This window comes from Leopardus geoffroyi, chromosome D2 (assembly GCF_018350155.1).
Source record: "Leopardus geoffroyi isolate Oge1 chromosome D2, O.geoffroyi_Oge1_pat1.0, whole genome shotgun sequence".
Lineage (NCBI taxonomy): Eukaryota > Metazoa > Chordata > Mammalia > Carnivora > Felidae > Leopardus > Leopardus geoffroyi.
The window spans coordinates 52028757-52285954 of record NC_059334.1 but is presented as its reverse complement, the minus strand read 5'-3'; the positions used below and the strand labels follow the sequence as shown (position 1 = coordinate 52285954).

The 257198-nt window shown below is 41.2% G+C and overlaps 1 protein-coding gene, 1 long non-coding RNA gene and 1 pseudogene across 8 annotated transcripts; 2 read left to right on the top strand and 1 right to left on the bottom strand.

The window, feature by feature from the left end:
• The first annotated feature begins 81819 nt into the window (after positions 1–81819).
• Positions 81820–82520, top strand: LOC123577518. The gene is made up of 2 exons (XR_006701892.1): positions 81820–82127; positions 82364–82520. It is a non-coding gene; the product is annotated as an uncharacterized LOC123577518 (long non-coding RNA).
• Positions 82521–109578: 27058 nt separating this feature from the next.
• On the bottom strand, positions 109579–235202 carry PCGF5 (polycomb group ring finger 5). 7 transcript variants are annotated; one of them, XM_045438185.1, is made up of 10 exons: positions 235098–235202; positions 179597–179890; positions 161717–161813; positions 153358–153413; positions 153184–153243; positions 150566–150714; positions 131449–131547; positions 128511–128600; positions 121160–121219; positions 109579–115319 (listed from the first exon to the last, which is right to left on the bottom strand). In XM_045438185.1, the coding sequence occupies exons 2-10, from the start codon at positions 179706–179708 to the stop codon at positions 115272–115274; spliced, it is 771 nt and encodes a 256-aa protein (XP_045294141.1). In that variant the 5' UTR covers positions 179709–179890; positions 235098–235202; the 3' UTR covers positions 109579–115271. The 7 variants fall into 7 exon arrangements, with proteins under 7 accessions (XP_045294141.1, XP_045294140.1, XP_045294143.1 ...); XM_045438184.1 differs by lacking the exon at positions 235098–235202 and adding an exon at positions 181924–182099; XM_045438181.1 differs by lacking the exon at positions 109579–115319 and adding an exon at positions 115793–120788.
• Positions 235203–243218: 8016 nt separating this feature from the next.
• LOC123576813 lies at positions 243219–244984 on the top strand (annotated as a pseudogene).
• Positions 244985–257198: the final 12214 nt, after the last annotated feature.

Below are 257198 nucleotides of genomic sequence, written 5' to 3'. Positions count from 1 at the left end.
AGATAAAGGGATACCCAGATCCAAGAACCAAAAATATATCTGAAACAAAGCCAAAGATGATGTTTGGGTTTTCTGTTGTTTTACATAATTCAGAATTAGTAGCATAACTAAGTACTAAAGTGCAGAAGTTGCATGTTTTTCAAACCCCGAATTTGTAGCAAGCAGATCTGAAGCAACCAATGTAATGAGTATAACAATTAGTATTCAATTAATTTCTAAATTACAAATTATGACTCATTTATAGAAAGGCTTTCTAGTTATTGTTGCCATTATCACCAATTTAAGTGTTAATTAGTAAAAGGTATGGGGCAAGTGTAATAGGAAAAAGTATTTCTGTGCAAATTAGCCTTGGGGGAAAATAATGTATACAGACATCACTTTGAAGCATTCTCCCTATTTTTCTTGAATTCTTTCTCAGGATTTTCTTTCCTTGTTAAACCTCTGAAATACCTTCCAGGGAGGAACATATAATCACATCCGACTTTTAGCAGGCCAGCTTGCCGATCTTTTGATATGGCAACAACTTAGCTGTTGTTTTGTAAAGGGAGGCCTTTAACTACAATTCAAGATGTTCTGAGCTGCCAAGCTAGGTTGGTAGAACACATACTAGAGGGGGAAAAGTATCCTTTCTTACTGTTTTCAACTAGATTTAGTAATTTGTGATAAAAATGCTTAGATGAGAAATCACTTGAGTTACATGCCTTATGCTTTCTCTTTTCATGTGTGAGACTAAATAAAAGTGTGTCTGTACATGCAGTCCCATTCAATAGAACAAAATGCCTAAATATTGGCAAAACCAGGCAAGTCAGAAATTTTCATTTCTGCTACTGCACCAACATAGATAATCCATTTCTAAACAAGTCCACTGATTAGCTCACCTGTGAGTTACATACCCCAAACCATAATTCATCGATGTTTTCTTTTACATCCTATTAAGTACATTGCTCTCCAGGCAAAACTCCTTCCCTTCTTGATGCACATGAACTCTAGGATGGGGGTTGGAGGCAGGGAAGGGGATGCTGGAAAGCTTCAGAGTGATGGCTCCCAGGGAACTAGTGGGCTTGAGGGGCTCATTCCCAATCACCACGAACATGCCTCTGAGGCCCAGGTGGGAGAGAGAGGGTTGTGGAGCAGGACGTGCTTTGGCAGTTCCATACAAAAGTATGAAGATGCTTTTTGGCTATGCAAGGGTCAGCCAGAAGTGCAACAGTGATGGCATCTAAGTATAAACTCATTAGCCTTGGAAAAACTGGGAGTGAAGCAGGAGAAACATTTCACCTTCCTAAATCCAGATAGAAAACCAAGCCCATTAATTATACCTATGGGGAATAGGAGTTTGAAGAGTGGAAAGGTTAGAGAACTGGTTATTTCCATGGAAGAAAAGGAAGGACCAAATTACAAGGTAATGGAAGGTCTAATTATAGATAACATTCTATTATAATTACACAGAACAATAGTAATCTAGTGAACAATAGAAAAGTAAATTCTGACGGGTCTTTCAAGAGTGATTTATAACTAATACCTTAATTATAGAAAGTATAGCCATGAAATAGTAAACTTGTTTTATTTTTTTAAGGTGTTTTTTTTTTTTTAAAGAAAACATCCTTTTCACATTTCAGCTGTTGTCCTAAAGTAGTAGTAAACTTGGTGAAAGAAACTATTTTAGCCATGTTGACGTCGTTAAAAACATTGTTAGAACTCTTCCCTAGGTTTAATGACTGTGGCTTTTAAAATTATTATGTAAAGGGGCGCCTGGGTGGCTCAGTCGGTTAAGCGTCCGACTTCAGCTCAGGTCCCGATCTCGCGGTCTGTGAGTTTGAGCCCCGCGTCAGGCTCTGGGCTGATGGCTCAGAGCCTGGAGCCTGCTTCCGATTCTGTGTCTCCCTCTCTCTCTGCCCCTCCCCCGTTCATGCTCTGTCTCTCTCTGTCTCAAAAATAAATAAAAACGTTTAAAAAAATTAAAAATAAATAAAAAATAAAATTATTATGTAAAAAATGGCTTTTCTTTATTACATAAACAACACATTGTCATTATAGAAAAAGAAAGTACAGATTAACAAAATGAAGAAAATAAACTCTGGATCCTACCCAACGACAGATAATTGCTAAGACCTTGGTCTGTATCTTTAGAAAATTTCTCCATCCATACACATGCACACACACACACACACACACACACACACACACACACACACACACACAGTTTCTTGATTTGTTTTTATAACAGAACATACTGAAATACGTTTTGAATCTGTGCAACTTATTCTTTAGAATACCCCCAAGATGGCTTTTTTTTTTAAGAATTGCACAAGTTTATGTAGAGGCAAAACTGAAGCTTTGAATTTTGAATCGGACCTCTGTTGAATGTGTTCTTTCTCTCTAGATACCATTGGCCATTGACCTAGTAAGGGCCCTCAACAACCTCTAACCCAAATTATTTCCATAGCTTGCCACTTGGTCTTGCCTTCAGTGTTTTACTTGCTCCAATTCCTACTGGAATGACCTTTTCAAAATACGTAACTTCTTGTCAGCACTTTGTTTCAAAATTTCAAAGCAAAACTTTGAAACCCCTCGCTCATGTAGCATTTACTTGAATTCTTTACAAAGAAGGCATTTTCTTAATGTCCTAATTAGAATCAATTGTCTCTCTCTCTCTGCTCCAAGAGCATATTGTACATACTTACATTTATACACCTATTACCTTACATCTTAGTTATTTATTCCCCCCAGTAGGTCATGGCACAGAGCAGAAGGGGCATGCCTAATTACTCCTTGCATCCCTATTCAAGGAGCGCTATCTGGAGTGTGCTGTTAAGGAGGCTCTTGATATGCTCAGAATAAATGAAATAGTGTGGTTTGTAAGAGCTTTGAAGACAGTTTTCGAAGAGGAATTAGAAAAATGCTCTGAGTGATGGGCTGTACTCATTCAGACAATTTGGTCTTGAATGCTTCTTGAAAGTCCAATACTGTCCAATGGAACTTCCTGCAATGGTGAGAGTGTTCTATATCTGTACTGCCCTGTGCGATAGCCACATGTGGGTATTGTGACTGAGGAACTGAATTGTAAATTTTAGTTAATTTATATTTGAGCAGCCACATGTGACTAATGGTCACCCTATTGCACAGCATAGCTCTGGAGTCACATCTCAACTTTTTAAAAGTTTGGCATCTTTATTAATGGGCTTTACTGCCTCTCAACTTCACTCTTTAGAATATCTGCAGGCAAACCTTCCCCGATAATGAGGGCAGATCTTAAAGAGTTCTGATAACAAGCCTAACACTCTCAATAATTTCTTCCTTTTTTAAGTTTTTTTTTTTACTTGGTTTTCATGGGAGTCGGCACTTGTGGATGAAACAAACATCTTGTCTTAGCCCAGTGCTACGTAGAAGAAAATGTGAATGGCAGTAAAATGGAGTGTTTCAAGTTGGTTTTGGATTCCATCTTTCGATATCTCCAAAGGAATAGTAGTATGTCAACACACACATACACACACATAGACACCCCTAGATACCTCAGTATAGGTAGGTAAATACTTTTTTAAATCTTTAACCCCAATTTTAGATTTGTTTTCTACTCGTGAGACAAAAAACAACAATAAAACAATGGCACAACAAAAACATCCCATGCATGATGCACCTATTTCAAATTTTCATGAATCTAAGTTAAACTATATGGAGGCACTTGGCTGGCTCAGAAGAGTGTGTGACTCTTGATCTCAGAGTCAAGTTTGAGCCCCACATGGGGTGTAAAGACTGCTTAAATAAAACTTAAAAAAATTGGGGCACCTGTGTGGCTCAGTGGGTTAAGTGTCCGACTTCAACTCAGGGCATGATCTCACAGTTCATGGGTTCGAGCCCTGCATCGGGCTCTCTGCTGTCAACACAGAGGCTGCTTCAGATCCTCTGTCCCCCCCTCTCTCTCTGCCCCTCCCCTGCTTACTCACATTCTTTCTCAAAAATAAACATTTAAAAAATAAAAGAAACTACGTGTTCTAAGGTTGCTGACGACATCAAAATAAGTCAAAGTGGCAGACGCTGCTATTCATTCTTCCCCTTTGTCTTGCTAACGGAACCCTGATTCAATTTGAGATGACAGTATGCCCAATCAAAAGAGGCTTTTTTTCTGGACTTCCTTGTAGCTACATGTGGCCATATGACAATTTAGGCCAATGAACTGTAAGCTGAGTGTTTTAGGCAAAGTTTTGCTCCCTTTTTCCCGCCTGAAATTAGTGTATGATGTGTGGATTTGGTGCTACAATCTTGTAACCATGAGGATGCAAGTATGAGGATGAATGCCAAAACACTGGCAGTGTAGTGGCAAGATGGAAGACATCTGGAACATTCCTGACATTGTGGAACTGATGCATCAGCTCGGACTACCTATATCTAAATTTCTTGTTTTATGAGACAAGTCCCTATCTTGCCTAAATTAGTATTAATTGCTTATTCTGTCATTTGCAGCTGAACACATTCCTGTTACACACAGTGTGTGTGTATACGCACTTGCACACGCGTGCATGTACACACACACACACACACACACACACACACACACGGTTTGTTTTGTTTTGTTTTCGTCTTAGTTGATCCCCAAACTAGTAAACTGTTTGAATTTCTACCAGTTTAACCTTTCTTTCAGTTATGAAAACACAATCTGCATCAAGTAAAATGTGTCGTCTTAATTCTAAGATGAATAGTTCGGAAATTGCAATCACGTCTGTACAAGTATGAACATTTCCCTTCAGAGTTAGAAAAGGTGCCTCTATATTTCAATGCAAGGTATTGGAAAGAGTAAAATTAGAATTTTGAACCGTGGATTTTCTGTTTCTTCCAATTTTTAACTAATTATGCGGCCTCGGCAAAATCACTCTGTCTTTGAGTTAGTTTCCTTATCCTTGCGTGGGTGTTGTGAGGCAAAATGAGAAAACATACGAAGTGCTTTGTGAATTGTGGTGCATTTTAATAAATCTAACAACGAGCACGTACTGGGTACCAGAGGCTGTGCTAAGCACTTTCCAAGGATTGGCTCATGTATTCTTCTCAGGAACCCACTTTTAATATTGCTGTAGAGTAGGGACTATTGACTTTAAAAGTAAAACAACCAGTTTACTTGGGAATAGCAGACGAATTGCAATCCAGGACATGCAATCCAGGACATGCAATCCAGGACATGGCAAAACATAGGCAAGTCTGGAGTTCAAAAGAGAGGAACTTCATAGAGAGAAGAAGGAAGTTGGGAGCAGCTGCTTTGAACTAACGTCCATTGGAGGAAATGGAGAGTTCAGGCTAATGACAGTTTCTCATTGGCCGAATTGTGGTATTTTCTTATTGGCTGAGCTAGTTGCTGGGCAAGGAGAAATTCTTTCTACCTCCTCCCGTGGGAGTAGTAAAGTAGGATTCTTCCAAGTTTGCATCCGTGATTGACTAAGTGGTAGAGTATGAGCGCTCCCCCCTTTGGCCTCCAGATTCAATTTTAAAGTTTGTTTATATATTTTGAGAGAGACCAAGACAGCGTGAGGGGAGGAGCAGAGAGAGAGAGAAGAGGAGAGAATGCCAAGCAGGTTCTACAGTGTCAGTGCAGAACCTGACACGGGGCTCAAACTCAGGAAACCATGAGATCATGACCTGAGCCTGGATCATGACCTGAGCTGAAACTAAGAGTTGGAGGCTTAACCAACTGAGCCACCCAGGTGCGTCCAGACTCTATTTTAAATAAGGTTTCCTTTATTCTGTTTCGTAGAACTCAAACCCATTGTACAGATGGGGAAATTAAACAATCATATCTAGTAAATTGTGCAGATTCATCTCTTTACTCTCCAAAAAGTGCAGAATAGTTGCTCAAAAAATGTTTGTGGCAGGAATAGAGGTGCATTTTATTCCTTTTGAGGAATTGCATACCATTTAGGATGTTGTAAACTCAGATTTGGCCACAATGAAATACTGCTACTGAAGGCCTATCCAGCACCTGCTTGTTGCCTAACATCTTAATAGAACATTTTCTACTAGAGATATTGAAATAATCAGCTCTTATTGAGGTGGTGATTCAAGTTAAGCATCTTTGGCTAATAATTTCTATTGCCTCTGGAAGTTTTTTGGAACAGATACAGAGAATCCCTTTTGCAACCTTCTGGCCCAGAGGCTCAACAAATATTATTAAACAGAAGAATGTTAAATACTTCACAGAGACTCTGCCTTTGTGGGCTTTGCCAACGTACTATGTTATAATCAGATTTTGGTCAAGAAAGCAACAAAGGACATTTTGGAAAGATTTGTAGTAAATCCTGTGTTATTGAAACACATCAGGTATTAGAGTTCATTATTAAAGGGCAGACAGATAAGGAATTGGGGCTCCCAGTATCACTATTTAGGCAGTCATTAGCACTCACCTGGTAAATTTCCTCTAAAAACAAAGAGGGTACATTAAACCTTCCTAGGTCCACTCTATTTCTACTGTATTTTTCTTCATAGGGAGCTGAAGTACTGACTCATTTCATCACCTACAAGGTAACAGTATCCTGTGACTTGAGGATCGCTAACATGAGGACATCTTCCAGAATTTCAAGGGGTTCCTGGCTTCAGGGTCTGTACTAATGCATTCTGATGCATTGTTTCTTTCTTTTGACCCTTCTTTTCACCATGCAGGAGCTTTGCTTAGTGACAAAATACTAAATGGCACTAGAACATCTTCTTGGGGAGGGGGGGGGGGGGAATGCTATCAACATAGAAGTAGTAATAAATTGGTAAAGAAGCTCATGGTGAAAGTCAAGAAGTCCCATGACTACCTTGATACTCATACACTTTTATCATCATGATTACAAACCTTTTTTGGAAAGCCATTTCTAAGGAGGAAGCTGCATTCTTAGTGATGGCCTTATTATGATTTTAGGCTCTTTTGTCCATTGTTGCTGATGAAACTCTAGTTTTAAAGGCCAGAAAGGCCAGGTTCGCTGCGGTCACAATGACAACAATTGTTATGCCTCTTACAGGGTGAAGTGGAGAAAATGAGTTTTATGTAGTGTTTAGTGTAGAGTTTACTCAGTGGAAAGTGACCTGTCACCTGTCAACCAGTCAACAGTCAGATCAGAACACTTAAACAAAACTAACAGTTCCTTTACTCTTCCAACTCCACAAAAGTAAAAAATGTTCTAGAACAGTGATCTGCACATTTATCGTCATCTTCCTCTCTCAGGTGCCAGCTCATCACATCTGTGCTCTGCCGATAAAAATAGCCAAATGCTAAAATTTAATGAGTGGCAGATGAAAATAGCCACTCATGAGAGAATTGTATTGTTTATTAACCCCTATCTTAGACCATTAGGCATAAAAAGACTTCTGTAAATGACACCTCATGAATATGAATATTCTTTTTACTTGAAGCTGCTTATTGTATCTGTGATTAACCTATTATCTCCCTAAAAAGGGAATGTTTTCTGAGGAAATGACATGAAGGAAAAGGGACCAAAACAATCTTAGAAAGGATTCTATAAAATTCCAACAGGCACTTTTAAAAGACGTCCATTTAATGAAATAAAATAATCTTATATGATTCTGAAAACCTTGTCTCTGGCGTGGGTGAAACCTTCCTGTCTGACAGCAAAGGTGCCCCCGTGACTGACTGCTTGAGGTGGAAATTCCATTGGTCAGTATGGAAGGCAGAATTTCTGAAATGATCCTCAAAGAGGTCCCGCGCTGATATCCAGCCCCCATGAATGTGATGAGATGCCACACTTGTGATTGTGCTATGTGGCACAGCTGACCTTAAATAGGGCGATTATGCAGCTGGCTCTCATCTAATCCCATGGGTCCTGAAAAATGGAGCGCTTTCTCTGGCTGGTGGCGGAAGTCAGAAAGATTCAAGTACGGGAAGGATTTCACGTGCCATCGTGGCCTTCCCCCACAAGAAGGAGTTTTAAGTGGCCTTCAGGAGCTGAGCAAGAGGACTCAGTGACTGCCAGCCAGGAAACAGAGACCTCAGCCCTACAACTGCAACTACCTGCATTCTAGCAACAGCTTGAATGAGCTCCTAAGGGGGTTCTTCCCAGGGCCTCCACGGGAGGGCCAGCTGGCCGACACCTTGACGTCAGCCTTGTGAGGCCCCAAGCAGAGAACTCACCCAAGGCCTGCCTAGACTTCTGACCTACAAAACTGTAAGATCAAAATGGGTATTGTCTTAAGCAGCTAAGTTTGTGGTAATTTTTTGCCTTGTCATAGAATTGATACGGCCGAGAAAAATGCCAGCATATTTAAGGTAGAAGGGACCACAGAATGCCTCTAGTGCACTGGTTACCTAGACAAAGAGGGTCTCTAGACACAGGAAGCATTTTGAAAGCCTATATTAAGCTGTAAGCTATTTCCAAATTTTAAAGCCTATATTAAGTCACCCATTTATTATTAAGTACTGCTACACAGGTTTACTTAATCTTGATAACCATCAAGTTTCTCCGTTTTCAGCCCCCCTAGAAGTTATTCCCGTTAGGCCCAATATTAAGAACAGAACCTGAGACAAATAAATGATTTGAGCTAGAATTATATCAAGTCTGTACTATAACCACAGTTATTCAACGCTTTGCCAATGATCTATGTTTTGAATACATTAGACAATAATAAACTTGTTTGTATTTCGAAATGCAGTTAGATTGGCTAAATCATTCAAACCACAGCTTTAATGGGCAGGAGACAGTAAGAAAAGGGACATTAGTTATTAACTTGTTTTTTTCTTTTTTTAAAAAAAGCTATTATTTTTGTCCACACCTCACCATTAAATATACAGATGAGGGAACTAGTTAGGCCAAATAAGTATGTAACTGTTAATTAAATCTTGGACCGGTTTTAAATGTTTGTGATAAAAAATTTTTCAATCAAACAAGCATCTATCCAAATTTAAATCTGACAGGTGCTGCCGCTAAGTCAGCTGTGTGAAAAGAAAGTGGAAATAGACTTAAAAAAATCAGGCTTTAAAAAAAATTAAATAATTAAAAAAAAATAGGTTCAGATTCATGGTTAGTGGAACACAAACTCATTTCCGTTTGGTTTAATGAAACAAAATGTACTGAACGCCTACTATATGTAAGGTATTAACAGACACTCTTTGGACTATGAGGATGAAGAAACCCGCCTTGGCCCTACAGGAGTAACAGTCTAGGAGGGGGGCAGACGCAGGTACCCGCGTAAATACAGTACAAGGTGGAGTGTGACGGGGGCTCTCACGGGGAGCAAACACTATGGGAGCTAAAAGGGTGGAGAGCTTCCCTGTGGTGGAAGAGACCTGGAAAGGGTTCCTGGAGGTATCTTCTGGCACCACGGCAATGGTCACTGAGTGGAGTTTCCTCCAAAGCATATTACATTTGACAGAGGAGATGTCTCATGAGAAACTTGCCCCTCGAATTCTTGTCCTGCCAAGGGCCTGAAATGAGAACAGGAGGAAAACCAGCTGTGGAATTGCTATGCCTCAGAACGGACATGTAGAAACTACTTAGACTGAAAGTTGCGCTCAATTTGTATCCCCTTAGCACGCACCCCATAAATGTAATTCCCTTATCCCTCAGATTTCCCTTAAACGCAGTGATGCTTAACTTCACCCTGGGGTTAATGTGGAGGATCAAGCATGTAAAAATGTGAAAAGAGGTAGCAGCAGTGTTTCAGATCGCCGCTTCACGTCTGAGAGGGCTAAGGAGCATCTCTAATCCCATTTGTAGCCGGTGGTTTCTTCTTGCCAGGCCAGGGACTTAATCCCTAGACTCCTCGGCACTCCAGCACTTAGCCTCTATTTCAAGTGTTCTTTTTACACTTGTGAAATGTTTGCTCACCCTGAAGTACAGAATTCATTAAAAGGCATGGCCAAAACAAAACAAAAACAAGAAACCAATCTATTCATCTGCAACTACAACAGTGGTGTTCAGTAATCTTGATTACATTGCCCTCTAGTGGTGCAAGAGGGTATAAAGTGCAGTAAACATTTCCTTTTAGGTCGTCTTTCTTAACATTTATTGAGCATCTACTGCATAGCACTCAGAGATCACCTCTGAGAACAGAGAGATGCTAAGACCTAGTCCTTACTCTTGTTGATTTCTTGGCCCAGCAGTAAGGACATTAACCATAGCACAGTGTGAAACGGAACTACAGCAGAAGTATGTACAAAGATGCATGAGCACGCAGAGGAGACAGTAGTAACTAATTCTCCCTAAGTATGTCTGGAAGGGCTTTTCAGACACATAATACTGGAGCAGCACCTCCAAAAATGCATAGGAGTTTTTGAGAAGTGTGTGTGTGTGTGTGTGTGTGTGTGTGTGTGTGTGTGTGTTCCTTCACCGCTGAAGGAGCAGCCTGAGTAAAGGAAGCTGGTCCTTTATTAGCTATTAGAATACACAGGATGTTCTGGTGATGGCTAGGTGCCTCCCATGTGAGGTTCAAACGTGCTTCAGCCTGATGTTAAAATAATCCTACCTCCCCATGTAATACCCACAAAACATTTCCCAAACTTACTGCAGATAGGCCTATATATCATAATCAAGATTTTGTTCTACCCTGATTATATCTATCATGATTATAATAATATATATAACATTATATATAATATAATACAATTAATATAATAATATGTAAGTGACTGTGTTCTTAATAATAATCCAGACTATTGTTATAACATGTGCTATGGTTCTCAACCTCCCCTTCTTGGATATATAATACTGACTTTGTTTTACCATCCCCCCCTTTTTTTAATATATGAAATTTATTGTCAAATTGGTTTCCATATAACACCCAGTGTTCATCCCAAAAGGTGCCCTCCTCAATACCCATCACCCACCCTCCCCTCCCTCCCACCCCCCATCAACCCTCAGTTTGTTCTCAGTTTTTAAGAGTCTCTTATGCTTTGGCTCTCTCCCACTCTAACCTCATTTTTTTTTTCCTTCCCCTCCCCCATGGGTTTCTGTTAAGTTTCTCAGGATCCACATAAGAGTGAAAACATATACCATCCCCTTTTTAAAAAATATTTTTTTAAATGCTTATTTTTGAGATGGGGGGGAGCAGATAGAGGATCTGAAGGATGCTCTGCACTGACAGCCCAGACCCCAGGACTTGAACTCACAAACCTTGAGATCATGGCCTGAAGTCGGATGTTTAACCAACTGAGCCACCCAGGCACACCTGTTTACCATCCCTTTTAGAATTTCTAAATTCTAAACCCTGGAGCGCCTGGCTGACTCAGTCAGTAGAGCATGTGATTCTTAACTTCAGGGTCTTAAATTCAAGCCCCATGTGGGGCTGGAGGCTACCTGAAAAATAAACAAACAAAAATTCCTATGTTCCTTAATTTGTGGGATAAAAACAGAGCTTGAAAAATACACTTATTTGACTATCAGACTCCAGTGGTTTGTGGATTTGCTGATTTACCCTATGGGTGCATACCTTTTCTTTTTGCTGTGCAAAAGATGCAGTACCTTCCTGGCTTCTGGGCATCAACACTTGTGCAGATTCCTGGGCCATCCCCATCTCAGACACCACTGGGTTGCATGCCTTAGGCAATTTCGCCCTTGGGTAATTTCTCCCCCCCCCCCCCCACACACACACAACCCCGCCTCCCACCACCTCTCCCCCTCCTTTTTTTCCAGATCTGTGGAATGGGGGATGGGTAGGATAGGAAAGAGCAAGGTAATTATGAATGGCCCAAGATTCTTTTCTCTGCAACAGCATCATCCTGCAGGAGAGCAAACGTGGGTTCTGAAGGCAGACAGATGGGGATCAAATCCTGGTTCTGCCACTTATTAGCTGTGTGATGTTGGCAAGTGTCTTAGTCTTTATAAGCTCCAATTTCCTCCTCTATAAAATGGGGATATTGATATCGCCTCCAGGATTGCTGAAGGGATTAATAAGAATATATGAAAAAGTGTGCGGCACAGAGAAAACGATGAGCAAAGATCCGTTCCCTTCCCAACTCCCTTTATTCATTGTAACAAGCGTAGGCTGTTCCAAACTTCCACTTAAACATGAGCACAACAGAACAACTTTTTTGTATATTCCATTTTGTCAAAACTATCTAACACTTAGAAAGGGCTTTGCCATTTGAAACTCAATCTCCTTTGCCTCACTTCATTGGATCTTCGGCCAGTCCTGTGAGGCACAGCATTTTAACATCTCTTGACCATCGTTTACTGAGAATCTACTCTGTGCCGAATAAAATGCTAGGATTAAAGCATCGATCACTGCCCTCCAGAAGCCCTCCAGTCAGGTGGGAGGAGGCAGATGAGAAAACCAGATACGATTCAGCTTAATAAGTGCTGATATAGGTGGGGGTGCTGAAGGAGCCCAGAAGGGCACCTAATTTAAGTTGGTCTTTGGGATGCAGTGGGCACGTAAAGTGAATCAGGAAGAAGTTTCCCCTGTGGGAAATGAAAGGAAGTATGCATGGGGGCTGGGGGTGGAGGGAAGGTGGAAGGTGAGGGAGGGGCCGGAGAGTGGTGAAGATGGAGAGAGGGGACTTTTCCAGAAAGAGGAAACACAGAGTATCAAGGCTAGAAGACAAAACCCGTATTTGTGATCAAATGAATCTTCTAAATCATCATATTTTGGTCATTTATTTATGTGCCTGGTGGATGTGATGTGAAATGAGTGGGTTTTGTAGCCCAGGTAACGGAAGCTTCTTAGAAAAACCATCACCTATACCTGAAACAGCTTAGCCACGGTCTCGTTAAAGCCAGATCAAAGTTATTAGCTAAACCACAGTGCCTCTAACCCTAATCAGAGTAGCGATAATTATTCATGAAATCGTGGTGCCAATACTATTTCATATACATGAATATTCCTGCGATGTAGTTTTCCTTAAAGAAAGTCATGCATTTTCTAGACTATGGCAACTGCCTTAAAAAGAAGAAAAAGTTTCTTAGCTAACAATATGATTTATTCACTGTGCATTCCATCCCTGCACCCCAGCTACTCACCAGATGTGGACATCTTGGATTCACTCCTCATTTTGCTTAGCTAAAGAATCAGAATGCCAAAGAGAGGTGAAGGAGCACACACAGCAGCATGACGAGCAGGCTTCCAAGCTGCGATGGTAACAGAGTTGTGCTTCGAGAGGCACAGCAGATATTTTTTTTCCCTCCCTAACTTGGGCAGGGATGAATTCACTTCTCCAGCCTTGCTTCCTGGCATGAACAACCCCAAATTAGCATTTTTAGAGTCCTTTTTTTTGGGTAACGTTTGGTGTGTAGAACTTTTCCTCCAAGGATAATTTTAGCACTGAAAATGCATCAAGTTATTTCAAATCCTGGCAAGTTTCAAAATATGAGTGGGTGACTTAGGAAGGATCTATTCTCAAGAAATAACAATGGTGTCAGCACAATCCAAGAGGCTTGGAAAATGATTTACACACACACACACACACACACACACACACACTCCTTCATTTCCCAGAAATTGAAATTGATTTAAACCATTGAAACTATGTTACTTGAGTGTTTCTTTTAAATGCCAAGGAATAAATTCATTTGATATTACAGACAAACATTTCTAACCCACGGAAAAGAGGGCAGAGAATTTGGGCTTCACAAGTATTACAGCACAATTATGATCACAAATGCAACCCCATCCCCAACATACCACCCCTCTGTCTTTCCTGAGGCTTTTCTTCCTGGAATACCAAAATCAATAAAGCAATTAAGGTAGAGATTCAGGGTATACACTACTCATCCTGTGTGGTTTCAGAATACACATTTGCAAGGGCAAATGAAACACCCCAAATGAATAAGTAACTACACATTTGCATATATAATTACTCCTATGTGCTTGCATTCCATATTTCTTTTCATTTCTCCTCCCACGTCCCAAGTTTCAAGAAAGAAATACAAGATGTATTTTTCTGTGTACAATATCCTCCCAGGTGGGCTGCTATTGTCCTTGGCAGCAGGTAAATAGACTTGAAGCGCCGGCTCTGTTTCTGTATATTTCCATGTGTTCCAAACCAATATAAGAGCTCAGTGTAATAGTTCTACGCACTTACATGAGGAAAGTTAACCTACTGATATATACCAGCTTAACTTGGAGAAGTTTTCTTTCTTTAATTTAAAAAAAAAAAGGTTACTTATTTTGAGAGAGGGTGGGTAGGGTCAGAGAGAGGGAGAGAGAGAATCCCAAGCAGGCTCTGTGCTGTCAGCGCAGAGCCCAATGGAGGGCTCCGTCCCTGTGAGATCATGACCTCAGCTGAAATCAAGAGTCAGACACTTAACCAACCGAACCACCCAGGTGCCCCAGGGGAAGTTTTCTTTCTAAAAGACAGGAGAAAGATGATCTTTTGACATTTGAGAATTCATACCTCTTTTCTTTGGCCTTGATTCCTGACATATATATGTAATAGTAAAATACAAGTTACCCATAATCCCACAGCACAAAGATAGTGATTGCTGACAGGTGCACAGGTCCCATGTGTGCGCACGTGTGTATATGTTGTGTGTGTAGAACATACGCCGTGTTCCATCAGGAGGGCCACCACAAGGTGGTCACCAGGCTAGGGGTGTGAATTTGTCAAGCCATTGTAGGTCTGGGCTCTTGGCTGGGGTGGAACGCCACGGACGTTCCACACTCCACAGCTCCGTAGGTTTTGCAGTGCGATCAGAAAGAAGCAGATGAAAGCATACTGGATGTAGGCAGAGAAGCCTCTTTCTCCTCGAGTCCCTCCAATGTCCTATGCTGATCATGTGTAACACCATGCTTGCTGCAATGGAAAAATGCTGAGAGGGCCCACCTGAATGATCACAGAGCAGGCAATGAAGCGTATGTTTGGAACTGAGAGGCAATAAGTTGATAACTTGCCCACTACACAAGCAGAGGGGAGGCAGGAAGCCTTTCTGGACATCCACTTTGGGTGATTTGAGGGAGGCCAACTTCAGACAGAAGCAGTGCCCCTTTGTCTGGTTTCCCAGGGAGGAGTGATGAGACCCTGTGAGCTCTCAGCCTCTCATCGTCTGTTCTGGGAAGTCTTGTTTGGCTGGAGTGTCTCCCCTATAACTCTCACCTGTTCGGTCGCTTGCCGAACTTGCCCCAGTCTCTCCACAGGCCAAAAAATGGCTCTCCAGCGGTTGTGATCCGGGAGGGGAAGGCCGTCTCCTTTTCACTGCGTGCAGCAGGAGCCTCTCCAGTTGCAGTGGAGACTCTTAGAGCCACTTGGCAATCCCTGCCTCTTGGTCAGATCCTGATCAAATCCCCCACAGCTATTCTTTTCCAGCTCACCTACTTCTGCAGTTCCCCATGATCTTCTCAGAGGCCCTGGTCTTGGCAGGTAACCATTTTAGCAAGATTTCGGGCCACCTGATTTGAACTCCTTAGAATACTTTTCTCTCTGCCTCACCCACTCTTTTTCTTCATGTCTCTGAGGGAAAAACCACTTCTGCCTGCCACAGCCCTGCTGAGAGGACTATGGGTAGGGTCTTGCCCTCTGGCCATAGTTGATTACAGTGGGACTCAAAGCCAGATCATTCATTGGCCAGGACTGGCCAATCTGGGTCTCCCAGCACCAAGATCGCAACAAATGCCTATATACAGACTTGGACCATAAACCATGGGCCAGGAGTGGGATCAGGGTTGGGACTGGGAGCCTGGGCCATGTACTGGGAAAGCAGAGTGGAAGGAGGAGACCCAGCAGGTGAGCAGAGAGAAGAAAAGGGAAGCCTGTGACCCCAAACTGAGCAAGCTGGAGGCAATGGCCTCCAAATCACTCTCCAGTTCCTACGAGGCTGTGCCTCCAAACCTGAGTTCTGGGAAGTTCCCCTGAATCCTGTCAAATGCCCTCCATTTTCCCTTGTGCTAGTTTTAGTGGGTGTCTGTCTCATGCTAACTTTCCATGTCGCCCTTTTCTAGGCCAAGATTTCTCAACCTTGGTGCTACTGACATTTCAGGCAAGATAATTCTTTGCTGTTGAGGGGCAGGGGGAAGGTGGGCAGGCTGTCCTGTGCATTGTAGTAGGTTTAACAGCATCTCTGGTCTCTATCCACTCGATGCCAATTGTTCACACTGTCATGTCATGACAATCAAAAATTTCTTCAGAAAGTGACAAATATCCCCTGCGGGGCAAAATCACCCCTCGTTGAGAGTGCCTGCTCCAGGCCAATCTCTGCTTAGGCTCTTTTTTTTTTTTTTAAATGATATTATTTTTTTAATGTTTATATTTGAGAGAGAGAGAGTGAGCGAGCAGGGGAGGGGCAGAGAGAGAGAGAGAGAGAAACAGAATCTGAAGCAGGCTCCAGGCTCTGAGCTGTCAGCACACAGCTGGATGCAGGGCTTGAACCCATGAACCTTGAGATCATGAACTGAGCTGAAGTCGGATGCCGAATGGACTGGGCCACTCGGGCACCCCACCGCTTAGGTTCTTAATGCTGGCACCTGTTGTCACCCTTAGGACGCACCACAGAGTGCCTTTCTTTTGATCTATAAACTTGCTCCAACATCCCCTTTGCTTCCTTAGGGCAGTTTTTCTCTACAGGGTCTTCTCTTTTCTTCTTTACCTTCTTCCTTTTAAGTGTGAAATGGGCTTGCTGCCCTTGGCTTACAACCCTTAACTGCAACGAGTCTGATTTTCCCTCTAGGAATCTCTAAGACCTAAACCGTTCTTCAGAAAGTCACTAATGGCCTCGTTCTACATTACATGCAGTGTGCTCGTGGGGCCTCACCTTTCTCCTGCAGCCTGTGGTCCACCATTCCTGTCTACTCACCTTTGCTCTCCGATTAGACCGAGGAAGGATGGCAAAGAGGCAAACGTTTGCATGTCTACACTCAGTGAATCTATGGCTTTCGTGGTATAGCAAAATGCACCCACAAAACAATGGCAAGTCCTGAAGGGAAAATATGACAGAATTCTAAATTGAATATCATCGAAGATCAAGTAGAGGAAAATAAGAGAACAAATTGATAAATATTACTTAAGCAATTATGACATGCTCAGCCCCATTTTTGATGGTATATGGAATAGAGAAAAAGCATAATTGCTTTCAAGAGGTTTACATTCTAATGAAAAATCCAATGCATATACATATGAAAAAATGATTGAATACAATAGAATGGACTGCTTTTGCAGCGTAGAGATAGCAAATTTTACACAAAGTTGACAGAGAACTAGCATCAGATTACCTCATGTGTATATACTGTTTTTAGCATTCCTAGAGGACAGCCACGTAAAAATGACCACTTATTAAGTGTATACCATGCCAGGCTCTGTGGAGAATTTGACATTATTTGTTTTGTTCTACATGGGATGAATACTGAAAGGGGCTTTTCCTCAGGTCTTGGACTTAAAAAAAAATTTTTTTTTTTTTTTTTTAGTTTATTTATTTTTTGAGAGAGAAAGAGAGAGAGCAGGGGAGGGGCAGAGAGAGAATCCCCCGGAGGCTCTGGACTGTCAGTGCAGAGCCCGATGTGGGGCTCGATCCTGTGAACCGTGAGATCATGACCTGAGCCGAAATCAAGAGTCGGACGCTTAATGGACTGAGCCACCCAGGCGCCCCTCAGGTCTTGGACTTCTAGATGAGGCCTCCAAATCTGAGAACGGTGGATAATAGTAGCCCCACATTTTTTTTTTCCTGGAGTCGTTAGCTACATCCCTGCGAAGACTCATGGACAGGCTGGTCTTTCATCTCTCGCTGTCATTACCCACCTTTTGTGGGAAAGATTGGAAGAGACAGATGATGGAGAATGTCATTGAGGCAGAGATTTGTTGACTCGTTGACCTACTGGCAAGCTCTGCGCTCCACCTTCCCCTAAGCGGGGCGAAGTGAGGTCCCAGAACGATTAGGGGAGACTGGCATCTCTTGCCTTAACTGACTGCTGGTTATGATGTGAAACAGCTGCTTCTTGCTTCAACATCCTGAAGGGAGAAGCTGGACTAGAGCTGCCCACCATGGCAGGGAAAGAGAGAGTGTGAGGAGGGGAGAGCCTGCATGACTGGTATTGAGAAGGCAAAAATACGCAAAGGTTTCCTGGGTCAATCAGACATTGGGGAAGATAACCGGGCTCCGTCCATCTTATTGGGACCCCACTAAAAGGGCCTTTTTGCCAAGAAGAGGCTACGTGCTGTGTGCTGCCGGGTATGGGATCAAGAGGCCAGGTGAAGAATGCATTGACTTCCTTTGGGAGCTGTGCAATGCAGAGCTCCGTCCTCAAGGGGCCACCCAAGAACCCAGGCATCTGCTACCACAAGACCCAGGCTTTCCTGTCATGAGAGAGGGCCTCCGTGGTGAAGACAGTGCCAGCTACATAAAAAGACGGCCACCTTTCTTCTGTTTCTGCCTCCCCTTGCTCTGACTCTGGAAGACCCAGAAGCAGGCGGAAGAGGGATGGAAAAGCAAGAAGGAATAAAAAGGGCAGGTGCCAGCTGGTCCCCGAGCCACCAGTGAAGCTGAATTGGTGGGAGGGGAAACGTGAGGGCAGGGGAGAAGCTTTTAGGTTTGCGTTTGGGTTGGACTGGACTTTTTAGTATTTGGAATTGAGATTTGTTCTTAAGACCCAAAGTTTCCAGAAACCTGTTGTTCAAGTTGATATAACCTGGTGGAAGGCAGGAAGCTGGAGCGAAATAACACCGTATCCTGTGTATCCCTCATCAAGTTCAGATTGTTAACAAACTGGTTCAAAGTACAAAACCCTGTGAAGTATGATTATCATCTAATAATGCTGCAGTTCAGAGACATTAAGTTACCTGCCCGTAGAGGCCTCTTTTAGGCAATAGGCTTGAGCAATGGAAACTTAAGCAAGGCCAAATGGCCCACAGTGACCACCAAGCTGAATATAAACAGGCTCATTAAGCGGCCCACGTGGAAACAGCCATAGGCCCTAACTGACCAATTACAACCAGCGCAGTTCCTAAGATTACCAAAAAGGGAAAATTCCATACATCCCCATACTCTCTCACTCCATTCTGTAACTGTGGCCCCTCACCACTGCCTTGTCGCAGTCATTCCCTTGCGATGTATTTAATAAACTCTTTTGTTCCGCCCTGGGTGAATTCTTTCACTGCCCATGCTGCTGGTCCCTATCCAATCGGGATGCCCCACATTTGGTGGATCCACATCCAATCCAGGCTGCCCATGCTCACAGGCTCAGAAAGTGGTCTCAAAGCTGGCAACCCAGGACCTGTGACACCACGCCCAGTGGCATCTCATCCTATCCCAGTGGCCCACTTGAAATCGCAAGGTTTGGGGCATTTGGGTGGCTCAGTCAGTTAAGCGGCAACTCCAGTCATGATCTCACAGTTTATGAGTTCGAGCCCTGCATCGGGCTCTGTGCTGACAGCTCGGAGCCTGGAGCCTGCTTCGGATTCTGTGTCTCCCTCTCTGCCCCTCCCCTATCACACTTTGTTTCTCTCTCTCTCTCTCTGTCTCAAAAATAAGCAAAATACATTAAAAAAAAAAAAAACGGAAATCACAAGGTTTGTAGTGGGCATTTTAAAAAGTGGTAGAATTTCAAAGAAAACACAGGTGAGGGCACTGCAAGCCGATATGAATGTGAAGTTTTGCACACTGGATCAGAGTGGGTTGGACTGCAAGCGGGGAACATGTGTGGGAGGAGGGGTCAGTTCAGGTGGAGCCAGGCTGTGGAGATCTGGGAAGGGGCAATGGCTCCACCTCCCGAGGAGGGCTCTGAGTCGCCGAGGGAGGGATGGTGAAAATGCTGAAGATCGCTTTTGTGTGTGTGTGTGGGGGGGGGGGGGGGCGGGGGGGGGGTAGGTCATCACAGAAGCCAGACCCTCTCCAGAGCCAGGATGTGAGGAAATGAGGATTAGAAGGACGGCGGCAGCAGAAATTGGCAGGGCATGATGACAAATTCGATAGAGGGGAATAAAGGAGAAGCTTAAATAACAGGTTACCAAAGGAAAGAAGCTGTGTGAGGCTGTCCCTAATCTATTGAGGTAAATAGCTTGGAGGGCAGCCTGTCAGTCATGGCCCCTATTAGGACACCGCCCCCCCTCCCCCCCCCCCCCCCCCCAACAGAACTGCCTGGGAAGGAAGATTGGTCTAATCTAGTGGAGCTTTTCTTCTGTTCTTTTCCTTGAATGGTGATGCAGTGTGAATGCTAATGCGCGCAGTTCAGGCAATTCACAGGGGAATCGCCCAGGAAAGCCAGCTGGCTGCCAAGACGGCACAGGGTGACATTCACTGTAGTGAGTTGAACACAGCCAAGGGGCTGGTTCAACCCTCTTGGTAGCTGAGTCTGCCCCTCCTCCCCTCCTCTGCCTGGGGCATGGCACACACCCAGCCCCGCTCTGGGGTCCGGCGTGCACCGGGGTCCTTGCACTAGGCGAGGCTGACAGAAAGAGGTCTTTTGTTGTGCCAGAACTGCCGCCACCAGCACGGGCTGGAAAGTAGCTGCGCGCTACAAAAAGCAGAGGGGAAAGCAATGGTTGACAAGGCAGACCAAGAGCCGAGGAGGGGAAGAGATGAGATCAGAGAGCCAGGAGCGGAGGGACTGAAAAGACAGGAGGTGGTAGGGAACTGGAAGAACTCGGTAAAGGGGGGAGGGGGCTCCCGGGGGCCCCGGGAGAGGAGCGACAGCGTGGGTGGCCCGGGAGTGGAGAACAAAGGCCGGGCGGGGGCGGAGCGCTGAGCGCGGTGGGAGCTGATGGAATTCGAGCAGATGGTTCCAGCAGGAAGTTAGTGTTCTGAACGTTCCTCTGGACCTGTCGGGGTGTGAGACTGATCAGCTCGCTCGCAGTTAAGGCTCACTTTCTGTAATGGCAGAAAATGGTTTGCGCCCGCACCGTGAGAGAAGCTCTACTTTTCAGGAGCGGCCTGTAGTAAACAAAACCACAGAAATGAACAAGGAGGCAAATGCCCATGTATTGATTTATAATGAGAAAGACGGCTGTGGACAGAGTATTCATGTGGGCAGATCTGTGGGTTATGTCCCCGTGGGCAAGCGACAAGGGAAGTCAAATTATGATGAGCCCACAACCAGAACAAGGGTAGTTTGCTACACAATTCACAACAGGGTTGCAGCTGACACAGAGTGTCTATCCCCAGGGCAGTGCTTAGATGACCCCAGCAACTTCAGATTTAACTTCAGGTTTAAATTCCCTGTTTTGTCATCTGGACAGGGTCCTGCATCCAAACTCACCGAGGAAAATAATATTCAGATACTCAGGTATCCGAGATTTTCAGAGCCAAAACTTCAAGGGAGGGGCCCCAGAATCTGCATTTTAGAAATTCTTCAAAGGATGTATAAAGCCTGAATGTAGTTTTAGGTTGACCATTCCCTCCCCCCCCTTTTCCTTGAGAGAGAGCATGAGCAGGGAAGAGGGACAGAGGGGGAGAGAGAGAGAGAGAATCTTAAAATAATTTTTTTAAAACGTTTATTCATTTTTGAGAGAGAGGCAGAGTGCCAGCAAAGAGAGACGGAGACAGAATCTGAAGCAGGCCCCAGGCTCCTAGTTGTCAGCACAGAGTCTGATGTGGGGCTTGAACCCACAAACTGTGAGATCATGACCTGAGCCAAAGTTGGATGCTTAACCGACTCAGGCACCCAGGTGCCCTGAGAGACACAGAGAGAGAGAGAGAGAGAGAGAATTTAAAGCAGGCTCTACACTGAGCATGGGAGCAACATGGGGCTCGATCCCAAGACCCTGGGATCATGACCTGAGCTGAAATCAAGAATCAGGTGCTCAATTGACTGATCCACCCAGGTACCCCAGACCATTCACTATCTTTTCAGTCTTTCTTCAAGTGAAGTGTTCTTGGTTGATTAGGTTTGCCCAGTTAAACTTATTGAGTGACATCTAGGAAGCCAGGAGCTCATCTCTCCTCCCCTCTGGGTTCTAATTCATTGAATAATCAATATAAGAAGTCAAATGGGGATCTAAGTGTTGCTTTTAGTTAGCACTCTCTGATCAGGCTTAGTTTGACAAGTGGGCTCGCTATTAGATCTTAGATTTGGGGGCTTTCAGAATCTGAAATGAAGAACGGCAGGGAGGCCCTGACTAGAAGGCCGTTGTGCACCAAGGGTGGGGCAGGGTCAGGTACAATTGGGTAGGTCCAGAGGAATCAAGAGACAAGAGGTTGGGCTATGCTGGAAAATGGTAACTCTGCCTGGTAGACAGAGGTGTGAACGAGAGTCCCTCATTCTAATCCTTACCGTCTCTGAGAGGGCAGGTGCTGACAGAAGACTTCCCTTCTAGAATCACACTATATTCTGCTTCCCTGAGCTACTCTCAGTTGGATTCCACCTGACTTCTCCATGAATTTCAGATTTCACCTATCAAGCCCAATTTCTGGTTTAGTTCTTTCTACTAGCTCAGTTTTTTCCCCGTTGTGTCTGGTGAGGACTTCCGCCTCTGGCCTGCCTTCAAGTAACCATTCCAGGTTCTGAGCCCTCAGCCAATTCTCTGGGCAGATCACTAGCAATGGGGGAAGCCACAGAGAAAGTCAAGTGCAGGTGGGACCTTGTTCTCAGTCATCTCTTCTTATGCCTCCTCCGAAGCCGCCTTCCCAGTGGAGGAGAGTTGTAGGGTGATTCTCAAGTCAAGGGAAGAGGCCCAGTAGCGCTTGCTTGCTAGATGCTCCGCAGAGATGTCAGGAGTCCTGCCATAGTGTTCATGGTGAGCCTAGAGCAAGATACGACCTAAGTCAGTCTGAGAAAGTCAGGATGGTTTCACAGAGGAGCTGTCTCTCCCTAGTGGAATAGGAACAGGGCTCTTGGGGTTATGTGGTTATGTGCAGGTTATGTGGCAGCCCATGGTAGGAGCTTGCTGGTCAGTAAATCCCTAAACTGCTGAAACAGAGAGCAGGATAGGGAACTACAAGGACATAGATATAGCCAGAGCAAGGGGGCCTGAGGCACGGGACAGGCTGAAACAGGGGCAGGGGCCACATTCTGATGGTCTTTCTGTTCTGCCAAGCCAAAAGATTTAAACTTTATCTTGCAGTCAGTGGTCTCCAAGATGGGCTCTGTCTGCTCATTGAGGATGTGTAAAGTGAGCTACTGGATATGAGAAGCAAATTTAGATATACCTATGCTCATTAAAAAATTAGCTTTATTAAAAAAATAAAAAATAAAATAAAAAAATAGCTTTATTGAGGTATCTTATATTTTTAATCTAAAAATTAAAAAATAAATATTTCTAAACTACAATGTATGCATTGGCCGTGGCCCCCTCACTTAATTCCTCTGTCCAAAGTGTCACATATAGAGCATGAAGTATCACAAGGACAGAGTGAGATGGCAGCTCTATAGTTCAAAGTCTATCACTTGGGCCTTTTAGCAGTATCACACATTTAAATGTATATTGCCTGGTTAAGTGGACTGATAGATTATATTACATTTTCACTAAACTGACTTTACAAAATGGACAGGCACACGGCTGAAGGTAGTCTTAAAAAGAAACCATCGCTTACGAAGAAGCTTTTTGCAAAATGGGCTGGAATATAGACGGCAAGTGGCTTTTAACCATGTTAAAGACGATCAGTCTAACTCATGGCAGTCAATGGAAGTGAAAACTGCCCAGGGATGTTATTTATCACCTATCAGATTTCTAAATATCCAAGTTTGACTCAATGCTCAGTTGGTGAAGCTATGGGGAAACCAGCACAGAAGCCTGAAATATCTTGTGAAGCCAAGTGGCAAGGAAGCCATCAAAGACTACTGGGGTCACGTCAAAAGACCACAAGCGTTCACTTAAATAGGCTCCCACTGGTGAGAAATGGAACGAATCAAGTATTGACAAGAATAATGAGTGCAATGGATTGATATACTTCAAATACATTTAAATCCATGAGTTCCTAATGATATAAAAAACTTTGGTTACATATGGAGCATCATAGGAAAACTATTATTGTTTAAAAAACTGGTACATGAAGGGAAAGGATTGAGCATATATTCTTTTCCCACACAATTCCTAACCCTTGGGAAAAGGAATAGTTGAAGTTAAGAAGTAGTAACTTTATAGAAGTATTCAATTTACTGAATGAAGAGGGCATGATAGAATTAGAATATAACCATGAAGAAAAGATTGCCTTTACACATTTATTCCAGCTAATAAATAAAGAAAGAATGATAAGATTAGACTAATACCATATCCCTAATGAATTAATGGATTTATGCAATGATTATCCAGGGCTGCTAGCATTACCAAATGTGCCTCCTGATAGAATCACACATCACTCATGAAGTATTCAAATAAATTGAACCCGAATTTGATAAAATCTCTACGTATCATTACAAATTTAAAAAACCTTTTTTAGTATTTATTTTTAGGAGACAGAGCATGAGTGGGGGAGGGACAGAGAGCGAGGGAGACACAGAATCTGAAGCAGGCTCCAGGCTCTGAGCTGTCAGCACAGAGTCGGAAGCGGGCCTTGAACCACTGAACTGCAAGATCATGACCTAAGCCAAAGTTGGACGCTAACTGACTGAGCCACCTAGGCACCCCTATAATTACCAGTGTTTAATTGGTACAGGGAACTGAAGAGTTTGTTAAATGACACCTGACATTCTACAGGACGAATGACTCTGTTTCTTTAACGTATAAATTGGAGGGGGCGGATAAAAAAGATGGAGCAGAGACTATAAATTAAAAGACACTTTAGAGATATATAACCAATCACCATGTATGAATGTCATTTGGATGTTGATTCAAATAAATAAACACACACAAAAAAACAAGAGGTCTAAAGTTATCAGCAAAGTTTGAGTCTGAATTATATATTCATGATATTAAAGAGTTATTGTGACATTTTTAGGAATGGTAATGGACCTGTGGTTTGCTTTTTAGATATACACACTGAAATAATTATAGACAACATGATGTGATACCTGGAATTCATTCCAGGATAATCCAGGGTTAGGAGGATGCTATGAGAAGTGTGTGGGAATATAGATGAGACAAGATTGGCTGTGAATTGATAATTGTTGAACCTGAGTGGAGGGAAGATCAGGGTTCATTATGCTATCCTCTTACCTTTGTATATGATTGAATTTTTCTGTCATAAATATGAAATAGATAAAAAATAACAGATTGAAGAGAATACAAATAATGCAAATACCAACAAGAAAATAGCAGAGCTGACATATTCTTCCTAGTATGAGCTTTTTATCAGCCATCTAATGATTAAGATAAAAACAATGATAATCTCATTAGAGCTGACATGAAGCTGGGGAAAATCTTCTAAGCTACCAAGACTATTTGAAATATGTTTAAAGATGAATCCTGACCTAACCACATATTGTGCCTTAGGTAGGACATTAACCACTATTTAAAGATGGAAGCCACTGTTTCCTATAACTCATCTGTTTTTAAAACCAGTTGACTAAAAATACAGCCAGAATATATGGTTTTCAGACATTGGGTGACAGGCAGTGCAAAAGAGTGATCCCTGAAAGGAGGAAAATGAATGAAGTGAGCCCTACAATTACCCCCAGTTTACTGCTCACAGAGAGTTTCCAGTCCAAAGCACAGGGAAGGAAATCCCAAACTGAGGCTGGCAGGGCCTTGTGTTTAGGACAGAATTGAGAATTTAGAGAAGTCAGAGTGGCTAGAATCCACCACGCAAAGTATTGCAGAGGAGAAGCATCACAGGGGTCCTCTCACCATTCAACTGAAAGACTGATCGGCATGTATGTATGAGGAATCTACCCGAGGACACCAGAGGGAAGTAGGGAAAAGAATGCTTGGACATCCCAAAGAACCTGAACTAGTTCACCTTTCCAACAGCCAGAACGGAGAAATCTCTTAATAAATGGGGCATCATGGGGCGCCTGGGTGGCGCAGTCGGTTAAGCGTCCGACTTCAGCCAGGTCACGATCTTGCGGTCTGTGAGTTTGAGCCCCGCATCGGGCTCTGGGCTGATGGCTCAGAGCCTGTTTCCGATTCTGTGTCTCCCTCTCTCTCTGCCCCTCCCCCATTCATGCTCTGTCTCTCTCTGTCCCCAAAATAAATAAACGTTGAAAAAAATAAATAAATAAATAAATAAATAAATAAATAAATAAATGGGGCATCACATAGAACATTCAGAAGGGTACTATTTCAGTAGTGGAGCCCCAATAGTCTAGACCATGGTTTCTTAATCTTGACACTATTGACATTTTAGGCCAAATAATTGGGGGTTGTCCTGTGTATCATAGAATGTTTATCAGGATCCCTAGCCTCTACCTACTAGATGACAGTAGCACATCCACTCCTCTAATTGTGACAACTGGAAGTGTCACACTGCCAAATGTGTTCTTCCCTTAGGGTCAAAATTGTCCCTGGTAGAGCAGTTGCTAAGATGAAAAGTGGCTCTGGTCCTGCCTAAGAGAGCTTAAAAGCAAGCTGCAAAAGGATGAAGTTGTTTCAAAACTCTGTTGCATTCTAGAACAAAATTTAGGAATATTGAAAACACAAATAATCTATCATGCCAACATATAAAATTCACTATTTCTGGCATCCAATCAATCCAGACATGCAAAGAAGCAGAAAAGATAACCCACAATGAGGAGGAAAATAATCAATTAGAAGCAGATTCAAAAATAGCACTGATGATAGAATTAAGAGAGAAGAATGCTAAAATAACTATGATTAATATATTCCATATGCTCAAACATGTATATGGAAACATGAGCAGCTTTAGGAGAGTTCTAGATGATATAAAAAAGACCCATATTGAACTTCTGAAGGTGAAAAATACAATGTCTGAGATGAAAAATACACCAAATGGAATTAACAGCAGATTAGATATTTCAGAAGAAAACAATGAGTGAACTTGAAAATAGCACGGAAATTGCTTCATTAAAACACTAAAGAATATTGAAGAGCTTCGGAACAACTTCGAGTGGCTTAATATGCACATAGCTGGAGTTTCAAAAGGAGAAGAAGGGCTGGGGGTGAAAATTTTTGAGAAAATAATGTTTGAAAAACTTCCAAATTTGATGAAAACTGCATATCTACAGATTCAAGAGACTCAATGAACTACAAGCAGATGAAAAATGAATACTACCTCAAGGCACTTTCTAATCAAATTGATTAAAATTAGTGATAAAGAGAAAAATCTTTTAAAGGAATCAGAGTAAAAACATAAGTTAAATACAGAGGAACAAAGTTAAGAATGACAGCAGACTTCTTGTTGAAAACAATGCAACTAAAAAAAATAACCAAAAAAAAAAAAAAAAAAAAAAAAGAGTGGAGCAACACCTTTTCAGGATTGGAAGAAAAACACCTCTGTCGACTTGGAATTCTATACCCAGCAAAGATATCTTTCAAAAATGAAAACAACACAAATGTTGTTTCCAGACATATAAAAGCTGAAGAAATTCACTGACAGCAGACCAATACTCCAAGAAATCTCAAAGGAAGTCCTTAATGTAGAAGGAAAATGGAACCAGATAGAAATCTGGATCTATACAAAGGAATGAAGGGCACCTGAAATTGTAAATATGTTGGCTAATACAGAAGACTCTTTTTTTCCTTATTTTAAAATCTCTTTTAAAAGTGCTAGGATATTATTTTAGTGAGAACAGAGTTGTTTTTTTTTTTTCTGAAATCAATAAATAACTTTTATTTCACCTTTATCTTACTCTTTGAACATTTCTGTTTTTATATTAGTGTAGTAGGCATGAATAATATTTACAAATGAAGAGATAATATTTCACTAATATATATTCTACACAAGAGTTGCATGCTCATTTTTTTTTCAGGTAAGGAAGAATGATTAAAATCTTGGAGATGATTGCTGTGGCTTATAAAGACCAGTTGGAGTGTTGCAAATGGTGATATAATATTATTTTATTATTTGATTCAGCTCATAGAAAAATTAACCAAAGGGTTAACAATATGGACAATTTCTTGAGGCAATGAAGTACCTGGAATGATATGAAATGGCTGAACATGATATCTCAAAATTTGAGGTCATTCAGATGATGTTAAGCTAGCTACACAATATGTGACTTTGGTGACTAAATTAAAGCAAAAAGACATTGTTGTTTTGACCTGTTTGCCAAAAAATACAAGGATTTGAACTATTAAACATTTTTTAGATGTGAAGCTAGTGGGGCACCTGGGTGACTCAGTCTGTTAAGTGTCTGACTCTTGATTTCTCAGGTCATGATCTCACTGTTTGTGAGATCAAGCCCCGCACCTGGCTCTGTGCTGGCAGTGTGGTGCCTGCTTGGGATTCTCTCTCTCCCTCTCTCTCTCTCCCTCCCCAGCTCACTCTCTCTTTCTCAAACACACACAAAAACAAAATAAATGAAGCTAGCATTTGCCTTACGTTTTATGTATTTGGAAACTGAGACCAACTGAGATGAAGTTACTTGCCTAAAATCAAACAACTGGTTAATTGGATTGTATTTGGTAGGCATTCACTTTATGGACTGGATATGAAAGGATATCAACCCACATCAATTTCAAGTAGCAGGATCACTTCTAGCTGTAATATCCTCAGGGCTCCTTGTCTGCTGCGTGGAATTTTGGTCACTAGATGGCATCCCAGACAACAGCACCAACTGATCCTGTGGTTTCTTCAGTTTTGATTACGCCTTAGGCAAGCTAATGCTATTGACTCTTTGTATCACAAAATAAAGAATTTCTTGAAAAGTTACCTGGCTGTAACAGAATTAAATAAACATAATATTCAGGGATTGATAACAAATAGGATGAAAAAAACCCTTATACACCTTTAGGAAGGATTATTGGTTTTTCTACTATATTAGCATCCCTTCCCCAATAAATTGAACAATTTAACATTTTAATGTACTCACCAGAAGTCACGTAGAAGCTTCGAATTTCTCTATTTAGCACAGTTACAATTGTTTACCTTGAAATAACCTGCTTACCACAGGGGAGTCATTCAGGTCAATTCTACCTCATAAACCTTTCATGAATCTCTGCTTCCTCACCATCTCCACTCTTCCCTGGCCCAAGTCAGACCATTGCTCTCTTGGACTCTTACAATATCCTCCTAATTTGACTTCCTGCTTTTGCTTCTAATGCATTTAAAACTCATTTCCCACAATATTTTCTGAGTAGTCTTTTAAAAATATGAATCTAGCCATGTTATTTCCTTGCTTAAAATATGCAATGGTAATTTCTGGATTATTTACCACTATTTTGGAAAACATAAAAAGTGATTTAGATAAATTAATAGCACTACAAATTTATCAACTAGTATTATTTGGAATGAAGCTCTGAGTCAGAAGCATGTGGCTACAACTCTTATGTCACAGACAGAAGATTGAACGAGAGAGAGAGAGAGAGAGAGAGAGAGAGGCTTTATATACAAGAGCTGCTTTCCAGGGTTGCTAGACTCATGTCCATTCCCGTTCTCCTCAATGCAGACCTACAGTTTCAGGTCATTTAAAATGCCCAGGAGCAGTTATATTTGGGTTGTGAATTTGGTAGTGGCAAGGGACTGAATGCAAAAGAATGGTTTCTGGAAGGGAATGAAACATAGACGGTTTCAGAGAATTCTGGAATAAGCTCCACTCCTTATGGAAAGGTAATCAAGCAAAAAGATCAAAAGATATTTTCTAACGATGCAAATTTATACCAAGTAAAAGGCACAAAAATCTGGAAAGTTGTCTAGAAATGACCTTCTAGATTATGAGGAAAGAGAAAGATTTTGATGGTGGCTAGGAGAATAGTAAAAAGAGACAAGGAGAAACTATACACTTTAAGGACAAATGCTGGGACTCTCCTCTTTTAGGGATGAGTACAGTTAAAATTACAGGAAACAAAACTGAATGTTTCTGTAGAGTGAAAAATGATAACATAACACTCAACTGTCTGAAAAAGAGTTTACTTTTGTTGAAGATTTACTTCAAGGATGGGAAGCCTGGGTGGCTCATTTGGTTGAGTGACCGACTCTTGATCTCGACTCAGATCATGATCTCACGGTTCGTGAGTTCAAGCTCTATCTATGTCAGGCTCTGTGCTGAGAGTGTGGAGCCTGCTTGGGATTTTCTCCCTCTCTATGCCCCTACCCAACTCATGCTCTCTCTCTCTCCCTCAAAATAAATAAGCTTTAAAAATAAAATTTAAAAGCATTAAAAACGATTTACTTCAAGGAACTAGTTAATTTTTAGAAATCATCTATATTGTACTCTTTAAAAATGTGAAAACTGTGGACTTCACAAAGCAAAAGATCAAAGATGAGAAGATAAAACATTAAAATGGAAAAGGAACTGACTAATAAGCAGAAAAGGCCTTGGATTAAAAAAATGTCCAAAGGAAGTAAAAATGTAAATTAAAAATACAAAATAGAATCAACACTAAAGAATTAACACTACAGAATATCAAATCCATGCTGTAGGCTAGAGAACCAATGTGAAACTCTTCCAGGATACAGAGGAAAAAGACTCAGAGAAGAACATGATAAAAAAAAAATAATGAATGTCAGGTGTGGAGGGTAAGGAAGACAGATCTGAAAATACAGACAAGAAAAAAAAAAAAGCTAGTGAATCTGAAGCAACAATTGCAAACATATATGACCTTAAGCTTAAGAACGACTAGAGTTTGAAAATGAAAGTGATTGATTCATAGCAGTATAAGGGAAATACTTATATAAAGTTACCAAGACCTGTATAAATCCTGGTGAATCTTTTTTAACTGAAATTTTTACAAAGAAAATTGTAAATTCATATGCAGTTGTAATAAATAAGACAGAGAGATTTCATATACCTTTTACCCAGCTCTCCTAATGGTAACAATTTGCAAAATTATAGTATGATATCATAACGAATATATTGACATACAATCTACCAATCTTATTCAGATTCTTCCGGTTTCACTGCACTCATTTGTATGAGTTTTGATCAATTTGTATGTGTGTGTATTTTGTACAGTGTTATCATGTGTGTGGTTTTGTACATCTATCACCATAGTAAAGATGCTGAATATTTCCATCACCTCAAGTATCCCTTGTATTACAACCATACCAGCATCCTTCCCATCCTCACACTCTGCCTTCTATAGGTAACTGCTGGAAACTGCAAATCCATTTTCCATGTCAATAGTTTCTTATTTCAAGAATGAAGTACAAATGGAATCATATAATATGTAACTTCTTGGGAGTGGCTTTATTCACTCAGCATAATTCCTTAGAGATTTGTCCAATTTGTTGTGTGTATCACCAGTTCCTTCCTTTTTGTTAGTGAGTAATATTCTCTGGTATGTATGGACCACAGTTTGCTTAAACATTCACCTGTTGAAGGCTGGTGATGTTTAAAAAATTTAAGTATAAAGAGTTAAGAAAAGATTATCCTCCAAGTGTTTCTATTGATTGGTGTTTTTTGTTTTGATGTTTCAAACCACTAGTTAAAAATTTCATATGGACTTAAATACCTGTGTTATTAAACACAGTGTCAATTGCTAGTAAAAGTTAAAAAATAAAGCACATCATATCTATCTTTCAGATTACAAGAGAAGTGGGGTGGGGGAAGAAGCAAAAATAAACCATAGAAACCATAAAAACATAGAAAACAAAGGAAATAGTAAGGAAGCATTCGAAAAAGACAGTGAAAGTGAGAGCAAGCATGCCAATCATGACAATAAGTATAAAAGAGTTAAATTCTCTAGTTAAATAGCAAACACTTTCAGATTTATTAAAATCTATATGTACATTTATTAGAGGTAGTTCTAAGACAAAACTTTATTTTTTTTTAAATTTTTTAAAGTTTTATTCATTTTTCAGAGACAGAGAGAGAGCGTGAGTGGGGGAGGAGCAGACAGAGAGGGAGACACAGAATCTGAAACAGGCTCCAGGCTCCAGGCTCTGAGCTGTCAGCACAGAGCGTGACGCGGGACCTGAACTCACAGACGGCAAGATCATGACCTGAGCTGAAGTTGGACGCTTAACCGACTGAGCCACCCAGGCGCCCCTAAAACAAAATTTAAAAAAGAAGTTAAAAGAAACATGGGGGTTTTATAACAATTCCTGTTTTTTTGTAATTAGGTCTAGCACCCACAGCTCCTCCCTCTAGTGGAAGAGTCCCACCAGTTAATGTGCTAGCCATCTCCTAACAAGACTTGCTGAGAAATTTTATTTCAGTAGAACTGACACTCCACCCTCCCTATCCCCTAGCCCCCTGACAAGAGGGCTATAGGGTGGAGGAGGGGTATTAGAAGGTTTACTTTTAGGAATGCCCAGTGTTTGTAAAGGTGGGGAGTACTTAACTAGGTCCTCTTCCCAAAGCCAAAGAAGAGAAGCCCAAGGTGGAATTATTTATAAAGCTTGAGATTTCTTTTTTTTTTTGCATGAAAGGGAGACATATCTTGCTGTCCAGTTGAAAGTCCAGAAAGCTACAGTGATTGCTGACCTGCCCTAGGTGATAAAAGAGCCTAACTAAGAGAGGACAAGACACTTCTGGGAGTCCTCCCCTTGAGTTCCTGAGAATCCAGAATATATAATCACTTATTCCCAGAGTTGGGGGTGAAGACTGCAGGGAGGCTGGGAGCTGCAGCTTGCTAGAGACTCCATAGCTTGTGTCAAAGAGGAACATGCCTCACAACAATGTCACATGCTATAAGGTCCCATCTTGGGGCCAGGGGAAAGTGCATTTGAATCTAGAAGGGCTCACTTGTGCCTAGGGGATGTTCTTGGGATTTAAACTGTCACCAGGGGGTACCCACCCATACCCACCAACTCAATAGTTAATGAGTTGGTTCAGCCAGGATGACAAAAAGTAGAGTCAGCTGCTTTGTCACCACTGACTGGTGATTGCTCACAAGAGAGAATAACATTTACAGCCAACAAATCAGAGGCCATCTACCTTGCCTTGAACAGTCACACAAGAGAAAACCTTTCTCCTTTTATCCGTTGTGGGACAGCCACCGGAATGAGGAAGAGGGCATGAGGGCATAAGTCCTATTTTGCAGACCCCCCTCCTTCCTCCACTTTCAGGGACTCTTCTCACCCAGCTACAGCAAGTACAGCTGTAGCCTGGGCCTGGAAGAAGGGGAGACATTAGTATTATGACTGGGGAACTTCAGTAATCTAATGCACCTGGAAAGCTATGAGATCAGCCTGAAATATCGTAAAGAGTCTATTCAGCTTAGCTGATAATGGGTTAATTTGTATAATAAAGCTGTTCCATGTTTATACCCTCAGTGAGTCAACAAGCCTTAATCAAGTGGTTAAGAAAAAGGAGCGATTGCAACGTTAATGTAGAACTCAAGAGAAAGTGCAATAAATGGTAAAAAAAAAAAAAAAAAAAAAAAAAAAGCCACTGAATACTTTTTCTTTGATCATGTATAATTTCCTCAATGAAGATGTAGTCATTGGTCTTTATGAACCAAATGACATTCAGTGAATATTTACAATAAAAATTTCAATGAATGTAAACAGAAATTTATAAAACCATTGTAGATCTAAGAGCCTTTACTATATGATGAAACAATTGAAACTTGGTGAGGGAATTTACTTGCCCAAGGTCACACAGCTGAGTCAAGTCTAGAACCCAGGTCTGGTGACCACTGGTCTGTGGTCTTTGAGCCCCAACCAACTGATTTCCTTCCCTGGGGTATATACTCTGTATACATATGCACAAAGTGAAACATCCCCCTGTGCAAAGCCGGACATTAGGGGGATGTTTTTTGTTAACTGAATATACAGGATGAGTCTCAAAAATTGTGAGAGAGAGAAAAGTTTCTTGGGACTATGTTTAGAGGTACTATTGTTTCAATAGCTAAGATAACTTTGGAAGCTTGAAATAATTTAATAATATTTGGCTTTCACAAAGCAGTTTTCAGTTCTCAAAGCAAGAGCATATAAATAGCCAAGCAGTAGACAAAGGTAAAGAGAATCTTACTGCAAGTGAAAGTGACTGGCTTATGACAACTTCATTCTCTCTTCCTTTCCTCCTTCTAAATAATTAAGGTAATACATGAAACTACAAAGGGAAAATTCTTTCACTTACTCGACTCTCCAAAAGCTTGGAATAACATTGTAGTCTGGCAGTCTGCTACAGATCACATGCTGATAGACACACTGTCTCTTCAGCTGTATCCAGAAAATGCCAAAAGAACAAACAGCTCTGGATGTAACAAAAAAAAAAAATGTTCACATTCGAACAAAGCTTTTTCATTGTAGCTCTTTTTGCTTCTATAGAATTAGCAATGAAAATCATATAAAAATGACATAAGTTTCAGTAAAAGAAAGGGAGGAAGATAAAAAAGGAAGGAAGGGAAGAAAGAAATGAAGGAAGGAAGAAAGAAAAAAGGAAGAAAGGAATTTCATCATTTAGTGTATAAGACACTGGAAAATATCAGAAATGATCATTGAAAACTAAATGGTATGAAGTGAAATGAAATATGAATCCCACAACCCCATTGTAATGTTATTGATAATGAATGATCATAGATTCAATTCCAGTTCATTCCATTTCTTTGATGTTTTATTTCCTGGGGGGGGGGGGGGGGGGAACAAGGAAGAAATTATAACCCCTGTGCTTTAACAGAAAGTTAAGAATTCCCAGACCCAAGTTCTGTTTTTTAATCCTACCATTCACCTACAATAATGTTGTGAGTCTATGTTTCTCATTATTTTGCCAGAACGGGGGTGGAATAGGACTGGATTTGCCTAGAGTGGAGAGGACTTAGAGCTGCCATCTATAATAGGGTGTTAATGCCTAGTCTTGTGAGTGTTCGTTACTTAGTCTTAGTAGTGAAGTTGATCTTATAGACCAGCAGCACATCCTTTTTACTGATAGGTCTGAAAACTCCCTGCCTGTAGACTGGGTTAAATTCAAACTTTCCCTGTTATACTACTACCGTATATATTGCTATATGCCAGTAGCTGGACTCAGCTCTATGGCTGCGTGGTGGAGCATTGCATGTCCTATAGATTAATATTAACAATAAAATAAAATAAGACACTCCGTCTATTTTAAGCACAGGTAAGTTATCAAGTCAAATATTTAAAGTGACTGAAGAGAAAGCACCCAAACATATAAACTAGAATCTACAAGGGCTCACCTGTGTCTGTGTATCTATCTATCTATCTATCTATCTATCTATCTATCTATCTATCATCAATAATGGCTTAAAGAAACTTGTAGTATATTTAGAAATTCACAAGAACAAAGCATTGAATCCCAGTTAAGTTTTCCAAACCTGTGATTCAAGATGCATGAATTACATGCTGTCTTATAGGTAGTCATTGGATAAGAAGCTTCGTCTTGATATATGATATGATTGGTTTTGATTCAAGAAGGTTAACTTTAGTAGCTTATTCCTAAAAATACCCTGTACTTTGGTTGTGTAAATCTGTCCCTGTTACCTTACAGGGGGCAAAAAGGGGTGTGTGACTCAGGCATGTGGGAATAGGAAAGAACAGTGACATCCTAGAAATGAGAAGTTGAAATAAAATCCTTTGAGTCAACGGGGAAGATGCCATAATTGTGTGCATGCACATACATGCAAATCTATATTTAGAGATATGATTCACAGTCAGAAAGAATAGAGATTTTATATTCATACCTTATAAAATGTCCCCTTTCCCAGCTCTTCATGGATCAATATGAAAGAACAGATGCTTTTGTTTCTTGTGATGCTGTACATTATGCATGCAATATTGCTCACAGTCTCTAATAGGTGGTAGAATTCCAAGATTTTGTCCAAATTATGTTGGAAAGGTAATACTGGATTTACTAACTCATCACATCTTAATGCAATGATGATGATGTGCACGATGTTAATCCTGTCTACGGTGGAAGTTATTGATCTTATTGTTTCTAAGATAACTTGCCCACATCCCAAAGATGATAATTTCACAAGAACCTTTGTAGCCTGTGTTATTCTGAGTCTATTTGGAATCTCTATGGAGTGAATTCAACCTGAGGAAGGTTAAAGAGGTCACACCCAGGCCACTGAAATTGGTCAGGCCACAACCAGAAGGTGGAGCAGGTTTAGAATCAATGAAGGACTTCAGAACCCATTGCAGGACTGAGGGAAGACATGGACTAAACTTAAGCCTGGACTCAGAAAGACTATGGACTCTGCTTTAGCCAGGCCTTCCCAGGTTCTTTTGGCCAAGGACCAACCAACCAAGGAGTGGCATGTATTTCCATGGAATGTCTAGATCAGCATATATCTTAGGGTAGCCCTATGGTTGCTGCCACACTGTCAGTCCCCAATATGCATCATCATGGAATTAGTGGAATTATTTTTTGAAGGAGAAACAATATAAGTTAAAGGAAAGAAATAAAAGGTAGGAATATGGGCACATAATGGAAGTCTAAATAATGGAATCCGGAGGGCTCAGAGCAGAATTAATTATTTCTCATGCTTAGGAACATTACTGGCAAAAAACATCTGTAGTGAAGCTTCAAAGTTTACAGGAGATATTAAGTTGTTTGAGGGAGTGAAGTGTCAACTAGCAAAGATAATCACAGAGCCCTCACAAGGAAATGAGCAGCTGAGTGTCAGTGAGGGCAAATGTAGAGTGTGAGAAAATATAATGGTTCAAATTTTGCTTATGCGGATGGACCCTGAACTATCAGATATGCTCAGAGAAGTAGAGCCTGGTTGGATATCTTCAGTGAGACTTCTGGAAGCAAACCAAAAGAATATAATCTCACCTGGTTTCAAAATTCTAGTTCAGCCATATGTAGAAAATAGGAAACATATAGGATCACGAAGACTCAAAAATTCCCAGCAGAGGTGAAGAAATTCCAAAAAAAGGCCATTAGAATGACTAAGCAGTTGGGGCAATGTCTACAAGCAGACAGTTTGGAGACAAAGTATACTTTTACTGGCAAATATAAAGGCCAAAAGGGGATATCATCTTTATCTATGCAACCATAATGGGACCATGAGCGGATAGTGATTTGTTTTCCAGTTTCTGAAGTACGAGGTTGGGAGACTCACTTGAAATACCAGTTAGTAACAACAAAGACAGATAACAGTGATGATGGTGATGACAATGACAATGATGGCAGCAATAATTTTGTGCTCAATGAAGAGTACATACTCAGTGAATGTTTGTTGAAAAAAATGGATCATTTTTTTTTGCTGTGGTTGTCTAATGTCTGAGAAGCTAAGCTTCCAGGACCTCCCTCAGGAAAAAAGGAAAACTTCTTTGGGCCCCTTTGGGTTAATTAATGTCATCGAGCCAAATTTCCCAGTTTCAGCCTAAATGGTACAGTAGGCAGCCATGTACAGCAGCCCAAGACATCCTACTCTTTTCATCTATGTAACAGTGTAGGATGTGGTTATCTTCATCTCGGACATTGAAGCTTCCCAGCTTGGTTATTGTAGTTTGGGGTCTCCAGGATGCAGACCTTGAGACGGAGATTGGCATGCAGATTTTTTAGGGTGTACTTTTGAATTCAACTCTTTTGAAAGACAAGGAAAGAAAATTGGACTGGGCAGAGGTTGAGCTATGATGCAGTCTTAACAGATGCCTCAACCAACCAAATGGAGAGTTGTGAAGATGGAATGAAACTGCAGAAGTGTCATGGGTAGGGCTTTTATCCCATTGCATTAATTGGTCATTGGATGTAGGATCCCTTGGGAAGGAGAGGTGATCTTGGTCAGGCAATTTCCTTCAGCCAAGGCAATTCCTGAATGGCCTAGGGTAGAGTCCCAGCCACTGGGAATAGTTGGGAGTCTTGGGAGGACATCCCAGCATCCCCCACATGCACCTCCATCTTGACCTATAGTTTCCATTTCTGATTTACGTGGTTGGACAGCAGGATGCTGCTCAGGTTCTGTTTAGTGAGATACTATGGCTTAGGTGCCAAGTACAAGATCATCCCTTGGGGAAACCAAAGAACTGACAGATTTGTCATCAGTGGTCCCAGCTTCTCTTCCTGGATTCTTTGCTCCCATTGCCAATGCCTCTTCCTCTCCCTGCTCCTCCCTTGCTGATGCTCTTCTGTTCACCTCATCTCACCTCTACCACACCCACCTTGCCAGTGGAAGTGATTGAGAAATTCATTCACCCAAACCTGTCAGTTACAGGGACTGGATTTGCATTTCAATGTAAAATAGAATCTTTGCCCCAAAGAGTGAAGCCCTCTGAAAATTTCAAGTTGTCTTGGTTGAGCAGAAACATTGTTTGGAGAAGAAAACACTTTTCTGAACTGTAGGAATGAAGTGGTTTTGGAAGTCATCGATCCCTGGAAGTTAAGCATGGTCCTGCAGAGATCCCACAAAAATTGATGTGGATGTGACCAGCTAGAGAGAGAAGAAAAATAAGCTTTTCATGGAGGCACTTGCTCGGTGCACATGATTGACAACTACTGATAAAAGCAAGAGCTGGCTCCCTCAGCGTGGGAACAGCTGCTGCCTAGCAACTCAGGCTAAAGAATCAAAGCAGAGGTTTTTCTACCCTGAACTAAGAATTCGTCCCTTGTCAATTCTGATGAGTCTGTTAAAGGAAACCCAAGTAGAGAACTGGAGAAGATAGACCTCTGTTAAAGACATGATGGTGAAGAAAGTTTGTACAGGACTGGAGGTAGTTTCTCAGCCCTCCTCCTCCTCAGTGGTCTCCACTTGTTCTAGCTGCCAGCATTTTGCTTTTTAGTAGTAAGAATCTCAAATAGCCTAAGAGAGGACTTTATTTATTTTAAAGATTTTATTTTTAAGTAATCTCTACACCAGATGTGAGGCTTGAACTTCCGTGGCAACGAGTTGCATGCTTTTCCAACGGAGCCAGCCAGGTGCCCCTAAAAGAGGACTTTAAAAAAGAAAGAATCTTAGAAGATTTTTTTAAAGGTGGGGCAACATTCTCAAGATTTTATGTGCTCTTGTATGCTGGAAAATCTGTGTATTTATAGCTCCACCAGATCCTATGTTATTATTTGGGAGGACTTCTCAATTCCTCTGATAGTCTGTAATTTCTACCAAAAGGTTGATGTTGTATTTTGAAACATTTCAGGTTACCTTCATTTTATATATAAGTGAGTTGTTTCTGGGAAGAAGTATGTGGGAAATAAATGAGTTACTGAGGAAAGAATAGATTTGAAAAAAAAATTCAACTGAATTCATTTATAATTCTGCTTTATATTGTTTCTCTTTATTTTCAAAGTAATTCTGTATCATCATCAATGCTTTCTTATATTCTACTAGAATGTAAATTCTATGAAAGTAGGGTGTTGTTTTTTTTTTGTTTTATTCATAGATAGACTCCTGTACTTCTAATGGTGCCTAACATAGTTAGGGAATTCGTTAAGTATTTGTAGAATAAAGTGAATATTTCTCATCACCATCTTGGGTTTCAAAAATTCTCAAGTTGCTCTTTTTTAGCTTCTCAGAATATCTTATTTTAGATTTCATCAAAATGTAACTGTCTTTGCCCCAATTTCTCTTTTTGCTGATAATGGCTTGGCCAGTAATCCTTTGTATTAATATATTGTAAGAGTTGATTAAGAGTAGTGATTACCAGAATTAGTCAAGAATTGACTAATAATTATTTGGGGAGCCTTGGGTAAGTCACTTAAATTTTCTGGATCTCCATTGGTTCATCTGTAAAAGGTGGTTTAATGATGCCTTTATCTTTCAGACTTTGGTTTGGATCTAATAGCATAGCAAAGAGTTTGATGGTTAAAAGCAAGAACTCTGAATCTAGACTCAAATCCTAACTTTTCTACTTTCTAATTGTATGACCTTAGGCAAGACATTTAATCTTTTTATACTTTAGTTTCTTCATATGCAAAATGGAGATATTTATAGTACCCTTCTTTTAGAATTATTATATAGATAAAAATAGTCAAAATATGCAAAACACTTAAAATAGTGCCTGCCATATACAGAGTACTCATAATAAATGTTAGGTTTTATTATTAAAGGTAAATCACATTTGGAAAATTGTGAATGGCTGTACAAATGCAAGGTAATTAGATCTCCATTTTAACACTGATGGTTCAAATTAAAATGAATGACTAGGGCGCCTGGGTGGCTAAGTTGGTTAAATACCCAACTTTGGCTTGAGTTTGAGCCCCACATTAGGCTCTGTGCTGACAGCTCAGAGCCTGGAGCCTGCTTTGGATTCTGTGTGTGTGTGTCTCTCTCTGTCCCTCCCCTGCTCATGCTCTGTCTCTGTCTCTCAAAAATGAATAAACATTAAAAAAATTTTAAATAAAATTTAAAAAAAAGAATGACTAATGCTGACATTTTAAGCTCTGTGATAAGTTAGGGGGTGAATGATTTGGCATTTCTTAAATTACAATTTATAGTTGGCTATGATTTCCATCCATTTGCAGGGCTGGCCTGAGGTACCTATGTATCAGGGCATAAGTTGCAAATTTATTCACAATGATTTTGCCTTTCTGAGTTCTGTCATCATCTACTGATGTGATTTTGGACAAGTCAATGAACTTATTTAACTCACAGTTTTCTCCTTTGTAAAATGGGAGTGATAACAGCTTATTGCCTTTTTCAGAGGTTACTGAGAGGTCCAATTGAGATATTCATTATTCAAATATGAGGTAGTATTATCCTTTTGTTTATTCTCCTTGAGATTTTGATAGACCATTAACTCTCCTATTCTACACAAATAGTAGGCTGTTGGAGGCTGTGCAACTTTAGGTGTATCCTTTTATAGACTCAGATATATTTGATTTTTCTATCTAGACTCCTCCATTATACAAAGTTAAAACAGACCCGATTAGCCATCCAATAAGCTAAGGTTCAAATTCAAATGTACTATATGAGCAATGGTGGTAGAGGAGGGCTTTTGACTAGTCAGTTATTCAGCCTTAACGGCCAATCTCAAAGCAGCTCAGTGTTTGCAAATGGTCAAGTTGGTTTAATTGGTTGTTCTCTAAGTTTAATATATTAAGCTTCTTAATGGATTAAAGAACTTATATTCACGTTATGGGCCATAAAAATGAATATTATAAAGTTGGAAAACTGGATGTAAAATATGCAAAGAAATTCAGAAAACATTTTCATTTTTGGTCTGGTTTAAGTCCTGGCTAGCTTTTGCTTTTAGCTATAAAGGAATGACTGGTATTGGATTATGCCTCCTGTGGTAAACAATCATAAAACTAGAAAAAATATATGCAACAACTATTGTTAAACATTGGAAAATGGGCATTGCAAAGGATGAGGTAAGCCTCACCTCGATGCAGTTTTTTCCCCGGGGATGTGTTCCCAAACATGGTATGAAAAGCTAGGATCTAAGAAGAGCACAGTCATAGTGTTGAGGAAACATAAATCTGAGTCTGGGGTATCTGAAGCAACTGGAATCTGCAAAGCAGGGCACCAGAGAGAAGCTGTACAGAGTAGGTAGGAGGTTTGGGAAGGAGTTCTCCCTGAATTCTTGGCCAAGTACTGCACTGTATATATGCAGGGCAAGACTACACAAGGCTCACCAGAGAATTGCTGCACAATTGCTGTTCCAATTATGGAGCAGAAATAATAAAGGTTGAACGGGACTGGGGGATGTTGGAGATCCTCCACAGAGTCGAGAGACACCATTAACATCTTGTTAATACCTCAAGCATCCAGCTTTGAGACAAGAAAGGCCACATCTTAGAAGTACCACACCTTAGAATAAAGCCTAGTTTCTCAACCTTATCTAAAAAACAAAACAAAACACCTAATACCAATCCTCCACAAGACCAAGTTGAGGGTTTTTTTCACAGATCCAATCCAGTACAGTGAAAAGCCAACCTACACAAGTTCAAGGTGATCAGCCAGTAACACTGCCTACTAGATCTGCCTCCTAGCACAAAAATAAACACGCTTTTAAGAAAGATAACAAAATCTAGAATCTCTATCATGAACAATACCCAATATACAGTAAAAAAAATTCCCAGATATGCAGGGAAACAGGAAAACATGGCCCATAGTTAAGAACAAAAGAACTTAATAATTACCAACTCCAAGATGACTCAGATGTGGGATTCACCAGACAAAACTTTAGAGCAGGTATTATAAATATCTTGAGAGAAAAAGTGAAAACTATGGAAAAGTTAAAGAAAATTATGTCTTAATGAGTAAATAGCTAGGGAATTACAGCAGAGAAAAGGGTATCTATCTATCTATCTATCTATCTATCTATCTGCCTATCATCTATCTATCTATCTACCTCCAAATAGAAATTCTAGAATTGAAAAGTACATAACTTCTCTAATCTGAAGCACAGAAAGACAAATTTATGTGAATAAAAAAGATCCTTAGGAAGGTGCCTGGGTGGCTTAGTTGGTTAAGCCTCTGACTCTTGATTTTGGCTCAGGTCATGATCTCATAGTTTGTGAGTTTGAGCCCCATATCTGGCTCTGTGCTGAGAGTGAGGAGCCTGCTTGGGATTCTCTCTCTCTCCCTCTCTCTCTCCTTCTCTCTCTGCCCCTCCTGCATGTACTCTCTCTCTGTCTCAAAATAAATAAATAAATTTGAAAAATAAAAGATCCTTAGGGAACTGTGGGACAAATGGTCTAATATACATGTAATAGAAATATCAGAAGAAGACATAAAGAAAGGCACAGAAAAATTTTTGAGTAAATAGTGACCAAAAATTCCTGAAACTTAATGACAATTACGGACTTAAAGATCTAGGAAAGAGGCAAACTTCCAGAAATGTAAATATAAGACAAATCACACTTAGACATATTGAACTGCTGAAAATCAAAGGTAAAACATCTTGAAAGCAACCAGAGACAAAAAGCATATTACATAAAATAGAATATAATAGAATGGCATGTTTAAACAAACAAAAAGGAAACAAAGAAAAAGCCTGTCAACCCACAATTCAATATCCAGTGAAAGTAGTTTGCAGTAAAAGAGGATGAAATAAAGACATTTTCAGATAAATAAAACCTTAGAGAATCTATCACCAGCAGACCTACTCTGTGAGAAATCCTAAGGGATGTTCTGTAGGCTAACAGGAAATTATATAGAAGGAAACTCAGATCTGAAGGAGGAAAAAAGAGCCCCAGGAATAGTAAATAAAAGGATGCATTTATTTTATTTTTTTAAGTTTATTTACTTATTTAGAGAGAAAGAGAGAAAGAGAGAGAGAGCACATATGTGTGAGCAGAAGAGGGACAAAAATAGAGGGAGAGAGAGAGAGAATCCCAAGCAGGTTCGGTGCTTGCAGCATGGACCCCAATGCAGGGCTTGAACTCACAAACCATGAGTTCATGACCTGAGCCGAAATCAAGAGGGAGATGCTTAACCAACTGAGCCACCCAGGCACCCCAATAAGACGATACATTTAAATGACAATATTATTTTTTTCCATAATCCTTAAAAGCAAAATTAATGTTGTAAGGGGATTTTATAGCATTTGTAGAAGCAAAAGATATGACAGCATTAGCACAAAGGACAAGGGTGGATGAATAAGTGGAATCATATCTGTGTACATTTGGGAAGTTTATGTAATGTTTATTACATTTGGGAAGTGAAAAGTGGGAAATGAAAGGTATCAGGTGTAAATTAGGAAAGATAAAGTAGGAAATGCAAAGGTCAGATATGAAGTGTGAAGTTTGAAGTACAGTATGGACTTTAAATAGACTGTTAAGGATGCACATTGTTAGCTTTGGAGCAACCACTAAAAATTCAAAATAAAAGAGATATAACTAAGAGGCCAATGGACAAAATACTAAAAATATTCAGTTAGTCCCAAAGAAGACAGAAAACAAGCAACAGAGGGACAAAAACCAGAAGGGGCCAGTGAAAAACAACTAGAAAGAAGATATGTTAAAATCTCATGGATCATTTCATTAAATGTAAATGAGCTAAACTCCAATTAAAAGGCAGAAATTTTCTTGTTGGATAAAAAAACACAACCCCAGTATATGGTATCTATAAGAGACATACTCTGAATATAATGATATGAATAGAACAGAAAGAAATAAACCATGTTAACAGTAAGCATAAAAAAACTGGCATTAATATATTAATACCGGATAAATTAGACTTCAAGACAAAAAGAGAAGAGAGAAAGAGGAGTAACTCATCAAAAAGTCAAATGTGTATGCATCTAATAATAACTTCAAAACTCATAAAGTAAAAACTGAAAAACCAAAAGACAAAAACCAAATACACAAACCCACAATCATAGTTGGTGATTATAATATCCCTCATTCAGTAATAGAATATAGATAAAAATTAGTAAGCGACACTATCAATCAAAGGTACTTAATTGACATTTACCAAGCACTACACCCCCAAATTACAAAATACTCATGCTTCTCAAGTGCATGTGGAACATTTACTAAAATACCCATCTAGTGACCCATAAAGTAAATCTTAAGAGAAATTTAGAAGAATTGAGATCATATACAGTGTCAAGCAACAGTGAAATTAGAGATGAATCATTATAAGCTACTAGAAAACTCCCAAATATTTGGATTTTGAAAAAGCACATTTATCAATAATTAATAGCTCAGTGAAAAAATCACAAGGGAAATTAGAAAATATTTTTAACTTAATGGTAATGAAAATATAATTTATCCCCTGCGTGAGCAGGGCAGGGGCATAGAGAGAGGGAGACACAGAATCTGAAGCAGGCTCCAGGCTCTGAGCTGTCAGCACAGGGCCAGATGAGGAGTTTGAACTCATGAACTGTGAGATCATGACCTGGGCTGAAGTCAGACGCTCAAGCAACTGAGCCACCTAGGTGCCCCAAACTCTATTTCTTAATAGATAATTGTTTACACTATCTTTGTGTTTTCTATTATGGTACAGCAGGATTTAACACACATAATTTACTTTGCCCCATGCTTCCTCTCCTCCTTCCAGTAGAAACGTGTCACAAGTTTTTTTTTTAAGAATATTGAGTATTTTTAGTGTTATGACTAAAATATTTCCTGCTGAAACATAATCAGAGTATACCATGGTTTTGTTTCTTTCTTTCACAACTTTTTATTAGCTCTGGCATTAATAATTGTCCAATTCTTATCATCTGTTTCATTTTCTCTGTATCTATTGCTAATGCTTCCCACTTGCTCCACCAGCCTCTCATAACAATTTTCTACATTGTAAACTTCTCCCCTGGAGCTTCTATTCATTTGCAACTCCTGCTTTTTAGAATGCTGCATTCACTACTGCATTCTGGGGTTTCTCTTTCCCATCATCCAGAGAATTCCTCTCCCCTGTCTTGTGCGTTGGATCCTAGGAAATTTTGAACCTCATATAACACTCTTCTTCAGTTGCTTTGTTGTTTTGCTGGTGAGGACATTAAAGAAGCTTCCTGAGAAAGAATGGATCATAAGTAATTTTGTTCGTGTTGCATATTTCTGTAAATTTTATTTCATCTTCTTGATTTATTGGTGAACAGGGTATAGAATTTTAGTTGGAAATCATTTTCATTTGGGCTTTTGATAGCATTTCTCTATTGTATTCTAGTCTCTAGCATTGCTGTGAAAAGTCCCAAACCCTTCTAATTTTCATCCTGTTTGTATCTTTGAGTTTTTTGAAATCTCCATTTTTTGCAATATCTATTTAAAAAAAACAGCTTTATTGAAGTATAATTGACATGCAATGAACTGTAAAAATTTAAAGTGTAGGAATTGATAAGTTATTCCTTATGTATGCTCATGACACTATGACCACAATCAAGAACATGTCCATCGATTTGGATACATCAGATTGGAACATTTGAAGTTTTCTTGGGTCCTTGTATCATCTCTCATTTTTGCCTCTTTGCTACCTCCCTTCCATGACTCATATCCAGAAAACCACTCACCTGCTTTCTATCAGTATAGATTCTTTTGCATTTTCTAGGATTTTATATGTAACGGATTCAAAGAGTATGTATTCTTTTTTGCTTGGTTTTTCTCACTCAGAATAATTATTTAGAATCACCCATGTTCTCACATGTATCAATATTTCATTCCTTTTTATTATTCAGAAGTTTTTTTTTTATTGTGCACAGCTAATTCTAGACTTTATATGGAAATGCAAGTGACCTGAAATAGTCCATTTGTTTTAGACAAAGAGCAATGTTGGAGGACTTATACTATTCAATTTCAAGACTTATTTAGAAAACTGCAGTGATCAAGAGAACATGGTATTGGCATAAAGGTAAACAATTTGATAAATGGAATAGAATCAAGATTCCAGAAACAGACCCACACATATATTGATTTTCAATAAAGGTAAGAAAAGAATATTCTTTCAACAAATGATACTGAAACAATTGGGATATTCATAGGGACAAAAACGAACCTCTACTGTCACTTCATACCACACACAAATATTTATTTTAAATGGGTCATTTATCTATATATAAAAGCTAATGTAACTTCTCACAGAAAACGGAGGAGACTATCTTCCTTATCAGGGTATAGGCAAAGATTTCTTAGATAGGATATGAAAAGAATAAATAGTAACATTAAAAAATCTTATACACACACACACACACACACACACACATATATATATATATATATTGGATTTCATCAAAAATTAAAAATTTTTCCCTTTGAAAGATTCCATTAAGATGACAAAAAGGCAAGTCACAGACTGGGAGAAAAAATTCATAATACATATATCTGATAAAGGATTATATCCAGAATATAGAAAGAACTCTTACAGGTCAATAAGAAGAAGACAACCCAATAAAAAATAAGCAAAAGATTTGGATACTTCACAAAAGAAGGTATACAAATAAGCCCATAAGCACATGGGAACTTGCTCAAAATCTTCCATCATGAGGGAAATGCAAAGCACAGCTACAGTGAGATCCTTTTACAAATGTACCAGCACGATTGTAATTAAGAAGACTGACAACAGCAACTGTTGGTGACGATCTAGAGCAACTGGAATTCTCATGCATTGCTGGTGAGACTCGAAAATGACACAACCTCCTTGGGAAACAGTTTGGAGGTTTCTCATAAAGTTATTCATCCACTTACCAGCAATTCCTCTTGTAGGTATTTACCCAACAGAACTGAAAGCCTATGTCCACATAGAGCTGTACACATTTGTTTTAGCAACTTTATTTAGAAGAGCCAAAACCTGGATATATAATTCATATGTCTATCAAGAGGTGAATGGATAAACAAATTATGGTGTATCCATATCATAGAATCCTTTGCAGCAATAAAAAAGAACAAGTATCGATACTTGGAAAAACATGGGTGGTCTCAAAAACTTAGGATGAGCTAAAGAAGCCAGGCACAAAAGATATATCCTGTAGAGTCCATCTATATGACATCGTAGAGGAGGCACATTTCATCTCTGCTGATGGATCAGTGTTTTCCTGGGGCCAGGGAAGGGAGAGGTGATTGCTAAGAGACATAAGACGACTTTTAGGGATGATGAAAATGTCCTGTATCTGTCTTGATCAGGGTGGAGATTACAGAAGTGTATACATTTATCAAATCTCATTGAGATGTGCCCTTAATATGAGAGCAGTTTACGTTATGTAAGTTACAGCTCAATAAAGTTGATTTAACAATTGACGTGATCACTGTATTGTGGGTTGCTGTCAGGTGGCATTTCTACTCTTGCATAATTTCTCTAGTTCATGTCACCCACAAATCCAGGCAAAGGGGAAGGGGAAGCAACATGACAAAGGAAAAAGAAAAAAAGAGAAACTAAAGTCCGTGGTTTCTAAATGCCCACTAGCTTAAAAATACAATACTATGTTTCGTAATTTTTGAAGGGTAGGAAACGGCCATTGAATGGTGATGAAGTTAGTTTATTCAAGTGAATGTAAGAAAACTCATTCTGGAAATGGAAAAACTAGCATCTGATCCTGGTTTGTACCATCACACAAAAAGCAAAAAATACGTGGACTGTCAATTTTCTGAAAATGAGAAGGCATCTAAATGCATTCAATGCTAAAAATCTGTTAATTAGAGTTGGCTCTTGATAGCTTACCAGGCTGTCCTCCCCTGGGCCATCATTTATACACATGGTTCTGGCAAAGAACTCAGAGATGAATATCAGAGGTTAACAAATTTCCTGTTTATAGAATGTGAAGTACGTGGGGATTTAAAGCAGTTGTGTTTTATTTACTTTTTATTTTTATTTTTTTTAATAGCAGTTAATTTCTTTAAAAAATTTTTTTAAATGTTTATTTATTTTTGAGAGAAACAGACAGAATGTGAGTGGGTTAGGGGCAGAGGGAGAGGGAGACACAGAATCCGAAGCAGGCTCCAGGCTCCGAGCTGTCAGCACAGAGCCCGACGAGGGGCTCAAACTCACAAACCGTGAGATCATGACCTGAGCCGAAGTCAGACACTCAACTGACTGAGCCACCCAGGCGCCCCAATTTCTTTTTTTTTTTTAATGTTTATTTTGTTTTTGAGAGAGAGAGAGAGAGAGAGAGAGAACATGAGCAGGGTAGAGGCAGAGAGAAAGGGAGACAGAGCATCCAAAGCAGGCTCTGTGCTGATAGCAGATAGTCTGATGCGGGGCTCAAATTCATGAGCAGTGAGATCACGACCTGAGTCGAAGTTGGATGCTTACCCCACTGAGCCACCCAGGTGCCCCAGTGCAGTCGTGTTTTAAAGGAGGCCTTTTAGAAGTATAAGGGAGTGAGTCTAATGAAGGAGATTTCAGAAATGATGGGGGACAGTGAGATGGGACCAGTTTTCTATCACCCTTGTCACCGTATCACCTGAAACAAGATTTCTCCCCTACGCAGGCCTGAAGCTATTTTTCCCAGCTGACATACAAGTTGAAACAAACAATGCATATTTTCTTGGGAAGATTCAGTTGTAAAGAGGTCTTAGATCTCACTTTGCTACACTAAAAAAAGGTGTGGGGTGGGGGGACTTACAAATGAAAAGAATTATCAGACAAATCAACCAATTAAAACGCATGACCCTAATTATTTGGACCTGATTAGAAAAAACAAAATGTAAAAACAAAAAATTATGGGACAGAGCAATTGTGGATAATTAGATAGTGAATGATATTAAGAAATCATTAAAGGGGTGTCTGGGTGGGTCATTTGGTGAAGCGTCCGACTTCGGCTCAGCTCATGATCTTGCGGTTCGTGAATTCAAACCCCATGTCAGGCTCTGTGCTGACAGCTCAGACCCTGGAGCCTGCTTCGGATTCTGTGCCTCCCTCTCTCTCTGTCCCTCCCCGACTCACGCTCTGTCTCTCTCTTTCTCAAAAATAAACATTAAAAAAATTTTTTTTAATAAAAAATAGAAATCATTAAAAACATTTTAAGCACAATGATGGAATCTGGTTTTGTGCTTAAATGCATCCTGACATATTAATAGATGAGAGGACAAGACATCAGTATTACAGCTTTTGGAGCGTGTCCTAAACAAGGCCACCAAAAGAGGATTAAGAGCCCCTACAGCTTTTTGCTCTTCAGTTTGGGAATTGCCTCATGTCCTGCTCCCTTATCCTTCCCTGCGTGATTTTCACAGCTTGGATCTTACTTGGCCTTCTACCTCATTCCCTCTTTGGTGCTGAATCCAGGTGGATTTGGTTAAACTCTGGTGCTTCCTTGGCATGTTGTTTCCAGTATGGACTCCTATGTGTCCATACGACCACAGGTAAGTGGCACTATGTCCCCCAATCTTGCTAAGCCTCATGGGTGTAACACTTTGAAAGGAGTGCCCAGAGACCCTGTGGGAGGGCGTAGAAAGAGTCTGATTTAATTATGCAGTTTTTACAGCTGATCATCGGAATCGGAAAAGTGAGAAATTACGGGCACATTAAATGCCACCAAAGCAATGGATGAGCAATATTACTGATCCCACAGAAAAAAAAAAAAAATCCTGAAAAATGCTAATTCAATTCACTTTCTAGTTACAGTTTGTATTTCAGCAGAATGCTATAAATTGTCATTCTTTAAACCACAGTTTAAGTAATACGATATTTTTAAGCTGCAGGTCATGTCCCTTTAATGTGTTGTGAAATTAGCTTAATGGGCAGAAAAATGCACTTATAATAGACTAGACCAGGTCTGAATGCAATACAATAGAATGAAAATATGAAAATGAATCACCTATAGTAAAAAGTGAATTTTTTTGTAGAACTTTTTTTTTTTTTGCGTATGTGTGTGCACACGTGTGTGTGTGTGTGTGTGTGTGTGTGTGTGCACATGTGTGTGTGCTGTGTCAACAATGTAAAAATCAGTTTCTTACTGTGGTCGTTGCTTAAAAAGTTTGAAAACCCCTAGGTCATGAAATTTGTACATAAAATATATAAATTAAAAAAAAAAACTCAAGGGGAGGAAAACAAGATAACTCAATGAAAATTTCTTTCCAACCAATTTCTGATAATCGGTCACCTGGATCAGGTAACTAAAGCTATACCAAGCCAGCCAGTCAGAAATCAGAAATAACCAGACAGAAGGAAGAGGATACTAGGTGTCACTTGATCTGTTGTTCTTCTTGTGTGGTTTTGCTTAGTATGCTTTTCTATGGATTTTTAAGGGCCCTATGCACTTTTGTTACTTGGTAACTGCCATTTCCAGCCTGGAATTTGTCTGTCTCTGGATGTAGCTATTGTGATACAGCCGAGTGGAAAGATGAATAAGGCCACACAACTTTGCAGTCGGTCCACCCAGGGCCCAAATGGAGAATTCCGTCCCCCCTCTTACCCTCCCCCACCCAACAGTTTAGGTCATGATGTGAACAAGGTGAGAGGACATTAGTCACTCAATCACACACGGAAGCTGCAACAACCAAGGCTCCTACAAGGCTGGCTTATGTGGCAAGGCCATATTTGGCCAAAGAATGTGTGCCCTTTGAAATCCCAGCAGGCACATACCTACAGATTCTCAGCTGATGAAAGGTTTGTCTATTCCTGCAGCCCCAGGATGGAGCAAACAATCTTCTCCTTGCCAAATTTTTCAAATATAAAGCTTCTAGTAAGAGCTACAAGATTTCATAATGCCTACACACCTAGAATTTTTTAAAATTTTTAATGTTTATTCATTTTTGAGAGAGAGAGAGTGCGGGAGCAGGAAAGGGGCAGAGAGAGAGGGAGACACGGAATCCTAAGCAGGCTCCAGGCTCTGAGCTGTCAGCAAAGAGCCTGATGCGGGGCTTGAACCCACGAACCGTGACATCATGACCTGAGCTGAAGTTGGCCACTTAACCTACTGAGCCACCCAGGCGCCCCATACACACCTGGAATTTCTTAATTCAAATACTCTAAAGGTTTGTGGTACTAGCAGCCTCTCACTCTTGTCTGAGAGCCGCTGCAGGCTGGATTTGCATGTTTCCATCCCAGAAGAAGTAAGTCTTATTATAATAAGGAGCCCCACTGATACAGGGGTGACTTCCCCAATGGAAAGGCATGTTGAGAGGGCATAATTAAGTCAGAGACTCTCTCTAAGGATGAGATGATCCTTTGGGAAATGAAATGTTCACACTTTGACTGAGGGGGTCAGGAGGAAATAAGCCCAAAAGTCTAAAAGGGGTTTGGGGTGGGGACCACATTCAGATAGAAATGATAAGAAATCTAAAATGTATTTATAAGATGTTTCACAATGGGATCTAACCGGTGGTGCATTCCTGGGCATGGAAGAAGCCAGGCCTACCATACTGAAAGCGGAATGAAGGGGAGCTTGGCATGGCTCTCTGAGCAGTCACCAGTGATTCATCTGGAAGCACAGGTGGGGCCCAGAGCAGAAGGCAGAGGATGCAGTCCGTGTGAGTACCGTGGGTTCCCAAGACCACAGGTAGCCCCAGCTCCAACCCAACTCTGATACACACTGGGACTTTGCCAAGCTATCTTTTCTCAGAGAACAGAGTCTGCTCAGGTTTATGTTCTTACCTCATTGCAAATTTCAGATGAGGTGACAAGAGTGGTGTCTGGAGCTCTTCCTGGCAGAGAGAGTATTTCTCCCCTCCACTCTCCCAGACCTTGTTTTCCCTTTTTACCTCTCTCTGCTCCTGTTTCCCAGGGTAGGAGCCTGGCAATGGGGAGAGACTGAACTATGTTCCAATCCAGCCTCCCTATTTGCTTGCTAGGTAGCAAATCATTGAACTTCTCAAAGCCTCAGTTTCCTCAGCAATAAAATGGAGAGATAATACCCCTTTACCTTATAGGGTTGTGTGAGGATTGAGATAGTGTACGTAAAATGCCTTGCAAACATTCAACACTCAAGGTCAGGGGTTCTCAATCTCAGCACTTTTGACACTTTGGCCAGATAAGTGTTTGTTGTGGGGGGCTCTCTTGTGCATTTTAGGATGTTTAGCAGCACCCCTTGTATCTGCAAATGAGATGTCAGTAGTACTCCACCCCCTTGGTTGACTTCCATCCTGTTCTCCTTTCTCTCTGTCTCTCACTTCCTCTCCTCTTCCTTCCTTTACTCCCCCATCCCTCCATTTTGGGAAAGTAAACTTCCCCATTAGGAATAGCCCAGATGGCATGGAACTAATGTCTCCAGCAAATAGCCAGAGAGAACCTGAGGCCAGCCTGAAGCCAAGTGAGTGAACTTGGAAGAGGAAACTGTTGCCCTAGGCAATACCTTGATCACAGCTTTGTGAGTCATCCTGAGTCAGAGGCACCCCGCTAAGCCATGGCCAGATTTCTGCTCCACGGAAACCCAAGGTACTAAATGTGATTCTTTGAAGCTGCTACATGTTGTGATAATTTGTTAGGCAGTGATAGATCACTAATACAAGGACCAACAGTGTATCAAGTAATATACTGGTTGCTGCATTGGGAGCAGATGAATGAGATGGAGTCTCTGCTCACCCAGAGGTGGCTCCACAGGGCAGGCGTCCATGGCATCATTTCATTGCATTGCGTTGCATTGCATCTTTCTTCTCCTCTCCTCTCCTCTCCTCTCCTCCCTTCTCTTCTCTTTTCCACATATACATCCATTGCATTAGGTCCATTCAATATGTATTGCTTGTTTGTCCTGAACACATTCAGTGCTCTTTCTATATATGATCTTAGAATTCACAATCTCTTTACCTTTTTGTAGGGCTGAGGTTTACCTTTTAAAATGTGTGTTAGGGAGGCACCTGGGTGGCTCAGTGGGTTAAGCATCTGACTTTTGATTTTGGCTCAGGTCTTGATCTCACGGCTGTGAGATCAAGTCCCACATTGGGCTCTATCCTGGGTGTGGAGCCTGCTTAATATTCTCTCTCTCTCTCTCTCTCTCTCTCTCTCTGTGTGTGTGTGTGTGTGTGTGTGTCTCTCTGTCTCCCTCTGCCTCTCCCCAACTTGCACTCTCTCAAAAAAAAATTCAAGCAACTCTCCACAGAAGGGGGGGCAAAGAGAATGTTAAGCTAAATGTCCGTTGTTCTAAATTTATCTCCCAATTTTATTCAATATATATTTGTACATTTTTCTTGGTTATCATCAGTGCTATACTATTTTGTGTTCTCCTTTTCCTTAATGTGTTTTATTGCAAAAGTAACAAATAATTGATATAAAGAAATTAAAATAATGCAAGAAGGCATAAAGAAAAAGTATGCCATTTACCAGAATTAATGACTGTTAACAATTTTACATGTATCTTTCTAGACAGTTTCCATGGAATATAATATACCACACAAATAGATACATTTTTTTTATTGCTGAAATTCTTTGGTTTCAAAGGATAAGAACAAAAGCAAAAGGAGAGACCTAATTGGGTCAGAAACCCCAAATTTTGGAAGGATAGGAGTAGAATTGGCCTTCATAATGATTGAAATCAGGACTAGAACATCATCAGGAATCATTTTTTTGTCTTTCATCTCTGTGTCTTTTTGCATGTTAGCTTCAATGTCCTACCTTGAGTTCTCCATGAGTCAGGAGATAGGACCATCAGTAGCTCCCAGTTCTGAGCCTTAAAACTTTGTGACCAAAGAGGAAAGAACATTGTTCTTTTGACTTGAAAAATCCCAGGGCATGTTTCTACCTGGTTCACTCTGTTGATTAATCTATCACTCTAGATAGGGACATGAGATATCACCAGTGGCTCAGCTGGAGTCACATGCCCAACCCATTGCTGAGGAAAGTGTCTGTTACTAGAAAAGGCAAGGGAAGGATGCTCAGCAGCCAAGAACAATAGATATTCATCCCATTTTTTTAATCCAAGTAGGATCATAACATGAATATTATTCTCGTATGTGTTTTAGTCAGTAAATGATGTATCATGTGTCTCTTTCCAAACCAACATATGTTATGATAAACTTATCAAGCAAGATATATTCAATAGAACAGAATTATGAAACTGCTTTGGTTTTCTCTCCAATCATGTCTTTCCATCATATTGCATGAAATCTCTCTGACATTTCTGACCCTCAATGATATCTTGAGCAGATCTTATAGCTTTCTGACCATTTTCTATTACTAAAATGTCTAGAGTAGTCTAAAACTAAATTTCACATCCAATTTTTAAAAAATTAAAAATAATTTTTTTTCTCATCCCATATAATGTTTGTTTTCTTCCTCAAACCCACCAGGTACAGGGCAGACGTCAGGGAGAGGATGTGAAGTAGAGTGTGGGTCACCTTTCACTTTATCTGCCCTCCTATTTGTTTCATTGGGATGAGAAGGAGGGAGAATCAGAGAGACAAGTGTCTCTTATTTATAGGATTGTTACAGGCTGAATTGTGTCCCTTTTCAAATCATTTGTTGAAGTCCTAACTTCAGAATGTGACTGTATTTGGGAACAAGGCCGTGAAAGAGATGATTAGGTTAAAATGAGGACATTAGGGTGGGCCCTAATCTAGTCTCACTGGTATCCTTATAAGAAGAGGAAATTTGGGGCGCCTGAGTGGTTCAGTCAGTTGAACGTCTGACTTTGGCTCAGGTCATGATCTCATGGTTTGTGAGTTCAAGCCCCACATCGAGCTCTCTGCTGTCAGCATGAACCTGCTTCAAATCCTCTGTGTCCCCCTTTCTGTGCACCTCCCCCCCTCATGCTCTCTCTCTCAAAAATAAATAAACATTAAAAAAAAGAGAGAAGAGAAAATTTGGACACACAGAGACACCAGTGGCTCACGTGCATAGAGGGATGATGATGTAAAGTCAAGGAGAGAGGCCTCAGAGAAACCAATCCTATAGGCTCCTTGATCTTGGACTTCCCGCCTCCAGAACTATGAGAATATAAATTTCTGTTGTTTAAGCCACTTGGTCTGTGGTATTTTGCTATGGCAGCCCAAGCAGAGGAATACAGTGATGATTGTTGGGGTGTTCAGATGCTACTCATTGTATTCTAAAGGCTGCCTTGTTCATAGGTCACATATGTGGCTTCTTCAGTGGGCTCCCAGAAAGTTCTCCTCAGGGCACAGTTCTTTGGTATAGAAAATATTCTGGAGTTCAACTTTTTGCAATTCCCTTTCAGTTCCCACCCAGGATAGTTCATGCTGCAGTCTCATGTTTGAAGAGGGGGAAAGGGGAGGTGGGGGGAGAGCAGTTCTCTCCTGGTGACCAAGCCTCTTGTAAAGGGTACCCGGTAAGGTGTCTGGAGTCCAGCTACATTCCAAAGATCGTTTCACTCTCAGGAAGCCCACATGTCCTTGTCACACCCGAGAGTGGACAGGCAGACTGCTCCATAGCTGTGGATTCCTTGCCCAGCTCAGTTTCCTTTTATTTCCTGCTCAGATAGACACAGAGGACAAATGAGCAGTTCTACTGAATAAGCAGCTATGCAAACAGAAAGTAAAGTGTGATGACCCCTGTCTTGCCTGCACCTCTAATCTCTATGTGTTTCCCCTTACTTAATTCTTTTGAGGGACATTCCCCTCACGAGGAAAGAAAGAGAAACCATAGCACTTCCCACAAGCCTGACATCTGAAGACTGAAAATTCTCCTTGAATTTGTTTCTCAAAGTGGTTTGCATATATATGTATAGGTTAGAGGCAATTATGTGCCAACAGTTGAATAGCTGAGCCAATCTAGCTGTTTCTTATCTGCTCTGAAGAGGTACTTGACCTCTAATTACTTCAGACACCCTTTAGACAGCCCAATCTCTAGCCAATTCTGAAACAACAGCCTATTACTTGTCAGTTTCCTTTAAGTTTATTTTAATGACTTGCATGCATGAAAACATAATTTATTTAACTCATCCTCTGCTGATAAACATTTGGGTAGGGTCCAGATTCTTGCTATTGCTTCAGTGAGTATACTCATTATTTTTGTGAACATGTGAATGTGGGTATGGATATGTTTCATGGGCTAAATTCCTAGAGTTAAAACTGTTGGATGAAAATAGATGAGCACAATTTTTTTTCCATACATTATACACTAAGCTCTTACATTATTGTAAAGTAAAATTGACGTTTTTATTTTGGCATACAGTTCTATGAATTTTAACACATGAAGAGATTCATGTAGCCACTGCTATAATCAGGATTAAGGACTTGAACTCCCAAACCATGAAATCATGACCTGAGCTGAAAACAGGAGTCAGACTCTGAACCCACTGAGCCACCCAGGTGCCCCCCATGTTTTTTATTAAACAGTTATGAACTAAATCATATAGTGGAATAATGTGTAAGCACAGTGCAAATAAGAATAATAAAACCTATACCCTTATATCTGTTCCCCAATTTAAGGTCTAGAATAGTATATGCCCTTGATACCTTGTGTTCTCATCTCTTAATGATATCCCCTCTTCCTAGGCTTGAGGGTGCCTCTTCAAACCAAAATTCTTTAAATGTTGTTTAATATTGATTTGGGAGAGGGATAGAATTGTTTCTCTGTACTGAAAACTGAATTACTCAGTGGTGCACAGAATAATGGCCCCCCCAGAGACATTCTAACCTCTAGGATTTGTGACAAGAGGAATTTTGTAGATGTGATTAAGGACCTGAGATGGAGAAATTATCCTGGACTATCTGGATAGGGTGGGGGGCTCAATGTAATCACAAAAGGTTTTTAGGAGAAGGAAACAGCACCAGTGTCGGGAAAGGAGACATGATGATGAAAACAGAGGATGGGATCATGTGGAATGATGTGGAATGCAGGCAGCCTCTAGAAGCCAGACAGGCCTGTCATTTACTAATGATAAACTAGTGTTGTTTCAAGCCACTAAGTTTGTGGTACTTTGTTACAATAGGAAAATAATAGGAAAGCAATACACTATCTATCTTTTTAAAAATGTTTGTTTGTTTGTTTGTTTGTTTGTTTAGAGAGCATGCATGTAGTGTGTGTGTGTGTGTGGGGGGGGAGGTAAGGGGACGGGAAGGGGCAGAGAAAGCGGGAGAGAGAAAGAGAATCCCAAGCAGTTTCTGCGCTGACAGCCTACAGGGGTCTGATCCCAGGAACTATGAGATCATGATCTGACCCAGAATCAAGAGCCAGACTCCTAACCCAGATGACCCACTTTATCTATGTTTTTAAAAAGATTTATTAAATTCTCTAAATATGACATTTAAACATTTTAATTTTAATACAATTTCAAGTTTACACAGGAGTCAAAAGAATAGTGTAGGAAACACCTTTATTCCCTTTACCTAGATTCACCAATTATTAATATTTTGCTCCATTTGTTTATTATTTGCTCTCATTCTTTCCCTCTCTAATTTTTTTAAAAAATTTTGAAAATACTTTACAGACATTATGATTCTCTATCCATAAGTTCTTTTCTGTGTATTTCCTAAAAGCAGGAACTTCTCTTCTGTAACCACAACACAATGATCAAAATCATAAACTGTAGCTTTGATGTAATACTATAACCTAAAATTCCTATCTATATTTGCTCCCAGGGCCCCAGTACTGTTTCTATAGTGATTACTTTCCTTGACCAAGGATCCAATCCAGGAGCACGTGTTGCATTTAGCTGTCATGTCTCTTTGGTCTCTTGTAATCTGGAATCGTTTCTTCATCTTCCCTTATCTTTCATGTTTTTGACAATTGTGAAGAGGACAAGCTAGTTATTTATAGGAGATTTTTCTATTTTACTTTGTCTGATGTTTCCTTGAGATTCAATTTGGGTTATGCATTTTTTGGCAGAAACCCCACAAATGTGATATTGTGTCCTCCTCTGTGCATCACCTCAGGAGGCACGCAGTCAGCTTGTCCCATTATCGATGATGTTAATCCTCTGTACAGTTACTGTTTCCCCCTGTGTAATTAATAAGTAACCTGTAAGGGGATACTGTGAGTGAGATTACCTTCTCAACCTTATGAACCACCATATTGATTCTAGCCTTCCTTATTTCCATTTTTTAACTCCCTTCTTTAAACATTGAGAATTCTGGATTCCATGGGCTAATATGATATTTTAACCTGTTTGAAATGGTCTCTCATCTCACTATTTTCCCATTACAACTCAGGGTCATAAGTTATTCATAGTCCTTATGAAAGGACATAATTTATGCACATGCAGTCACAGATCCTGTTCAAATTATGTTTAAAGTTTCTTTTTTGGACTTTTGTGTTGCCAAAAATTTTTCCATTTTTCTATAATGTTACTTTCACTTTCACTTTTTTATTTTTTGGGGGCAACTTATTGAATTAGAAAAGGTTTATATTGTATATAAAAGGTTTATAATTTAAGTAATAAAATAAACCACCCTTTAGTTTAAGAATTTCAGCTGACCTACAGTCATTATTACCTGGCAGGTCCCATGGTTGGTGGCACAACTGATTATTCAAGTTCCAGAGAATATCTCAAACATAACCAATACAGGTAAGTCTCTGTGTGGTAAATCTTTTTCTTTTTTCCACATGAGGGCACTTTGACTTCAGTGGCAAACATGACACAGACTTCTGATTGATTCTAAAGATGTCTTAATGACTATTAGTGATTGCTCTCGGGAAACTGACTGGCCTGCACTTCTCCCTAATTCGGGTTCAGGTTGGGTCAGCCTTGGGCAGAACTGAGTTTTCTAAAGGATCATCTAAACTGATCGGTAGTTTTGCATTTTCTGGAGATGATCAATTTAAGATCAGAGTCCACTATTTAGTATTCTAGCTTGACATGATCAAGGACAGAAGGGTCAGGGAAGACAGTGGTCATGAAGATTAATGAAGAGTCTCTCAACTATGGGAAGAGCTATTTTGATAAGAACGTTCTGTGGAGGAGAGGATAGCCAAGGAGAAATATCAATGTACCATGAACCCAAGAAACATCAGAAAAAGTTCATAAAAGTATCTGACATGCATTCCCAGAAAAAGCAGAGTGGTTATACAGATGGGGTTGGCCCCAGACAGACTTTGGTTTGAGTCCTGGTTTATTGAATGACTTTCAGTGATTTGTTTATCAAATGACTGGCTAAGCTGCTTAACCTTTTTTAAGATTTAGTTTCCTTCTCTATAAAATTGGGATAATAAAGGTGCTTATATTACATGATTATTGTGAGGATTTATTAATATGTGTGCCAAGCTCAGTAAATGTCAGCTGGCTATAACTGTACAGAGTCTATCCAATAAAGTGTTTAATTTTTCAATTCTTAGTTTTTTGAGTATCAAGAGAAAGGGTCAAAAGTGATTGCTCTTTAAATGGCAAGGTAGTCTTCAAAACAACAGGATCATGACTAGCAACCATGTGGGTAGAGAGAATATATGAACATCCTAGTGGTGATGGTGGTAGAGCTGAAGAAATTTTGTCACCTCAGTATAGCACAATGGACTTACTATGATGTCGTATATTGTGTGGACATATCCCAGAACACAGTGAGCAATACCCATTATGGCATAATTAGGTGAATATTAATCACAGGTCTTTTTTTTTTTTTTTTTGCAATAGTTGGTGGAACTATGATGTTTCCAATATGTAATTACATAGGAAAATGATTAGGAAATGATGGTAAAAGGGAAAAATCAGGATCCTATGGCTGACACCCTTAATCACTATCAGTAAGTAGAAGGCACATAAATTCAGGTCAGAGACCCTGCCTACATCCCAATAAAGTACAACCCATGGGCACTGAGCCTGTAGACCTGGTGTCTGTCCAGTACTTTAAATCTGGGACTGTTCTTGTCTTTGGCCACGTTTTGGCCATGTTTCCTCCCAGCTTAGTCCCTGAGCTTGGTCTCTGCCATATATTCTCAACACTGACTTCTCTAGTGTCTACAGGTGGCATCCACCATTGGTCTCTGAAGCCAGATGCTCCATGCTTTAGGTCTAGGACATCAGACATGTTGAAAGGGTGGCATTTGTAACTTCTCCAGGGGATATCGAGAAAGGATGGCTTGTGGAGGGAGACTTCTGGATCAACAGGATCACCTCAGGCCTTGCCCAAGATGCAAAATGGGTCCAGATCACTGGACTGAGGGATGGCCATACTCTAGGACTTGACTGGAATCTAGGATCCAGGACCATAATTCAATATGTCTTCTTTGGCTGCCTGCTACCTGGATTTTAACTTCCTAGCCAGATCAGTCAGTTATACAAAGCAGATTCAGCTCCAGCCCACATCTGAATAACAGACATTATCATCTATGCTTGGCAAAAACAGAAGCGTGAAATGTGAGTCAGTTGTTTTATTCCACTTCCTGGTGGAGAGAGACAGTTTCTCATCCCGTGTGAATCGAGTCATTCAGGAAGAAACTCTATTCCAGAAAATTATTCAGACAGCGATTGTGGCTGCTCCCAATTAGACACAGGCTGACTCAGGAGGCAGGGTCCTGACATGGTGGGAAGGGGGTGTTACCCAGCTGTTCCTGACCATCATGCCAGGCTGGCCTCTTACTCAGTCTCCTCGCACCTGTATTTCTTCCTGTAGCTAATTATTCCAATTATAATTACTGCCTATTTTAGAGTAGCACAACCCGTTTTTGCTGTTATGTACACCCTACCCGAACACACATCCTCTCTTTTAAGGAGGTGGATTTCAGCCAATGGAGGGCATTTTCTTTGCTGTGCCCGGATATGATGCCAGTGAGAGAGGCTGGAGGCAAACTCAGAAGCAGAGCTGAATTGCTCACCGTGATGGGGGTGGGTGTGGGGGGCAGAAAAGAAAGTTCCGGGGTAGGAGAACATACAGGAAGATGGAGACACAAGACAGCAAGGTCCAGAACTGCTTCACAAAGGACAGAGAAAAATGCAGGTTGGAGATCAGACACATCCTGAGAGAATCTGGAGTATTCCCTGAGGTGCGTAACCACAGAAACCAAACCCCTTCCTTCATCTCCTATACAGAATCTTGGTCGACACTTAACATCGCTCATTAATGCTTTCGGTGCAGCGAGGATTTTCTATTTACTTACTAGAAAGAAGACTGATGCTGTGTCCAGTGTCAAGGTTAGCAGGAGTCCAAAAAAAGAGAAGCCGTTTGCAGGGACAGTGACATTGGAGTTACTTGTATAATTACAGTATCTTTTTAATGCCTGTTTCCCTGACTAATCTATAAGCTCCAAGAAGATAGGACTTACATCTCCTCTTGACACAACCCCAGTGCCTAGCACAGCATTGGCCCGTCAGAGGTGTTCCAATATTTGTTGGATGAATATACAAATGGATGACTCCACTCGATGGCTCCATACAGCTTCTGATCCCCAGCTGAACTGAAGTCTACAAGACAACGTTGCTTTGTCCCTTTGCCCAAGTTCTGCAGGGCATCAGATCGATGCTTTGGTGGATGGTGGCTCTTAGCAACTTTCAGGGCAGTGCTTTTAGAAAGTCGTGCCTCCATCCCATTAGGCGGTGCTGTTGGCTGACAGCATAACTGAACACTACACGTGGGAAATAATACAAGCCATCAAGACACCCACTTTATTTAAAGTGGAGGAGGCCAATCTGATTTCCATAAGTATTAAAGTCACAACACTGCTCTGGGATTTTGCACGCTGACTTACAAGGAAAAAAGAAAAAAGAAAAAGAAAGGTCTGCTTGAAGAATTGCCTAAGTTCTTTCCCTGTGACCCTCTGGGAACTTCCATTGTGAAGAGGAGTTGAACTCCCAGTTGTACCCAATCACGACACTTAGGAGGGAATATAAAGTATATGGAGTTGCAATAACCTTCCATTTTTTTTCCTTAGGCTAAAACAAAACGTATTCAATTGAGAAGGAAACTCTACAGTCTGCAAAGTGTCACTAAAAAAGAATGGTATTTTGAGTCAGAAGATGTGGGCGGAAAGCCCAGCTCAACCACTCACCAGCTACGCAAGTTTGGAGAAGTCAATCTGAATGCTTGGAGCTTCAGTTTACTCATCTATCCGATAGGAACATCACTATGATGTGTGTACATGACATGTTGACTCAACAGTTTTGATGTGGCTGCTTTGGCTTAGCCATTTTCATGTGACCTAAAAAATAACAAATCTTTTACACTTTACTTTTTTTTTTTAAGTTTTAAATCAATGTGTTTATGAGAACCTTTAACTCATTCCTGCGTTCCACTCCAAGCCTGGCCCAGCACGGAAAATTGGGAGTCAAAAGTGAATCAAAAGACTATGATATGTGCTACATACAGAACTTGAAAATTAAGGGGGAAAATGATCGTTTCCAGGGGAAAAACTGCTACTTATTACAAGAAACCAACAGCAGCAACTTCCATCTACATGAGTAGTGACATAATTTGTATGAGGGGAGCTTTGTTTAGGAAAATACATTGAAGCTCCCTTTGGGAGTGGGTTTGGTCTGAAAGGAAGGGGAGACAGAGAGAGAGAGAGAGAGAGAGAGAGAGAGAGAGAGAGGCAGGAGGCTGAATTTCTTTGCAAAATAAATTAAGGAAATTGTGGGGTTTCTCGGGAGCAGTCTCAGAGATGGAAAACAAATGTAGGGAGAGAAGGGAAGAGACCCAAGATGGTGGCAAACTAAATCCTAAAGAGGAATTGCCTGTGACAGAGAAGGGCAATTAGTCTAGAGGTGTTCCAAATCTTCTTATTTTAGTAACTGATTTTGTTCAGAAAGCAATTAATAGAAAGTATAATTTTAACTGTATAAAACCAGTAATACCAGAAATGAGGGAAGATGAAAAAAATAAAGAGCAAGAAAAACGTTTCTAGTTAAGAATATTTCCTCATATTTGCAGTTTTGCTACCCTGTGTCTAGGTATGGCTTTTGTTTTGTTTATCTTTATTTGGGACTCAACATATTTCATAATGTTGAGGACTTATGTCTCTTTTTCAGTTCTGAAAAATTCTTGGATTTTATTTTGGGCAAATTCCCTCTTTATTCTTTCTACACTGTTCTTCTGGAACTCCTATTCGGCAATGTTGAACTTCATCTGCGATCTGTGTTTCCAGAAAGCAGGACGCTTAAGAGCCACCCACCCCCAATTCTTTTGCATTCTAAAAACAGCTAACCTTGAAGGACCTCCCTGCCCTTGTATCCTCTGATATGACACCTGTCTCTGTTTTTCCTCATGATTCCTACAAGTCTCTCCATGACTCTCTTGTTTATCTGCCTCTTTAAAATTCCAGGCCCCCTTCCTTTTCACAAGACGTTCCCCATCAGTGAACATTCACTTATCACAATATCCTATTTAAAGTCATCTCCCAAATTCTCTGGTTCACTTTGTTCTTGGTATATTATGTATATGTAGGATTAATGTTCTTACTTATCTCTCCGTATTTCTATTTCTATTTTGTAATTGTCACCTTTTTATCTCTCTGTGCTGCATTGTTAGTAATTTGTTTAAATCTATCCACTAGTTCACTTATTCTCTCTACAATGCCTAGTCTGGTATTTAAACAGTTTTTCACTTTTAAGAGTTCTATTTATTCTCTTTCTCTCTCTTTGCCTATTCTTTTCATATCCTATTGTGTTCTTTCATTATGATGTCTTTATTTGTTTTAAGAATACTTCTGTTTTAACCTTATAGATGGCTCTACAGGTGGTCCCCACCGAAGATGGTTTGCCTTAATGATTTTTTGACTTTATGATGGCACAAAATGTTATGCATTCAGTAGAAACTGTACTTTGAATTTTGAATTTGGATCTTTTCCTGGGCTGGTACGCTGCTATATGATTCTGTCTTGTGATGCTGGGTAGGGACAGTGAACTTGGCTCCCAGTCAGCCTTTCAATCATGAGGATAAACAACTGATACACTTAGAAAGATTCTATATCCATACAGCCATTCTGTTTATCACTTTCAGCATAGAATTCAGTAAATTACATGAGATACCCAACACTTTATTATAAAATAGGCTTTGTGTTAGATGCCTTTGCCCAACTGTAGGCCAATGTATGTGTTCTGAGCATCCTGAAGGTAGGCTCAGCTAAGCTATGATGTTTGGTCGGTGCGGTGTATTAAATGAGCTTATGACTTTAGATACTTCCAACTTATGATTGGTTTATTGGGATATAACCCATCATGAGTTGAGGAAGATCTGTACTTTCTCCAGATCTTGAAAATGCTGCTTCTCCTGTTTGTTGCTTCTGCCAGTTCTCCTTCGTGGTAGATTGTCCACTTGTATCATTTGTGATGTCCTTACTCTGAAGTTATCTTAGTTTGTTTAGAGGTACTGATTCCTGTGTGCTCTGAATTATACACATATTCCTTCAGAACCAGTTTGAGTTTGCTTATGCTTCAGTCCCAGTGGTTTTACAAATCCTAGACCAACTGTAATGTTAATTTATCACTTTGTTTTCCTGCAATCTAAGGGTAGTAAAATTTTGGGTCTTATACCCTTAGGTATGTGTATGAGCTTTGATTTCTCATGGCTTATGTAAATGTTTTCCACCCAGTGTTCTGGTTATCCTCAAGACTCATGGACACTTTCCCAGGATAGTGGATGGCGGTTTTTCTAGCTCCATTTTCATGATAGTTTTTCAAATTTCTGAGCTTGTTCTGCTAGAGACATGTTACCAGTTCCTTCTTCACTTGAGCTGCTCACACACATGGGCTTTTAAAATTATTTCTTGATAAAAACAAAAGATAAACAAACAAAACTTAGAGATATGTCCCCGTAAGGCTTAATTTGCCTGTAGTCTTCCATGGGTCTCTATACAATTTCCACCATTCTCCTGTTGTCATAATATGGAACGAATCATGCAGATAAACCTAAATTTCCAACCTTGATTTCCATGGTAAAGCCTTCTTCTATTAACTGAGTTTTAAGAGGTGCTGGCCCAGTTGTAGTCAGTAGTTGCAAGAGCAAACTGAAATTTTCTAATGTTAAGCAGTGGAGGAAGAACATCCATGTGGGGAGGGAATTTGGAAGCTTATAATTAAAGTCCCAAGAGATTCCCCTTCCTTTTGCTAATTACTGTTGCTACCACCCTCCTGACTTAGCAGGTGGCTGCTGTCCTCCATGCGTCTCTAGGTCGTTTAAAATGACCTTCACTTAAAATGGAAGGGAAAAGAAATCAGGGACATAAAATGGAGCTAGGAATGAGGTTTTTACAAGAATGCATACAAAGAAGTCCTCACACTCTTGCTATGGGAGGGACCTAAATTTGTCTTTAAGCTAGCCAATTCAAAGAGGGAAACATACTTGGTTACGCATTTCATAGTGACTAAGAGATAAAAGCAAATAAGTTGGCCAACTGAAGCTTGGGGTACCAATCTATAAGGAGAGCTAATGTGAGGGGGAAGTTGAAAGAAGTATTTTGATATGTGTCTTAGTCAGCTTGAGTGGTTATAACAAAATACCATAGACTGGGTGGCATAAATGACATTTATTTCTCACAGTTCTGGAGGCTGAGAAGTCCAAGATCAAGGTGCCAACAGATGCAGCTCTTGGTGAAGGCTCACTTTCTGGCTTGTAGATGGCCACTTTCTCCCTATATCTTCACATGGTGGAGAAAGAAAACTCTGGTGTCTCTTCCTCTTATAAGGGCACTAATCCCATCATGAGGGCTTCACTGTCATGATGTCATCTACACCTAATTATCTCCCAAAGATCCTACCTCCTAATGGCCTCACACTGGGAAGTTGGCACTTGAACATATGAATTTGGCAGGGTTGGGGGACACAAACACTCAGTCCATAACAATACACTACTTGGAATGAGGAATATGAGACCCCAAAATTTGTGCTTGGGAAAGAATAAATACCACACTGCTTTTAAAGGAGAATGGGTCTTAACAGATATTTTGTTTTGTTAACGTGGAGTTTGCAAGTTTGGGGCCAGAGCTGAAGAGAGACTAAGAGCTACTCCTGTGGTCTTCTCCTGCCTTTCTCCCATATTTTACTTATCCTTCTCTCTAAATGAAAGTAGTGTTTGCAGTGGCACCAAGTTTTATTTATTTATTTATTTAAAAAAAAATTTTTTTTTTTTTAGCCTGTATGGAGAATCCACATATTTCCATCCAGGTTTGTTTTGACATGAAATTTCTCCTGGCACAGGCCCTTTCCTGTGTTCCTCGCTAATCCTTTTATTATGTCCATATTTGCTTTTCTCTTCTATTTTTTATTTCTGAGTCTCTCAAACCTTCCATGTTCACATTAATCCTTCTTGTCACCCCATACATAGGGTTGAATAAACAATTCTTTTCATGAGTGGGACAGCTTCACAAGAATTCCATGAATCAAGGTCAGGGCTGTCAAGAAGTGGGTGATGTGGTCTTGGGAATTCTAGCCCAAGGCAGAATTTTCTCCGGTCATAAGGAGCAATTAGGTTGAGTAAGAAATTTACTTTCCTTCTTCAATCTTCATTTTCATACCTGAAAAAAAAAAAAAGGACTTGAAATAGATGTAAACTTTCTAAAATGCTGTCTTCCAAAGAAACTTTAAAAGGTAACCTAATAGATAAAAAGAGAGTTGCTATATCCAAGTGGAGGTTGTGGTTGTGGTAATGGCAGGTGCTGTCTTCTTCCCTTCATTCCCCATGAAACCCCAGAGCACCACTGTAGATTGCTCCAACTTTAAAGAACAAAGTTGGGAAAGTGGCCTAGGTCAGAGATCAGCAAACTTTTTTTCTATAAAGGGCCATGTGGTAAATATGTCTGCTCTGGGTACCATATCATCTTTTTTTTGCAAACAGTCAACTCTGTCATTATAGCATTCAAAGGCCATGGACAACACTTAAACAAATGAGAGTGACTGGGTTTGGTTCACAGGTCATAGTTTGCCAACTCTTGGTTTGCAAAATCCCTTGATGACTTTCGAGGTTGTTCCAAATATGTGTATACACATCATAGATTTCAACACAGATATATGCATTTTGATTTATCCAAGGCGGAAACAACATGCATTCAATTAGTCAGTTTTCAGAGGATGTGGGTAAGTCTTCTTCTCATCCTACTTTGTCTCCATTGAGGCTGCCAGTTTAACGAGCCTGGGTATCATCTTCAGTAGAATTTCTTCCTGAGTCTTCCAGCAGAGGGCAAAAGGAGATTTTTTTTTCCATCTGTTTTATCTCAGCAAATTCACACTAGCCTGGATTTGGGGCTAAACTTTTGGGTAATGTAGGCACTGTGAAATGACATAGAAATGGCACATGTGATAGAATTAGTAGACAAGAACATTTAAACACTTATAACTGTATTCCATCTGTTGAAAAAATTAGAGGAAATATTGAACATAAGCAGAGAAAGGAAGGATAAAAAAGATGCCCAAATCAAGATTTTAGACATGAAAATTATAATGGCTGAGGTGAAAAAATGCACTGGCCAGTAATAATGGCAGATTAGACATAGACTATTGGACCTGAGGACACAGCAATAGACATAGTCAAAATGAAACACAAAGAAAGATTAATAAAATTGAGAAAATGAGTGAAATATCAGACCAAATAAAGCGGTTGAATATTTGTGTAATTGTAGTCTCTGGAGGAAGGAAGACAGAAAAGTATTTGAAGAAGTAATGGCTGAAAATTTTCCAAATTTGATGAACCAGTAAACCCTTACATCCAAGAAGCTCAACCAACCCCAAGTACAAGAAACATAAAGAAAAATACACTAAAAGCACAGTAGAATCGTAGTGCTTAAAACCAGTGATAAGGAAGAAATCTCAAAAAGCATTACGAGATGTTTTTAAAAAGATTCATAGACAGAGGAACATAGATAAGGATGCCAATACATTTCTTGTTAAAAAATGCATGCGATAAAACAATGGAGCAATATCCTCAAGTGCTTTACGAAGAAAAGCTTTGAAAGTAGAGTTCTTTGTTCAGGGAAAATACCTTCCATGAAGGCAAAATAAAAACTCTTCAGGCACACAAAAGCTGAAAGAATTCATCACTAGCAGACTTGCACTATATAAAGTGTTAAAAGTAATCCTTTAGGCAGAAGGGAAATGATACCAGTTTGAAATCTGGATCTGAAAAAAAGGAATGCAAAGCTCTGGAAATAACTACATTAGTAAATGTAAAGACTTTTTTTATTATTATTAAAAATAATTAAGAAATAGTCTACTGTTTAAAGCAAAAATAATAACAATGTATCATGGAATTTATAACACAAAGAAGTAAAATGTAAGACAATAATAGCACAAAGGCTGAGAGCGGAGAAAGTATACTGTTATAAAGTTTTTATACTATACATAAAGTCGTATAATATCACTTAAAGATAGACTTAACAAGTTAAATATTTTTTTTTCCTGTAAGACCTAAAGCAACTACTAAAAACACAACAAAGAATTATAGCTAAAACACATTTTACAAACACATTATTACAAAAACACATAGGACAAATAGAAAACAAATAACAACATGGTAGGTTTTATCCCATCTATAGCCATAATTACATTAAATGTAAATGGCTTTAATACTCCCAATTAGAAGTCAAAGATTATCAGACTGTATAAAAAAACAAGACCTAGCCATATGCTGTCTATAAGAAACCCACTTTAAATATAGACACCTGAGGGGATCCGGGATGGCTCAGTCAGTTAGGCACTTGACTCTTGATTTTGGCTCAGGTCATGATCTTGGGGTTTATGAGTTCAAGCCCGGTGTGGGGCTCTGTGCTGGCAGTGCAGAGCCTGCTTCAGATTCTCTCTCTCCCTCTCTCTCTGCCCCTCCCCTCCTTGTGCTCTCTCTCTCAAAGTAAAGAAAATAAACATTAAAAATATATATATAAAAAAAGATAAGCTCTTGATTAGGTTAAAAATAAAATGATAAAAAAGATACCTAATTCTAGCATTAACAAAAAGAAAGCTGAAGTAGTTATATATGTATCTGACAGAGAAGATTTTAGAGCAAATTATATTACCAGGGATAAAAAGTGTCTTTTCATAATGACAAATGTCAAGGGACATATGCCAATGAACCTGGTAACAGAGCTTCAAAACCCATAAAGCAAAAATTTATAAATTCTGGCCAGTACACTAGCCAAAAACAATACAGAAAAGGCAAACATTATCCAGAGGATTTTCCAATATTTATTTTCCAATATTTTCCAAAGGAAAAATATCCAGATTGGAAAGGAAGAAATAAAATTTTCTTCACAGAGGACATTATTGTCTCTGTACAAAATCCAACGGAATATACAAAAATCCTACTAGAATTAATAAGTGAGTTCAGCAAGATCAATAAGCAAAAGTCAATGGTATTTCTATATCCTAGCAGCAACTGGAAATTGACGTGATAAAACAATACCATTTACAATAGCATAAAACATAAAAATGTCTGACAAAAGATACTCAAGACGTATAAAATAAAAAATGCAAAACTTCTTGAGAGAAATTAAAGAAGATCTAAATAAATTGAGAGATATGTCATGTTCGTGGGTTGGAAGACTCAATATTGATAAGGATTCAGTTCTCCCCAAATTGATCCAGAGATTCAGTGTAATTGAAATAAAAATCTCAGCAGTCTTTTTGGTGCAAATTGACAAGCTACCTATGGCAATTCTGTCTTTGGAAGGTGGGGAGAGTGGAAAAGAATGACAACAGGGCATGAGGAAACATTTGGAGGGTGATGGATACTATATACATTATCCTGATTCTGATGATGGTATCACAGCCTGCAAATTTAAACATTTATCAAATTGTACACTTTAAAGATGTATAGTTTGTTGCATGTCAATTATACCTCAATAAAACTGTTAAATGTCATAGTATTTGGAGAATTACTAGGTGTTTGTAAGTGTCACAGAAGAGTCATTGCAATCAATTCTTTTTATTGAATCTATAAACTCTCAGTTCTAGAATTCAATTTAAACTGCAGTAACTTTTTGGGGCTCCTGGGTGGCTCAGTCGGTTAAGCGGCCGACTTCGGCTCAGGTCACGATCCCACGGTCTGTGAGTTTGAGCCCCGCGTCGGGCTCTGTACTGACAGCTCAGAGACTGGAGCCTGTTTCGGATTCTGTGTCTCCCTCTCTCTCTGACCCTTCCCCGTTCATACTCTGTCTCTCTCTGTCTCAAAAATAAATAAACGTTAAAAAAAATTTTTTTTAATAAATAAATAAACTGCAGTAATTTTCAACAGGGCACAGACCCTTGGGATGGAATGATGCAGTTAGCCTCCATTGTCTGTATGTGTCCAGTGTCACTTCTTCCCTTTTTCTGTTAACAGCATCCCCTCCTCCTTTGGAGAATCTTCCTCTTTATGGTTACCCATCTATGAGCTTGTGGTAATACTACCAATCACATTGCCTTAGCCATAGGGGTCGTGTCAACCAAAGCTAGCCAGTTGTGGTGCCCTATCACTTTTCATAGTCAGTGGTCAAAGAGGTTGATACAAGACTCAAGCAACACAAACCCATCCTTAGGAGATTTCGATATAGATTTGGATATGAATAGACAGAGATATCAAGATATACTGAAGACAGATGACAGAAGCTTCCCTTGCTTTTCAGGTCAATAGCTTGATTTTATAATCCAAGATTCAACTGTGGGAAGCTGTATGGAGGAAGCATGATGACATCAGGAAAGAACTTATATATTCACTATCTCATTGTACGTATATTTTGTTACATCTTTACTATATGCCAGTTACCGGCCTAGGTGTTGGGAATATAGTGGTGAACAAGCAGAGAGCAGCACACTTGATGATGAATAAAGAAAAGGAAAGTCTAGGTGGCACTGAGATCTTAGGTCTAGTCCTACCTGAGATCATATCCATTTTGCTCTTCCCAATCACATAAAGTCATTAGATTTTCTCTTTTGCTAAGATGGAATTTGTTTCTGTTTCTTGCATGTATAAGACTCTGATCAATGTAGAGGGTGAAAAAATACCTTGGCAAGAGTATAAAAAGGGCAAGTATAGTTTGAAATGGTATATTAAATATATGTACTTTTTTTTTGTAATTCAAAACACAGAAAGTGGAGCTTAAAAAAAGATCTCAGCCAGTGGGCTGAGATACATATAATGGAGAGTGAGAGCATAATGTAAACCATTGTTTTTTATGTTTGTGTGTTTTTAGACATAGTATTTAAAAAAATTTTTTTTAACGTTTATTTATTATTGAGAGACAGAGCATGAGCATGGGTGGGTGGGAGGGCGGGCAGAGAGAGGAGGAGACACAGAATCGAAACGGGCTCCAGGCTCTGAGCTGTCAGCACAGAGCCCGATGCGGGGCTCGAACCCATGAACCATGAGATCATGACCTGAGCCGAAGTCGGGTGCTTTACTGACTGAGCCACCCAGGTCCCCCACATCATCTCTTTCAATCCTCAAAACTACTTCAAGGGAGGTAGTAATAGTTGGTTAGGATCTTGACAATGTCAAATAAATAGCACCTGTCTTCTTTACCTAAGTTTAAAATAACCTGGGAAGTAAGAAAAAGCATATAGAAGACAAATACCACTTTTCTTACTGTAAAAGACAAAGTCAGATAATTTTAAATTCATAGGAGAGACAAATGCCTCCTTTGCTGAACCCATCTAGGCACTTGGATGCTGGACCAGTGCAGACCTCCCAACATGGGAGCTGTGCAAAAAAGACTTACAGCACAGAAGAGTTCATTCCTAAGAAGGAAAATGGTGAATCTGAGCTATTTATTCTTACTAAATTTACTCAGATAAATCATTCACCTCCCCCTTAGAGAAAGACCAAACACATCCCTGCTTGAGCTCCCCCAACTAGGAAGAAAACTTTGAGATTGGGGAAGTGTTTCTGAAACATAGTTCAATTTTACAGATGAGGAAAATGAGGCTCAGAAATGCCAAACAGTTTGGCCAAGAGCACACATTTAATAAGTGACAGAACCAGAAATCAAGGTCCAGTTGACCACTGAGTCCATTTCTTTCCACTACGCTCTTGACTCTTTGTTGTGCTTTAAAATGTTCGTGTGCAATTCCACTTCTAGGAATTTAGCCATACACCATCATAAGGGCACAAAGATTTCTCTAGAATATTTGCTGCAGGATTTTTCAGCGAAAAAAAGTAAAAGCAACTCAAATGACCTTCAACAGGGGAATCAGTAAATAAATTATGGCACATCCACAGAGTAGAATGCTTTAGAGCAATTAAAAAAAAAAAAAAAACAAGGACAATCATCTCTGTATTAAAAGGGGAGAAACCTAAGCTATATTTAAGCAAAAAGGCACATGACAACAGTGTGTAGTGTGGTCCTCTTTGGCTAAGTTTCAGAAGTATATACTTACCTATACATAAAACATTTGTGTAGAAATAGAAAGAAACTTAATAATGGTTACCACTGGGTGGTGGAAGGAGTAGTGGTCAGAGTGCATTGTTTTCCACTTTATATATTTTTATAGGTATTTTCCTCTTTTCTTTTTTTGAGATATATTTCATATACCATAAACATCACACATTTACAGTGTACGATTCAGTAGGTTTTAGCATATTTACAGGATTGCAAAACCATTATCACTTATTTAATGTTAATTCCAGAATATTTCATCACTCCAAAAAGGGCATACCCATTAGCACTCATTCCTTACTTCCTCACATCCCCAACCCTAGCAACCACTGATTTACTTTTTGTCTAAAAGAATTTTTATAATATAGACATTTTATATAAATGAAATCATAAAATGTGTGGGCTTTTGTGTTTGGCTTCTTTCACTTAGTGTAATATTTTCAAGGTTCATCCATATTGTAGTATCGACAGTATTTCCTTCCTTTTTATAGGTGAATAATATTCCATTGTATGTGTATGTACCATATTTTATTTATGCATTCATTGGTAAATGGATCTTTGAGTTATTTCCACTCCTTATTGGTTATAAACAATGCTACTATGGACATTTGTGCACAAGTTTTTGTGTGGACATATATTTTCAATCCTCTTGGGTATCCAGGAATGGAATTGCTGTGCCATATAATAACTCCATGTTGAACTTTTCGAGGAACTGCCAAACTGTTTTCCAAAGCCGGTGACCAATTTTAAATTCTCTCATTTTTGGAGGATCATTTTGGTGGGTATAAAATTCTTGGTTAACAGTCTTTTTCAGCACTTTGAAAATATCATGCGACTGCCTTTTGATCTCCATGGCTTCTGATAAGAAATCATTATTAGTATCTCCCGTGTGTGTTGCATCACTTCCCTCTTGCTGCTTTCAAGATTCTCTTTTTGTCTTTCAACAATTTGATTATGATATATTTAGGTATAGATCTCTTTGAGTTTATCCTACTTGTAATTCGTTTAGTTTCTTGGATATATAGGTTAATATTTTCCATTGAATTTAGGAAGTGCTTCTTTGAAATATTCTTTCACTCTTTCTTTCTTTTCTCTCCTTTTGGGACTTCCATTATATGTATGGTGTTATGCTTGATGTTGTCACACAGGTATGAGGCTCTTGGGTTTTGTTTTTCTTTTTCACTGTTTTCTTTCTGTTCCTAAGACTGCATCATCCCAATAAGCCTATTTTCACATTTGCTTATTTTTTCTCCTAACAGCTCAAATTTGTTGTTAAGCCTCTCTAATGAATTTTTCATTTTAAAACTTTTTTTTTTTCAACGTTTATTTATTTTTGGGACAGAGAGAGACACAGCATGAACGGGGGAGGGGCAGAGAGAGAGGGAGACACAGAATCGGAAACAGGCTCCAGGCTCCGAGCCATCAGCCCAGAGCCCGACGCGGGGCTCGAACTCACGGACTGCGAGATCGTGACCTGGCTGAAGTCGGACGCTTAACCGACTGCGCCACCCAGGCGCCCCTGAATTTTTCATTTTAGTTATTGTACTTTCCAGTGCCAGAATATCTCTGTGTTTCTTTTAAATAATTTCTATATCTTTAATTAGTGTTCTCTATTTTTATTGATATTTAGTAAAATATACTTATCATCTGTTCCTTCAGTTCTTTAAACATAATTTCATTTAATTTTTTGGACATATTTTAAATAGCTAAATTAAAACCTTTGTCGACAGGTTCCAACATCTAGCTTTCTTTAGCAACAGTTTATGTTGAATGCTTTCCCCTTCTATGTATGGGCCAATGTGTCTTATTTCTTTGCATGTCTGATAATTTGTCTGCCTGAAACTGGACATTTAAAATAATGTAATATGACACTTGAAATCGTATTTTATCCTTCCCCAGGGCTTGTTGTTGTAGCTGTTTGCTTGTATAGCAACTTTCTTGAATTAATCCTGTAAAGTCTGTATTCTTCATCATCTTTGGGCAATGACATCTCCCCTTGGTTAGTGAATGATTAACCAGAAATTTCTCTACGTGGCTGGAACCAATAAGTCTCCCCACTTTTGCCAGTGGGGTCTGTGTGTGTTTTAAGGAACAGTTTTAATGCTCAGGCAAGTAGTTTACAATTCTGCCTTAGTCTTTACTTCCTGCTTACAAAGATCTTCAAGATCAACTAGTGATGAAAGCTTAGGCTGGGGCCTTCTTAGGTTTATCCTGGGCATAGGCAAGGCCCTGGCGTATGTGCAACTTTACACATGTACATGGCTTTCTTGATTCCCAAGAATGTGTTGGAGATTTTCAAAGCTCCCCACCTTTTCCTTTTAATTTTTTTTTATCAGCTTCTTGTTAGCTCCAATTGCTATTACTGTCTTAGGCAACTGTATTGTTAAACAACTGTGACTGATTGCTATCAACACACACTCCCAGGAAAAAGGCTGTTTGAAATGAGAGAGGTCTGAGTCATGTCAAAAAACAAAACAACAACAAAAAAAAAGACAAGCCTTGGAACTTTGGAACTGAGCATTTCTAAGGAAATGAATGACAGTTTTCTAAGAAAGGTGTTTTTGGGGAGCCAAACCCATTCTGCCTCTTCTAGGAATTGGTTTAGCTGCTGGTTTTCACCATGTTGGGGCAGATCTTTCTCTTCAAGTCTTCTAAGAGTTTTGCAGGGGAGAATGAGATAGGGCAAATTAAAATACCACAAATCTTGCTGTTCTTTCTGAGATTCAGCCATTTATCTTGAAAGAACACTTTTTGGATTGTTGACAGTCTCGGGTTAATTTCTAGAGCTTTGAAAATGTTGATTGTGATAATTTTTTTTGCCAGTGTTCTTTTTGCTTTTATGAAGGAGCAAATTTTTGGATGTTCTTACCCTACCATTCCTGCTGATGTTGTCCTCGGCGGTATCTAAACTTTTTAAAAATCCATAAACATGTATAAATGTAAAATCAAAACAAATAATACATCAAATAAAGTAAAAATATCAAATAAATGTTGGCAAGGTTCTAGAATATTATAAATACTGTTTCTCTTTCTATGTAAGTTGGGAGTAGACAACAAACTCTAATGCTTGGAAGGTAGTTGTAGATTCCTGTGCCTCAAACATAGAGTTTCCAGTTAGAATATAGGATTCCCAGTTAGAATTGAATTTCGGATAAAGCAAATCATATTCTAGTACAAGTATGTCCCAAATACTGAATGGGATATAATTATACCAAGATTTCATTAGTTACTTATCTGTAATTCAAATACAACTGAGAATTCTGGGTCTTGTTTTCTTTTGCAAAATCTTGCCACCCTACTCACAAATAATCCAAGTTCTGGGATTGCAGGGAATAGGAAATTCTTCCGGGCTCATGTGTGGGTCTCTGGGAAAGTTCTCAGAGCGTGTCTCAGTTATCAGCTAAAGCCACTGTGGAGTTAAGAGAGCCACTGATTGAACATTGGCCTGAGGACAGGTGATTTTCCAGCTGTGGGGAAAAGGAGGAATAATGAGACCAAGAGTAAAGGGGGGGGGGGGGAAGGAGAGAGAGAGAGAGAAAGAGAAAGAGAGAGAGGAGAGAGACAATTATCTGGGAAGCTTTCACTATCTATTTTAAAATCTTCTGTGCTACTTGACTATCTTACAGGTGAGCATTCCTATGAATTGTTTTAAAAATTAAACTTTTTTTTGAAATTAAAGTTTGCATTGAAATACAACATATGTAGAAAAGTGCACAAATCATTAGCATGTTACATCTCAGTAAAGTCTCATAAATGAATTCTTCAATTTGTGTTATTTAAAACTATACTCATGTTTGGGGCGCCTGGGTGGCGCAGTCGGTTAAGCGTCCGTCTTTAGCCAGGTCACGATCTCGCGGTCCGTGAGTTCGAGCCCCGCGTCAGGCTCTGGGCTGATGGCTCGGAGCCTGGAGCCTGTTTCCGATTCTGTGTCTCCCTCTCTCTCTGCCCCTCCCCCTTTCATGCTGTGTCTCTCTCTGTCCCAAAAATAAAATAAACGTTGAAAAAAAAAATTTAAAACTATACTCATGTTTTAACCAGATTTGAGACGGAGCATGTGGAGTTTGAAACCCATTTTCCTCTTGTGCCTTTCCAAGGATCCTTACCTCTCCTCTTAGAGACCTAGCTGCCTCCCCAGCCCCCAGGATTTCACTAATCTAAGTCACTAGAGTATTGTTTTTCCTTTCCTATTATATATCTATCAAATGCTGGTTTGACTCATGATCTATCTTGATATGGATGTGCCCTGTCTCCTCAATTTTATTGTGATTTCCTTGTAGGAACCAAGTGTGTTTATCTTTACACCCCCACGCCCCAGCATTGTGCTCAACAGTTCACTGAGATTTGAATGATAATGGTGATGACTGGCATTGATGCATAATATATAGAATTAACTCCTTAGGTAGTCCTTGGATTGTCCAAGCTTGATTCTAGTTGAATCAGAGAATTCTTCCTGAGTTCCTTTTAGCCCTAGGATTGTTTTCTATTCTTGTGGGACATGAGGCAGAGCCATGGGTTTGAGCTGCTCCTAAAATACTTCCTACATTGTTGCCAATGCCAACCTCCCATCTTCCCCCAACCTCACATGGGAAGATTGTTTGTGATGAAGCAATAGGCAATTTCCAAATACTTGAGGCTTATTCAGAAAGCTTTGTATCCAGAGAACTAAAAGCTCCCGACCAGTTGAACCCTTAGATAATGAGGGTTCCAACTCTTGTTTGATTTTCAATTTAAAATGATTTCAGTAGGCTTTCTTACCACAGCGTCCCAGTGCCTTTAGAAGATAAATAGCCCTAATGAAAATGCACTAAGAGATTTTTGTCTTTTTTTTTTTTTAAATGGAGAGGGATTTTTGTCCTGAAACTTCTGAAATTTTGTCTTGAACTTTTAAGATGGTTCTTTTTAGTTTTGTTTTATTTTCATATAAATTTACCCCAAGTTTTATTCTGTTCTTATTCTCAGATCCCTCACTGCTATCAGTATAAAGACTACTGGGAATTGTGTTATCTCTACGCCCCTCAGGTATTTTGCATTTATTGAAACCAGAGGTTTACCTCAACCCTGACTGTATAGAATATCTTTCCAGCTAAGAACTGGGGAAGAAGCTCAGGGATGGGGCATTTTCAGCACAGTAATGCAGAGGCTGTTTTGCTGTTGTTGATAACCCATTATATGCACCCCCCTCCCCCAAACACACACACACACACACACACACACACACACACACACACAGGAGAATTTTTCTTTCACAGGGCTCCTTGTCTGGACACATCTTTCCAATCAGGTTTATTCCATAAATCAGGGGTGGGGGGCCTTTGCTTCTAGTGATAAGGAAGAAAGTTTTTCATAGAGTTGTGTTGTTGGCTAAACGCTTCTAACTTCAGTGGAAACCAGAGTGGCTTTCCTATAGAAAAACCCAAGTTATATTCATTTGAATCTTTTTAAGAGCAACAATACTTCCTACATATTCTTACAACCTCAGGAATCAGGCTCTCTGGATCCAAGAACATCTCTGGAATTTAGCAACTCTGTGTCCTTGTGGTGAGTCTCTTAATCTCTTCTGTTTCCTCCTCTATAAAAAGGGGACGAGGGGCGCCTGGGTGGCGCAGCCGGTTAAGCGTCCGACTTCAGCCAGGTCACGATCTCGAGGTCCGTGAGTTCGAGCCCCGCGTCGGGCTCTGGGCTGATGGCTCAGAGCCTGGAGCCTGTTTCGGATTCTGTGTCTCCCTCTCTCTCTGCCCCTCCCCCGTTCATGCTCTGTCTCTCTCTGTCCCAAAAATAAATAAACGTTGAAAAAAAATTTTTTTTAAAAAAAAGGGGACGATACAGAACCAATTGCATAGAATTGTGGTGAGGGCCAAAAGGAATACTGAAGTAAAACACTTATCACCCTCCAGGGCACACAATGAATTAGAATGTCAACAGATGGTAACTATTGTTTTCACCCTATTTGCATTCCTGTTCATGACCGTGGAGTTTTCAAAGTTAAAGAAGTTCAGAGAAATTCCATAGTTACAGAGAACTATCACCAAATCTTTGAAACCTCTGCCCTTTGCAATACTCATTTCTGTTCAGGCCTTACTGTTTTACCAAATAAACTGCAGTTATGTTTTCCCACTCGTATCCCACAAATAAGACCCTTCTCCATTTCTTGTCGTCAAATATGGCAAAACCCTTCCAACAGAAAGCTAGGAAGAAGGGTTGGAAGGGAACAAGACCAAAATAAACAACCTTTGTCTCCTTTCCAAGTATTTCTGGCAACTCAAGATCAGTGTTAATACTAGTTAAACGGAGTGTATTCAGAGAGATACAGGGAAATGCTTATCTTCACACTGAGTTGAAGTTTTCATCTCAGTAGGGAGTACACACATGAAACACTGACATTAGGGTGAGCTGCTGGTGCTCTCCCAAGATTGGCCTTCATGTTAAAAGAGACCGAGGAGTTATTGTAAAAGCCTTTTTTTTTTTTTTTTAATCTGCATAAATTCCAGGCAAGATACACCCTGGGGGTGAATAGAAATGGTCTGAGTCAGGGGGCAGAGAGTGTCTTTGTATGACCACAGAAGTTAAATGTACCAACTAATATCACTAACAATAACTAATAAGCACCCCTGGAAAATTTTCCCAAAGGTTACCCAGACAACAAATATGTAACAAGGCTTATGACATACGGCCCAGCAGGTGTGTGAAGTCTGTCACATCCTAGGGCAGTCATCCCAGATGAAGAAACCAATGGCAACCCGCAGCTCTTACATATTCGAGTTTCTCATGCAATGAGCAGTGTTGTCCATTTTGATTCTAATGGTTTTAGTCCGTCCTTCATTTTGTAGAAAAATTACTTGTTAAGGGATAGCCAAGATTGACTCTGATGAATTTTCTCTTTGGATACTTTTCCAGTGGATACTTTGCTCTTCACTTGCCATCTTACAAAATTGTGAGAAATCAATGAAATTGTTGACCATGACCTGTGAAGGCTTCGGATTTATGGTTAGAAGGCACATCAAAATGCATAATAAATGGTATTGTCCACAGTTGTGCAGTGAACAACATATGCAGCTGTACATGATGGCCCTGGGTGATTTATCTGTTAGTGAGTTTGAGAGAACTGAGTAAGTGTAACTCAGCCCCTTTCTCCTACTTAGTTGGGATCTGCCTTTCTGTAGAGAAATCCTCTATGTTGTAAATTGTACAAGGGTGACCTCCTTCCACCAGAGGCCTGCAGATTTCCATCTCTACCTGTGATTGAGTCGGTAAGTTTAATTCTGGGATACAAAATTAGAAAGCCCTCTTTTGCCACAGAGCTAAACCTCATTCTCTGAACAACTTGCTCCTTTTGGCCTTTATCTGGCTGATTCTCATGTCTTTTCTCAATTGACTCAGAACAGAGGTAGAGAAAAAGACAGTAATATTTACCGACCCCTTAAAGCCCCAACCTTCATCATTTATTGAGCAACTGCCATGTGCCAGGCTCTCGGATCACATCACCTTAGTCCATCCTCACTATGCCTGTGAATTTGGCATCGTTATCCCCATTAAAAAAAATTTTTTTTTCAACGTTTATTTATTTTTGGGACAGAGAGAGACAGAGCATGAACGGGGGAGGGGCAGAGAGAGAGGGAGACAGAATCAGAAACAGGCTCCAGGCTCTGAGCCATCAGCCCAGAGCCTGACGCGGGGCTCGAACTCCCGGACCGCGAGATCGTGACCTGGCTGAAGTCGGACGCTTAACCGACTGCGCCACCCAGGCGCCCCCGTTATCCCCATTTTACAGAAGAGTTAAGGTCAGAGACATTCCGTGTCTGTAAGGGGCAGAGCTGGGATTTAGGCCCATAGCCCTCCGATTCCAGAATGCACCTTGTTTCTACTCTGCTGTGGTTTCCAAATAATTTTTAAGGGTAGCACTTTTTTTTTCCCCCTAAAACGGAACTATTTCAAGCCAAATAAGTGAGACAGAAAAACGGAGGCGCTCTGGCTGTCCTGTGGATGGGGACTCAGAGCCACACTCAGCTCCGTCTCCCACCCTCCGCCGGTCGTCTCCCTGGGTCGTCCAACGCGGCCTTTCTGAGTAGTCGGCACACACCCGCCTCTCTGGATTGCTAAGGGATCTGGGCGAGGAGGTTGCTCAAGCCGGGTGGCCGGAGGGGGCTGCTGCCAAGAAGGGGGTTACGCTTCTGAGTTGTCAGGCCCAGGGACAGCCACAGGGAGATGCCCACCGAGCAGGAGCCTTGCTGGGAACCAGCCCCCTGCCTCCTGTGCTCCGCGCGCTGGACCGCCAGGCTGTGAGCACAGCTCAGCTCTCCTTTAGGTGGCCCTCAGGTCAGGCTGCGCCAACCCCCGCACCCCCCCCCCCACCCAAACGTGGGGTGTCCTGAAGGGCCCACAGCAAAAAGGCGCCCAAGCTTCAGAAAGCCTCCTCCTCAGCCACAGGTGGATGGCAAGGGGAACGAAGCAAGGAGGAGCAAACGGTCCCGTGGGTGCTGCGTCCCTTTTGAGCGAGTGAAAGCTCTGAGTTACGAACCCTGCCAACCCGTGGAAAGATTTGGCGGGGGGGGGGGGGGGGGGGGGGGGAGGTTTCCCACCATGGCCTTGGCTGGAGGGAGTATTAGGAAGTTTGGACTCATCGTCGCCAGATGAGTCGCGGGGACACTGGAGGGGGTGAAGTCAGCTCTGCGTCCCCGCCTGGGGGCAGAACTGGCTTCAATCACAAGATATTTCTGTGAATGTTGTTTTTTTTTTTTTTTTTTTTATCCTTCCGTTCCTTTCAGAGGAGAATAATTTCGGAGCCTTTCTAGTAACCAAGTCTTTGTTCAGTAACTGAGAAACATCACTTCCCGGAAGCCTCGAATAATCACCCTAACGACTCTCCTCTGAGTTTTTGCATTTCTTAATTAAGGAGCGACTGCTTCCCTTCCAGAAGTCCTTTGTGATTTTAATTTACATGTTGATGGGTTCTACGTTTGCAAGCTCTGAAGCTGCTCTTACTTCTGGGCTGAGACAGTCGCAGATACATAGTGCGCTTGTGTGTCCTCGTGCATGCTGGGTCTGAACGTCGACTGAGGGCTCAGCTGCCCCCTTCAGGAACGGGAGGAAATTTCTGGGGTTTTCTCCAGTCGGAATCTTCGATGTGGAGCAAACTGTCCCCACATTTAGTGGTTTAAAACGGTCGCGATATGTTGGTCGTGATTTTGTGAGTCAGATGGAGAAATGTTCATCACAGTAGCCCTTGCTGGGGTCTTTGGAGAGGTTGCCATCAGACGTCCGCAGGGGTCAGTCGTCCCAAGGCTCCGGTGAGCCAGATGTCCCAGGCGGCTCCCACACAGGGCTGACAACGGACTCCGGCTGTTGACGGGGAACTCAGCCGGGGCTGCCCAGAGGCCCACAGGTGGCTTCTCCAGCCTGGTGGTCCCACCTGGTCGGGCTTTTACGTGGTGGCAGGGGCAGGCTGCCCCGGGGGTGAGCCTCCTAAGAGAACCAGGTGCAAGCAGCAGAGACTTCTCTGGCTTAGCCTCCGTAGTGATTTTCTATCACTTCCATTGCCTCCATTGCTTACAACCAAGTCACCAAGAGAGGCCCAGGTTCAAGGGGAAGGAACGGAGTAGACCCCCGTGTCTTGATAAGAAGAGCGTCAAGAGCTTTTCAAGTACTGGATATATTCTCTAGAATAACAGCCCGAGGAGAATTAGACTCCTCTTCCCTTTCATTGGTTTTCCACCGAATTAAGTCCTGAATTTCCCCTTACTTTTGTCCCTTCGTGCCATACAAAAGAAAGACATTTTCTCAGGCTTTCCTTTTTGGCCTTTAAATTCTCAGTTCACAGAGAGGAAAACAATGTATCTCCGCTATTTATTTATTTATTTATTTATTCATTTATTTATTTCTTCTTTCACGTGGCAAAGGATGCGCTCAGCCCTTTACCGGTCGGTAGAACGACAAACGGGCGCCGCCCGCAAGGAAGGCCTGACCCGGCAAAGCGAGAAACAGCTGTGTGTTTTCAGTCATTTTTGCAGTCCTGGGCGTGCGATTCTCAGTAATAACGACTCTTCCGGCGGTGAGGACAAAGTCGTGGGAATTGGGAGGCAGCAGTTACTTCTGAGATTGAGGGAAGAAGGAAGGAGAGGCAGGGTTTAAGGAGTCTCGCTGGGGCCAATCATCGTGGCTGTTTCAGGCCGAGACCTCACAGCCACCTGGCTCAGAATCAGGAATTTAGGGTGGAGAAAGAAAAATGTAGAAAGAGATTCATTCTGGATTTTTTTTTTTTTTTTACTTTCTGCTCTCTGCCTGCAGGTCTGCCTGGGAGGGAATGGATGTGAATAGACAATATCTGACAAGAAACGCAAGACTCCAAGTCTGATGAAGCTATAAAAGATTTCAGATGTACAAAAACCTGGCTTTGCCACGTCCGGCTCCTCTTTGCATTGTTAGTAAACTGCAAACAACTCCATGTGACCAGTGAAATCTCTGAATGGGCGTGTCTCTTTCCTTTCCTTTTTTTTTTTTTTTTTTTTTTAAATGTTTAATCCTTTATATTGAGTGAGGCAGAGAGAGGGAAAGCGCTGGGGAGGGGCAGAGAGAGAACCCCAAGCAGACTCCACACTGTCAGTGAAGAGACCAACGCGGGGCTCGAACTCACGAACTGAGAGATCATGACCTGAGCTGAAACCAAAAGTCAGATGCTTAACCGCCTGAGCCACCCAGGTGCCCCCACATGTCTCTTTTCAGCTAGTCATCGACACAGTAAGTACTGTTGAGCCCCTGCTATGTGCCAGGGACATGCCAACCATGAGGGATGAACTGGCGAACATGATATACTGTAGCCACCTTGCTTTTGGCACATGGCTGTATTTTCGACAAATGTGCTGAACTTGTATAAAGTGGTAGAACTGATTAACATTCAACTCAAAACGGGATAGGAGTATTCACTTTGGGTAGGGAATTTGACTTGGTTTGAATAATGTCAAAAACTGTCAAACCCATGTGTGATGAAAATTATGCCACTTAGAACCATGTGGTGAGTCCCAGGATGCTGGTGTTAATGCTGGGAACACTGAGACTTTCCAGTCCCGTGGGATTCAGTGTGCCTTCCCTGTACGCGCAACATGTTTCCGGGTTAGATGCTGGCTTTGATAAGAGTGCCGAAAGGAGAAAGTTCCATGGGGCACTGGCACCAATCTTTCTCCCGGGGCTCGTGGAGGAAAATGAACTGGCCATTAGTGGAACACTGATGAACACAAGCATCCTTCTTTAAAAAAAAAAAAGCAAAGTTTTTTCTTTATTTTAAGAGAGAGAGAGATTGGGGGGGGGGGGAGGGTCAGAGAGAGGGAGAGAGAGAATCCCAAGAAAGCTCAACACTATCACCACAGAGCCCGATGTAGGGCTTGCTCCCACAAACTGTGAGATCATGACCTGAGCCCAAATCAAGAGCCAGATGCTCAACCGACTAAGCCACCCAGGTGCCCCAGACAAGCATCCTTCTTAAAACAAAAGCTAACTTAGACTTTGTGTCGTATTTTCTAAAAGAGAAAAATCTCAGTGAACAAAGAAACCCTGTTATAGTCCCCTTCCTTCTTCTGCTCAAAAGAATGATTCCCCTCTTTTATTGTAGGAAGTGTATCTTAATCTGTTTTCAGATGTATATTTTCCATTGTTTGCTGTGACTCCCCTTGTTTTCAGAATGTGGATTCAAATCCTTTTTCAGAAGGGTGGCTTTTCAGAAAAGCCTCCCTTTGCTGTAGATTCTGAAAGAATATCTGGAAACGTGGAGTGGGCAGAGAAAACTGGAGTTCATTCATGCATAAAGAGGAAAGATAGAGCTGGTATTTCAAGAACTGAGGTTTGGTAGTACGTGGCTACCGCTGGTGGTCAGCTCCTTGACTTCTTCCTATATGAAGCATTTATACATTTTGTAACGGCAAAAGGCATATTGCAGAATTTCTGAGTCTGAGGTCTTTTGACCCAATTGTCACTTGTTGGACCTCAGGCTCCTGATCATCTGCCTGTAGAGACTATAGGATTAGAGGTAATGGTAGGAAATTTGGGGATATTGGCATGTGTTGTCTATTTCTTGCAGGCTTCCAGAAAGAGAAGTCTTGGGGAAAAATTAGATGAATAGAGGCTTGCTTGAATGCAAAAAGGGAAGAAAACAGAGTTTTCTTTTTTTTTCTTTTTTTGATTTTTTAAAATTTACATCCATGTTAGCATATAGTGCAACAATTTCTAATATAGACTCTTTCGGCTTGTAACCTGCAATCTAAGTTGACTTTAAAGTTAGAAATTCCAATTTGGTCCAAAATTGATCTGCCTTCTTTCCCAAAAAAAGGTAGGGAAGAAAGAAATGTAGAAGGAAATAAAACTGAAAGGGTTGAGATGAAAGCAAATGTGATTCTCCACACCTCCCCTTAATAGCCCTGCTCACATCTTCATAAGAAAAGAGGCACAGGGGCGCCTGGGTGGCGCAGTCGGTTAAGCGTCCGACTTCAGCCAGGTCACGATCTCGTGGTCCGTGAGTTCGAGCCCCGCGTCAGGCTCTGGGCTGATGGCTCAGAGTCTGGAGCCTGTTTCCGATTCTGTGTCTCCCTCTCTCTCTCTGCCCCTCCCCTGTTCATGCTCTGTCTCTCTCTGTCCCAAAAATAAATAAACGTTGGAAAAAAAAAAAAGAAAAGAGGCACAATGTGGCTGAGATGTGCCTGGGAGGGCTGGGATTCCAGTGCTGCCTCCTCTCCCCTCCTCTGCCCTGCTCCCCCAACCAGCACTGGGTGATTGTATCAACTGTCTCGAAGTGAAGGCCATGCAACTTTGGGCTTGAGGTGGGAAAGCACAGAGAAGCATTGTGAGGAGACAGGGGTTGTGGGACACAGAGACCTCATTCAGACAATATCATTGGCTAGTACTGATCCCTAGAGTGAACCAGAAGTTATTCCCAAACTCGGTTGATGAAAGTCTGGGACATTCAAGCCCTAAGGTGGTCCTGAGGCTATAGAATTTGTACCTGTAAGAAGTGGGCTGCTAAATCCAGCAGATTCAGGAGAACATCTTCTTCAATGATTATCTCAGAGGTGGCCATAAAGGCCAAGGAGGCAGGGGAAGTCCTCCAGGAGAACACAACCAGGGATGGTGGGATTGGCTTGGTCATGGGAATTGTATTTGCTGTATCTGTCCTGCGGGAAATAATATATGCCTTAGACCAGTGGTGACAGTTTTTATTGGATTTACCTTGTTTGTTCTCAGTGAGATTAGGTTATGTTTACTTATGGAGGGACTCTTTGTATTTCATGGTAGTATGAGCATGTTTTGAATGATGTGTTGAGCATGGGGTATGTATAGATGTTGGAAAGCCAAAGAGGTGGACTGTGGAAGACAATAGTTGGGTTGCTGGCAGACCAGTGATCTTCTCCTTTCCTTTGTTGCCAGCAGGACCATTGTTTGCTTGAAAGTGACTCAGGTAAGAGGACTCTATTCCTAGTTTTACGGATAACACTGCTGTTATAGGCTAAGTGTAGTAATCCCATGCCCTCTGCCTTCTGCCATTGGTTAGTTTTACCAATGGGTCTGAATGTAATTCTAGCTGATGAGGAGTGGTAGGTTTCTGAGGAAGGTTTCTTCAGAGACAAAGAGAGAGGGAGGACGGCAGAGAACACAGCTTCTTTTGCTGCTGGAAGTTGTTGTTTCTGGACATAATTCCCGGAATAGCCTCAGTCTCCTTGGATCTGTGGGGTGCTCTCCTTTGGACAGTCTGATTCAGAAAGAACCCAGGTCCCTATCAGTTTCATTGAGTCTACTTAACCTAGTTCCATATTTCTTGGGATGGAAAATAATAAATTTTTCAAGTTGAAAAAAAATTTTTTTATTTGAGAGAGAGAGCACAAGTGGGAGAGGGAGAGAGAGAGAGAATCTTAAGCAGAGCCTGACGCAGGGCTGCATCCCACGTGCCTGGGACCATGACCTGAGCCAAAATCAAGAGTTGGATGCTCACCTGACTGAACCACCCAGGAGCCCCTAAATTTTTCTTAGTTTTAAAACCAGCTCTAGTAGGGCTTGTAATTGTTTGCATTCTAATTCCCATGGAGAATAAGGATGGAAAACTACAGGACTGATGGCAATTATATTCAGAATCTGTAACTCAGGGCCGGTGAAGGAAGGGCTGACAGAAGGGCCCTGTGGATAAACTACTGTTTCCTTGCTTGGTAAACATGAGGATACTGTTGTCTTCCAGAAATTACGATACAAATTGCAGTAAAGGGTTATTTGTCTTGAGAGTCACCATACGCTATTTCTGAAATAAACAATATGCGGTCTGATTAGGCTTTTGGAAGGGTCACTTCCAAGGAGAGCTGTGCCATGTTTTTCTTTTAGAAGCTCTTTTCCAACCAAGGAGGATAGGAGCCAGGTCATTTGTTGTTTTCTCCTCCTTCATAAAAAGGAAGCAGCCCACGTCCTCACCTGAGCTGAGCGGGATAATAATCTCAATAAAACTTTCAACTTCTCAAGACCAGTTTCTCTCTGCTGCGAAGTTCCAGGCAGCTTGCCTGACGTAGCTCTTTCGCCATCGCAATCCACAAGTCATCGGGAGAACCAACAGCCACTTCTGCTAGATGACCCCATATAATATCTGATTTCTTTATGTACGTAAAAATCAGATTTAAAATTCAAAGCTGGGGGTACTACTCAGCAAAGAATGGACTACCTCACTGTCTCACGAGTGAGACAGAAACCAAACATGAAAGAGAACATGGTGTGTGATTCCTTAAAGTACCAATGCAGGCAAAACTAATCTCTGAGGTCAGAAGTCAGAAGAGTGGCTGGCTATCTTGGGAGGGCGTATCCTGCTGGTAGTGGGGTACAAGGGAGCCTTCTGGGTCACTGGAAAGGTTCTGATTCCTGATCAGGGTGTTAGTTACATGGGTGGATATATTTTGTGAGAAGTCGTGATTGCAACTTTGGTGTGTGTGTGTGTGTGTGTGTGTTATAATTCAATTAAAAAAATTGCTTAAAAAAATTACAAAACTCGCCCTTCGAGGATATCTACTGAAATCCATATGTTTAAAATTAAGAAAAACATGAGGCAGCAGAAAATGAGAAGTTAGAGCTACGGCTTGATTTCTGTTTTGTATTCATTTTACTCACCCGAAAGCTGCTCAAACATCTGCTTTGGTCAGAGCTGTTGTAAAAGTGATGGAATCAAAATTCCAATCAGCTTTATTTCAAAGGGGATTTGACGGAATCACACAGTCGAAGGAACTGTTGAAAAACCACATCTGGGAAAGAGCAGGGATGCAGGCCAGTCTCAGGAATGACCAAAGTCAGGTTCTCAAAGAGCAGGAGGACACTCTCCCTCGTCTCTGCTGCTCTGTCTGTAGGTTGTCAGTTCCCTTCTCTTTGCTTGCAGACTGGATAATTGCACATGGCCAGGAAAAGTGTCCAACTTTGTGCTGTGTACCTTCCAGCTTTGGTCACCAGAGGGAGACTGTCAGCGTGGAGTCCAAAAATTCCCGAGCATGGGAGTTAATAGCCCACTTTGGATTGAGTGTCAACTCTTGTACAAATGAACTGTGATTACTTTTGGTGGGTCATGTAAATACACACACACACACACACACACACACACACACGCACACACAGTAGCTCCCAGGAGAGACATGGATGGGGTGAGTGGCAGTTTCTAACAGAACAAGTATGGTGAGTGTTGGGCAGGCAGTCCTACAGATCTTCAGTATATTGGTTTCCACAATAAAATGGCACTTCTATAAAGAATAACTGAGAATTAGATTAATTATCGAACATTCAAATATTGTTTCATACTTGTAAATATTTTCCATTCTTTTTAGCAAATTTGTTGAGAAGGCAGGCAGGTGTAGAGGTGGTTGTGATTTTCCTCTTGGTTGTTGTGCCAGAGGGAGCCTTGTTGTTCGGGATTCCCAAGGATGAGAGCCTCTCTTAGATGCCGAAGGCAGGACAGAGCAGACACGAAGCCTGATTCCTGTGCACCAGGAAGAATGGCTGAGGATTCTTTAAGCTGGCATTTCTGACCCTCTTCTACGCTCCAAGCACTCTGCAGGTGAAAGGGTATGAAAATTCAACACCTGGTTTCCTCTGGTTTTCTTAGTCTAACCGGAAGCTGTTTGAATCCTGCCATTGTCTCAACCCATTTGCACAAACCCTAGGAAAGTTTCTTTTTTTAGCATTGGCTGGGAAATGTTCACCAAGTCTCTCTTATACCCTCTGCCTGTTACAAATAGCACATGTAGGGACATGATTGCCAGGATTGAAGGTCAGACTTGCTAACTGTGTCCCCTGACAATGGAGTCACTCTTTGTAACCCTGTCTCCTCATCTATAAAAGAGGAGTGATACTAGCACGTAAGTCTCAGTTTGTTGTGAGGATTAAGTGAGGTTTTGTGAGGATTTACACCACCAGCTCTCTGCGCTTGACCTGGCCTAGAGGGCACTCAGTCAATGTTAGCTATCATGTGATCTTAGCATTGTTATGTCTCTCTGAAGTCCCTGGTATTCTGCCTTTTTTCTGTATGTGTGTCTTGTGCCTATTAGACCATTTGCTCCTTGGGGCAGGGGCTGAGATCTACCTGTCTTTGTTTTTTTTTTTTTTAATGTTTTATTATTTATGTATTTACTTTGAGAGGGAGAGCACATGAGCGGGGGAGGTGCAGAGAGAGAGGGGGACAGAGGATCCGAAGTAGACTCCATGCTGACAGCAGACAGCCCTATGCAGAGCTCCAAGTCACAAACCGTGAGATCATGACCTGAGCTGAAGTCAGATGCTCAACCAACTGAGCCACCGGGGCGCCCCAAGATTTACCTGCCTTTCTAATACCCTTAGCAGTAGCCTGATGTCTCAGTGAACATTTGTGCAATTATTACTTGGGGAATTGGCTGTGTGTGTGTGTGTGTGTGTGTGTGTATGACCCCTAGTGACCTCTGCTTCATCCTCTCATTCCAGAAGCCAGCAGCTCTGCAGAAGGACTTTGCATACAAATGCCCTCAGAGTCACCCAAGCTGTGCCACCGCAGGGCACATGGGCATCTGCACACTGGAAGACAGGAAACTGATACCTTCCTTTCGTGGGCTTGTCTAGTTAATGGAGGTGATGGTGATGGTGATGGTGGATGTGGAAGCCGTGGAGATGTGGCAATCAAGAGCACGGAGTCTCGAACTTGTGTGCATTAGAGTCACCTGGAGGGCTTGGTAAAACACAGATCGCTGGGTCCCGCATTAGTAGGTCTGGGGTGGGCCTGAGAACCTGCATTTCTAACAAGGGTCCAGGTGATGCTGATGTTGTTGGCCACGACCACACTTCGAGAACCACAAGGCAATCAGAACAGTGGTTCTCAAGCCTAGTGCTACATGAGAATCCCCAGGGAGCCCCACCAGAGACATATCAGAATCTCTGGGAAGTGGGTCCCAGGCTGTATTTCAGCCTTCCAGATGATTCCACTGTACATCCAGAGTTACGACCTGTACATGACATCAAACAAGACAAATGGAAAATTTAAGGGGCAGAGATAGGGGCCTGGAGAGAACCTTGCACCTAGGGAGTATAGACTGAAATTCCTGTATGTCAAAGAGTCCATCGTGATGGGTACTGACTGCCAAATAGCGAAAGAAGCCCCCCCCCCCCATGTATCTGTGGGGGCTCAGGTGTTGAGAGTAAGGAAATCGTTCAATGAGGTAGTTTCCAAATAGGTGCTGGGCACACGCAGCTGTGGGGGACGCCACCAGTGAAAACACTTCGGCCTAAGTGGAAAGATCTGCGCCGGCCGCAGTTACCGCTGAACGTGATAAAGACACAGCTCTGGTCGGGCCCGGGTCACTCTGCCCGGACTCTGCTAACGCAGACAGGGCTCCAGCTCGGAGACCGGAAGGATTGGCCCGAAGTCTCCGCACGGGCCTGTATTCTGGCTGCTGTCTGAAAAGGTAGCAACTTGGGTACCGGTAAGTTTTCTTTTCTTTTTTCTGTTGTTAAGTTGCTAAATGTAGTTCTTTGATGGAAATGTATCTTTAGTGGATTAACAATCATCTACATTTATGGTGCACTTACATACGTTGAGGTGCTTTTCATGCGTTATTTTACTTAACCCTTCTGAAAGCCTGTGAATGAGGTACTCTTATTATTACAGTTTGACAGGAAATTGTAAAGGTCACATATTTAGCAAGTAGCACAACCAAGATTCAAACGCAAGTTCAGGCGCCAGGGGTGTTCCTGACATCAGCAGTGCTCACAGTGGTGTGGTCTGGGGGCCTCTGGGGTCTTAGACCCTTATGGGGGGAGGGGGATCAATGAGATCAAAACTTTCATCATAAGACGAAGGAGTTATTATATGTCACTTTCCTTCTTACAGAGGAATTTTCCACAGGATATGTAATGGATGATGAGAGTTCTGCATGTGTAGTTACGTATTCCTGTTTTAAATTTTTCTCAGCTTTAATTCGATAACTTTGACTTCCCAAATCGCAAATCAAATTTGAAAAATTCTCAAATTTAATACGATAACTATTGACAGATTTAACCCGCAGACACAAAAACTCCTTGGAGTTCTTGATACTTTTAAGAGTTGTGATGAAGTGTCAAGAGCAAAATGTCTGAGAACTGGTCCTGCTTCCGTGGTGAGTGAGATCCCCCGCCTAAAGTGCCGCCCTGGGGGGACTTTGGGTACCATCCAGCCCAGCTCCGTCATTTTACAGACGGGGAAACTGAGGCCCATATTCACGTGGCTTGTCCAGAGATCACACAAAGGGCAACGGCAGAACTAGCACTGGACCAGGTTCTATACATTTTGATTCTGTTAAAAGACCCATTCACTGAGGCATAGTCAACATTTTAAGAGCAAAAAACTGATTTGGAACAAGCAGCATCCAATCCGGCAGAGAAAAAGGAGCTCTGAGGAGCTGTACGCAGTAAATGACTTGCATAGACAGAAAGGAGCAGGACAAGGTAGTTATATCGGGCCAAAAAGCGGGTTGTTTATTGCAAGGCTGCTTGCCTTTAGGGGATGGCAGGAGCCTATCAGGCAGGTTTCCTAAGTAGTGTTGATAGGCAAGTCCTGATGGACTGGTTTAAGATTCCATTTCTGGGAGGGCTGAACCTAATTGGGTGCCTTCAGTTTGGTGCGTGGGACCTAGCATAAGGGACTCCAGTTTGGGCCTGTTGGCTTGTCTTTTAACAATTTACACCCGTGAGCTTGTGACAAGGAGACGATGTAAAGCCTTTGTTACAGGGGTTCCTAAATTACTAGAGGCTGCTGGAAACCCTCTCATGCTTTCCGTGGCACATTCTCGCTCCACATTCTCGCTCGGTAAGGAGCCTGACCTCCTAGTGGTTTTGGAATCTCTCTGTAATGTTCATTGTGTTCACCCGCATTTCTCCTTTCAAGTAACGGTCCTTTTCTCAGAACATTTCAAATGGAATCAACACACATCAATCAGTGCGGAGTGGCAATCAGCAATCAGCCCTCTATTCATTCAGGCTGGTGACCCAGAGGCTCCCTGTAAAAGCAGCTGGGCGGCAGGGACACCGTGTGGGAGGCCTGGCCTCACTGCTACCTGCTGTAAACGGCTTTCACAGTTCTTTCCCTTGGGGATACAGATGCCTGAGATAGAGAGGATGAGGTTTCTCATTCTTTCCAAAGTAAACGGGGCCCACAAATTACAGCCATGATGAAAGAACTTGGGTCTGATGAGATGGACATGTTTATCACCGCTAGGGTTAACGAGCAGGAAATCGGGTGCTCCCCTCCTAGTAAGCACCTCTTTCTTGCACGCCCCACCCCTAAAGCTGGTGAGGTGGGGGTGGGGGTGGGGAGAGGTGCATCCTCTTAGTCTTCACCCTCCAGATCCACCGGCTTCCTCCCAACTTGCCCCCAAGGCAACACTACTATTGCGGGCTGATGGCGCCCCCTGGAGGCCAGTGCGGGGAATTTTGTGACCGGGCGTGGCAACCACCAAGGCCTTACCCCGCCTCCCAGGTCAGAAACTTGGCCTGTTCTGTCTCTTCCCGAGTATATTACACACGTTCTCCCTCCCCCACGTGTGCACCAGTTATTTCGGGGGGGGGGGGGGGTGGATTCCATCTCCCTTTTTCATTCCATTTGTGTTGCCCAAATTTCACTCTAATCATCTCTGACAAGACTCACAGGAGCGTTAGTGAGATTACCAAAGGAAAGAAAGTACTGGCTTTGAAGTAAAATTGGGTGCAGACAAGAGCTAATCCCACAGGGCTTGATCTGGGTGCCGCCGCGCAGGCACCCGGGTGAACAGCCGTCTCGGTGCACAGGACTGAGGGGTCTCCTCGGCTGCGGGGCTTTACGTGCTAACACTGGGGCAGTTCTGGGAAAGCTGGGACCTTGGTCACTGTACTCCCAGGATTCCGGGGCAGTGCAGGGCCTTCTGCAGAAAGGAGAGGCAGAAGGGCTCTGAGAGAGGCCGGAAAAGAGAAAACAAGCAACTCCTGTAAATTCTGGGAGTTTGGGGGACACCCATGCTCCCACAGTCAGGAAGGTGTGGCCTTGACTTACATTTACGCTGGCCTAGTACTCACTCCCTTTTCGAATCTCTCATAGTCAAATTCCTTAGACAACATAAAAGCAACCCAGAATTTTTGCCAAAGAAACATGAATCCTTTTTATTTATGTGTGTTTTGTGTAATTCCTTATGACTCTAAATAGCTTATGCATCTCATAAAGCTAAAAAAAAAAAAGGAATGGCTACTTTTTTGTTTGGAAATAATTGACATATAACATTAGTTTCAGGTGTACAGCATAATTCAATATGTGTATATATGCGAAGGGACCACCACAGTAAGTCTGGTTAACACCCATTACCGTGTGTCGTTACACATTTTTTTCCTTGTGATAACATTTTTTAAGATTGGCTCTCTTAGCGACTCTGAGATACGCAGTGAGGTATTGTTAACTACGGTCACCATGCTGTGCATTACATCCCCAAGACTTATTTATTTTATAACTAGGCGTTTGTGCTTTTAGACTACCTTTACCCATTTTACCCACCCCTCCCCCTGGCCCACCAATCTATTCTCTGTATCTATGAGCTTTTTTTTATTTTATTTTAATTTTAATTTATTTTTAGATTTCATATGTAAGAAAGATCATACAGTATTTGGCTTTCTATGTCGGACTTATTTCGCTCAGCATAATGCTCTCAAGGTCCATCCATGTCGTTGTAAAATGGCAAAATTTCCCTTTTTATGGCTGAGTAATATTCCATTTTGTGTGTGTGTGTGTGTGTGTGTGTGTGTGTATGTATGTGTATATACACACATATATATGTATACATATATACATATACACACACACATATACACACCACAGCTTCTTTATTCATTCATCCATTGATGGACACTTAGGTTCCTTCATGTCTTGGCTATTGTAAATAGGGCTGCAGCGAACATGAGGGTGCAGATATCCTTTTGAGTTAGTGTTTTCATTTTCTTCAGATAAATACCAAGAAATAGAATTACTAGATAATATGGTAGTTCTATTTTTAATTTTTTGAGGAACCCCCATCTGTTTCCACAGTGGCTGTACCAAATTATATTCCCACCAACAATGCACAAGGGTCCCTTTCTCCACATCCTCACCAACATTGTTATCTCTAGTCTTTTTGGTAATATCCATTCTAACAGGTGTGAGGTGACACCACATTGTGGTTTTAATTTGCATTTCCCTGGTGATTAGTAGTGTTGAGGCTTTTTTCATGTACCTGTTGGTCAACTGTGTGTCATTAGAAAAATGTTTATTCAGATCCTCTGCCCATTTTTAATTGGATTATTTCTGTGCTATTGAGTTGTATGACTTTATTTCTTTGCTATTAAGTTGTATGGCTTCTGGGGTGCCTGGGTGGCTCAATTGGTTGAGCGTCTGACTTTAGCTCAGGTCATGATCTCGCAGTTGATGAGTTCAAGCCCCGTGTCGGGCTCTGTGCTGACAGCTCAGAGCCTGGAGCCTGCTTCAGATTCTGTGTCTCCCTCTCTCTGCTCCTTCCCCACTCATGCTGTGTCTCTCTCTCTCTCTCTCTGTCAAAAATAAACATTAAAAAAATTTTTTTTAAAGTTGTATGGCTTCCATATGTATTTTGGATATTAACACTTTATCAGATATGATTTGCAAATATTTTCTCCCATTTGGTAGGTTGTCGTTTGATTTTGTTGATGGTTTCCTTTGCTGTGCCTTTACTTTTAGTGTTAAATCAAAAAAAAAAGATCATCGCCAAGACCAACGTCAAAGAGCTTACTGCCTATATTTTCTTCTAGGAGTTTTATGGTCTCAGATGTTACATTCAGTGTTTAATCCATTTTGACTTAATTTGGGGGTATGGTATAATGGTCCAGTTTATTCTTTTGCATGTGGCTGTCCAGTTTTCCCAACACCGTTTATTGAAGAGATTGTCCTTTCCCCATTGTATACCCTTGGTTTATTCAAGAATATACAATTATAAATTACAATTATAAATCCGAATTGTATGTTCAATGTGTTTTCTCTGTCATTATTAATTTACTGTATGTGCATGGGTTTATTTCTTGGCTCTCTCTATTCTGTTCTCTCTCTCTGTTTTTAATGCCAATACCAAACTGTTTTGCTTACTATAGCTTTGTAATATAGTTTGAAATCAGGGAGTGTAATGCCTCCTGCTTTGTTCTTCTTTCTAAAGATTGTTTTGGTTAGTTAGGGTCTTTTGTGGAGTCATACAAATTTTAGAATTTTTTTATTCCAATTTTGTGAAAAAATGCCATTGGAATTTTGATAGAGATTACACTGGACCTGTAGATAGCTTTGGGTTAATGGCTACCTTTTACTGAACACTTAGATGTACTCCTTAGAAAAACACTGTCTTTTTATTATACCTAATTGGTAGGTAAGAAAACTGAGTCTTGGGCAGATAATTTGCCCAAAGCAAGGGGCAGGGAAACATTTGCACCCAGGTCTCTCTGACCACCAAGCTTGTGTTCTTAACCACACATATTCTCCTATCGAAATAACATACTGCTTGAAATTGAATAAATATCTCCCTCTGCTCTCATCCCAGTACTTTTTCCATAGTCTACAGTTCATTGCCCTCCAGTTTCTTGCCTGTGGCTTAAAGTTTTGCTCTCTGATCAGTGCAAATGTCCCTTGTAAGTTACCCAGTCTGCCCAGAGAGATCAGACTTGAGCCGAGTGTTAGGGAGGCCTTTGGAGAGAAGCCACATATGCTGGCTGGTGCTGATGGGGCAGGGGAATGATGTCTTGGGAAAGGACTCCAAGTACCTTATGGGGCAATGTTAGCTATAGCACTTGGAGAAAATTATAGATTTTATCCGATCTGAATTCACTTTTTATTCCTTTATGTTTGCTATGTGTTTCCTGGTCCTTGACACAAATTCAAATAACATAGAACAGAATGAAGCTAAAGGTGAAGATTTCTCTCTTGCTTTCTCCCCACCTCAAATCACACACCTCATTTAATTTTCCTGTAAATATTTCCCTTAAAATAAAATTCCTTCACATCCTTTTCTACTTCTAGGACTTATTCTTATAAGCTTACTTTGTAAAGAATATTTAACTTTGACCCATATGGGAGGAGGTTGCATTGAGCTGCTGCTGCTGCTGCAGGGAAAGGACAAGGGAAAGACAACAGTCTTCTCTTTTATAAATAAAGAAAAACAATCAAAGATTGAGTTGGAAATTCTTTAAGCTGTTAGCATTTTATTTCCAGTAGGTTCTAGAAGTTAAATTAGCAAATTACCTTTTGCTGTAGTTCTAAATGGGGAATAAGCGTGTTTATATTCTTCCATTAAGAATTCATTGAGTATCTTCCTGGTTGGCCATAGCCAGACTGTGTACTGACCTCTCCAGTAGCCTGTCGACGCAGGAAGGAAAAAATCAAAAACACAGCAATCATGGGTTCTTTGAATGTCATGTGCGAGACCCAAAACTATTAGGTCCAGGTGATATGGACAAACAACCTCCTTTTTCCTCCCTGCTTGTCCAAAAGGTAGATCCATAGTGAGTTTTCAGGTACCATGACCTGACCAATTTCTCTCTCTATGCTGTGGCCCCCAAATGTTAGGAGTGCCTCTGTGGAGAAAAGGGGAGAGAGCCCATGTGTCCCGAGATCATGCTTCTCCTTTGCCCTGCTGTGTGTTCTGCAGTAAAGCAAAAGGCAGGTTGAAAAGAAACTCTAACCCCAGAACACTGTTTAGGGCATATTTTTGCAGATTTCCTCCTAAGCTATAATCTGTTATACTTCTGTGGGTTTTTTTTTTTTTTTAATTCTTCTAACTAGCTTGGTGGTGAAGCAGCTGTGACCTTTGAATGACTGAGCTCGTAACATGACAACACATTCTTTGTTACTCAGTGTGTTCTTTTTTTTTTAGCTCTTATTTTTTGAACGGATCAACTTTGTTCCAATATCAACGTTTCTCTTAAAACTACTCATTCTTGGTTACTTTGAAGTGTCCTCACTTGAAAACTCTGAGCGTGTCAGGGTTTTCCACACTTGTAACTGGGGGGACGTTGTGTGTTTTCAACTCACTCGTGGGGAAGAAGCCAACCTTGATTCCAGGCCTATCGCAAGGGTGCAGAGAATTTCAGATTTCTCAGGACCTGATCAGTTTCACAGGTAAAGACACCCAGCAGGAAAATACATGGAAGGCCGCTTTCGTGAAAATGCAATTTTCTTTTTTAAAAATAGATTTTTCATTCATAAAGAATGGGTATTGAGTACTTACCATGCGTCAGGTACCATTCTAGGCATGGGGGTGGGGGGTACTACACTGAGAAAAGATGGACAATGTTGCTGACCACGTGTGGTTTACTTATTAGCAAGCACAGATGATAAACAAATAAATATGTTATTTATATTGTTGGAGTTCTAAAGGTAGAAGGGTAACATGTTTTTGTCACAAATTCAGATAATGCAGAGTAGTATAAAGCAAGAAATGAGGTCTCCTTCCCAAGCTTCCTCCAACTTCTTCCTGACACGTAACCACCGTTGTGCTTTAATGTGTGTCCTTCCAGATTTTTCCCAAGTTCAGACGAGCACCTACTCATATATTTATTGTGGGTGAGGGATCATGATGTACATTTTGTGCTTTAACTTTGTTCCTCCTTGTCAAGATAATCTATGCAACTCTCCTCATCAGGACCTATTGTGTTCTTCATGGATTTATTAGTCCATTCCTCTATGGTGGTATTTATATTGTTGGCATTTTCCTGCCATTACAAAAAATGCTGCACTGAATACCTTTTTGTATTATATCATTTGCAGTGGTAATAGTATTTCTATAAGCTAGGATCCTTCAAACCAGCATGTCTGGATCAAAGGCCGTGCATATTAGATTGATTTTTCTGATGGTGAAGTCATTTGAAAGTCACCTAGGAGAGAGAAAGGAAAGGACAGGTGAAGAGTCATAAGAACAGAATATCTGGAAAAGCATCTCTTGGTGAAGAAGAGGAGAGTGTAATTAACCACAGAATGTAATTGTCCAGTCTTCTCTCATGAATTTCTCATAAATTCCACAGTTGGACCAAATTATCCGATCTGAACACCATGAAATTATGGTTGACCCTTGAATAACACAGAGGTTAGGGGCACCAGTCCCCCACACAGTCAAAAATCTGCTTGTAACTTTTGACTCCCCCTAAAATAAGTAATAGCCTACTGTTGACCAGAAGCCTTACCAGTAACCTAAACTGTTGATCAACACATATTTCGGTATACTGTATACACATATGTATGGTACACCATATTCTTCCCATAATACGTAAATTTTCTTAATTTTTTGGATGTTCATAAGCTATGTGGTTCTGCAAGTTTTTTCAAATTGTTGCACCTGTCCAAAATTTTTCTAGTACGTTTATTGCAAAAAATCTGTGTATCAGTGATCTCTGCAGGGCGGCCCATGGTGTTCAGGAATCAACTGTGGTATCAGATGGTTCTTATTTGCCCTCACTCAGACTGCAGCTGACCCTCGAACGACATGGGTTTGAACTGCACGGGTCTGCTTCATACGCGGATTTTTTTTTTATATAGTTGTGTAAATATATTTTCCTTATGATTTCCTTTTTGAAATTATAAAGTATTTGAACTTTTTTAATGTTTATTTTTGAGAGAGAGAGAGCGTGCATGCGAGCGTGAGTTGGGGGTGAGGCAGAGAGGGAGACATGGAATCCGAAGCAGGTTCCAGGCTCTGAGTTGTCAGCACAGAGCCCAATGCGGGGCTCGAACTCACGAACTGCGAGATCGTGACCTGAGCCGAGGTTGGATGCTTAACCGACTGAGCCACCCAGGCGCCCCCAAATTATAAAATAGTTTAATATTATAGAAAATTATGGTGTATACTAAACCCAACATTTGTTTTGCTATTGTCCTGTTTTATCAATTCTGATAAATCTTCCACATTTTCTTTAGAACATGTTTACAAAATAAAATAGTGCTGAAATGGTTGAAAATTTGCATCCCAACTTTGCTTGAAAGAAGTAGTTATCACCTTAAATTTGTGTTTTATTACATTTATACAAAAGTACATATCTCATCACATGTCTGTGTATTCCAAAATGAAAGTATAAAGTTATGCAAAACAACATGACATAATTTTCATTTTTGCAAATACTTCTCTGTAATGCTTCTTTTAAAGTTTATTTATTTTGAGAGGGTGAGTGAGCATGAGTGGAGGAGGGCAGAGAGAGAGGGAGAGAGAATCCCAAGCACCCCTGTAATGCTTTAAAAATTTTTTTTGAATATTGTTAGCACACAGAGTTATATTAGTTCCCAGGATACAATATAGCGATTCAACAAGTTTATACATTATGCTGTGTCCACAAGTGCAGTTACCATCTATCGCCGTAGGGTATTTCCTTACGATTTTCTTAATAATGTCATCTTTTCTCCAGCCACTTTATTGTAAGAATATAGTATATAATACATATAGCATACAAAATATGTCCATCATCTGTTTGTATTATGGGTAAGGCCTCTAGTCAATAGTAGACTGTTAGTAGTTAACTTTTGGGAGAGTCAAAAGGTGTACACAGATTTCTGACCCTGGGGTGTTAGTGCCCCTAACCCCTGTGTTGTTCAAGGGTCCACTTGATATGTTTTATGGAAGCCCAGTAAACACTGATAAATTCAAACCGTCAAACATGTATTGAATTCTACTGTCCATTACACTGAATTTCTTTCGTTCAAGCATTCAGTAAATATTCCTGGAGTACCTTCTGTGTGTCAGGCACTGTGCTGGGCCCTGGAGATGCCACAGGGGATCCATCAGACAATATCACACTTAACAGGCTAGCATGGGAGAGAGCTATTCAACTCATCCCGCAAACATTAAGTTGCCCCCCTTACATAAGGTATCTGATACCTACCGGAGCTGGGAAGAGCCCAGCCGTGGAAGTCAGGAAAGATTTCCCTGAAGTAGGTTCTCCCGAGTGGAACTGGGAAGGGTTGGTTCATTAGGTAATGATGACTAAGCTGAGTGAAGGGTTGTTGGGAGTTACTTAGGTCAAGGGAAGGGGAGATGTGAGCAAAACCTCAGTGATGGGGAGAAACTAGCAAGGCTAAGGGGCCAGGTATGTCTGGATGGACCTTGTAGATCGTGACTGTGATATTGCAGTTTATGTGTTTGGTCTTCATCCCTGTTTTTGGCACAGAGCCCCCCTCCCCCAAAATTCTTGGAATTTCCTAAACGATAGGAATGATAAGAGAGTCTTAATATTCATAACCCCTTTCAACCACATCTGAGTTTGTGAATAAGGTGACTTTTGGAAAGCACCTGAATATGGTGGTTGAAGCACCACCATGTGGTTGAAGGGTTGAAACTTTCAGTCCTACCCTCCAGAGAAAGGGGCAGGAGGTTGAACTGATCACTGATGGCCAATGATTTAATCCGCCGTGCCTATGTAAGGAAGCCCCAGCAAAGCCCCGAAAAGTGGGGTTCAGAGAGCTCCCAGGTTGGTGAACCTGGAGAGATCTGGGGAGAGGGACATGCTCAGAGAGGGCATGGAAGCTCTATGTCTGTCCCAATACTGTGCCTTTGCAACTCCTCTCTCTGGTGGTTTCTGAGTTAATTCCTTTTACGATAAACTGGCGATTTAGTAAGTAAAATAGTTCTCTGAGTTCTGTGAGTCACTCGATCAGATTAATTGACCCCAAGGAGGACGTTGTCGAAACCTCCAGTCTCTGGCCAGTCTGTCGGAAGCACAGGTGACAATCTGGACTTGTGGTTGGCATCTGAGTGGGGGGTAATCTTCTAGGACTGAACTCTTCACCTGCAGGATTTGACACTATCTCCAGGTAGAAACCTCACAGTTGAACTGAATTGTAGGACACCCGGCTCATGTCACAGAGAATTTGTTGGTGCGGGGGACTCCCCTCCACCCACACACGCACATTGGAATTGGATTAAGAATCATTAATGACCAAGTGGAGGCACAATGAGGCTGGAGAGGTAGGCAGAGCTCAGAATAGGTAGGTCCTCAGAGGCCATGTTAAAGGATTTTGATTCTCCTAAGACCAATGAGAAGCCTTTAAAAGGCTCTCAGCAAAAGTGGGGTAGGTGTGGAGGATAGGGAAACATAGATTTGCAATTTGTAAATAGTGTTGCAAAAACCGAGCATGGGCACGGGACGGGGTGTTGGTGAGAGCCACTATGGGGAGCCGGAAGAAAAGGCTTTTATAGCTATCCAGTTGAGAGAACATCGCGGATTAGACTATGGTGACGGCGGACTAGATGTGCACCACGTTGAAGAGATATTAAGGAGGTAGACCTACTGGGGTTGGTGGATTTGATGGAAGAGGATTGTGTCTAGGATGACCCCCAGGTTTCAGGTATGGGGGACTTGATAGATGGTGGAAACATTGACTGAGTCTGTGAGTACTGGAAAAGATGGTTTGGGGAGAGGGGACTTTACATTTTACTTTGAGAATGTTTAGTTTGAAACAACCAAGAGGGACTCCCGGGTAGGCTATTGGATATTTGGCTCAGGAGCTCAGAGGAATGATGGGGTTTGCATGTCCTTGGAGCGGATGGGGTCGGCGAAGCCGTGGGCTTGGGTGAAATCACCCAGGGAAGCAAGTTAGGTTGACCGGAAGAGAGAACCCAGCCTAGACATTCCACCTGTCCCCCCCCCCCCCCCCCCAGTCCCTTTCCTGCTGGCCAGAGAGGAAGAGAGAAAATCAGGAGAGTTGCAAGGGAAACCAGGAGAAGAGAAATTGTTTTCAAGAAGGAAGCAATGGTCACCGTTGTTTCATTGTGCTAAGGGGACAGATGATCTAGGCACTGAAAAAAAGTTAGCCTTTAGCTGTGTGCCTAGGCACTGTGTCCTGTGTGAGATGGAGGGGTGAAGGTGTTGAAGGTCACCTCATCTTGGCTCCGTCCTCTTTTACAGATGCCCCTGGTGCCCTTCTGTTTCCTCACCATTCCCCACTGAGCAGTCCTAATGGCCCATCTCTCTCCTAGCACGGCCTCCCCCCAGCCTCCCACCTTAGTCATCTTATCTCCCTTTTCGTGAGGGGGGCTCTTCATCTGTCACAGATTCCCCTCCTGCTGTGGTTGAAGTTGCTGGATAGATCTTAGCAGCTAAGCGTGCGCTGTAAGGTCTCCCCTTTGGAATAGTGAACGCCTGGCAGATCCTTTTGTGTGCATGACCCAGCACGGTGCTGGGCACACAGACGGTGCACGAGCCACGGTGGTTAAAGACATAGACTCTGGAATGTGACAGACCTGGGTTCAAATCCCAGCTCTGTCACTAGCTTTGTGATGTTAGGCAAATCCCTTAACCTCTCTCAGTCAGAGTTTCCTCCTCTGCCAGATGAGGGCCATCACCACACCCCGAACGGTCACTATGAGGATTAAATGAGCTAACCCGTGGAAGGGGTCTAGCGCAGTGCCTGGCCCAGGTTCCACTCTGAAGAATCACAGCAGCAGTTTTTGCTGCTGTTGTTACTATTTTTATTTGATTTTTTTTTTTTTTTTTTTGGCTTCTTCTAGCTTTTCCAGGAAGCACTTGGATTCCAGATTGGCAGCCTAATTTGTTCTCGACCTGTCGGCTGGGGAGGCACTTAAGTCTGAAATAACCTGACCCCTTCCTGCATTAGACACTTTTCTCCGTGCTCTCCCTGTAGCCTCTATGCATCTCTATCCCTGCTCTGGGCACACAACGTTATAATCTACTTATCCATGCGTCTGTCAACTTCACCGGACATGGAGATCTTTGAAAGACCTGGTACTAACACAGTACCTAGTGCATAAGGAGTGATGGCTCCTGACTAATTAACCCTGAGCGTTGAGCAACCACACAGACACAGCCCGAAATTTGCAGGGTTTGAAGCCAGAGTGCAAATGGAGGCCCCATGGCACGTGCCTAAATATCTTAGTTATTTATAGCGTCTTACCACCCAAGCCAGCCTCTGTTCTCACTCAGGACCCTGCAGACGGATCCCCAGAGGATAGAAGAGGCATTGTTCCCCCAGGCAGTCCTGCTCTCTGTGAGCTTGAGTGGTTTCATGGGCCCCCTGGGGCAGGGGGGGGCAGAAGCTGGGTACTGGCCCGGGCTCCCACGTTCTCTGGACCCACTGGAGCCCGCCTGAACCCAGGATGGAGACTGACTCGTCAGGATCCCCAGGGAGCCATGGCCTCCCAAAGTTATTCGACCCCAGCAGAGGCGAGGGAGAGGACGCTGCTGTCCGCCGGGACACTCACTTGGGGGTGATCTGGGGCCTGTGACTTTAACCAGGCAGCACCCCCCCTCCGTAGTTCCCAGGACGGAGACCATGACCCTTCCCCCCAGCATCCTGTGGCCGGAGAGACCAAATCAGATGGCATGTTCCTCTCCCCTAATTCCTGTTCACTCATTTGGTCCTTGAACCTTCAACAAAGTTTCCTGAAAGACCAAAAAAAAAAAAAAAAAAAAAAAAAAAGAAGAAGAAAACCTCCAAAACGTGTTGTGGAGCTTGCGATGTGCAGGGCTTGCTAAAAGGCAGGCACGGAGCAGGCCCCTTCTCGCCCCAGTGTAGGAGAGCCAGTGGGAGGGCACCTCCTTCGTCTCCACTGAGAGCAGCATGTGTAAGTTCGAAGTGTGGGGGAGTCCCCGCCATTCTCCAGCTGTGCCGGGGGCTGGGCCACAGGGCAGAGCCACATAGACTGGCTTGTCTGCTCAGGGAGCTTGTGGCCTGCGGAGACAGATGCCGCACAGGTCACTGTAGCTGAGATGTGTTCCAGGAAGGGAGGCCCAGGGCAACGGAGCCTCGGCAGAGACCAGAGAGGCCAGGTGGCTTGCCCAAGGTCACACAGCTAGTGAGTGCCGAGCTAGAAATGAAGTCTTCCTTCGTTCTACTTCTGGATCCCTTCTCATTTCCTTGTCAGCACCCCACTCAAGCCCAGAGCTCTGGGGCTGCCTCGGGTGCAACCCCCCCCCCCCCAGTGGCAGCTCTGAGATGTACCTTCAGTGTGTACATATTTTTAAAAAAAACCAGTTTGTTTATTTTGAGAGGGGCAGAGAGAAGGAGAGAGAGCATCCCAAGCAGGCTCCACGCTGTCAGCACGGAGCCCAGTGCGGGGCTTCATCTCGTGAACCAAGAGATCATGACCTGAGCCGAAATCAAGAGTCAGACTCTTAACCGACTGAGCCCCCCCGGCGCCCCTCAGTGTGCACATTTTTAAGAATCAGCAGGCAATCCTGTCCTTGGGCTGTTTCCATCTCCCTTCTTGATCAGCACCCTTGGGAAAACTTCGCAAAACAGCCCTGCCCTTTGGCTTTTCACCCAACTGCTTCTACGTGGGGAGTTGAGAAGTAAAGGCAGTTTGATGCCAGTAGATTGTATCGACCAGCCCAGAACAGCTGGCACCGAGTCCACAGTCAGGGAGCAGAGCCCTCTGCATTGTGGGGATCTGCACAACCTAATGCAGGACTTGCTTGTTCCGACCTGGTCCCCGGGTGGGTCACTGCTCTCAGTGACCAGGTCAGCCATCTTGGACTCTGGTGGTTCAGGTGGGATTCGGCTTTCCCTTCCTTCGGCCGTGCCCTCTGCTCTCAGGGGGCCGCTGTTCGAGAGCCTGGCCTGGGCTGGAGCCAGGGCTCAGTCCCTCAGTCTGGGGGGTGCACTGCAAGGCGGGGTGCAGGTGGGTCTCTTTCTATCTGCTGGTGCCATTCAGAGCTATATTATGGCTGGACAAGATGACCAGGAGCAAGCTGTGTTCTCTTGGGAGCCTGGAGAGCCTCTGTTCCTTGGGACATGAAGGGCATGAAGTAGAGGGAAAGCAGAGGGAGGAGTCTGCTTGTGCCCAGTGACCATAGACTGGCCAAGGCTTCTGGTTACCGGGTGGGCCATCCTTCACCAGCTGCAGGAGTCAAAAGATTTAGGCTGAGGTCTTCTGGGCAGTGAGCTGGGCTGTGAACTCCATTCCTCAGGGCAGAAAGGTGGTGGGCGCTGGGCCCTGCCCCCAGGTCTGGTGAGGGTGGGACAGCAATAGCACCCCATGGAGACTTGCTGTGTGTACTGTGGCTGTGGGGACATTTTGCCTGGAACTGACACACACAGAGGAATCTAGAGGCCAGAGGCTGTGACTCTCAGTCCTGAGGCATCTAGACTGGGGAGAGAGGGGAAGAGAGAGGGAGGGAGGGAGAGTTACTGTCGGGCTGGTAAGAAACAGAGTTGTCTTTGACAGTGGGGTGGTGTTGCAGGGCTGTTCAGGACCCCCTGAGGGATATCAGCTATGAATATCAGCCAGGAGCCACCAATGAGGGATCCCGCACAAGATGGCAGCCTGTGAGAGGCGAGAACTGCCCGGAATAGAAGGTGAAGGCCACCAGGAGCAGCCCACTGAAATCAAGGCATGGCCCCTGGCAAAGCGAGTGGTGGCTGAAAGGTCCAAGAGGGATCCTCCAAAGAACCCAGAGAGATGGCCGGGAGAGGGAACTTTAAATGTCAGGCCCGGGTGGCGTGGAGCTGGCTCACAGCCTGATCTGTTGTGCTGTTTCCCACTCCCAAACCAGAGAGGGCAAGAGGAGGAGGGAAATCGACTGCCCTCTATTTCTGGAAGGAAGGTGACTTTTCTAGGTCTCGGTGAGGAACAGAGAAGGGTCATCTTGCAAAGAATGTTGAAGCATTGATTAATATACTTAAGTGGACATTCTGGTTTCTGAGTTAAGACAGGGTTTTGGGATTGAAAATGCACCAAGAAAGTTGTGGGGACTGCTGATGTTTATCCAGTGGAAGGGGACTGGAGAGACACAAGTAAGTCGGTTGCAGTTACATCGTGTGAGTTCTGCTAGTGGAAGGTCACATTTGCATCAGGGCCTCGGGCACCTCTGAGAAGAGACGCTGCCATTTACCCTCTTGCAGCTCATCAGTGGGACCCAAGCGGGCATTGGGCTGTGTCCCTCCAACCCCTGTGACAGGACAGGGTTCCATAAGGGCTGGGGTGGAGGGCAGGCGAGACCACCCCCAGAGAGGGAGGTTGGGTGATGGCTCCTGGAGAAGCATCTCCGCAGGTGCTGGAGGCTGGGCATCGAGAGCTGAGTAGGGGCCTCACTGGACAAGTCTGGGCACTTGGCTGGGAGCAGGTCCCGTGAGAGTCCTGGTGGCAGGCCCTGGACTGGGCTGGTAGAGAAGGCTTTTCGGGATCCTTTCTCTCCTTGCAAACAGGACTGACCTACCTCCCTGCTCCCGTCCTCTGCCCACCCCAGGTTTCCTAAGGAAGAGTGGGAGCTCGGACGTGGCCGATATCCTCTGGTTCCAAGGTTTCTCCCCATCCTCTTGTTCTGAATCCCCCACCCCCATCCAGAGCTTCACCCAAGACCTGAAAACTTAGGTTACAATGAACCTGGGCCCCTGGGATGGGGTGGATGTGTGTAAAGAAATCTGCTTTTTGGGGCACCTGGGTGGCTCAGTCAGTTGAGGGTCTGACTCGTGACTTTTGGCTTAGGTCATGATCTCATGGTTTGTGGGATCGAGTCCCACATCAGGCTCCATGCTGTGAGTGCAGAGCCTCCTTGGGATTCTCTCTCTCCCTCTCTCTCTCTTTCTCTCTCCGTCTCTCTCCGGCCTTCCCCTGCTCGCATGTACTTGTTCACTGTTCACTCTCTGTCTCTCTCAAAGAAAAAGAAAACAACAACAAAAAAAAGAAACCAGCATTTCTTCTGGCCACTTAAGTTCACCTCAAGTGCCACCAACACTGGCTTGGGCCCCTTCTGTTTTTCTTACCTGCACTACTGCTCTGGGCTTTTAACCTGTTTCCATTTCTGTTCTATAGTCCTACACCCGTAACACTCTAGTCTCTGCAATGCTCCCAGAGTGATCATTTTAAAATATAAAAAAGATGTCAATCCTCTGTTTAAAATCCAATCTCTTTACTCTTGTGCTCAGAGTAAAATGCAAGCTTCTAAATAGGGCCAGATGTGTCTACCGACCTGGCCTCTGCCACCTTCTCCGGAATCCTCTCTCCTTGCTCTCTGCCTTGTCGCTCCTCTCTGGCCACACCGGCTTCCTGCAGCTGGCTGTGCTGCACGGAGCCCTCCATGCTCGCTCTTGCCCTCAGAGACACGCTTCCCCCTGCACTTGGCCTGGCTTGCTCTACCCTATCTTTCAGGTCTCAGCGTAAACACCATTTTCTCAGAAAAGTCTGGACCTTGCATTCCTACATGAACACTCTGCATTTTTTTTTTTAAATTTTTTAATGTTTATTTTTGAGACAGAGAGCATGAACGAGGGAGGGTCAGAGAGAGAGGGGAGACACAGAATCTGAAACAGGCTCCAGGCTCTGAGCTGTCAGCACAGAGCCTGATACGGGGCTCGAACTCCTGGACCGTGAGATCATGACCTGAGCTGAAGTCAGATGCTTAACTGACTGAGCCACCCAGGCGCCCCTCTGTGTTCTTATTATTGTGTATTTATTTATTGTGTGTTCACTATCTCTCTATTCCCCACACTGGAGGCTCCATTAGTGTCAAGGGTGGCACCTGTTCGGCTCACCACCTACATCCCCACGCCCCGCACAGCACCTGGTACACAGCGAGTGCTCAAACAGTGTGTCGAACACAGGAGTGACCTGCCTGCTGTGTCGTCTGAGGCACACACTGGCTGGCAAGTGTTTACCCTGTATGTGGGCCATCCCAGAGGGGCTCCGAGGGCCTGAGCACAACTTCCCTGCATGTCTCAGCCCTCAGACCCAGGCCGTGCCTCTGAGAGCAGAATCCCCCTCCGACAAAGAAGTCCTGTGTTGGAGACCCAAATACATTCTGTGGATGGTGAGTTATTTAGACTCCCTTTCACACCATTAAAATTGGGCCAAAATAGCTTTGTTCTGCTGATTACATGGGTGTGAGAGAAAAAGAAGACATCTGTAAAGTGCCTACTATGTGCTAGATTCTGTGCTGGATCCTTCATGGATTAGCACATTCAGTGGGAATGAGTTTTGTGAGCTACCGTGGGACTGAAATAGCTCTAGGTAAGCAAGATGTGAGCTTTTGTGTTTTTTTTAAAGTTTCTTTATTTTGAGAAGGCAAGCATGTGATCAGGGAAGGGGCAGAGAGAGTAGGAGAGAGAGAATTCCAAGCAGGCTCCGTGCTGTCAGGGCAGAGCCCGATGTGGGGCTTGAACTCACAAACTGTGCGATCATGACCTGAGCCAAGATCAAGAGTCAGATGTTCAACTGACTAAGCCGCCCAGGTGTCCCAAGATTTGAGTTGACTGCATTATACTTGCAGCCAACGGGGAGGACACGGATGTAACCCAGGTTGATCTGCATGCGAGCACATGGGAGAACTGTCCCTGTTCCTTCTGGGGTCGCTCTGAGCGCTAAGGCAACTCTTCCTCCACAAACCTATGGGGGTGAGTTGGGGCAGTTGTGCTTTACCCTGAGGAAACAAGACACTTGGCGGGTTAAGTAAACTGCCAAAAGTTACACAACAGTGACCCTGAATTTGAACCCCGGTCTGCGGGCCGCCACATGGCTCTCTGAAAGGTGTCTTCCCGTATTCCTGTGTGGAAGCCCTGTCCCCCACTGCCTTAGAATGTGACAGTCTTTGAGACAGGACCTTCGAGGGGGTGATTAAGTTAAATGAGGTCATGAGGGTGGGGCTCTAATCCAATCAGTATGACTGGTGTCCTTGTAAGAAGGGGAGGGACACCTGGAGACTCTGTCAGCAGCATTGCCTCTTTCTAGAATCTGGGTTCTTCCACTGTGGTTTGGTGGGTGCCAGTTACGTGGGGTGGGCGTGTCGCGTGGGGCTATCCAACGACGGCTGTCAACATCCCTCCCGATGCTCACGATCTAGCGGGAGGACAAACGCCCATGGCTGTGCTTGCGCTGGGAGCGCTGAGTGGTAGAGAAGAGGGAGCGGGTCCGGATAAGCCCGCCTGAGTTGCTGGATCGGAACTGGGCTTTGTAGGAGGCGCAGGGCTTTGGTGGGTCGGAGCTAGTGGTGATCATTTGTCGCCTGTTGCTTCTCTCTCCTGGCCATGATTCTGCGCTTGGCTGCTACGGTGGCGGTCCTGGCGCCCCACATTCCGTGGCAGGGGGTTGGGTGTCCGGCAGGGTTCTGTGTGGTTTCCAGCCAAATACTGCCTGCAAATCCCCGGTCACGTAGAAAGCAGGGGCTGACCCCGGCTTCTCAGGCCTCGTGGGAGAACAAGACGTCTCCACACCTTTCTAAACCAGTGGGAAGATCAGAGCGGAGCCTGTGTTGACAGAACGCTTCTAAGAGCTGGGAAACCGTGACCCCTTTTCTCACACGGAGGTTTGCCAGACGCTGATCAGCAGGTCACAAACCTGGTTTCTCTTCCCTTTGGGACGTGGCTTCGCCGCGTCCCCCGGCCTTCCCGGAGGCCTTCGCCTCAGCGAGGCGGGGCTGTGGCAGTGAGTCCCGGCCAGTGACACGTGACCGAAGTAACCTGTGCTGCCTTTCTGAGCACTTCCCACGCGCGGGGCTCCGTGTTTGTTCCCATTCTGCAACGGCCTCGGAAGGAAGGAGTCCAGCCTTGCTCAGAGGATGCCACTCCCCATGTCTCGCTGCGTGACCGGTGGCGCCGGGGAGCACCACGGTGTCAGTAACAGGAGACAGAGCTCAGGCACCACAGTAACGACGGGAAAGAGAGTGGAGTCACCGCAACCTTCCGGACCTGAATGTCTGACGCGAGCCTAACTAGAACTCCTAGGGCGAGAACCTACGGATGTATTAATAAAACAAAACTCTTCTGTAACTGGCTGACGACAGCAGCTTTCAATTCACGTGGGCCTTTGTTTGACAGTTCCTTTCGAAGGGTTATTTCGATTGGATGAAGCTAACAAAATAAATTGTTCTAAAGTGTGCGTGTGTGTGCAGGCCTCAGGTATTACTTGAGGACAGCCCACCGTCTCAAAACTAAGCAGCTCGAGAACCTCTAGAGAAGATTTATGATCTCAGATACTCAAACTGTCATAAAATTTGCCACAGCAGTAATTAACGGAGGCTGCGGTCTACAACCACCAATATTAAGGATGACAGGCAACAAGAAATTATGCAATCAGAATTTTAATAACAAAGATACTATTTTTAACATGGTCAAATATACTCGGCTAAGTCCAGATTTTAAAAAACAAAAGAATCTAGCCCAACGGTACAACCATACAGCTTTATACAGAACATTCCATAGATCAACAGAAAATACATTTGAGCACAAAAATAAAAATATTTAAAGAGAATCTCTAAGCAGCATTTTATTTCTGCAAAACAGACATATATCTTGTACTGATTAAATATCTACAAGTGCTTTTCCTTTACAAAAATACATATATTCTTAATAGACGAAGTCATTAACAATGACCTGGTAATCTTTCACTTCAATTTGAATGATTTATAAGCTAAATCTTACAACCACAAAAAGGTTTTTATTTGTATTAAGATGTTACCACTTTTGACAAAAAAAGCTTAAAATATTTTATATTTCAAAGGAAAACTAGCAACATAACTATACAGTATATCCTGTGACGGTCTTGTCTGACGGGAGGGCTACTCTACCAAACTCTGGTGCTCGCTGTTGTCGCCAAGTACAGAAACGCAGCTGAAGGCTGGCGCTCTCCCACAAGCTCTCGTCGTGGGCCACAGCTTCGTAAGGACACTTAGGCCCCCATCCCCATTCTAAAAAACACAGCAAAAGAAAACCGACCCCCCAAAATGTGAGGCTGATCCCATTACATTTCTAACGTGTAGAACTTCTGCTCCAGTGGACTGAGGTGCAGTCTAGGGATAGATGATCTGTTTACTGTCTGTACAATGTGCCCAGAAATATTTAATCTTCGTCTGTACTAGATTAGTTTCTTATTCCATGAAGCTCTGAAAGATGGAAGAAAACTAGACCCAGTATTTTAACAGATCTTTCATTTGATTCTATATTTAAAAACAATTAAAATTAAAAGGCATTTCTGAATAATGTCTCGGTACTGAATCCTAGAAAAAGGGGCACAATGAGTATATATATTTGAATGAACATTTAAAATAAATTATTTTAAAGTTTCATAACTTTCTGAAAAGGAAGTGCTGAAGCATTTTAATTCTATTTGCAAATACAGTTTAAGGATAGTGAGTAAATATACCATTTGTGAAGGCTCTTCCCTAGGAAGAGAATCATTTTAAATTATTGGGAAAATACCTCTGTTTTAGGAAAAAGAAAACCACGAAAACCCTGTAATGTAGAAGTACATTTTAATGACCTTTCAATCTGATGTTTTCCCATCAAAAATACTACAGACCTAGGTACGCCAAGTGAATCCAGAACTGGATGGTGTTTTGTGCTTTCCAAGGGTTTCTGCATCTCTAGTATATACCATCTTTTTGGACTTTTCCATAGACCAGATCTGGTGGGCATGTTACGTTCCTTACTGTAAGGATCTACGTCTTACAGTATTAATAGCGTTTTCACGTTTTTGTTTCTAATCCAAAAGATTAAAGTTCTGGCAAACGGATTCATTTTTGCAATTCCTACAACCAACATCTTACTGGTATAAAGCTTAGCCGGAGGGAAGATTCCTTACGATAAACCAGAGTATGTGGCAGACTGCATCCCAGGAGGTTGACCCAGTGGTCTATCAGGCTGCATCACGTGAGTTTGACCTTCAAGGTGGCCACAGCGTAAGCTCCCAGGGAGAACGGCGGATGGGCAGTGCCTAACTTGATGTATATGCTCTTGATCTGGGATTTATTTTGCCAAATTTGGCTGTATGGCTACACTCTAATCACACAATAAGGTAATCACTAAGAAACAAGACAAAGAGTTGCTTTTTAAGAAAAAAAAAAATCAGCCTTTATGAAAACTTTGCTTTGGAATACAAAAAAAAAAAAAAACAAAAAAAAAACCCACTTAGGTAAGTCCAATAGAATGTACTATTTCTTATACAAGTAAGCATGTCAGCACTTTTACCAAAGTCTGTCTGTAATGAAATTTCTCCTTTTACTAAGAACCCAGGAACCAAATAAGCACAAATTTCGTTTATATGGTCTCTAATGAAGTGAATTAAAGAGCTTCTCAAATTAAACTTTAAAATCTCAATTTCAATATTCTCTTCAAAGGATGTATTTCTCCCACTTGCATCCAAAGGGGGAGCTAACTGTGGTGCTTTACCTCTTTCTCACCTTTGAGGATTTCCTAAGACCTGTCAGATGGTGCTGGAAAAACAAGGGCCATTATTGGAGAGGAAGTGTGCTCTGATGATTGCAAGAAAAACCTACGTTTGATTGATCTCACCACAAAAATCAGTTTAAAGCCTTTCTTTGGTGATATTGTAGCAGTTAAGGTTACTTAAGGTTATTGCCTAACTATATAAAATTAAATTGCAACCTAAAAAATTCCACCCTCCAAACTGTTAAAACTGTCTCTCTAGCGTGATTGTTAATCAACAGTAGAATGTCTTTGGTGATCTCTACTTCTTATGAAAATCTTTCAAAAAGAGATTACTCTCACTTATGAGTGCCTATTTGGATATAAAACCATTCATAAGAGACAGGTACAGAGAACTCAAAAGTTATGCAGCAAATCTAAACAGAAATGCACTTTTAGCAAAAGAGGCACTTTCTCTTAAATATTTCACTAAAGCTAAAGAGTTGACAATATTCTATAACACACTTTTCCCCCTTCGAGAATCACTTAAATTTGGATTTCGTTTTAGTGTATAATGTAGTTGAGTATGGGACAGATTTTTCAATGGATAAATAATACACTTTTCTAAAAGTAGTTAAAAGACCTTACCCAAAGTACCCGCACCCCAGACTGAATGACCTTATCTTACCTCATCAGTGAGCCTTTTAGTTTATTTTTTATACCTCTTAAAAGTATTCCATTCATCTAGAGAAAAGGCCATATTCTGATTTTTTCTGTTAACTGATGTGATTACTTCAGTTAAAGTGGTATGCATGAACCACAGTCCTTCTTTATATCCAAGCTTCCTTGGCCCTCTTATATCTCTGACATCCTAGGGCAGAGAAAAGCGATTACAAAGTCCTTTATGGAAGGTAAAGTTCTTTCGGTTTCTTGCTTAAGAGACAACAGATTTAAACAAATTTAATTGAGTTTTGTTCTCCAGTTTTGCAGATTCAGAGGATTATTCCTACAGTTTACTTATGTAAGAGCTTTATTAGCACCCTAAGTTTATAAAACTAACTGCAAAAGTCACCTGTATATGTTTCTTGTATCTGGTTTCTTGCAAATTCCTTAAGCTGACTTAGGGGATAATTAGTGTATTGCTCAGACATGAAAGCAGTCCCATACTGAGGAAATTATAACTGAATATACCACAAGAGGTGGGTTGAAGAAGTCTACAGTTCTGAATAGTAATGCTGTATCACTCAGGACGGTCCTAAACTGTACGCTTCCCTAAATGCTAACTGATGCCCTGCTTCCCTTATGGTTTCCTTTCACATGTTTTGGCACATATTCCACTGCATTTCCATAAAAATGTTAACATGTGAACAGTGAATAAAGGAATTTTACATAAAACGATTCTCAATTCCATAATTGCTTCCTACATATTTCCTTGGAAAACAGTAAAATTACATGTGATGAGGCAGCCAACAGACCCAACTTAAAGAGCTCATGTGTCTAAAACTCACTGAAGGCTCTAAGTTTTGGCTGGGGACCCCAAAACACACAGGTCTCATTTGTGGTTTTATTTTAAAATGCACTCTCAATTCATTTTGAGTTAGTTAACTTCCATATGTAAAACACTATTTTAATCACTGACCTAGATGTGACAAATTTATAATATTAGAATTTCCTAGGGATGTCAGGGAATTGGATTTCACAGCACAGCAAAATAATTTCTGTAGCTAGAGAGTAGATGCTGTTTTTGGTTGAGTGTAATGGTCTGTTCTAACCATCTTGAAAGAGTTCACAATAATCTGCCTTTTAAATTCTGCTTCTGAGTCCCTCCAGGCACAAACAGAATCTAACAGAATGAAATTAAGAAAGCACTGCCATAACCTTTTTCACAAAAGTCCAAACAATAACGAAAGAAAACTCTGATAGAGACTTCCTGACTTGAAACAATGACACATGAAAAGGTAATTTAGGAAGTTTCAGCCTTTTATAGTGTGAAATGCATCAAGATTTAGCTGTATTTTGTGTTTTTTAGAGTTGTACAATGTTTTATTCCTAAGAAGCATTTTGAGATTCAGAAGGCATTAATCCGTGATACATTTTACTGGAAAATGTAGCACGTCTACAATGTATACAGTATAAAAACTATGTGTGTAACACACAGATTGTGCTCGTGTCAGATTTCTAAAACAGTTTTTCCTAGCTTTCAAGACTTTTACTAAGTTTCGGAGGTTAACTTGTTTATTTTGAGGCAATTAACAAAACTTAATTTCCAAATAAGTTTTTTTTGAAAACAACTGTCGATTTAAAGGTTTAAAACGAAGTTCTTCACATAATTTCAGGTAATGAGACTTTCTCTGACTTGCAGACTAATCTCAAAATGAATGGAAGACTTAACAAAACTGCAAAATCAAGGACATTATCCCAGCTCTGACCTTAACGAGTTTATGTATAAAACAAGAATCCCATTTCCCCCTGCTGACCACAGGATCTAAAATGGAATCTCCTCAAATCATTATTTTGGGTTAGCATGTTCAGCTACTACACTGCAGTTACTCTATTAGACGCATGTGGTTTGGAGCTGCGATAGGTAACAGTTTTAATTTATAATTGCCTTGAGACTTCTAAAATCCATAAAATAGCTAATGTTATCTGCTCTAAAAATCCTAATATTTAAAATCATCATAACCCTCTGCATGCCACAATGACACACACCTAAGGCCAACTTAAAAAGAGAGACATTCTACTCATTAAATGAGAGCCACAATAGAATGACGCATACATAGAACGGGCTACACAGTGACGTTTCGCGAAGCAGCACCTGCTCGTCATAAGGCATTACGAAAGACTGACCTTGCTGATGCGGTAATTTTGTTAGAAGTAAGTGTGGCCAGCTGTCGACCTTTCCAATGGTTCTGAATCGGACTTCAGTGGTCCACCCGGTCACACACACTTTCAACCTGGAGGGCTAGCATGCCTCCGTGTGCAATGGTAGGTAGACCACACAGCTGGAGGACTTAACATGTCTACAACTATAATGTGCTCTAATGACGAGAATAATTGGAATTCTTCCCCCAAAGTCTTGCACACTCAAAAGTGAACTATTTCACACAGAAAAAGCTTAGAACAGGACCGTGGCTCAAAAACCACTCTTCTAAATACTTTCCCATACAAAATAACTTCAAGATATAATAATTATTTCTTGTACAGTACTCTATTTAAACAAAAATTAATAAAATATTAAGTATGTGAAAACTGCAACACCACACAGATTGAGTCATATTACTAGTGTAATCAAACGTTAGAACGGTCTTGGAACAGGCAAGCAAAATATCCGGGAGGCTGAATCGTGGCTGCACCCGTAGCTGATTGCAACCACGACTTGTACACTGAGACAGCACAAATACCGTATGCGGATGATTCAGTAGCAGAATGGCACTTGGTTCACTCTTAGTAGAAACAACATAAATGCAACTGACAATTTAGAGACAGACAATGGCCTTATTTGCATGCTGAAAATCTGGTTGTGTCCCTCTCGTCCACACACCGTTCCCTGTGCGATCTGCTGATGAGTAAACAAAGAGTGCAGGAGTCATCTCCGTGGGATCTAGGCCCCTTGGTCTAACCGAAATCAATTCTTGGTCGATACTGCAATACCATGGGGTAGGACTATAAAATAAAAACATGATGATGAATAAGACTATGTTTATATGAAAAATGAAAACAATATAGATTACATACAAAAGCCTTTAAGAATGCAGGATTATTATTTACAATATTTCCTAGTACTACTAGTGATTATGACAATTAAAGACTAGTTACCATTAAAATGCTTTATTTTTAAATCATTATTTTTCTAGAATCAGGCAAGTTTTCTCTGATATGTAACAAAGGTCAAGTTCAAAGGCTCACAAGGTCACGCTGGCTGGGTATGAGTCGTACGAAAGTAATAGGGAGGACTGAAGGCTCTGTGCCCTGCTTGAAGGTGTTCGTTCAATCATGTACCTCGTGGGGCTGCATTCCACCCAAGCTGCTGTTTGTGAGGGCCCACTGAGTCACAAATCAACAGAGACCTCTTGCTATGAATCTATGAAACTGGGGTAGTTTTCACAAATCACATTTGTTTTTGGTAAATTTGACACTTTTTTTTTTAGCATTGAAACTTTAATGGTCCTTTAAAAACTGAAAAACAAGTAGCGAATTGTTACATGGAACATTCAGGTTGCTACCTCCTTTCAATAGTCAGTTGATACTATTATATATTCTGGGTGGACACACAACTGAAAGGTACGGACTGTTCTTCATTGCTGTGACTACAGACAAGGTATCCCTACATCAACAGACTAGAGAGGAAACTACTTCCTGGGCATAAAAGGCATAGGCCACATTGCCACTTCAGTATCTGTTTTCACCTGCTATTGTACCTTTTCATACAGAACCTAACATCACAAAGTCTGGTCTGGAGAACCACTGGTTTTCCCTTCCCGAAAGCTTCAGATTCCCCCTTTTAAGTGAAATTTCATTGAGAAGCTCCTTTTATGAAACCAAGAAAGTGCTGAGACTGTCATTGAGGGTTCCCCTTCATCTCAGTGTAAGTGGACACAAAAATCCAGGCCACGAAATTGTGTACTCTTTCATACAGGTGAAAGGGGTGGGCTGAGGCTCTATAATCCTAAAAAGGACTATTTCCGCCCGTATAGCTAGGTTCTATCCTGAGAAAACTCCTCATTGGTCTTCAGCCATTCAGCTCAGGATGGGACTGGAGGTGGGAATGGAAATTTCTAGGTCTTGCTCTTCCCAGCTGAGGACGTAGGGGGACGCCACCGCCAGTTCTGAGGGCTGGAGTAAAAGTCACAGTGTCTCAAGATTTCCACGGTCTGAAATCTATTTTGGTTTGTATTTTGTTTACTTGGTTTTATTTAAACTTTGTTCCCTCTGAATGACAATATCTGGGAGACAGGAATGTGCATTTTAAAAAACTCCCTGGGTCTTGTGAAACTGAGCCAGCTGTGGAGACTGCTACCCAGACTCCCTACACTCTGCAGTAGGGTAGGATCTACTTCCTGTTCTGGCCCAGCCCACGGCTTGCCCTCCCTCCGCCACAACAACCTTCCTAGCTTTGTTCTCCATCCCGGACTCTGTGGAGTCTGCACGCTTTCTGCAAATGATTAAGGCACTCACTCTAGAATTCCTTCACAATATATAGAAGAATCCCTCAGCAGTTCTACTGGGATGAAGGCAGAGAGGGAAGTAAAATGGCTTGTCGGTGGTCAGGATTTTCTGGTTTTGGTTGAAAACGGTTTGCTTTCTCCAAGTAACCATTTGTGTTTGTTCTGTGATGACAGCTGAAGTTTAATCTTACTGAAGTGTTTTACAATGCTGGGAGCCACTGAGATCTACTTTAAGTTCTATTTGTATTTCAGTTTGCTTTCTGAAGTAAAACAGCGCTGTGCTTAGTATCAGGGAATGTGGCGCACCACCCCGCAGTGTTGAGTGACTGCCCCAAATGGGCCTACTTGGAGAGTTGCTAGTCGTCAGTCTCATCATGTGCTAAAATAAAAGATACTCCCACAGTATCCATTTCAAATGTGATAACTTTGGAAAGTGATAAATCACATCGACCTTGACTGATGTACTGCTTTTCGTAAAAAATCTTTATCATAAAAGTGAATGTGGTTTCATGATAGATTTGGAAAATACAGAAAAGCACCAAGAAAAAAGGAAACTCACTTAAATACCACCATCCAAAGATAACTACCATAATTATTTTAGTGTCTATCCTTCTGGTCTGTCTGTATACATATTTTTTTTTCAAGACTGTAATCAAGCTACACATATTGTTTGGTAAATCATTTTGTCCGTGTAAAATTTTAATTTCCATTTAAAAATTCCGTAACTTATTTTGACACCATTTAATATCCTTGATCATTTTTAAAGGAAGAACATAATAGCTTTGTAGAAAAGAATCGTAAGTTACCAAAAAATTTCCTTTTCCTGTATATTTTAGTTAATTCCTTTTTTTTTTTTAATTTTTTAATGTTTATTTATTTGAGAGAGAGAGACAGAGTGCAAATAGGGGAGGGGCAGAGAGACAGGGAGACACAGAATCTGAAGCAGGCTCCAGGCCCTGAGCTGTCAGCACAGAGCCTGAAGTGGGGCTCGAACTCACAAGCTGTGAGATCATGACCTGAGCCGAAGTCAGATGCCCAACTGACTGAGCCACCCAGATGCCCTCCCCCCCACCTTTTTTTTTGGTGATTATAGATTAATCCTGCCCCAAGGATCAGGGCTGGTTCCTAGAGTGGAACTGCTGGTTCAAACAGCATAAATACTGTCACCCTGAACTTCAGGGAAGTTATTCTATCTTTACGTTTCCAAAAGAAATACAAATGCTCATTCTTCACTGGTCTCATCAATAATGAGTACTATCTTTTCTTCCCTCTTAATATGGCAATTTAACAAGCATAAAATAGTATTTTATTTCTTCTAAAGAAATTAACCATTTTTGAATGCTGATTAGCCAGTTTTGTTTCCTTCTTTTGTGACTTTCCTAAGCAGGTCTTTTGTTCATTTTTCTATGATAAGTTGAACTCTGTCTTACAGATTTGCATGAATTCTTTCATGTATTAAGGCCATTAAACCTCTCTGCGTATACTGCAAATATTTCCTTAGTTATGATATTTTTGCCATGTACTTTTCAATATTAACAGTCAACTTGCTTTGTATTTTTTTCCTTTTGTATGTACAGTGAAAAAGGCCATCCACACTCTGAAATTATTCAACTATATTTCTTCTTGATCTTTGATGGTATCTATTTTAATATTTACCACTTTAAGCCATGAGAATCTCCTATAATGTGAGGTATGAACTGAATCTCCATCACCACCACCAATTCTCAGTAAAATTTATTGAAAACTAACCCTACTAGATCACACCCTCCCCCCAAAATCTATACTCGGAGTTCACCGATTAGCCCTGCCGACTGCCAAATACTGTCTCTGGTCCAGCCCTGCTGGCCTCCTTGCAACCCTCAAACAACCAGGTATGACCACTCCTCCAGATCTTTCCACTGTGTTCCCTTGGCCTGAAGCATCCGATCCCAGATACACACATAGGTATTTCTCTCACTTGCTTTTGATCAAGAACCTCCATCTCAAAGAAGTCTTCCTTTGGCTATCTTATCTAAAATATTCTACTTCCCTACTTTAATTTTTCTTCTAACACTACAAATCTGACTCATTTATTTTTCATCTGTTACCGTCATTAGAGTGTAAGCTCTGTGAGGAAGTTGTTCATTTTTACTTGTGTCCTAAAAGAGTACTTGGGCCTAAAAGAGTACCCAGTGCATAGTTAAGTGTTCAGTAGGTATTTGCTAAATAAATCGTTTTTCTTCCACTAACGTGAAATACTCTCTTTACAGATTCATACAATACTAGAGTCTGTCCCTGAGCTATTCTTTTGACTCATATGTCTGTGTTTAAGTCAGTGCCCTATTTTAATTACTTCAGCTTACAAATGGATTTTAGGATGTGGCAGTGCACATGCCCCCTGATTACCCACCGAAAACTGTGACGGACCAGAAGCACTGGCTCGTACTTCCTGATGAACTTTAGAATGACTGATTCTGTTAAGTTAAACAAGAATCTGGTAAAAAGTGTGTTTGGAACTATATCAAACTTGATAATTTAATTATGGGGAGAAATGACATCTCTGTAATATTTAATTTACTATTTAAATTTCTTGTGTGTGAAGTGGCATTTTGGTTATTTATGAGGAAGTCTTTGATCTTAGGAAGTATATACTGAAATATTTGGTAGTCAACTGTCATGATACTTGCAATTTACTTTCAAATAGTTGCACAAAGAAACAATAGACAGAATGATAAAGAGATTAATAAGATAAGGAGAAGGGAAGAGAAGGAAAGAGGGAGCATAAAATGTAGCAAAATGTTAACTGGTAAAATCTAAGCACAAGTAAAGGATATTCGTTTGTATTTCAATTGTTTTGTTTTTTGGAAAACTTTTAAAATAAGCTGGTAGGAAAAACTGGGACTTAGTGAATTTTATCAAATGCCTTTTCAGTATCTACTGTTGGTTTTTATTTGACTCTGTGTGTGTGTATATATATAAAATATGTTTATATTACATAATATATATTACTTCCTTCCCCCCAATATTAAGCCATTCTTCCATTTCTGATAAAAATACTATTTAGTCTTGGTTTATTATTCTTTTAGTATATTACTTATCATCTTTGTATTTGTATTCAAAATGAGATTGATACTAGTTTTCTAGTTGGGGGTTTTCTGTCAGTTTTTGGTATCAGGATTATGTTACTTTTGTAAAAGACATTTGAAAAGAATTCCATCTTCTTCAATAATTTAAAACAGTTTACAATGGGAATTATCTATTGCTTGAAAATTGGAGAGAGCATGACCATCAAGCTATTTAGGCATCCTTTGAGGAAGTAATTTTTGAGTAATTATTTTCTTTCATGGCTTACAGATTTAAATTTTCTTTCTTCGTGGGTGAATTTTGGTCCACTGGTATTTTCCTAGAAAACTGTCCATTTGGTGGAATTTAAAAATTTTTTAAATTTAAAAATGAAATAGTGTAAAGAGTATATACATAATATTTTCTTGAAACAAAAAAGTGATAACTTTTCCCTTGAAAACTTGTAGCTGAATTTTGGCTAAAGGTGCATCCTGTTAATCACAAGTTCAACTCTGCGACAGGACCATATAATCCATAACGAAGTGTTGAAGGAAGAAAAGGGAATTTGTGAGGATTTTGAAAAATCCGATCTTATTCCAGTTCTCCTCTGATACTTTAGATGGGAGTTTAAGAACATCTTTATTTCTAAGGAACAGACATCAGTGCCAAGAGTGAAAGCATAAAACCACACATGTAGGAGTTACAGTTAAAGGCAGAAACATCACTACAACTCATCATCCCAATATAAGATGTACTTTTATTAGATAACTGGGATGTGCATCTGAGGAGAGTCTTTGTCAGTGCGTTTTAAAACTTGTCCACTATCACCTGTAGTAAGTGACCCGAGCAAGCTCACAGTTACATGTGGCTGTTGCCGCTGCTGAGCCTCACCTAACCCGGCGGTGCATCTTTCGCTTGTAGGGGACTGATTAAAACACAAAAAACAAACAAACAAAAACTTCCACAAAGAAGTGTTAAGTATGGAACAGAGATCCAATATGGAGCAGAGATTTCTCAAGGGCTGAAACTAGTAATTATTGAAAATTTCTGACTCCTAAATAATGGCCTTAACATTTATAATTTCATTTTTTAGTTCTGTGAAATTAAATAGATAATGCAAGATAACTAAAATAATGGGAAATTTGGGGACGTAAATTGAAAGATGACGTTTTGTAGCTCAAATAAATATTAGTTTGGCAAAGTGACATGTCTTAGAAACTTGAGTTTGGGATGAGAGCGATCACCATCTTGGCGGGCATCGTCAGGGTCATATGTACAGTCGTGAGTGCCTCTTACCTGATACAAAGGGCCATCCTGAGAGCAGACTTGCGAAGCTGAGCAGTTCAGACACCGAAACTGCGGAGGAGATGAACTCATCAGATAAGAGGCATCCACAACTGGATACATATTTAAAACTGATTATTTAAACTATCTTAACGTCAAACATGAGTCAACATGATTAGTTTAAGTAAACACTTTCCAAAATATGGTAGTTGTTTTTGGAAAAAAAAAAAAAAAGATTTTAAGAACTTAGTGGCTGGTAAAACGTAGCTTGAAACAACTTTAGTATCTAAAATATCAGTTTTGTTACTATTCTGCAAATATTTACCAAAATGGTGGCTATCCTTTCCATTTCCTCTTCAAATAATGATTTCTGGGAAAACCCTCACATCTTCAGTCCAGGAGGGGTATTCTCTTTCTTCCACCCCTTCCTGTAATTGATCTCGCTTAGCTCTCCTTTTCACTACCCGTGAAAGGAACACTGCTTAAGGACCTCAGGAACTCTGAAAGGGGCATGAGGCTTGCCCCAACCTGTAAGAGGTCCATTTTACGTATTAGGCTAGGCTCTTCATGTTGCTCAGATGAGGTGTTTAGTCTCTGTCTCTATTTTAATAGCATGAGATTGTGAGCTCCTTGAGCGGCACACAGCAGCTTCTCACAGAAGGTTTCAATGAATGAACACATCTTAAAACTACTGGGTGGATTCATTTGTAAACCTGCCAAGTTCTAACAGTTTAACCATTCATATTTAAAGAAAGAAATCATTCCCAAATCTTGATTTTTCAATACTGGGTTAAATACTTATTAAACGTAAACATTATAATTGAGATTATATACTTTAAACTTATGTATATATGAGTTCAACATTGTATGCCTCTTCAAAATGGGGAAAAACACATAAAAAATATGTGAGGTGTAAATTAACCAGGATAAATCTAGCCAAAGCAAGCCACCTTTTTGAAAGAATATTAAAGTAAGCAATGATTAAAACAAATGTATTGGTGGCCTTTTAAACAAAATGTTAGAAATTATCCATTTCCTCAAAAGACTAGCAGTTTTTTCCAGAAGTGAGTTCTTGACTTTGTGTCCAGGGTTCACCAACATGCTGTAAGGATATGCCCTGGCAACCTTCCCTTTTCACTCTGGAGTCCCCATGCTCTGGCCTATCAGACCTTGCACGTCCTCAACTGTGCTGAGTCCCAAACAGCATTTAAGGGAAAAGTTCAGGTAAAAAGAGGCTATTTCACTAGAGTGATGATTATTTTTTCCTATTAATCTCTTTTGGTACCAGCCATGAAGGATGTTTGTTTTTCCTAAAAGTGCTTAATACAAATAACGCAAAGTAAGACAAATGCGGTACAGTAACTGTAGGTACGTCCTGGCAGGGGCTTGCTACAAGACCTAAAATCAACCAGGATCATCTGGGAAAGATGGGCGGTACTGAGACTTAGTATTCAACCTACCCAAGAAAAGGAGAGCAGGAAGAACACGAGCTCATGACGAAAGCTGAGGCAGAATGGGAAGATAGGAATAGTAAGTAAGCTCTCAGGGATGAGAGGAGGTACTAGAGAGAGTTACAATAATAGGAAAATGTAAGATACATAAGCTATTCGTAAACTTACTAACATTTATTATGTCAGGCATTCTGCCATGTACTTTATTACATAGTATTTCATTCTTACGAAGACATTTCGAGACAAGTATTGTTACTCAAATTTTAGGGATCAAAAAACTGAGTCAAAACTAGGAAGCAGAACACAACTGGGAGGAAATGGCTACAACACATATGACCAGAGATTTATTTCTAGAATTCATAAGGAGCTCTTAGAAGTTAGTAAGGAAAAGACAAACACCACAACAGAAAAACAACAAGGCAACTGATATGAAAAGAAACTTCACAGAAGAAATACAAAATTGATAATATGCTGTGTTGGTGAGGGTGTCAGAAAATGGGCACTCTCGTGTATTACTGGCAGAATTATACACTGCTAAAATCTTTTAAGAGGATAGTTATTATCTACCAAAAAGTTAAATATGCATACTCTTGTAAATCCCACACCTGGAATCTAACCAATGAATATGCTTGCACATGTGTAAAAAGATCTATGTACTGGAGTAACTATTGCTTGTAATGTTAAAAAAAACCTTGAAAAAGTCTAAATTTCCACCAAAGGAGTGTGTTAATCAGATTATGCTACAGACACACAAATGGAATACTATCAATGTGGTATAAAGAATTGTATCAAAGTTTGTTGATTCTCCATAAGACACATCATCAAATGATAAAAAAAAAAAAGTTGCAGAAGAGTACATATGAGTCCGTTTATGTTTCAGAACTGTGATGAACCCTGGATATTATAACAGGATCATGTATTATTGGTGATTAGTCTAGATAACTAAGTCCCTTCTAGATTGAGATCAGATTCTGTGATTCTATACCCTCAATTTACAGATTTGGAAGCCACAGGCAAGCCAGTGGCCATGGATCACGTTTCCTAAAGTTTTATTACTCAAAGGATGGTCCAAAGATCGGATGCACTGGCATTCCCTGGGAGCTTGTTACAAATGCAGAATTTTGGGCCCCACCCCAGACCTACTGAGTCAGAATCTGTATTTTACCAAGATCCCCACATGATTTCTATTCACATTAAAGTTTGAGAAGCACTGGCTTTTAAAAAAGTTACATTTTCTCCCATTCATAAGCAAAAGATGAAACACCAATCCTGAGTATAACATCTTCAGGCGGCAGTATCGTTATGAACTGAAAAATCTCTTAAGGATTTGTTAAATGCAACCAGATGTTTGATTCCTAATGATAAAAACCTTTTAAAAATGCATCACACTGAAGAATTCAGAAAGTGCTAGGACTTGAGAAAACAGACCGAGTCTGAAGGGGAGCTGCCCCAGGAGGAAGAAGCGGCACCGAGGCCCTGTGGCACCGGACGTGCGCTGCAGCCCTGGAGAAGCGGAGGCAAAGCTGGCTTTTCTGAGATTCTTCCTGGGAGTCTGGATGTAGGTCTAAAGTCAGGAGGTGACTGGAGTATGACTGGCCTTGCCTGAGGCAGAAGAGCCAGGGGGCAGGGCAGCATCCCGTGTGAAAAGGGAAGACAGCCACAGGGTTTACTCAGAGACCCAGGAGAACATAGCACCTACGAGAAACACCCCACGGCACCGAAGAGAAGAAAACAGTTGCCAAGATGCCAATTCTAGCCAAGTCAACCTAAAAATTTATTCCAATGCCAATCACAGTCCCATTCTAGAGCTCATCTGAAAAAACAAATGGGTAAAGCGAGCCAACACAATTTTTAAAAGGGTAATAAGGAGCAACCTAGGATAGAAGCAACCTATTTGCCTTATAAATTAGTCTGAACTTTATTCAAACTTATCCCAAAGAAAATGGACAACTTAGGGGCTTTAAATTAAGGGTGGTATGTGATCAGATTTTTATAAAAGCTATATATGATGTGTAATGTGGTGCAGGGATAAGACCCACTCAGAAGAACAAAACAATGTCCAGGAACACAATGTACATACCTGTGTGTGTACAAACATGTACAGGTAACATCTGTATAGATAATGCTGACAGCTCAAAACACGGAGATAAAGTATGGATTATTCAATGAATGATATTTTTGGCAAAAAAATCTCAGAATAATTTAGTCTTACTCTTGGTTTATTTTTTTTCATAGAAAAATTTTTAAATGTTTGTTTGAGAGAGCGAGAGAGCACGTGTGAGCTGGGGAGGGGAAGAAAGAGAGGGGGAGAGACAGAATCCCAAGCGGGCTTTAGGCTATCGGCACAGAGTCCGACACAGGGCTCCATCTTGTGAACCATGAGACCATGACCTGAGCCAAAACCAAGAGTCGGTTGCTTAACCCACTGAGTCACCCAGGAGCCTGAGTCTTAGCCTAGTGGTAGGTATGTGTGTGTAAGGAAATAAATCCCAGGTAGATCAAAATATTGACCGTAAAAAAGTACCAGAGACAAGTAAAAGAATCACAAGGTAGGAAATCAGCTGACCCCAGCAGGAGGCACAGCCAGGTAGCAAAAGCAGTAGATAATGTGAACTTTTCAGACCGACATCCTGGCATCCCGCTGGCAGTGGAGGGGCACTGATGGGGACAGAGTGGGGGCAGAGATGGGGACAGATGTGACTGCAACAAGTACACTAGTAGGGGCTTGACCAAGAAATGACTGTTTTGTTGCTTATTTTTCCATTCACTCCAACTGTCAGAATTCACCAATTATTATTATAATAACTCCTAATTAATTGGAACATGAGCCAAAATTTAAAATCTGTTTAACAGAAAACAAATGGGAAATGGAGATCCAAATAAATGAGATGATCTTTAGGATATATTTTGCATAACTATTACCTTATAAAAGACAAACTCTGCATTTAATTTATTCTTTGAACAAATATTTTTTTGAGTATTTGTACTAGGCACTGCTCTAGCTACTGGAGACTCAGCAGGGAACAAATAATCATCCCCATCCTCAGATTACATTTTAGTTGGGGGACAGATAATAACATAACTAAGTGGCATAGTGTGTCAGATGGTATGAAAAAAATACTACGGAAAACAGTCAAACCTGAAAACGGATTAGGAGAATGCCAGAATGGGAGTGGTGGTTGTGATATTAAGGAAGGTCAGGGCCCTCACTGAAAAGGTGATATAGAAGCAAAATTCTTTTAAGTGAAGAGGGTAAAGAAAATAGGTGGCTACCTAGGGTGGCAGGAGAAAGCCTGGCATGTTAGAGGAAACAGGAGTGAGTGGGGTCAGAGCCCACGGAATGTAAAGCATAGGATCAGAGAGATGTCTGGGGAAAATTATGGGGGTCAGTATCTACAGGACCCTGGAAGGACTTCAGTTTTTATCTAAGTGAGATTAGAGGTCACTGGAGAGCTCGGAGCAGAGAAGCGACATATTCTAACTTGTTTTAGGAGGATCACTATGCCGGCCAAAGACAGTATGTGGACCCCAGGTGGAGGCAAGAGTGGAAGCATGGAGCTCAGGCAGGAGATTTTTACAGATGTTCTGGAAAATGGTGACAGTGGCTGGGACCAGAGTGGCAGAGTGGAGGTAGTAAGATATAACTGGATTCTGATGGTGGTGTTCTGATAGCAGAGGTCACAGAATCTGCTAAGGATAGAAGAAAGAAAAACTAATGAGGACTGACTTCAAGGATTTTGGTGTGAGAAACTGGAAAAATGGGATGACAAATTTTGGAACTATTGAGATTGTGAAGACTGAGGGGCAAACAGGCTTGGAGGAGAGCAAACAAAAAACAGGGCTGTCTGTGCTGAAAAACAGTGCTGAAAAAATTAATTGGGCTAATACATTACTTTACCATTGTACTAAATATAAAATGTGGTTAACTTTTCTACTTATTGGTTTCGTTTTTACCGGAATGAAAAATCATAAGGTACCGAACCATTTTTCAAAGCAACTTTTATTAAAATATGCCTTAAACAACCAAGGAATTTAAACTGTCAAACATGTGTAATCAGAAACATAACTGTAGTAAAGACTGATTTAACTGATAGCCTATTAATATCAATTTCTATGCATTAGCTCCTTCACACTTTGACATTAAAATAACTGGCAGTGTGGGCGACTGCTGGGAAGGGGGTCCTGTGAAGGACGAGTGAGTGCTAGCAGAGGTCTTGCAGTGGATGACTTCTTACATCTCTTCAACCCTAAGGCAAACCCATTCATAGTGTCTGAAAATCATTAACACATACTTAAAATGCCCAATGACTTATCAAAGAAAGAGAGCTGCAATTATATGGTTACGAAATTATATGCACTATCACAATGTCTAGGCCCCAACTGTGCTGGGTAAGAAAGAACTGACTACCTCGGTTTAGCTGCACCTGGGACCTGAAACACTTTGGCTGGAAGGATTCAGTGAGGGTGATGTATGTAGAACCATTGTTTAAAAAACTATAAAATATCCTCGAAAGTCAAGCAGTAATTTACCAAATACAATTAGATTTGGTTTTTAAAAGATGAGGCTTAGAGAGGTCTAATATGTTTTTCTAGGGCACACAACTCTCTGGTGACTGGTCCTCAAACATCATTTCTTCTTCCCGGTCATGAGAATTCCGCCTCAAAAGGAAGATTTTACCCAAGTAGGACTCAGAAAAAAAAAAGTCTGACCTTAGAAGTTAGGTGCTTTGTTTATCGTCATATCAAGACATTTCTGAAAAATGTAGCCAATTATCCTATCCATTGAACAGAACACACAAAAATGATTTTTTGAGGTCTGTTTCATTAACGTTCCATAGATGTTCCCAATCCACACAAGTATGTTTTTGAACCACTGGAATATGGCAACCCTCATTATATTCAGATTCTGTATCACTTGTCCTTGACTGAGGTTACATTTCTTTAGTATTCTTTCATAACTTAGGTTTTCACAAAAATGTAATAAAGCCTAGCTTATTAGAGAGATTAAAACTACAGAGAGTTTAGAAGTATGACATATTATACCATAACCACCACAGAGTCTCAATGTCTGAGAGGACCTTGTAGGTCACCTAGCACAACCTTCTAGTCAATCTCAATGTGTATTCATGTACTCAGATTATGAAGAGAATTTCTGGTAGCATCACCACTATATTCCTCACTGATCTATATCAGTGTCATAATCCCTAGTCCCTCGGATTTCCATAATATCAATGTAATATATAACTCAGGTAAGATATGCTTGAACCTTCTCATTAACCCTAAGCAAAGATACATTTCAAAATATAGAATTCTCCTTTGGGGTTTCTTGGATTTTTCTCAGGTTTTCTCCTTTTAAATCATTTCTCCCGTATTGTCTAGGGTCTAACCCACAATAGTCTAATTCTGGCATCAGAAACCACTGCAAACTCACTTACCCTTTGGTCCGATTTTACACTTTCACGAAAAGGAGGTACCTGAAAAAAAGGATTACCTAGATTCTACCCTATCTGTCCCTTCTAGCACAACCAAAAAATAACATCAACCATTAGACGTACTAATCATGGCAAAACTTAGTCTCCCCACTCAACTCCATACAGTTAGAAATTCCCATATTTTACTGGGGTTTAAAAGCATTTAAATGCCATCTTCTCTGTCTTGAGGTTAGTAGAGTTCTGAACATATTTAGATGGGACTTTTAACTCACCTTCAATATAACAAAACCATATTTAACACAGACCTTGGTCTTGTACTTGGGACCAATTAGCATGGAGTAGCTGGGTGTAAACAGTAAAAGGAATCAGTTTCTTCTCTTTCCCAAGCTAGTTTTTTGTTTCTAAGTAATACTGTTAAATATGAGTAATAAAATGACATAGAACTAAATATACACATAGGTAAATATAAAAGCAATTTACGTTTTCGCCTCTTAGTCGCCATCTTGTCATGTAGATGAATTCCATAGTGTGATCCTTCCCCATAATTTCACCATTGCACAGCACATCCAACTTTAAAAAGAATACAGATCCATTAACGTAAGTAGTTCGTGTCTTACACTTTTTTCCAAATTTCAAAAAAAGATTCAAATAGTTATAAAAAATAGAGGTACTATCCATTATTTAAAAAGAGCATTGAATATTTTTATTAAAAGCACTGGTCCATTTCATAAGTATTAACAATTCAGATAGAAGTAACATGAAGGACTGCTTGTCTTGTCCCACATACCTGTCACTCAAGTCTCTACACATAATTTTGAAATGCAGTGTAAGATTTTTTAGTCCATGTCTCTGTGCACTTACAGGTTTAGACATATTTCCATGATTGTCTCTTACAGAATGAGGAGGAACTGTGGAGACCTCACAACACCTGGGGCTTATGAGCTCACCTCTCAGAATCCTTTCACCTTCCCAAGATTTAGAGGACTTGCTTTCCTCTCACTAGTTTGTATTCCAAGAGGGTAAATGAATGAATGTGGATACAAGATTTTTGGGGACGTCAAGGCATATGAGAACTTCTGGTAATTACCTGTAGCTAAAGTCGACAGAACAGTTAGGACCACGCCACAGGCCTGTGTCTTCTAGGGCTCTCTGGCCTGTTTTGCTTGGTTGGTAACTTGCATAATACTTCCAGGACCCTCTTCTCACCTTGCATCAAACTTCAAAAAAGGTTGCGTGTTTCAAAGCTCACTTTTGCTCTAGAGTTGCAGGAACCAAACAACCCCCCAAATCCTTAATTAAGAAGGCCCCAAGAACTGTGGCTATGATTTGCCAATTCAATAAAACATAAACAAACATTTATAATAGGCCCCCAAAGTACAACATTTTAGTTCTTTAGCTATTAAAAGCAAACTGATAAGAGTTTAATTTAAAGTGTGGAAAGGGGGAAGAAGAATGGGTTTTAAATAATTCTGTGTTTGGCTAGATAGAGATTAGAGAGTCCTGAACTTTAAAAGTCTAAACTGAGTAGAGTTCCAATTGTATTACACAAATGTTTAGCTAAATTATATTGATTTTTTGATGATTTACGGTGACTTACATGGACCTCAAAATGTTTTTTAGACATTTTTAAAAAGACAAAATAGTTTTATTTTTATTTATTTTTTTAAGTTTATTTTATTTATTTCAAAGAGAGACAGAGAGCACAGGAGGGGCAGAGAGAGGGAGAAAGAGAGATTCCCAAGCAGGTTCTTCACCGTCAGCACAGAGCCTGATGTGGGGCTTGAACCCATGAACTGTGAGATCATGACCTGAACTGAAATCAAGCATCAGATGCTTAACTGACTGGGCCACCAAGGTGCCCCGATGATTTTTTTTTTTTAATCTTGCCTGTAAAATAAACTCATAAGCAAAGAAGTAAAGAGATTTAGGATGCAATCCCTAATTGGTATGCTGCTTCTGTTGTCATTTACAAATGAAACTATCTCCCCCAGTGAGCAATGCCATTGCAAAAGGCTTCAGCTCATAAGTATTTCATTACTACATCACCCTATATGTTAAGACAGCAAAATAAGGGAGGAACCAGTAAATCCTTCTAAAAATCACAGGAAAAGTCCTTTACACTGGGATAGACAAGGAGCTGTCAGTGGACTGAGTCTGCTGCCTTGCTGTTTTCTATGGAGAGAGATGATAAGTGCCGGCAGTAAGACTGTGAGAGAAATCATCCTCTCAGCTCTAACAACTTCCTGGAAACTAGAAAATAATTGAGTCACACCTAAAAGTAAGGAAATAAAACTGCATGTGGTATTTTGTAAGAAGATAATGAAGTACAAAAACAGTTTCATTTTCTATTTTCACTGTATCTATATCTTTTACTTTACCAAGTACATAGGGCTTTGATTAACTCTCATACTTTTTTTCCCTAATGTAAAAGTTGATGTCTCTGGAAATGTTTTAATATGTGTGGGACCAAACCAGAGTAAGAATTTTTAATCCATAGATTAATTAGTTGTCTGAGAGAAGTTTTTAAATAAATTTAGGATCAGAGGCTTCCTCATAATACAGTCTTAATACCTATCAATGCCTATGTTCAAATCCTATTTTATTTCTACTATGATAAACTATTCATATTAATATTACTATACCTAAGCCTGAGGAACTATGTTGCCTTTGATGTCTTTGTTTATACAGAACACTAGTTTGGTCTTTAGTTTTTTCAGAAGCTATTCTCAGAACCCAAAGGGGAGGAAGAGAAAATTAATAGAAGTTGTAAGACTGCCATTTGGGCAGGTGAGAAATGGTAACCGTATCTCCTCATTAAGTTATAGCTGCAATTCTAGCATCTTAAACATTCTCTAAACATTGAACACATTACAAGCTGTGCTGTGATCAATATCAGGGCAATTTACCTCTCCTGTAAGGAAACTGGTAGACCGCATTTATGCAGATGCAATTACATTGGTTTTACCTTCTGCTAAACAGTATCACTTTTGCAAATCACATAATTAAAGGAACGCTATTTGTAAAATCCCTTTTCATAAAAAGACAATGTTTTACATTCTGAAAAAGAAGTCTATAAAGAATTGGTAAAACTGGATCTCAAAGGTCTCAGATTAAAAAAAAAAAAAAAAAAGACCCTAAAGCATGTTGGCATTAAAGTCCAGTTAGCTGAGATATTTATTTTTGGATCACTTAATATTATTTAGGTATCTCCTCTAATGGTAAAACACTAAATGCATTTGTATGTTTTAGTCAGGATGTTAAAAAATACACATTACATAAACAGAATATTACATTCTCAAAATTAATTTTTAACATGAAATAACCCGTTTCCACAAAATTATTGTTAATTTTTACTTTTGTTAGAATTTTACTTCAGATTAGAGTTATCAAAATGATCAAGATTGTATTGTTAACTTACCTCATAAGAACTTGGAAGTTTTAGTTTTAAACTTAAAAATTTTTTAATAGTTCCCACAGTTACACGGGTAGAACATCGAATGAATTTCTTCATTAAACCCTAAAGGAAACAGATTATTAGTTAAAATATATCTTGTAATGAAACCACAGGTGTCATTTCCCACTATCATTTTGAGGATTTTCAAAATATATTCTGAAAATGTTTCAAATTATACTCTTTAGTACTACTAAATAAAAAATGTTTCTAATTCTTAGATACTTACATGGTATTCTTCAAGAATGTACTATTATGTACACTCAGAAAATCCTGGGAAATTGACAATCTTCATACCTCTAGACATGTCTAGAAATGTCTAGAGGTATGAAGATTGTCAATTTGTTTAGTTAACGGCGCATTATGAACTTAATCAAAAATCAAGGTCACAAAAAGAATATAAAATATTTTATTAAAGAATGTCACTTCTAAAAGAATTAGGGATATTTTTTTAAAAGTCTCACAAACTTTTAAATATTTTTTAAAAGAGCAGTGATCTCAGATGGGGCCACAAGGAGCCCCAGAGTTCAGTAGAGGCCAGTCAGGCCACAAGATCCCTAGCAAGTAAAAGTCATGTGGAACGGACTCTGGTTCTGGAGAAACATGTCCCAGTCAGTGTCTGATGGGCTGTGACTACTTTACTGGAAAAACATGTTCTTTGTACCTGGATTTTTCTCATTTTATTAGCAGTACTGACTTACTCTTTTAGCATGAACATCACTAAAATATATGAACCAATCCAGAATGAATGCTCAAACGAAAATTAGTCAAAATGAGGTGTGCAGACATGATAAACACGAACCAATGTGTGAAACAAAATTACATCTCCAAACCTTAAAAGTTTTCAACAGTAAAACAAAAACCAGCAACTGAATCTTTTAAAGGTATAAGGTATTACTTCTACTTATACATACAGGATATTCTTAAATTCACTAAGCCCAAAGTAGAGCCATCCAGTCAGTATGTATTCTTAGCAAATGTGTTCCTGGAAAAATATATTTCCTAGCAAAGATCAACAGAAACAAATTTACAAATGATACTTGGTCACTATTTAGATGGTAAAGTAACCATTAAAAGAAAATAGAAGTCAAAAGTTACATCTAAAGCAAAACACACACTAGCCATTTCAAATGGAAAGACTGATACTCCAGATAGCGTGAAAATAATAAATATTCACATAGATCTTCCCTGTTATCTATTCCCATCATCTAAACTACCCCAATGTTTTCAGTCTATTGTTCCATATGGTTTATAAAGAATTCTTGGTACATTTTATAGGTCCCAGTTAAGTTAGAGTATAATGTGAAGGTACTAGAAGACCCTCTAAGTATATTATCATCTTCAGAGAATCTCAGCTTGTTAACCTACAGAAATGAACAGGGCATCACTACTTTTTGGAAATTGTTAATAAGGAGAGAGCTGTCAGAAGAGTTAAGAGAAGATTTTAAAAATTAGGCAAAAGCTTGTCTCTGGAATTTATAACTCAATAAACTTTGACATTATTCTCTAACAAAATTCCAGCCTGAATTATTTAATATTTGATTTGTAAGTACTTAGAAAATGACAATATAACAATTATGCATTCTCCCTCTACAGAAACATTTTACAATTATACCAACTTAATCTTGCTGTTTCCTAGATAGGTACACCTGGAAATTGCTATACAGACCTCTGAATCAACAAGTAATCAACACGTTTTAAGAAAGGCAATGACAAGAGTGCTGAGTAGATGACCAGGAAGAGATGATCCTAAGAGCAGTGCATCTTCCCGGCATTCCCTTTCAGAACACACAGAAAATGGAAACATCTGGACTACACACAGGGGGTTAACGGGAGACTGCTGGCTGGGAGAGCAGCTGTGTAGTCAGCTGCTCTGGTGGGATCAACATTTCAGGCTCCCCTGTATATCTGAAGAAATATTACCTTTCTCTTGCATGGCACAATGCCTTGCCTTCTAACCTGCTCCCTAAACTCAAACCAGAAGAGGAACAGTTAAAAAAAAAAAAAAAAAAAAAAAAAGGCTCCTTTCTGCTTCTAAGGTGGTTACCCTAGAGGCACTTTTACTTTTTTTTATCTCTTTGTTTTAAAAGATGTAAGAGACTAGATTTGAAATCAGCTAGTGGTCAAAATCATGAGTTATTTAGGTTTCCAGTTATGTAGAATACAATGCAACAAATTCTGGTTCTTATGATAATGATTATTTGAGGTTATTTTTTTAAACCCAAACGCCTGTTTCTTCTGTCATCTTCGGAATGGTAGGGCTAGTATCTTCACCAGCTAAAACGGCTATCAAGCTTGACTTTGACTTTTTTTTTTTTTTAATTTGTAACTAGGTGTGGTGATGGATATATATACTTTTAAAGTTTTTTTAAAGTTTATTTAGAGAGAGAGTGTGAGCAGGAGAGGGGGAGAGAGAGAGGGAGAGAGAAACCCAAGCAGACTCCGTACTGCCAGCACAGAGTGTGACATGGGGCCTGAACTCACGAACCGTGAGATCATGACCTGAGCCGAAACCGAGAGCCAGACGCTTAACCAACTGAACCACCCAGGCACCCCGTCTTTAACTTTTTTTAAAATTGAAATTCAAATACCATAAAAGTCACCATTTAAAATGTACAATTCAGGGGCGCCTGGGTGACTCAGTCGGTTAAGCATCCGACTTCAGCCCAGGTCACGATCTCATGGTCTGTGAGTTCGAGCCCCGCGTCGGGCTCTGGGCTGATGGCTCAGAGCCTGGAGCCTGCTTCCGATTCTGTGTCTCCCTCTCTCTCTGCCCCTCCCCCGTTCATGCTCTGTCTCTGTCTCAAAAGTAAAATAAACGTTAAAAAAAAAATTTTTTTTTAAATAAAATGTACAATTCAGTAATACCAGTATATTCATGAGGTTATGCAACCATTACCATTATCTAATTCCAGGACATTTCATTACCCCACTAGGAAACTTACTTATTAGCAGTCACTACTCCTTCCTTTTCCTAGACCTGACAAAAGCCAATCTACTTTCTGTGTCTATGGACTGCCTTTTCTGGACATTTCATAGCAATGAAATCATACAATATGTGGCCTTTGTTTCTGGCTTCTTTCACTTGGCATAATGTTTTCAAGGTTCATTCATGTCATAGCATGTTACAGTATTTGATTCTAGCTTATAGTTTATTAAAAACTATCCTATTTTCCTTTTTGTAAAAAAAAAAAAATTACATGCATCCTAGTGGATGTGAAGTGTCATGTGATTTTGGTTTGCACAGCCCTAATGACTAATGATGTTTAGCATCTTTTCATGTGTTCATTGGCCATTTGTACATCTTCTTTGGAGAAATGTCTATTTAAATTTTTTGCCCACTTTAAAAAAATGGGTTATGTTTTTGTTGATTGGTAAGAGTTCTTTATATATTCTAAATACTAAAGATTTATCAGATACCTGATCTGCAAATACTTTCTCCCATTCTATATGTTGTCTTTTCACTTTCTTGGTAGTTCACAAATGAGATCATGACCTGAGCTGAAATCAAGAATCTGACACTTAACCAACTGAGCCACCCATACACCTCCCCCACCTTTTTAAGTAGGCTTCATGCGAAGCTCAAAGCCCAGTGTGGGCCTTGAACTCAAAACCCTGAGATCAAGAGTTGGATGCTTAACTGACTGAGCTACCCAGCGGGCCCTGATAGTGTTCTCTGAAAAGCACAAAAGTTTTTACTTTTGATAGAATCTAATTTATCTATATTTTTTCTTTTGATGCTTTTGCTGATGGTATCATTTTTAAGAATCTACTGCCAAATCCAAGGTCATGAGATTTTATCTCCCTGTTTCTTCTAAGAGTTTTACTGTTTTAGCTGTTACATTTAGGTATGGGTCCATTTTGAGTTAATTTTTGTATATGACATGAGGTACAGACCCAACTTCATTTCTTGCATGTGGATATTCAATTGTTCCAGCACCATTTCTTGAAAAGACTATTCTTTCCCTTGAGTTAGCTTGGCCCTCAAGTCAAAAATAAATTCATAATCGATACATGTGTTTATTTCTGACCTTTCAATTCTTTTCACTGACCTATATATCTACCCTTTGTCCAGTACCATACTCTCTTGATTACTGTAGTTTTGAAGCAAGTTTTGAAAACGGGACTTTGAGTCCTCCAGCTTGTTGTACTTTCTCAAGATTGTTTTGCCTATTCCAGGTCCCTTGGATTTCTGTAAGGGAAATAGGATCAGCTTGTCAATTTCTGTAGAAACAGCAGTTAGAATTTGGGTTAGGGTTTTCACTAAATCTGACCAATTGGGGCAGGACTGCTGTCTTAACAATATTAAGTCTTCTAATCCATGAACATGGGATATATTTCCATTTCTTAGGCCTTCTTCATTTCTATTAATGTTTTGCAGTTTTCAGCATATAAATCTTATGCTTTCTTAAATATATTAAGTATTTCTCTTTTTGATACTATTAGTGGATAAGGGTTCCAATACATCTGTCATCCTCTACATCCTCACCAACACTTGGTATTTTCTGTTTTGTTTTTGATAGTAGCCATCCTAATAGGCGTGAGGTAATATGTTATTGTGGTTTTGATTTGCATTTCTCTGATGATTATTATGTTGAATATTTTTTCGTGTGTCTGTTGGCCATCTCTATGTCCTTGGAAAAATGTCTATTCAGGTCCTTTCTCCATTTTAAAAAATTGGGTTGTTTGGTGTTGAGTTGTTTAAGTTCTTTATATATTTTGGATATAAACTCCTAACAGATACATCATTTGCAAATATCTTCTCCTATTCAGTAGGTTGCCTTTTTGTTTTGCAGGCAGTTTCCTTTGCTGTGTCAAAGCTTTTTATTCTGGTATAGTCCCAACAGTTTATTTTTGCTTTTTCCCCCTTGCTCAAGGAGACATATCTGCAAATATGTTGGAAGAATGATGTCCAAGATATTACTGCCTATGTTTTTTTAGAAAACATAGAATTTTATGGTTTCAGATCTCACATTTAAGTCCTTAATCCATTCTGAGTTTTTGTGTATGATGTAATAAAGTGGTCCAATGTTATTCTTTTGCATGTAACTGTCCAGTTTTCTTAGCATCATTTATTGAAAAGATGATCTTTTCCTGATTATATATCTCTGTCCCCTTTGTTGTAGGTTAATTGACCTTGTAAGTATGGGCTTTCCATTCTGTTTCATTGATCTATGTGTCTGTTTTTGTGCCAGTATCACACCGTTTTGATTACCATGGCTTTGTAGTAGATCCTGAAATCTGGGATCGTGGTGCCTCCAGCTTGGTTATTCTTAAGATTGCTTTGGATATTCAAAATCTTGTGGTTTCATACAAATTTTAGGATTATTTGTTCCAGTTATGTGAAAAATGCTATTTGTATTTTGATAGGAACTACATTTAAATCTGTAGATTGCTTTCAGTAGTATGGACATTTTAGCAACATTAATTCTTCCAATCCATGAAAATATCTTTACATTTGTGGTATCTTCAATTTCTTTCATCAGTGTCTTCTAGTTTTCAGAGTATAGGTCTTTCACCTCTTTAAATTCCCTAGATAATTTATTATTTCTGGTACAACTGTCAATGAGATTGTTTTCCTAATTTCTCTTTCTGCTACTTTATTATTCATGTACAAAAGTGCAACAGATTTCTTTATATTAATATTATATTAATTTTAATGAAACTTTACTGAATTCATGTATTCTATAGTTTTCTGGAGGTTTTCCATATATAGTATCATTCATCTGCAATTAATGAGTTTAACTTCTTCCCTATCAATTTGGATGCCTTTTATTTCTTTTTCTTGTCTGATTGCTCGGCTAGGATTTCTAGTACATGATGAATAAAAGTGGTGAGAGTGGACATCCTTGTCTTGTTCCTGATCTCAGAGGAAAAGTTCTGTTTTTCATCACTGAATATGATGCTAGCTATGGGTTTTTCACATATGGCCTTTATTATTTTGAAGTATGTTCCCTAAAATCCATGTTGTTGAGAGTTTTTATCGTGAACAAAGGTTGTATTTTTGTCAAATGGTTTTTCTTAATCTAATGAGATAATTGTGGTTTTCATCCTTCCTCTTGTTAATGTGATATAACACTGATTTGCCAATATTCATCCACCCTTTAATCCCTGGAATCCCACTTGATCACGGTAAATGATGTTTTTAATGTATCATTGAATTCAGCTTGCTAATATTTTATTGAGGAATTTTAAATCTATGCTCATCAGGGATGTTGGCCTGTAGTTTTCTTTTTCTGTAGTGTCTTTTTCTGGTTTTGGTATCAGGGTAATGCTGGCCTCATAGAATGAATTTTGAAGATTTCCTTCCTCTTCTATTTTTTGTAATAGTTTGAGAAGAATAGGTATTAACTCTTCTTTAAATGCAGGTAAAATCTGGGGCGTCTGGGTGGCTCAGTCAGTTAAGTGTCCAACTTCAGCTCAGGTCATGATCTCACAGCTCCTGAGTTTGAGCCGCACGTCGGGCTCTGTGCTGACAGCTTGGAGCCTGGAGCTTGCTTTGGAATCTGTGTCCCCCTCTCTCTTTGCCCCTCCCCTGCTCGCACTCTATTTCTCAAAAATAAATAAGCATTAAAAAATTATTAAAAAAATTTAAATGTTTGGTAGAATTTATTTCTGAAACTATCTGATCCTCTGTTTTTTTGTTTTTTCAATTCTGTTACTATTAACCAGTCTGTTCAAATTTTTTACCTTTCCCTGATTCAGTTTTGGAAGACTGTATGTTTTTAGAAATTTATTCATTTCTTCTAGGTTGTCCCAATTTGTTCGCATAGGATTTTTCATAATATTCTCTTATAATTCTTTGTATTTCTGTGGTGTTAGTTGTTATTTCTCTTTTTTCATTTCTGGTATGTTTGAGTCTTCATCTTTTTTTTCGTGATGAGTCTAGCTAAAAGTTTATCAAATTTTGTTTACCTTTTCAAAGAAACAGCTCTTGATTTCATTGAGATTTTTTTTTAAATCTCTATTTCATTTACTTCCACTCTAATCTTTATTAGTTCCTTTGCTAACTTCAGGCTTTGTTCTTTTTCTAGTTCCTTTAAGTATAGAATTAGATTGTTTGAGATTTTTCTTGTTTCTTGAGATAGTCCTGTATTCCTATAAATGTCCCTCTTAGAACATTTGCTGCATCCCAATAATTTTGGATAGCTGTGCTTCCATTTTCATTTGTCTCCATGTATTTTTTGATTTCCTCTGTAAGTTCTTCAATGACCCAATGGTTGTTTAGTATCATGTTGCTTAGCCTCCATGTGTTTGGTTGTTTTTTTTTTTTTTTTCAGTATTTTTATTGTAATTGGTTTCTAGTTTCACACCATTATGTTTATTTTTTTTAATTTGAGAAGTCCTTTTTTCATATTTTAGTTATATTTTAATATACAGTGCAACATGGGTGTCACAAGTAGATTTCAGTGATTCATCACTTACATACAATATCTAGTGCTCATCACAAGTGCCCTCCTTAATACCCATCGAACGATCTAGCCCATCTCCTACTCTCCTCCTCCGTCAACTCAGTTTGTTCTGTATTGTTAAGAGTCTTTTGTGGTCTGTTTCCCTTTCTTCTCTTTTTTCCTCCCCCTTCCCATATGTTCATCTGTTTTGCTTCTTAAATTCCACATGAGTGAAATCATATATTTGTCTTTCTCTGATTGACTTATTTTGCTTAGCATAATACATTCTAACTCCATCCACGTTGTTGCAAATGGCAAGATTTCATTTTTTGATGGCTGAGTAATATTCCATTGTACATATATACCACATCTTCTTTATCCATTCATCAGTTGATGGACATTTGGGCCCTCTCCAAAGTTTGGCTGCTGTTGATAATGCTGCTATAAACATTGGGGTGCATGTACCCCTTTGAATGTGTATTTTTGTATCCTTTGGGTAAACACCTAATAGTGCAATTGCTGGATGGTAGGGTAGCTCTGTTTTTGGTTTTTTGAGGAACCTCCAGACTGTTCTCCAGAATGGCTACACCAGTTTGCATTCCCACCAACAGTGCAAGAAGGTTCCCCCTTTTCAACATCCTTGCCAATGCTTGTTGTTTCTTGTGTTGTTAATTTTAGCCATTCTGACAGGTGTGAGGTGGTATCTCATTGTGGTTTTGATTTGTATTTCCCTGATGATGAGTGATGTTGAGCATCTTTTCATGTGTCTGTTACCCATCTGGATGTCTTCTTTGGAAAAGTGTCTATTTATGTCTTCTGCCTATTTCTTAACCAGGTTGTTTGTTTTTTGGGTGTTGAGCTGGATAAGTTCTTTATTGATTTTGGATACCAACCCTTTATCAGATACATTGTTTGCAAATATCTTCTCCCATTTTGTAGGCTGCCTTTTAGTTTTGTTGATTGATTCCTTCACTGTGTAGAAGCTTTTTATCTGATGAGTCCCAATGGTTCATGTTTGCTTTCGTTTCCCTTGCCTTTGGTGATGTGTCTAGTAAGAAGTTGCTCTGGCTAAGGTCAAAGAGGTTGCTGCCTGTGTTCTCCTCTAGGATTCTGATGGTTTCCTGTCTCACATTTAGGTCTTTCATCCATTTTTAATTTATTTTTGTGTATGTTATAAGAAAGTGGTCCAGGTTCATTCTTTTGCATGTCACTGTTCAGTTTTCCCAACACCATTTATTGAAGAGACTATTTTCCATTGGAGTTCTTTCCTGCTTTGTTGAAGATGAGTTGGCTGTATAGTTGTGGGTCCATTTCTGGGGTTTCTATTCCATTTCATTGATTTATGTACCGGTTTTTGTGCCAGTATCAGACTGTCTCAATGACTACAGCTTTGTAATATAGCTTGAAATCCAGGATCGTGATGTCTCCAAGTTTTGTTTTTCTTTTTCAGGACTGTTTTGGCTATTCAGGGTCTTAAGCGGTTCCACACAAATTTTAGGATTGTTTGATCTAGCTCTGTGAAGAACACTGGTGGTATATTGATAGGGATTGCATTAAATGTATAGATTGCTTTGGGTAGTATAAACATTTTAACAATGTTTGTTCTTCTAATCCATGAGCATGGAATGTTTTCCATTTCTTCATGTCCTCTTCAAAGTATATAAATCAATTAATGACAAACACCCAGAAACCCAATAATGATACAATAATAGTAAGGGACTTTTTAATACCTCACATACAGCAATGGACAGATTATCTAAGCAGAAAATCAGTAAGGAAACAATGGCTATGAATGACACATTGGCCTGCCTGGATGTACTTAACAGATACATTGAGAACATTTCATTCTAAAGCAGCAGAATACACATTTTTCTCAAATGCACATGGAACATTCTCCAGAATAGATCACATACTGGGTCACAAATCAGCCCTGAATAGGTACAAAAAGATCGAGATCATACCATGCATATTTTCAGATTGCAATGCTATGAAACTTGAATTCAACCACAAGAAAAAATTTTGAAAGCCCTTAAATACATGGAGATTAGAGAACATCCCACTAAAGAATGAATGGGTTAAACAGGAAATGAATGAAGAAATAAAAAAATACATGAAAGCAAATGAAAATGAAAACATGACAGTCAAACCCTTTGGGATGAAGCAAAGGCAATCCTAGAGGAAAGTATATAGCAATTCAGGCCTATTTTCAAGAAGCAAGAAAGGTCTCAAATATACAATCTAACCTTATACCTAAAGGAGCCAGAAAAGGAACAGCAAATAAACCTAAAGCCAGCAGAAGGGAAATAATAAAGATTAGAGCAGAAATAATATAGAAAACAAACGAAAAAAACCCAGTAGAACAGATGAATGAAACTAAAGGCTGATTCTTTGAAAGAATTCACAAAATTGATAAACCCCTAGCCAGACTTACCAAAAAGAAAAGAGAAAGGACCCAAAGAGATCACAAACAAAAGAGATCACAACCAACACCACAGAAATACAAACAATTATAAGAGAATAATATGAAAAATTATATGCCAACAAATTAGGCAATCTGGAAGAAATGGACAAACTCCCAGAAACTCACAAACTACCAAAACTGAAACAGGAAGAAATAGAAAATTTGAACAGACCTATAACCAGCAAAGAAATTGAATTTGTTATCAAAAATCTCCCAACAAACAAGAGTCCTGGGCCAGATGGCTACCCTGGGGAATTCTACCAGACATTTAAAAAGAGTTAAACTTATTCTCAAACTGTTCCAAAAAAATAGAAATGGAAGGAAAGTTTCCAAACTCCTATGAAGCCAGGCAGCATTAATTCCAAAACCAGACCTCACTAAAAAGGAGAATTACAGGCTAATATCTCTGATGAAGCTGAGTGCAAAAATTCTCAACAAGTTTCTAGCAAATTGAATTCAACAGTACATTAAAAGAATTATTCACGGGGCGCCTGGGTGGCGCAGTCGGTTAAGCGTCCGACTTCAGCCAGGTCGCGATCTCGCGGTCCGTGAGTTCGAGCCCCGCGTCGGGCTCTGGGCTGATGGCTCAGAGCCTGGAGCCTGTTTCCGATTCTGTGTCTCCCTCTCTCTCTGCCCCTCCCCCGTTCATGCTCTGTCTCTCTCTGTCCCAAAAATAAATTAAAAAAAAAAAAAAAAAAAAAAAAAAAAAGAATTATTCACCATGAGCAAGTGGGATTTATTCCTGGATTGCAGGGCTGGTTCAGTATTTGCAAATCAATCAGTGTGATACACCCCACTACTAAAAGAAAGGGTAAGAACCATATGATCCTGTCAACAGATACAGACAAAGCATCTGTCAAAATACAGCATCCGTTCTTGGTAAAAACCCTCGATAAAGTAGGGATAGATGGAGCATACCTAAACATCATAAAGGCCATATATGAAAGACCCACAGCTAATATCATCTTCAATGGGGAAGAACTGAGAGCTTTCCCCTATGGTCAGAAACAAGACAAGATGTCCACTCCCACCATTACTATTTAATACAGTACTGGAAGTCTTAGCTTCAGCAATCAGACAATAAAAAGAAATAAAAGGCATACAAATTGGCAATAAAGAAGTCAAACTTTCACTATTCACAAATGACATGGTACTACATGTAGAAAACCCTAAAGACTCCACCAAAAAAAATTGCTAGAACACATGAATTCAGCAAAGTTGCAGGATAAAAATCAGGAAGAAATCTGTTGCATTTTTATACACCAATAATGAAGGAGCAGAAAAAGAAATCAAGGAATCAATCCCATTTACAATTGTACCCAAAACAATAAGATACCTAGGAATAAACCTTTCTAAAGAGACAAAAGATCTGTACTCTGAAAACTATAGAAGAGTTATGAAAGATAGTTTCATACCATTATGATTGAGAACGATGCTTGGTATGATTTTAGTCTTAAGTTTATCAAGACTTGTTTTGTGGCCTAATATGCAGTCTGTCCTAAAGAATGTTCCATGTGCATGGGGTGCCTGGGTGGCTCAGTCAGTTAAGCGTCTGACTTCAGCTCAGGTCACGATCTCACGGTTTGTGGGTTTGAGCCCCGCCATCAGGCTCTGTGCTGACAGCTCAGAGCCTGAGGCCTGCTTCAGATTCTGTGTCTCCCTCGCTCTCTGCCCCTCCCCCACTTAGTGCTCTGTCTCTCAAAAATAAATAAACGTTAAAAAAAAAAAATGTTCCATGTGCACTTCAAAAGAATGTGTATTCTATTTTTTTTAAACATTTTCTTTTTTTTTTTTTTTTTTTTTTTACGTTTTTTAACGTTTATTTATTATTGAGAGACAGAGCATGAGCAGGGGAGGGGCTGAGAGAGGGGGAGACACAGAATTGGAAGCAGGCTCCAGGCTCTGAGCTGTCAGCACAGCGCCCAACGTGGGGCTCGAACTCACAAACTGCGAGATCATGACCTGAGCCGAAGTCGGACACTTAACCAACTGAGCCACCCAGGTGCCCCTACACCTTTCTATTTTATGTATCCCTTGACTAATTTTTGTAGATAGAACTGATTTTACTATTTTGTGTAAAGCAATACAGGTTCCCCCTGCTTTCATACTTTTCTTATTTCTAGTTATGGCCTTTTTTTTCTACTTAAAGAGTTTCCTGTAGTATTTCTTATAAGGTTAGTTTAGTGGTGATTAAATCTTTTAACTTTTTTGTCTGAGAAACTCTTATCTCTCCCTCATTTCTGAAAGACAAATTTTCCAGGTAGAGTATTCTTGGCTGTAGGTTTTATGTTTTTTCCTTTAGCACTCTGAATATATCATGCCACTCCCTACTGGACTGCAAAATTTCTGTTGAAAAATCAGCTGATATTCTTAAAGGGTTTCCCTTGTATGTAACTCAGTTTTTTCACTACTTTTAAGATTCTTTGTCATTACTTTTTGCCATTTTAATTATTACCTGTTGTCATGTGGACTTCCTTGGGTTCACCTTGTGAGGGACTCTCTGTAATTCCTGGATGTAGATGTCTATTTCCTTCCCCGGATTAGGAAAGTTTTCAGCAATTATTTCTTCAAATAAGTTTTCTGCCCTCTTCTCTCTTCTACTTCTGGAATCGCTATAATATGAATGTTTTTATACTTGATGATGTGGCAAATTTCCCTTAACCTTAATTTTTATTTTTTATCATTTTTTTTCTTTTTGTGTTTCAGCTTGGTTGCTTTCTATTACCCTTTCAGATTGCTGATCCATTCTTCTGCAGCCTCTAATCTGCTGTTGATTCTCTCGAATGTATTCTTCATTTCAGTTCCTGTATGCTTAGCTCTAACTAGTTCTTTTTTATATCTACCTCTTTGTTAAAAAGTTCTCAGTGAGTTCCTCCACTCTTTTCTCAAGTCTTATCAGAACCTTTATGACCATTATTTTGAACTCTTTATCAGGGATGTTTCTTATCTCCATTTCATTTAGCTCTTCTGTGATTTTCTCTTGTTTTGTTTTGTTTTGTTTTTTTTTTTTTTTCATTTGGGACATATTCATCTGTCTCCTCATTTTTGTCTAACTCTCTGCTTCTATGTATTAGCCAAGTCAGCTACACCTCCTGGTCTTGAAATAAGTGGCCCTGTGTAGAAGAGGTTCTGTGGTGCCCTGTAGCACAATAGAACAAGGTGCTCCAGGGGTGTCCCTGTGTGGGCTGTGTGCACCTTCCTGTTGTGGCTGAGCTGTGATTGCTGTGGACATGCTTGTGAGTGAAGCCGGTCTTCAGCCTAGCTGACCACAATGACCCACTTCACTTGCCGTGGGCACACTGTGCAGGGTTTGTTCCCCATGCTGTTAAGAGGTCTGAAGCTGTCATGGGCTTGCTGGTGGGTGGAGCCAGCACACAGGCTAGCTGTCTTCGCTTAGCTCAGGGAAATGTGCAATGATGGGCAGGGCTTGATTCTTGCATGGCCAACTCAGAGGCTTGGCTGCAGCTGCCACGGGCTCACTGGTGGGTGGGGCTGGTACTGAGCTTAGCCATCTGCAATTAGTTTCTGCATCAGCTGCAGGTGCACTGACAGGCAGGGCTTGCTCCCTCGGTAGCCAGCTAAAAAGCCTGGCTGTAGAAACTAAGGGTGTGCTGGTTTGTGGGGTTAAATGTCCCCCTCTCCAGAGCAGGAGTCACTTTGGAGTGGTGCCAGTCCTGGCTGGGGTTGCCTATTGGGCACGGCAGGGCAAGTGCCACTTTGGAGGGATGTCTGCAGAACTGAATGTGTCGGGTGGGGCAAATCTGCAGGGGAATCCTGGGGTGTGTCTTGTGGTGCTAGCAAGGTAGATGTAGAGTGTCAGAACTGGCTTCTGCAGGCGTCCAGCTGCCTAGGCTGGGAGAGGGCAAGAAATATGGCACCTGCAAGCAGTTTTGTTCCCAGAGAAATCTTCTGCAGATCCCTCCCCTTCTGGTACAGGTCCTAAGATTAGTCAATAAATATCCTTCATGTATACCTCAAATACTTTTCAAAATGCTGTGTGCTGTGCTGTGTCTCAGGGCACGTTATTTAGAGAGCCAACGCACTAACTGTGGGGACTTGGTTTCCTATCATCCTCTGGCTCTCCTAGGATGAAGTTAAGCCCCACTTATTTTCAAAGGCATTATAGGGATTCATCTTCCCAGTGTGCATCCCCAGGGCTGGGGTGACTCGTAAGGGGTCTAATCCCCTTGCTCCTCTGTGCTTGTGATATCCCTCTTGTCTGTGGTTAGCATGGTTCCCAACAAAATCTTCACTCCTTTTACCCTTTTTGATGTAGCCTTCTTTCTATGACTAGCTATGGAAGATCTGTTCTGCCAGTCTTGAAGTCAGTTTTAGAGTTAGTCATAATCAACGTAGTGGCTGTCTTGGTGTGTCTCTGGGACATGGCGAGCTCAAGATCCCGTTTGGCCCTCAGCTTTGCTCTGCTCTTACACTTTCGTTTAAATGTTTACAGATGGTTTCTTTTAGTTCTATGTACACATTTAAAATGGATTACTTAAAATCTATATCTAGTAATAAGTCCAATGTCTGGACTTCTCCAGGGGCAGATTTTTTTTTTTTAATTTAGAGAGAGTAAGTGTGTGAGTGGGGGGGAAAGGGTCAGGGGTGGAGGGGAGAGGAAGAGAGAGAGAGAGAGAGAGAGGGAGGGAGGGAGGGAGGGAGGGAGGCTCTACACTCAGCATGGAGCCTGATGCAGGGCTTGATCCCATGACACTAGGCTCATGATCTGAGCCAAAATCAAGAGTCGGATGCTCAAGTGACTGAGCCACCCAGGCGCCCCTTCAGGGACAGTTTTAATTGACTACTTTTTTTTTTTTTTTTTGCCCTGTATATGAGTTGTGCTTTATTTCTATTCATCTCGTAATTTTTTGTTGAAAACTTGATGTTTAAAGTAATAGAATGTGGCAACAATGGAATCAGGTTCCCACCTGCCTCTTAGGGTTTGTTATTGTGTCTGTATCTTGCTGTTTCTCTTTGTTTAGTGACTTTCCTAAACTAATTCTGTGAAGCTGGTATTCTTTACAGTATGTACCCACTTAAGTTTCCACCTCATGGCTGGCTAGTGATTGAACAGAGATTTCCTTATACACTTGGAACCAATAAATCTCCCAATCTTTGCTAATTGACTGTTTGAGGGCACACCTTCAACATTCAACCAGGCTGTTGACGATTCTGCCTTAGTCTTTCACATCCTGACTCTGTACAGAGCCTCAAGGTCAGCCAGAGGTGAGAGCTTAAGGCCTACTTAGGTCTTTCTTGAGCATGTACACAGTCCTATCTACATGCTTAAAATTGTAGATTGTTAGAGCTTTTCAAAGTCCCTATAGACTTTGATATCTATGGACCTCTTATTCACCAGCTTTTTCTTTTAAGCTTTTTGGTTGTCTATGGTTTGCCCCAAATGTTAGCTATACCTCAGACAGCCATGAAGTTAAAGTATTTGTAATTGGTTCTGAAAAATGCTCCACCCTTCCCAGACCACAGAGGTGTTTTCTACTGGGTAAGCTCCGTATCAGGTCTAATATGGACAGCCTTGTAAGCAGGGTATTCGAGGAACCACCAGTCTGGTCAAATAATGATAATTATTTGGCAATTCGACTTTGAAAGAGCTCCACCTTTGTTTTGTCCCTTTGGTGCCTGAGAGGTTGCAGTGGAAAAGTGGGCTCTTCTTTTTCAAGGCTACTCCTGAGCTGGAGAGCAGGGGATTGGACTAAGGCAAGTTAAAATGCCACAAAACTCACTGTTCACACCGTTTTCTTGATTAAATGCTCCATGGGCTTCTGCAAGCTTTTGAGAGGTAATTTCTTTTCTTTCTTTCTTTCTTTCTTTTTTTTTTTTTTTTTTTTGGCACTTTTTTCACTGCTTTTATGGAGGAGTGAATTTTTGAAGGTCCTCACTCTACTATTTTCACAGTCTTCCTGCTCCCGACTTTGATTTTTGGAATTACAAAAACAGCAGGTATACTATATAAACTGTATGTGCAACTACATCACCCCCACATTTGAAAAGCACAGCCTACTCCACAGAAGTGAAGTGGCTGAGAAGGCTATCAAGAAACACAGACAGGGTTTCTTTGCCTTTAAGGGGTTTACAATCTAGTCTGAAGGATAAGACATATACTCAAAAGATAAAAGTATCAGTACCTGAAAACTTCAGGAACATGATAAATGCTGACTGGATAAATAACAACCTGAGTTATAAATGCAGATCCTACAGAATCTCAGAGAAGGGACTGAGTAGGGTTGAAAACTACATCACAAAAAGGAGGTCTCTGCTTGGGTCTTGACAGAAACACAGCAAAGTAGTGAAATGAGGCAAGAACGTGCCAGAAAAGGAAGTGTTTCTCAGTTTGAGAGGGTTTTAAATATTCTTTTTTTTTTTTCAACGTTTATTATTTATTTTTGGGACAGAGAGAGACACAGCATGAACGGGGGAGGGGCAGAGAGAGAGGGAGACACAGAATCGGAAACAGGCTCTGAGCCATCAGCCCAGAGCCCGACCCGGGGCTCGAACTCACGGACCGCGAGATCGTGACCTGGCTGAAGTCGGACGCTTAACCGACTGCGCCACCCAGGCGCCCCTTAAATATTCTTAATACGAGCCTTTATGTATTCTGGATGCAAATCCTTTGTCAGATATATGGCAATAATCATTTGTCTTGAGACGAGGGTTCACTCATAGGTATAATGGGAGATAAACTTATCAAGATGGGGTTTAGTTAGCAGAAGGCTCTGAATGCTAACATAAGTGAGACTTGATTCTGTAGGCTGGAAGGTGGCAAACGACGGCCACAGACCTCAAGCCAAAATTACCTATTTTTGTAGGTAAAGTTTTATTGGATCACAATCATGCCAGTTCATTCACTATGGTCGAAGGCTGCTGTAGTGCTACAATAAGTAAGCTGAAAAGTTGCAAAAGAGAACGTATTTCATCTCTCCTTTTGTATCTTTGTTGGGAGTTCCACAGAGCCTAAAATACTTTCTTTCTGACCCTAATATTGGCCATGACTGTGGCCCACACCTTCAGGCTATAGCCTCAGCCATGGATGATAAGAGTGCTTACAAAAATCTAGGAAAAAGGTGAGCAGCACTAGATGAGGCAAAGTTTTCAGGACTTACGGCTTGTTGAAGGGAGACAGTAAAAAGTGAGAGATGACTCCAAGGTTTTGAACTTGTAGGACTAGGACAAAGATGGCAGTCCTAATTGAAATAGAACGTTTGGAGTAAAGTTAGGTGAAAGTATAATGAATCTGTCTTTAAACATACTAAGTTTCAGGTGTTAGTGAAACTTTCAACCGGGATATTTAATAGTCAGAGACTTAATACTTCAACATGGGAGGGATGACAGAGTTGGAAATGGGGATTTAAAAGTTCTCTGTAGAGTTGAAGCCACAGAGAATCGTACTGAATTCCTAGGATAAATCCAGAGAAAGGATAACTGAGTGGAAGACTAGTATTAGGAGATACTCACATATATCAAGTAGAGGACTGGAAGAAGTGGAGACAGTGGAGGAAGGGCCAGAGAGAAAGGTGGGAATCAGGGTAGCAAAGCAGAAGTCATATAAGCTGTGAAAGCTGTTTCATGAATAGAAGACACAAGGATGAACAAAACTCTGTAAAGGAAAGAGTGAATGGACAGAGGGTCAACTGGAACGGCCAAGTGTCAAAGTTGTCAAAAGAGAGTATCAAGGCAAGGGGTAATTTTTCAGATGAATCTCTAAAATGCAGTGCTTTATAACTTTCATACTAGAAATCCTACAGGAAGTAGACTTCACATTTATTTATGAAAAGATATTCAGCTTTTCTACTGACTTAATTTTCATTACAAGACAGTAACTCATGTGTCAGACAGCTAAAGGATGATCACAATCGCTATTAAGAAGAATCTCTTAAAAAGAGGATTACAGAAATGATTGGCAATAAGAGAGAAATGTAAGGTTATTAAAAAGACTTACAAAAAGCAAGGAGTGCTGCACCAGGACATAAGAAACAACAGAGAAGCCTGGAAGGATAAGTAGGTCTGGTAACCACTTCTCTAAAGACTGCTGCTGTTGACGACATGCCTTGTCCAACCAGCCCCTCTTAACTAAACCCATCATTTTATTATAACTGTTTGGCTGCACGCGTAGGTCCTAACTAAAGTTCCCTGAGTGAAAAATTGTTTTTCTTATCACTTATATCTTCACTGAATCCCTTGCTCCTACATACTCTCTGTTGTAAGATGCTAGGAAAACTTAATCTGAGTTGAAAATTATTTGTTTTTAATTTCCTAATAGGAAAATATCATTAAATGTATTAGTGAAGAATCTAACCCACTCACCTACAGATTTATACAGAGCAAGTAAGTAAAAGAAAACAAGAAACAATGAGTACAGATAGGTATTTGAATAAAATATGGAGTATAAAGAGAGAAACAATATTCTCAATCACTGATATTTGCTAGGACAAATGGACAAAAATCTATTTAAGAGCTAAAGTAGTGAACATTTATAATGAAAAGGGAAGTGCCTTGCAATAAAAAAAAGCAGAAAACAATATTTAAACAACACCATGTAAAAACCAAAGAAAATAAATAAAACTGAATAGGGTGTTTTAATCTCTTCAGTATATAGATTTTTTTTTTTTTTTAAAGTTTGAATTAGCAAATACAGGGAGAAACAGAATTAGAAACAGAGATTCTACAGGAAATGTCTGGGAGACTTCAAGAAATGTAAAAGTTCGTAGACACTTTATGACCCCCAATTTTACTTCAAAACTAATTATATTATGTATGAAATGTATTAGTCATGTCATGGATAGCTTTTTGAATTGCAAATAAAAACAGAAAAATAGGAAAATGAAGAGGGTATGAATGAAAGAGTTGGAGGCAGTGCCCATGATGTAATGATGGGTGTCTGAATTGGTTACTACACATAAGAAGGGAGAAACAATGTATATGAACTCCCAACAAAAGTATAAAAGGAGGTGACAGAGAAAAGAGGCGTGATTCTTGAAATTAGCCACTAGGTGGTGGCATTGGCCCAGGACTGTTCAGTTGTGAGGGCTGGAAATCAGGCGCCTAGAGTAAGCAACCATATGGTCCCTTGTAGCTACGAGACTGTGAGAGAATGACATTCTACTTGATAATGTTAACAAAAATTTTGAAAGCAAACACCAGCTAAATTCATCAACAAATTATCAAAGGTTTACTATGAAATGATTACTAAAAAATATAACTTTGCTCATCCACTCACCTTTACTACATTGTCTCCTGACTGTCCATTATTTCGTAAACAATCTAGACATATAGCAATTTGTGGGTCACTTCTGTGATAGTCTTTATCATCTTGATTTTCATCACCTTCTTCATCTACTTTAGGTTTGTCAACTTTTGAAGTATCATCTGTATAATTTAAACAAAACTAAGTTAGATGGAACTCAAAGTTGATTTTAAAGTTAAGCAACAGTATATTCATCAAAACAAAAACAAAATCATCAAAACAAAAATGTTTAAAAGACATTTCTTAGTTTTTGATTGAAGAAGAACTAAAAATTTTAGTATCTTTAAAATGTTCCAACCAATTCAACAATAGAGATATTTTTAAAAAGCCATCAGTGACTCATTAACATGGCCTAAAATTTCTAGACTTACTGGGACATCCAAATGAAAGATTCAGGACTAGCTATATCTGGCTACAAAAATGATCGCAATTGGTGATTAGATCACTTAGAAAGTAGGCAGGACATAAAAATATTCCAACTTCTATATACATTCAAATTTGAAACTAAGTACTCTTTTCAAAATATAAAATATTCTTTGAGTTCTCAACATTTCAAATTATTAAATAGTCATAAAATCAGTTAGTGAAATGATTAGAATGAGTTAGCTTTTGAAACATGTATGTAGCCGTGTAACATTAACAATCCATTAGGGAAGTCTGGATAGCATACGTCGTGTTATACACAAGTGTATTTAGCCTATGAAATACCTGCAGCCTACACTGCAACTCCATGTGCTGACTCCCTTATTTACAGAGTCCCTTTAACTCTGTGGTGGATATGCATTGCGCTAGGCTTGAGGGAATATTGAAACTAGAGTGTTACCATCCTCACCCTCATAGTGGTCAGGGTACAGGAAGAGATACAGGCAAGTAAAGAAAACAGACAGATGGAGAAATATGATAAGGACTTTGATGGAAGAGGTAAAAACAGACTATGTGGAAACATGTAAGAGAGGTAATAAATCCAAACTTTGGGGTGAAGCAGAGATTCAGGGAAGATTTCCAGATAAACTATGTCTAAGCTGAAACCTGAAAGAGCTAGCCAGTTAAGCATTACAGTATACAAAATCCCAGAAAGAAAAAATGACAGGTTAGCACCTCTTTAATGACTAGTAAAAGCATCACAGTTATATCATAAAGGGCAGGTGGGTTCTCTTTCTTCTGCATTCTTTCTTCTACATATTTATATGGAGCCCAAGTAGACAGGGTGGGTTTTTATGAACCGACCTCCCAGGCTCCAAGAAAAGATCCAAATTCTCTACCCAAACTAAGAGCAAACATTGTAAAATACTTTAAAAAGAGAGAGAGATGGGTAAAGGGAGGTCCACACACAGGAGGCTGTGGTCCTTTGTGAGTCTTGTAAGATACAGAGTCATCGACTAAACCTACTACATAAAAGCTTCTGATAACAGTCCCTTGGGTTCCTGCCCTCTTGCAAAGACAGTCAAAAATTGGAACATTTAGTCAACTTTAAATTATTTGCACTTTTATTAGAGCACTACTGTCTAAACTGCAATGTACACTTGGTAAAACAAAGCCTTTAGTGAAGTCTTTTTTTTTTTTTGTCTGATTTGGCTTCTTTGCCCATTTTGTTGTTATAGATAATAAGCCCTTACTATCTTATTCCAGTCATTGAAAGCTATTCTCAAACTTCCCCTGCTTTGGAAGCCAGCCTTGAACAGTTAATAAAACTATGATCCTCAGTTTACAGATGAAAAGAGAAAGAGAGCATTTCCTCACTCATACTAATGATGTATAATTGACAATCCTATGATCTTAAGGGAAAACCAAGGGTAAGAGACTGAGCTCACAATGAGCCTATAAAAACATACATCCTTAAAAGATTTTAGTGGTATTCAGGCTCTCCTGAAATAAATATTATATTAGAGAACAAGGGGAAAGGATACTAGTTCCTTCTAATTTCAGGTATGGTGTACTCCCCCCCCTTGTGTGAATTATACATACTAAAAGCATTTTCTCTGCCCAGTAATGTTTGCTATTTTGCTGACATTATTAAAAATTACTGATGGCTGAGTCTCCTGGGATCCAAAAGAGAAATCTGGACACTCAGCATAAGTGATGGAGAAAATCCCCATAAGCGACTAGAAATATTTTTTAAATCCCCAAATATACAAATCTGTATCATCTGAGTTCCACCTATAAAAACTTAATTCCAGATTATCAGAGCAAAGAAAGACCCCCTATTTTGGCACTCAGCCACATCTTGGTTCCTTCTCTTACTAAAATAAACACATAAACTAAAATAAATAAAACAGAAAACCCCTCCGTGTTTAGCTGCAGACTATGGCTACTAGAGTTTCCTTCAGCTTTCCAGCAAATATTGCTATAATCAATAGTCAGTTTTTAGTCTTAACTCCCTTTTCTCTTCCCAAAGTCCAATTTCCTCTATTTCCAATTACCTTCAACTGCCGTAACTCCAGATTTACATATGTAAAAGGTTCACAATGTAAATAAAGGGGTACATGAATTTTGTACAGGATAAATTTGAGCTTGAAGAGGTATTAGTTCACCAAAGCTACATAAAGCTAACCGATTTGAGAGATTGTACCAGAGAAATAAGAAAAAGTCACCTTGTCCATTTTCTTGAGGCTTATTTTTCTTCCAAAATTCAGATTCACGCTCAAGTTCTTCTAATTTAAAAGAAAAAAAAAGTATAAGAATAACAGAAACAATCACAAAATCTTTAATAGAAATGCTGACTTCACAGAACACAAAAATCTGCAAGAAGCCCAAAAGCAACTTACGTTCTCGCAGTCCAGGGACCAGCTTAAATATAATTTCCTCTAATGTATTATCCAACCTTCCAAAGAGGAAAAAAGAGAATATACTAACAATGAAGATATCAAAATCCAATATGTAAAGAGTTTGAGATCTGTATCTTACATGTATTGCAAAATTCAGAACACACAATTTTAGCACATCCACTATACCAAACTCCTCTGCATTTAGAGTGCACCCATTTCCAGCCTTTCCCACAGTGTCAGATCCATGACAAAAATGGTCCCAGAGTCCCCAGCTCTCTACATCTCCACTCTCTGATCAGGACTTTGAAATCCCTCCCTTGATTAAAGGATGGCATCTATCTCCCCATCTCAACAATCTATATGGGCTAGCCCTGAAACGTGCTTAGGCCAACAGAATGTGGCCCAAATGACACTGTGCTGGGTTCTGAGCCAAAGCCTTAAGAGGCCTCCTGTGCTCCGTGCGCTCTCTCTCTTAGAATCCTGCCATCATGAGAACAAGTCAGGAGGATGGGACACCACGTACGAGCCAAGCTGCCCTGATGAGACCACTTTTGACTCATTCATTCACTGTAGTCTTCTGAGTGAGTCCAGCCAAGACCAGAAGAACCACCTAGATCTATGAACCACACAGGACTGTGAGGAATAACAAACGCTTTTATTACTGTTTTAAGCATTAAATTTAAGGCTCGTTTGTTATGCAGCAATAGCCGATACACCTGTTCTCAAACTCTCTACCACAATTCTGGCTCTTTGCTGTAACGGAAATGATGTCCATTCCTTTCTTCTGAGCAATTTAGACCTTTTAGTCACTCTGTCTTCCTAGATAATACATGTAAACACTTATCTTGACATTTTTCCTGTTTCCTTTTCCTGCCATGTAAGAGTGAAATGCCTCCTTTCTGTGACTGTTTCTTCACTCTCCCCCTGCTCCCACAGCCCCTCTGCTCCCCACCCCCACACCCTGCTCAGCAGCATCGCTCTTCTAGGATACAAATATGGACAATCTTCTCACATCTCAAAACCCCCCAAACCTTTTCTTAATCTGTCTTTTCAAGCTGTTGGCAGTTTCTCAATATTTTCTTCTAACTGGAAAAGTCTGAAAGCATAATCGATGTTAGTTCTGCCCCATACTCTGTGTTTTGTTTCTTTTACTCTCCTGGACTCCTGGAATCATCCATAGCTTCCATAGTGCACAGGTTTAAATTCTTGTTTTAGAATTACAGTTTAAAGTTTTAAAATGGTTTTTAAAAGTCATTTCTCTCTTATATTGCAGCTTGACACTGTTGCCAGATACTGCCTCCTTGAAAATTCCCCCTCCTGGTTTTCCTTTTTTCTCTCTACTTCTCTTTGTCCCTAAGTACTTTTTCCCAACTACCTCGCAATTTGACTATTCTTCATTGCTGTGCACTCTTGACCTCTTCTACAGGCTGCATGCCCTATCACATCCACTCTGTGGCTTGAAAGCTAACATCCAGGCAGATTGTATGTGCACGTGTGTGCATGTGTATACACAAACATAGATGCATATCCATTACACTTCTCTGCTGAGCTCAAGTTCCATTTTTCGAACTGATGTTGAATATCTCAAGCACCTCCTTTTGCTCATCAGTGTCAAGACTGCCTCATCTATCCCTCAGCAAAATACTGAATACCTCTCTCATTGTCTTACTTTTTAAAAATGAAATTTAGAAATGATACCATAGCTCTCCCAAACAGGCTCAAAATGCAAGAATTATCTAAGCCTTCCCCCACGCCCCCTCACAATGCGTACATTGACTCACCAAGCCCCACTGGCTGCACCTTCTCCATGTCTCTCCCACCTGGTCTTTCCATACCTCCCATCCTCCCACTGTCAGTCACCACCCTACTTAGAAGACAGCACATAACTACTTCTCTTTAAGTTGACATACTCTTAGTGAATTTTCCTTAAGCAGTCACTTGACCATTATCTGCCTGCTCAAGGACTGATTTCTTCCCACCAGCTGGTTTGAGTGTTTATCTAACTTGAATCCAACCCACAAATCGTAACTGGTGCTACTCTCTTACTGTCTCTCTTCTCTAGCCAACTGGCTTACTTAACTATCCCTAAGAATGTCTTGTCAATTCCCATCTGTTTTCTCCCTCATGCTCTTCATCCTGGCTCATACACTCTTTTCTTGCTCTCCAACCCAACCAATGTCACCTTATTCTTCAAAACTTAACTCAAATACTAACTTGTTCACAAAGTTTTCCCAGACTATTTAATAGAAATAGTACTTGAGAAGCAGTATTTTTCTTGATTTTTTTTATCAGAGTACTATATACATGGGTAAATATACACATACATATATACACATCTATTATATATACATATACCTATGTGTATATATACATATACACACATCTATTATATATACATATACCTATGTGTATATATACATATACACACAATTATACACATTATATATGTATGTACACACAGACACACACACACATATATATATACACACACACACAATTTCCAAATAAAACTTCCCCATAAAACTTATATTAAAATACAACATTTTGATGAGCCACCCTTCCATTTCTGACGCTCACAACTGAGGAGGCAGCCACTTTTAAATCCAACCTGTTTCTTCTGGTAGCCACGCCTTTTCCGCTGTCTAGATTCTTTTGACTTCTTTTTATGGAAAATAAAGATTTGGTTCTCTGCTATCATCTTGCCAGCCCCCTTTCCTCCAAACTACTCTCATCTCCCTGATTTACTCTTATTATTATTTTTTGGTTTAATAACCAGTTTACATGGTTATATAAATATTTGCAGTGTACTCTGATTATAGACATCACCTCATGCAACTTTTTTCTTTCTCTAAAGCTAGTAATTGCTTTCTTTTCTTCATTTTCTAAGTACCTATTCCCAAATTCTTACAAGAATTTGTTCTCACTGTTCACAAACAGATCCGGAATCAACTAGTTTCATTTCTGTTCCCCTGAGACATCCCTCATCAAATTGATGTCCTCTGTCCTCCTATCCAGTTTAGGACTGATTTACTCCAAGGTCAGTCATTAAAACCACACCTTTGCATGTACCTTTGATTCCCCTGTCTGTCCCTCTCTCACTTGCTCAAAATTATTTAGTACAACCACAACACTGGCTAAATCCAACTATCCATCAACTCTGTGCCTGCATCCGTGGCTGGAAAAAAACACAACCACACCCCTACAAATTCATAACTACAATCCAAATGTTCTTTTAAAGTTGTTAGGAATCCTACTTCCCTTCCCTAGTCAACTTATTCTCTCACTTTCCTGGATTCACCATTTTTTCTCTCCTCAAACCATTACATCCCCCCTCTCCATCCTTCCTCTTGGCCGATAACATTTTCTCCTCAATGAGAAACCTCCACAGACTCTGACCGCCGTATCTACCTACAGTGTCTGTACCCACATATACTCCGCCCTCCTGCCTGTTGCTACAGATGACCTGTCAGTGCTCCTATATAAAATCTGTCTCCTCTCTTATACTAGGAGATTCCGTTCCTTCTCATCTATCCAAGAACATTGTTTCATCAGTCCCCCCTCCACCCTACTCTCCTACATTAACTTTCTGCTGTCTATTGGACCATTCCCTTCAAACATGCCATCTTTTCTCCTGTATCAAATCAAACAGAAAACTTCTCGACTATATTTCCCCTAACAGCTACTGTCCCATTCTTTCCTCCTATTTGTGGCAAAACTTTGGAAGAGTTGTCCATATTCACTGTGTCTAATTATTCTTTCTCCCTTTCTCTCTTGAAGCAATCCGGTTAGGTTTTTGCATCATGGCCCTACTGGAAGTGCTCTTGTCAAGGCTGGTGACCTCCATGTTGTGAAATCTGAGCATCAATTCTGCTGTCACCTTACCTGGTCCCAGGAACAACATCTGACACAGCGGATCGTTCCCTCTTCTTGGATATACATTCTGTACTTGGCTTCCAACCCACACTCCTGGATTTTCCTTCTATGTCAATGACTGAACCTTTTCAGTTTCCTTTGCTGGTTCCTCCTCCTCTCTCTGATCTCTTGGTTTGCTCCAAGACTCCATCCTTGGTCCTCCACTCTTCACTATCTATATTCCCTCAGGTGATCTCATCCTGTCTCACAGTTTAAATACCTTCTATATGCTGAAGACTATCAAATATGTATCTCCAGCCAGACCTTTCCCTTGAATCATAGATTTGTATTTCCACCTGCCAACTTCCTTTCTTCTCTGAAATGATTAACTCAACATGTCCCAAACCAAACTCCCAATCCACCCCTCCCCCAGAGCTGCTCCATCATTAGTCTTCCCTGTCCCAGTTAGTGACAACTCCATTATTACAGTTGCTCAGGTCCAGAATCTCAGGTCAGGGTCTGCTCTTCCTCTCATACTCTCAATCTAATCCACCAGCAAATCCTGCTGGATCTCCCTTCAAACTACATCCATCTCTTGCACCCTCTCTTGCACCCTCCGCTGCTACCATCTCTTACCTGGGTCACTGCAATTGCCTTCTAACTGTTCTCCCTGCTCCTACCTTTGCCTTGTGATGTACAGTGCATTCTCAACATGGTCATCAAAATGATTTAAAACAAAACCAGATCATGTCCATCCTGTAACCAAAACCTTGCAGTGGTTCCCCACTTCACTCAGAGTAAAAGATAACGTTTTTTACAGTGGCCTATGTGGCCCCTAGGCTCCCATTGTCTCTCTGCCCTCATCTCCCACTATCTTCTCCCTCCCTCACTGTTCTCTGGCCACACTGGTCTCCTTGCTGTTCCTCAAACAAGTTTCAGGAGCACTCCTGACTTAGGTCCTTTGCACTGGCTTCTCCCTTTATCTGGAACAGGCCTGCTTTCCCTAGATTTATACACGGCTAACTCCCTCATGGCCATTAATTCTTTGCTCAAAGCTTACCTTCTCAACAAGGCCTATCCTCACCATTGTAATTAAAATTGCAATCTGTCCCTCTCTTCACACTCCTGATCTCCCTCACCTGCAGCACCCCCTCCTTTTTCCCCTTTGTACTTTCTAGTATACCATATAAGTTATTTATTATACAGTTTGTCTGTCTCTCCCCACAAAAATATTAATCCTACAAGGGTAAAAATCTTAATCTATTTTGCCCACTAACGGACCTCAAGCACCTAGTACGGTGCCTGAACACAGCCGGCATTCAGTAAATATTTGAATGAATGATTCCTCATAGAGTACTCCATCTTCCTTCTACCTTCTATATCCGGTAGAAATAATTTTAAATTTTCTAGTAGGCACAAGAACAAAAGTATTTTACATGTTTTGTGTAAAAGTAATTCTAATAAGGTTAATGCATTAAAATATTTAACAATGCGCTTGTTTAGTAATCTGAATTTCCTTGACAATAAGGTTCCATTTCATGGGAAAGTATTCATACTGTTGCAGTGTTCCATTTAAGTAAAACTTAAAATTCCTTTCCTCAGGTGTACCAGCAAAATCCCAAGTGCTCAACAGCCACATGTGGCTAATGACTACCAGACTCTACAGCATGGACACAGACTTGTCCAGGCCTCCTGCACAACTGCCATACCCCTTCATCTCCCTCCTATGTTAAGACTCCCTTTCTCCTTGGTTTAGGCACCAGCACATCCTCCAGCAGCCTCCTGAGAAAGTATGTAGGAGAAAAAATTGATACCTGTGTAACAGACACAATGTTACCTACTGAAGAAGGCTTGATCCCTCTTTCTTCTTGCTAACAAAATATGATTATGTTCTGGCAGCAATATGTCCAGCCTTAGGCATAAATGAGAATTTACTAAGGCACCTGTAGACCCCCCCCTGGCCCCCACCCCCAACTCCTTTACCGAGGGTTTGCATGTTTCCTAGTGTTGAAGCTGCTGAGGGTACCCTTTGGTGAAGATCTTCTGCCTGCCAGCTCATTCTCTTGGGTCTGCTGGACCATCACTACCATCAATCTGCTTTCCAATTCCCATCATTTCTCATCCTTTCAACAAGCATTTACTGAGAATGTATTGCGTTCCAGGAGTTATCCTGAGGTGTCAAGAATACTGAAGTTTTTGTTCTTATCATTTCTGTGAGTTTACATCTTTAAAGTTATTCCTTTGTAGAATAATTTTAGTGGGATAGGAGGGAAAAAAATCTATAAAGGATATCATTAGATAAACTGACAAAACTGGAATATGGAGGATAGATTAAAATATTATGCCCCTGTAAGCACACTGTGGTTATGCAGTGTGCATAATATCTCTAGTCTTAGGAAATACATACTAAAGTAGTTAGGGGTAAGGGGCCATGAGGTATGTAACTTACTCTCAAATTCAGAAAAAAACAGAGCAGGCATGCATGCACGCACACGATAAAGCAAATGAGATAAAATGTTAACAACAGACTAACCTGGGTAAAGAGAGTACAAGTGCTCCTTGTACTACTTTTGGGAACTTTTTGTTTTAAATTTTTTCCAAATAAAAATGTAGAAAAAAAAATGTGCTATCATACTTTAGCCACGGGAGTACATTTGATTAAATGGTGACTGGAGTCCTTTGGGTATCTAACAGTCAAAACCAAAAGTTAATTTTTCTTCCAACACAGCACTTTAAAATGGAGTAGGTAATAATTAACTTTTGACACAGTTTTTGATAAAAGCATCAGGAAAAAATTTTAGAGAAAGAGTTTGCCCTATTCTTCTCTGAATGACTTAAATCAGGGTTTCCTGACCCCTGTACTGTTGACATTTTGGGTTGACTCTCTGGTGTGGGAGGAGACTGTCCTATGAATCACAGGATGCTCAGTAGTGTCCAGCCTCCCTAGCCTCTACCTACTAGATGCCAGCAGCACCCACCCAGTCCTGACAATCAAAAATATCTCCAGACATTGCTAAAAGTACACCAGGGGTGGGGGTGGGGGGAAAAACCATTGGTGCTTGAGAAGCACTGGTGTAAATCCAAGTAGGAGAAGCCCTGCTCAGGACTACAGGCCACAGTACAAGAGTGTATCAGAAACATCTGGAAGGTTTGCTAATTAAAATGGGCTCCCCTTTCCAGTTTCCATTTCAGCAGGTCTGAGGGGGGACCAGTCACTATCGTTTCCAACAAGATACTAATGGTTTGGGGACCACACTTTGAAAACCACTAGGCTTGACATTTACTGATAGATAAATTACTCCCAACTACAGACACGACAATAAAATTTAAAAAAGTCTTGGGGCGGCTCAGTCGGGAAAGTGTCCGACTTCGGCTCAGGTCATGATCTCGTGGTTTGTGAGTTCGAGCCCCGCGTCTTGAACTGTCAAGCTGACAGCTCAGAGCCTGGATCCTGCTTCGGATTCTGTGTTTCCCTCTCTCTGCCCCTCCCATGCTCATGCTCATGCTCATGCTCTGTCTCTCAATAATAAATAAAGGTTTAAAGAATTTTTTTTTAATTTTAAAAAGTCTGAGAAGACTTGCAAATCCAGATTTACAGAATGATGGCAAACATCACACAGATCATGAGGGTTACAGAAGGGCTATTTAGGGAGTATCTAGTACTGTTTTTAGATGTGTGCTTCCCTAAGATCACACAGGCAATCTGTGGTGGAGTTAGGGCAGGAAAAATAGGAAGAAAATGGGTTAGGTGGTAAGGACACTGGGCTTGGGAAAGGACATTTGAGTTTGCTGAAGCCCTAGGAAAAGCTATGTCACTTCTGTAAGTTTCAATTTCTTCATCTGGGAAAAAAAAAAGAGTTTAGGATCTTATGGACTACTTCCAGCTTTAAAAATAAAGAATTATACCTCTTTTTAAAAAAAGTTTATTTGGGGGCGGGGCAGAGGGACAGGGAGAGAGAGAAACCCAGTGCAGGACTTGAACCAACGACGGTGAGATCATGACCTGAGCCGAAGCCAAGAGTCGGATGCTCAACCGACTGAGCCACCAAGACGCCCCTAGGATTACACTTCTTAAGTAAATGGTAGTCTAAGTTTACATAAATGTTTGTATACTTTTTGATATAATTAGAAAAGTAACAGTACCGAGGTCAGTTTCCCTCACTGTTAGGTCTGCCCTCCCTTCCACTACCATGTTGCTCAGTAAAAGTAGAGTATGTGTGGAATATTAAAACACCAAAAATAACTACATCTAAAGTAGCTATGAGATAAAGTTATAATTTTTAATTTGGAAATACATTTCTTAAGTATTTAATATACACAGCCTTATTTTTAACTTTCTCTTAATAAAATGCTTTAAAGTGAAACAAAATATTTTGAACGAAAATAAAAAAATTCATAAAACCTATATTAACTGAGTCAAGTGCCAACAAATATTATGATGCACAATAAAACATACTAAGAGTTTATATAATTTAAGTTAGACAAACTATAAAATACATTTACTTACCTCAACATTTCTAATGGATTTGTCTCATGCACTTGGTTGCCACACCTTGGACAATCATTGCTGTCTTCAAAGTGCTGGACAATACAAGTCTTACAGACTAAGAAGGAAGAAGATGTTAGGTTGAAACATATCATTTGAACTTAAATCAAATGTAATTAGAAACAGTCCTTAAAAACTGCCTACTATGGGTAGAATACTATTCTTTTACCAAATTTTATAAAACCTTAAAAAAATTTTTTAACACCCAAATAATAAAATAAATACCCAACTGAAATGAAGCTTACAGTCAACAACATAAAAAGTATATACTACTTTGCTGATTGCTTTTCTTAAATATATTCACAAACCAAATAATTTGTTCATATTACTATGAAAAAGCTGGTGCGTTTACGTAAACAACAGTTTTCTCATTTAAAGAAGGAAAAGAAGCATAAACTGGTAACTCTGCACTTCTTTCGAATGCAACATAAATAGTTCTTAATAAAACTTGAGAATTTTCAACACATTTGAAAATTCCCGGGACAGGTGGGGAGTTACAATGGAACTGCCGGCCGTGCCAGGGCCTGGTGAGTCTGTGCTCCCAAGTGCCCTAACTCGACGCAGCACAAAGTACAGGTAGTGGCATCAAGTCGGTACAAAGGCATGAGCGTTCAAGTGGAAGAACTGAGAAACGGACAGGTGTAAGTAAGATTTTAAATAAAAGTTCTAAACAAAGACAACAGAAATACGATTTGTGGATTTCTGGCCACAAATCCATATAGCCTATGTTTCCTCTAACAGTACAAATCTTTCTGGCTATGAATCTCTCTCACCTTTTCCCTAGGTTTCTATTACCTACTATGTCAACTGTTTTGCCCAAAAACCTTAAACATATTTATAGCACCTAAACTATAAAAAAAAAACAAAACTGATCTAATTCCCTGTCTCAATACCCCCTCCTCCATTTTATTACCCTGTATAATCTGAAATTCTTACCCAGTACAGATCAGCTCCCCCAGCTCCCTTTTTCAACTCCACTACAAACTACTACTTTCCCCCCTCCTCATGCCCCACACTAACTAAAAGAAGTAAAAAGTTTATGTAAACAATTGATCAAAAGTAAACACTAGGATTCCTCCCACTGAGATGAGGTCTGAAAATTCAAGCATCTCATACGTCGGTCAGGGCATCAATGGTCAAGGAAGAATTCTACTAGGTCTCTAATTTTAAAGTCCTTAGTACATATATAGAATGATATCTTGGTACTTCCTTTCACTTACTCATTGATTCAAAAGACACCGAATGCCACGCATCGTAGTAGGGAGTTGGGGATGCAAGGGCAAACAAAACAAAGCCCAGACCTTTACGGAGCTTGTATTTTCTTTGGACAGGCAAGCAAAGAATTTTAGTAATAAGTGATATTTATATATATAAAAAAAGTAGCTAGAGTGCTAAGAACTATCAGCTATTTTAGACAGAGTGGCCAGGGTATGGCTTTCTAAGAAGATGACATATGAGCAGATATTTTTTGTTAGGTAAGTACACCTGATTCCCATATTCTTCTTTTTCCCAGCATACAGCTATTAGGACAATACCTCTTCACTAAAATTCTCCCCAAATTTGGATGAGAAAAACAGTATCAAAAAACCTTAAAAATAAAAGAGCTTAGATATGAATACTTCCTCTGTCTTCCAAATCCCTTGGCCCCAAGAAGGTTCTAAATGTCTTTTAAAAAGTCAATGTTTGGGAAGAAAGGACTTTCTTGGTAAGCTACATTAAAGTGGAGAGCAGAGAAGCTGAATTCTTTCAAAGCTTGCTAGTATTTGCTCTTTTCCCAGGGACACAAGATAAGTCTCTGAAAGTTGGGAAAGAAGCAAAAAAAAAAAGACAGATAAGAGGCAAGAATGAAGAGTATTACAAAGCCTGATCCTATCCTAAATCTCTGATCCGACCCTGGAGCTCTGATCCTTGTGGTTCAAAAGGTTTATCAAACTCAAAGAGTTCAGGAATTCCTGGCTGTCTACCAGGAATGTCACATTTTATTTCTACTGAATGAGTGCTGTTTTAGAGGGATGCAGAAAGCCCCATCAGGAGGTGAATTTATTTTTCACACCAACATTTGAGATAAAGTATTTTATTCTACTCTTGAATACGAAGAAGAGGTTTCCACAGGCCAAGTTACCTGCCTACTCTGATGAATGGCAGCACAGAGACTTGAATCCAGGTTTTCTGATATGAAATCACAAATTTTAAGTCGAATTTTAAAGATTTTTTTTAACTTTACAGAGGAAAATACCAGGTGTACCAGGCACTACCCTAAATGCTTCAACCCTATTAATTAGGTAATATTATTAGGCCTCTTACAGCTGAAGAAATAGAGTAGAACTTTAGTATAATTTGGCAAAAATCATAGAGTCAGTAAGTGTGAAAAGCCAGGATTTGAGTCAAGAGCCATTTGCTTAACTAATGCATGTCTACATGATATAGTTTCTTCTGATTTTATTTCTATGGACCTATAATATATAGAAAAAGAATGCCTTACCACTTAATTTGGAAACCTTAAAAATGTCTATGTATAGAATCAGATCTCCTTTTAAGCTGAGTATTTTGCACAAACTAGCCCCTTTAATAGCTCATTTATTCCTTAAAAAAAAAACCTCTAGAAAATACATTTCCTACATGCTTTTAAAAATTGCTGAATAAAGCACAACCTTATATGAATTAGAACCTGAGAAAATCCAGGCCAGGATTTTAGCAAAACTGAAAAAAGTAAAGGGAGGATTTACTTTCCCTTAGATGCTTCAAAAATCCATCATTACAAAACTGACCTCTCTTAGTTTATAATTGTTTATATTAGGTGGAAAATACATTTTAAAAATATCTTAAAGATTTAATGCCAAGCTTTCTAATTAATTGCTCAACTGCTGTACTGGTTAAGTCAGCGAGTCTGAGAACGATGTTGAAAAAGTCCCGTCCCGTGGTTAAGACTGTGTATGGAGACCAACTAGAGTTTTTCACTCTCACCAGCCCCTCTATGGACAGATGCTCTAGCCACAAGAAACACCTGGGTGAGAAAGGGAATCAGGCTCAGCAAAGATATCCCCAGTTGGAAAACACTTAGAGCAACAAGCGCTAACATTTCCTGAGCCTAACCAAGTATCAGGCTCTGGGCTCAAGGCTGTGTGTGCATTACAGGATGGACTTTTACCACCCCTTTGGGCAAATGAGAAATGCAGCACTGGAGAGCCAGAGCAGAGCGGCTGTCCGCAGCTGGTCGGCTGCCTAGCGCAGACGACATCCATCCTCAGGCCGTGCAGCCCCAGGCCTAAAATCCAAGGCGCCACACACCAAATCTTAATGTCGGTAACACTTGGTCCTTGACATAAAGATTTCACTTAAGGCATTTAAGCGTTTTTTTAACTGATGCTTATATTTCGCCCAGCACAAATAGCCTTAAACTTCTGCCTAAAGCTTTCTAAGCAAAATTTTTCTTTTCACCGTTTCTTGTATTTGAACTAGGTTGTTGCACAAACAGAGTACAAATCATTGTATCATCTAAAGCTGTGGTTCTCAGGGTGCTTAGGTGGCTCAGTCAGTTAAGTGTTGGACTCTTGATTTCAGCTCGGGGCATATTCTCACACACAGTTGGTGGGTTGGAGCCCCACACTGGGCTCAGCACTGACAGCAGAGAGCCTGCTTGGGATTTTCTCTCTCTCTCTCTCTCTCTGTCTCTCTCTCTCTGCCCTTCCCCTGCTTGTGCACACCTGTGCTCACTCTCAAAGAAATAAACATTAAAATTTTTTTTAAGAAAGAGCAGTGGTTCTTTTTTCTGGGGTATGTATCTATGTATATATGCGTCTGTATGTACATGTATGTGTGTATTGTATGCATGCATAATATGTATAATATGCATGCATAATATGCATACATATGAATATGAACCATAAAAAAGAATGAAATCTTGCCCTTGGCAACAATATGGATGGACCTACATGGTTAGTGAAATAAGTCAGAGAAAACCAAATTCCACTTATATGTGTAATCTAAAAAGAAAAAAGGGAACAAATAAAACAAAGAGATTGATAGAGAACAAACTAATAGTTGTTAGTTTGTTAGAAGGGGATGAATATTGGGGGGGGATGCATGAAACAGTTAAAAGCGATTAAGGGCTACAATCTTCCAGTTATAACATAAATAAGACATGGGCTGTAAGGTAGATTATAGGGAATATGTTTATATAATATGGTAATATATATAGTAATGTATATATAGTACAGTAATATATATAGTAATACAGTCAATATTACTGTGTCAACTTTATATGGTGACAGATAGTAACTAGGCTTATTGTGTTGACCATTTTGTAATGTAGGTAAATATAAAATCACTATGTTGTATACCTGAAACGAATATAATATTGTATGTCAATTATTCTTCAATAAGAATACTTTTTTTTTTTTAAGTAGTGGTTCTCAAATCACCACAATCACCAGTGAGATTTTTTTAAAAGATAGATTGGTGGACCATATGCAAGACCAATTAAGCCTGAATCTCTGTGAGATTAGCACCAGAGATTTTAACCTTGCAAAGCTCTCTCACTGAGGCAGCCAAAAAACAACTAGGAAATCCTGACCAAGGATTCATTCGGAAGTTACTTTCTTATTCACCATAAGGAAATCACTGTCACAGGACAAAACATAGTCAAAAGAATGTGGGATTAATTCACTCTCCCCATAATGCAGATCCACTTGAGAACCAGGTAGTATACAACACACTTGTTCTAGATAAAAATGGTCTTGCAGCAGACTGCCTGGAGCTGAGTCCCAGTTCTCTCATTTGGCAAATTACTTGCTTTGCATTTCTATGTACGAGGAAGACAGCAAAGGTTCCTATCTCACAGGGTTCTTGTGAAGATTAAATGAGATAATATATGCAAAGTATGGAAATGCGTGGCAGAGAGCTTGTAAATATTCAGTACATGTGAGCTACCACTATACATTGATCAGTGGATGAACATAAAATGAGGAGGAGGAGAATCAGAGTAATTGAATATTGAACGGCATCAGTTTCATGTGTCCATCTTAAATACCAGATGACCTTGCTAACGAAACTTGAAATGTCTATCATGTATTGGGATCAATCCTCTGCAGCCATTTCCACCCTAGAGAGTCTTGCGATTCAGGTATGATATTTATGACACACTCCTTCACCTGAATGGGAACTGCCTATCTCTGCATGTGTGGTATTTCTTTTTCTGGGGTGGAGGTTCCAAGATTTACCAACATTTCTCCACTACACATTCCTTCCTTAACTTTATATGTTTAATGTAATTCCAGCACAGCCCCATTTGCCTAGGCCTTACCTTGTTCTGTCTCTTCCCAATCACTTTGCACATACCTGCTCTGAAGCACTGTCATCTGTTGATTTCACAGTTTATTCAAGGGCTATCTATTTTACTTTATTTTCAAATTCTTGAGGGAGAGAGTTCTTCACAACAGGTACAAGGACCATTTGTTGTCGCTATCTTAGATATATGGTCCACCCACATCTCTTATGTATCACAGAGGGCTAGCTTCCCAGCTTTGATGACACAAACTAATCTGCACAAATTTCTCTTCTTGAGCAGAGTCTGCTATCACTGATAATAAAACAATAATATTCTTTTCTCTCATGTCCTTGGTGTAGTCATTCATTAGTAATGCCCTGTTTATTGAACATGATCAAATGCTGACTTCCTTTGTTAAAATCATCTGAATGCGTTAGTTTTATCTGTTAACACAGAAGCATGTTTTTTCTAGTTTCCTTAAACACATCACTATCTTTATATGCCCTTCTTGATAGCACTCATTTGATACTTTTTGCCTTTGAAAAATTTATCTATTATCTGCTAACAGTCTGGAAGTAAACCATGGTCATCTGCAAAGAGAAGAGGCACCAGTTTCCTGCTTTTGATGTATACTCTTATGTGTGAAACTGACAGTTTTTAAAAAATTTTCCAGAGTATCTGCCATTTGCTTCCATGAGATGGTATCTTCTGGTTTTACTTCCATAAGGAACTAATAAACATCTTTATTTCTCTCATGTCATACATAGCATATTTCTTTCAAAGGCCTACATGAGTTGTGGTTTCATGGTGAACACTAAGGACAGCATTCCTTTCTACTGAGCAGAATGCTTTATTATTATTATTATTATTATTATTATTATTATTATTATTATCTGGCCAGGACAGAAGAACAGGTAGCAAAAAGAATTTTCTGAACAGGATCAGGATAGAGTCTTGGGATTTAAGCATGGTAGGGGGATCTCAGACCAAGTAGTCCAGGAGACCAAAAGGTCCAGAAAGGCTAGAAAGAGAACCCCACTTCCACAGAAAGGTTTAAGGAGTCAAGTAGGACTCCAAGGTCAGGGTAGAGTCTGGTAGTTCAGTCAGTGCAGCACTGCCCTCGTCTCCCTCCTTATCCATATAAATTTCGTGATCAATCAAAATAATTATACTTCCTCATTCATGCCCTTGAATAGCTCTGCTCTCTTCTACTTCAGTTCTTTTGCCTCTCTTTTTCGACATACTTGGTTCATTTAAACTATTATACCCCCACAAAATCCACCTCTCTACATACTCTGCTTCTACAGGATTACAGTGGGACACTGTGGGACAAACACACGCACCATGCTGACTGGTCTCTCCCCTTAAACTCATGACCGTGAACGTCAGTGGGTCGTGCATCTGCCCCAAGTCCGTTACACTCTTTGCTAATACTTCATAACTTCTCCTCTGCTCAAATCCCCAACATTTCCTCCCCCATCCTCACTATCCACCAATGGCCTCACTTCCTTTTTACTGAAAGCAAAAGGGAAAGAAAAAAAAACAAAACTGAAAGAGTTCATACCACATCTGTTTACTTACTAGCATCTTTACTTTCTGCTCTTGCCTGTTTCCAAACATTCACGTGTCTGTCTCACGCCAGTCTCTGCCTGTGGACTAGATCCCCTCCCAGTGGTCCAAGAACACTGCTCCAGTGCGTCTCCCCTTTCACCTACATTAGTCTTTGCTGAGATTCCCATCAACATGCAAACATATTATTTCTCCACCTTAAAAAAAAACCCCACAAACTTCTGTTGACTCTACTTCCCTTGTGAGCCGTCACTCCATTTGAGAGGTACCACCCTTCTTCTCCCCAGTTCCTCTCTTCCCGATTTTTTTCACCTTTTCTTTACCTTCATGAAGGTTAAATACTTACATAATCATACTACAATCATCAAAACCAGGGAGTTAAGGAATTTCCATCCTTTCACATCTATCCAGACTTTTACTCCTGACCCCTCCACTGAAACTGCTTGATGAGATGATCTGTGACCTCCAGGTAGCCAAACCTAGAGGTCTACACTTCAGTCCTGTCTACCTCAACCCTGCTGACTCAGCTGACTCCTCCTCCTCCAGGTGACGTGCAGTCTTCCTCCTACCTCAGGCCTCCTCTTCTCCTTCTCAGCGTCCCCGGGTCAGTCCTTGCTCTTCTTATCTACCCTCCGTCCCTCGGTGCTTCCATTGTTTACATACATCTATATGCTGAAAATCTCTGGACTCCTATGTCCACCTCCCAACTCGGTATCTCTGGATGTCTCACGGCAGTCCCTCACAGCTTTTTGTTCAATTTCCAAAAAACAACCACTTGATCTCCCACCCTCAGTTTGTCCTACATGCTTTAGTGACATCTTTATCCTTCAAGTTTCTCAGGCCAAAAACCTTGAAGATATCCTTAATTTCTTTTTCTTGTATGACCCGCCGTTAGTTCATTAGCAAATCTGGCTCTGCCCCATTGGTGCAAGCCATCACCACCTCTTGCCTGGCTTATTTGCAATCATTCCTAACGGGTCCATTTTCAACAGGAGTCTGAGTAATGCTCTTAAACATTGTTAGATCATGTTATTTCTCTACTCAAAAACTCTGCCTGAGGGGCGCCTGGGTGGCGCAGTCGGTTAAGCGTCCGACTTCAGCCAGGTCACGATCTCGCGGTCCGTGAGTTCGAGCCCTGCGTCAGGCTCTGGGCTGATGGCTCAGAGCCTGGAGGCTGTTTCCGATTCTGTGTCTCCCTCTCTCTCTGCCCCTCCCCCGTTCATGCTCTGTCTCTCTCTGTCCCCCCAAAAATAAATAAACGTTGAAAAATAAAAAAATAAAAAAAAAAAAACAAAAACAACTCTGCCTGAAATGGGTCTTGTTCTTCTCAGAGTAAAAGCCAAACTTCTTAAAGTGGCTCTACAAGAACCGTGCACTGTGCCTGTGGCCCACATCCACCCCCTTACCTTCCTCAACTCTCCTTTACCCACTGCCATGTGGCCACACTGGCCTCCTGACCATTTCTCAACATGGCAGGCACACGCCTGCCTCAAAGCCTTCGCTCTTGCTCTTCCTCTACCTGAAATAGTCTCTCCTCGGATATGTGATTGGCTAACTCCTTCACCTCCTTGTCCATTCAAATGCCACTTTCCTTTTTTTAAATTTTTTTAAATGTTTGTTTATTTTTGACGGGGGGGGGGGAGGGGAGACAGGGAAAGGGGGACGGAGAGAAAGCACACACACACAAGTGAGGGAGAGGCAGACAGAAAGGGACACACAGAATCTGAGCTGTCAGCACAGAGCCTGACACAGGGCTCAAACTCATGAACTCATGAACTCATGAACTGTGAGATTGTGACCTGAGGCGAAGTCAGACGCTTAACACTGAGCCACCCACGCACCCTTAAATGTCTAAATGTTACTTTCTTAATGAGGTCTACCCTGAACACAGGTTTATTTATTTATTTTTTTTGAGAGAGAGAGAGAGAGAGAGAGAGGGAAAGAGAGAGAGCGAAAGAAAAAGGGTCAGAGAGAGGGAGAGAGAGAGAAAGACAGAGAGGGAGAGACAATCTGAAGTAGGCTCCACACACAGAGTGGGGCCCAACATCGATGGGGCTTGATCTCACAACCATGAGATCATGACCTGAGCCTAAATCAAGAGTCAGATGCTCAACGACTGAGTCACCCAGGTGCCCTCAGGCTTATTTTAAATTGTAACATGTCACTGCCCAATTCCCTTTACCCAGTTTGACTTCCCTTTTTTCTAGAGCACTTACCACCTCCTACCACTATACACTATGACTTACCTATTGCCTACTACGCTGCCTGATGTGTCCCAGGTGCCCAAACAGTACCTGGAGGAGGAGGAGCTCGGTAAATATTTGTGAAATAAAGGAGGACACAAGGGTTAGGAATAATAAAGGGAGCCAGGATTTTAGGGCCTATGGTGTCCTATTGTAGTCAAGTCAGAAATCAGCCTACATACTTAACTAGAGCAAGGGAAGAGATTCTGAGTTTACTAGTGATTTTTTTTTGACAATTAAAAAGAGTTCATTCAACAGAAATTAAAATCTATTTTAGTTTTCTAAAATACAATGATCATTTTCTGTTAACTGAATAAAGAAATGTCAGCAGTTGAACATTCTGAGAGAACAAAGCTTTGTCTATCGGTTTTAAATTTTTTGATACAATATAGTAGCCTGGTAAAAACCAATCGGGGCGCCTGGGTGGCTCAGTCGGTTAAGCATCTGACTTCGGCTCAGGTCATGATCTCACAGTTCGTGGACTCGAGCCAAGCTCAGAGCCTGGAGCCTGCTTTGGATTCTGTGTCTCCCTCTCTCTTTGCCCCTCTCCCACTCATTCTCTCTCTCTCTCTCTAATGAAGAAACTTAAAAAAAAACCAGTATGTTATAAAAAATTAGTAGTTATGAAAAGTCTTCAAAGTATCCAAATAGAAATTGTCTTCTGCCTTGTCTACATGTTTGGACTGTACTTACTCATAATGGTTACATTCAACCATTGTGTTCGACTCTTAAACATACCAGTACACTAACCATGATTTCTAACTCTGAATACTTACTTATTTTAGGGTACATATTTTTTTTTTTCAATCTGTCACTGATCACAAACGATTATGACCTAGATATAATTTATTTTCAGAAGGCAATATAAGACAATTTCATTTTTAAATTTGTTACCCCTAGTTTTGTCTTTTAGTGTCCACTATGATGCTCTGCTCAACTGTTTAAACATTCTTTATTATCTCATGCACAGTTTCAAAAGCTAAAAGAACCATAAATTTAATGATTTTTCTTTAGCATTATTGCTAGTAACACCTAGATTAAGACCTGTAATTATTTTCTTATTTAAAAAGAATCATCAAAATGAACACTATAATCACTTTCATAAATGAATGTCTAGTTTCTGCCAAAATATTGTTTGAAACATGTAACATCAGTATACCATTGACCTCACCTCATTTCTAGTACAATCCTGAAACACTGTACATGCAACCTGTTGAGACTTTAAATATAATTCCTAATTAGGTCTTTGATTTTTATTCTAAGAAAAAGTCTTGCCTCAAAAAATTGAAATTTATAAAGAATACCTTATTGGAAAGTTCAATTTATATCTTTCCTTCAATATAATGGCTATTTAATATTAATAAGTTAATAAATTCAGATCATGATTGGGTACATAATGACAGGTATACTGTCATGCAAACATAGTTGGGAGAGCCGTGTGTGTGAGCTCACATGCACGCGTGTGCGCGCTCTCTCTCTGTATATACGTATATTTAAATTCATCTCTTTGCTTAAAGAAGCTTCAGAAACAAAGCCAAGCAGAAAGAAGAAAAAATAAAATTATGAAAATATCATAATTTATTATGAAGATATGCCAGAGTCAGATGTCCAGGATTCCAAACCCAGCTCCAGCATTTATCAGCTTCGTTACTTAACCTTTCTGAGTCCTATTTCTGTGAAAAACACTGTGATAAAATCTGAAATACTCTCCCCTCAACCGTTCTCACAGCTTGCTCTTTTCTATTATTTTGGTCTCTGTTCAAATGGTAAGTCCCAAGAAAGACCTTTCTCTGTTTTATTGTTTCTCATAGCTGTTGTTATACATAGCATCTGAAATTATGCTGTTTACTTGCTTATTGTCTGTCTCTCCAATTAGAACAGAAGTTCCAGGAGGGTGCAGACTAGGTCTGTCTTGTTTATTGCTGTGTTTCCACTGGCTAGAATAATGATTGGCACAACGTAGGTGCTAATAAACATCTGTTGAATGATTAAATAATACCACCTAACTTGAGGGGTTCTCGGGAAGACTGAATAAGATAATAAATGTAAAGCTCATGACCCCAAATACAACAAACACTCAATAAATAATAGCCATTAGCTTAATCTTTTACTAGCATTTATTTTAATTATGGTGTGATTTAATTGCAGTATGATTACAGACTGCCTAGTTGAAGTATGCTAGTATTATAAAAGTCTGGTCATGAGCTGTGCTTTTCAAACTAGCACATCACAGAATCACCTGAAAGCTTGTTATTACACAGATTTCTGGCCTTGTCCCCAGAGATTTTGATTCAGCAGGTCTACGGTAAGGCCCAAGAATTTGCACTTTTAACAAGTTCCCAGGTGATGTTGTTGCTGGCAGATGGAGACTGCGCTTTGGATATAGCAAGTGGATGTAGCCTAAGATTTTTAAACATCGAGTATGAACATATCAAGAAATCTCTGTACCTTAAAGTACTTATATATTTATGATACTTGTTCAAAAACAATAAATGGTTGGTTATACTTAAATTTTACCACCTTCTGATTGTGTTGTTCCTTCATTTTTACTTATTACCACATAAAATCACCAAGTCCCTTAACTGTCACATCAACTATACTTAATTATCAATTAACCCTTCTTCTTTGCATAAGTTAAAAACTAAGTACAACAACACTTTTCCAAAGAATTTGTCCTCTGTGCAGGGATTACTGCCACAATCTCTGAAAGGGCACAAAGAAGAAAGCTTTCCTTTCCTGTACCACAGATTTCTATGTCTATAACCCTCTTTTTCTCCTGGGGAAAGAATCATCACTCTTACAGGGGCCGCTAACCACAAGAGAGTTAAGAACCAATGCACGGTATTCTCCACATTTTAGCTGCCGGAACAAAGCTCCTTTGTTCTTAGTTGAAGTGAAAAGTCTTTAATTTTAAGTCAACAACCTATACAGCCACAAGCAAATACACCCTAAGCAACCTCAAAAAGTTTCTGAGGATCCTGGTGCAAGAGACAGAGCATCCTTTAATCTAGAACTGCCAATCTCTGGTCCCCAATCCAGTGTCTCTCTCTCCCTAAGACCCACGAGGCTTCCCCCTAGATTGTAGAAGACCGTTTTTCAAAATATGTAATTCCTAATTGACATTGCCTACATGCCTTTCAAGCTACCTATTACTGCGTATGAATCTCTGAAAGAAAAAACACAATAAAATAATCAACAAATTGGCCATTTATTTATTCATTTAATCCTTTATCAAGCACCTAAGTACCAGGCACTAAGGTACACGTAACCCAAAGCTACCTATGGTAGCAAGTCGGTGGCATATCTTGGAGGAGATGAGTTTTAAAGGATGTGCATCTGCTCACTGGGCATATGGGTGAAGTGCATTCTAAAGCAGAGCACACTGCTGAACCAAGTATGTGCATGTATGTGCAGTAGGCAGTGAGGGAGGAAGATGTGGGCATGGCTAAGTAGTTTCAATTTATCCCGAGGCACCTGGCTATCTCTAAGAAATTCTGGGTCAGCTGATGAGTGAGCAGTGAAGACAGTAAACTGTTTAAATGATCATGCTTTGACACAGGGTAGAAGTGGGTTGCAGAGACTTTGGGCCGAAGTAATGAGGGCCTGAACAGTCACAGGGGGGTGGCAGTGAAGGGACAGATTTGAGAGGGATTAAAGAGAGAGACCAGACAGGACTTGGTCCCCATTCTGTTAGGGAGGGTAAACAGAGTCGAGTGTGGAGCTTATTTCCTGCTGGAATAACTGAAGATCAGTATCCCATTCACTCATTTTTAGACATGCTGAGCTCCAGATGGCTTCAGGACATCCAGGTGGACACCAGGAGGATTTTGAAGCTCAGAAGAAAGGTTTATGCCAGAAATAAAGATTGGGAGACATCAGCACATGCAGCTGAAGTCCCAGAGTAGGTGAGCTCACATGGAAAAGAAAAAGATCCAAATACACACGTAGAATTTTTTTCTTGGCTTATGAGAAGTTTGCTTGATAGAGTTTAAGTTCTAAATCAATCTTTTTTTTTTTTTTTTACCACTCTACTCCAGTGGCTAGCAAAGTGACTGACAACTAAATATTTTAAATAATTCAATAATTATTTGGAGGGACGTTTACTTCCTTAAGTTTTGGGTTATTAAAATGATCTCATAGATCTGCAACCATGGTTAATGTGGATTTAGCTCATCTAGCATGAAGTGACCAAAGATAAAACTCATTTGTGTGTTAATTTCCACCTAATTTAAAAAATTTATCTTTTTATCAAGTGTCCTTGGCCTGCTTTAGAGAAGTGGTGTTAGTAGGTGAGGTACAAACCTACTTAAAAATGGGGGCTTTTGTAAGCTTTGTCTGTCTGTTTGTTTTGGCAATTCCTTGCCCAGAGCCTGGGACACAGCCTGCCCTGTCACCTCTGCCTCCCACCTCCTTCTAACTGGCTTGCCCCTTTCTCTTTCTTCCACACAGCTGGCGTGCTAACATCGAGGGCTGCTGCAGTCACTTATCATGCTGGTTCTGTTGGCCCTTCTTTCTACATCAATAGGGAAGCCGGGCAGTGTTAGCTCCAGAACTTACTGGGAGAATGGGAGAGCATCAACCTATCTGGTCTGAGGAGGAGAGACAAAGAGGTGAAATGCATTTGCACAGTATCCCAAAGGAAAAAAGTAACTTCATGTATCCATGTGACAGCGGGGAGCATCATGCATGATTCCCCACCTCCCACCCTGCTGCATGCATTTCTACCGCAGCCAGGCCCAAGCTTACTCACATCTCTGCCTGAGAAGGCCAGGGCCTATGGCTTTAGGAATTTCAAAAAACACTCTAGTTTCTTATCTTGCATGCCATTCTGCTGCAATATCCCGACACATACCTGCTATTATATCATTCCGTTTCATTAGTTTCACTGCACTTATCAGCATCCAAATTTCATATATTTCTTAACTTGATTACTCTGTCCTTCCTCATTTGACCAGAAAGTCCAGAAGGGCAGATTCCATGTCTGGTTTTACTCATCAACGGTAAAGCTCCATTTATATATTTTAATTTTCAAAATTCAAGTAAGACCAGAATCTTATATCATGAATTTTCATAGTAAGAACTATTTTTTTACCCATTCTTTACTTAAAGAATCACAAAATCATAGTCTTTGTACAGAGTTATTTTAATAAGATATTCTTTCTATATTCTATCAGTCAAGATAAAAAATATGATGATGTACTGCGGCGTCACTTAACATTTCTCACTTTCCTCCTGTCCCATTTGGCCATCTTACTTTTATATTTTATACTATCTCAAATCACAGCATCATTATATCTGACCCATATTATACATTAGAAAACTGGGTAAGGGCGTCTGGGTGGCTCAGCCAGTTGAGCGTCCGACTTCGGCTCAGGTCATGATATCACGGTTCGTGGGTTTGAGCCCCGCGTCGGGCTCTGTGCTGACAGCTCGGAGCCTGGAGCCTGCTTCGGATTCTGTGTCTCCCTCTCTCTGACCCTCCCCCTGTTCATGCTCTGTCTTTCTCTGTCTCAAAAATGAATAAATATTTAAAAAAAATTAAAAAAAAAAAGAAAACTGGGTAAGATCAAAGACCCAACCAATGACTGAGAAGCACTGAGTTGCAGTATTGTTTATCTTATCGTTACAAATAAGATACTCTGCAAATGGGATAGTTTTTGCCTACAAGCTCCAATATAAATACAAGCAAAATAGTACCCAGAAATCCAAGGACCAGAAAGTGAATAAAGATGAGTACTATAGGATCCTCAGCTCTCCAGAAACACTGGGTTGAGTATCTGACTCCATCATTTACTCTACTATTTGGTATTCTCTGCTGATGATAAAGGCCACATTTATGATTTATTTACCACTGTCTTTTAATCCCACTTCTGCCACATACATTCTCTTTCAGCAAAGGGGCTTGATGATGGCCAAGGAGTTTTTCAGGCCAGAATGACTTGTGCAGTTAAACTGTCACTTACCCCTTTAGACTTTAAACTGCTGTTGCAAACATAAACATAGCCCTTGCTTATAACATGACTGTTTATACTTCTGGAATCTTTTGTTTTCCATCTCAATTTAAAATTGGGATTTTATTATGTCCCAGAGAAAATTTTCTTTCAGAAAAACAGATATAAAATCTGCATTAGAAAGGCAGAAATTGGAGAATTTGTGCTTTCTTCTTATCTCCCAGATTTGGCAGTTTTTGCTGGAGAAATCCAAATATGAAAATAATGCACAAATGTTAGAAGAAGTAAAACAAAACAGACCGTGGACCACGTCCGGGTACCATGCTTGGTGTAGTGGGAAACATGTAAGTAGAAGATTGAGTCCTTGCCCTAGAGTATTCACATCCTATTGGCTCTTCCTCCAAAATACATCCACAATCCACTCTTCTCCGCCTCCACTGCACACCTCATTACCCTGGTTGAAGGCCCTATAATCTTTCAGCTGACATGCAGTGATAGCCTTCTGATTGCTGTTCTATAAACCTGCCAAGGGCATTCCCACCTCAAGGCCTTATACTTGCTTTTCCCTCCATCTAGAATGCTCTTCCCATATATACACAGAGCTCAATTCCTTCAGGTTCGTGTTCAAATGTCATCGTATCAAAGAGGCCAACCCTGACATTGTATATAAAATAACCCCATCTCTCCCATCCACAACCCTTCTTTATTTCTCTTCATAACATTTATCATTATCTTACATGGCACATATTTATTATTAGTTTCAGCTACTAGAATCTAAGCTTCTTGAGAGCCCAGATGTTTGACTATCCTGTTCACTGCGGTATCCTCTGTGTCCAGAATGGACAGTGCCTGGCACACAGTAGGTTTTCAATAAATATTTGTTCGATGACATTTAACTGGTAATTATTCAAGTTAAGTAATGATACAGGGCAACAGCAAATTAGTATTTCAAGACAGTTCATAGTTAATTGCTAATTGAATAGCATTGGCCAGTAATACCCAAAGGTAATACATATCTCCATCACTTGGAGAGGTTTTCCAAAATACACATACACAGACCTCACCACAACTGATTCGCCAAATCAGTCCAGGTGGAAATCTGAGCGTATGTATTTTATTTTATTTTATTTTTAATTTTTTTTAATGTTTATTTATTTCTGAGACAGAGAAAGACAGAGCATGAGTAGGGGAGGGGCAGAAAGAGAGGGAGACACAGAATCAGAAGCAGGCTCCAGGCTCCGAGCTGTCAGCGCAGAGCCCGACGTGGGGCTCGAACTCACCGCGAGATCATGACGTGGGCTGAAGTCGGATGCCTAACCGACTGAGCCACCCAGGCGCCCCTGAGCGTATGTATTTTAAACAGCTTCTTAGAATGATTCTATTTTGCTTTTATTGTGGTACACTATATATTACATAAAATTTGCCATTTTAACCATTTCCAGGTGATTCTCTATTTTGTACCTATCTAAAACTCCTGGTGTAGTATTATGTCAGTTCAGTAGCAGAAGAACAGGTGAAAGGGAGGATCTTAGAGCATACGCTTTGGAGTTGAATAAGGTTCACCACTCATTAGCTGTGACACTGGGCAAGTTACTTAACTCAAGGTTTCCACACCCACAAAATGAAGATAATCTCTATACTCTCTCTTTCCCAATATCCACTCCAGACTGTTTCAAGTAAAGCTAAAATGAAATCAAGTATATAAAATATATATAAATATATATATATATATATATATATATATATATATATATATATAATATAAAATAAAGTATCTACTTGGTGCACATAATAGGCATTAAACTAGAACTTACTAGAATTACTTTCACTGAAACAGGAAAACAATTTCATACGGGCAGAAACACAAAAAGTATGTGGAATCCTGGCATAAGTGGCTAGAACAATGAAACTTCTACTGATAGGCCAGGTGAGAAAGAAACTTGACAGGAGTTCCATAGACATGACCATATTAGAACAGAGGTTTTCAAACTTGATCATACTTCCAAATCACCTAGAGGGCTTATTGAACACAGATTGCTGGGCCCACTCCCAGACCTTTTGATTCAGTAATTCTGGAATGGGGCTTGTTAATGTGCATTTCTCATAAATTCCCAAGTGACACATAGGCTGCTGGTTTTTTGGTCAAAGGGTAGAAAATTTCAGTTCAACAAGACGAAGAAGTCCTAGAGATCGGCACGGCATACAGCCTATAGTTAATATTACTGTGTTGTATGCTTAAAATTTGCTGAGCATAGATTTTATATTCAGTGGTCATATCACAAAAAAATAATAACAAGAGCATGGGAGAAAACTTTTAGAGGAAATAGATAGGTTTATGACCTATGGTAATGATTTCATGGGTATATACTTATCTCTAAACTCATCAAGTTGCATACACTGAATATGTACAGCTTTTTGTAAGTCAACCATACAATAAAGTCTTAAAAAGCCAATGAATTAAAGAAAGCATACCCAAAGAAAACCTGTGAGATTAATTCCTGCAATATAATTTTTTTTAAGTCAAAAAGCTAAAATGGTTCGCTTTTCAAAAAACTATATCCAATAATATGTTTATGGTTTTTAGAACATGAAAATTAAACAAAAGTCAAGTATTACATAATAATACAAGAAAAATTTTATGCCCCTGGTATCTTAATGACAAATTCAATCCTGAAAATAGATTCAAAGTTAATTCTTGGAATACTTATTGTTTTGAAAGCTAAAATCTAGATAAAAACAAAATGTGGTGGTTTTAAAAGAACAAGTGTAGCCCATAACTTCTGAGGCATAAATGACAAAAAAGAATACTCACAGGTATGGAGGCATTCTGTCACTGTAGTTGGCTTGATCAGGTACCCTTTACAGATGTAGCAGGTGATATAAGGATTGAAATCTTTCACCAAGTGTTTCCTTTGGGTAGCCATTCGTGGTTAGCTAGGACTGGCTTTAGTAGTTCAGGCAAAGAGGGGTAGTAAGCGGACGAAGTCTGATCCCAGGAGCCGGCGTGGAGTTCCCAACTGGATGTCCTGAGGCATGAGAACTAACATCCAGATTTATCATGAGATCGCTGGTCATCACTCCTTTTGGTGGTTCTGCTTTCCCATATCTGTTTCCACAGTAATTTTAAAAAGATAAGAGAAAAAGAGTGTCAAATTCCTCATACGGTATTAATAACATATTAGCAGCAAGTGTTATATGCTCCAAATTGGGTGTATGGGTGAACAGAACACTTCATTCACTGTCACATTAATTTGTAAACCTGCTTTGGTGTCATTCAGGAAAATGACAAATTCATCCAATCCTGGAGCCTTAACTCTCAATTCTACAAGTGACACCCAAAGCGGTTAACTCCAGTTTTGATATCTTTACCTCTTCAGTAATGCAGTTTAACTACCTGCTTGACTTCTCTATTAGGAGTCCTTACCAATACAAGTTACAAGATTCAAAATTGAAATCATTATCCTATCAAAATGCTTCCTATTTCCATTTTGTACCCTGCATCCAGTCAGTGAAATCAAGTTGATGTCCTTTTCCGTTCCATCCATAGCCCCCCTATTTGAATATTACCTCTCCACTTGCAGTCCATCTTACATTCTACCAGATTTATTTTATTCTATCACATTCAGGTCCTCTTTTCAAAGATTGTCAGTGTTCCCTCTTTACAGACAGACATTTACATTCTTTAGCTTTTCATACAAGACCTTCACCACAGGCTGACCTTAGCATACCCTTCAACACTTTTCTTCAGGCAAAGTGAAAGGATCTCTCATAGTCCATTTTGCAGGCTCTATATACCCACTGTCCAACAAGCCCTTCCTCTCCTCTAAATACTACCTGTATCCTTGGAAACCCTTCTCCAAAGTTATGCTCAGTGTACTCTCTTCTCGGGTTTAACCCTTACTACTCTCGTATTACATCTTTCTTTTAATTTATAGTTCCATTCATTCTTTATCTCCTCTATTAGACTGCAAATTCTTTGATAGAAACTGGTCACATTTAGTAAATGTATAACTTGGGCAATGTTATTTATCCTCTCTAAATCTCAGTTTTCAAACTATTAATGAAAAGAGTGCGTGCGCCCTAGAGTGGTAAGGATTAAATAAGACCATATACATAAAGCTAGCACACAATAAGAACTGAACGTCATTAACTTTTTTTCCAGAAATGTTTAGCACAGTTGGCTGGTCCGTGGAGTTGCTGGAAAAAAAGTTTTAAAGGTTTCTTACAAACAAATGTGTTCTAGGAGAAAACAGCATGAAGGAAGGTACTGATTTCCTATGAACAGGAACTTTTCTCCTATCTTAGCGGTTAACTCACAGGTGAGTATAAAGCAATGGGAGAGGTAAAAGGCATCACTCCATTGACACATCGCCATTAAGAATGTGCACGGTCCAGGTTCTGGGGGTGTCATCCTAACCGCTCAGGAGAGCTGTGTCGAGGGTGTAACACAAAGGGAGCATAAATAACAGCCGGCCGGGGCGGGTGGGGGGGGGGGGTCTGGTCTGCGGCCCTTTATGACCTTCTGCAAGGCATTTAATATCCGTGCCTGGGTTTCGGCTTCTCCTGTACACATTGGGACTAAGGGCCTTGCCTTGTCCACAGGTTTGCCAGGAAGCTCCAAAGTTAAGAGAAAGTCTTCTGAAAGAGGAAATGCACGGTCCCGATCTCATACCACCCGAGCCACAGAGTCCTGTCACCACGACGGTTAAAGGAAGCAAGTATTTGCAGTGACGGGGAGGAAGGGAACTTTTCCGCGTCCCCCGGCGGGACCCGGCAGCACGGCCCGGGGCGGTCCAAGCACAAGTCCGCCCCGCCCGCCTGGCAGGTGCGCGGGCCCGGGCCCGGAGGACGCGCCGCTCGGGCCGGGCCGGGGCTGCGCCGGGGAAGACGCGCCGCCTCTCCGGGGCCGAGCGCCGGCAGCTCGCCGCCCTCTCCGCGCCCGAGGCCAGGACGCGGCCCCGAAGCCCCCAGACCCTGGCCGGACACCCCGCCCCCGGCTGCGAGAGACTCCCGGCTCCAGGCGAGGCCGGCCGCGGCAGGTGCCTGGAGGTGCCGCTCCCGCCCCGGGCGCAAACTTGGGCAGGGAGCGCGGGGGCGGCCGGGGCCCCTCCGCCGCTCTCAAGCCCGCCCGGTACCTACCCCGCGGCCGCCGCCGCCGCCGCCGCCGCCGCTCCTCGCCCGCCAGCGCGCCGGCCTCAGAGGGAAGGAAAGTGAAAGAGAAACAGCGCCCGCCGCGGCCTGGCCGGTCCCCGCGCCCCGTCCGCCCTCCCCCTGCAGGCGGGAGCGCGCCGGCTCCGCGGGGCCACTCGGCTCGGGCCCGATAGGGCGCGGCGGGCCTCGGGGCCCAGAGCCGGTGCCGCCTCCAAGGGCAACTCCACCCCCTTCCAACCGCCGGCGCCGCCGGCCGGCCACGCCCCCGGCCACGCCCCCGGCGCCACGCCCGCAGGCCACGCCCGCCTGCCCGCGCTCCTCGCAGGTGCTGCGGCCTGCCGCCCGCCCTGGCCTCCTTGGCTTCAGCGCGACTCGCAGCCTTGGCCAAATTTCATCTCGGTTCTTCTTCTCGCCACCCCTCCCGGTTGTTTTCATCATAACAATGTCTGGTACATTTCCCCTGGTGCGTTTAAAAGCAACGGTCAGTGCTGATAATGAGTCACCCTGTGAAACTGTCTACTCAACTGCGTCTTCCCCAAGCCAGTCCCACCTGCGCAGCAGCGGGGACGAAGACATTCCATGATTTACACCTTATGTAAAAATCACTAACGAACTTACTACTGCGGGGTGGGGATCGTGGACAACTGAGCAAGGAGCGCGGTGGGGGTGGGGGTATTAGCAGAAAGGTAAAGAGTTACTACTATTTCAAGGTTCAAAACAAACAAAAACCCCAGTTCTCTTCGTAGTGGCTTTGAGACCTGCAAGAGACCACTTACGGCAAAAATGTATTCAAAACCATGCATTAAAGGATTCCTTAAAGTCATTCAATCCTATTCTACTGCATTCCAAAAATTTAACAAATTTCTTCTACAACCACTCTTTTGCTAAACATTAAATTAGACCTGGTTCTTTGCTTCTTAGAAGACTGCAACCCAGTAATCCTACGGTGGCAGGCAAATCCGTGTGGTCTCCACCAGTAAAACAAAAGTCAAAGCAAACATCCCAAAGGTAATCAGCAAAAGGTGGCTTCAATTTGTGCATAAGAGGGAAAGGTGTTGCAATTACATCATCTTTGCTTCTGCAGAAGTGAGAGCAGTGGGGGCTAGGGAACTGACAGTTGGGGGGGCGATTAATGCAAAGTTATTTGATCTCCTGTTGACAGGAGTAACCTTCCTTATCACCAGAGGGACAGACTGTGGAAATGGTTCTAGTGGCCAACAAACCCAACAACCACCGGTCCAGCAACCATACAGGTGTTCAAAGATCTATTTCAAATGTGAATACACCAAACAAGTAGACAAAGACAGCTTTTAAAAATATCCAATTTATCATAAAACTTACGTAGAGTGGACATAACATTTAAAAAATACCACTGTTAATATTACAGCAGGAGCAATACATTTTCTCAAACAGCTTTCAATGACATTTTTATCATCCTTATAAGAACCTAAAATATATATGCCAATTTCCATGCTAGGATCAACTTCAATAAGTCACAGCAATCACAATGGGTACATTGGTCAAATGACTTTAGAGCGGAAGGATTACTTTAAAATCTTTCATCTTAGAGACAAAACAGATGAATACGTGAAAAATCGCCCTATTTCAAGTGCATGTAAAACATGTAATGGAAAATGTATACACACACACACACATATATGTATATGTATACATATATGTACATGCACTTGTATATGTATGTATATGTATGCATACGTATATGTATACATATATGCGTATATGTGTGTGTGTATATACACATATATGTGTATATATGTGTGTGTGTGTGTGTGTACACACACACACACACACACACACACACACCACTTACTGAAGGTCCAGGGGGGCTTAAATGTGATTGGTGGTCAATAGTAAGTGGGGTTAATCAGCATTCCCTGAGGAAATGAGCTTGAGGATGGATATTAGGAAGGCTTCTATTAGCAATGGAAGAGGGATGATGAACATGCTAGAGCAGTATTTGAACACAGATGTAGAGGTGGCATTGCCACAATCAGAACTACAAATGGTGGGCTTGGGGGTAACAAAGAATTACAACCTTGGTAAGGAAATCTGTGCCTTGTGTACCCAGAGGTAGCACAAGATGTAGTAAAATGCTCGGTGGTGCCTCCTTTCCCTTCTTCAGCAACCACCCACCTTTCCCAGTCCAAGAAAAAAAAATGCACATATAAAAAAATAAGAAAAAAACCTCAAACATTTGTCTGGTTAAAAAAAATTAGTATCAAAAATGGTAAGAGAGAATGTTACAAAGAGACAAGTTTCCTGACCTACGTGTAGGTTCTGAGCATCTAAACATAGGACTTTTGGTGGCTGTTTCCTTTTCTTCCCTGGGAATACTTGCCAGTAACTTACCTCTTAGTTCTTTGGTTCTGACATGGGGTTGGAACAAACCACAGAAGCCTCCATGTGAGCAGGTGCTCTGATAACAAATCTCAAGTACCAGTGAGACCCTCGAATAAACAAAGGCCTGGAAGCAATTGGATATACAGGACTGGGGGGGGGGGGAAAGGCAGATAAAAGAATCATCGCTGAGAGTCCCCTTATCATTAATGTACTTCAGCTTTCTCATTTTACAAACATAGAAACCAAGATCCTGGGAAGTGGCAAGTTCGTAATCACAGACCTGCTTTTGGTAAAGCCAACACCCAAACAAAGGTACTGGTTCCATATCATTTACATCTCTCAAAGGGAATTTCCTAAGTCCAGGATTTTAGGGGAGGTTTGGTAAGAAACAAATGAGCTTACAAGAAAATAAGGAACAAAGGGAGAGAAGAATGGATGAAGGGAGAGAGGGGAATTACTGCCGATATGGCATGCAGGAGGAACTGCCACTGGTGATCTCCTATCAAAGAAGCATCATCCCAAAGCAATAACTTGCTTCATTTCATCATTGATCCAGACTCTTCCAGGGAACCACAAATGGCTCCTGATAACTCTTGGAACTATTTGGAGGTACCTGTATATCTGACAAATGTTTTCATTACTTTATATTTTATGTCTAGATTTTTATTTCAGTCAAGGCCCAGTAATGGATAAGTAATTCTATACTGAAAAGTTCACATTCTGTCCTTGGCTAATAAATATATTATCAATGAACTGACGTTTAATAGCATAATGTTTAAAAATCGGGTTAGAACTTTATTTACATTTCCCCTGGGATATTAAATAAGATGGCTTTTTCATTATTGTAAATTATTTTATCTACCTAAGTATGCTATTTAATCGTTTTATACAGAATATCTCTAACATAAAACTATCCTCTGCAATCTAAAAGTCTTCCTACAGAGATTTTAGGAAATATTCAAATTGAATGTCCCCTTGGGACATTTAAAATAAAATAAATAATAAATAAAAATAATAAATAAAAATAAAATAAAATAAAATAAATGGGACATATAAAATAAAATGTATTTATTTTATAACCATGGATATTACAGCTCAAAATCTATGATTACCTAAAATCAGTGACAGTGGAATGAGAGGGGAACAGAACTGAAGGACTTCCAATCCCCCTCAACCACTTCTCTTTTCCTGTTAATGCAGCCCTCCCTTATGATCAATAATTGTCAAGGACTCTCTCTACTAAATGCCTTTGAATCCTTCCACTTACCCTGGTTGAGATTACTACCATGTCTACCTTCCATCACTTCAACGAACTCTTAGAAAGCTATGGCTCTTGTCTGTCAAACCCTTCTCCACAGCATAACCAGAGGACTCTCTAACTACAAATTGGATCGTGTTGCTCCCCAGTTAAAAAAAAAAAAACAAAGAAAAAACACAACTCTGTTCTTAGGCTAACGACCCAAACACTTAATAAACCCATCCCAGATTCCCATTCCTTCTACAGCCTCTCCCTTGAAGTCTAGGCTGTAGCCCTAATGAACATTTTTACCTTCGAACTACAGAGGTGGGTCTCCTTTCTTTCAAATGAGCATCCTGTCCCAGTTCCCTCACCCCTCCCCACTCTTGCTAAATCTGGTCAGCCCTTGTTTATCCTTTAGGTATCGGGAAATCTCAAAGGCCACTTTCCAAGACACCCTGAAGGTGCTGAAGAACTTCCATGATATACATACACCGTGTACCTACATGACAACTCAGCTGATTCTCTCAAGTCTCATATCACACTGTCTTGGGTTACCTGGTTGACGTGGCTGAGCCCCCTTCTGGATCCATTGCTCGACTGTGCTTCACTAGCACTATGGATGGCAGATGGTAAGCACTCAAATAAACACTGACTGAAAGCTGAATATTTGTAGGCACTCTAAGACCTATTCTGTGTACTCTTTCTCTGGTTTCTTCCTGGAGGGACCTTTCCAAAGATATGTTAGGCATAATCCCTGCCATCTAGGACTACTAAATGAAATCACAACAGGCAACAGAGACTTATCCACAAGAAACAAGTAGGGAGCAATACACCAAATTTATTAATAAGGTGTTAAATGACAAAAACTCCAGCTGAAAGAGGCACTGCTATTGGAGGTCAAGAAACTAGTCCTACATGCTTATGACTCTACCAGTAATAAATACAGCAAGGCAAAATACCAAAAGCTATGGACATGAAAAATAAATGAGAAAGCCAGAAAAAAAAAAAAAGGGAAATTAAGTCAATATGCTAAAAGTGAGTACAAATAAATAGCATTAGGTATAGGGACAAGATTAGTCTGTGAAACACAGTGCAACTAGCTAAATATTTTAAAGTGCCTTAAATACACTATGCTAAAGAGACAGACCAACACAACTTGTTTTTTTCCTCTTTTGAGAGGCAGAAAAAACTAGCTGTATTTTCTTTACTGCGATTTCAACAGTTGGCTAGAGCAAGTTCCATTTATACTGGAAGAACAGAGATGTAGCTAAAATAGGTACAGACTATAAGGAAAAGCTGCATTTACTCCAATCATCAGGGCTATGGATATTTTAAAACATCATGACAAAACCACAACTGTTATTTTGGGAGGTCAGATTAAATCCCTGAGGATTATAAATGGACAAGTGACTGACATGCAGAAACTAAGAATATTCCATCAAATCTGAATGTAGATGATTCTAAGTTAGGAATGATTATAGAAAAGTTAGAAAAAAAGCCCTACCAAAAAAAGATTTGAAATTCAAATGGGGCAAATGCAATATGAAAATTTAGTGATATAAACACTCAAATACCAGAGGAGACTAGGCACATGATTTGAAAAAGTCCTTATTTTACAGGTAGCTGTGGTTTGGAGGAAGGGACACTAGACCTAATAAGAGAACTTGATTTTCGGTCAGGGCAAGTCACTTAACTTCCCTTGGCTTCATTTTCCTCCTATAAAAACTAGGATTAATATTATCATCTTAATCACTGGTCTACAGGGAAGATTTTCTTTATATACTTCTGTGTTATAATGAGCATATAGAAGATTAAATGAGATGGTAAGTGAGAAATGTTTTTTAAATTATAAACCATAAAGGACTATAAACATGAAAGGTATAAGTGGTAATCTTGTGGGCCACCAGCACTGAACGGTACCCAGTAATCTTGTCCCACCCAGCAGAGGTCCTGATGCTGAGATATATCCAAAGAATGTTTGTAGGATGAATGAGACACTTCAGGCAAAGCAACGGATCTAGGACACAGCATAAAGTAAGGCACGCAATGGCCACAAAGTATTCCTTCCCCTGAACTCAGTATTTCTCCCACCCAATGCTTAAAAACAAGACGGGAAACCCTAAATATTTCACACGAAGCAATTCAGTGACATACAAAGAAAACTAAATACCCAAATGTTTAATAATTTGGGTTAGTTGAACATCTCAGAGGTATGTGTTAAATCTTTATTCACTCCCCTCAAATGAAGGGGTAGCAGAAATTTAAGGTTTTCCACTAAAATGCAAAATATCCGGGGGGAGGGGGTCACAGTTAGGCTCTTATGAGCCACCTCTTAAGCTATGGGTTCCCAGCTCACCAGGATTAGGAGAAGGGAGAAAGGCCATAGGAAGGGAGAAAGGCCAGGGAAGGACAGGAGGCTTTAGTTATTACTTAACACTTTAGCAGGGTATTAACTGTAACACTTTGCTGGCTGGGAGGTGGGGGAACCAGTAGGAGGAAGGAAAGCCTAACTGCAAGAGGAGGAAAGCAAACCACCAAAAACAACCTTCTCTCTTGTACTTCACACAATTCTGTCTTGGATCAAAAACAAAAACAAAAACACTCTTGAAAACAAAAGGCAAATTGGTATGTTCACAATGTCTTCACTATTCAGAATTAATGACTAAGATGCCGATTACTTTGTGTTCAGGTGTGCAGGAAGATAAGAGAACATTGGCCTAAATTAAAGCAAGGGGACATTAGCTATAAGACAGATATTCTTAATTCTTTACCTTCCGGATGATAAACCCCACAACAGTCTCAGAAGCCATGATAACTTGTGATAGTTCAAGAAGAAAGAAATAATACATTTGTCTTCAATGGTTTCTTAATTTCTGTCTGTTGAAATGGGTTATTCTAGCTGACTGGAAAAGCTTCTACCAGTTACCAAAACTTCCTGATATCTTCTTGATGAGAAGCTGAAAAAAGCACCAGCATCTAAGCATCTTAAGACTAGATGATGAAGGAGAATGCAAGATGGTTCACAGCAAAGTGGTTAACAGCATAAGCTCCATGAGAGCAAGGCTTTTTATCATGACTGCTGTAGCCCTTGAATCAAGTCTAACACATAACAGGCTCTCCTTAAATATTTGTTGAATAAATGCATGGACAAATGAACAAGCAAATAAGTGAAATCTGACTTTGCACTCAAGAGTGCCAGTGTTCAAATTTTGGCACAGTCTCTTCCTGGCTATATGTCATAGGGCAAAGAACTATTCTGTGTCTCAGCTTTCCCATGACTTAAATGGATATAATAAAAGCACACATTTTAGGAGTTTTTAAGGGGATTATAGGAGACAATTCAAGCAATGCACTTAGTAAGCAAACAAATGCTGACTTAAGTTTAAGAATTTCAGATCTATACGCTTCCTTGCTATTTAGACAAAACAACAGTAAAACAGAAGACAGAATTTAAGGCCTGATGACAAATACTTTGAACAAATGCCTTGTACAATTTATTTGCTTTTCAGTCACCTAACTTTCCTGCCAGTTGCCCTTCTTTGCCCTGGAAGAATTTTAAAACAAGCTTACTCTCTAAGCGGCAAATGAGTAAAATATGAAACTCACAGCTTCTATTACTTAAGATGAAATCAAGAAATAGGATGTGCACAGAAGTCTGAAGAGTGTTATGAACACTCAAAATTCCAACTGAGTGATCTGCATATAGTCTTAGGGAGGCAGAACTGAAATGTGACAGTTAGTAAACTAAAAATCAATTATAGTTTACCTCATCTGGAGTAACTTTATGTAAATAGACAAAGGATGATGAACAAAGAGCAAGATGTGACCTGTGTGTAGACAGCTCTGTCTAGGATAGGGAGACACTGAATCTGGCAAACTCTGAAACAGTCACCAGAGAAGCATGCTCTGATCCTACCCAGACGTGGTTCCTAAGACCTGAATTACCACCCTTCATCTTTGGCCCTGATTCCAATGCCCACAAAGTTACTTTCTAAGTATGCACTTGTGTTCTCCTATACCAAAATTCTGGAAGCAAATACTTGAACTGTAAAATTAATATTTGTGACTATTCCACTGTAAAGTTTAAGATCTTTCTTTTTTACTGTAACTGACTAATACCATGAATGATATTGTGTTAAATTCTTCATAGATAGATCTTAAAAGGTGCCATTTTAGAGTTGGGGACATGAAGTACGGTTGGCCAGCTTACCCTGGGCCAAGTCAAGTAAGGGGTAAGGATAGAATTTTCTTGTTTCTGTAAAGCACATTTCCTTCAATTGAAAAAAGTTATAGATGACCCAGTCACAAACGGACAACTATTATATGATTCTACTCATATGAAGTATCTAGAGTAGTCAAATTCATAGAGACAGAAAGTACTGTGGTGGTTGCCAGGGACTAGGGGGAAGGGGAGGGGAGAGTTATGTTAATAGGGACAGAGTTGCAGTTTAGGATGGTGAAAAAGTTCTGCAGGGGCGCCTGGGTGGTTCAGTCAATTAAGCGTCCGACTTCAGCTCAGGTCATGATCTCACGGTCCATGGGTTCGAGCCCCGCGTCGGGCTCTGTGCTGGCAGCTCAAAGCCTGGAGCCTGTTTCAGATTCTGTGTCTCCCTCTCCCTCTGCTCCTCCCCTGTTCATGCTCTGTCTCTCTCTGTCTCAAAAACAAATAAACGTTAAAAACTACTGATGCTTGGGGGTGCCTGGGTGGCTCAGTCGGTTAAGCGTCCGACTTCAGCTCAGGTCATGATCTCGTGGTCCTTGAGTTTGAGCCCCACATCAGGCTCTGTGCTGACACCTCAGAACCTGGAGCCTGCTTCGGATTCTGTGTCTCCCTCTCTCTCTGACTCTCCCCCGTTCATGCTCTGTCTCTCTCTGTCTCAAAAATAAATAAACATTAAAAAAAATTTTTTTTAAAGAAAAAATTCTGCAGATGGATGATGGAGATGGCCACACAACAATATGAATGTATTTAATGCCACTGAACTGTGCACTTAAATATGGTTAAAATGGTAAAATTTGTTATGTATATTTTGCCACAATAAAAAAATGTTAGGGGAAAAAAATCTTTGTTTTTTTAAAAAGAAAAAGTAAATCACAGCAAATAGTTAAGACCCTTGGCAAATCACTTCATGAGCCTTGATCTGCCCATCTATAAAACTGCTCTAGACTTGGGCTACATAATCTCTAATGACCCTTTGGAAGCATTACCTAGAGCAGAGGTTGGCAAATTTTATCTGCAATGGACAAGATAGTAGATATTTTAGGCTTTGTGGACTACATAGTTTCTGTTGTAACTCCACTCTGCCTATATAGGGTAAAAGCTGCCAAAAACAATATGCAAATGAATGGCTGTAGCTATGTTCTAATAAAACTTTATTTAAGAAACAAGCAGCAGGGGCACCTGGGTGGCTCTGTCAGTCAAGCGACTGACTCTTGGTTTGGATTCAGGTAATGATCTCGAGGTCTGTGAGTTCGAGCCCCACATCAGGCTCTGTGCTGACAGCGTGGAGCCTGCTTAGGATTTTCAATCTCTCCCTGTCTCTGCCCCTTCCCCATTTACGCTGTCTCTGTGTCCCTCAAAATAAATAAATAAACTTAAAAAAAAAAAAAAAAACAGGCAGCAAGCCAGATTTGGCCTTTGGGACTATTGTTTGCCAATTCCTGACCTAGAACATATATCTGTGACTATATGTAGGGGATAGCAGTTAACATTCTTCTGTGTCCCAGGGTTGATAATGTTTACAATTCCAATAAGCTCTTGTTTTAGTGTAACATTTTAATGTTATGATTTCTATTTTCCAGGCAGTGAATAGAATGCAGTGGCTTAACTACCAAAAGATGGTGGTAGTATCATCTTCATCACCACCAACACCACCACCATCAACAGCTCAGAGAGTTAGAAACTATCTTTCATTCTTTGTAAAGGTTTACCATAATCATGGGGCACCTGCATGGTTCAGTCGGCTAAGTATCTGACTTTGGCTCAGGTCATGATCTCATGGCTCCTGGGTTCAAGCCCCGTGTCGGGCTCTGTGCTGACAGCTCAGAGCCTGGAGCCTGCTTCAGATTCTGTGTCTCCCTGTCTCCCTCCCTCCCTCCCTCCCTCCCTCTCTCTCTCTCTCTCTGTCCCTCCCCCGCTCATGTGCACGTGCTCTCTCACTCTCTCTCTCAAAAAAAAATTTTTTTTTTAATTTAAAGGTTTATCATATCTGATCTTTCTCCTATGTCACAGTGGAGAAAATCTACCAACAAAGAGAAAAAGAATATTAAATAAACACATTCTGTCCTGTTTGCTGAAGAGCAGACTTAGTCTCTCACCTCTGACTTAAAGACACCATATAGTCCCAGTGGCATTTAAATAAAAAATATTTAAGGGGCGCCTGGGTGGCTCAGTCGGTTGGGCGTCCAACTTCAGCTAAGGTCACGATCTAGCGGTCCGTGAGTTCGAGCCCCGCGTCGGGCTCTGGGCTGATAGCTCAGAGCCTGGAGCCTGCTTCGGATTCTGTGTCTCCCTCTCTCTCTGCCCCTCCCCAGTTCATGCTCTGTCTCTCTCTGTCTCAAAAATAAATAAACGTTAAAAAAAATTAAAAAGGGGCGCCTGGGTGGCGCAGTCGGTTAAGTGTCCGACTTCAGCCAGGTCACGATCTCACGGTCCGTGAGTTCGAGCCCTGCGTCGGGCTCTGGGCTGATGGCTCAGAGCCTGGAGCCTGTTTCCGATTCTGTGTCTCCCTCTCTCTCTGCCCCTCCCCCGTTCATGCTCTGTCTCTCTCTGTCCCAAAAATAAATAAAAATAAACATTGAAAAAAAAATTAAAAAAAAAAAATTAAAAAAAAATATTTTCCCATTTTACCTGAGATTCTAGAGTGCTGATTTAAGAGAAAACACAGGGCTTCAAGGGGTAAGCTATCTGCTTACATACTTAGAGACAGTGCTGCAAGCTAGCCTGACCTGGGCAAGTCACACTGCAATGTGTATGTATGTCACTGCCAGCCTCCCTGTGGCCAGCTTTGGCAGCCTGGATCCTGGTCTGAGAAGGGGCCACGAAGGACTGGGTGGGAAGAGTTCACCATCTCATCTCCTTTGAAGAACAGCAGCTCCAACGAGAGAGGGCACATTTATTTACTATTATTTTAAATGTTTATTTATTTTGAGAGAGGGGGAAGAAGTGTGCATGTGCATAGGGAGGGGCAGAGAGAGAGGGAGAGAGAGGGAGAGAGAGAATCCAAGCAGGCTCCATGCAGTCAGTGCAGAGCCCCAGGCAGGGCTCGATCTAATGAACCATGACAGCATGACCTGAACCAAAATCAAGAGTCGGTAGCTTAACCAACTGAGCCACCCAGGCAGTCTGAGAGGGCACATTTAAAATGAGGATACTGTGGGAACTAGATCTGGCCTGACAACCTAAGGAGAAGGAGGGATGCTTCTATTCCTATGATGCAATTGATAGGTCAAGATGGTATTCTCCCCTTCTAGCTTTTTTGGATGACTGTTACAGGCAAATCAAGAAGAATCTGCGAAAAGGGTAAAAGAGTTTAAAGTACTTTTCCCATAAGTCATCACAACTGAGGTCCATTCACTACTATACTGCTGAATTACAAGAGGAGGCTTTGCTATTGGATCATTTGAATACTGGCATTGTAATTTACTAGATTAAGAAAACTGCAGAAAAATCAGAAGAAGAGAGGTAATTACATGTATTCACTTAACACTTTTTTTTTTCTTCCCCAATAAGAAAATTACTCTTTCTATTAAAGGTAACCTGTCCCTCTTTTTTCATCACTACAATAGCAGATTGTGCAGAAGCAGAACATCATAAATAAGGCTGAATGGTGGTCACACAGAAAAGAGGCAGATGAATATAGAACACAGAACTCTCTTATCAGAGATATCAGATCGGGCTCCTAGGCTGAAGTCATGATCTCATGGTTTGTGGGTTCAAGCCTCATGTCAGGCTCTGTGCTGACACCTCAGAGCCTGGAGCCTGCTTCGGACTCTGTGTCTCCTTCTCTCTCTGCCCCTCCCCGACTTGTGCGCTCTCTCTCTCTCTCTTTTTATATAATTTATTGTCAAATTGGGTTCACTTAACGTTTTTCAAAGGTAAGTTTTGCCAAGAATTGTTCTTGATTTGAACAACTTACAGTGGTACTTCACTTCCTAAAATTTTTGGAAGGATAATGCTTATCACAAATACTGACAAGGAGGTTAATTGGAACTTGATAATTATAAATTAGTAGATCACCATTTCCTTTACAGTATTTCCTGAACAATTTATTTTTTAATCGTTTTTTTTTAACCAGTGAAGTCTGAAGTTTTAAGTGGAGTACTCATTTCTGCTAGAAAAGGAAAGAATTTCTGTAATTAGAAACTGAACTTATATGCATAGGCATGAATGCTTGCATGAAGACTTTACGTTATGTAAGTTAATTCACGTTAGAAGTATCCAACAAGAAACTAGTCATTGATAAAATTGAATAAATAGAATTCGTTTTAAAAGTTAAAAAAAGTTTTAAAAGTTAAAAGTTGTATGATACTACAACGCCCATACCCAACACCGGTGTGAATGCTTCACACTTCTGTACCTTGTTTCCAGACTTCGTGATCTTTAAATGCCACATTAAACACAAACCCTTAACACACATGTTAAGGATACATGTTAAATATTACACACATTTAATCTAAATGCCTGTTATAGGTTGAACTGTGTGCCTCAAAAAGACATGTTGAAGTCCTGACCGGGGTACCTGCGTATGTGGCTTTATTAGGAAGTAAAGTCTTTGAAGGCATAATGAAGTTCCAAGGAGGTCATACCAGAGTAGTTGGGCCTGTAACCCAATAGGACTGGTGCCCTCGGAAGAGCAGGAGAAAGCCAGGGAGAACGCCGTGTGCAGACACAGATGCACAGAGAAGGAGGCCATATGACGACACAGGCAGAGACTGGGGTAGCGGCACCACAACTAACACGCCATAGGGGAAGCCTCCTCCAGGGAGGTTTCCGCCAGAAGGGGGGACCGTGGCTCAACTACCTCTGGGTCAAAGAATTTACGGACACAAATTGGGGCGCCTGGGTGGCGCAGTCGCTTAAGCGTCCGACTTCAGCCAGGTCACGATCTCACCGTCCGTGAGTTCGAGCCCCGCGTCGGGCTCTGGGCTGATGGCTCAGAGCCTGGAGCCTGTTTCCGATTCTGTGTCTCCCTCTCTCTCTGCCCCTCCCCCGTTCATGCTCTGTCTCTCTCTGTTCCAAAAATAAATAAACGTTGAAAAAAAAAATTAAAAAAAAAAAAAAAAAAGAATTTACGGACACTGATCGAGTTTACGATCACGGCTATGGGAAATGGGAGAGAATTTGTCCAGGCACATATAGAAGAAGAATACAAACAAACAAACAAACAACCCTTCCCACAAAAAAACAAAACCAAAACCAAACCAAAACAAACAAACAAACAAAAAAACCCAAAACAAAACCCAGCAGCACTGAGAACCCAGTTGAATTGGATAACACACTTCTAGTGGTACAGATTTGCAGACAGCCATGGTGGTAGACAGGCAGCACAAATGGATAAACGGACCGGCCCGAAGGGTAAAGGATTGTGGACACAGTGGGTAGAAGGAAGGAGCTAAGAGAAGGGTCAGGATGATCACACCGGGGGCTGAAGAAGACAAGGAAGGGAAGGGATCCAGACAGGGTTGGCTGGACTAAACAGAAACGGAGGGGCAGTGAATACCCACTTATATGAACGTACTTTCCAAGCATATAAGCTAGAATATGCTTATTTTAAAACCAATTTATACTGTACTTAATTCTAGACATTCTTTTGGATCAGTTCAAAGGAATCTGATATAGGTTAATACTTAAAATACCTGGCATAGAACTACTCTGTGCTATACAGAGCTAAGCAGTTACAGAGATTACTTGATACGTATATATGTAAACATACACATATATACGTATTTGAATACACATATGCGTAGTATATATTAAAGACTGCACGAGCAAAGAACCAGAGAGATGTACTTCTTCAAATGTACAGTCACACTCATTTTAACTGATTATCTCTTTTCTTTTGTAAGGCACAAATATCGTCAAGACTAATCAACAACTGTACATGTCAGTACACACTGGGCGTTACACTTGGAGCGCTGTACCCGAACTACCAACATTTATACGCCCTGACTCCTGAAACCATTTTAAAAATTTTTTTTTTCAACGTTTATTTATTTTTGGGACAGAGAGAGACACAGCATGAATGGGGGAGGGGCAGAGAGAGAGGGAGACACAGAATCGGAAACAGGCTCCAGGCTCTGAGCTATCAGCCCAGAGCCCGACGCGGGGCTCGAACTCACGGACTGCGAGATCGTGACCTGGCTGAAGTCGGACGCTTAACCGACTGCGCCACCCAGGCGCCCCTCTTTAAGTCTTTTTAAAAAAAAATTTTTTTTTCAACGTTTATTTATTTTTGGGACAGAGAGAGACAGAGCATGAACGGGGGAGGGGCAGAGAGAGAGGGAGACACAGAATCGGAAACAGGCTCCAGGCTCTGAGCCATCAGCCCAGAGCCCGACGCGGGGCTCGAACTCACGGACCGCGAGATCGTGACCTGGCTGAAGTCGGACGCTTAACCGACTGCGCCACCCAGGCGCCCCCTGAAACCATTTTTAAATTGCACAAAAGAGCACTCCTGACCATAGATGGGACCATCTGTAATATTCAGAATCAAAATATAGACAAGTAGCACTTAGGAAGTAAAACTCACTGTGGTAAGCAAAAATGTAAATGTTTTGTAATGCTATCCTTTGAAGATTCTGTTTCTTCATGAAGCATAGTGCTCATGTTGTACATTTTTTTCATACAACCTGCCACCGTGACGGTAGGGCCGAAGTGCAACTTATTCATACCTGTACAAAGACAAGCTGAGTAAAAACGCAAACTTCCCACTAGATGAATTAAACTTACTTCAGGCTAAAAACCTGACGGTTAGAAGAAAGAAAAGCTTCAAGGAAAGGTCCAAAACAGAATTCCCGTCTTTATAGAGAGGCCTGCCTTCCATTTTCTCGTCCACTCAAAGTGTAAATACAACAAGCAGAATTAGCATGCATGAGTTATGGAAGTTAGGCGCTGCAATTCTTACAGGGATATTCAGAGTTATTTTCCATTTTGATTTATTCAGATTCAATTCTCTATCTTATCCCTGTCAGCACAGCAGCCTCTGGGTACACACTATAAAATATTAACCAAAAAAAGAGCAAGCAAATAAACTTCCAGTTACCTCTGGCTCAACGATTCACTTCCTCCTACTGACCAGCATTAGGAGTTCTCTGTGGTTAGTTATTCAGGGACATTGCCAATTACTCTTACCAAATCATTTTTGAAGGATGAGCAAGCATAATCATTCCTAAAATCTGTGAAATGGAGATGCAGTGGAAGCAGAAAGGCTTTGCACAGCACATCACTCTGTACCCTTTCCTGTGCCTTCCTGTGGAGGCTGGAAATGGTGGGGACAGCTCTAAAATTCCATCTTCAACTCCGTCCAGGCGGGAGGCAATTCTACCCATCCTCCAAGTTTCAGTCCTGTACCAAAGCTTTATCCTCTATCAAAGTCAGCTCTCTAAGGCATAGCTGCCACTACTTCTCCCCTTGCCAAGAACTAATGACGTCATAAGCCCTACCAAGTACCCAGAACGGTGCCAAGCAATTTGTGTGATTATTACTTCTTCTACTCCCAACAGCAACCCTGCGTGATAAATAAAATCACTGCCCTCATTTTACAGATGAAGAAGCAGTGGCCCAGAGCTTGTGGGACAACGGGATCACAAAGCTGAGGACGGATGGAGGCAAGGGGGGAAGCTAGCAGAGAAGGTGCTGGTGCTGCTGAAACCACGTTCCAGACTACTCTGCTTTGTGGCAGCATGATATCCCAGACAAGCTTTACTACCTTATCTCCCCGCTCTTTCCAACACAGAACCTCTACGCCACAACCGGACCAAGCTCTCGCTGACCCACAAATACAATGTGAATGCCAACCTCTAGCCTTTGCTTATACTATCTGCCACTAAATGGAATGCTCTCCCTCCTTCTCCTCCTTTTCACCATCCACGAAGGCCAATGGCAATTACACAGCTTTCCAAACTGTTCCTTCTTCCAACCTTTCTACCTCGTTGGAATCTCTGTTTCCTGAAACCTGTGCACCTGATATTTAACTAGTTTAGTGTGAGTTTTAATGTTTTGTGTTTATGTAGTCTGTCAGGTAAGACGGACACCTGAAGGCATGGACAGATGGGGCCCAGCACAGGTCTGTGAACCTAGCAGATGCTCAGTAAATGTTGACTGAATTCATATAACCTCTCTAGCAACATGGGAAGTAAAATTCATGCAGCTCATGGTCATAAAGTAACACTCTAGAAATCATCTCAAGACTTTTTGGGTAAAATTAAAGGCACATAGTCACTTCCAGGGTATTCTTCAACCTAACAGCCAATTTCTCCAGCTAATCACATCAACTAAGTTAAGGCATTTCTGTGTTTGGATACAGAGAGTCAGTGTATGCATATGTGTGCGCATAAACAGCCAGGGACAGACATTCAAGCAATGTTCAAACACAGCATTAGAAACATAATGAGGGATCCAAGTTTGTTGGAATTAAAATGATGTTTTGAAAAAATTGATAAGATGGGAAATGGAAATAAAAGGCACTCAATTGGCCTTTTTGCTTTGGATCATTTAACAAGCACTTCCCAGTACCTACATGTTAAACACTGTTTTGTACATGGTGAAGGATGCTGCCATCGTCCTGCTGAGGTTTTGTGTGTGTGTGTGTGTGTGTGTGTGTGTGTGTGTGTGTGTTGTATGTGTGTGAAGCAGCTCACCCGAGAATTTTTCAATGCTAGAATGAGATATTCCTCTACATTTGAAGGAGAGAAGAGGTGAAACTTCTCTCCTACTTACTGCCATCACCAGAATTCAGTTTCCAGAGGTTACAAAGATACACAGAGATCTGAGTCAGAATCTGAAACATTTCTGGTTTTCAGTGATTTGTTTTTTTAAGAGTAGCTCACAAGAAGGGCACTGGGTGGCTCAGTCAGTTAAGCATTTGACTCTTGATTTCAGCCCAGGTCATGACCTCATGGTTTATGAGTTCGAGCCCTGCACTGGGCTCTACACTGATGGGGCGGAGCCTGTTTGGGTTTCTCTCTCTCCCTCTCTCTGTCCCCCTCCCCTACTCGCTCTGTTTCTCTCTCAAAATAAATAAATTACTTAAAAAAAATAAGTAGCTCACAGGAGAAAGGGAGAGACCCAACAGCAGAAAGCAGGTGCGGTCTAATTGGTACCAGGTGCCTAGCATTTGAGGCGCTGACGCAGCCTCTCTGCTTTCCACGGGGCCTTGGCACCCGCCATGACCAAGCCCCTGAATACCCTGAAAGTGGCCTGCACAGACCACAGTTCTTCTGGCCCTGACCTTCTATAGCAACCACTGACCCTCTGTGGGGCAATCCATCTATTACCAGGCTAAGTCGATTATACTGTTTGATCCTAGGAATCTTCAGGTTGCATCCTCTAACAAAGAAAACACTAAAGTTGCTTACTTGTTGGTGTATCTCACGAGATTTTCAGGTTAGCTTTTAGACGTAATGTTTTCATAGTGGGGCCATATTAAACACCCTCTATAACGTATGTTACTCAGAGAGGGGGAATAAAACCCCCTGTAGCCCCACCTAATTCAAAGGACATGCTAGTATGTGCTGTGACCAAGAACAAGATCGCAAGAGCTGTAGCTCTTTTAGAGAAGGAGGCTCTGGGAGCAGACAGATTCTTTGCAATAAAGGTAAGAGTGTCCTGCATCCCTTAGCGGGGAGGTGGGGACTGGCCTTCTGAAAGGAAGTGGGCACTAATAGCACTAATTGGGATGTAGGAAGTTGTGAATCATTCCTAAGCCAGAAACTGCCCAAGTTTTACTCAACTCTACTATTATTATCAGCTATCTATTTAAATGCCAGAGACAGCAGAAGATACAAATGGTAGAGATTAAAACAAACATACAGTCAGAAACAAAACATTGACTTTAGTAATCCTCAGCATCCTGTTAAATGAGTTGCTATGTGCCCATGGGTTCCACACTCACTCCCCAGCGGTGATTAGCAGCACGCACACTCAGTCCCTAACACTAGATGGCCTTGGATTTCGGACGCATCCTCTATAACCTCCGCAGAGGGATTCCCTCAGCTGTAAAGCTCTCTTCTTCTAAGGAAGATGCCATGCATTCTTAATAGAAGAAAATAAAGGGAAATAGAAAAGTCAGATGACAGATGGGTAAATGAAATCATGCCAAGGGAAGAAAGGATTACTGATTTAAAAAATGTAAACAGATTAGACAATATGACTAAGCAATACAAAATTCCATGGACATTTGTAATGTTTATGAATGGGGTGGTTGCAAACTGCAAAGGGCCAGAGTGCCAACAACAATCTATCTAAAAATGGCTTTAAAGGGGGAAAAGGAAATTATTTGAACAAAAGCCATCGAAATCTTCCAATGACAGAAAACTCATACCTCTTGTGGAACAAAATAAGTAAATAAATAAACATTTATTTTTTGAGGAGGGGAGTTCAAACTGCCTAACTTCCCTGGGTATCAATAAAGTTGGGTCTGACTAATGGAGAACACTGGTAGAGACATCCTCCATGAACGTTGTCACTATTGTCCTCTGATCCCAGGTGTTGGATCCCAGCCGAAGACAGCTTCCTGAAAGGTCAGGATTTCTAGGGAAATGCAAATGTGAGTGGGAATACAGTGTTTCACATTATCATGATTTCTGGGAATCAAGTAGCTGGGGTGTACCTCCTCTCTCTCCATGCCCACCAGAACTCATACACTGTTCAAAAGATCAGTCTCTTCCATGCTAATGAGGTGAGTTTTATGGGGAGAGCAGGATGTATTTAAAGTCTTCCAGATCAGCCTACAGACTCCTACAACTGCAGTCCACAGGCCATCATCATCAGCATGACCAGGGACCTTGCTAGGAATGCAGAATCTGGGGCCCCAGGTGATTTGTATGCAATTAAAATTTAAGAAGCACTGTGAATGTACTAAAAATATTTCTTACTCCTGTGATTAGGTATTTCTCTCCCCACATGTGAGGGATCAATGCAGTGAGGCCATTTCTAGGACAATCCAAACATCAAGATGAATGACAGTAATGAATTATCACACATTGAATTTAAGGAAATCAATGCTTACAATAAGCATGAATCCATGTTTATAATAAGGAAATAAGCAAATGGGTGAAGTGGATGCTCTTCTTTACAATGGAATGTGTAATAGAATTCACGATTTATAAATATATAAGGAATGAAAGAGTCAGGAACCACCATTTTGCAACAACCACGGTTGTAATGGATTCAGGCAAGAATCTCCAGAGATCCTAAAACCATTAGGTGAAAGTTTCTTGAGGAGCAGGAGATATATATATACACATATACATATATATGTATATATACACATATGTATGTATATATGTATATACATACACATATATATGGAGATATACATATATATACATATACATATATATGTATATATACGTGTATATATATGTATATGTATATCTCCATATATATGTGTATATATATGTATGTATATATATGTACATATATATCTCCATATATATGTGTATATATGTATATATATATGTATATATATCTCCATATATATGTGTATATATATATACATATATATATGTATATACATACATGCATACGTGTATATATACATATATGTATATACATACATACATATGTATATATATACATATATATGTATATATATATATAGTTTTGCAGTTATCTCTCTGCAGATTACTTCTAAATTACAAAGGGAAAACAGTATATGTATATATATGTATATATATGTATATATACCTCCATATATATGTATATATATACATATATATGTATATGTGTATATATACCTCCATATATATGTATATATATACATATATATGGAGGTATATATACATATGTATGTATATGTATATATGTATAATTATGTATACATACGTATGTATATATATACATATATATGTATATGTATATATATAGTTTTGCAGTTATCTCTCTGCAGATTACTTCTAAATTACAAAGGGAAAACAGTATCCTGACAGTGGAGAATTCTGTTGGACATTTCCTAAACCAAGTGATTAAATTTAATGTCATCAGTAATGAGACCACCTGACGTCAATGTACCTGCTGAGGTGATACACTTAGGAGGATATGAGTCCTGAGATCTGAGATAGGAGATCACCTGCATAATACTTCTGCCAGAAATGCATAATCTGACTCTAATCATGAGGAAATATAAAATAAGCCCATACTAAGGGGCATTTATTTTATAAGACAAATGGCCTGTACTTTTCAAAAATGTCAATGTCATGAAAAACAAAGAAAACTGAGAAAGATGAAAGAAACTACATAACTAAATGTAATCTGTGATTACAGATTATAGTCTTAGGACTGTTTCCTGGATTAAGACTTCCTTCCTGTTGTTAGATGTACATTGTTATAAAGACATCCAGACAGGTCTGCACATTAGGTAACACTACTATTGTATCAATGTTATCTTCCTAAACATGGTAACTGTATCTCCTTTTGAGATGATACAAACTGAAACATTTAGAGGCCAAAGGTCATATCTGCAACCTACTGTTAAACATTGAGTAGTTCAGTGAGAACTGTAATAATATATGCATATAGAGATACAAAGCAATATGGCAAAATGTTAACAAATAATAAATCTAAGTGAAAGGTATATGGATATTCATTGAATGACTGTAGCAAATTTTCTGTAGATTTCAAATTTGTCAAAATAAAAAATTAGAAATAGAAAAAAAAAAAACAGTGAAAGACCAAAAAACAATTCAATCACAAATGGCCCCCCAACCCACAACCTTCTGGTAGAAGGATACAGAATATCATAATTAACTGTACCCTCTCCCCACACAGAGCAGTCTTGAAATTGAATACAATGAAATGGCAGGCTGCAAAAAATCCCTCTTTAAAAGATTTTTAGGAAAAATCACTTTTTGGGCTAAAAGCCCACTTTCTGGAAATGCACCACATAATTCTTCTACAATGTGCCATGGCTTGTTATCATTACAGGAAATAGAAAGGTGAGGCAGACCAAGAGCCTGTTCTCACGGAGCTTGCACTTAAGTAGAAGGAAACAGACAATAAACAAATAAACGATGTCAGATAGCAGTTAAGTGCTATAGAGAAAACTAAAGCTGAGAGGGACTGCAGGGGAGTGCTGTTTAAAACAGGGTGGTCAGAGGACTGCAGCCAAGGGTCACTGAGCAGAGACCTACATGAGGTGAGGGACTAAACTATATGAGTATCTTGGGGGAAGAGTGTAACAGGCAGACAGCACAGCATGTGCAAAGGCACAGAGGCACGATCACAGAGTGAGGTGGAGGGTGTAGAAGATGAGATCAGAGGTCAGTATCCCTTACAGGACAGTATCAAGGCCTTCTTGTTTAGTCTGATTGCTATCTCCCACTTCTCCATTTGTCCAGTGAATGCCCTCTGTGCTCTGGCCAGCCAACTTTGCAGTACCACCAGGAAGGGGCCACTGTGGGTAAACAGCTAAGTTTGCTCTGCTCAGTGTGTAGAGCTCCATACAAGCTCCCCTTCTCCATCTCAGGTTATTTCCTCCACATCCGAGGAAACAAACTCTGCCTAATTCCTTCCTCCTTTCACTCTCTGTTAACCTTCAAAGGCCTCAGAAATGTTCTCTTTGGTTTGGGGGGTTAAAAAAAATGAGCCCTATCACAGCTGACAAGCTTGAGAGTTGTATTTACAACATCCAGTGCTGGTTTTCACAGAATCATCGCCCTTTCCTGGATGTGCAGTTTTGAAGGGGACTGAAGCACAATAAACCATTGGTGCCATCACTATAAAAAAGTCTTTGAAAACATCCAGAAAAGGCTTCAGAAAACTGTGCCTACCTCTCTATTTGCCTTTAACCAAACTCGCTTTTCTTTAAGAGTTCTGCTGTTACGCTACTTGAAGGCAGGGATCACCCTGTTTGCTCTTTTTTTCCCAGTGACAAGCACAAAGCCTGTCACATAAAAGTTCTTCTGTAAATATTTGTGGAACTAGTTTATAGATTAAAAGATTAAAAAGCCAATTTCTGGTTAAGCTTGTTATGAGGGCTGCCAAAATGTTAATACTGTACCTTTCCTATTAACTGTAAATTATTCAGATGCAGTCTGATGCAGGGCAAGCTGCTTGGCACATAGTAGGGACCTTGCCAGGCATTTGGTGGATGGAGGGATGGTTAGATGGACGACTGACCACACATCAGACAGGAGTTGTGAAACCCATCACTTATAATATTTATAACAGAATTTTTAGAGGAAAAAAAAGTACTTTGAGTTTGGTTCATAGCAATTAGTTCATAAATGAACTTTGGATACAATACTGTCATTTGTAATATTGGTATCTGAGACCACAGGTACGTTTTTACTCACATACTATTGGGAATGGGTGGCAGAGAGGTGCGCCGCATAATTTGGAAACTCAGAAAAAAGAAAATTAATTCAATAATATCCTTTCAAACTATTTGAGAGCAACTGTGCTCAAGAATGGATGACAGAGAATTAAGGAAATAAAGATTCTGCCCAACTTAGTGACTCTAATGAGGGACAGAAATACATTTGATGTTTTAAAAATGATTATATTTAGGGACGCCTGGGTGGCTCGGTCGGTTAAGCGTTCGACTTCAGCTCAGGTCATGATCTCATGGTCCGTGAGTTCGAGCCCCGTGTCGGGCTCTGTGCTGACAGCTCAGAGCCTGGAGCCTGCTTCAGATTCTGTGTCTCCCTCTCTCTCTGCCCCTCCCCTATTCATGCTCTGTCTCTCTCTGTCTCAAAAATAAATAAACGTTAAAAAAAAATGATTATATTTACAGATCTAATCTCACTGGACTGGAAGGACTAGGGTACTAAATCTGTATTCGTTATAATTTGGTTTGCCCACAAAATTTTAAAGAATAGTTTTGGGATGCCTTGGTGGCTCAGTCGGTGAAGCATCAGTTAAGCTCAGGTCATGTTCTCTGGTTTATGAATTCGAGCCCCGTGTCAGGCTGTGTGCTGACAGCTCAGAGCCTGGAACCTGCTTTGGATTCTGTGTCTCCTCCTCTCTCTGCCCCTCCCATGCTCATACTCTCTGTGTCTCTTAATAATAAATAAATGTTGAAAAAAATTAAAAAAAAGAACTGTTTTTAGAAAGATTACAAATTTAATACATAATATATCCAATTACATATACATAATATAGATATTCAATTTAAATACACTGAACACACATTCTGAATTTTACAAAAATCTTCACTGCTGGCATTTTGTGAGAAAGAAGTTAAAACTTGTACAGTTAGAAAACTTTTAACACTGCGCCCAGATAAAGGCAGTTTGTTACATTTCTCAAACTTGGTGGCCTACACAGCACTAAATCAATACCCAGAGCACTCATTTTCAGAACCAGAAACTGAGGCAGTTAACAGGGGAAGGAATTTGAGGAGGAAGAGAGAAAACAAGGACAGAGCAACCATCAATTGGGACTGGGGGAAATTTTGCTATGACAACTAATTGCTTTTATTCTCTGAGCTTTCCGTCTATGTATTTTTGGGGGGTTCTCATGCTAATCATCTCCCAAGATTTTTGAGAACCAAAAGTGTGTCTGGATAGAGCTGGCTCTACCATTTCATATCAATTTATTTCCGATGTTGGTAGTTGCCAAACAGGCTAATTAAACAACAATGACAACCAACGCTGCAGAGAATGGAGGGGTTTGAGACGGACGACCATGAAGAGAACTTGAAGGGTGTGCTGTGTCTCCATGATTCTCACTGCTGGGGAAAGCCCCAGACTACATCTCTAGCCACATTCGGCATGTGGATTCAGTAGGAATTGTCTACGATCGCATTCTAAATCATTTTATAATACAGTGTATTATAGAAATATAGAAATATTTTTGCTGAAGGCCTACTGTATATCAGGTACTGTGACAGGTGTCTGAGAACAATGGTAAATTACACAGACATGACCCTTTCCTCAGGGAGCTTATATTCCAAAAGAATTAAATATTAAACAAATATCTGTAAAGTAAATAATTAGTTAAGGTATCTAAGACAGTTGAAAGCAAACTTCTAACAAAAGGAGGAGAGACTAACATGAGAAATTTTTCATGAAAAACTTAGGATCACATAACGTAAACAATCCAAGTGACCTTAAAGGTCACACATTAAATTTATTATCCAATCCTGGCACCCTGTCTAAGACGTCCCTAACAATACCTCTCTTCTATACTGCAAAGCTAGTCAGAATATTTTATAAGGAGTAAAGAGTGGGCAGGAATGTATGTAAATGAAACATTATATTGGTAATTCTAAAACATTTCTTTATAAAAGAGAGTAACTATTTAAAAATGCCTTCTCTAAATTTAACACTATTTCATTTGTAGTTCCAGTTCCATAAAATGGAACATTTTTACAATTAAAAAAAATTTTTTTTAATGTTCACTTATTTTTGAGAGAGAGAGCACACATGCTCAGGGGAGGGGCAGAGAGGGGGGAGACACAGAGTCGGAAGCAGGCTCCAGGCTCTGAGCCGTCAGCACAGAGCCCCACGTGGGGCTCAAACCCGCGGACTGCGGGACCATGACCCAAGCTGAAGTCAGACACTTAACCAACTGAGCCACCCAGGCGCCCTGAACATCTTAACAATTTTTCATGTCATGCTCCACAAACTCAATCGACTACAACAGACAGCAACTAGTTGTACAATCACTTGAAAACTATAAAGCATTACATCAGCTTACACACACTTCAAAAATGTGGATCTTACTGAAATTATTAGATTCGCAATTAAACTTACCCTAAAAGAAGGTTTAAAATTTTTTAACTCCTACACTTGCTTATGTTCTTCACATGATGCCTTCATTAAAAAAATAAAAGACAGGGGCGCCTGGGTGGCACAGTCGGTTAAGCGTCCGACTTCAGCCAGGTCACGATCTCGCGGTCCGTGAGTTCGAGCCCCGCGTCAGGCTCTGGGCTGATGGCTCGGAGCCTGGAGCCTGTTTCCGATTCTGTGTCTCCCTCTCTCTCTGCCCCTCCCCCGTTCATGCTCTGTCTCTCTCTGTCCCAAAAAAAATAAATAAACGTTGAAAAAATAATAATAAAAAAAAATAAATAAGAGACATATAAAATATACTCCAATTTTGAAATTACAATGAAAAGGAAACAAAAATGTTAGGGAAAGTAAAAAAAAAAAACAGTAAGAAAGAAAATTTCCATTAATAGGTAGTTTATTTGTTGGCATATAGTTTTCAAGAAGTTAAAAATGTGACTTACACAAATATAAACTGAGCATTTGTCAAATATTTATTTAAACTATTAATGAGAAAACCAGCAGGATGATACATTTGGTTCGGTGAATATATGAAAGACTGAAGTATATACAGTCAATGAAAGAATACAATAAGCTTTAAAAAATAGTTTAGATATAAAACTAGTTAATGTCCTATAGGTCAATAAAACTCTAAACTTTGGGGATTATCTTCTCCATCAGACAAATAATTTGCAAGTTATCTACAATTAACATCTAACTTCATAAAATCTGGGTCTCAATCAACAGCAAACAGTAAGTTACATAAAGGTATGTCTCCCTAGAGAATGATGTGATCCTTGGCCGGGTATGTCTGACAATGTTCCAGTCTAACATGGAAAGGGCATGCGTCATCCTTGTGCCTTATTCCTAAGTACTGGATAGTTTTTCTTACGACCTGGATATGCAATAAAACCTTGGCTATACAACATCCTTGTGCAAGGGTTAGTCTTGAAAGTGACATGCTCTACAGACCTTAATTTAGACCTCGAAATGCTGAGTACTAGGGGGCACACTGATGGCTGATGGCTGAACAATCTCCCTGCCCCCCAACGAAGGCTGCAAAATCAGTTTATCCACTTCCCTGCTTTTTAGCACATGGTTAGTCTCTATTCTTCTATATCAGAGAATCTGCTGCCTATCATGTGTTGCTTCTACCAACACATTTCTTTTCTGTTTTTCTTCCTTTGACAGTATCCCTTTGTATGAATACTAGTCATATCTACCTTTATTTCATTTTACTTTATGTTAAAGATTTTATTTTTTAAGTAATCTCTACATCCAACGTGGGGCTCAAACTCACAACGCGGAGATCAAGAGTTTCATGCTCTACTGACTAAGCCATCCAGGTGCCCCAATCATGTCGACCTTTTAACCAAAAAATATCTAACTCCTTCAACATAAATACATCTAAACGTTCTAAGTCAGGGTTTAGTAATAAACACCACATTACACAGTATCAATGGTTAATCCCTTTGCCCATGCATTCCTTGTTCCAAAATTAAGAGGCACATTGAAAATGTTTATTGTTTAAGATTAACAACCTCTACTAACTGAAAACCAATTGACTAACAAGAAGGAACTTTCAAAAGGCTTCTAAGGAGTCAATGTAGTAAAAACTTCCGGCTCTATATTACATTACACGTATACATTACATGTTATACTCAGTATCCTTCATTTAGAGCCTTAATAATTAATACTAATTATGGCTATGACACAATGTGCCAGACACTGTGCTAATAGAGGCTTTACAAATTTTATCCAATTTAATCCTTACGACAATCCTGTGAACTGGTTTGTGTTATTAACCCCGTTTTTCAGATGAATAAACTGAATCACAGAAAATTGGTGAACTTTCCCCAAATCACAATGGTGGTGGGAGTCAAGTTCAGGTTATTTAGCTTGAGAGCCCATAGGCTTAACCACTATGCTACATCAAAGAAGACAACAGAAGAATTCTAAAAACAGGTATCCTCACCATCATCATCATCACATCAGCACTTACATAGCATTTTTTTTATATGCAGGCATTATCCTAACATAGGACATACAAAAGCTTGTCTATGTCTCACAATAAACATATGGTGTAAGTAGGATTATTATTCCAAATTTACAGAAGAAAAAATTGAGGCAAAGAGATGTTAAGTACTTGCCCAAGGTCACTATGTTAAAAAGATGCAAGGCGGGGGGAGAAACCCGGGTAGTCTGGCTCCCAAATCCAAGACCCTCCCTGAAGCCCTGGTGCTTCTTGCAACAATTTAAAAAGCAGAGTAAAGTAAACAGTCCTAACTCTTCAGAACCTCTGAGGTTGGAAATCACCACATTAAAGCACAGAACCATAACTAAATGTTCATTACTATAATCAAAAATCATCAAGAACAGATTAAAAGGTTTTCACTCAGCCTTGTTAAGAAGGCAAAAAAGTAACACACTTAAACAAAATTTCAACCAAGATGAGTTTCTAAAAAAATGTTTTTCTGGAAAGCTAACTCAATACAGAACAAATGAGGTGTTACAGTAGCTTTTTAAAATCCTTCTGTAGAAATTGTTTTTGTTCTCATAGCTTTGGGGTTTCTCAGAATTCCCTCAGGGGCTGTGGGTGGTTGAGGGAGGAGGGGAGAAGACAGGACCTTGCTTCCCCACTCCACCTTCAAATGAGTAGCTGTGTTTATATATTTAACATACTGGGTTTCCCCATAAACTTTCATTTTGATGGGACCTAGGCTCCCATGAGAACTCAGTCTGAGTGGGCAGCCCTTCTCGACCTTATAAAGCCTTCCCCATCACTTCCCCCAGCATCCCAGAGGCTGTACCTCACGGCATGTCTCTTCTCGCTTCTTGAATCTCATACCCTAATAACTTTCCCACTTGACCTTACCTTACCATTCTTCTCTGTCAACAATTATCACAACCACTGCCAACGTTTATCAAACTCCTTCCCACATGGTAGGCTCTTGGTTCAGTGTGTTTGCATCAATTATTTCATGAATATGCTCTCTATGAATTAGGTTCTATTACTGTCCCCATTTTATAGAGGGGGAAACTGAGGCTTAATTTGCCCACCATCCAGGGACCAAGAGTGATGGAAGCAGGAGGAAAAACTAGACGGCCCACTCCAAGGCCCCTGACTCGTCACCAGTATTCTACCCTGCCTCTCAGTCCACATCAATCCATGTGCAAAATTTTGACTGAGACTCGTGCTTAAAAACAAACAGCAAACACACAAACAAACAAAAAACCAAGAGGCGCCTGGGTGGCTTATTCAGTTAAGTGTCCGACTTCGGCTGGGGTCATGATCTCATGGTTTCTGATTTCCAGTCCTGCACTGGGGTCTGTGCTGACAGTGTGGAGCCTGCTTGGGATTCTCGCCCTCTCTTCTCTCTCTGCCCCTCCTGTACTCCTGTTTTCTCTGTCTCTCAAAATAAATAAATAAATTTCAAAACAAAACAAAACAAAACAAAACAAAGAACACCTTTCCTTCTGAGGCAGCGATTCATAGCAGCTTCCCAGCATTGGCATGCGCACCACAGCTTTGGATACAGTATCATCCGCACACGTTGCTGCAGATGCCTGGGAACTTCTGTGCTCTCCCCGACATGCGTGTGTGCTTGGCCCTCCAGTTAGACTGTTTCTCAAAAAGAGGGACTATGTCCCCTGCTCTTTCTGTCTCTCGCTCCCTCCTATGTCCTGAAGGCTCACCTCTACATGTGGCAGGCAGCTTTCTGGGAACACCTGTGGCTTTTCCTCTGGCTCCAGGAAGAGGCTGGGCCCACTCACTGAGTGAGCTGGGAATGCAGGGAAGTTAGTGCCATCCTCCGTCAAGGATGGATGGGGCAAGCTGCTGAGCAAATACCCCAGCTTCCTTGCCCTTTACAGAGGGCAACTTGGAAGCGTGTGCGCTGTTCTCCCGAGTTCCCCTAAGGGACTGAGCTCTAGGCGCCCACGGAAGTCACTCTTTCGCAAATGCACCTTTGTTGCCTTCCTTCTCTTCCCTGTCCCACTTGCCCACTTCCGGGGAGAACCTCTCCAATAAACCACTTCCTCTTCAAAACCCTGCTTTAGGGTATGTTTCTGGGGAAACCAAACTGAGATTTCCTCTCCTTTATTACTGCATTTCTCCATTCATTAAACAAGAAGGCTGGATAGAGGATCTCTATGGCCTCTTCAGGCTCCAATATCCTATGCTTCCAGTTGAAATAAAGCCAATTTCAATCACAAACTAAAAGTAACAATGGAGGTTACTTCTTAATGAAAACATTGCACCAGATCCTGGAGCTATTGCCGCACTGCACCTCCGTTAATGTGGAAGGAGCTGAGAGGCACTGCCCAGACTCCCCTTCAGTGAGGTCCTCTTAACATACTTGCTGGGGGTGCTGTTGGCCTCTACAGGGATGACCTCAGCTGCAGGGGTCCTTTTTGCTCAAGGTCACACACTTTCCCAAGGTGGCCAACATGCAATGACTGAGGGATACTGGCGGGTAAAGGCCTGACCATCCCAGCCAAGTCAAGACAACCCTGAAGAGCCATTCTAGCTCCAGAGAGAGATGCCCATGGGGCTGACCAAGGTTGTCGCTGGGACTGCACCGCAGCCCAACTTCTTCTTCCCCTTCCTTCCTACCCCCTAATACACATTCTGAATGCCAAGCTCCACCTCAGAGTCTGTTTCCCGGGAAACCCAACCCATGACAATCACATTTTAAATTGTGTTTATTATGCCACGAAAGTCATAGACTTTTGAACTTGGCCTGTGGAAGCAGGGATGTTCTTTTTAATGCTGTAAGACCAGGAAGCCAGAGACAAGGAGGGAAAGAGCTATTTTTTTTTTTTAATAAAATGGGAATGAGGCAGATATAAGCCAGTCATGTATGAGATGCAGTTTCGGTTTCTGAACAAAAACAAGAAATATATAAAAGGTCAGCATAGTCAGTGAAACTGGAAGCTGAGGACTCAGATGAGGCAGTCACAGTGGGTGACGAGAGAGAGAGAAGCAAAACAAGAACGGCCTCGCCAAGGAGGAGAAACAGACTAAATATACCAAACACACCCAGTCAAAAATCATGGGGTAGAAATAATCCATCTCAAAGAGGGCCCTCTATTTCAAGAGACTACAACTAATGCATAAGAGGTATTATGCCATGGTATGACAAAAGCAAGTGCCATCCTGGGAATTCCCACTAATTAAGCTCAGGGTTGGATCACTGCTACTGAAGAGGCCAGGGAGAGTCCCATGGTACTGCCCCTAGGGGGGCCTTTGCTGAGAACTCTCCAACAACACTGAAAGTCAGAGAGGGCTCTCCGACCACAGGCAGATCTGCCTCTTGAGAGGAAGCCCGTGATGCTGTTTGGCCTCTGGTGGTGCCCAACTGGTGGCATCCAGTCACCTCCTCTGCTGGACTGTGACCTCCTGGACAGTACAGAGTGCAAGGGGTGGGTAAGGAGGGTGACTAAAACTTAAAACAAGGAAGGCATTACTGAGAAGGTGACGCATGAGCCAAGACCAAAAAGAGATGAGTAGTTAGTCTTATGGTTATCTGAAGAAAGAGTGGTGATGAGCAGAGACATGGAAGGGCCACTAGCAGGAAGGATGCTGATGCCCAAGGAGCAGCAAGGAGGCCAGAGTGACTGAGAACTGAGAAGGCGCTGAAGTCAGGGAGGATAATGGCCAGATCATGCAGGGCCTTCTGGGCCACCATAAGACCTTCTACGTGGGGAAGATGGGAAGCCAGGGAAACATAACTAGCTACGGCGCCAAGCTCTGACACTCCTATTCCCTTCTCTGGATTGATTTTTCTCCATAGCGGTTCTGACTATCTGACAAATTATATGTTATATACTTACTGGCTGTCTCAACACATTAGAATCTGAGCTCCATGAGGGCAGACAAATTTTGTCACCTGGATTCATTGCTGTAGACTACCCCTCTTCTCCATGGCCACACCAGTGTCTGGCATTTAATAATCAATATTTATTGAATGGATGAATGGATTGTCTTGAGAAGAAGCTGAAGATCTCTTTTCTTTTTTTTTTTTTTTTTTTTTTTTAAATTTTTTTTTTCAACGTTTATTTATTTTTGGGACAGAGCGAGACAGAGCATGAACGGGGGAGGGGCAGAGAGAGAGAGAGACACAGAATCGGAAGCAGGCTCCAGGCTCTGAGCCATCAGCCCAGAGGCCGACGCGGGGCTCGAACTCACGGACCGCGAGATCGTGACCTGGCTGAAGTCGGACGCTTAACCGACTGCGCCACCCAGGCGCCCCGAAGATCTCTTTTCTAAATGGCAATATGAATCCAAATCCAAACAAGGAGAGTAATATTTCTGCTTCCTCGGAAGGTGTGTGTTTAAATCAGTCCTGTAAGGCCAAAATACCAAATAACTATTTATTAGCTCTTTTAGGCACCTAGGCAAGGCCCTAAAACCAAATATGTTTCTAATTTCTAAGAACCGGATGCCTAGATGCAGGAGGAAATGACAAAAGCATCAACAGTTTGGGAGGGGGAGGTTTTACATTTATGGAATTCATTTATTAAATACATATTGAGTGACAGTGTCTATGAGATGCTCAATAATGAGGTTTAAAATGAATAGGATTGGAGGGTGCATGGGTGGCTTATTCGGTTGGCCAACTGACTCTTGATTTAGGCTCAGGTCATGACTTCATGGTTCATGAGTTCAAGCCCCATGTCAGGATCTTCTCAGACAGCGAGGAGCCTACTTGGGATCCTCTCTCTTCCCCCCTCTCCCTGTTCCTCCCCTACTCATGCACTCTTTCTCTTTCTCTGTCTCTCAAAATAAATAAACTTTAAAAAATGAAGGGTAAAATGAATAGGATTTCAGAGCCACTGGCTTTCTGGGTGCCATACGCTGGCAATTCTCAAGGCAGGAGGGAGGAAGTTGGGGTGGGGGGTGGGGTATTTCCAAACTACACTAGTTCCCAACCTGTCAGGATGGAGATTCTTCTTTGAAAATCACTGACCTAGACAATTTTCAGGGGTGCCTTCTGGATGTAAAAATGTTTGAGATTCACTGGTTTAAGAAAACGTGTCCTTTTTATATACAAAAGTTTTCAACATACCAATGGTTTATGATCCAGAAAGTTTTTTTTAAATCAGTTTGTGTGCCTTTTCATAATACTTATGTTTTCAGATCAATCCACAGACTCAAGCATAACTAAAATGATTTACATGCATAGTGGGAAAAAGGGTGTAGGAAAACATCTCTGAAATTTAATGAACACAATGAAAATATGCTGATGCTGGGAGGAAAAGTAAGGAGGGAATGGGGGTGGCAGAAAGCTGTCCAGGAGGTGCTGAAGGAGGAGTCAATCAAGGGGCCTAAGGTTCCGTTTCCCCTCTGGAAGCAAGGTTCCCACACACTCCTTACAACTATTTGCCTTTTTATCACTAAATTTAGAAATTCTTTGTGGACTTACATCAGTTGTTTACCCTCGTAGGGTCTTCCTGTTTCACTGTAAAATGGGGGCTATTTTACAAATCACACCTGCCAGGAGTTAAATAACAGAATACATCCAGCATGTAAAGCTCAATGCCCGGACCTCAGTAAGCTCTCAATAAATGTCAGCAATTGTGATGATAATACTGCCCATGAGACCTTATCTTCCCAAGATGTGGCACTGACATACATGTCCCAACCCAAAGGCTCTACTTATAGTGTGATGCTCCCCCAGAGAGAGGTGGGTCTATGATCCTTCCTCCTGAATCTGGGCAGGCCTCTGACGAGGCAGAAGTGACCCTCTGTGACTTCCAAGACTAGGTCATAAAAGGTGATACAGCTTTTCTCTGATTCTTTCTCTTTTGGGACATGCTCCTTGGGAGCCCTCAGTGGCCATTAGCAAGTCTGCTTCCCATGATGCTTCTGTGCTGGAGAGACCACATGGAGACATCACACAGGGTGAAGAGCATGTTCGAAGAGCCCAGGTGTCCCAGACCCGGCACCATATAAGTGAGCACACCTTAAGGTGGTCCCAGCCCCCAGTCTTTGAGTCTTCCCTCCTGATGCTGAGCGGAACAGAGGCCACCCAGCCGACCACAGTCTAAGTTCCCAACCCAAATAAACCATGAGAGATAACAGATGATTGTTTTTGTTTTAGATCATTAAGTTTTGGGGTGGCATGCCTCTCACCATTAGATAACCAGAACACTGCCAATCAACTCCCTCGTCTCCTTCTAATACAGCAACCATACCAAGTGATTCTTCTGTTTAAAAAGGATTCAAGTGGGGCTCCACCTCATGCGTGGGATAAAAAGAACCCGGAAGCTCCTCAACAGACTGTGAGATGTGAAGGCAGGGACTGCGTCTTGTCCACCAGTGACTTCCCAGAGCCCCAGCAGCTCCTCGTCTAGCAAGTACCTTCACTGGGCAAGAGGAGCCACACGGCATGGAAAAAAGTACACAGGAAGATGAATGATGAAGCCATGCGCCCAACGAGTAGAAACTTAGCTCCTTCCAGGTAGTCCTGGGGATACTGCTGCCAAGTTCCTCTCATCTCGTCTGTAGGAACCTGCTGAGCATTCTGACACAAGCATGGTCCTGTGATGGACTTTACACCCCCTGGGCAACACCTGACCAGGAGGGGATGGGAGCAAGGGATGAAAATGAATTACCCCTCCCTCACTCTGTCTTTCCATCGGGCAATTCTAAGGCATAATCTTGGGCCATCAGTCCCCTGTGAGATCACGCCCCAGCTGCCCACAGTGGTGACCAAGTTACTGAATGAACCTTAAATTGGGTTTTCTTCTTTCCTTGTTAAGTCTTCCCAGTCCCCAAATCCTGTTCTTTGAGATTACTCCTCAAATAAACAAATTGTCCCTAAACCCTTGTCCACATTCTGACATTCAGAGGAACCCAGGCTAGGACAGTGTTTAAATTTGATTTAGCAAGATATGACTTATAATCAACAACTTAGAAGTATTATTAACCCTTATAAGGCCAGCTATCTTATAGGAATCTAGGTGCCAATAGAAATGATAAGAAAATAAAGAAATACTGGGCTTTCCTTACATGATTCCACTTGGAATTTTCCTTTAATATTTGGCTTTTCTTTTTCCTTTGGAGGGAGGAGGTATCTAGCTATTAAGAGGCATTTTTCTCCAATGTGTGTGGTGGTATTTACTCCTTTGAATTCATGCCCATAAACTTCTAATGGGCTTTTAATGCTGCCAGGTAATCCTGCTACATGTCCCTAGTCTGTTAAATCACCCAAACCATCTTCCCCATCCTCATTCTCAACTGTTTCTTGTTCCTCTGAGAAAATGGAAGCATCAGAAGAGAACCCCCCACACTCCCACCACATTCACCCACTCTGTACTCTCTGCCTTCTCTACGAACACCATAAAGAACTCACCATTCTCCTATCGAAGTAGGCACCCGACTCAAGCCCTCAGACCATCCTTATTGCCTCCTCTCCTCTGCAGCAAAACTCTTCATTAGCGTTGCCCCACTCTCCACTTCAGCTAACCCAGCAGCAGCATTGGTCACAAGCAACCACTCCCTCCTCCTTGATACGCTTTCTTCACTGACTTTCCAGGACACAGCCCTTTCCTCCTTGGTTGATCGTTCTCGGTGTGCTTTGCTATACCCTTCTTTCAGTGCCAACTGTTGAGCGCTTTGTCCTCCTCTTCCCAGTCTCTGTTCATTCTACTGGAGATCTCATCCAGTCCCACAGCTTTAAGGACCATCCCTATGCTTTCAACACCTCCAGACTCATATCCAACTGCTTACCCTGTATCTTCATTTTCTATGGCTGTTGTAACAAAGTACCATGAACTGAGTGACTTAAGGCAACACAAATTTACTATCTTATAGTTCTGTCGGTCAGGTATGGGTCTGACTGGGCTGAAATCAAGATTCTGGCAAGGCTGTGTTCTTTTCCTGAGGCTCCAGGGGATAATTCATCTCTTTCCCACTTCCAGCTTCTAGAGGCCACTTCTATGTGCCTTGACCAGTGCCCCACTTCCTGCATCTTCAAAGTCACCGCATCTCTCTGACCATTCTTCCAGAGTCGTATCTCCCTCCTATCACCACAGAAAAGGTTTTCCACTTTTAAGGTTGGGCCCACCTGGATAATCCAGAAAAGTCTCTCTGTCTCAAGATCCTTAACTTAATCACACTTGCAAGGTCCCTCTTGATATCATATTCACAGGTTCTGGGGGTTAGGGTGTGGACATATTTGGAAGCCGTTATTCTGCTACCAAACTATGCATCTTCAATTGGATGTCTAGAAGATAAGCTATCCTTGGTGTGTTGAAACTGAACTTGAATTCTCCCCTCCACCCTAGATCTCCTCCACCCACAGCTTTCCACCTCTTAGTTGACAGCAATTTCATCTTTCCTGTTATTCAGGACCTAAATTATAGAATCATCTTTGACTCCTCTCTCTCTTATCTCACATATAAGTCACAAAGAAGTAGATTTTATTTTCAAAATATGTCTATAATCTGACCACTTCTCATCATCTCCACTACCACTGGTCTAAGCCACCACCACCTTGTGCCAAGATTTCTACTATCACTTCCTAACTGGTCTCCTGGCTTCTCCCCTACAGCCTATTGTCAGAGCAGCCAGCATGATCCTCTCAACAATTAAGTCACATCAGATCACTTTTCTGATCAAAATGCTGCAATGACTCTCTAGCTCACTTGGAATTATAGCCAAAGCCCTTCGTGGTCTCCATTCTCCACTCCAGTTGCCTTCATGACCTCATCTCCTACTGCTCATTCCCTTGTGCTCTTCACTCCAGCCACACTGGCCACTTGTTCTGCCTCTACCACCCCAAGCGGACCTCACGTTAGCACTTGGCTCTCATTGTTCCCTCTGCCTGGAAGATTCTTTTCCCAGCCTGGCTAACTTCCTTGTCCCTGTATTAGTTTTCTATTGCTGCCATGAGCAATTACTACAGATTCAGTGGCTTGAAACAACACTCATTTATTATCTCATAGTTCTGTAGGTCAAAAGTTCTGGTACAGCATGGCTCAGCTGAGTCTGCTGCACAGAGTCTCACAAGGCCAAATTTAAGTTGTCAGCAGGGCTGCATTCCTTTATGAAGGCTCTGAGGATAAATCTGCTTCCAGGATTTTCCAGGTTGTTGGCCAGATTCAGTTTCTTACAGCTGTAGTACTGAGGTCCCATGTCCTCACTGACTATCACTGGGAGGTTGCTCTTTGCTCCTAGAGGCTCCCTCCTTCCTTCCCATGCTTTCCATGCCTCCGCCCTCCAGCACTGTGGGTTCAGTCTCTCTCATGTTTCAGCATCGGCTACATCTCTCTGATTCTAACCATTACTCTACTCTCCAGGGCTCTCTGAGTAGATTGGGTCACGCACATAGCCAGGATGGTCTCCCTATTGCAAACTGTAACTTTAATTAAAGGTTGAAAGTCCTTTTTTGCTATGTAACTCATCTACAGATTCTAGGAATCAGGGAGTGATGTCTTTGGGGGCCATTCTGTGCTCCACACCTCCTTTCCTGACCATGGTATTTACACTGCAACTCAGCTCTCCACTCATCACCCACCTTTCATTCCCCTTTTCCTACTCAACTTTTTCTGTTTTCCGTACCTCTTATCACTTTATAACAAACCGTATAACAAATACTTATTATGCTTATTGATTATTACCTGTCTTCCTTTGCTAGAAAATAAACTCCATTAGGTCAAGGATCTCTGTTTGGTTCACTGATAGTCCAGAGAGTCCCTGGTAGGCACTCAGTGAATATTTCTTGAATAAATAAATAAACTTATTCTATCCTGAAATATTCTCAAACCCCACTTCCACAGACTGTTTTTAGCTTCAAGGGTTTTAAAACACTAATTAGAACAAAGATTCTTGATTTATGGGGAGGAATATGGGTAAGTATCAAATAACTGCTCTCTTAATATTCCCGCATCTAATCAGCCTAGTTCTAACAGCTCAGTTCTCACTAACCAACTCAGTTCTCAGAGCAATGTTGCTGAAAAAAAAAGTTGGTTATTTCCACAAAAATAAGCATGCTTTACTTTTATGCCAGTATCTAAGTACACAAGTAAAACAACTGAGTTGTTGACATCATCTGGTCTCAAACCATACAAAAAAATAAATGGACTAAAATCATCCTAGATGCTCTTTAAAAATCTCTACGAATGCCCGTGGGTGGAAAAATGAACTGTTCTGCACCACAAAAAGGACTAAGACTTACTGGAGTTTAAGAATACAGATTGCCATCAGTCAGTTTAGGGCTAGAGGGATGATGACAAAGCTATAAAGAAAAAAAAAAGAATTTTGGAGCCAAAGTCATTTTAGAAATCAAATCCAAACTTTATAGGAGGAAACTGAGGCTCAGAGAAGGTAAATGACTTCTCTAATCTCACAGAGCTAGACAGTGATGTGATTCTTTGGATATATATTATTGCAGAATATGGTGAAAATTAAATTTCTGTTATCTCTCTAGGCATTGAAAATGTTCATTTAATGAGCTGATTCTCTGCTTCAAAGGGCTGGATCCAGCACAGATGCTCACAGACAGGGAGATTCTGCCTACCAGCACTGTGCCTAGCCCAACTAGGTCAAGATATCTTAGTTCAGGTGGAGTGTTCCAGCCTGGGGACAGTCCCTGAAGGGCATGGCATGGCCATAGACCTTGCAACCTCAGAGTGAGTCCAGGAGGGCCCCTCTACACATCACTGCACTGAGGACAGGCTTATCATGCTACATATCAAGATATTAAAGGGCTCCGGGAAGAAAATGTAATGATATCTGATGAGATTATCTACGTGTTAGTAGAGAAAAATAACTGTTACCCAAAGACCTTGAGGACATCTATAAGTATAAATGCAAAAATGAAGGAAAGTGCGTATTTTAAGGGAAGAATAGGCAAGACATATTTTGAATGAGGTTCCCACATAAACACAAAAGGCAGCAGGAACTGATGCGAAATAGTTTCTAATTTACCAAATCACCACCTTCTGCTTTATGAATACCTGCAACAGGAATGCAAAAGAGCATAATAATTCAGGTCTATATTTAAAACAAGAGACAAGAGCTTGTTTGGTATTTCTTCAGATAATCTTTCATTCACTTTTGAGCACTTGGCATCAAGAAAAAAACATCAAGAAACTGGTTTATTGTGGCAATGTACGCAGAGTGACTTATTCAATGGGAGAGCATCAATGTTGTACAGAAGGAGAAAATAAGTCTATTTTTGGAATCACCAATCAACTTTCCTCACCATGGTTACAGGCCATGTTTCATAACTTTCCAGAATCACAGATGATTCAAAATGACCTTGGTAATAATTTAGACCAAATCTCATATTTTATCCACGGAGAAACTGAAGCTTAGAGAGGTGGTAAAGATCATCCGACAACACGGCCCCTTCATGGCACGTCACAACAGAACTCAAGTCCCCTCATTCATAAGGAAAAATGTGAAACCATTACCTCAGAAAAAAGGTACCTCTTAATTTCTCTCTGGGTTTTTTCATTTGCAAATGCTATGAAATTGTTTTGGCAGTTAAAATCTCCATGTTTCTACATGATTGGGAAAAGCCTTTTCAAAACTACATTTTTCTACTCGTAACTTCAACGCAACTTGAAAATACAGATGTGTTCAACCTGTTCCCTGCTAGCCAAGGGGGCAGATAAGCCATGTGTATTGTACAGGCCTCTACGAACTGTTACTTAATATTTATTCATACTCTTTGGTCTCTAACTTTCCTCCATTTTTATGTAGTTCATGTGTGTGTGTGTGTGTATATATATATATATATATATACACACACACACACACACACATGTGTACATACATGTGTATATTTGGACAGATCTTATTAACTTGGATATTTGGTAGAGGTAGATCAATTAAAAATTAAGGCAATAAAATTTTTCATGTCATTTACTATTAAGTGAAATTCATTTTTAAAATGACCCCCAATCCAAGGGCGCCTGGGCGGTTCTGTCAGTTAAGCATCCAGCTCTTGATCTCAGCTCAGGTCATAATCTCATGGTTTTGAGGGCGAGCCTCAGGTCGGGCTCTGTGGTAACAGCACAGAGCCTGCTTGAGATTCTCTCTCTCTCTCTCTCTCTCTCTCTCTCTCTCTCTTTCTGCCCCTTCCTCTCTCTCTTGCTCTTTCTTCTCTCTCAAAATAAATAAATAAATACCTTAAAAAAATAAAATGACCTCCAATCCAGTAGGACTTCACAGAGAAAGCTTATATGAATTCATCCAGCATTTATTATACGTGTCTACTATGTGCCAGGCACTGTGTTACGAATTGGAATCTCAGAAGACTGTGTCCCTGCCCTTGCTGAGCTCACAGCCCAGTAGACCCAGGTATGAGCAGGTGGCGTAGTAAGTGCAATTAACAGGAACTGGTCAAGGGAACAGTGGGGGCAAAATGGAGGACGATGCTCAAATACCACAGTAATGAAGGGAGAATATCTGGAAAAAGGAGAATACTATTAACTGGGGTTTCTCAAAGGAGGAGAAAGATTGTTCTGGGTAATGAAGATACGAGGAGTATTTTAGATGGAGGACCCGGCATGCACAAATACAGAGACAAAAAGTAGAATGGCTTAGTCAAGGTGCCACTTCCTGTGCATCTGGAACCCTGCAGCTGTAGGCTAACTGGTCTCAGTCTATGTCCATCATCCCCTGTCAGCAACCACACCTCATGGCCCTCATGCCATCTCCTGTCCCCCTCTCCTAAACCACTCGCTCATGCCTTTCCCTTTCTCTTCAAGCCTCCAATACTTCCTCCCCAGTCCTCAAACTCAGTTAAGGAATGCATACACTGCCATCCAGAGAAGTGACAGGGGATGAGGGCAGAGAAAGGGGAGGGCCAGGTCAGAGGCTCTACATGACACTCTGGAGATTTGAACTTTATCCTCAGACAAAGGAGACCCATAGATTTACCTCCACGAGAGAGAAAGGGGCAAGACTCGAGCGAGTGAGGTCCAGGGAGGAAATTAAGGTGAATGAGAAGTAATGACAATCTGACTGAAGTCAGGAGCTATGAAGCAGACAAGGTAATGTTAAGGAAATAAAATCAAAGGCCTACTTTATGATTGAATGGTGGGGAGGTAGAGGAGAGGATTCCAAAGTTTCAGCAGCACAATGATATTTAACTTTAACCCACTGGTTTTAAAGCTTATTGTTTCCAAGAAATTGTAATCACATAATTTTAATGTACATAAAACTATATTATTTGCTTCTAGGATCATCTTTGTAATAATAATAAAACAACAAAATTTGAACTGGGCTAAGGCCTATGAGTTATGAGCAAACTGAATCATTAATCTGCCATTAGCATTGGAAGCTCCTGAGAATAACAGTCCCTTCATCAGAATGCCGTCACTGAATTTTTTAGGACAAATTAGGACCTAAAAGTAAATGCATAGAAAATACTCTAAATTTTTCTAAATAATTGGCAAAGGAAAAATATAAATACATACTAGAATTCTGGCTATGCAGGAACTTTGCAAGTACATATATTTATAGACAAACATATACATAGAAATAGTAAGAAGTAAATTTATAGACTTCTCTGAAGAAAACACAAAGCATCAAAGTTTATAACATACTTTTCCCCAATCTCTTACTGAAAGGATGTAGAAAACAGAAAGATCCGCTAAATGAAGAGACCCCAACTTTGCATTTGTTCCTCACTTCAAATATCATTTTGGTATCAGGTGACAACTGGATTTCAATGAAAAGGCCACTTTTTTTTCTTCCTAGATATGTCCTCCTCTGATAGGCACCTCCACCTTATCTTCAGGAACCTAGCAATCCAAGAGGAATCTCTTCTTCATGGACTGTATCCACAAAGCAAGTGAATCTACCTCATAAAGGCTATTTAAGGTGCTTCCCAGATTGCTACAAAAGTCTATCCATGAAGATCGTTACCTATGAGTCACAGCAAAGGTGGGCAGAACTTCTAACAGTGGTTCTCAACCCTATTTGCACATTAGTGTCACTTGGGGAGTTAAACTACACATGGACACACACACGTGTATATCATGTCAGGGCCCCACCGTAGACCAGTTAATTCAGAATCACTAAGGATAGGTCCAAAAGGCACCCAGGTGATCCTCATGAGCAATGAGGGCTGAGAACCACTAGCCAGGATCTTGCTTCTCTACCTGTGGTCTGCAGACCAGTGGCATCCCCTGGGAGCTGATTAGACATGCAGAAGCTCAGGCCCCACTTGAGATCAACTGAATTGGAGTCTGCAATGTAATGCCATCCACAGTGACGTGTGTACACGGTCAAGTGTGAGAAGCCCTAGTCTAGAAGTCTTGCATCAAGTGGGCAAGCTCTAAATAAGACTTATTGATGAGATGAACCCATCCCTCACCTTAAAGATCATTCTTTGGCCTAGCTGTATAAATGTACTAAATGTGAAGTGATCCCTCAGACACCAGCTAAAAAGCTCTCTACACTGGACAGAATGCTAGACGTAAGTCCTACCACTCTATGGAGCAGGGCATGAAATGCCTTACTTGATGTGACGTTACTTGACGACTTACTTGATGTGAAATGACAAGTAAGTCACGGACACACCCAACTCACAGGAGTGGCTGAGTCCAGGGAGGCAGGGAGTAGGACTGGGGAAAGGTACAAAGGAAACCTCAACTCTCTGTAATTACTGATATTTTTATAAACTTCAAGTTAGTCAGGTTTTTTTTTTTTTAAGTTTCTCCCTGGAGTCTGAAATGTTTCTCTCCTCCACACAACAAACATTTCTTCTTTTAGATACACAAATCCTCTGTAGTCAAAGATCCAATGCAACAAGACCTCCACCCTTGGGAAATTATGTAATTTTTACATTCCTTCATCTCTTGCTTGCTAACCACTCTTCTAAGAATTCCCTCACAGAAAACTAGAGAGCCATGAAAATTACTGTTGATTCCAGGTGCAAAATGGAAATGCTGCAATTGGTGAACATCTGGTGGACCACAGCTGGGAGAGGCAGGGGCAAAACCCAAGGGAGGTAAAAGAACTTGAGGGGAACCTGAAGGTGCAGCTGATTTACCCCCAAAAGGCAACACTAAAGGTACACAAATAACAAAATGCTATTAAGTTCAAATTTACTTGAAGTTGAGCTCCAAAATTACTCCATAGGAAATTCAAGATAAGGTCATCAATTTAAAGTAGTTTCTACAAAACGAAAGGAAATAAATATTGGCTCTGTGTGCAGCCACTCTCATTACTTATGGTCATCCAAATGACCTCTCCCATGTCTCCCTTTCTTTCCTCCTACTCTTCTGACCTAAAATAGACCGTATCAATTCAGAACTGGGAGAGAGGGAAGATCTGACTTGAAGCAGAAGCAGAAGCAGAGAGACAGAGAATAAGAATACAAGAAACACTGAAGAAAGCAACAAAGGTGTTTAAACTATTTGACTAGGAGTTAGCCCGAGCCACGTATCAGAAGCTGCTGGAGTTCTTTTAAAAATGTCTCCTTCCCAGGGGTCCACCCAAAGCCAAATAAATAAGAATCTTGGGTTAAAGGGAATCATGTGAGTTTCTGAAAAGCTCCCTCAAATGATTCTGAGACAGACTGAGGGCTGGAATCCCAGTTGTGACGGGGGATTCCAACATCAAAACATCACTTCTTAACTTTTAATATTTATCTTTTTTAACCTCTGGATACATGTAAATCATTCCCTAATCCACTTACTGGCATCACACTAGTTTTTTTCTTACCGATTTTATTTCTGTCTGGGGCATCTGGGTGGCTCAGTTGGTTAAACATCCGACTTTGGCTCAGGTCATGATCTGGCGGTTCATGAGTTCGAGCCCTGCATCGGGGTCTGTGCTGACAGCTCAGAGCCTAGAGCCTGCTTTGGATTCTGTGTCTCCCTCTCTCTCTGCCCCTCCCCTGCTCACACTCTCTCTCTCTCTCTCTCTCAAAATTAAATAAACATTAAAAAAAAACTAATTTCATTTCTGTCCATCTCATATAGATTACTTTAAAATTCATATACTACTACCATGTTTAAAATGAAAATACAGCAGTAGCCTTACCTCTTCGTCAACCCCAAACCCACTTCCTAAAGGTAAACTACATTTAAAACTTCTAGCTATCTCTTCAGATATTTAATTTCATATTCCTAAATCCACCTATAAATCATAAGAATGAGGCTGTACAAAATAATCATCAGAGAATAAGAAACATATTAGAAATTAAAAATCAGATGGCAAAAAAAATCATTGGAAGGAGAAGATAAAGCAGAAATAAAAGCAAAACGATAGAAAAAGAGAAGAGATACAATGAGAGGATCCGTTCAGCAGGCATTACATCATACTAGTAAGAGAATATATAGTCTAATTGGATTCAAGAGTAAGGTCCTAAAAAGCTGGTTGCAAGTTGCAGACCCATGGAGTTGAGGGAAGAGGGTTGTTGCCTGGTGGGTTCACTTTAGGAACACTGGGTAGTAAGTCAGTGTTTTCATCATGAGGCCTCAGATGTCGGTACCTGTACTGTAGGTCTTTTCCCTAGGGCTGTTCTTTACAATCCTACCTGGGTTGGTCATCACCTTGCTCTCCTAGGACTGGGCAGGGGGAAAAAGAGCATAGGGTCTCACTGCTTAGTATGCTGAATTTCATTACATTCCTCTGTTTTCATTGAGCATTTCACCCTTATCCTCTTTTTTGCCTGGTATCTCTAAATCCAAAACCGCTAATTTACTTCAGCTTCTCCAGAGACAAATGTCCAGTGTCCAGCAAGGATTTCATCTTACCGCACAGGATGGGGAAAGTCACCTGTGGCTCTGGTTCCTTTCACAGGCTTGCAATCACTCCCTTATTTCCAGCCCCGTTCCAGAGCCTCTCATTCCAGAGGCTTTCTGGGATTCTGGGAGATTAACTGGCTGTTTCTCCCCAGGATCTACTCCCAAATTCCTTTCAGGGCACTTGAGTACCAACTTTCTCCACTGCACTAAGTCCATTGCCACAGGTCTGTTTGCTTTTCATCCTCCAAAAACTTGTTGGTGTTGCCCATCTGCTGTTGCCTCTTGTGTTCACCATCATTACAGTGGTGTTTTGGCAGGCCTGACACTAAACACATGTTCAGGCCACCAAATTCTAACCCGAAGCTGCCATATCCAAATCTTACAACCACAGAGACTGCCCCAAAAGATGAGCCTCTTTTTTTTTTTTTTTTTTTTACCAATTTTCAAACACCCATAGCTTTTGTTTTTATACATACACCAGATCAGCTAAGATATTTTTCCAATTAACGTTTATCATCATTTTCTTTTTTTAGTCATAAGAAAACCTTATCCGAGAGAATCCTTTTCTGGATGCCACAAAAGACTTTTTGTTTTTAAATGTTTATTTATTTTGGCAGGGAGGGGGAGAGAGAGAGAGAGCAAGAGAGCATCTGAGCAGGGGAGGGGCAGAGAGACAGGGAGACACAGAATCTGAAGCAGGCTCCAGGCTCTGAGCTGTCAGCACAGAGCCTGATGCAGGGCTCAAACCCACAAACCACAAGCTCATGACCTGAGTCAAAGTCAGATGCTTAACCAACTGAGCCACCCAGGTACCCTGAGACTTTTTTTTTTTTTAAGTTTATTTATTTTTGAGAGAGGGAAAGAGAGCATGAGTGCCCATGCAAGAAGGAGGGGGGCAGAGAAAGAAGGAGTGAGAGAATCCCAAGCAGGCTCCACGATGTTAATGCAGAGCCTGACTTGGTGTTCAGTCCCACGAACTGAATCGTGAGATCACGACCTGAGCCGAAATCAAGACTTGGACACTTAACTGACTGAGCTGCCTAGGCACCCCTGGTTACCGTAAAAAAGTTTTTATTTATGGACTCATTAATTTAGTCTCAAACCAGCAGAATTCTAAATACTAGATTATAATTGAACAAAGAAAATATAGGTATTTCCGGCAATAAAGCTGTTTTCGTTGACTCCTTCTTGTGACTTCAAATCTAGCCTATGGTGACCTGAATTGAAAGGTATTTGCCTCAATGGTCAGGTATTTTCCAGGAAGACCTTGACTACTGTCAGTCATCAGAAATACTGGAATCTTTGCTGTCTGACCTCTAAAGACAGGCAAAGGAGGGATGATCAGAAAGTTTAAAAAATAATTAAGCATGAGAACTTTTCTCACAACCAAATGATCACATTTTCCTCACTCTCAACCCAAAGACACAAATCTGAAGACTCTTAACCTGAAGATTTTTATCTTTAGGCTGAAAACCCAGGACTTGTCCTAAACACTAAATTCATAGTTATAGAAATAAGAAATTACTATAGGGTAAAATACCAACATTGCATTTTTTATCTAATTCCACTCAAAAGGAGACATATTGGGGCACCTGGGTGGCTCAGTCAGTTAAGTGTCTGACTTCGGCTCAGGTCATGGTCTCACAGTTCGTGAGTTCGAGCCCCACATCGGGCTGTTTGCTGACAGCACAGAGCCTGGAGCCTGCTTTGGATTCTGTGTCTCCCTCTTTCGTTCCCTTCCCCACTTGTGCTCTCTCTCTCTCTCTCAAAAGTAAATACACATTAAAAAAAAATTTTTTTTTAAAGGACCACATATTGCCTCCTGCCACTACTTATGACAGCCCTGGAAAGAAAACCAAGCATCTAACAAAAAAGGTTCCGATAGGGGGAAAAATTAAATTGTTCTATTTCTCGAGCTGGTTGGTAGTTACATGGATGTTCACTTTTTAATAATTTATCGAACTGTACATTTTACATTTCAAAAGTTTCATGTGATATGTTTTGTAATAAAAATTACTTTTTTAACAGTTAAAAGAGAAATGGATAAAAAGTCAAATTTCATTTGTCATGAAACACCGTGCTATAATCTTAACTTGTCTAAAATTATCATGCACACTGACATGGAAAAGGGAGAAAAGTCATCATGATTTACCTTAAGTGCCTAAACTGGAGTTTCCCCAAATTTCAATAGTTATTGTCAGATGAAGAAACTGAGGAACTTAACAGTTAATTAGTAAGGTTACTAATAGTGATGGAATTAGCACTAATTCCAAGTGCTGTATGTCCAGTTAAGGGCTCCTTTAACACTTTACGAGGAGAAAGAACTTTCCACTTTTCCAAAGTTTTGAATTTAAAAACAGGATATCAAAGCTGATGGTCTCTGCTCTGCTGTCTGTGAGTTTCCTGAGATCCCCAGGGAGGAAGCAGAGATCCACCAGGTATGGCTGTGAAACTGATAAATGAAGGGTGGTTCTTAGTTATTTCACTTACTTCTAGTTAGTATAAAAATGCACCTGCTGCCTCAGAAGTTACTTTAACTCAAATGCAAATAAGAAACCTACGAGTGGTTAATAACCTCATGTTCAAAGGGAACATCTCTTTCCCATTCACAAGGTTTCCAAAGGAGGGATATTCCCTGTCCACCCCCATCTTCTCACCCTACACCATATTCCTCCCCATAGAGGTGGAACAGTTCATTTGGTTAGTACGTGACAACCATTTCTCAGTTTTCAAATGGACAGAGTTTTTCTACAAAAGATATTAAGCATAAGAGATTTAGCTTCTTTCTCTGTTTCTCTAGCTGGACAGTGAAAGGCAGGAACCTGGGTAGTTCTGCTCTGCAGCCTCAAATTTTGTTCCAAAGCCTACACCAGGTGGAGGTTGCACAAGACCATGTTCACCTTCACACCACACTATGTCTTCCCATCTAGCCTTCATCAATAATGAAGCAAATATTTTGTCTACCTGCTGAGGCGTGTATCTGTTTTTTAATTAGTGGGGAAGGGCTGGTGCTTTCCATGGGTCCTCCTCAAAGACGCCACCACTGCCTTCGGGTTAGAAGTCAGAGGACATGGACCTGATTCCACAGATCTCAGTGGGTTCTTGTGCCCACAAACACTGGTGTTTTAACAGCAGTATGTAAGCAAACTGAGTGGTGAGGAAGCTTTCTAAGGTGTTGTTCGGTGGATACTTTAATTACTTCTGCCCTAGAGGGCAATATTAAACTGAGATTTAGGGATTCTGGTTCCTCCCAGAGCCAACCCTTCCACACACGTCCGTGATCTGGGGCAAGACACAATCTTTCTAGCCTTTGAAAGACTTTAGCTTCCTCATCTTTTGAAGGAAGGGATAACTTCCCTATTTTTTAAGGTACTTTCCAACTCTAAAGGGCAGAAAAGGCTTTAATAAATGTATTCTGGGATTTTAAAAGCAGACGTTGACATTGTATACCTGGGCCTCACAGTTCCTGAAGGTCAATGACCTTCCACCTCATGGCTGGGGCACCTCACCCTTCTCAAGCTCAGTGACATTCTGAATTTACATCATCACTCAGAACTGATCCCCCGCATAGCGACAAGACACTCTAAAAGTTCCCCGTGCCCTCTGCCACCAGCCACACAACCACCCCCTGCACATCCTCTCTTATGTCTCCCTCCCCCCTTCCCTACTGAACCAGCCGCTACCCTTTAACCCGTTCCATTCTCCTGACTGTTGCCCACTGTCCCAGCCTGTCTGTGCCAGTCTCCTGTGCCTCTCTACTTCACCGAGGGCCCAGATGGAATTGGCAGTGCCAGTGATACTCGTATCACCACTTCCAATTCTCTGAGCACTGCTGGAGAGAGTCAGGGAGATGGGGAAGATTCCTTCTACCACTGGTCAGGCCCAGCCACCTCTGGCTCCCTATGGTGCTCAGATGTGCAGCTACTCCAAGCTCTTCCCCTTCCCCCTCTCCCAACTTTACCCCTCACTCCCAACTTACTTTGACCAAATCAACTGGCCTCCTCTGTTGTTGCTCTTCCCAACAGAAGGCAATGGATCCATTTCGGATCCAGCCACCCTCCCTCCCAGCTCCCAACTTCCCTTTCTAGATCTTTTTGCCTTTATGTAACCTCTTTTCCCCTCTAGGTCACATCTGTTTTTCCATGAACAATTATCTGTGCCATGACCTGGGCAATCAAATAATTTATTTTTCAAAAAAGGACCTTCTTGTAGAATGAAAGTGAGGATTATTTGTCCAGGTATTTGTAGTACCTATCCAAACATTATCCTATAAATAAACTGGGGTAACAGGTGTGAACCGAGACTGTCCTGGGTGATCCGGACATACAGCCACTGTCTCTTGCTCCTACCACCGCCCCCCCCCCCCCGCCCCCTCTGGACTACTTGTGGAGGGCCTGGTGCAGGAATCACCTTCCCACTCCCTCTCCTGATCTTCAGTCCCTCCCTCTCCACTGGACAGCCACCACACTCTCAGGCTTTTCCTATGCTTTTTAGTCACTGGCCTCTCAGATTTTCACAGTGCAATCACAGTTTACGCTAACTCCATTTCCTTCCCATTCAGGGACCCCTCAGGCATCTATCTGGCGACTTATCTCTGACTTATCTCCACTGCCCAACTGACTCCATCCTCAAAGGCTGCTGACAATGGTCTCCCAGATGAGTCCAATGGCTTCTTCCCAGTCTTTGATCCTCTACCTTCCAACCTTATCAGCCTCTGCCAATCTTCCTCTCTCACCTTTCCTGACCCAGTCCTTTCCTTGTTCTCTTGCTTCCCTCTTCTCAGCATCCTGACAGCCTCTTTCTGTCTCCCTCCAAGCGCACAAATACTGGTTTTTCCAAGGCTCTGCCCTGGCCTTCTCACCCACACCGTGAACCCTTCTCACAACTTAATCCCTTCACAAGGATGCCCCAAATCTTCCTCTATTTGCAATGGTCCACAGGCACACAAATGTGAACATATCCAAATGCAAACTTATCGCCACTTCCATTCATGAGACAAACACTTATTGGTTGCATTCTACTACTAGCAGGTGCCTTTACTAGTGGTTCTTCTTGACTATTTCAATTCCTGCCATTGCCATCCAGTCCCTCCGCTTCCATCTTTCATTTGTCCCTCAACTCCCTCATGTAATTAGTCAACAAGTCCTGTCGCATTCACTTCTATGGTGTCACACCCAACCCACCTGCTCCCACCCTAATTTATATTCTCTGTTGCTTCTCTTCTGGAGAGTATTTTAATAGCTGCCTAACTGGACTGCCCGTGGCTCCTCTGATTCAGATTAATTTTCTTAAAGCATAGCTTTAATCACATCACCTCCCCCACCTTAAAATACCTTTGATGGTGATATACTGCCTGCAAAATGGGCTCCTTAGCCCAGCATTCAAGACCATCACAGTAGGGTCCTAGCCTTGCCATGCAGCCTTCTGGCCGACTATCCTGCCTCCAGGTTCCTCACCCTTCAGCGTAAGCATGTCCCTCTCCATTTCTGGATATGCTCCTACATCCTTTTATTCAGGTCTTAGTATAGGCTGGTTCCCACCTCTCTGCCAGCTGAAGTCTTACTAATTGTTTAAGGCCTTGCTCAGGATGCTTGAATTCGGTCTTATTTAAGTTTTTCCTTCTCTGAAATCACAAATAATTTTCTTTGTGCCTCTCTCACAGTTCTTCCATGTAATATAGCCTTTGGTTACCTCTCCTATGCTCCTTGCATGACTCTCAAACCTCTCAAGGAAAGGGTGCCAAGGCCTGATTAACCTGTATACTCTTTATACTGCTTTATATATAGTAAGCTGAGAGGCTGAAATATTCAAGTTAACTTGGTATCCATCATATATCATGTAAAAGAATGAAAACGCATTTAATATCATCAAAGTTAATTATGCCAAATTCTTAGGAAGGCCTAGAAACAAACCATTTCTGCTGTTGGTTCAAGGATACATGAATGTTAGATCAAGGATATATGAATCATTTTACTAACTTTGCAGGAGAATTGTGCATTCTTTATTGGTTCCTTAAACTACAGACAGGTACAGAGATGGACCAGATCTTAGAGAACATTTAATTCCTCCCCAAACCACACCTCCCCCTGCCCTTGTCCTATCCCAGCTACCAAGGCTCCAGTTGAGAAAATAAAAGTTTTGAGAGAGGAAGCTGTTCCCATGGTCACATAAATCAGAAGTCATAATTGTAGCCATTCCATTTATTAAGGACCTAGTGTACATCAGACATTTTACAAATGCTATCCAGCCCCATGACAATCCTTCGAGGGAGGTGGTACTACCCCCTTAGAAGATGAGAGAATGCTCAAGAAAAGTGAAGTAAGTTGCTACAGAGGGCCTTGCTTATTAGGGGCAGAGTTGAGCTTCAGCCCTAATTCTATTTGGCTGTCAAGTCTAGGCTTTTCTAATTGGACACTGTGGCAGAGGCAAGACCTACCATATGTCTTGACTCCTGTCCTACTGTTTCTCCAGTGAATAATTATGCCAACTAAGCAAGCACACATACTTAGAAGTTGTAAGTCATTTTGTTTGAAACTGGAGGCATGAAAATTAAATAGTAGCTTCATTACTATGAGAGTTCTAAGGTTAATAACTGCCAACATCCTGACTCTTGTCAAAAAAACTTCCCCAATCTGGAAGAGAGATATGTTTTCCTGCTTTTTCAATTCATAAGTACATTCCTTGACTTAAAATACATTTGCCCAACCACATTCAGCAAGTATTTTTGAGCTCCTAGATGTCCAAGGCACATGGGAGGGCACAAAGTTGAAGACGAAACCGTTTTACTTGGAGAGTTTACAAGCAACAGGCAGTCAATGGATTAATGGTAGGAACCTCTCCTCCCCTACTTAGGGGAGCTCTGGTTAATTTAGGGACTTCCCACAAGAAGTCAAGACACTTAAGTTCTAATCCCTGCTCTGCAGCCTTGGCAAGTCTTCTCGCTGTGTCTCAGTTTCCTCAGCAAAGGGACTGGTACAAAGGAATGAATTGTGCTAAGTAGTCTCAAGGTCGCTTCTAGTTTTAAATTTCTATTATTGCCCAGCTTACTCTTGAAATTAGATTACACTTTTGAAAGCGATCACAACTACTGTCAGGGAAAGGGACCTGCTAGAGGCCCACTCCTCTTTAACTTTGGGAGTACCGAGTTCTAAAAACATTGCTACAAGAGTAAAGCTGACTAATAGCCTTCCAAAGTTTATCATTTATAATAATAAAAAGTATACTAAAGTTTACCCTCCAAGGAGGGTACACTACATTTGAATTCTTCCATTACATCATTGCCTGATTATAGCTTTAATTCTTTACAATACATTTAAGATGTTTAAGATACAATTTTAAGTATCTTCTCCTTCCATCTACTCTTCTGTAGAGTTATTGACATTAACGACAACAAAGAAGAGAGATACGGCCTCTTGTATTCACTTAGTTAAACTGAGACTTCATATTAAGTGCTACTTCCGATGGACCTTCCCAAGCTTCAGCTAATGCTGAAGTTGGTGAAAACAGCGGGGAGGGAGGAATATAGAACTATGGGTATTTAAAACACGAGTTTTAAAACATATAGGCCTGTGGGAACTTGACCTTGTTGATTCTGTTTCAATATCCTGCACTTGTTTTCAATTAGCACAGGTAATGTTTTTAAGCACCCAGTCTTCTACGGTAATATGCTTTCTCTTGACAAGGCTCCCTGTGCCTTATCTTTCTTCACACTCAGCATCTTAGGATGTGATGCTCAAACGCATCTTGTGCCATCAGTTAAACAAGCACAGAGGAGGAAATGAATCAACCAAAAGAAAACTGGAAGGAAAAAAAAAAAAAAAACTGTACCATCTCAGTGCCTTGCTCATAAAAGGCACTGACTTTCAACTGTCAAAGATAGCCCTACCAAGAAATGAGGAAAGAGAATTTGTTCATTCGCTAGTCAACAAATACTGAGTGCCCAATATATGCCAGGTACTGTGCTAGGTGCTAGAGTTACAGCGGTGAGCAAAACAGGCAAAAATCCCTGCCACAGTGGAGGTTACATTCTAGTGCAAAGAGACAGGACTTAAAGAATACCTAAACAAAACCACTTCAGATAGCGATGAAGTGCTATGGAGAAAATAAAATAGGATTGGGTGTGGTTCCTGGGGTGAGGGGTGAGAAGCTATTTAAGAAGATCAACAGGGCCTTGCTGAGTACATTCAGGACGTGAGCCCTGAACGCTAAGAAAACTTTACTCTTAATCCTACAAATGTGGAATGAGGTGGGAATGAGTCAAGTCAGTCTTTAAGGGTGGTCACAGTGGTTCAAAGTTCTGTATTAACGGCAAACTAAGTTCCTTTTTGGTTTGCCTTAAAAAAAAAAAAACAAAGCCTAAATCTTTAACTGGGACTTCTACTTAGGGGCCACTTGTTTTTCTTTTAAGATCCACCAACTTTTCAAGTTTGTGCTAATTACTTTAGCGGTACTTAAGTACGGGCAATTACTAGAAGGACTCCTTCAGAACCCAGTACCTCACCTGACACCATCCAAATTCTGAATGAGACAGGACCCAGCCTTGCAGCGAATCAGCGCTCCTCCGCCGACTCATTAATGTAGCCAGGTGGAATCCTGTAACCTTTCCAAGAATGGGAAACGAGCTTCGGGAAATGTGGGGAACCTGACACCCCAAAGTTCCCACACATTGAGGCAGGGGCAAAAAACAAGCCGCCGCTCTTTTGCATGAACTCCCCCCCCCCCCCACGCCCCTCCAGGCGTCATCGCTGCAGAAGGGCCGCTGTCCCCGGGTCGGAGGCACACTGCGAGTACGCGCGCGTGTGTACCCCGCATGAATCATCGGCGCCCGGGTCCGCGGGCGATGATTCATTCACCGCCCTGGAGCTCACGGCCACACGTTCCGGGCGTACTATGACGGCCGCACACGCAGCTTCCTTAATATTAAACAAATGTTTCAAAGTACGAATGCCCGGAGCCAGAAACGTGTAGACCCAGGCGAGGCGGCGGGGAGGAAACGGCACGTTTCGGCCGCTGCCCGACCGTTCCCGGGGCCGGGAGGGGAGCGGCGGGCACGTCCGCCCGCCCCCTGGGCCCCCCGCCCGCCTCCCGGGCCCCCGGCACCCCCCCCCCAACCTCGGCACGCGCGTCGGCGGCGCCCGCAGGGGGCGCGGAGGGCGCACAGGTGGGTCCCCGCCCGGCCCTGCCTCCCGCCCCTCCCCGCCACTCGACGAAGGCCGACGCTCCCTCGCCAACGCGCCTCCCGCTCGCCCCTTCCCTCTCCGTGACATCTTATATAATAACCCGAGCTAATCAAAACGGAAGCGACGCGCGCTGCCGGGGCCCGTCTCGCGGCCGGGGCTAGATGCTCGCCCCCCGAGCCCGCGGCCCCCGAACTAGGCGCCCGGGCGCGCGGCTCCGGGGCGGGGGGGAAGGGCCCGAGCGCCGCCCCGGCTCGTCCCTCCTCGCAGAAGGCGCCGCTCTTGCCGGTCCCCGTCAGGAAGCCGCGAGCGTCACAAACTGCGTCAGCTTCTTCAAACACATTTCATGGTCTCCCTCCAGCCCGGGAGCCGGCTGCTCCCGAGGCGGGGCCGCGGCCGGGGCTGGAAGGAGCCCCTCCGGGGAGGAGAAAGTTCCTCGGGGCCCTCCCCTCGCCCGCACCGCGCCCGGCCCCGCCGCGCCTCCAGCCCCTCTCCGCGCGACGCCCGCCCCGCCGCGCAGCCCGCCAGCCCGCGCCAATGTCAGCTTGGGCAACTTGTGACCCCCGGGCGCCGGGCGGCCCCCTCCCGCCCGCCGGGCTCGCCCGGCGCCGGGGGCCTCCCCCTCCACTCCCCCCCGCCCCCCCCACCGGCCCAGCGGAAAGCGGCGACGCCAGAAACTTCCCCGGGCCGCGCCGGGCGGGGAAGCCGCCCGGGTCCCTGTGCATCGCCCTTACCTTGCTCTCGGGAGGCCACGATCCGGGCGGGCCGCGCGGGGCGCGTGGTGCGCGAGCGCGCGCGCGTGGGGCGGTAGGTGAGGGAGCCCGCGCCGGCGGGGGCGGGGCGGGGCAGCGGGGGTGCGGGCGGCGCGGGCGGGGGCGGGGGGGCCGGCCCGGCGGGCGGGCGCGAGGAGAGCGGAGCCGGCGGCGGCGGCGGCGGCGGCGGCGGCGGCGGGCGCGGGGCGAGCGCGCCGAGGGGGCGGAGGAGTTGCCGTGGGTTTGTTTACGCATTGCTGCCCGGCTCGGGGCACAGCCCGCACTCCCTGATTGGACACAAACTGGGGCACAGCCTCTCGCCGCCGCCCGCCAGGCCTCCTCGAGCAGCCGCCGCGCAGCTCCCGGAGCGCCCTGCCCGGCACGGCCCGCGGCGGCGCCCGGGCCTGGAGGGGACGAGCCGCGGCGGCCGCCGGCGGCGGGCGCGGAGCCACTCGTCGGCCCAAGGCTCGCCATCGCCCACCTGTAGTGGCCCGACCTTGGCAAGGAGAAATTCGAAACTTCTGAGCTGGGGACTTCGTGTCATTCAGCTGGAGAAGGGGCACTTTCTTCTCCCCCCCCCCCCCCCCCCCCCCACAGACGGAGGAAGCTTGCCCTTGAGTGGATAGAAAGCAGCGGCTCAAATGTGCCCCTTCGGCGATGGTCAAGCCGAACCTTCCTCTGTAAGCTATCCCTGGGAGCTCAGTTTCCTCCCGGGCCTTCAGCTTCTCGGCTCGTATTCTGTCCTCACGCAGCATTCAAAGTTGCCATCCCAGAAATGACCTTGCCTCATGATGCCTAAGATCCCAGATGACTCCCCATGGCCTCAACCCTCGATTCCTCAGCCTCAGAGTATTCCACACCTGGGCCTCCACTTGTCCGTCTCCTCTCCACTGACAACCCTCACCCCCAAAACCTTTGCCTGCAGACAACACGTTAGGCGCCCCCGTTCTTTCCAGATGGATTTTGATCCTGCTCCGTTCTCTGCCACAAACCCAGAGAACCCTGTAGCTCCCACGGCTAGTCAAACCCTCGTGGACACAGCTTGTCTAGCATCTCCTACCGTCTCTGTGCAGTCTCCACCAGCCGGGTGCAGAACCCACCACTTGTGGCCGGCATCAGTTTGGCTTGAGGGTCAGTCATGTGCCTACTCTGTGGCCCCAACCAGTCTGTGGATTCCTTAAGAACAGGAGCCTGGTTTTAACAGGGCCCTGGGGACGGGAGAGATGAAGGCTGTAAGAATAAAATTGTCACTGAATGTCTGCAGCTCTGCTGGTGCCGGAAGGACTCAAGAGAGTCTCTATCGAGAGGGTCTCCTGATAGTCTGCAAACCTCATCTTGCAAAAAGCAAATACTTCCAAAACCCGAGAATGCCCTCCATTTCCCCTGTGTCTCTGTGTCTTTTCCCCGCCACACCTAGCTATGTGCCCTCTATACTCTTAATGGGCACCTGATAACCCTTGGGGGAGTAAAACTGAGATGTTCCCTAAGCTAAAGCTCAAGGTGATTAAAGTGAATATAGTAAATCATGAAGGAATAGACATGAATGCCCGGGAACCCAGTCATTTTACAGATAATTCCTGGGGCTAAGAGTCCCTCAACCCTGACAGCTAGTATGGATTTGCCAGTCTCCAGTCCAACACTAGGGAAGTAGACCCAGACCCTCCCCGACTCCTGGGATGGCTGGATTTCTTTCTCTCTTTAGATTCACTGCTTCCAGTCCCACTGGGAAAGCTGTCTTTGAATTCTGAGGGTAAATCCAAGTGAAAGTAAAGTTTTCTTTCCCAGGCAGTTCCATAGTGATGATTCAAGGCAGCAAATTAGTTACAAACGTGCTGAAAGAACTGGAAGTGCAACCAGGGGAAGGTGAGGCAATCCTGAGATTAGCAACTGCTGGATGCATCTCTCCCCTAGGGCTGGAGGGACAAAGGGAAGAGGCTGCCGGAACCTTGAAGGTCTTGCCCAGTGCGAGCTGAAGCCATGAGGGAACTTACAAAGAATGCTGAAGATGCCTCCCATAGCGAAGAAATCCCTCTCACCCTCCAGGGCCACCCAGTGGTAGAAAGTAGAAGCCAGGGGACAGGATGACAGAGAGCAGGGGTCAGAGCCCCTACAGTGCAGATCAGAGGAGGGAAAGGAGGTGGATCAGAGAGCACAGTGGCAGGCCACTGACATTCCGGGCATGGGTGCAACATCTGGTTACCCCGGGGACTCTTCCTTCGCAGGGATTCTGCAGGGACAGAGCACACTTTGTTTCTGAGCCCCAGCACTCCCTTCCTCCTTCTGGTCCCTCTTTGCCCTTTTGCTTCCATTTCTCCTTCTAGCTTCTTCTCTACCATAATTCCCTTATATTTCCTTTTTCTCTCTTATTCTGTGGCTCCCATTTTTCTCTTTGGGTTCCAGTATACTTCCTCCTGACTTCTCTTCTCTCCATGGAGTCTCTGCTCACCTCTTTGTCCTACTCCTTCCTGAGCAGGATGGCAGCCTTCTTCAGCATGAAGGAGATCAATGGGTTCCTATGGTAGGTCATGGAATCCGGACCTATCGTATGGTTCCCCTCCAGACACCGTGCGCGGCATTTCACATATGTGATCTCATTTTATCTTCACCTCACCTGCTAGCTGGGCACCCTTGAACAAACTCCGGTGGCTTCATTATTTTCCATCGGAGGGAAGGCTTTGCTAGTACAGGTCACCAACGTCACTGCTCTTAGCTTTCCTCCTCTGTTAGGTGCCTCCCTCCCCCCTTTCTTTTTCTTATCCCACATCTCTTCCTTCCACTAGCTCAACTATTTTTCCTAAATCTCAACTCTCAACAGCCTAATAGATCCGTACTCTAAATTGGCATTTCAGCTGACTTTGGCAGGGTGGGGAGAATTCAATAAATGGAGATGGAGGAAAAGCATTCTTGGTGGGACAGTGAATAAAATGGTCCAGTTTGAATGAACAAAAGGTACAGGTAGGATATAGGACCAGATTTCAAATATTTGCCTTTAGATTTCAGCTAAGACAGACTACGCAGAAACACAAATTCACCTTAAGTATATTCAGCGTGTGTATAATTCATATAATTAGAATCATAATATTTTAAAGCCAGAAAGAAATCAAGACCTTGTCTTGATTTGTCCATTTTTAAGTGAATGACCTACCAGGTCATTTACCTACCAGGCTTAGGTAGCTGGAGTATTATGGTAGTTAACCACGGACATTAGAGGGGTGCCTGGGTGACTCAGTCGATTAAGTGGCTGACTCTTGATCTCAGCCTGGGTCATGATCTCATGGTTCATGGTATTGAGCCCCACATTGGGCTCTGCACTGGTGGCATGGAGTCTGCTTGGGATTCCCTCCCTCTCTCTCTCTCTCTCTCTTTCTTTCTCTCTCTGCCCCTCCCCTGCTCATGTGCATGCACATGTATGCACCTTCTCTCTCAAAAAGATAAACTTTTTAAAAAAGCAAAAAAATGTGGACATTAGAGTTTGAATACCTGTGTTCAAATGCCCCCTTTGACAAATGTTAGGTTATTTGACCTTGAACTTATCAGTGTTTAAGATTCCTCATCTATAAGATAGGAAAATGATAGAATCTATCCCGGTGGGCTGGTGTGAAAATTAAATGTTCTTACAGGTAAAACACATAGCACAGTGCCTGGCACATAGTCAGTCTTCACTAAATAGAGGTGACTATTATTATGATTTCCCACGGCTATTTGGCTGGCAAATACCAGAGTCAGAAATGGTCCCCAAACCTTTTAAGCAGTAATTGAGTGTTCTCCCCATTTCTTAGAAGCCATATCTTAGGATGCTGTCTGTGAAAATATGGCGGCTCCTCTGGCCTGGTGTTCTCAGTTATCCTCCTGGCTACCATTCCTCTACACCTCCTGCTATCTGTTCTGCCACCAGCCTCAGCAATCCCACCATACAATCAGTATTGCATCCTGTGAAGTTCTGGGTGGGGGGCATGAAAAATTAGCAATGGGCACATTCCACACTAAGCAATGTAGTTTACAAGTTCTGATATCCTCAAATTTTACTCATTTAAATTTCAAAGGACAAAAAATAATTGTTGAAATAAAGGGGTTTGAGTTATCTGTCATCCTGCAGCCTGTAGAGTGTCAAACTTACCGGCTTAAATTTTGATGGTTCCTTAGAGGAACTCACTGGGACCAAGAAAAAGCCTTGGTTTAAAAAGTGAGTGTCCAATCCTTCAATAAATTGTGATGGAAGAGAATTTTCTTTCTCTCTCCACCTTTCCTTTCTGAGTCTCTGGCCCCACTTTTCAAAACTCCCCAACCCCATGATCTTCATGTAGTTCACTCTCTGAAATGAACCGTGTTACTCACCTTTTAAAAAAAAATTTTTTTTTTTTAACATTTATTCACTTTTGAAAGGCAGAGCGAGACAGAGCACGAATGGGGGAGGGGCAGAGAGAGGGAGACACAGAAACAGAAGCAGAAGCAGGCTCCAGGCTGTCAGCACACAGCCCGATGCAGGGCTCGAACTCATGAACCGCGAGATCATGACCTGAGCCAAAGTTGGCTGCTTAACCGACTGAGCCACCCAGGCGCCCCATTTTTTTTTTTAATCTCTCAGACCTAGCTCGGTATCTGGGGCCTTCCAGGTGCCCACATGCTGTTGAGTGGACTTGAGCAATGCCACATGTACCGAAAGGATGCCCTCTTCCTCCCCCTTCAAATCTTTCTCTCTTCAGTTGACATCCTTAGCTAGTTATCAGCCTGTTGCACTAATTCACTGGAAAGCACGACAACAGCTGAGTGTGAAATAAATGTGCATTTTACAACATAAACTACATTCAAAGAGGGGTATTTTAATGGTGTAAATCCAGGCAGTATTTTAAGAGGGGCGGGAAGACATTTTTGGGGGCAGCTGGACTTTCCTAACACCTTTGCATCACACCGCACAAAATGGAACTTACCTCTCATATAAATAAAAGCTCTTTGACTTTCATTGTTAACACATTTCACATCAGATTTCTTAGGCTAAATTGTAGATGGCCTCCATTCTGCACATGGCTGTATGAATTATCCTGCCTAAGTCATTTCCTAAAAGGCACAGTTTTCTTCAATCTTTAAAAAAGTTAATCGTTGTCCATTTTTCTCTTTTACTTCAAAGCCAGACAAAGACCCAATGCCCTGACCACTCACTGACCACTATACCAAAGACTGCTACATAGAGAGCATTTAGTAAATGGTAGTTATTTTATTATTGTTATTTACTATCAGTGTTACCACCGTAAAGAGAGTAGAAAGCCTCATCTTTGCTTTCCTTCCAGACTTCTTTCAGAAGTTGGACTTTAGCATCACTTTAGGAGGAGAGGATAATTCACAGAAATCCAGTTTTCCGGGTACCACTTGCTTTTGCTTCTGAAAGAGAGGCTGGAAGGATGGTTAGGGTTAATTGTGCTGCTGGGGGCCTATAATCAGCAGGGCACTATCCATCCCTAGTCTGCCCTCCATAATAGTCACGATAAAATGGGGATCACACAGGCAATCTCTGGCCCAAGAATAGTTCATAATGACAGGCCAAAGATTTGTTCTCTGACTGTGCTTACAATTCCTTTAGGGCTTTCTCCTGGATGGACCAGAACATTCTCTGTGTCTAGCTCTGTTTGTTTTTATGCCTCAGACAACAACTTAGAAAAGAGAATCTCCCCAGTGGCTTCCCAGCAAATAATTCTTTTGGTCTCGACTATAGTACTTCATTTCCTTCCCTTAGGACACTTTTTGCACCGTGATCATCAAATGGTGTGATTTAACCGTATTCTTCTCTTTGATGATGCCAAAAACAAACAAAACCTCTCATTACTGGTTTTGATGTCCTTTTCTGGGTAGGTGTTCTTCTGTGGTCCACTGTATTTCTGCATTGTACTTGACTTACCAGGCTTTCTCTGCTCCCTTCCTTTCCTCAAGTGTCTATTACCCCCTGAGCATCTGGTCGTTTATATTTGAACATCTGGTCTTTTTGATTCATAGCAAAAATTGACTTTGGCCTTCTAATAATGAGATTTTTCAAGCATCGCAGAATCATAAAATGTTAACGGTGGAAGGACTTCTGCAGATAACAGAGGCCGATCGATTCCTTTTATAGTATGAAACCAAGACCCAGAGAAGCCAAGTGTCAGATACAAAGCTACACAGCCTATGGTGGGGGAAAGCTAGAACCAGACCCAAGACTTCTGCTTCATTTGTTTCTTGTGAGTTGGATTATGATCCCTGGAAATAATACTATGAGGAATTTATAAGTGTCTTCCTCCAACATGTTTACCTTTTCATATAAGTGGTTTTCCTAATACATTTCCAGGAGGCTCCGAGAAATAAGAATTCCACAAGTGAAAAAAAATGCAGCCACAGGAAGGCATGACTTACAGAGTTGGGACTCAGTGATGATGATGACGACGACTGACGATAACCAGTTCTCACATTTCTACGCTGTCAGTTCTACTATTTTGTTCTCTATAGTCCCAGCTATTTCTGGGTTTCAAGCCTTCTGGAAGCCTAGCTCATTTAGCTTAGGGTTCTTGATGAGGGTGATGGGTGGGTTTTCAGGAGCTGCCTTCCAGAGGAATGGTGATGACTTCAAATAGTTAGAGATCTACCCCTAAGCACACATTTGGAAACTTTTCTAAAGTTGAGGAGGTGTGTTCCTAAAATAATGCCAAGTATTGCATACAAAAAGCATTCCCCGGTCAGGCAATCTGAAAAATACGAAATGAATCAGAATTAAATAGCTTAGGGTCAGTTGGTTCAATTTTACCAGAATTCACAGGATCTTTAAAACAGTAATGTGAATCCTGAATTTCTAAGGGAGGGTGGTGAAATGTGTAGAATTTCCCAAACATATTTGACCATCAGATCATTTATGGGACTTGGGTAACATGGAACAAACTTTAGGAAATGTTAAATATCCTTTGAGGTTCAATTAGAGTCTACGGTACTCCCTTTGTTCCAAAACTATCTGTTTCAAATGTTAAGATACCTTTCCCTGGGGTTTGTTGTCTTGGATATAATGACTTACCCTGTGCCTCTTCTTCTCATTACTTATCATTTTAGGACCCAGGTGCTATTATTTCTCAGCCTGAATTTCTCCACACAGAAAAAACGTAGTTCATTTAACTCAGACCTCATACCTGAGCTGCCCAATTCCTGTAATTATTTTCAACTGTCTTATTCTTTTCTATAGTTTTCAAGGGCCAAAAAGGTAATAATAATTGTAGTAATTACAAATAGCATTTCTGAGTGTGTGCAGTGGGCCAGATATTGTGCTAACAGCTTTACATATTAACATCCCATTTAATTGTCAACACAACCCTGTGAGGTAGATATTATGGTTTCCATTTTACACATGAGAAAACTGAGGTGAGCTTAAGTAACTTTGCCCAAGAGGGTCCCAGCAAAGGAGGGGAAGCTGGGATTGAACCTGACTGTGTTCAACTCTTAAGGATTCCAGGCCCCTGCCCTTCCAGTGTTCGTTCTGTTTTTTAATGTATGTGCTGCCTTCTCAACCAGAATCCTTTAAGAGCAGTGGCCACACGGTCCAGACCACAGTAGAATCTTCTGTGCTTGACACAGTGCCTGGCATGCTGTAGCCAATACTTCCTTTGAAGAGAAAAATTAAGCAACTTGCCCAAGCCACTCAGCTAGTAAACGGTAGACCTAAGATTTGAACCATCTCCCACACCTTATGCATCATGGGTTTCCCACAAGAACCATGCTCTGTGTACCAAGTGAGCTCTTTTTCCCCTTGGAGGTCACACTCACCAGGCTTTTGATCATCCCAAACAAGGCATTTTATGCTCCCATTCACTCTACCCCACCCCCCTACCTGCCACCTGTAACGCATTCATTCTGCCCTCTCCCAAGCAGACTGTGGTTCTAGACCTAGGGAACTAAATGGCTAATACCCTGGTAAGCAAGAAAGCACTTTTATGGTTCTTGTAAGCTAATTTTGCCGCAGGTGTTCTGACATTGGTTGTTCTCAACCCCAGACTTTGCATTTGGAAGCCCTTCCAGATGTTGAAATCTTTCGGTGTAAAATGAGAAGGCATGCGCGGCCTGGAGGGGGCGGTGGGGCACCCACCGTGGCCCCGCTTCACCGTTGGCTCCACGCGCGGTCCCAGCACCCCGCTGAGTGCCTCGCACACCCCTCACCCCCAGGCCATGGGACGGTGGATGGCCGGACACAGCTGGGCAAAGGTGTTAGCTGCGGTGTCTCTTTCCTTGACCTTGGCCTCTGCAGCCGTCAGGTTCAGCAGCTGCCCCAACATCTCCCTGGTTGGAGCCCATTTTCCTCACTTGGGTTTCCTCCAGGCTTCAGCATGTCAGATTTGAATGGCGCAGCTGAGCATCCCCACAAGAAGGCCAGGACATCTCTGTACCCTGGCTCTAAAGTGGAGCAAAGCCAGGTCCCCAACGAGAAAGTGCCTGGCTGGTCGAATGGCCAGAGTACAAACCTGTCGAAGACACTGCTGGCTCTGTCTTGGCCCAGCCCATGTGGGCAGACCCTGCAGTGGGGGAAAGGAACTTCTTTCCTAAACTCAACGAAAGGGATGGGCATGTTGAAAGAAGGAGCCAGAATGGCTTGTATAAGCTTGAAAATGGCAGACCCAGAAATCCTGCAGGTCAGACAGGGCTTGGTTGGCAGAGGGCTTTTAAGGCCGTGGGTCCCAAATCGTGCCGCAGACCCCATCTCAACCAGGTGGAAAAAGGATAGCACGGGAAATAAAGTTACCCATCCTGTTTCTGAGAGAAGCATCCTGCAATTTGTAGCCATCAAAAGGAAAGACTGTGGAGAATGGGCCATCTCAGGGGGAATGGTGGAGCCGGGAGAGAAAATTAGTACCACGCTGAAGAGAGAATTTGGTGAGGAAGCCATGAACTCCTTACAGAAATCCAGAGCAGAAACACAGGAGTTGAAGAAACAACTTCACAAACTATTCAGCCAGGAACACTTTGTAGTCTATAAAGGCTACCTGGTTGATCCTGAAACACAGATAATGCGTGGATGCAGACGGAAGCTGTGAACTACCATGATGAAACGGGTGAGGTGATGGACGAGCTTCCTCTGGAAGCCGGTGATGATGCCAAGAAAGTGAAGTGGGTGGACGTCACTGATCAACTCAGGCTTTGTGCCAGACATTCCCAGTTCATTCAATTTGTGGCTGAGAAACGAGGTGCCCACTGGAGTGAGAGCACGTGTCCCAGGTGCCGTGAATACCGACTTGGAGTCTCATGAAAGCCGGGGGCCTTCAAATGGACCTGGGGGATGAGAACTCCCACTGAACAGGACAGGGAGGGATCTTCTTCTGGTGATTACTTACAAAACTGTTCACAGTATGAGGGCTTTGTGTCAGGGAATAGTATCAAACACAGGAGATCAGGACCATAGACTTTTGGGTTTTCCAGTCAGAAGAAGAGGAATATAGTCACCTGTTGTATGTGTTGTATACATGACTCTTAACCACATGATTCAACCAGTGCTCTTGGGAGAATTGTAGATGGTACAAAGATAACTTCTCACCAACCATAACCTCGGCTTTTCAGCTAGCTTGCATTTGTCACTCCTTTTTTTTCTCCTGATGTGTTAGATTGTGGTCTGATCTAATGCATAACCTGGTATTTTGCATAACGTTTGTTTTTCAAATTGAGCTTTATGTGGTCTCGTATTCATTGTTTTCAAGAACGAAAGCTCTCTGGTTATCCTTGTGTTTAGGATCTTTCATTTTGCGGGAAAGTTTCCTTCTTTATTTTATTCAAAAGGATCAAGTACTTACAAACCAGAAAAATAAAATGCAGTGACAAAATGAGCTTACTATCTAGCCCTCTGGTTATCAGAACTATTTCTGAACAGAATGGACGAAGCTCAGGATATTTGTTTCCTCTCATCTTAGAAGACCCTGTAAATGTGAATTCCTGTTGCGAAGAAGTCTTTGTCAGGCGATGTATGTAATCCCAGCCTAATAAACATACAAATCATGCTTAACTTTTCTCAGTTGAAAATATATATGTATATGTATATGTATATGTATATGTATATGTACATATATATGTATATACACGTATATATACATATACATATATATGTATATATATATACACAGAGAGAGAGAGAGAGAGAGAGAGAAGGTTTTTAACAGTCAGTTTGCAAACACAGAGATACTCCCCTGACAATCAAGAATGAGGGGATTCCAGGGTTGCCTGGGTGGCTCAGTCGGTTGAGCATCTGACTCTTGATTTTTGGCTCAGGTCATGATTTCACAGTTTGTGAGTTCGAGCCCTGTGTCGAGCTCTGCACTGACAGTGTGGAGCTGGCCTGGGATTCTCTCTCTCTGTCTCTCTCTGCCCCTTCCCCCCTCAAAAAATAATAAACAAACATTTAAAATAAGAATGAAGGGATTCCAGTAGCAACAAATAGGTCAGAAATACATTTCTTTCCTTTCTTGTCACCTAAAACAAGCCGCTTAGCGTTATTCATATATAACAAAATGCACGGAAAATTAACTCAAACCACTGCAATGAGCTTTTCATGGCTAGGGTGGAAAAGACTATTGCAGGTACTGATCACTACATAAGGAAACACTTTGATAACAGTAGCCAACACTTCTATCCGCTTACTATGTACCCACACTCTTGGAAGTGCTTAAGAGAACACCAGGCTTCTCTTATGTCACAGGTTGGGCTCCCTGGGGAGCAGTCTCTGAGTGGGAGGGAGATCATTAGCATTACAAGATGTTTCTTAGGGACAGGTGTTGGGACCAACTCCTGGGGGAGGGAGGAGAAGGAAGCAGGATTGGATAGAGTGAGACACTAAAGTTGAAGCCTGGTGAAGGCATCAGCCAACTCCACCGGGAGCTCTGGAGCTGAAAGGCCCTTCTAGCTGCCCTGAATTGGGAGTTCACGCCTTCATACCCCTGTTGACCAGCCACTGGACACGGGTTGCCCCTGGAAGGAGGTGTGACCTTAGGAGAGACAACTTCTTCAGCCAAGGCAATTGCCAAAGAGGGCTGACAGCTGAAGTCCATCCTTTGGCAACACTCCTAGTAGTTAAGAAGGAGAATCTGGGAAAGGGGAGGGGGCAGGCATTACAGGGTCTACCACATATTGTTATCCCAGCTTTACAGATAACATGACTGAGGCACAGAGAGGTTACAGAACTTGAACCAAGTTGTACAACCACAAGTAAGTGGGGGTGGGAATAGAGCACCGACTGTGGGATCCACGGCTTACCTCCTTGGCCGCTATACCATAGTCCTTCCTGTAGTTACACTTTCAAGAGTCCCCAGGTTCCCTGTGCACTGCTCCTCTAAAAAAGAAAAGAAATGACCATTATATCTCTTCCTAGATGCACATTTGGTCAGAGTTCCCTTTTCTAAACCTGAAGGACATGGGCATGGTCTCTACTGTTTTTCTCTTAAAATATGTTGTATTTACATGGGTGATGATGATTATAAAAAGGTTCACCCCTGGATGCCCAGCATCAGTTCATGTTCGGGAACAAATTTAATACATTGCTTTTCTTTGTGAATTCTATAACTGCTTGTTGATGGAACCATTTGTCCTATATTCCAACAACTTTTTCCAGGTGAGGCATGCTCCCTGTCTATTTGAATAATTGAGGTACCTGGTTGGTCAAACATATTTTGAATGTTCCTCAACTTATTTTTTTTTTCAAAATGTAAGTTCCTAAAAGAAAATACACTTATACTTACACACACACACACACACACACACACACACACACACTAATCATTGCAAAAAAAACTGAAATGAAGAGGGTCTAATGTCTCAAATTTAATATATCTAGACCAGAATTCTTGATTTTTTTTTCCCCCAAGAAAACTATTCCTCCATCATTCTTCCCTGGTAATTGGCACCAAAATCCATGCAAAGTTGCACAAGAAAACAAGGAACTATCCTAGATTCCTTGCTTTTCTTCACTTCTCACATCCAATCCATCTGCAAAATTTAGCTCCATCTCCAACAAATGATATCCCAAATCGTTTACTGCTTTCTGCCTTCACTGACCCTCCCCAATAAAACCACCATCCCTCGTCCCCTAGACTACTGCAAGTGCCTCCTCTCAGGCCCCTCTCCTTCCACTCTTGTCCTCTTGCGGGTCAATTTCCACCCCCCCCCCAAATTAAATGACATCTTAAAGAATGTCAGTCATATGATGTCCCATCTCTCTCAAAACCGTCTGATGGTTTCTTTTTTCATATAAACTAAAACACAAACTCCTTACGCAGGCCGACCTGTTCTGAATAATCCCTGCATTCTAGTCTGACCTGGTCATGTTCCACCCTGGGCCAGTCTAGCCTTTCTCTTCCTACTTCATATGTGCTTCTTCCTCAAGGCCTTTGCTTTGCTTTTCCCTGCCTAGAATGTCCCTTCCATGTCTGCACCAAGTGGGCCTCTTAGGTCAGTCAGGTCTCAAAGGATACGTCCTCAAAGAGAGTTTTCGGGGCCACCTAATCTAAAGTAGCCTACCCAATCCATTTTTACTCCCTCACCTTGTTTTATTTTCTACGTGGTATTTAGCACCAGCTGAAATTATCTTGTATATTTCTGTCCACTTACGAGTGAGTCTAGGGTTTTTTTTCTCTCCTATTAACTGCTATATCACCAGTATCTAGAATAGTGTGTGGCAGGCATGTCCACAAATTATTTGCTGCTGCTAACAGTTTTCTATATACTCTTGTCTTTAAAATACAAATGCAAATATAGATATAAATATAAATAAATATAAATGTGATCACATTACCCTTGGTCTAACTTTCTTATTTAAAAGACACTTTGTCTTGAAATAATTTTAGACTTACAAAAAAGTTGCAAAAACAGTACAGAGTTCTTGTATAATCCTTCGCCCAGGTTCTACAAATGTTGAGAACTTACTTACATAATACAGTTATTGAAACTTGAAAATTAACATTGATTTAATATTTTTTACTATTAATTCACCTACAGATCTCATTTAAAATTTGCTAATCATCCCACTAATGTCCTTTTTCTGTTCTAGAATCCAAGGATTCCACATTTCGTTTGATTGCCATGTCTCCTTTATTTCCTCCAGACCTAGGAAAGTTCCTTGTTTTGTCTTTCATGACCTTGACAGTTTTCAAGGCGCTGACCAATTGTTTTGCTAGAATGTCCCACAATTTTGGATTATTCTAACATTTTCTTAATTTTTTAAAATGCTTTTATTTGTTTTTGAGAGAGAGAGAGAGAGAGAGAGACAGAGTGCGAGCTAGGGAGGGGCAGAGAGAGAGGGAGACACAGAATCTGAAGCAGGCTCCAGGCTCCAAGCTGTCAGCACAGAGCGGACATGGGGCTCGAACCCACAGACCATGAGATCATGACCCAAGGTGAGGTTGGACACTCAACCAACTGAGCCACACTGGCGCCCCTAAATTCTGTATTCTAAAATGGTGCCTGTATTCTAAAATTTTCTTTTCAGTTTTTTAAATGTTTATTTATTTTTGAGAGAGAGAGAAAGAGAGAGAGAGAGAGGGGAAGAGTGTGAGCGGGGAAGGGGCACAGAGAGGGAGACACAGAATCCAAAGCAGGCTCCAGGCTCTGAGCTATAAGCACAGAGCCCGACACGGGGCTCGAACCCATGAACTGCAAGATCATGACCTGAGCCAAAGCTGGATGCTCAACTGACTGAGCCACCCAGGCGCCCCTAAAATTTTCTTATAAACAAGTTGAGGTTGTACATTTTTGGCATGAATACTACAGATGTGATGTTGTTTGAAAAAATGAAGATGTATTTTTCAATGTAATCACTAGTATATATTAAATAGTATGTGCTATATTTTATTTACAATGTTTTTAATTTATCATTTTATTTACAATTTATCATGCCCAATGTGGAGCTTGAACTCATGATCCTGAGATCAAGAGTTGCATGCTCTATCAACCAAACCAGCCAGGCCCCCCAGTATATGCTATATATTGAAGTGTCACCATCGAATTTCCAACCACCTTGTACTACTTTTAAACAGCATTTGTATATTTTTATGCACATACACGTGCACATACATACACATATAATTGAATATACGTATTCTAACCCTCCAGCTCTTTCTCTGTAAGAGAAGGTATCCAGGAAGCTCTGGATTTCATTCACTATACTCTCTCTCCTCCTTCTTGAAGTTCATAAAATGACACTTGAATGCTGTATTATACCACTTTGTCAGTTACCTATTTCTACCAAAAAAAAAAAAAAAAAAAAAAAATCCTGCAAACTATCCCAAAACACTGGAGCCTAAGACAAAAACCATCTAGTTTATACGTTTGAAGGTTGACAATTAGGGCTGAGTTTGACAGGGTGGTGCTTTCTGGTCATGCCTGGGGCTCGCATCTGGGAATTGGGTGGCTTTTGGCTAATCTAGGATAACCTCAGATAGGATGATGAAAGAGAATCTTCTCTGCACCTCATGTCTCCCATCCTCTATCAGGCTCATCCAGATATGTTCTTATGACAATGGCAGGGGAGCCAAGATCTAATGGAAACATGGAAGGATTCTTGAGTCCCAGGCTCAGAACTGGCCCTGAGCCATTTCCCTACATCCTAATAGAAAAACCAAGTCACAAGGTCAACCCAGATTTGATGTGTAGGGAAATAATTCGACCTCTTTAGTGAGAGGAAGTGGCAAGTCCCCTGTCCAAGGACATGGATACAGAGTCACATGAAAAATTGAGACCATCTGAGCGCTCAGTGATCCCACATCTATTGTGGCTTTTTTCCTCTATCAGTTTTATTGAGATACAATTCGCATACCATATAGCTCACCCACTTAGAGTATACAATTCAATGGTTCTTACGATATTCACAAGGTTGTGCAACCATCATCACAATCGCTTTTCGAACATTTTCGTCACCCTTTAAAGAAACCCTGTACCTTCTCCAAGATGCTTTCTCTGACCCCCATGCTAAGTTAAACCTTTATTCCTCTGTGTGGCCTTGCGAATACCGTTCCACTGCAGAGCTCTTTTACAATTTATTTTTGTTGGGGCCAAAGATTGTACTCTATTCATTTTTCCATTCCCAGCGTCTAGCACAGTGTCTGATTGACAGTAGGTGCTCAATAAATATCTGCCAAAGAGAATTGAAGAGACTCCAGGTTTTGCCAGTTCAACCCTGCAGTTTGCCCATGGCCGTTTCTCAAGCCTCTGGCAGAAGCCCAAAGTATTTGTTTGTACTGGCGCAACTTTCAGTCACTTTCCACACCTGAGGACGGTTGGGCAATTGTTCACGTTGATGAATCATTCCGGTTGCTCTCAGCATGCTGCCGAACATTTCTTTCTATCAGGGTCGTTATCAAATAAGATGACAAACTATCGAAAGTAAAATCATGGGAGTGACAAAGGAATAGGGCGAGGAGGTTTGTGTCATCATTGGCTGAAAGTTTGGAACACACCGTCCCCGTGTCCCTCCCGTTTCCTTTCTGTCTAATAACCACGGGTACTTTACTCTGTGCCCGGGACTGTGCCTGCATCGTCATTAATGCTTTCTTATCAGGATCAAATGAAACATTTTAAGACAGTCTTTTCCTAAGCCAAGATAGATCTATCTATGCCATAGACACCACTTCAAACCAGCAGCTTTGCGAGAGCGGAGGCTGTGTTCTCCCCCTTTCTCGGCATCTACTATGGCTCGTCTGTATTTAATAAGATCTCGAATGAAATATAAAAGCCAAAAAACATTTATCATGAACTAATTTAGCGTGAAGTAGGGAGTCAGATACAAGTAAAAGCCATTTTATTCAGCTCTGATGGGCTTTAGAATGCTAAGTTTACATATGGCAGTACACTTTCTAGGTGAGAGAATTTTTGTCTTTCGGGCCGTTCTTGAAAGATTTTGGTAGGATGTGCTTTAAAAATGGAAGATTGTCAAGGCTTTCCTCGTGGTTACATGTGCTGTGAATGTTAAAATCACAGTTCAATGTGGTAAGTTTTGCTCCCAGATTTGTCACTAACTGGCTGTAGGAACTTGGGTAAAGTTGCTTCACTTCTCCAAATTCCTTGTAGCTTATAATTCTAGAAGTGTTAAATTGACAGATATGTGCAATACTTCTATACATATGTATCAAATGTGTATGGACTTACACATTTATAAATATTATACATTTATAAAAAGCAACTTTTCCAAAACAGCAATAAGGATGTTTCTATGGGAGAAACCTGAATCCTGTTACAATGATCATTTCTTTTAAAAAATAGTTTAAGAAAATTGGTTTATTAGTGACTTATTTCTACTTAGCAATATTACCTCAAACACATAGCTTAAGACAACACACATTTATTATGTCACGGTTTCTGTGGATCAGGAATCTGAGGACAGCTCAGCTGTTTTAGGGTTTCAAAAGGTCACAATCAAGGTGTCGGCTGGGCTGCGGTCCTATCTGAGGTCTGACTGGGGAAGGCTCTGCTTCCAAGTTCGTGTAGTTGTTGGCAGTATTCGATCTGTTCCAGATTGCCGCACTGAGGGACTCAGCATTTTTCTGGCCGTTAACCAGAGGCTGCCCTCAGTTATTTGCCAGTTGGCTCTCTTCTCGGCCAGACTACACCATGATTTCTTGCCTCTCCAAAGCCAACAGGAGAGAGAGTTTCCTCACAAAATGGGGGACAGTGTTACATAATACCATATACATGTACCATCACATTTGCCGTATTCCATTGGTGAGAAGCTGTATTCCACTGTTGACAAGCAAGACACAGGTCCCATCAAGGGGAAGGGGTCACACAGAGCATGAGCACCAGGAAGGTGGGATCAAGAGGACCACTGTGGGGGCGCCTGGGTGGCGCAGTCGGTTAAGCGTCCGACTTCAGCCAGGTCACGATCTCGTGGTCCGTGAGTTTGAGCCCCCCGTCGGGCTCTGGGCTGATGGCTCAGAGCCTGGAGCCTGTTTCCGATTCTGTGTCTCCCTCTCTCTCTGCCCCTCCCCCGTTCATGCTCTGTCTCTCCCTGTCCCAAAAAATAAATAAACGTTGAAAAAAAAAAATTTAAAAAGAGGACCACTGTGGAGTCTATCTGCCGCAATTGGAAAACTACAAAATGTATGTGAGCAGTAGAGTAGGGTGAAATTCTAGGAGCCACACCATCCCCAGACAAGCACACATCTAAACCTTCCAACAAGGGAAGCACCCTGCTTCTCTCCTATCCTCCATTTTGGCAAATGCTGCCATCCAACGCAAAGCCTTTAAACCCGAGAGGTATCCTTGGCTCTTGGCAATCTCTAACCAGCCCACTCGCAACCCAATCCATCAGTAAGATATCAAACACGACCCTTCTGTCTATTTCCACTATTTCCCCACCATTCAGTTAACCAATGTCTTTCCCCTAAACATGGTTTGACCACACCTTTCAACTCGTCTTCCAGATTCCACTCTTGTCCTTCCTTATGATCCACTCTTCATACAACAGCCAGAATGCTTTTCTTAAAACAGAAATCAGATCATGTCATTCTCCTGCTTAAAATCTTCCATTAGCTTCTTCATGAATGTGAGTAAAGTTCAAACCCCTTTATCTGACCTATAACACCCTCCATAAACTGACCTCTGCTTGTTTCTCCTCTGTTCTACTATATTTCTCTTTATATATAACAGCATTGCTAATTTGTTTAATGACATAGTTCAGATCCTATAATCTAAAAATAAATAAGGTTAGTATTATTAAATCTAACATAGAATATAATGTCACTTGAACAGAATAAAATAAGTTTTAATAAAGCTAAGAATTTGAAGCTAAAAAGTTTTTGAATTGCTAAACATTATTTAGCAATTATGGCTCTATGGGTGATGTATTGCATCACATATCAAATAATTTGATCCAAAATGAGATATCTTAAATTAGATGTGCTTTTGAAATAATATAAAATCCAAACTTAAACTACTAATATATATTGAAGCTAAAATAAGAGAATGTGTTTATCTACAAAGTGGTGAGTTTTGTTTTTTTTTTTTTTTTTGGGAGGGGGTCAGGAAAAATTTATTATATATGTGGTTTATTAGTTCAGCTTAATCAAATTTGGAGTTATAAAATCATGTTAATAATAAACTCTAAAAATATAATTACACATTCATACAAGTTAGTTTTCTTACATTTCTTATTAGTTAAAGCCAAGAAAATTCACTTTCTAATTATGTGGGTCTGGATGATTCATTTATCGTTGACTACCCAAGCCACCTGGGTGTGTTCACCCAGATTAATTAAATCTGAATCCTGCAGCTCGGTAGCTGAGTGACCTTGTTCAGTACATTCAAACTTTCTGAGCCTCAGTTTGCTCATAAGCAAACAGGGATAGCAATATATACTCATATATACTTGTCAGAGTTATTTTAAGGATTAAATGAGGCAACATATTTATTGGCACACTTTAGGGACTCTGTATATGTTGTTCTCTCTTTTCCATCGTTGCTTGGCTGATCAATCTGAAAGTACCATAAATTGATCTATTTTCTATTTCTATTCCCCTTATGTTAGACCTGGGTTCGACTTGGGCAGAAGAAAAGAATTAGAAAAGCATCATAAAGGCAGAATCATTGAGGAGTGGCTGACATAGAGAAAGAATGAGGCGGAAGTCACACAGGAGTCTAAGATTTCAACTGGACGTGGGAAGTTACCCAGGAATGCTGAAGAAATTTGCATTTATTTGTGGATAGGCAAATCACAGACCATGACGTGACACTTTGGTAAATATTATTTACATATTGAATCATCGATACCACTGTATCCCTCCCCTGCACCTTGAGTATAATGGGTGTTAATTTGAAATAGAAAATCTGTGTGGTTGTTCAGGGTATTTTAGAAAAATTGTCAAGTATTCAATGTAATGTGAATTTATTACTTCTATTTCTCACCAGAAGTAGTTGTTTTATCAGATGAGTATTATTTCATTATTATTTCATTTCCAGAGCAACAGGGCCTTTTGAATTTTTCAGATTTCTTTTGGGAGAAAAGACATTGCAGTTACTTGCAATTTAATGAAGAAAATTCTTTTATGGCTTCTCACTTTGGGATGCTGTTAGATTGTGTTGGCATGGTGTAAGGAGAATCTTATGAGTTCTACAAACTCTTGGTGGTTTTAACTTTGTCTTAGATTCTAAAATATCACTGTATAATTTTTAGCAGGGAGAGGCACTGTTTCATTACCTAGCCTGATTTGCTTGATAACCTACCACAACAAACTCAACGAAAACTCTGTCACTTTTCTTTTTTAACCCTGAAACCAATAGCTTATTCCTTGGTTGTGCAATAATAGAAGATATATATTGATCTCTGCCCAGTTTCTGGCACAGAGCTCCTAAAACCCTTATAATTTCCTAAGTGAAAAGAATACTATGAGCATCTTTTGTTCTAATGAAGTGACCTTGGGTGCGGTCCTGGATGGGTCCTGGATGGCGTCTGGTCACCGGAAAGACAAAACCATAATTAGAAGCTAGGAATTTTCAGCTCCACCCCCTCATCGTTCAGAAAGGAAAGAAGGGCTGGGAGTGGAGTTAATAATTGATCACACCTATGTGAGGAAGCCTCCATAAGTTCCCAATAGTATGGGGTCTGGGGAGTTTCCAGGTGGGTGAACATGTACACATCAAGAGGGTGACATACCTTAACTCCACAGGGACAGAAGCTCCTGTGCTCAGTTGGCTCCCAGACTTCTCTTTATGTATCTCTTCATCTGGCTGTTCATCTGTATCCTTTATCCTATCCTTTCATAAACCAATAAACGTAAGTGTTTCCCTCAGTTCTCTGAGCCACTCTGGCAAATTAATTGAACCCAAAGAGGGGTTTTTTGGAACCTCCAATCTATAGGCAGTTGGTCAGAAACAAGGTGATAACCTGGGCTTGTGACTGGAGTCCGGAGTGGGGGATAGGAGTGGATGTGAGAGGTAGGTGGGACAGTCTTGTGGGACTGAGCCCTTAAGCTGTGGAATCTGAGCTGTTTGCTGATAGATAGTGTCAGAATTGAGTTAAATTGTAGGAGACCGGGCTGGTGTTGGAGAGACTTGCCTGGAGTGGGGAAAAACCACATATTTGGTGACCACAAATGAGTTGTTTTGTGTGAGTAGTAAAGGAGAGTCACAGGGAAGACACACAGTAGGGAAGAAAGGGTTTCTTTCCCTGCAACAGAGGTAGACCGAACTGAAATTTTCAGTACACAAAGACCCTCAAATTCTCTCTTTCCTTTGAGTTTATTGACAGGTAGGGTGACCAGCTGTCTCAGCTTGCTCAGGACTGTCCTGATTTTAGCACTGAAACTTCCATGTCCTCGGAAGACTCTCAGCCTTGGACAAACCAGGATAGTTGGTTACTCTGTCAGGTTTGTTAGGCAAAAATGTTTATTGTGGATCCACTATGTGCTAGGTATTACAGTTACCGTGTTGAGCAAAACACATACGGTCCCTGCCCTCATGCAACTTAGAAATCTGCAACTAGTCCATCCATATCTCATGGTAATACAGCTAGGATGATTAAGCAGACAGGGTTAGACTGGGCTTTGACCGTGGCGATTATTATTTTTTCAAATTTAATTTTCCAGTTGGTTACCACTGTTCTGTAGGAAAGTCCTATTGATTTCTGGGTATTGGTTTTGTATTCTGCCACTATGCTTAAATCTCTTAAACTTGTAATATTTTTTACATGCGCTTGAATTTTCTCTATTACACAATCATATTGTCTGTGAATGACAATTTGTTTTCTTTCTTCCTAATTCTTTCATATCTTATTTTCTTACTTTATTACACTGATTAGGACTTTCAGAATGTTATTGAATAGAAGCAGTGATAGTAAACATCCTAATCTTCTCACTTTAAAAGGAAAATTCTACATTTTATCATTAACTTTGATATTAGGTGTGTTTTTAAGAAGACAATCATTATAAAATTTCCTTCTCTTCCTATTTGCTAAAAGTTTTATTAGAAATCACTGTTGAATTTTATTGAGCATTTTTTTCTGCATCTATTAAGACAACTAGAAACATTTTCTCTTTGTTCTGTTGATAGGATGATTTAAGTGGCAAATCCCATATATTCTTTTTTTTTTTTTTTAATTTTTTTTTTCAACGTTTATTTATTTTTGGGACAGACAGAGACAGAGCATGAACGGGGCAGGGGCAGAGAGAGAGGGAGACACAGAATCGGAAACAGGCTCCAGGCTCTGAGCCATCAGCCCAGAGCCTGACGCGGGGCTCGAACTCACGGACCGCGAGATCGTGACCTGGCTGAAGTCGGATGCTTAACCGACTGCGCCACCCAGGCGCCCCTAACAAATCCCATATATTCTTGAGATAACCCACGTTGTCCATGATTCTATGTTTACACACGGCACATGATTTGTTAATATGTTATGTAGGGCTTTGCATTTGTAAGGTATAATATGAATCTAAATTATTCTGATACTGTCATTTTCTGGTAAGTTCTTGTGTATCAATTAGTTTTTGCTGCGTAAAAGAAAGAAACAAACAAAAAAAAACACTTCAAAACTTAGTTGCTTGAAACACAAACATTTATTATTCGGAATGATTCTAGGTCAGCTATGGGTGGTTTTTCTGATCAGAGCTCAGTCAAGTGGCAGCTTGGCTGGGGCTGGATGATCTGAGATAGCAACAAACATGTCTGGTGCTTGGTGGGATGATTGATTTAGGAAGCCTTGGTTGACAAGGCTTGTCTCTGCTCCATATGGTCTTGAACCCTCTAAGAGCCTGGCTGAAATTGTAATCTTTTCACATGGTAGTTTCAGGGTTTCTAAGAGCTGCAAGGAAAAAACAAGCCCAAATATGCAAACATTTCCAAGTCTCTGTCTGTGTCCCATTGGCCAAAGCAAGTTACATGGCCAAGTCTAAAGACACATGAGAGGATAACACAAAGGCTGGGAACTATGGTGGCCCTTTTAACATCTTGACTCTTCCCTAACTCTGAGACGGTTCTAGGGCTTCCAAGGCCAAGGACCAAGAATTTCTTACAATCACTTTCCATCACTCTATAGCCTTGTGAACAGACAAAACCAAGACCTCTTTAAGCAGCAACTGATGTGGAGAGTGGCATAAAAGTAATATTAAAGATATGCAGATAGCA

Coding starts and splice junctions, on each gene's coding strand:
- PCGF5 (XM_045438181.1), bottom strand. CDS start 179,708: ATGGCTACCCAAAGGAAACACTTGGTGAAAGATTTCAATCCTTATATC. Junction 161,814..179,596: donor GACAGAATGCCTCCATACCT/GTGAGTATTCTT, acceptor CTTCCTTCTTAG/TCTGTAAGACTTGTATTGTC. Junction 153,414..161,716: donor AATCCATTAGAAATGTTGAG/GTAAGTAAATGT, acceptor CCTCTTTGGAAG/GTTGGATAATACATTAGAGG.